Source organism: Meles meles, chromosome 4 (genome assembly GCF_922984935.1).
Source record: "Meles meles chromosome 4, mMelMel3.1 paternal haplotype, whole genome shotgun sequence".
Lineage (NCBI taxonomy): Eukaryota > Metazoa > Chordata > Mammalia > Carnivora > Mustelidae > Meles > Meles meles.
In genome coordinates, this window is record NC_060069.1 from 115,120,730 (window position 1) to 115,409,087 (window position 288,358).

Sequence of the window (288,358 nt, forward strand, 5' to 3'; positions counted from 1 at the left end):
AAGTAGAGAAGGGGCAGTTAAATGGCAGTCCCCACAGAGGTCTGCAGAGCTTGCCTGGCCGAGGCTGGGACTTGCAGCTTCTGGACCACCATGCTTAGACTCCTTACCCACTTGGTGAACATTGTGGGGAAACTTGGAGGTAAGGGAGGCAGCTGGAGGTCATTTCCAGTTCTCTTCTATCCTATTAATAGGCGGTTTTCCTCCTACTTTTTTTTTTTAACTACTTTTAAAATTTGTGGTAAAGTGAACATAACATCATGTTTACCATCTTAGCCATTTTTTTAATGTGACAGTTTTTAACATTGACAATTTTATGCAACTGTCCCCACCATTGATGACCAGAACTCTTTTTTTCTTGCAGAATTGAATCTCTGGAGATGCCTGGGGGGCTCAGTTGTTGGGCATCTGCCTTTAGCTGGGGTCATGATCCCAGCGTCCTGGGGTTGAGCCCCAAATCTGGCCCCTTGCTCAGCCCTGCTTCTCCCTCTCCAGCTCCCCCTGCTTGTGTTCCCTCTCTTGCTATCTCTCTCTGTCATAAATAAATAAAATCTTAAAAAAAAAAATTGAATCTCTGTATCCATTAAGCAATAATTTGATATTACCACCTTCTTCAGCTCAGGACAGCCATCCTTCTGTATTCTGTCTATGAATATGACTAGATACCTTATATAAGTGAAATCATACAACATTTGTCCTTCTGTGCTTGGCTTATTTCTCTTAATATAATGCCCTCTGGGTTAATCCATGTTGTGGCATGTGTCACAATTTTGGGTTTGTTTTGTTTTGTTTGTTTGTTTGTTTTTTAAAGACTAAACAATAGTCAGTTGTATATGTATACCACATTTTATTTATCCATTCATCCAGCAGTGGACATTTGGGTTGTTTCCATCTTTTAGGTATTGTGAATAAAGTTGCTGTGAACATGGATGGACAAATATCTGTGTGAATCCTTGCTTCCAATTCTTTTGGGCATATACCCAGAAGTGGAAATGCTGGATCATATGGTGATTTTACTCTTTATTTTTTGAGGAACCACCACACTGTTTTTCACAGTGATTGCCCTATTTTACATTCTCATCAACAGTGCACAGGGGCTCCAATTTTTCTCACATCCTCGCTGACGCATATTGCCTGCTTCCCCCCCCCCCCCACACACACACTGGTTGCCACCCTAATGGGTGTGAGGTGGTCCTTTTAGTTTTTAAAGCCACATATATCTGCCCTCTTATCTCCTAAGAGATAGATTTGCTAGAACCTGTCAATATAGTCCTCTGTAGCCAGCTGTTTCTATTGCCTTTGGTAGTGACAGTACCCAAAAAATAACTGAGAACTTGGTTATCTCTCTCTCTTTTTTGAGGCAAGCTAGTATCCTGAGCCCTCAGTGGTAGTTGCTTGGATAGGGGAGAACAAGATAAAATCTTCTGCCTTGAGGCAATAAGGTGTAATATCTCAGAATGTGGACTATGAAGCCAGAAGCTTGAGTTAAAATCCTGGCATTGCCATTTATTAGATCTTAGACAAGTTACTATGGCACATTTTATTTACCTATAAAATGAAGCTAATGATAGATTACTATAAGGAGTAACTAGGTTAATACATAAAAACACTTCAGACAGTTTCTGGTACATGGTTGGCACTCAGTCAATAGTAACAATTGTTACCCCTCTCTAGCACACCCTACTGCTTCATCCACTCTCCCAACTGTTGTAGAATATAGTTACTATTATTACTTACTATTTTATAGTATTTTATAGGCACAAAAGCTAAAATTAAAGAGGTTAAATACTTGACTCAAGGTGACCAGCTGGTAAATAGAAGAGTTGAGATTTTTTTCCTTTGAGTCTGACTTCAGAGCCCTTTCCTAACAAGTTCTGTATTGATGGCTCCAGTTTGGTAGAGCAAATGATGAGGACAGCTTCATTTTGATGGGGAAAGGCGACTATTATTAATAGTAGACCATTGGAGACTGGTAAATGTTCCATCAGCTTTCCCCCATTGTGTCTCTCATCTCATGAGTAAAGAGCAAATGTGAACACTGCTGCCAGCCAGTCACTTGTTAGATGAAAAGTGACTTGGCCATGCTCGTTACAAAATTAACTTTTAGGTCTTAGTTTTAACAAGGCATGTGAAATGTGAGTTTCCACAGGATTCATAAACTTTAATTTAGAAGAGCTTTTGATTTTAATAAAAATCTATTTTTACTTGCAGTAAGATAGTAAAGAAAAAAAAAATCTCTGGAATGGTTCTGGATGCGTTAAAGGAAAATTTGATTAGATAGTCCCGTGTTTCAGTAACACAGATGAGAAACTTCTGAATACCTTATTAAAATGGAATGATGTGCCCCACTTTTGATTTAAATTCCATTACACTTATCTCCAGGAATTGGCAAAAAAATATTTTTCTGTTAATAAAAATCAATAAGAGCTTTTTTTTTTTTTTAAGGATTTTATTTATTTATTTGACAGAGAGATCACAAGTAGTCAGGCAGGCAGAGAGAGAGAGGAGGAAGTAGGCTGTCCACGGAGCAGAGAGCCCGATGTGGGACTCCATCCCAGGACTCTGAGATCATGACCTGAGTCAAAGGCAGAGACTTAACCCACTGAGCCACCCAGGTGCCCAAAAAGAGCTTTTTGATATCATAAAAAAATAACTTGTTTGAAGATAAAATTTATCCTGACCTAAATATTGGTTTTGAAAATGAAAGAAAGCATCAGAAATTCTGTGTAACTGTTTGCTAAAAGAAAAATAACCTCAAGTCTTACTCCATAGATATTTTTCTTCTTCATGATAGAGAAAGACATGAACATTTGTGTTTTTAGAATCACAAAGACCATTAAGGAGAAAGCTTTTCTGAAATGTAGTGAATCATGATTGATTTGGATTCTTTGTTGGCCCTGTATACTTAGAATTCATTGTAATTCCATATGGATTGGGATGATATCTATATTTGCTGTTATCTATTATGAAGGATTTGTTAAATAAATTCTTGCAGTAAGAAAAGGAGGAAGCAATTTGATGATTTTTGTATGCAAATGTTGCTACTAATTTCAAGCTGGTCTTTTTCTCCCTTATTGTGGTAGGCCACCATGTCTCTTCCTAAGCTCGTGGATCCACCTTTCATCTCCCTGCCACAATGCACTTGTGGAACACAGGCATCTTACTCCCACTAACCGGGAAGTCCTATAAGTCTATAAATAAGCTGAGCATCTTCTCATTTCCCTGCTTGGAGCAGGCGGTGCTGGTGGATCACCAATTTTTGTCCAGGGTAGCATCCCAGTCTTCCAGGTGTATCAGTCAGAAGAAATCACCTTTTGGGCCAAGCTTTCTTCTCCCTCCTAAGGCCATCCTGGGATTGATCCCAAGGTCAGCTCAGTCTTTGAACTGTCTCTTTAGTTTTCCATTCTTCTTTATTCCATTTCCTTCCCCTTGAAATAACTCCATTGTTTTATAGTCCTTAAACCCTGACACCTGACCTGATACGTGAGCTTTACTCATGAGACTTATTTAGGACTTTTTGCTGTCAAGCCATTATCGCATTTCTGAATTGAAGCTGATCTGATCTCCTCATTGGTTTTACCACTTGTAATTCACCTTCTTCATAGAATCATCAAAGTAGCTTTTCTAAAATACTTACTTTCATACCATTTTCCCATTTAAGGGATGTCTTCTTAGGGCATATTAGGTAAAATATAAATGCCTCTTCCCTATATGTAAAGCCCTGTATCATTTGACCTTTCTTTGCTTATTCACTTCATTTCCTCTACTAGTCCTTGAATAGATTCTCTGATCTACTCAGGCCATATCCATTATCCCAGCTGGTCTTGTCCCCCACCTATCCCAGAAAATACACACATACATACATGCTCACAAAATACCAGTTTCCTCTCTACATCTGAAACTGATGATGTACTGTATGTTGGCTAATTGAATTTAAATTAAAACAAACAAACAAACAAACAAACAACCAGTTTCCTCCTCTCTATTAGAGGAGGAGAGCCTATTCCTCTTGTGATGCTCTTTGCTGTTCGAATTCCATCAAATTAAAAATGATTTCTTTAAAAATCATTTCCAAAAGCCTATCTGTTATTAGGTTTCACTCCAGTTGAATTTCTAAATAACTTGGAATATATAATCTGTATAATCTTAGAATCCCAGAACTGGGTTCAGTTGCAACTCATATCAACTTTAGCACTGCCTCCCACACACAGCAGCCTTGAGAGATTCTTTTTTTTTTTAAAGATTTTATTTATCCAAAAAAAAAATAAATAAAAATAAAAAAAAAAAACCCAGAGTCAAAAAAAAAAAAAAAGATTTTATTTATCCATTTGACAGATAGAGATCACAAGTAGGCAGAGAGGCAGGCAGAGAGAGAGGAGGAAGCAGGCTCCCTGCTGAGCAGAGATCCCTATGTGGGGCTCAATCCCAGGTTCTGGGATCATGACCTGAGCCGAAGGCAGAGGCTTTAACCCACTGAGCCACCCAGGTGCCCGAGAGATTCGTTTTTCATTCTTCCTTCCCACTTGGTACTGGACGAGCACTCTGTATGGGCCATGAATGAATGATGAAAGAAGGTCCCTGCTCTCAAGGACAATATGCTCTGTCAAATATGGGCAAAAGAAATAGGTCAGTTACAAGGCAGGAAGAGTGAAGGGACAGAAGACTGTACAGGGCAGCATGGTCACAGGGGAGAAGACGACTAACACTGAGCAGGAGGGAAGAGGAAGTGATGCTTGAGCTGTGTTATGAGGGATGAGGAGGATTTATGGAGGAGACATGTCAGCATGAAATGGTCTTTCACTTTCAACATCAGCCTGCATCCAGTCTAGAGTGCATCCAATCAGCACCACACCACCTTACAGTCACCTGGAAGTTAATTTCTTATTTAACAAAAATCTCAATTTCCTCCAAACAGAAGACAGTTTTTTTTTTTTTTTTAAGATTTTATTTATTTATTTGACAGAGAGAGAGATCACAAGTAGGCAGAGAGGCAGGCAGAGAGAGAGAGGAGGAAACAGGCTCCCTGCAGAGCAGAGAGCCCGATGCGGGGCTCGATCCCAGAACCCTGAGATCATGACCTGAGCCGAAGGCAGCGGCTTAATCCACTGAGCCACCCAGGCGCCCCCAGAAGACAGTTTTTTGTTTGTTTGTTTTAAGGATGGTTTTTTGTTTGTTTGTTTTGTTTGTTTGTTTTCTGTTGCTTTTGTATCCTTCACATTGCCTAGTGGTAGAGTGCAAAGTAGGATGTACTTTGCATTTTCTTTTAACATAAAAGAATGCCTCAGTGCCATTGTGATGATGGATTTGCTCTGCTCGTCTAGCACTCTGAATTCCAACTGTTTATTCTTCCCTGCCTGTGTCTCCTGTATCAATCCTTCTGTTTACTTTTGTGACAACACTATGCGCATACAAGATGATTGATCCGTGTTATGAAAGAGTCTTTAGCTGTGGAATGAAAGAGAACTAACTGGGCCAAATGGGAATGGAAGCTGTGATCTTAAGCTTCCACATTGATGGTTTAAGCAAGTGAGTTAATCAGCCACAGACGTGATAATTGCTTATGGAATGGTTTGAATAATCCTTTTATAATATTCTAGACATTGTTACAATCATCTTGAGCTTGATGAGTCATCACAGCAGAATTCTTTCCTTATCAGTGATGTTTTTTAAGACTCTTAGGTTCTTGAAGCAGGTCTGCCCGCTCTCTCCCCTCAGAATAGTTGGCTCTACTGCGGCCAACTAAAATAGAATAGAGTATTTGAAGATTGGTTTCTTCTGGAGGAAGAGAGGTTTGTGGCACTTCTTTTACTATTCTCCCATCTTCCATGTTAAGGGAACCCTGAATTTCAGCTGGGCATGTTGTTACCCTGAATAATTATTCAAATTCCCTCACTTTTTTCAGTTTCTTGGCAGCTTTGGGCAGTGTGACTAAATTCAGTGCAATAGAATGTGGGAGGGAGTACTGTAAGCAGCTACTGACTTGAGTTCTTTAATTAGGGAGCATGCCCTCCCCTTCCTGATTTTTTCACTTTCCCAATGGCTGGAATGTGGCTGTGATGGTTAGCTGTCCTGGACTTTGGGGATGAGGGCAACACCTTTGGGGCAGAAAAGCAGCAAGGTACTACTGCATGAGCCCTGGACTGCTGATGCTCGGAGCTATTATGTCAAAGAGGAATAACTGTCCTGTTTAAGCTGTGATTGTTTTTGGTCTCTGTTTCAGCAGCTCTTTAGTACACCAGGGGATTAAAAAAAAGTACGAGGTTCAGTGTCCGCTTAGTGATATGAACAAGATGAGAAACATACTTTTAAAGATATTTAATAAGTCTTTTTTTCAAATCAGTACAAAAATTTAAATACAAAAATGATTTGCTATTGACAAGTCTCAAATCTAATCATGGAAACTCAAAAAAGTCACCAGTCTGTCACCTTTCATGGTGTTCTGTAAAATATTTGAGAACAGTCACCCACTACAGACATTCTTTTCCTCTGTGGGATGTCATACTGCATTAAAACTCTGTGTTTAAATAACATAATGCCAGTTTGGTCCATTTCACATGGAAAAGTTCTAGTTGGTTTTGAATTAAATAGGGATTATAGCACTGTCCCTGGACTTTTGAACATGTGGTTTCATCTACTTTTACACTAACGTGTTAGCATAATGTGCAACACTTAAAAGGGAAACACAGACACATAGATAATTATTTAAAACTCTTTTTTTTAATTAAATGGAGTAATTCATTTAGCTCTGAGATTAGCACCATTATAGAATACACAGTATCTGGCATAGATTTTGCTCCTCCCCTATCTAAAAGTTAGAAGCATATGCCTGATAATTAACACACTCACGCACAGTTTATATATATATATATATATATATATATATATGCAATCGAGTAACAACCAATAAATAAGTTGGAAGGTATTCTAAAAAGAAATTTGATCTTAACTAAAGAGGTACTGTATCTCTTACTTGGTGGAAATAAAAAGCCCGTACATGTACAGATAAATACAGATTTACGGATCAGCTGATCAGACTTGTTTCCAAGCCGTTTCAATGCAGCTATACAGCAGAAGGAGCCCAATGGATCCCTGTTGCCCCCCATAGTCATCAGTCCAAAACCAGCATCCTCAAGACCAACTTGAAGGATATTTGACCACATAGACGCTGTCTGTTTTGAAAATGAAGGTTGGATCAGATATCTTTTGATGAAAAAAGTTTGTCATATAATTAGCAGTGAATAAGAAACCCTCTGGTAATGAACTCATTTCTCTTCTTAAGAATTTGAGAAGAAATGGTGCTCGTATACCATATAAGGGAAAGACACTTATTAGGTTAACAAGAATTTTCTTGATGGTTAAAGTTATTCAGATTTGACAGAGACACATTTCCATGTGTGTTTATACCGTATTTATTTGTGTATTTTTCCATCGTATCTTTCCCCTCAACTTCTCACTCTTAATTTTGAGAAACAGATACAAGATTCTACCACCACAGCCCCATATCATTTCCCCCTGTTGCTTATAGTATCAGCAGCAGACTCATAGCTGACTGAAATAGTTTGCCTATGTTTTGAAACCAGATTTGAATGCCTGCTATGGTTAGTATGTACTTAAGTGAAAACCTAGAAAGAAATATACTCATTTTTCTCTTTAAACTTGTATTGACTCTTGACTTGTGCTGAGTATGAGGTGATCGAAGAAGCACAGGCTCTTATTGCCCTTTGACATTTCACATAGCTCTTCTACAGTTTGCTTGTAAAGAAGCAATTCTTTTCCTACAATTTTAGTACCTACACTCGGAAGTAGTAGATCCATTTTTAAATTTAAAACTTAAGAAATTATTTTTTCAAAAAGTTATTTTCCTATGTAATTCTGAATTTTTTTTTTCCCCAAATAAAGAATGGCTTGGACTTTGGAAATTGAGTTTGGAACCTGAGACAACATTCCAATTTGCATACATATTACACCAGGAAATTTCTTCAAAATTCAACCGCTACTGAAAAATAGCAATAGCCCCTTCACGGGTGAAACCTCATTGTAGTCATTTGAATGGTAGGGAAAGGAAGGGGATTTTTATACCTATGTAAACACAATTAAAAACTGATGTTGATAATGAACATTCCACAAAACTGGAAAGTTATTATTTTTTTCTTATGACTTCCACAAGTTTATATTAGTTGAGTCATCATGGGAATTACATGAAAGGAAGGAAAAAAATTATAGAAAATAAAACAAAAAAGACCCTTGAGAAATAAGTGAGTTAATTATGGCTCCTGTCTCCCAAGTGTTTTGTTTTTTTTTGTTTTTTTTTTTTTTTAGCTCCTTTTGGGGCACTGTCTTATGTCCTTCACATGTCTCATCCAGTGAGATGCACACAGAATTTACTGAGTAAATTACACCGGAGGCGACTGGCTCACTTGTTCTTTTAGAGACATGAGATACACAATTCTGAGGAGGACTTGTGTCCATAAAAGACACCGCTTCTGACAGGAGGGAAATAGCCCTTGGACTAAAAACCTTCTGTTCCCCTGACTCCCTCCCAATGAGGCTATCACACAACAGGAATCCTCCCCCACCTTCCTGGCAAAACATCTGCCCAAAGACAGAGGAAATTATGCAAATAAATACGGTAATTGTTATCATGGACATTTCCTTAAGCCATATTTAGAAATCTTTAAACAATATGAGCAAGTGACTTTCATTAGCTATGATCTTCCATACTGAAATATATTGACTGATCTGAATAAGCAGGTTATCATGGAAGCATATAACAATACAACAGCTAATATGATTCCAGTGGGTACAACACAAGTGTCAGTACTTGATACATAAATCTATCCCATCATTTTTAATTACAGGCTGCTATGCAGAGCATTCAACATGCATCTTAGTTTTTATTTGTACATGATGGTTTAGATTTTCACTTAAATATAACTTTCCAACTATATAAATGTTTTGAAGCAATTATGTTTTTCATTTGGATTTTTTTGGTGTGCCATCTTCTTCTTTAAATCTTTCTTTTCTTTCTTTCTTTTTTTTTTTTTTTTTTTTACATGGGATACAATAAATATCCTGAAAAGGAGGAATGGACATACTGCCCAGCATACAGTCCTGCAGCCTGTTCTGAGGGCATTTGGAGGAACACTCGGTCTCCCGGCCTGAGCAGCAGCACCGCACTCCCAGACGCCTGGTCCAGAAAGCCCTTTTTGTACTCATCATATGTGTACATCATGGGCTCGTTGTTCTTGAACAGAGCAACCCACACGTTGCCCCCCTTGCAGTGAATGTGGTAGGCGAAGTAGTAGACCCCAGGAACCTCGCAGGTAAAGATGCCCGTCTGGGGGTTGTAGTTCTGTCTGCCATTATAGAGCAGTTTGTCAAACTTCACGGGGGCCCCCACAGGTGGGAAAGGCGCAGTCAGCTCAGCTGTAAAGGCAGGCATCTCGTAGGCAGGCCCTCCATTCTTGCCTTTCTTAGCCCCATAGGCATGGGGGGGTTTCACTCCATCAATTCCCAGCCCCATATCGGGCAGATACTCTCCATGGGGTGGTGGTGTAGGGGGTATCACAGCTGGTGGCCCTGGGGGCCCTGGAGGGCCTGGGGGCCCTGGAAGTCCCGGCTGGCCTTGAGGACCAAGGGCACCAGGCTTCCCCGGGGGCCCATGAAGTCCTGCTACTCCAGGCTTCCCTACTCCAGGGAACCCAGGGGGCCCTGGGATGCCGGGTTCTCCTTTGGGGCCTGGCATTCCAGGTGGTCCAATGGGCCCACTTGGGCCTGCGATCCCTGGGATACCTGGAGGGCCCTGCAAACCCTGGTCTCCTGGGATTCCTGGTTCTCCCTTTGGTCCCAGCAGCCCTGGAGCACCAGGGAGCCCTGGTAAACCTTTATGACCAGCTTCCCCCTTGGGCCCTATGGGACCTGGCAAACCCCTCATGCCAGGGGGCCCTACTTCACCAAGGAAACCTGGCTTTCCTGGGAAGCCCTGAAGCCCTGGCTCACCCTTGGGACCTGGTGGCCCCTGTGGCCCTACAATGCCACCTTCTCCTTTGGGTCCGGGAAAACCAATAGCACCTGGAGGACCCATAGGACCTGGGATTCCAGGCAGGCCTGGCTCTCCTGGGGGACCCCCCATTCCAGGGGCGCCTACTGGTCCTTTCTCCCCTCTTGGTCCTAGAGCCCCAGGAAGACCCCCTATGCCCTTGTCTCCTTTGGGTCCTGGGAAGCCTGGTTTCCCAATTCCTGGAAGGCCTGGGGGTCCTGGCAGCCCTGGCAGTCCTTGCTCCCCTTTGCCACCTGGAAATCCTGGCTGGCCAGGGATCCCATCCTGGCCTGGTTTCCCAACTCCAGGCATCCCAGGAGGTCCTTGAACTCCTGGGACCCCAACAGGGCCTTGGGGCCCAGGTTCCCCCGGAGGACCTGGCTTTCCCAGGGGGCCTTGGGGCCCAGGGAAGCCTGTCACTCCGGGTTTGCCCACTCCTGGAAGTCCAACAGGGCCAGGAGGGCCATGCATCCCTGGAGGACCCTTTAAGCCTGGCAAACCTGGCATCCCGTAGCCCTTCTCCCCTTTAGGACCCTGAAGGCCTGGAGGTCCTGGTGGTCCTTTTGGTCCTCGCTCTCCCTTTGCACCTGGTTGCCCTGGTAACCCTGGACCACCTGGTTTTCCAATGCCAGGAAGTCCATGAGGCCCTGGAGGTCCTTGAGGCCCTGGGATCCCCATAGGCCCGATCTCCCCTTTGGGTCCAATTTCACCTTTTGCTCCAGGCATTCCCATGGCTCCTGGCTTTCCTGGCATTCCAGGCATACCTGGTTTTCCAATTCCTGGATATCCCTGTGGCCCTGGTTTTCCTTTGATTCCAGGTATCCCATGACCTGGTAAGCCGGGGGGCCCAGGTGGTCCTCTTGGGCCAGGTTCTCCACGGGGACCTTGCTCCCCTCGTAAACTGGCTAATGGTATTTCTACTGGGAGAGAGAGTGGGAGAGGGAGGAGGGAGAAGGGGGAAAAAGAGAGAAAAATTAATAGTTATTTTTCTTCAAGGAAGTCATGACGATCATTATTTAGTTCTGACACCTTAGTCTATTACTTATCGAGAGGAAACACTAGGAATAATGCGTTCGTCTTCCAGGACTATCAGTACTTAAAGTAACAATCAAGCTAATAATTGCTTTGTTATGCTTGAAATAGTGTTTGAGAACTGATATCTGTAGCTGCTTTTATCAACATTGGTTAAGGAGAAAAGCTAAAAAATAATGAAGAAACATTTTTCCAAGTACAAAACTCCAAGTTTTGTTATGGTGTGTTCAGTATGGGGATTTTGGAAAATCGAAAAAGGAATTAAAAAAAATCAAATTTGCCTATAATCACTTGATATTTATATGTATTTCCATATCATGTGTTCTAGGTGTGGGTGTGTATGTGCGTGTGTGTCTGTGTGTGTGTATTTTAAACAATGGAGTCATTCTCCATTTTTACTTTTTTATTTATCTACATAACGCTATACTTTTTCATGTCCTTGATTTTTTTTATATAATAGTTTGTGGCTAAATAATATTTCCCTTTGTGTTGAAATACAGTATGATGCTTTAGAGAAAGTAATTATCATGTGAATTCAGGGAAGAATAGACGTATTTTATCTTGTGTATTGTTTAATAACATCTTCCACGTGAGGTGCTTGGGTGGCTCAGTAGGTCGAGTGGCTGCTTCTTGATTTCAGCTCAGGTCATAATCTCAGGGTTGAGGGATCGAGCCCCATGTAGGGCTCCACACATGGCAGGGAGTCTGCTCGAGATTCTCTCTCCCTCTCCTCTGCTCCTCCCCACATGCAATACAGTGCCACTACGAGATTAGATAATAGATGTGAAAGACGTTATGCTTTCACAAATTGTTTTCAATCTCTGTTACGATGATTATACTGTGCCTTTCAGAGCAACACAACTCCAGATGTTCTACGCTACTGAAATGAAACATAAATGAAATTTACGGTCTCAAAGTTTTATGTTAACCTGTGGTCACTTCTTAATCCTGACCATTCCATTTCTCACTGAGCTACTGTTAGGGACCAAAATAGACTGTAGAACTCATATTCTTAGCAAATTCTCCGGATGCAGTCTGGTACAGGATCAGAATAAGTACAGAAGTGCCAAAAGTCAGGCAGGCCCCCCAAAAAAGGAAGGGAAGCAAATGGCTGAGATAATCCCCTAAGTGGAATATCAGCTCCTGAAGAGAAGCAAATTGGGGATACTTCATTTATGCTAAGTAGATAGTCTAGTACAATAAAGGCATGTTATTTCTAAGCAGTGTGGGGGACATAATACGATATCAAGAGCATCTAGAGCAGAGTCATGTCTTCTTCATCAGGAATCCTGGGTGTCCAGCACAGTGCCTGGCATGTACTCTGTTCTTAGCTAGGGTTTCCTGAATGACCAGCTGTAGCAACTCAAAAGTTTTTATGATGCTTTAATATTTACTTAGCATTTTTGCTTACCTATGCCATTGATTTTCTCAGCAAATCTTACTTTACTGACGCAGACAAGTAGTTTCAGAGAGGTATTTTTTGTTTTAAATTGAAATATGGTTTACATACAGTATTATGTTATTTCCAGGTCTTTTATTTCTGGCCTCTAAGCCTCTTAACACCAAATCCACTAGTACCCCAGAACTAGAGTTTCTGCCTTTTTAGGGAACAGTAGGAATGGCCTCTACTTCCTCAAAGGGAATTGCTATGCTGATGCAATTCCTTTCCTACAAATGGTAAGTTTCTTAGGAATCCAGATGAACCTCATGAAGTTTTAAGAAGGTGTCTCTCACAGTGATAAGCATTTTGTAGGTGTTGAATAACTAGTGAATATGGCTAGAAGACAGTGGGAAAAATTTTCATCTCTACATTCAGTCCTTACTCTTCATAGTCTCCTCTCAGTTTATTGATTAATAGGTGTAGTAGCTTAATGAAAGCACTCCTAAAAACACTGGCATTTATCCAGCACCTGGTTCACAAAGTGCTTTCATTCATATATACATATTTATATTTATATATTCCTAACACAGTAGGTCCTTAACAACATTGCTCTCCCATTAAAGAAGACTGACTAGTCACTTTTTTTAATTTTGAGTTTTAATTGAAGCAGAAACAAGTCAGCCAGGTACTTGTTGGGGAAAAAGCAGTTTTAATGGTATTCAAAGATACTTTTTAAAAGGTATTCTAGCACAAGTTTTTCTTTGTACACTAGATGATGCTGTAAACTTTCCTAGAAATCTTTTAAGGCTATTGGTTCTTAAGAACTAGAAGTTATTCCTATTTCAAATCTTGTGCTCTTTAAAAACCACAGAAAAGCATTTGAAAGCTGTTTCTTTAAGATAATGGATTTCTTTTTTCTTTTTTTATAATTTTTTTAAACATATAATGTATTATTAGCCCCAGGGGTACAGTCTGTGAATCGCCAGATTGAAACACTTCACAGCACCCACCATAGCACATACCCTACCCAATGTCCATCTTTTTTTTTTTTTTTTTTAATTCTTGCTGATAATATTTTGCTGCACTGAGTCATGTGCGATTTTCACTCAAGGGCATCATGCGTGATGCTGAGAAAATTTCATTGATAACCTGTCCATCTCTAGTTTCAACCGTCTTCTTCTTTTTTTTTTTTTTTAGTATTTTATTTACTTATTTGACAGAGAGATCACAAGTAGGCAGAGAGGTAAACAGAGAGAGGGGGGAAGCAGGCTCCCTGCTGAGCAGAGATCGATGCAGGGCTCGATGCAGGGCTCGATGCAGGGCTCGATGCAGGGCTCGATGCAGGGCTCGATGCAGGGCTCGATGCAGGGCTCGATGCAGGGCTCGATCCCAGGACCCTGAGATCATGACCTGAGCCAAAGGCAGAGGCTTTAACCCACTGAGCCACCCAGGCGCTCCTCTAGTTTCAACCGTCTTAAGCAGAGGTGTCCTCTTTGGGTGAGTGTCAGTGAGAGGGAGTGAATCCAGATTGGTTTCCCTCAGGGTCAGGGAGAAAAGTTTGGAAGAGGCCAGAGCATTCCTGCTCTCTGTACCTTCCAGCAGCTTCCTGTAGGCTTGTCACTGCCCCCACCCCTGCCTGCTTTAATTCCCCAGCATCTGGAGCAGCTTCTGACACAAAAATAGATGCTCATTAAATAGTTGCCAAATGTTGGAATAGATAATGAATAAGGGAGTAAAAATATGTTTTGTGTCATTTAATGCTGTTAAAATACTAAACCACAACATAAAACAGTAATTTTGTTTGTATTTTTCAGTCTTGAATTTTTCAAGGATAGAGTTTTGGGCACCATAAACAATGAATGTCAGTAACACTTTCCAAAATAAAAATTTCTAAAATTTAGCTTCTCCCCCGATCTTATAGTTTCGGATTTTGGAAAACTGGTGTTTCCTAACAGGATAGGGATATGATGTTACCTTTGCCTTTCTTAGGTGCTGCTTCCTTGCCCATTCTTGGCACTGGCTGAATTTCCTTCATATATTGGGGTAGATGTGGATACTCTTTGCCATACTGCATGTGGGGCAGCTCCTTGCCCATGTTAAGGCCATCTTTGCCCAAAGGCATGTGAGGTACTTGCTGGCCCAGAGGCTGGTATTGTGGAATTTGTGGTGGGATCTGAGGAGGAATTTGTGGTGGCAGTGGCTTGATCCCATAGTAAGCGCCAGCCTGAATGAGCCTGATGGAGCCCAGGGAAATGGTAAGCAGCACTCCCAGCAGCTGCAGAGGGCCAGATGGTACAGCCATCACCTGTGGAAGGAATGAATGCACCAACATGGTGAAAACTGGCAGGCCAAGTGACAAGTTTACTTAGAGAAAGAAGAGGGAGAAAAAGGAAACAATCTTTATCATCAGAACGTCCCCTGTGGAAGACAAACGAAAAGGACAACGGTGTTACCCCTCTTTAGAAAACATGCAAAAAACAGATTCATTGTCAAATGAAGGCAATCAGTGGGATTACAAACTATGGAAAATACTGCTGTGTGTCCCCAGATATCAGTTCTGCTTTCTTCCATAGTGTTGGAACTCTTGATTTTTAGCTGGAACAGTGCAGCCCAGAATAAAGACATTTTAGCCGGGTGTGGTGATGTGACAAAATTCTGTCCAATTGGATGTAGTTGTAATGGGTACAACCTCCAAGAAGAATCCTAAGGAAGAGTGGCCCTGTCTTTCCTCTTCCTTGCTGCTGGCTGATATATGGATATGTTACCTGGAAACAGATCAGAAACCATGGACCAGGAAGTGAAATTCATGTACCGAGCATGGTTTAGTAACAAGCTAGAATAAACCTCAGCCTTTGCTGAACATGAAGGCCCCTATTAATTCTTATGTTTGAAATTTGTTTACACAATAAAGAGCTAAAGGTTTATCATCTTCTTTAAATCACTGTTATTTTGAGTGTCACACATTTACACTAAATTTATTCCTAATGGTTAGGTTGCATTGGCCAAAAGAAAGCAAACTTGGTGGTAAGTTGGGCTTTGTTAGAACATGCGGAAATTCTATTCTAAGTGGAAACAGTAATTGATAAGCTGAGATTTTTCATCTGCCCTTTGCTTTGGCGTGATCACAAATTAATGTAAGTGTTAAATGGTGAGCAAACAATAATGAAAACTGCACAAGTCTTCTGAATTGGAAGGAAGGTACTTATGTGACAGTCCCAAAATATTTAAAAAATCACAATCATAATTATGCACATAATGGAATGCCATTTTGTTCTACTTAAATACTATAAAGTCGTTAATTTGGAATTTGCCTAATTGGACCTGGAGTGCACTGCAGTTTTTCTTTTACGAAAGAAACTTTTATGAAAGGAGTTTACAAGGCAAACTAGTTGTGTAAATAAAACAATGATGTTTAGCCACTCATGAGAATAAGCTGGAAAATCCCTTTAACAGCATCCTTTGCAATTTAACAGTTAATGGAATAAATATTATTGGGGCTTATGTTTATTAAAAAAACACCTCAAAAGACCTCTGGCTGAAAACCCCAAAGCCCAGGGAACTGCAATGCCCACAAAGGCCCACTAGAGGGCAAGTGTGGTACATATTGAAGTCTGTTCTCCCGGGTACTGCGCATTGTAAGGTGCCCCCCACACCTTTTGAAAGGTCTTGATGAAAATCTGAATCCTCAGTGGAGTGTCATTATTATGCTGGAGAAAGAAATGGCAAGGTTTTCACAATTTTTAATGTAAGAACTTTGAATAAACTCCTATCTCTAAATAACTTTAATTTCCATTCTGTGAGTTTGTTTTCTTTGCTTCTGTCTTACTTAATTCTGGATCATAGTTTTCCACTCCTTAGAAAATATGTGTTGACTTTGCAACATCCTATTCAAGAGTAATGCCAGGAGTGTGAACAGGCTACAGAAGAATTGGTTAATAAAAAGCACCTAAGAAAATATTTAATGGAATCTCTACCACAAAATTCACTGCTTTAAAATTTTTCCTCCGTATACTAACTAGTCATTTTCCCCCAAAACATCTGTCAGCAAAATGATTTATAAAATGTTCTCCATTTCATAAATCAGAATAGTGTCAAGAACTGTTTGATTCAAATGTGCTCAAAATAATACATGTGTTGGTAAATGGGAGGAGATAGAAAGCAGTTATTTTCTGTCTAAGAATGATTAATTATTGTAAACCATTTGGAAAGAGCTACAAAATTAGTATTGATTTATAGTTGGTAGTAGTCAGCTTTACTTTAGATGGGAAAAGAAGAACATCTGTAAGTACTCAATGATAAATTTATTAACTACTTACTAAACACAATGCTAGACCCATCCAGGGACTACAAAGATGAATATAATATGGTCAATGGGCCCTGCCCCCACAGAGATTATACTTTTTTAGTAGGCATGACAGATGTATAAACTATTAATGAGTAGCAAGGGATATCCACAACAAAAGTAAATTTCCCACTCCCTTCCCTCTAGTGGCTTAAATCCCTTCCCTTGGAAGCAACAGCTTTTCCCATTTTCTTCATGTTTCTGGAGATGTTCTAAGAATATGCATATATACTACACACACCTTTAGGACACAAATTACAGTATACTATACATGCCACTGTTCCTTTCTTTGTCCACTCAGAAGACTGGAGCTTCAGACCTTATTTCTCAGTTTTATGTATCTGAACAGATCCCTAACTTCCTTATTTGTTAAAAATAAGATTCAGTTGTTCTCTAACATCCTTAAAATTCAATGGCTAAGGCAGTCACTAGAGAGCTGAACATGCTAATCCATACCAGAAATATATGGTAATACTTGGTGATGTATAAGCTGGGACTTAATTCTATCTTTGGGGATGATGGAATTTAATTACTGAACCCTGAACTTGTGGAGATGTCTTTAAGAATAAACTAGCATGTTTGGCTCTTCACCCTTCCATCAGTTCCGTGAATGTGTTGGATTATACTTAATAATTTTTAAACCAGGACAATCTAATGAAACATTGGAAAACTGGAAGGAAGTGAAATGCCTGGGAAGAAGACCAGTTAAATACCAATGGCCCAGTGGGATCCTACTTTACTACAATTATTTCCTCTTGCAGGCTTGGCCTTTCTCTCCTGAAACCACCTCCTTTGGTCTGCCATCTGCCATTTCTCTGGCTCTTCATTTAAATAAACTTTGTTCAATTTTAACTTGAGTATTTATATAGGGGCCCTGGTTAGAATTTACCACTTGATTTATCCTTACTAATTTGCCTCTTGTCCCTGAGGATATTTTTGCTGGTCAAAGTGGTGTGGTGGTTCTCCCCAAATCACTCAAAAGAACATCAGATTTGTTTAATGCTATACAAACACCTGGCAGGGGGGAAGGAGCCTTGGAATTTCTGCTGGGAGAAATGGTGGTAATGGATTTTCTTGCCTCTTTTTCCTTTTTCTGGCGATGCACGACACAATAATGCTGTTTTCTTAGATTTGTTTTCTAGTCGCTGTTCTAGTTAGTCACTGTTTTCTTAAATTTCTATAACACGCATGTGTGTGTGTGCGTGTGCGCACTTGACTACACATGAACATAAACATACAAAATGTGTGTGGACAGTGGATCTTTGCCAGTCAGCCCAACCAGTGATGGGTTTCATGTCATTATGTAGAAGAAGCCAAAGACCTGGAGCTGAGTTGTAGCGCTGCCATTCACTGTATCTATGACTTTGGGCAAGTCCCTTATCTTTACTAAGCCTCAGTTTCCTTCCCTATAGAAGAGCAACTGTAAAAAAAGAAATGATAATCTCGGCCTCTCCCACAGAGCTGTTCAAGGGCACGAATGATAATATGAATTTTTTTGTAAGCTGAAAAGCACCATTCAAATTTAAGTTATTATTAATGGATTGTGACCAAAAAGACAAATCAAAACCAACTGAAATGTCAAAGACTTTCAAAGAAGGGTACTAGCCAAAACAAATGTGAGGTTAACTGCAGTAATGATAAACCTAACATGAATAAAACAGTAATGGCCATTAAAATGTACTGTTAAAAATGGCAAAAAAGAACAGCTGAACCAAGGCAGTTATTCATTCTGGTGTCAGTGTCGCCAATCCTAATAATTTCGAAGAGCCCTAAATGGTTCCCTATATTTGGAAAGGGCTGCAGAGAGTTTCAGTTTCCTCATGTGACCTGTAATGTATATAACAGAATAATGTGATATACATTATTTTAGATGCTCCTCAGCATTTTATTTGTACATTTATCCCCTTGAGATTTTGGCTTGCTGTGCAAAAGAATGTTTAAGTATTTAAGCCTTCAGTTCTTGTCCTAAGTCCAACTTTCCCTTTCACATGGTGCTAACACTGTGTGCATATCCGCACATGTGCGTGTGTGCGTGCGTGTGTGTGTGTGTGTGTGTTGTGGACAAGCTTCTCTCATCTGTTGCTGGGCGGCCCTTCACACAGGATTTATAGTTTCTCACGTCCTCAGATTTATCGCTCCTGAAGCAAGGGGCAGTCAGACAGAATCCTACTCCTGCAATATTCACCAGAATTGTCTTCTTGGCTTTCCCATGCCTCTTAAAGAAAGTTCTGTCCTGTTTGCATTTCTCAGAGCAATTCATTCATTAGGCGTAGGTATGTAAGGAGTGCCTATCAATTGTTACTGTTAGGGGTACTAGAGAAAGGAGTGAATTAGGTGAGGTCCTTGATCTTATTGAACTCACATTCCAGTGTGGGGAGACAGGCAATAATAAACAAGTTAAAGATAAATTTTTCAATTTTAGACTTGAGTGCTGTGAAGAAGACAAAGCAGGGGGAAGGGTTCAAAAATGACTCTAGATAGAAGACGCTGTTTTGGAAAGGGTGGCGGAAGACATCTCTGAGAAAGCAAATTTTGGTTAGAGATGTAAAAATTGGGAGGCTTATTTGTCTTTCAAGACACAATACTAAAAACCCCCAGGAAGTCCTATTTATCAAAATGGTAGTTATAGGTGACTTTCACTAATGTAAACCATTGTTTCCAAACTTAATTCTTCATCTACATCTATCCTCATTTTGACCTCTCTATTGTATTCTTTTTTCCCCGAGATTTCTCTTTTTTTCTTTTTAATCTTTCTCCAGATTTCAACCCTATTGTATAAGTTTGCTAGAGCTGTCATAACCAAGTATCTTAGACTGGGTGGTTTAAACAGCAAAAATTTGTTTTCCCCCAGTTGTGGAGACTAAAAGAGAACAAGATGCTGGCATGGTGGGTTTCTTCTGAGATCTCTCTCCTTGGCTTGTAGATGGGCATCTTCTCTTTATGTCTTCACATGATCTTCACATGATCTTTCCTTTATAAGGACACCAGTCATGTTCGGTCAGGGCCTCTCCTACTGACCTCATTTTAACTTAATTTCCTCTTTTAAAAAACCTCTCTTCAAATACATGGGGCGCCTGGGTGGCTCAGTGGGTTAAAGCCTCTGCCTTCAGCTCAGGTCAGGGGCCTGGGATCGAGCCCCGCATCGGGCTCTCTGCTTGGCCAGGAGCTTGCTTCCCTTCCTCTCTCTCTGCCTGTCTCTCTGCCTCTCTGTCTGTCAAATAAATAAATAAAATCTTAAAAAAAAAACAAAAACCCAAATACAGTCACATTTGGAGGTACTAGGGGTTAGGACTACAATATACAAATTTGAGGGGGACAAAACTCAGCCCATATCACCAACCATTCCTCTAGACCAACTCAATTTCTACCTCTTCCGTGAGGGAAGCCCACACTAGTGTGGGGAAGCCCACACTAACCATCATTATCTTCCTTGTCCTACTGAAAATTTAACATAAGTTAAATGCAGCTCATCAACAGTGTGTTTTTTCCCTATTGCTTTTTGTCCACTAGACCTCGACATGATTGCAAACTTCCTGAGGACAAGGAAAATATGTGATATTCTTTGGATTTTCTCAATATTTATTGAAAGAGCTTGACAGTCAAAACTCTTAGTGTTGATAAGTGCGTTAGAAAACATCTTCAGCCTCACTCTGCATTTAGAATCCCGTCTACAACAGTTGCTGACAGAAAGCCCTCATATTTCCTACTTGAATATTAATAATGGTAGAAACATTCATAGCAACCTATTATCATGTGCAACTTTTTTTTTTTTTAAGATTTGTTTATTTTGGAGAGAGAAAGAGCACACATAGGGAGGGGGCATAAGGGAAGAAAAGGGGAGAATCTCAAGCAGACTCCCTGCTGAGCATGGAAACCAAAGTGGAGCTCTATCTCATGACTTTCAGGTCATGACCTGAGCCAAAACGAAGAGTCAGTCACTAAACTGACTGAGCCACACAGGCGCCCCATGTCATAAAATTTCTGTTGTTATTTTTATTACCTGAGCAGCTGATTCATAATGGCAGTACACATGTAGCTTACTTTTAGTGGGAGCTGGGAAAGGAACATTAAAAATATATCACCAAATTGGCTAAGGCAAAAAAGGAATGATTACATGACCTTTTAATATCATGCCAATAAGCCCACCTTAGGATCATCTAGGGATATGGAACTTTATTGCATAATTGATTAGCATTACAGATATTAACAACTCTAAACTATGTAGACCAGGATTTGGTTCTATTGCCCTTTACTATGTTAACAAAATTTTTTTTTTTATCTAACTTAGTATTATCTCAGCATTCTTTCTCACAAGCTCATTACAATAAAAAAAACCCAGGTTTATAATATTTTATTTCAAACCCACTTTGTCATCATGTTAAATAAAACTTTGACATGTTCATTTGTGAATGAGAATTGTGTTTTTAACATTTTGAGAATTATGCTTTGATTGGGACACAAAAAATAATAAAAAACATAAATATAGGCAGCGTTGGATAGTATGGAGAAAAACAAAGCAGGAGAGGTTAGGTAAGGAGATAGATGGTTATTATTTGTTGAAGTGATGTTCTTTTGAAACCCATTTTACTATAGAAACTGAGTCTTCTGTGCTTGAGTGGGCTGGCCCCTGGGTTTTAAAGGAAGCAACTCTAAAAGAAGATGGAGAAATTCTGGGGGATTCTGGAGGAGATTAAATGTGAGCAGAGTTGATTGCAACATGGAGGAAAGGGCCAGAAAATGAGATCGCCAGTAGAGGAGCAGTCAAGAAAAGAAAAACTCATTTCAGACAAGCTTTTTATGTTTATTATAGGATATGGATTGTAAATCCCCTCCTTCATATCCTCAGAGATGAAGAAACCCTAATTGTTTTGAAGAAAACCTAATTCTTTTGTGGGGATGGATTTTGGGGGGTTAGGTGGAAGAATGAATGGTTCAGTGCCGCTCCAGGGTGACAAGGGTAAAATTGGTGACTGAATATCAGGAAACCCGAACCAGAGGATGGCTGGGCGAGTCAGGCCAATGAACATAAAAGTTGTAATAATATTAGCTATGTTTTTGAGCACTTACTTTATGCCAGCACCATGAACATACTTCAAATACATTTTATTATGTTTTTACTTATGCTTTTATGTTATTGTTATTATGTACACTTACTAAGATTTTTTAATGTTAAACTCAAATGATATCTTCCCATCCTATATTTATAAAATTGACTATTTTACTGAAATTGAAGACTATTAGAATCCAAGTTAAAAATTTTAAATTCTTATTTGATTATTTTAAGGAGCTGTCACCCAATACATTTAGCTAACAATTTTTTTTTACTTTGTTTTACAAGGTACAGATCTAACTATACTGTCACTTTTCTCCATCTTGTCCTCCAAATACCAAGGCTGCCTTTTTAGCTGAAAGAAAGAATTTCTCTGTAATATAGGATGTGATTCTGGACTGGATCCCTTCCTTTTTTCTTTTTGGACTAAGGACACAAGCTTGGAAGGTATTCATGAAGTTAGAAAGCCACTAGCAAGGTGAATATGCTAGGATAGATCCTAAAGAAATAAACCTATCAGTGAAGGCCATGGGTAAGATCATCCCATAAGCACTCATTAGTTTTAATTAATCTGCCCATTTACATCTATCAGAACTGATATAAATATAAAACAGCTTGAATTACATGCTTCACTGATGAATCTGCTATAATCAAAAGCAGCAAACAACCTCACCTACTCGCTATTGGCAGACCATATGTCATGGGACCTACAGAACTTGAGATGTCCATTAGGTTGTGTCCTCACCTCTAGAAATGAGCCACCCACATAACCCCTCTGAAACAAATGACCAACCCCCACATTCACAAGTTCTCCAGAAGAGGAAATTTCACCACATTCCCTAGTAACCAACTGCAGGATTTCATAGACCTACCTTTCTTAATATCAAATCGGGATCTTTCTTGCTGAACTTTAAACTCATTTCCTCTTTTCCATTCTCAAGGGAGGTGGGAAACATCAGGAGAATATTTTTCTTAAAATAATAGTTCACATACTTAAAGTCTGCAATTAACTCCTTTTGTCTCTAAATGGAATCATGTCATCTGCCAAATAGTTTATAAAATTCTTGAGAGGATTCTTAAAAATTAAAGTTCTGAAGTGGATTCCTTTTTTAGCTTTGTTTTGCTTTTCTCCCCATAACATGACCAATCATTGTTCTCAGAGCAGAGAGCACCTAAATTCTAGTTCTGATGTAGGCACCAATTCTGCTGAGGCATGAATTTCCTCATTTGCAGAATGGGAGCACTGGCTAGATGACTTCAAGATCTCCTCTAGTTCTAAAATTCTATGGTAGCTGGGAACATGAAATACATACCCATACTTTCTAGATAAATGATTTCATGAATGTACATGCTCAAGCTTTTTGGATGTCATAAAGCTAATTAATCTCACACTTCTGTTACCTTTCACCATTTCTCTCTCCCTTCTTACAGGTGGAGATGGAACAGGAAGAGTTTGAGGTATGCCCCCTCCCTGTAAGTATTCCTCTGATGAAATGAGCTGCACCTGACTAGAAACAAAAAGAAGGACCTCAATAAGAAATGAAGTTTAGGGATAAAAATCTGATTTATCTATATATTTTTAAAGATTTTATTTATTTATTTGTCAGAGAGCGATCACAAGCAGAGAGGCAGGCAGAGAGAGAGGGAGAAGCAGGCTCCCTGCTGAGCAGAGAGCCCGATGCGGGGCTCAATCCCAGAACCCTGAGATCATGACCTGAGCCGAAGGCAGAGGCTTTAACCCACTGAGCCACCCAGGCGCCCCTGACTTAAATTTTTTTTTATATATTTAAAGGTTGAATAAAAATTGAAGCTTACTTAAATCTTTTAAAAGTGGTTACAAATGATTAAAAAAAACCCAACTTCTTACAATGTGTGAGCTCAAAAATTCCCTTGGAGTCATTTAGCAAATATTGATGTATGCCTCTTGTCAGAGAAATGACAAATGAATACAGAATATGCATCTTGGGAAGAAGAAATGGGCAGTGAATAGTGTGACATAGTCTTATGTTTAGGAGGAATAATGCTCATTTTGTAAGAAAAACTAAAGATCTAAAACTTAAAGGCAGTTCTGTAGTAAAGTAGGCTGTGATGAGAGCATCCTAAGAATAAGGTCCTCCCCATCCTATGGGTCTGGTGATATGCAGCAAAGTCAGTTCTTTTCTGGCAGAGTCCTGAAGAGGCCTGGTGAGCACTCTGGAGAGCATCTTTCTGTCTTCTCTGTACTACTACAGTTTATGTCAATCATACAATATGAACTAAAGCTGTTTTTAGGCTGTTGCAAGGGACAATGTGTGGGAAAGGTTCATCTAATGTAATCCACCAAACTGGACATTGTAAAATTACTATTTAGAGCAAATGGTTATGATCTATTATACAAAATAAAAATTCCATGGAACATTTGTGCACTGCAAACACTTTTTTCTCTTTTCTCTTCCCTTTCTTTCTTTCTTTCTTTCTTTCTATGTCTCTCTTTTTCTTTCTTTCTCTGCCCCCCCTCCTTACCTTCCTTCCTTCCTTCCTTCTTCTTGCTTTCTTGCTTCCTTTCACTGCGAACATTTTGATCTCACCCTGAAACCCTTGTTCAGATCAATGGGATTATGAGTGAATTTTGACCAAACAGAATTCAGCAATATCCTTGTCACAGGGACAGTTAAAACTTAGTAGTTGTGTTTGAAGAAGGTTTTTGTAAGTAAGTAACAAATGAATTGAATAAAATAAAGTGACAAAATTATGCCCATTCCTAAAATATCTAAGGTTGTAGAGAATAGAAAGTTTAAACCAAGCTGGGCAAAAAGACAAGAGTACATAGTTGAATGGCCGTCTAGGTGCTGAAGTGTAAGAGGTTGGGGTCCTAGGGTCCCTCTAGATGTGGGAGGGAGGAGAGGAGTAGATGGCTTGCTTATGGACTCCAGCTTTCTGAGAAAGATTGTCATATTAGAAGCTCTTGCCTTTTCTACTCTTCTATAATTCTGTATGCCTTCTAGATGCTTCACTATTCTTCAGCATCTTCTTTTTTTTAAAGACTTTATTTATTTGCCAGAGAGAGAGAGCGCAAGCAGGCAGAGTGGTTTGCAGAGGCAGAGGGAGAAGCAGGCTCCTCTCTGAACAAGGAGCCTGATGCGGGACTAGATTCCAGGACCCTGGGATCATGACCTGAGCTGAAGGCAGCCACTTAACTGACTAAGCCACCCCGGCATTCTTATTCTTAAGAAAGGTTGAGAAGTTATGTGAAACTCAAATGAGTTTCAGTGTTCAGTGTTCTACAATGAAAAGTTCTGGTGAAAGTTTTGAAAATTGAGAAAGTTGAAATATAAAGAACGTTGTGCTCAGTTCCTAGTCAACAGGTGTGCTTCCTGGAAGCAGGAGAGAGAGCCCTTTACCACCATAGATGTTTTTGCCAGTACTTCCCTAGAATGGTTACAAGGAAGGACTGAAAAGTATGGAAATATCTTTGTTTTTCCTGTCCCACTCTGATTGGCACTTAGTACTTCTCTATCAGTATATCCAGAAGATTAAGTGAGCAAGCCAACATCCTGTGTTAGCATTTTCTTTTTATTAGCAGGCTTTTATGGCAGTAGATAGTTCATTTTGGTATTTTTATAGGAAACTGTGAAACAAACAAAATTCCTTGAACCAAGAAACAAATCCTAGCCTTTCCCATCTTCCATAATACTGAAATATTTATTAATTAAATTACTATGTGGTGCATATGTGTCTTTGTGGGTTTAAAGTCAAGAGGTACAGGGCATGAGGCAGCCAATTATTGGCTTTTATTTTTCATTTTTGAGCTAGTTATTTTTGGGGTTCAAGTGTGGAAGTTTTATTTAGCTAAAATTGCCCTGAGCCACATAACCTTGAATGACTTAATATTAAAAGTCAAGCCCTAGAATTTCTATCCCACATGGGCAAAATATTAAATCAACAGCACTTGGAAATAAAAATAATTAATCAACGTCTTCCAAAATTGCCCCCCAACACCCACCCTGAACTAATTTCTAGTCAAAACAGTCACCCTACTGGAGTTGAGATCTTTAGCCCTGGAAATTTCCAAACTATAAAAGAACTAAAAAAAATCTCGACAATTTCTTGGTCAGTAAAAATGTGAATTTGTTCTTTCTCTGTTACACAGTTCAAGAGTAGCAGAGATCATTCCATAAGACTGTTCCCAAAAGTGAATTTAAATTAAAAAAAATTTTAGTTCTCAAGCTGGGGCTAAGCCTAAAACACCAAATTGTGATAAATTGTCAGCCACGGAGAGGACCGCCTCTGAAATCCACTACTTTTCTACCACAGCTCCATCTAAGTAATTAGCCCATGTGGTCACATCCAGCCCTTTGAACACAGGCAGAACACTGGAAGCAACCAAACCACAGCTATCTTGGTATTGAAAGTTCCATTTTTCTAAGGGTGGAATTTATTTTGAAGGAGAGAGAGATGGATGTGCTGTCTGGGAGGAAAAATCATAAGGTTTTCACAGTTAATTCACTAAACATTTTTCAGAACAAATGGCAGTGGAGAGAGGGAAGGACAAAGAATTATGTAATCCATGCCAGTTCTTGGGGATACATCTGGGAAGGAGGCTGGGAGCGGGTAAGAAACTTCTTTTTATGACTGAAATTTGCTATGAGGCCCAAGAATTCACAGAAACATGGAACTTCATTGATAAACATGCTTCACAAGTGTCATTTCTTAGGGCCTACAGCATGAGTAGAAAACTGAATCAGAGATGAGAGACTTGAGGTGTAGTCACTCCTCTGACATGACACCCTTGTGAGACTTTCAGGGCCTCCTTTTCCTAACCTATGAAATGAGGAAAACGAATTAAAGGGAAGAGGGGACTCAAGTACCTGGAGAAGCAAGGAGAGAGGGGAGTGAGGGAGTTGACTGGCCAGAGTTTGTGATGAATGAGGGAGCTCTGCCCCATCCAGCTTTGAACCAAGGCTGGTACTTTTATACCAGATGGACTTGAACATCTCTCCTGTTCTAAAAAACTGTATGGGGGTCTCCCATGCTTTAATTTGCTTAAATTTCTAAGTACTGGCATGGTTTCTCTACTCAACATTGGTTGCTTAGTTTAATTACTAAGTTCAACAATGTTATATTGAAATTTTAAGCACTACCCCATTAGTGGCCGGAAATATATAAAAATAAGTGCAGGTAAAACAAGGACCTACTCTCAGGAAGTTTCCAGTCAACTGTTGAAAGTCAGATCTTGATCTAGTATGAGTGTCTCACTCAAGTAGAATAGACCTTAACCTGGATATGGTGGGTGGGTGGGTAGCATTGGTCAGACACAGGGTCCTTGAGGGACACTGTTTAGAACTAAAGGCTGATGAATAAATAAGAATTGTCCAGCAGCAGAAGGAGGAGAGTGAATGAAGGACATTTCATGCCCTTCCTCAAAATTTTCTAAAAGCAGGCATTGACAATTAAAACTGGTAAAGAACAGCTGTGGGGGTGGGAGAGGGAGGGTAATGCTTAAAGAGTAGCAACCCTGAGCTAACCTTCCTGAATTAAATCCTAATTCTATCACTTACCAGCTCTGTGATCTTAGGCAAGTTAGTTGACCTCTCTGTGCCTCCATTGCCTACCTGGATGTTGATAACATTACCTGTCTCATGAGATTGTGGAGGAGATAAAAGGAATTGGTACACATAAAATGCTTAAAACAGTGCCTAGACATAGAAGCACTTCATAGGTGTTAGCTGTTACTTCAAGGAGGAGGACGAGAAGCAGTCATAGCAGAGGGGATCATGAGCACACACTCAATGACACTTTCTTTGCTTTACTGCTGTTCTCTTTTTTTTCCCCCCCTTTTATTTATTTTTTTCAGCATAACAGTATTCATTGTTTTTGCACAACACCCAGTGCTCCATGCAAAACGTGTCCTCCCTATTACCCACCACCTGTTCCCCCAACCTCCCACCCCTCACCCTTCAAAACCCTCAGGTTGTTTTTCAGAGTCCATAGTCTCTTATGGTTCGCCTCCCCTCCCCAATGTCCATAGCCCCCTCCCCCTCTCCCAATCCCACCTCCCCCCAGCAACCCCCAGTTTGTTTTGTGAGATGGGATTGGGAGGGAGACAAACCATAAATGACTCTGCTGTTCTCTTTTTGAAGAATTTGAAAGATGATGACTTATGTCCTCACCCTGCTTCAGACCTGTTAGGAAGATTAGTTGAGAGTCTGAGGACATTTAGGTAAAAACAGCTCCTCATAAGTGGATAGCAAGTATTGTGTCTGAGTTCCTGCTTCTCAGTGTGATCTGTGCCCCATCCTCTTGTCTCACTAGATCTCCAGTTCCAATGTTGGATGTCTTTCCACTTCCCTCAGTGACCTGACTCCTGAGCAGCTGGTTTCTGTACTGACTGCAAAGGGCTTGGCTTTGAAATTCAGAAAGCCCAAGACACTTCTTGCAGGTGATAGCAGCAGGTTGACCTTGGGGGAGCCACTGCAGGGTTAAGCTAATTTTATTGCTGAAGGGAAGTAAAATTTACAAGTGTAATAATAGTAATAGACTTTTAAGTCAGAGAAATAATCAGCTCATGGTTACTTTTTAAAGAAGCTTTTCCATGCTCTTTTTGGAGATTGGAATAATAACAATATTGCTATAATTAACACTTATTTAGTGTTTACCATATTCTAGGACTTGTGTCTGAAAGATTCTTGTACCCCACCCCTCATCATAGACCCAGTAAGCCAAGACCCTGACTTAATTCTAAACTATACTGAGTTTTGTATCCAAAAAAATACAGATTCAGTTTAACACACACTTCACTTGTAGTTAGTGCAAAGGTAACCTCAAACCAAATTACCCGATAAATCCCAAACTGTGTTTAGCCTCAAGCACTTATTTAAATAGAGAACATCAATTTCCCAAATAATGGAGCAAATCCATACTTTATTTTATTTTGAAAAAGGAATTTTGGTCATAAATTCTGGGAGCTGGTTATGAGGAGGAAATCTCCATGTAAGAGCTCTCTCAAGGGTCTGGAGGACTCCAATCAGACTTTTATCTCTGAGAATTCTCTCCGTACCAAGTTCATAACTGTATGCTAAGTAGGCTTTATAAATTATTGTTGAATGAATATATGAATGGTGCCATATTTCCATCCTTGTCTCCTCCCCTCTTTTCTTTTTTTAAGGTTTATTTGAGAAAGAGAGAGAGAGAGAAAGTGTGTGTACATATATGTGGGGAGGGGCAAGGGCGACAGAGAGAGAATCTCAAACATACCCTTGGGCTGAGCGTGGAGCCCGAGGCAGGGACTTCACAACTTCACAACCCTGAGATCATGACCTGAACCAAAACCAAGAGTCAGATGCTCTACTGACTGAATCACCCAGCCATCCCCGCCCTCCCCTCTTTTCTAATAAAATAAGATCTTGAGCAGTGGGAAGACTGAGTGAAGGACCTCACAGTTTCCCAACACTGAATCAATGTTACTCTCCTCTCTGCCTACTATTATCATCCTTATCCTCCTGATTTTGTGTCCGGGTGTCTGCTGCCAGCTCACAAGAATGGAAAATCCTACATAATAGCCATTCTTCCTTAGAAGTTAATGAGGAATGCCCTTTTTGATTGAACAAAAAATCTTTTAAAGAAAAGGGTTAGTTGAAGGTAAAATAACCTTGTGATTGGTGATCATTTTCACTCATTGTAGTCTTTCTGTGGCTACTCTGAAGGTCTTTGATTTGGCTTGAGCTGAATGACTGTATGATGGAAGTATTTTTCTGAATCCCCAGTCTTCACAACCTGTTTAGGACTTTGGACCTCAGGGGAAAATCTCTGAAGTTCTTTCCCTCCATGAAAGCATCTCTGAGAACCCATTTCCTTGTCTGTAAAACTTGAGTGTTGGACTAAATGATCATTGTTATTACTCTTAAGTCCAAAGACTCATTCTCCTGGGCCCTATCCAACCTAGTCCTTTCTCGATCTGTCCTAATCATATCAGAGACCAGCAAGAGGCAGACAACAGGTTGTGAAGTCAAGTATAACATGAAACTGGGTGGGTGGTGAGAAGAGGAGGAGAGATGGGGCATTTTACCATTTTCATGTTCATGGAAACCCTTCAAGAGTACTTTTCGAAGTTCAATGGTTCTTTCTCCTGTGACTGCCTATTTTGTAGGCCACATCTTTGCCATGAATTTCTGTCTCCTTGGTGTGGAAGCCAGCCAAGGACACATTATTGACCACCTGCTCACTTTCTTACACAAGACGACTCCCCAGACTTATTTTCTTTGCTTTCTCCTCCTGCTGGTTTATGGCTTTCCCTTATGTAGCAATAAAACTCTTGGAGAGTCCTCTTAGGGATGAATTAATGCCACTTAAGTATATTTCCGTTAGCTGCCCTTTGATGGTTCTGTTTAAAAATAAAGGGGGAGTTGGGGCAGTTTGGTTCTTATTGAAATTTTCCTTCCCTTTGCTTTAAAGTTACTATTCCTCAGAAGCTCTTAGTTACACTCCAAGAGAGCTTTGCTAATAATAAAAAAAATGTCTGGGAAATATTATCAGAAGACAAACTTACCATCTTTCAGTACTTTTTCCCCCACTGGAAAGGTATTTACATTACAAAGAGGCCCAGCCCATGTGAGCTTTCCTCATATTCCTTTAAATCTTTAAATTTATAAATAATAAATAGAAAATGTGTCTGAATTCCAGAAGAGCAGAACATGATCTTGTTCTCCACCCTAATAGCAAACAGATTACGGATCGGGTGACATGATCCCATTTCAACTTTGTGTAGTCTGCAATTTATTTTTAATTTCCCCACATTTTATATTTTATTAATTCATCTGAATCTTATATTTAATCTCCGTCTGCTCTGAGCAGAACACCCTATGAGATTCAGTTTCCTCTTCTTACAGTCCTAGCCCTGAGAGTTGGAAAAGATGAGTATTTGTCCTGAGCCTGACACTTGCCTTTGTGTGGCCTTGGGTAAGCCATTCAGTTTTTCTGGGTTTCAGACTTCTCTGCTCTAAGAGTAATAGAATCTGGATATGAGGGGGAAAGAAATCCCCAGAGACAGGGGTTTCAGCTACTGTCATGGAAATTATCACTAGGATAAGCTATTTTCATTAATTCTCTCTTTTGCTTGCTTAAAAAGTGAAGCTAACATGCCGTGAGGATTGGGGTGTGTCACCATGACCTAAGCTCATCCCCACATTCCACTTCAGTTTTCTTGTTCATCCCATTCATAAACATATTTTGAACCCCCAGGCTAGAAACTATAGAGGATTCAAGTCCGACTAAGATGTCATTTCTGCCTCAATGGAAATGCAAGGCAAAGACAAATGTATTTTAAAAAGACAAACTGGTCCTTCTTCCTTTCTTTCTTCCTGGCATTGTTTCCTCCTTTTCTCTCATATCTGTTCCCTTTTCCTTGTCCTTTCCCAACTCTATCCATAATTCCTTTGCTCTTTTCCAGGTTTTGAGTCTCACCTGGAGTTTATAACCTCTTTAGCCATTCTGAACCTGAGCCCAAATAAAAACTAGTGTCTTCAAGAGCCACAGTGGGCACATGGATCAAATCACTTTCCTTTCTCTCTGGATTCAAGGGCATACTTCTTATAAGCAAAGAATAAATATCACTATGTTATCACTACGGTGGCATTAAAAAGCACCCATCCTTATCTATAACCAAAATACTTCTGCCATAGTCTGCTGGGGCTCTCTGTGGGTTGACCTGGCTGGGAATGGGTAGAGAGTAACGTGGAGGAGCAAAGTAACAGGTATCTTAGGGAAGTCAGAAGCATGAAATGGAGCAGGACTCCTAGCCTTGTCATAAGTTCAGCAGCTCCTGAAGAGAATGGTTGGTCATGATGGCATGATTAATTTGTGTCTACCACATTATCACTGGGAGGCAAGAATTTATACATTCAAGAGGGATCCCCTTTAGGTTGGACTCTCAGGAAGGGAACTGACCTTCAGAAAAGCTCTGTGGAAACTTGTTAGAACCCAGCTCTAAATTTGTGCTTAAGACAATAATCCTAATTATTTATAAGGCCAAAACCCCATCTTCCAATTAGGAGACGGGCTGGCACTCTCTTCAACCATGACTGATGAGAATCCTGGAGAGATCTGGTGCCAAAGTTTTGCCATATGATAGTGATATTTCATCTTGGGCTCTGATCACACCAGGGGAAGGGCTGGTGCTTCCCTTGTCATACAGTTTAAATGCCTGAAGTCCAAAGGGCAAGCTTCTTCTCCTGGAGTCTGACTTCCAGACCTGCCAGATATCTGTGCATGATGCTAGCCTGGAATGTGCTAAGGTCAGCACAGCACCCTCATACATGCTACTGCTTCTCTCTCTGTAAACTTTCCCTGATAAATCCTGCTTGGCCCTTTGTCTTTGCACAACTGCCTCCAGGTCCTACCTCAGTGCTCTCCTTGGTGATTAGAGCTCCAAGATATTAAGACTCTAGAGAAATGCTCTCACCCATTAATTGATTAATTCATTGATCCATTCATTCAACACTGTTCAGTCGTTAGCAAGTGCCAGGTACTGTAGACACAACAGTGAGTGGAGAATAAGGTCCCTATCCTAGAATGACTCACAGGCTAGAGGGGTTGGCTAGCTGAGGAACTGACTGCTCAGACTCCTTTCCTACATCAGTTTCCATCTCTATGAAATTAGTCACGGGGAAACATTCAACTCCTGTGCATGTGTCTTGGGCTGACCGACTTACTTGCGTGATAATTGCCAGCATTTTTACAATCTCACACTGGCTTGCCTCCATCTTCCAGCATGTGATTAGGCCTTTTCTGCACTCTAGTCCTTGATGTGTATCCACAAAAAACAAACTTATTTTAATATCCGTCTCAACAAGACTTGCAAAGAATGCAAATAGAAGACATTGGCTAATAAGCATAGATAATTTTTGAATTATCTGTATGAGCATCTGGTCTTATACAGAAGAACATTAACAAAGCGAATTATCCATAAGAAGTTTGAGGCAGGCAAAGAAGAGCTAAACCTATGGGTTATTTAGTGTATAATGATATTCTGGATTTTTTTTTTTAGAGGAATCTTACTAGATTCATACTGCTGAACGCTTACTTGTTTTAGCTTCTACCCCAATCAAATGATAACATAACTGGTGAAGAAAATTCTTCTTTAGATATGTCTATCATCTTCCCACTACCTATTTATTTTCCAGTCTATCATTTTTTCCCCATCTACCTGTAGTTATCAATGTGGTCATTGGAATACAGAGACACACAAGTTGGCTATTTGTTTAGTTCTGAGCTCTGGTTGCATATGGAAATGGGTATTTGCAGCATCTGTTAAAGGATCCTTTGGAATAAACACAGAAAATACAGTTATGTCTTACAGTTTATGTGAGGCTTTTCCTTCAAAGAGCTCAAGTTTCTATAAAGTTATTTTTAAAGTAAAGATCCTCAAGGAAAGCTCTTTTGCGAATAGTAATTATAATAGCCTGGATTTTCACTTATTTCATGTCCTGTTGGATTCATGCGACATGTAGGTGTAGAGAACAATGAGAGCAGAAGCACCATGTAAAGTGCAGCAGAATCTTGTTAAAGGAGAGCTTGACTCATTCTTGGCTACCACTGCCCTCAACATCTGGAATAATTTGCTCACTGGGACATGGAAACCAGGTATTATCCTATGCCCCGACCCTGGCACTATCAGGGGCTAACTGAATTCTTGTTATTATTAATTCATTGAGCACATATTCCTTGAGGGCTTTTAAACATGGTTTGACTCTATTAATATCAACAATATCAAGAGTAACAAACTTTGAGTAAGTGTATACAAGTACCAGACACTGTATTAAGTGCTTTACACAATGATGTCATTTAATACAACCCAGACAACTCTGGGAGGCAGATGCTATTATATTCATTTTATAGACAAGAAAATGAGGACCCTAAGAGTTTAAATAACTTGCTTGAGACTGTCACACAGCTAGTAGGTAGCATAGCAGGATTCAAATCTGATGGCCTAACTCCAGTGGCTTCACTCTTTAGGACTACTCAGGATTAAAGCTACTAGAAGAATCAGAGCCATCAATGCTTAAGGAAGACAGTCCAACTAAGTTAAAATATATCCTAGGATCACTGTTATGTTTGGGTTGTTTGTTTCCATCACTACAAATACTGTCAGGAAGGCTGGAAACACTGCTCTCCACACAGAGCAAATGACGAAAAGAGATTTATTCATTGTCTGTCTCCCTTGCCATGACTGTAAACTCTGTCTGAGAAGGGACCTGGCCTATCTTGTTCACTGTGGTATCCCCACAGGTTCTGACCCATGCTGCATACTCAGTAAGTTTGGAGAATGAATAATTGAATGGGTGACACCATGGATGGCAATCCATGTTCTCCGGGTATGACTCTGTCTTGTGAGTGTGTGTGCCTGCATGTGCTCACCCCCAAAAGAAGCCCTTCTTTTCCATTCTCTTTTTTGTTGTCACCTCTGCTATCAGATAGCACATGGCAGTTCATTGACCACATTTATCCACCTTTATTTCTGTATTCCTGGGGGTTTAGCACAGCATTTGGCACACAGTCATTGGTGAATACATGTTGTTGAGTGAATGGCTGAGTTTGTGGGCAATGCTAATGAATCTCTTTAAAAAACAGGTTATGCCCTGTTGGTGTATATCCAACACAATGCCAACATCATGAACACTGATCTCTAGCAAAGCCGTAATTTCACCAGTCTTTCAAAGTCCCTGCTGACTCATTTTCCTTTTTCAATAAGTGCATGAATGGAGGGCAGGCTGCCAACAAGGCAGATAGCAGAATGTCTGCCCATACCAACAACAAGAAGCCTTTTCAGTCTGGTTTCCCCTGTAAAATTATGATGGTCTATGGCAAGGGTTAGCTTCATAGTTCTAGTGTTCTGGAAAGTGCTAGCAGAAGAGCACAAGGACTGATATTGATTAAATGCCTACCATGTACAAGATAGTATGTTAGGTGCTAGACATACAGCATCTTCTTTAATTGTTAAAGGTTATTGCCCCCTTTATTTTTTTAGAGTGGATAAAAAACCAAAGACTCAGAAGACTGACTTGCTTGCCTAACTTTACAGAGGTGATATTGGCAGAACTAGGATTTCGACTTCTTTCTGACTCCAAATGCTGTGCTCTTCATGACATAGACACCATAAAACCACCAAGTAACAGAATTCCGCCCCCCACCAGGGATTCATTTGGGTTAATAAAACCCTTTTCTGAAATGCTAATACTCTGTGATAGAGTTACCCTCCTAAGTCACCCACACCTTAGTGTTAACAATTTTGGTAAGATTGACTTTTACTTATCTCAAATGGAAGTCATTATCCCATGAGAACTTATGGGTAGGAATGTAGAGCTGGGCAGATGGAACATTTCTGAAGGTGAGGCCCTTCAGGGGGAACACCTGGTGGAGTAAGAGGCTTGGGGCCATGAGAAAGGTAAGGGCAATGGTCTGGGGACTTAACCGAACCGGGTCTACACTGACATTTTTGTATCGGGTATTCAGAAGGCAATTTACTGGGAAGTCTGAATGGTAGGCTGACTGGAAGGGCAGTGTGAGGCACAGCACAGCAGGGTAATTACCTGTATGGAATTTAATACAGCCTGTGATGCTCACAGTCTGTGTGACCTTGTGCAATTTATTTATCTCTCTGCATATGACACTTGGGTGTTGTGAGGAGTACATGAGATTTTTCTATATATAGTGCTCTGTACAGTACCTTGTAGCTGGTAATCCATAAATGTCAGCCCTTGGTGAGCAGCTGCCCATAACCACCTGAAGGTCCCCCTCTGCCATCAGCAGATTACAAGCAGTGCATCTTATGTGGTCATTTAGGAATAGGTAGAATCACACCAGGTGTTTTGGTGCTTGATTGTGGGGACAATTACACAGAAAAATGGAGAAAAGGAGAGTAGAATCTTTTGGAGGTTAGCTTTTCTAGAGTTTGGGTTTGTGGAGACCCCAGATCTAGGACTGTAAGTTCTTTTTTTCTCAAAGGAACTTCAATTGTACTCTTACAACTCAATTAATTTACCTTAATGTTACCAATCAATTTTTTAGTTTGAAAAAAATAAAAATTTTCAACTATTTGTAATAGCTCATCTCATTTGAAATGAGATTAATTATGCATCAATCTTAACCAAATTTTAGTTATGTGCTGATGAGTTTCACTGCATTTTATAGTTTGTGACAATCTCCTTACCTCACATTCAAAAGGAGAATGTGGCAATATTCTTTTCACAGGTCCTAGAATTTAAATCATGCTTGTAGTATTGGTTTCTCATCCCCATTAATTCTAAGAAATACATCTCATGATTATCATTACTACTGTCTTTACTTTTCACTCCTTTATTTTGGGACATCTTCTTTAGTTTTCGAAAGATCATATACTTCCATACTTTGCACATCATGATTTAGAGGCCCAGTGGCAGAAGGCATTATGTGTCAATCTGCTTTTGGATAATCAATTAAAATAACAATGATGATCTGCAATGCAGCTGGGTTGAGCAGAACATTCATCCTATTGAAATATGACTTTATGGGGTGCCTGGGTGGCTCAGTGGGTTAAAGCCTCTGCCTTTAGCTCAGGTCATGATCTCAGGGTCCTGGGATTAAGTCCTGCATCTGGGCTGAGGCTCAGCAGGGAGTCTGCTTCCTCCCCCGCCTCCCCGCCCCCGCCCCGCCCCCGCATGCCTTTCTACCTACTTGTGATCCCTGTCTGTCAAATAAATAAATAAAATCTTAAAAAAAAAAAAAAGAAAGATGACCTTATGAAATAAATGCTCCTTGTCCTCTACAGGATTGAGCCAGCTCATCATGGGTAAATAGGAGGTATTTGAGGTTACTCTCTTCCTTCTTTGTTTCTTTCCTTCCTTCCTTTCATCCTCCCTCCCTCCCACCTTTCCTTTTTCTTCCTTTTTTCCTTCCTTCCTTTTCAAAAAAACATGTTGGGTCTGCCAGCTGTTACCAAGAGGATTATTAAAAATCTTGTCATCTAAGAGTTATTGCTATTCCTGAAGAAAAGATAAATGTATGTATTTTTAAATCTGGACATATGAAGTTTTAAAAAATATTGTTGTAGAGTTCTCCTGGCTACTTTTCCTCAGCTCTTTTCCAAGTTTTGGGCTGGAGAAACTTGACTATGTCTCTGTGCCAAAGTTAAATATTAAATGAAAACCTTGTGTCTGAGAAACTCCAGGATTAATAAACTGTAGCAAAATAGGTAAGATCCCAAATCATCAGAGAAAAACATCTCTAAGAGAAATGGGGTTGTATTGGACATAGTGTCACATTCTCAGCTGTGGGATAAAACACACAGGAAAAAGATTGATCATAGATTGTTTTAGGCTTGGAGGACACAACATCTCTTTAAGGGCTTCATGGTACTACACGTACTGTTAAACTAGTGCACACACAGAAAAACATTTGAAAGAACCAAAGCTGTTAATGCTTTGCACAAATGTGCAATGCAATGCTGTAAGAGGGTTTCTTCCCTTAGAGGACATCATCTTTAACCATCAGTAGCACTGGTTTCCAAAAGTCTAATCCAATTATTATGGTAAGTATTAATTTTGATAGCACCATATTTTCCATTGAGATTTATTATCTTTCTCAAGAAAAACACTAGAGGAAAATAAAATATTGTTGAAGGATTATACAATGAATCAGGAATATAAAAAGTTAAGTCTTTATTTCTATGTTAATTCTAGTGATCCTTTGCTTCCTAGCTTTAAATGCACAGATGGGCTGAGTTCTTTGGGTTTTCAGTTCTTCCTTTCCAAGTGTGTTGCATTGATAGGGGAAGTGCTGACAAGCAGCCTGCAAAATAGCGACAGTCTGTAGGCTGAGGGGTCCGGACCACCCAGATTTGGATCCTGGCTCTGTCATTTACAAGGTGTGTAACTTTTGCAACCTCCATTTCCTAGCCTAGAAAATGAGAATGATCATTTTTATTGGGATATTATTTGATAACAAATGTCTGACAGTTACCTGACAACTAGTGGAATTTCAACAAAGGGTAGTTACTATAATAAACTTTATGTAGCTCTACATTCTTGCTATGACTGTAGTTCCAGGAACCAATAGGATATTAATGGATCTTTTAACAACAAATTCTGGTATCTTAGGCTAAATCATAAACAAAACCATCTTTAAAAAGAAATAATCTGATCTGGGTTTGCTGAACTAGCATCTGATATATAAATGCTTGCAATGAGGGATGTTTGGGATGATCTCCTGAGAGAAAAATTTAACCTTCATGCTTTTGAGAGGCATCAGAAGAGAAATTTGTTGTGTTGGAGAAGAGAAAGGTATTGAGGATACCTCATAGAAATAAAATGAAATGTTAATAATTTAGGAAAACCAGTAATAGGCCAATGAGACTAAATGGAGAAATATAGGAAAGAAATAGGAGGAAGCTAAGAAACGTTAACATTCTTAGACTGGAATCCAAGAACATGGATGTGACCAAAAGGATTTAAAGGACCAACAAAACATTACTCTGGTTACCTTGTCAGCAAGAACCCCCTGATTTATGCTAATGATATTATAATGAGAAAAACCACGTGCCAATGAAATAAACAATAAGTAGGTATAGTACAATAAATGCTCCAAGCTTCACCTTAAAGAATGGCCTCTGAAGGAATTTGGGAAGAATTTGTACAGCAATGGTCAAGATCATGAGGGAAGGAATTTGGGCTCAAAAAAGGATTTAAACTGGTGTGTATGTTTTAGACCATCTTGAATATTGCTGTCCTGCTGTAATGCCATCTGGCTTCGTTGTGGAAAATGTCAACAAAAAAAGTACATGCTTGTGGATTCCCATTGCATTACCTGTCTCACAAGATACCCTTGCTGAATGGATGGGATGTTGGTCTGGTAATATTTATCACCCTGGTGTTTATTGATGTGAGCTGGAACAATTGTAGCTGACTACAGTTGAGATTGATGTCATTTCTCCTCCTCCTCCTCCTCCTCCTCCTCCACCTTCTTCTTCTTCTTCTTCTTCTTCTCCTCCTCCTCCTTCTTCTTTTTCTTTAAATATTTTTTTATTTTAGAGAGAGCAAGAGAGCACAGGCATGCATGTAGGGGGGGGCAGAGGGAGAGGGAGAAGCAGGCTCCCTGCTGAGCAAGTATCTAAATGCAGGACTCTATCCCAGGACTTTGAGATCATGGTCTGAGCCTAAGGCAAATGCTTAACTGACTGAGCCACCCAGGTGCCCTCATCCTTGTTTCTTATAATCTCAGGAAGGTGAAGCCCGATCAGAGGAGAGAGGTTAGGGAATCAGCTGATTCTCTGATAGCCAAGACCATGCCTCTGTAAACTATTTTCATAGTTTCATATTTTCATAACATAACTTATTTCAATGCCTACACTTGGAGGCCAGTGCAGCAGGGATTATATTCTGTTATTCCTGGTTGTATCCTGTTAATTATTGTTAATAATAACTATTCTCTGATAACCATAAAGAGAATATATGGTTAACTACTTTATTAATCCCTTAAAAATACAACTATTTTATGTGTTAAAAGTTACCATTTTTGTGTTCAAATTATGGGATGGCTTGGTATGACAGCCAGCATTCATGGAGGACTTCCTATTTGACAAGTAGTACTGAAACCACATTATACTGATTAATTAATTTAATCACCTTGTGTTTATTAACTTATTTAATCTTCAGAAAAATACCCCTGAAATGGAGAGTGTTGCCATAATCATTCCTATTAACCTATGAAGAAACTGACACTCAGTGGGGTTAAACAACATATCCCCAGTCCCATAGCTAGTAAGGAGCAAGATTGGAATTTTAACTCAGGGAAGTTGCCTCCAGGGTCTAGGAACCTAACTACTAGGCCATATCACCTCTTTGAATAGGAATTTCAAGTATAGAATAGGCTCTGGGATATATATATATATATATAAAATTTCCGTATTCAAGCTCACCTGTAATGATTGAATTTGGACTTTTTTTTTCTTTTTTTTGGGGGGGGGGTGAGAGGAGAAGGGGAGAGGGAGATGATGGAGAGAGAGAATCTTAAACAAGCTCCATGCCTAGCATTAGAGCCTGACATCGGGCTTCATCCCACAACCCTGAGATCATGACCTGAGCTAAAATCAAGAATTGGATTCTTAACCGACTGAGCCATGCAGGCACCCTGAATTTGAAATTTTTCTGCTCTTTATATTCATTGAGTTGCCAGATTAAAATGAAGGGTTATTGAAGAATACAGTAAACCTCATTTATGTAAATACTTCTGAACACCTCTTACATATAAAGAACTCTAATAAGAACAGGAAATAAGGAAAAATAAGACATAACCCCTAATCTTTTGGGAACCTTAAAGACAAATAAGTAAATTCTCATATACAAAATTCCTCTTAGAAAAGCCCAGTTAGGGGGCGCCTGGGTGGCTCAGTGGGTTAAAGCCTCTGCCTTCAGTTCAGGTCATGATCCCAGGGTCCTGAAATCGAGCCCCGCATCGGGCTCTCTGTTCCGCAGGGAGCCTGCTTCCTCCTCTCTCTCTGCCTGCCTCTCTGCCTAGTTGTGATTTCTCTCTGTCAAATAAATAAAATATTAAAAAAAGAAAAGAAAAGCCCAGTTAGGAGGTGCATGGGTGCAGCCGGTTAAGCATCTGACTCTCGGTTTCTGCTCAAGTCATGATCTGAGGGTTGTGAGATCGAACCCTCTGTTCAGCTCTGTACTCAGCGTGGAGTTTGCTTGGGTTTCTCTTTCCCTCTCACTCTCTCTCTCTGTCTCTCTCCCTCCCCATCACTGTACCCCTAAAAAAATAAAATCTTAAAAAAAAAAAGTCTAGTTAGATGTTGAGAAAATTGGAAGTTGTTATGGTTTCTATGGCCCCTGGTGGGTGATGGCCATTGGGCCTTAGAAGAGGGAAGCTGTCCTTATCCCACAGGAATGGAAAGTTCCAGGTTAGCCAAAGAGATAACTGATCTTCCAAGTCAAACCTGAAGCTACTGAGGGCAAATGCACATTTACCGGGAGAAGCAGGGTGAGTGGAGAGTGACTAATAGCTGAGCTGCCAGTCCCTGTGTGGTTGACCATCTCAAGAAGCAGCAGGACATGTGGCTGAGTGCACAGACTCTAAGGGTCCTCTTGTGTTCAAACCTCAGCTCTAGACCTCCTATAGGACCTTAGGCAAGGTTTTTTAAATTCTTAAAAAGATTTTATTTATTGATTTGACAGAGAGAGAGAGAGAGAGAGACACCGAGAGACACCCAGAGAGCGAACACAAGCAAGGAGAGTGGGAGAGGGAGAAGCAGGCTTCCCCCTGAGCAAGGAGCCCGATGCAGGGCTCTATCCCAGGATCTTGGGATCATGACTTGGGCGGAAGGCAGACACTTAATGACTGAGCCACCCAGGTGCCCCAGGCAAGGTTTGTTGTTTTAAAAAATCTTCTTATGCCTCAATTCCCTCTTCTAAAAGTGAAAATATTAATACAAATACCTATCTCATAGGGCTTTTGTACAAATTAAATAAGTAAAATAGGTAAGGCACCTTGAATGATGTCCTGCACAGAGTAAGTGGTATGTAAGTATTAGCTAAGTATTGTTGCTATCACCACTGATAGAGGTAGGAGTGGGTCCAGGGGATTAGATGGACAGGGAGAAAATAGCCTACCTCACATGGAAGAAATATAAACCCAAGGAACCAAGCCTCCCTCCCTCTCATCTCCCAGAGTACATTTCTCTGATTCCTGCTTGTTTCATCTTCTAAAGATATGCACAACAATGAAATATGTGTGTGTACTCCCTCCTCTTAATTAAAGTTACTTCCATGTTAGATAATAATTCATTGTTAATGATGTCACCTCTCAAATATTTAACAGATTCTGTTTCTTCTTTGGCCTTGGACCTTGGAAACTGGAGCAGGAAATCAGATGACTGTACTTGCAATTCAAAGAGCAAATTGCATAATCCTCAGTGATACTGAGGTTCAGATGCCTTGCTTTATGTGAAAGTATGAATCTTGGGCCTCTGGTTCTAAATCTTCTTCTCAGAGGCCTTTCACTCTTACTTGGAAGCTATGGATGAAAAGTGTCCAGTCAATAAGGTTAATTCTCACTTAGCCATTACAACAGGGGGATGTTAACTCTGAGGACCACTCAAGGCCAACAGGAGCCTCTGCCCTGACCTTCCTGAAACTGTGCCTCCTCCAACTGCCATGGGGTGAGGAGCCAAGGAATTGTGCTGTCCGGAACCCATACTCTTCTAGACCCTGCCCTGGATATGCAAGACCTTAGAATTCTTTACCCAAAGGATCCTGAGCTCATTCCAGGGACTACAGAGGCTTTTTCTCAGGGTTCAGCCTCCAGAGATGAACTGTCCTCCTGGGCTGTGCAACCTCTGGGTCCGACACAAGGCTGGGGAGTAGCAGTTTGTTAGGGATCGTGGATGGAGTTGGCTATACAGATAGGGCGTTCACATGCATGGTTGTGAAACCTGCATGGTCTATGTTTCGTAGTCAAGGACTAAGCTGGAGTTGGAAAAACTGAACCCAGAGTAGGCTGATCTCTCTGAGCCTCTGCATTCTGCTATAGCAATTCAAGGAGTCAGAGAATTCTAAATTTGAACATGGCCTTTTGTGTTGTTACGAATGTGGATTGGCCAAGATGAAGGGATAGAACACAAGCTATTTAACAGTTGGCTTGATTCATAACTTTTAAAGATTTAAATGTATAGTATGTGGGCCTCCATTTTTACTTTTGCTTAAAGCATCACAAGTATTAGGGGTGGACCCGATTAATGCAGGTACACATTAAAAAAAAAGTCGCATGGCATGATTTTCTTTACTGACACAGAAGTGGCCAAGAAACAGCAGACAGTTCAAAAGCAAGAGTTGAGAAGAACTAACAAAATACCGTGGATGACTATCCATTACTATTTTTATTCTTTCTTTGTCTTGCAAAAAAGAGCTCTGGAAAGGAAGGTATGATCACAGTGAATAAATCAAAGCCAATAATGGGACAGTTTCATTGGAAGAGAAAGTAGAAGAAAGCGGAGGGAAAATCCCCAGACATTGGTTGTATCTGTTCTCTGTCAGCCAAAGCTTGGTGTCTGAAAATTATTGCTGAAATAGCTGGAATTCTTAACGAAAGTTCCAGGAAAGCTGGGGGCTTCTGGACAGCATATGTGAAGTTAAGAGGAAAGAACTATCCTGTCTTCTGTGAAAGTCACAAGTACCAAGAACAAGGTGTTAACAAGGTAGCAGCTAGGCGTAGCAGGGTGAGCCTTTTTCTTCTTTTCAGGTTTCTTATATTTCCTGTAAGTGTCTGAAGCCAAAGCTTACTGGAGAGATGAGAGTAGCCCTTCCTTCTCCCAGTAGAGCTCCTGGGAGAGAGTTACATGTGCCTACTTGGCATGGTGGTGTTCCTGGCATGTACATAACTACCAACTACTCCTAACCTGGTGATTCCAGCTTCAACACCAGTGGCTAGTTGATTCCTGTACCATGCACTAGGAGGGGGAAACCAGCAATAGCTAGAGTAGAAGAAACCTAGTCTCAAAAACCAGATTCTTTCCATGTAGATTTCAGTCCTGAGGCTCAGCTGGAGACTCCTTTGATAAGTCCATCTCAGCCTCTCTGTTTATAATCATTGTGGCCTCTGGCAAATCACCAGAATCTCCGTTAGCCTGTCTCTTTGTGTGCGCCATGACGCTAACAGGCTCCCTCAGGGGGTTATTGTGAAAGTTGCCAGCACAGTGCCTGCTTCACCAACAGATGCTTCCTAAAATGTTTCAGATCCTCTTCCAGATAGCATAATGTTTTAAAATTGGTATACATTTATATCAAACACGTACTCTTCCTTTCTTAATTTAATAAAATGAACGTGAGAATTAATTTAAAATTCTTATTTAAATATATTTAAATGATCTAGAAAGTAAATGTCTACTCATACCCCTCCCCAAGCTTAGTCATTCATTGTCTCTACATCATGTAGGATGTATAGCGTGGAGAGGAAGTCTTAGGAGGAGGGCCGAAATGAAACGAGAGGATGTTGTTTGATTATTTTCTGCCTGTCTTCCAAGGATCTCCTGAGTTAAAAATGCATCTGGCTTCCATTTCCTGCAGAATTTTGCTTATTTGAAATGTTCAAGAAATCAATTGATCCGACTTCAAGCAGACTAGGTTTTGCTGGCCGTGTAAAAACCCAAACCCCCATTTCTGTCACTCCCACGTCTGGACTTCACAAGCAGTCAGTTCCTTTCGTACCTTAGCAAAGGACTTCTTTTTGGCTGCTTACCCTGTCCTGAGCCAAGTGTCAGGCTGGGAATTGAGGCAATAAATCTCTGTGATTCCTCATATTTGGAGTTTCTCCTGTTGCTTTTGATAAGGAAATGACAGCATCTCTCAGCTATATGCATGACCTCTGAGAAATTTGTAATCCAAATCATGTTTTTCTCACAAAATGGAAAGCAAAATGTGCTAACTCTGGCTTTGAGTTAACCCAGATGGTTTTGAGGGTTTGGGTAGTGAACACAGAAATCATCTTTGCTTTTGATTGGATTGTACTTGTACATATTTAGGATGAAAATACATTCTCCTCTATCTTTTAAAATATTCTGATTAAATCTTTTTCGATTATGGGTGAGGGGGTAGCAGCAGCAAAATTTGTCCTAGGTGAGGTCTTTGTAAAGGAGCTTCACCTTCCTGTAGTAAGAATAGACCTCAGTGTTGGTCCCATTGCTTCCTCTATCCCGTTCCCACATCTACTTTGGTACTTCCAAATTTCATACTAAGCCCCAGTGACTGACCTAAATGAATAGGATCAGCAATTCCTCAAAAATCAAAAGATTTTCCCAAGACCTAGCCACATTATCTGAGGTGACTAATGAAGCTAACCCAGGTCTGACTAACTTCCTGCGTGATCACAGCAAAAAGATATTCCCCAAACAAAAACAAAACAACAAAAAAAACAAAACAAAGGAGGAAAACTTCTTTTTTTTTTTTAAGTTTCTAGTTGCTTTTAAGCGTGCTTTATCCAACAACATCACCGACAGCATTCACTCTCTTGCATTTTAGTAGAAGTGGTAAAAATTACTTGGAACAAAAGTTTCATTCAGCAGCAATCCCTCAGTCCTAGCTCTCATTTGCCTGAGACCCACACCATACATGAAGAGGAGATCATTTTGAATATCCACGGTCAGAAACCTCCACAGGCTTGGCTAGCTTTAATATGAGGTCAACTAGCAAGTGACTCTCTTCAAAGGAACTATGGTTTTGAGACATACTGTATGAGAAACCCATTTAAAATGAGTTTCTTCCTTTCTCCTTAGTCTACAGTCAGTTCCTGATTTTGATTTTGTTGGCACAGGATAAAATCAATGATTCTGACACATTTGCCATGTGGAGTGAGTTGGTATATCCATTCTTTTTACTATTAAGGTAATTGGTTTGTGTTTCACTGATATAACTAGCTCTTTTAGTGTCCATGCGGATAGAGCCTTCTGAACTAGGAAAGCCGAGTCATTGTGTAGCTAATAAAAACAGGTTAATCTAAATTGATCTTGGAATGTATTTTCTACTTATGTTTGACCATGGGAGTGTCTGATGTCCTAAGAGTTCATTTCAAACAAAATATTGAAATCAGAGAGTGAGAAATCTATCCAAACCTTCCACTTTCACTTACTTAGTTTTTACTTTCCCTCATGTCCATGCTATGACTTGGGACAAGGGAGATTAATTAGGGAGTTATTTTGAGGACACTGGAAGGTTAGAAAGTCTTTCTTTTGATTTTTACACTTATCGTCATAAAATCTGGAAGCTCTGAGAGAACTAAGGAATTACATGACAAACACAATTCCCTTGTTTTGCATTTATCGTATTATTTCTTTGGTGTCTACCGTGAATTAAGCATTAGAGATATAGTGAGAGATAAGACGTGCAAGCTTCTTGTTTTCATGGTGCTTGTATTCAAACAATAAGCTTCTTATTCAAACAATAAGCCAAACCAGATAATTTTACATAGAGGCCAGGGCTATAGAGGAAAGGAACAGGATCTTGTGATTGTATGGGAGTGGGATTGATGCAACTTTAGACAGACAGTGGGAGTCTTTTGAGGAGGGGGCAGCTGAATGTAACAAAGGAACCAGCCATGTGACACTGCAGAGTGAGCAGGCAGTGTGCCTAACAAGTGTCGAGGCTAATAACAGTCCCTTATTGTGAGGATTAAATGAGTTAATATGTGTAGAATGCTTGGAACAGTGCCTGGCATCCATAAATGCTAACTGCTTTTCATTCATTAAACATTCATTAAATATCTTCCAGGTGCCAGTGTCAGGGCTAGGTGCAAGGAATTAAGGGTTGCGTGGAGACCATCCCCACTTCAGGGTGTTCACTTCAGACTCTGGTGCAGTGATTCTCAATCAATTCTGGTTTACAGATCATCCGCCCCTTACTCACTGGCTTTCCTTTTTTCCAGTCCTCTCCCTAACAGAATCTACCTAGATAGGTGTGGAGACTGGACTAGAAATGCACATTTTCTATAAGCTTGCTCCTGTTCCTTCTTGGGCCCATGAAAAGTAGAGAACCACATCCATGCACAGATTGTGACCAACTCATGGTTTTCTGTAATATAGCACGTGTTACAGCATAAAATATGAGTAGTTGTCCCACTGCAAGGAATACTTCTTAGTACTCAAGAGTAGCTTTGTCCAGTTTATGGAACCTAAATACCGTGGAATTTTGTTTCACAATTAACATTCTGTAATGGTTAGGCTTAACTTTTTTGTTGATGTTGAGCTGGCTGAGGATGTTGTGTGTTTTGGATAAATCTGCTTTTTGGCTATGGTTTGGAAGGTTTGCCTGACACCCTTAAGTGTCATTTAAAACCTGCCAGAAAAAAAAAAAAAGGCTTTTACCTTTTAGGAAGAATGTGCCAACCAATGTTTGCCAAGGCTCTTGTATCCTGGAAGAAATTCTACTTGTAAGTAAATTTGCCTAACTGAAATTCCTCCTGCGGGCTCCTCCCTGTACCTATTTTTAAAGTGTAATGTCATCAAAAAGGGAGATGGGAAAGATTTATTTTATTATCTCTCCTCGGCTTTCTAGACTAGACTGTATCCTATTTGTTTCCTCACTTTAGAATGACTTACATCCATTTCTAAAAGGTCTTGGATGCAAAGATCTCAAAGAATATTTGATATAAGGACAGATTCCTGCTCAAGGCTGAGTGCTAACAGCCTCTTACACCCAGACTGGATTCCAGGCCAGCTTAGCTGTAAGAGAGGCTGCCAGTATTTTCCTGAAGAGGTCTTGGTCTGGGAACGGATGTAACCCATTTAGTTCCCTTTTAAGATCTTATTTTTCTGCCTTTACTCGTTTCCATCTTTAGCCACTCAACAGCATGGCCAGATAGAATGATGACAATGCAAAGAAGGCTGCCCCTGAGGACGAGGTCAGAAGTGGTCAGGGTGAATAAACTGGTGTAATCTTAAGGCAAATTTGAGTCTTAGACACAGATCTGAGACTCTCAGAGTTGAGACGATGGTAGGAAAAAAAACAACAACAACAACCAAAAAAAACCCCAAGGTCGGGGGCTACAGCCTGTCAATTGTGCAGTTTTCTTGTTTAACTCTGCAGGTTGGTAATCCCCGTCACCGAAGAGTATGGAGAAGGGATGGGAAATGTGAACCACATAAAAACCTGTGAAAGATAAAGACCCACTAAGGCTTGGTCAACGTCAGTGTATGATGTAAATATATAGGACAATGAGAACTCCGTCGTGACACCAGAGGGAAAGAGCATATTAGGCCAGTCTTGCTCCCGCAGACACTTTTCTTTTTCTCTTGTCATTTTAATTAGGCTTCACCCGACAAACGATGTTTTTCCTTCCTTAGATTTAACCATTCATTCCAACTTTTAGGTTTTAATTCATTCAGTGAAGGCTTGCTCAGTGCTCAGTGTGTACCAAGGACAGTTCTAACTGCTGGGGACACAACACTAAAGACGAAAACCTCTGTCTTTATACAATTTATATAACATTAAATTCCATTTCTTTTTCTTCTACAAAAATGATCATAGCTAGTTAGTATCCACCAGGCAAGCAAAAATGTTGAAAGGAGCCCTTCTCTGTATAAGTGGGGACCTGACAAAGGAACCATAGTCCCAATTTCCTTGGAATTCAGTGTCCCTTTGGTTTTCTCTACATATGAATCCAGTAATTTCTTTGTCCATTTTAACAACTGTTGTTCACTCAGTTTTGACTCTATCCTAGATTTATTGGTGATTTTGGTTAAGTCCTTGCACTCCAAAAGTTTTTTCTTGCTCTTATCAATCAGGCTTGGGTGATATGGCTTCACTGTCCCCAAACCTTTGAGGCCAATCTCAGTACCACATAGCTGCCTGACCCAGATGAAGAAAGAGCTGTTGGCTCACAAACCCAGCACATTTCTTCCTTGATTCCACTGTAGCATTTCTTTCTCAAGAGTATAAATCTCAGGCCGATATTTAACATTCCTTTGCACTGAACCGTGGATTTGTACCTTGTGCTTCTTGAGAGCCTGGAGAGCTCTGCTTCCATTCTTCATATTTCTAAACATGTCGTAAACAGAAGACACAGTTTTATAATTCTCTAGTCATGGGTCTTTGAAACTATTTTACAAAAGAACATTTAGAAACGTTACAGCAGCTCCGGCTGATTGTCTGGTTCAGAATTCTCTCAGAGTGCAATTCCATGTGGTAGCCTGGTATCACTGGTGCTGTACATGGCTCATTCTTTAAAAAGTGGTAATGTAGTTTAAAGATTCTTGAATTTAAAATTCTGAAGTCAGATTAACTAATACAATTAGAGGGTTAAAGGGCTACAAGTTTTGGAAAACTAATTGTACCTCAGGCTTCCCTACTTTGGAAAATGATGTTACTACTTCTCTAGTTCAGGCTCCAAGTTTAGGAGACATTCTTTTTTTTTTTTTTTTTTTCATCAAAGATTCTGAAAGTTTATATAGCCCTTTTTCAAATTTGTATTTATTTTGATAAATGCATAATAACATTACAAATTTAAGTTTTGAGGTAAGCTATGATTAAATGACATTGCATGACTCACAAAAGAAAATGTTGAAAAACTACTTTCACTTCCCTAAAAAAATAATTTCTCAGAGTTACTGCAGTTTTTAAGTCTGGTGTTATTTGGAGAACAACACTTTTTTTTTCTTCTCCCCTTCCTCCCTTTCTTTCTTTCCCTCCTCCTCCTCCTCCTTCTCCCCCTCTTCCTCCTCCTTCTTCTTCATTGTGGTAAGAACAAGTAACATGGGATTTACCTTCTTAATAATTTTTAATTTTTAAATTATTAATTATATCCTATCAATTTATTAATTCATAAATAAAATAAATTTATTAATTATATTTATTAGTACTTTCTTAATAAAATTTTAAGAAATTTTTTTTAATTTTAAGAAATTTTAAGAACGTAAGACAATATGGTTAACAATAAGCACAACATGATATCACAGATCTCTAGAACTTACTCATCTTGAACAGCTGACTCTTTATACATAATTAATGACAACTTTCCATTTCCTCTTCCCCCCAGTGCCTAGCAACCACCATTCTGTTTCTGCTTCTATGAATGGACTATTTTAGATACATAGGAATTGTGCTTGAGATGTCTTTCTTTCACACAGCCAGTGCATCAGCTGGTTTTAGGACCTCTTCATAAAAATGCAACCTGAGCAACTATTACTAAGGCACCATCATGTTTTGCCTGGATCATTGTTATAATCCCTTCACTGAAGCCTCTGCTTCCACTCTTGCCCTGGTCTAATCTGCCCAGAGAAATGAGAATGATGATTTAATGGTATAGACCAGGCCCTGTCAAAACCATCCCATGCCTCCCTATTCAATTTCTGTGAATTCCGAGTTGCCTCCACAGCCCACAAGGCATGCATCCTATGACCCTGCCCTCTTCCCGGACACCATCTTGTTAGTCATTGTGCTCTGGCCCGTGGTCTCCTTGCTATTCTGGAGCAAGCCCAGCTGGCTCCCAACCCTGGGACTTTCCACTTGCTTCTCTCTCTGTCTGAATTCCCTTCCAGATCTCTGCACAAGATAGCCTCCTTCAGACCCCTGATCAAATGTCATCGCAGAAAGGTCTACCTGGATCATTCGATTTAAAGCGATGCTCTCCATGCCCCGGTAATGTTTTTTCTTCATTACCAGACACAGTATTACATATTTATTTGTTTTCCTATTTATTGTTTTCTCTTCAACTAGATAGAATGTAAGCTCGAAGCTGGAATGTCATTTCTGACTTCATTCACTGCTAAATCCCCTAAACTTAAAACAGTGCCAGGCACATAGTAGATTCTCAACACATGTTTGTTGAGTGAATTAATACTTTTTACTATGCCTAAGGTCTAATTAATCTTTTACTTCTACCATATTTGTACAAGGAACTTCTTTCTCATTCAAAGTGTCAGAGGGTAGTCATCTTGTGTCAAGATTTTATTGTTGAAAGAAACCATAATTTGGGGGCAAGCAGAGACCTAAAAATTGGGATATATGGACCTTATTTTTCTGAAGCTATTTACAATTTGTGTGCTTCGGGGCACCTGGGTGGCTCAGTCGTTAAGTGTCTCCCTTCCGCTCAGGCCATGATCCCAGGGTTCTGGGATCAAGTTCTGAGTCGGGCTCCCTGCTCAGCAGGAAGCCTGCTTCTCTCCCTTTCCCACTCTTCTTGCTTGTGTTGCCTCTCTCACTGTGTGTCTCTCTGTCAGATAAATAAATCAATAATCTAAAATTTCTGTGCTTCAATTTCCTTCATTTCTCAAATAAAGTTCTCAAATAAACTTTTTCTAGCTTAATTCTGAGTTTGCTGTGTTGATTTAAATATATGCATATACTTGGAATTACATAAAAATCTATTAAAGTGAGATAGTGATATTTTACTCTATTTAAATTATTACCCTTTGTTTCTATAGCTCTGTCTACATGTTTATTTTCCTTCATTATCAAGTATCTTAACATCAGCAGATCTTAGCATATTATAAACACACAATACAAAGAAACCACTAGGACTTTGTTTTGGTAACTGTTCTGAAGTGTTTGGTTTATTGAGGTAAGAAATAGTTTAGTATCAGAAGTCTTAGATAAGAAGGTCAAAGAATTAGCAAGAGCCAGGTTTTTAAATCCAAGCAAATCTCTGACAAAAGAGTCTGAAGTGAGGGGGTTTGAATTTCAATCCATCAGCAAAGACATGAGTTTTCTACAAGAGCCTTTTGGTGAGGACTCTTGGGAGGCTGAAACAGGCAGGAGCACAGAGTTCAGGTGCACAGGACAAGGGCAGCATCCGGGAAGACAAGCAAAACTTAAATCTCCCTGGGTGAGCTCTTCACTTCACTGCAAATGCCATGAGTGTTGCTATTTACTGCACTTCTGGGCAATAGACCCAAAGATCAAATCTTCCATCCTGGCTCTTTTCCCACATGTAGGACCATTTAAGAAAAAACCCATACAGTTACTGCCCATCCTCTCAGTATTTGCTCTTGTGATCACATACCCTGGATAACTCTAACTCTAAAATTCAGTCTGGGGGCGCCTGGGTGGCTCAGTGGTTTAGGCCGCTGCCTTCCGCTCAGGTCATGATCTCAGGGTCCTGGGATCGAGTCCCGTGTCGGGCTCTCTGCTCGGAGGGGAGCCTGCTTCCCTCTCACTCTCTCTGCCTGCCTCTCTGCCTACTTGTGATCTCTGTCTGTCAAAAAAAAAAAAAAAAAAAAATCTTTAAAAAAAAATGCAGTCTGGTTTTAAAGAACTCCCCAAAAATGTAAATTACATTTTAATTTCCCCTCTACTTTATAGATGAAGAAAGTGGAGCCCAGAGAGGTTAAGTGAGTTGTCTAAGGATGCATAACAAGTTGGAAATTGATTCCAAGTTGGTGCTCTTTTTGTGTGGGTAGAAGCACGTCTTTATCTACATGAATTAATTTCATTTGGAAGAATCAGAAAAAACTCTTGTGTCAGTATGTATTTTATGAGTTTTTTCAGACGTTGACCTGGGACCTCAAAACTATTTACAGGTAAGGATTGTTTTGGTAACTGTTTTAAATTGCCAATATAAGACAGGTTAACTAGAGCAATCTCTCTCTGGAAGTGGTCTGGGTTCAATTCCAGCTGTACTGCTTTACTGGTTGGGCAGCCTCAGGCAAGGTTCTTAAATTTTTAAAAATTTTAAAAAATCTTGTTATATTTCCTTTCTGGGAAAACAGGAATAATAATTGTATCGAACTCATTGGGCTGCTATGTATAACTGAACATATATTAAGTATTAGAGCAGCGCCTGGTACCTAGGAAGTGCTAGATAAATATTTACTTTTATACCTAGATACAAACGTAGACAATACTGAAGTGCATTAGAGCCTGTTCTTAGGGGTTCTCATCTTGAACACAGTTTTGGGGAAAAAAAAAAAAAAGCATTGTTCCAAAGAAAACTCTTCATTGTCATCTCTAGATGCAGTAATTGAAAACCATCGCTAGATGGCAACTGTAATCCACTGTGACTTCAGCAGCCATCGGTTTTAGCAGATGGGTCAGACCTTGGAGTCTATTTTCAGTGCCTCACAGCATTGGGAACTCAGGCTGCCTCTTCCCCACAAGGTGGGTCTTTAACAGAACAGTTTCGATCAGCAAAATTTGCCTTCTCTGGCCGCTTTTGGGACCTACCCACAGGCTTCCAGTCCTCCTTATGGTGTGTCACAGAAGCCTGCATTTCCCTGCCTCCATCCTATCGTGAATTTGCATATCAGGAATACCCTTGGCCAGGTGACTGCAGGACAGTGTCCCAGTCCTGTGTTAATAAGATTCATCAGTGATTCTCCAAATGGGTCTCTCAGCATCACCTGGGAACTTGTTAACATGTAAATACTTGGTCCCCATCTCAGACCTGCTGACCAGGAATCTGTTTTAACAAGCCCTCCTGATGATTCTGACATCTGCTTAAGTTAGGGAATCACTGAGATGAATCACTGTTCAGCATCAAATACATGTTGGTACTGGGCGGTTCCTCAGAGGATATTTTGCACAACCCGCTCATTTTGCTGAGAAGGAAACTGAGTCCAGAGAAGTTAAATGACTCACTGAAGACCACAGGGTTAACTTTTGGCAGAGCCAGGTCCCAGGGCTGCCAAGTTGCATCCCCCGGTTTTTCCAACCCTCACTCAATTTCCCCCTCACAACTAAGGCTACCAAGTACACATTCTAGCCTGATTCCTACTCACAAAGGGGGAAAAAAAAGTATCTTCTTATACAGGAGTTGGTCCATTCGTTACAACTGACATTTCTATAGGGATAAAAAATGGAGTGTGATGCATTTTCAATCCTATGTGTGTGTATGTGTTTAAGTTTGTGTTTGTGTGTTTGTGTGTGCGTGTGTGTGTTGGAAGTGAGGAGGATCAAGTAAAAAACAGCCACATTCTCAATTGCTAGGAGAGGCTTATATGCAGGGTACCTTGGAAAATGGATGAGAGCAAATAAGACAGGCAAAGGCAATGTCTTACCTATCTTAGGGAAGATATGTAAGAGGAGGAAGCTTCAAAGCTGAACTTCGGGGTGATGGATAGGAGTTCACCAGGAGAAGCAGGGAAAGGATATTAAAAAAAGGAGAACCACATATGCAAGGGCGTAGGGCCATCAAACAGTGTGTCGAATCACAAGAGTTTGGGTTGATAGAGGGGTAGGGTGTATGTATGTGGAGGAATTACCATGTTATAAATAATAATGACATTACTACTACTACTAATAGCTGACACTTACTGAATATTAACTATGCAGCAAGTATTGCACTAAACATATTACATGTACTATTTAATTCTTTTTTCTTTTTAAAGATTTTATTTCTTTATTTGACAGAGATCACAAGTAGGCAGAGAGGCAGGCAGAGAGAGAGAGAGAGAGAGAGGAGGAAGCAGGCTCCCTGCCTAGCAGAGAACCCAATGCAGGACTCAATCCCAGGACCCTGAGATCATGACCTGAGCTGAAGGCAGAGGCTTAACCCACTGAGCCACCCAGGTGCCCCTATTAGTTTAATTCTTAAACAACTTTGTGATCCTCTACTCTTATTCCTATTTTATAGATGATAATAGAAACGCATGTACTGTTCTATTTTCTTTTTTTTTTTTTTTTAGATTTTATTTATTTTTTGACAGAGAGAAATCACAACAAGGCAGAGAGGCAGGCAGAGAGAGAGAGAGAGGGAAGCAGGCTCCCCGCTGAGCAGAGAGCCCGATGCGGGACTCGATCCCAGGACCCTGAGATCATGACCTGAGCGGAAGGCAGCGGTTTAACCCACTGAGCCACCCAGGCGCCCCCTGTTCTATTTTCTTTAAAATCTGGTGTTACTACTATTTTCTATTTCTTAGACAGGTATTGAACTTGGAAAAAGAGCCTTGATATTTACTTGTTCACAACAATCTCCATAATGCATAGTAAGTATATAGTTTTGAGGTGAGAGGAATGTTTTTAATACATATAATTTTATTATAAGCATATTTTTCATACATGCATAAACTCAGGAGGATTTTGATAGCCTTTCTTTTTTAACTCAAGGAATTTCCTGAGAAATTAATTTTTCTGCTCCTTAGTTTTCTCATCTGCAAAATATTGGTATTGGATGAGATAATCTAGAAGGCTCCTTTCTGTGGATTTATGATTTAATGATTAAATGGCCCAAAGAACTCATTTCTGAGGTTTTTTTTTTTGGTAGTAAAATTTTAGTTTTGTTTCCGTAAAAGAAGTTATCAAACCAAATATTTCTCCAGGAATTTTTTTTTTAAATTTATTTATTTGACAGACAGAGATCAAGATAGGCAGAGAGGCAGCCAGAGAGAGGGGAAGGGAAGCAGGCTCCCTGCCGAGCAGAGAGCCTGATGCGGGGCTCGATCCCAGGACCTTGGGATCATGACCTGAGCCGAAGGCAGAGGATTTAACCCACTGAGCCACCCAGGCGCCCCTCTCCAGGAATTTTTAAATGGGATGCTTAAAATACTTCACATTTCACCTTTGAGGATCTCTAAGAATCTATCCAGCTCAAAGATGTGACTATATGATATATTCTCACATGACATTTCACACATCTCCGGGGCTAAGAACCAAGGCCAGCTTTAGGCAGACTCCCCCGGCAATGATGAATGGTCAATTTGTTTCAAGGTGGACAAGTTGCATTTTACATGGTGCTGTCCTTTTTTGATTGCTGTGATAACAGTTCAGAGCTTCAGAGTTCATATTATAACCTTGATCTTAACACTTGTATTCACAGCTGAGGGCAAACCACTTTCTTAAGAAAGTCTAGAAAACCTAACCCAATGTTCACCTTTCTTGTCTAGAGAATTTGAATAGTCCACAGGGTGATTTATCTTCAATAAAGGAAGGGTAATAATGCCTGAAAGAAGAACCTATAAAATGTATTATTATTTTTAAATTTTGTGATTAAGAACAAAATTTGCATTTTACTCCTCTCAATTTTTGCCTTTCTCATTTGTAGGGACTTTTGGAGTTGATTACAGAAGTTTTTCTATTTACTTATTATAAAAGCAATGCATATTTATTCTGAAACTATTACAGAAAAGTGTAATTAAGGACATTGAGATGTCTACAATTCTGCCACCCACAGTTGGTTATTTTATTTTTGTTTTATTCTAGGTAAGCAAGAACACTAGAGAATTGGCAACAAGTTCTACATTTTGACAAATTCTTTTAAAATTAATATATAATTAGCTACTTTACACAACTTTTAATCCCTACCTTCAAAGGTAACATATTATTATCATCATATAAAAAGTTATAAAACTCTTTAGTTTTCACTGTTTTGTGATTTTCAGTGCCATTTTGATTTAAGTCCCTTTCTGTTTGTTCATTTTAATTCTCCTTTTTCCAGAAAATATTTAAGATCATTTCAGCCCACTTTCCTCCAGGTGGATATAAAATATGGAGGGAATCGCACCTCTGAAATTCATACCACACTGTTTTGGGGTTTTGTGGGTTTTTGTTTTTTAACCTGAGACCTTTGCTTTATAAACAACAGGCAAGTTTCAACACACTGGGAGCAGTGTTAAAAAGATTTCTGTCATAACGTAACATCGAGAAAATAACAAAGACTCTTATTGCAACCTTTAAAAAGTAAAAAGTAACTCCACCTTCATATAATCTTGTTTGGTGGTATGTATTTTTCAAAAACGTGTTCTCAAGCCTACCAACTCTCTACTCTTCGAGGGCAGGGCTCTGGTCTTATGACTCAATATTCCTTCAATGTCTAGAGCTATTCCTGATCCCTGTATTTGCTGGATAAACACTTGTGGATTTGAAATGGATAAAAGAGAATAAATTCCAAATACTTGAATATTTTTGATAGGTTTCTCTGTGATTCCTAATAACATTGCAGTAATAGACAGCAATGGTTAAGAGCTTAGCTTCTGCCCCCCCACTGTGGATTTTCAAATCCCCAAATGAGATAATCTTGGTCTAACTCTCAGCAGAGTGCTGAGGCCACATAATAAATGCCAAGTAGATGTTAGCTTTCAGTGATTTGGGCTATTTTTTACTCCATATATATTTTTTTCTCCTGAATAGAAATCCATTTTTTTCCTGAGGACTTTCAGTTAGATTTTTCAAAACAGGAATAAGTTCCTGTTTCAGGGGTTATATATAAAATGTCTTAAAGAGTTGGTAGGGAGAATAAAATATGCCATATTTTATAATAAATTTATATATAATTGCTATTTTACATTGCCTGTATCACCTAATACTCCAATGTCTCATTCACTCATAATGTTTAATGGGAACATATTTTAAAATAGTGTGCTGCAGAGTCATAAATATAATTTATAGTTCTTTCCATGGTTCTTGTACTTTAAGCTTTTCAAGCATTCAGCAAGTATAATATGACCCCTTTAAATGAATGAGTAATTTGAAGCATCAGTTAATGACGTTTGACATTTCCCCTACATATGGAAGATATATGAGAATGACCAAAATTGATGACGAAATTACAACTGTGAATCTGCTTTGCTCTATGTGTGACAGAATCTTTGGAAATTTGTCTCAGCCATATCAAGACAGATGCATAAATAAGCCCAGTACTGTGAAAAGTCTGAACATTGGAATCTTCTAGTCCAGCTCTATCCCGTAGAAACGATGAGAGCCTTTCAGACAATAGAAACAAAGAGAAACATATACGACTTCACATCTTCTAGGAGCCACATTAGAAAAGTTAAAATAAACAGGTGAGATAAATTTAAATATATTTATTTAACTCAAGATATCCAAAATATGGTCATCTTAATGTACAATTGATAGAAGAGGTTTTGAGATATTTTACATTCTTTGTGTTTTCATTCAAAGTCTTAGAAATCCCACGTGTGTCTTACACTCACAATACATCTCAACTGGGACTAGCCACATTTCAAGTGCTCAAGCCATGTGGCTCGTGGCTACCATATTGGGCAGTGCTGCTCTAATCATTTCAGCTTTGGAGGCACCAGAGGCTGGCAGCATGGCTTAGAGGTGAGAAGAGAGAGACCAGCTTGGAATCTTGTGTGCCTGTTCTTGGCTCTGACATTTGATATCAAAGTTGCTGTGAACAGTGACTTAGTGTCTCTGGGCCTCAAATTTCTGCTCTCTGTAATGGAGGTTGTTAGTAACTGCCATACTCCTCTTAGGAGGCTGGGTGTAAGATTAAATAAGATATTGTATGTGTAAGTGCTCTGTTAGATCAGAAAGCACCATACATATGTAAGACATTATTAGCCCTGTTATTGTAGATGTACTCTCATGACTTGCCGAAGGCCACATTCCCCGCTGGTAGGAGAATCAAGGATAGAATCTGGGGATTCTGACTTCCAGCCATCTGCTTCAACTAAAGCCGTTCGTACCAAGCTAGCTTTAAAAAAACAAAACAAAACAAAAAACCTCCAAACTTTTCTACTTCAAAAAAGAAATAAGGAAGAGAGTGTCAGTAAGAAGTAAATTCCATCTTAAATGGTTAGGGTCTTCTTGACAATTGTCATAATGTTCTGAAGTTAAAATTATACATATAAGATATTTACATACTTATATATCAGAATTACAACCATCAAGGATTAGACTTTATTGCTGTCATATAATCTAAAACCCTACGTTCTTCAATGTTTCAGACAACTTCTAAATTGAACTGCGGTATCCCTACTCTATTTACCTCCAAAATGTAGTAGAACCACAAGAAAGCCCTTCTGCAGTGGGCTTGATTAATAAAACAGATATGGATCAATTCAGCAGGTTTTCCACGGATATTTTTGGTTACAGATGTAGCTCATTAATTCTCACGTGTGAGATACCTCTCTAGTGTCAATGCAAGAGATACATTTATCTCTGAACAGAAAGTGGGAATAATTCCATTCAATCCATACTATTTAAGTGTTAAGTTTACTGTGTGTAAGGCCCATTAGGTACTTTAATGAGTGAAAGGGATTTATTTCCATGATAATTGTCACTTAGAGATATATGTTATTTAACTTGAAGAAAATATGGAAATTTCTACCAAAATATCTATGACATATGATTCCATAATCTATATTTTCAGAAAGTAAAAAGATAATCAGAAGGGTAACTCCAGATTATTCAAAAGTAATTTTAAAATTAGCATTCTTTACTTTTGGAGAGCACACAGAGGATTAGCTATCATGAGTTATTTCCATTTTTCTAACTGTAAGTCTATCATGGTTTTCATATTTACATTTCTTTTTGTTTTTTTCTAAATTCATTTCAAATGAATTTCTTCATGGAACTTTAAAAACCACACAAAATATCTAGAGCTATATACTATGTGAAATTAGGTACAAACCAAGTTTGTTTTCACCGGAAAAGAAACCCATTCAAAAAGTTCTTTATTCTTTTCTCTGTCAAAATTCTTTCTTTAAAATGACTTTCAGCTGGTTATTTTTATTAGAAAGTTATCATATATAAGCTTTGGCCTGCCTGAGTTGATGACTATGTTGAATAAATGTAACTTTTATTTTCATTTGCTGAATTATTGCTGTTGACTATTGAATGAAATCGTTTTTTTTTTTTAAAGATTTTATTTATTTATTTGACAGAGAGAGAGATCACAAGTAGGCAGAGAGGCAGGCAGAGAGAGAGGAGGAAGCAGTCTCCCTGCAGAGCAGAGAGCCCGATGCGGGGCTCGATCCCAGGACCCTGAGATCAGGACCTGAGCCGAAGGCAGCGGCTTAATCCACTGAGCCACCCAGGCGCCCCTGAAATCATTTTTTGAGTAACCTTTACATTTTATTGTTTTTGCACCCTAGTGTAAAAACAAAGCTTAATTTTTTAAAAGTCCAATAAAATGTATTTTTGATATTTCCACCATAACTTTGCAAGCAATTTCTCTCCTCTACCCTATAATAACCACTTCCTGTATTTTTATGATTTAGTTCAACATTATTATTATAATTTTTTACTGGGTGAGCCCATCAATGTCCTTGGCAGCAAGATTTTGTTAGCAGAAATCCAGAAGCCGAGCCTGTAGTTGATTGCAACAATTATAAAATTTCTTTGGATTGAGTTCAGAGCCTTACCCTGACATTATGAATGTAACAGAGTCATACCTCCTTCATCAGCTTTTCCAAAATACACGATTGGTTTGAGTCCTCTAAGCTGTTGCTTAAACGGACATCTATTTTTTACTCAATGGTTTTGCATTATAAATATTTCATTTGATTAACATCTGGCTTTGATGGAATCCAGCCAAAACAATTAGAGGTACCTGTAGTAAAAATGTGATACCTTAGGAAAATCATTAAAGTATTTGCATTTCTTCAAAAATTCTGAACGGATTCGTTTTAGACAGGATGTGGTCCTGTGGCATTAGCTGCAGGGCCCAATGTTATGCATTTCTTTTTGTTCAAGTGCACCTTGAGCAAGAATGTAAAAATCTGAGGAATCTTAACTCTTTAGTCTTCAAATAACCAAATAAAATGAAATAGACTATGAAAAGCCATTGTGCTATTGAATATCAGGAAATATTGAGTTGGGTGTCCAAAAGTCACACTTAAGACCAGGCAATGGTAAGAACCATGGGATGGCTGTGGATACTATGAGATAATGTCTACTCGTTAGAAATGAATGGTGTTTTTCCTTTTTCCAGTCAAAGTTCAAAAGTTAATGGTGTACTTTATGTTTCAACTAAGAGATCAATCATAGAATAAGAAATATTGGCATGCCGTTGGTTTTTAATTGTGGATATATTCAATATTATACATGAATAAAGCTGCATTTGTTATATCTCACTCTGTTTCATACATCCTAGATTACAGAAATTTAATACATGTCACTTCAGTCATCTGAAAGGCATCATTTCTTCATTTCAGCTCATAACTCAAAACTATAAAGTATCAGCCAGACCAAAAAAAAAAAAAAAAAAGCCAACAGAACCTTGGCCTGATTAAGAGAAATTTGATAATAGTAGAAAAGCACATACAGACATGACTGGGAGATGATAAGATTACTTTAATTTTCCCATTTGCACTGGAATTATTTATTTTACAAATCTCCAGATCTTTTATTACTTAAAACTCTCTGCTGAATCATGAGAAGAAGCTTAAGTTAGCAATTTTCCTCGGCAAAATCTAGCTGCTAGCATCTGCTGAACACTTGGATACCTAGTCAGGTCCTATGGAAATAATTATTTTAAGACTCTATTCAACATGCTTGGGCTTAAAAATCAGCTAGAATCACACTCTGCACATGTATTTTACCCTGGGGGATTTAAAAACCTGGCATTAGTGATGGTCTCCAGGCTTTTTGCAGCAATGAAGATGCGGATGGGACATAGGAACTGCAAGCAGGCCGGATACCCCAGTGTCTGCCAATGGCCCCTGTGCTCAGGGACAGTGACTTCAGTCTGCAGTTGGCCTGTGGACCACCCAGGGCCAGGCCGCTGCACCACCCACCGTTGCTGCTCACACTTACATTTAGACTTGGCCAGCCTGTGCAATCAGGAACCGGTGTCCTTGCTTGTGCTTTCTTGTGGCACGCCTACCGCAGGTTTCTTTCTCTTCTCCAGATGCTGCTTCACTTTCCAGAATAGCTTCTGAGGTAGGAAAAAAGAGGATAATTCTACTCAATTGGAAGACAACAAGAAGCTGAGTAATTATCAAAGTATATTGTTTTGGGGTCAAAGGAGAAATTATATAATAAGATTGTATAAGTACATGCTTCAGTAAAAAAATATTATTTAACAAAATGTAAGTGTACATTTAGAAGATAGAGATTCTTGTATAGTGATTAGGAGAGAATAATTCTTTGTGTTTGTACATATGCAAATACAGATTTATTTATTTTAATACATATACTCTATAGAGGTTTTTGTCCAGATGAACAATCTATTGTATACCTTTATTGCTTTTCATGGTTATACTATGTGTTAAGTTCTCATTCATTTAATTCCCATTAATACAGATTTAAGATAATTTAGAAAGGATTTGGCATTTGCTACAGAGGAAGCAAATTTATGAGGAAGAAAGTAATGCTTAAGGGAGAAAAGTTAAACTTATTTAAGAAAAGTAAATTTTTCCAGCAACAGGTTTCCATCTAATTTGCATACAACAGCATTTGAGTTAGAAATTGTTCTTTGTTATTTATCAAGTCGGATCTGATAGAATTTTAATTTGGCAACACTTTCAGGTTTTCATTTGAGCTTTTGCTGTAATTTAATTAATTAAATGTGCTTTATAAGTCATCTGTAATTTAGACTTTTTACAAATCATATGGACTCAATTTTCAGAAATTTAACTGTGTTTTAGATAACAGATACTCTCTAACTTATTGTGATATATTTCATAGAGACTTGTTTCAGAAATATTCTCTGCATTTGTTTCTCAAAAAAGATTTAAACAGGAACAACGTCAGACATTTAGATAATTAAAATGGCTTGAAAGTCATGATTGGTTGCTTACGAAGTAAGTGGAGAATTTAAATTGGGTATCCAATTTAGATTTCTGCAGTGTGATATATGTGATATATTGTAGAGTAGTAATAGTCAGTAAAACTTTCTGTGATAAGGGAAATGTTAATTATCTCACTATTCTCTGTGTTAGCCACTCGTTGTATATGACTACTGAGTTCTTAAAAGGTAGCTAGTATGAGTGAGGAATTGAGTTTTTTGTTTTATTTCATTTTAATAAACTTAAATGGAAAGATCTACTTGTGGCTAATGGAGACTATAGATCTCGAGTTTTTTTTTTGTATTCTGTATTTAACATGAAATGAAGAAGTACTTGAATGTCTTCTAGCTGTTGAATGTCAATAAAACCCAAGTGTTCCCAAAACACAAGGCCCGGGCTCTGACGCATGTACATAGGCCTGATGGCTGGATGCACCAACACTCTGAACTTGGCTCAGCTTGTGGATACTCAGATACAAGTTTGGGTTCACCACAGGTGACTTGAGAACACGGACTCTAGAAAGCTGCGGGATCTCAAATGATCTCTAGCAATAAAGGTCAATGATGGTAAGTGGACTCCAGGATTGACTTCCAGTTCATTGCTGTTTAGTGTGACTGGCAGTTAACAAGGACAGGTGTGAAGGAGATACTAGCCCAACAGCTGCCTCCATGAAAAAGAAACTCTTCAGATTCACACTGGACAGGAGGAACAGACTGATAATACTTCTGTGCCTTTGCCCAAATTATTCCTCAATAAATATTCACAGAGCACTGCTATGTGCAAGGCGCAGTGCATAAATGTTGGGAAAAAAACAGAGGCCTCTGCCCTCATGGTGGTTAACTGTTAGACAACAGGATTTTTTCCAGTATCTTCTTCCAAAATTCACTTTTTCCTAGATACGGTGAAAATAAAATAGGAGAAAGATACAGAGGATGGACAGAAATGCTGAGGATCACTACCAGGTGTGTGTCATACATCTTATTCCTTTTACATCTCTCTGCAGTTTTCACGGTTCCACACCCAGATAGATGACAAAACCAGTTTTTGAAATGCAACTCTGGAAGCAGAGAAAATAAAAGACAAGACCCCAATGGCATTTTTAGAACATGAGATGAGTATCATCACTTAGCATTTATTGAGTGTTTACAACACGTTTAAAGTGAGTTCTTTCCTCTCTAGTAGCCAGAAGAATGTCCTTTAAAATAATTACTGCTTTTTTGTTGTTGTTATGGGATAACACTTTTTTTCTTTGCCAATTAAAACACTGTAAGAGAGTATGCTACCATCACCACTTAAAAAATAAATCAAATTATTCAATTTTCAAACATGGATTGTAAGACCTGAAAAGAACTACGAGCTACATGGGCCATAAGTAGCTCATTGTATTTTAGTTCATTTCGGAAGAGTGAGCCAGAAATGTGGCCACGTACTAAGCATGAACTATTTAGCTAGACTTCTTCTTCTTTTTTTTTTTTTTACTTTGCCTCCACACAGCAACCGCATAATTAGACGTATGGTTCAACCTGCATATTTAATTGAATTTTCATATGTGTCAATGATGGCAATTTAAGGACGAAAAGGATTAAAAATTAAATTAAGTGAATCCAGCTATAATACATAATAAAGCATCTAAAGACCTTAAAGTCATTTCTCCAAATATATCATTTGATAATGTCCTTGATTTTGTAGACAGACACTTTGAAAACAATTTAAAGAAATGAATTAAAAAGCAATGGAAAATATCACTAAGAAAAAAAGAGATGAGTGATATAAATTATTAAAAACCAGTTGCATATAAAAACATTATGGAGGGGGAGATGAACCATGAGAGACTCTGGACTCTAAAAAACAATCTGAGGGTTTTGAGGGGGCGGGGATTGGGAAGTTGGGTGAGCCTGGTGGTGGGTATTATGGAGGGCATGTATTGCATGGAGCACTGGGTGTGGTGCATAAACAATGAATTCTGGTACACTGAAAAGAAATTTAAAAAATTTTTAAAAATTATGAACAAAATTAAAAGGTAAAGGGGAGTTTGCTTAATTCTTTAAGCAATTTGATACCCTATCGAGGGTTTGAAAACATCGCCACAAATTCTTTGGTCCTCCTCTGTGTTCCCTCCCATCGAATCTGGGAGAACTGGTGACTGCTGAGACCAAGAGGGTGCAGTGGAGATGTTACTATATGACCTGTGAGCTTGGCTCATACAAGACTCATACAAGCCCAGCAACAAAGATGTTGCCTAGTTTCTAAGATGCTGTCTTTTGGAGTCCTGGGCCTCTAAGGAATATGTGTCATTCCCCCTGAGACCATGTGGATTGGCAGCCATGCACTGGTGCTGCAGGTGGCCAGGCCGGCGGAACTCGGTCTTCCTTCTACCCTCACCAGATCACTAAACATGTGAGTCAAGCCATTTGGGGCTCTTTAGAACAGCCTATCTGCCAGGTGAGTAAGCCATAAGAGCAGAAGAAGCAACCAGCCAAGACCCATAAAATAATGAGATAAAAATAAAATGTTTGTTTGAAGCCACCGCATGTTGATATGACTTGTAATACAGCAGTAGGTAACTGGAGCATAGCCTCTTGTATGTATGATATTTTTACAATGAAAATTTAAAAACTAAAGTGAAATATTCTCTGGGATGTTATTTGCAAAAGTTGATTAGTTAAAGGCAGTCTTAGTATTCTTTTTATCTATCTATCTATCTATCTATCTATATCTCTTTATATATAAAGAGCTCTTACAAATCACCAAGAAAGAAATAGCAACACCATGTAGGAAAATGGTCAATTAAGTGAACATAAAATTCACAAAAGAAAAATGAAAAGGCTAAGAAACATGTAAAAAATGTTCAATCTCATTAGAAAATAAAGCTAGTATGAATTAAATAATAGAGTTAAAAGTTTGGTTATCAAACTGGCAAAGATAAAAATTGTATTTAATGTTGATTAATGGCAGTTTAAATGGTACAAGTTTTCTGGAAAATAAATTGATATTACATGAGTAGAGTTTTAAGAATATCCTATTCTTTGATATCACTAGAATCTAGGAATCTGGATGAGAAAGTAATCAGAAATGAAGTAAAATAACATATAAAATGTTTTTCACAGTTTATAGGAACAAAAATATAGAAACAAGCTAAATGTCAATCAGTACCATTAAATAAACCATGTATTTTATTATACAAAATATTATTTTATTATTTAGAAAGAAATTTCAAAGATATTTTGTTGATTCTGACCTACGGACACCATACTACAGTAGAAAAATACCAGGACTTTAAGTCACATAGACCAAGCTTTGAATCATGGATTTGCCATTTACTTTGGCTGGATATTTGGAAATTTGATTTATCTCTCCCCAAGTTTCAGTTTTCAGATAAGAAAAATGGAGCTAAGTAACTATACCACTGGCGGTAGTGATAATTAAGAGATTACTTTTATAAAAATAAGCATAATAGTTTCTTAATACGTGTTGTTTCTTTTCTTACAATCTGAGGACACCATCTGAGCTCCATATCCCAATTCACATTACTTCCCAGTTTACTAAAATTTCTTCCACTCTGGTTCCCTCTGTATATCGCTTTCCACCATTGTCTAGTCCTTACACGTTAGAGAAATCTCAAAAACAAAAGCAAACGCAGCCCCATCAATTTTCTTGCTTACCATCCTTCAGTGATTCTAGTTGCATTTAAAATGTATCTAATCTCCACACAGCAGATGGGGTAAAGGTTGGAAAAGTAAATCAGATCATGCTATTCTTCTGCTTAACCACCCCACCCCCTTACACCCAATAGCTCCTCATGGCACTTAGAACAGACCTAAACTTTTTTTCTGGCTTCCGTGCCCAATATGATTCCTACTTTGCCCACCTCCTGATTTTACCCCTTCTGCCCCTTGTCCCTTATTCTCCAGCCACACTGGTCTTCTCCTTGTAGAAAACATTTTTGCTGGGCTCCACCTTCAGGCCTTTGCTCTTCCTTGTCTGAAATGCTCTTTCCCAAAACCATGCATAGCTGGGCCTTTCGCCACTTAAATCTCACTGTGAATATTGTTTCCTTAGAGTGGTTTCTCTTCACCATTTAACCTGAAGTCAACCACTCATCTTCATGTATCTCTAATCTAATCTTCTTTGGTTGCAGAGTAGCAGTTTTATCTTCCTTGCTTAATTATACATTTTTACTCATTTATAATCTGCCTCAACACCAATGCTTCCTCTCTCTCCACCCCACCTTGAGAGCAGGGAACGTGTGTGTTTTGTTTACTGTAACATCCCTTGCAACGAGAAGTAGGCCTGGCACATGGTAGGTGTTCCACAAATATTTGCTGGATGCATTGGAAATACTTCTTGTAGTTTTGAAACATAGCTTAGCAGTGCAAAAGAAACAGCATTTGACATCATTAAAAAAAAAAGCCCAGAAATTTTAAGTTATATGGGCATTTTTTAAAGCTTTGATGGTTCTGATTAAAGTTAAGTACATTGCTTCAATTTTGAAAAAAGAAAAAACCGCAAACAAAATCATAACAGTGCAAAATTATTTCAGGAGTATGATGAGAGCTCTCCTGTCAAATCAGATACTTTTAAAACCCTACCACCACTCAACAGGCTTCTTGCTTTGAAATGAAGGATATGCACCTCCTACCAATATTTTTACTGCTACAAGGCATGTGATTTATTTACTGGATAGGGAACAAGTCTTTGTAAAATATCCCCTTTCAGCACTGAAAGTGTTGAAAACAGGGTTTCTGTTTTGAGACTGGTTAAATACAAGCCTCTAAAACGCAGAGATGTCATAAGTACCCCATTGGGTGGACGGGAGTTAAAAGTGCTCGTCTTGTCACTCACTCTGGGAATGGCAAGCCCTCAGTAGTTGAGCCTCAGTATTAGGGACGATCACAAGATTCTACTCAGTAATGAGATCCATTTCTATAAAATCCACGAGAAAAATCTGAATTGCTATTTATAGATATGCCATACCATTTCAGAAATTATATAACATTCAGACACTCAGGCGCAAGTTTGGATAAGTGTTTCAACATAGTCTGTCCTCACTAGTTTTGAATTTCCTCCACAAAGCAGGCTGGCCACATTCTTATGATTCTTGAAGAGAAAGGAAATACGTGTTTAATAAACATGTCTTTTGGGCCAGTCGTGCTAATTGTGTTATCTGTATGGTTTCATTTAATCCTTATAACTGTGCAAAAAATGAGTAAAGGCAATGAGAAGACAGATCCTATTCTTTCACACAATGTGGAAGAAGGTCAGTGAATCAGGAATCGGCAAATGAAGAACGGCCTGTTCTTATCCCACTGACATTATCCCAGGGTTTAGTTCCAAATTTTTCAACACTGTGTTTTACTTTACTAATGCAGGCAGCTGTCTGGAGCAAGGTAAATGTTCATTGATTAATAATGTTATTAAATTGGGCATCCGAGTTTCTTAAAACTGTGCATCTGAATTATTTAAAAATGCCAACATTTAGAAAAAGACAATTGGGTGAGGCAATTTGGGGTTTCTGGAAGCTATTTTTTTTCTCTTTCTTTTTTTATTAATTTAAAATCAATTTAATTAACACATAGTGTATTATTAGTTGCAGAGGTAGAAGTTAGTGATTCATCTGTTACGTACAAAACCCATTGCTCATTCCATCAGTGCCCTCCTTAATGCCTATCACCCAGTTATCACCTTCCTCCCCTCCAGCAACCCTCTGTTTGTTTCCCATAGTTAAGAGTTCTTATGGTTTGCCTCCTTCTCTGATTTCATCTGGAAGCTATTTTTGTCTTCTCATAGAGTAGTGTGTTTGATTTGGTTTCATTAATAATATTTGGAGAACTGGAGGGTATAAGGGCTCATTTCCCTTTCTTCCTCAAGTCTTCCTTCTTTGAAGGAAGGACTTCGTCCTTCAGCTGATTTTTACAAAAACTTAAGGTTGTATTGCCTAAGACAAAAACTAGAATTGTGAATTCCATTTCTACTTAAAATAGGATCAACTATGATTACCAACAGGGTCCTGATAAATTGGAAGAGAAAAAAACAATCTCCTGAGGTTGTACTAAGCCACTACTATTTTGCTGGATCACTGGTCTTCTTTTAAGTATATTATGATTGGAGAGACATTAATTTTCCTTTGTTTATAAGATCCACGTTATGATCACACAGTTCAAAGAAGCCAAATCTAAATGATCTGATAGATGAAAGGACAGAGAAGATCTAAATAGCTAAATATATCTGAAATCTTTGGGTTCTATTAGTTTGGAATCAGGAAAGTAGAAGTGAGAAATTAATTAACACTTCAATAGGTGAATAAATTTGAGAAATAGTGACTTTAGTTCAGAAAACTGGAGAGCTGCAGCTTCACAGGTTGAAATTGAAAATTAGGCTCTCATACATCTTAAGAGGTGATATTTGACAGAAAATGGTCTGATATTTTCATTCAAAGTCATCTTTCTAATACTTTTGCAATAGATAGAAATACATGAAATATTTCCTAGAAATTCCTCGTCCTTGCCAAGAAATTATAGCACTTTTCATATGAAGCCATTGGATGAAACTTCAGATAGGATAAAATATTGGTACTATCATGGTGACTCAAGATGTGGTCATGTATGAAGTACCTGTATGAGCTCTCCTAGCTTGAAGTATCTTTTTGGTTATCCAGATATTTGGAACTATAGGGCACTGCTGAAATTGAACCAAAAAATACAAAGTTAGTGGATTCCTTTGTTTGGGCTAACTCTGTTATGACATCCTTGGATTCAATCATCTTGCCATTTGCATTATGGTCCATTCATATGTTTATCTATGCAATTGAGTAATTGGTAAGTTAAACACTATACCTCATCAAGTTGACCCGTGAAGAAATTTGTTTTGGGCAAGTTTAAAAAAAAAAAAATTTGACTTTGTTTTATTTCCAGTTAAAAGTTGATTTATTCTTTTAAAAAAGAAGATTTTATTCATTTATTTGAGAGAGAGAGAGAGAATATGAGCAGGGTGGGAGGGAAGCAGACTTCCTGCCAAGCAGGGAGCCTGACATGGGATTGGATCCCAGGACTCTTAGATCACGACCTGAGCCAAAGGCAGACATTTCACCAACTGAGCTACCCAGGTGCCCCAAAAGTTGATTTATTCTTTTTTTTTTTTTAAGATTTTATTTATTTATTTAAGAGAGAGAGAGAGTAAGAGAGAGAGAGAGCACAAGTGGGAGAAGGGGCCGAGGGAGAGGAAGAAGCAGACTCCCCACTGAGCAAGGAGTGCGAGGTAGGGCTCAGTTCCAGGTCCCTGGAATCATGACCTAAGCTGAAGGTAGACGCTTAGCCAACTGAGCCACCCAGGTGCCCCAAAAGTTGACTTATTCTTATCTAACTCTAATTGATGATACTGGTTGAGTATTAGCCAACTAATTAAAATCATGCCCTAAAAATGTACCTTTGAAGTAAGTGTGTCTTTCTAGTCACTTGTCTTATGGAATAACGATGCTCCAAAGCATGTAGGAGGAAGCAGGAAGGAAAAATATGTGTGTTTTTGGGATATGACTGAGATTCTGAAACACTTCAGAAGCTTCATGGGAAAAACAGGATGAGAACCAGACTGTCTCCGGACATCAAGACATGGCTGAGCTCCAATTTTGGTGGATAGATATTTACTTCCATGTTCTAGATGATAGGTTATTTTTGCACTTGAATGTGATGGCTCCCCTAACCTTAAAACCTTCAAGTTATATTGCTCATATTCTAAAGTCAAGTTTGGTTTCCAAGGGAGACCTCTAAAAGAAATGACTCTAAAAGAAACCATAACTCAGTGATAATAGTAATAGCTATTACTTATTGAGAATGACTTATGTGATGGGCTCTGTGCTAAATATATCTTACATATATACTGCATAATGTTCACCATGATTCTACAATAAAGCAATCTTATGTTGAAACCTTAAATTAACTCACACACACACACACACATTTTGAAGACTGAGTATGTTTTGCGCTCTTCTCCCTCCCTAGCCCACAACAAGTGTGCCTAAAAATAATTGGTGCCTAGAAAATATTTGTTGAATTAAATGAAATGTTATTTCCTGTGCGTCCCCTGAGGGAAGGGTTTTCATCAATCATTTTGCTATTTGATGTAACTTTCGGACTCTTAGGAATGAATAGGCACAGGAAATTTTTAACCCAACTAAGAATCGTGGATCAACTTGTCTCTCTCCTTGTGGGTCAGTGAGGAAGACTGGTGTTAAGTTAGGTTGGAGGGGGCTTGTGCACGGATTAGTAGGAAGGAAGAATTATTAATTATGGTGAAAATGACTTTTGTTCTTTCTGAGGTCTAAGCAAAGAAGTCAGAAGGCCAAGATGCTATATGACCTTGGTAGTCTTCCATGGAGTGTCAAATATGGCAGTGGGCACTGACAGATGAAGCTCTGAGCTGTGAACCCCAGCAAGACTGCGCTTATATACCAAGGGAAAGGATGGCCATGATGGAAGGCAAGCTTCCAAATAAACTCAATCTTGTTTTCTGTGTGTTTCAGACCCTGACTTAATAGACTGTCCAGTTGTTGATTGGACCTTTGTCCACACTGCTTAATGTGGTCCCTGACACCCATTATGTCATTAGTGTACTGCATGTAGGAGGACCATGGGATGACACAGACTCTTTGAATTGAGTCCTCTATCTCCAATTTTGATTATCCCATGACGTTTTAAATCTTATCATTATTTTTGGAGCATCTAGTCATGCCAGGAACGATCGCTGTCAAGCACAGTCACACAGGGTCCACCTGTGTCCACGCAGCATTGTGCAAACCAAATTAAACAGACTTCATTCCTCGCCTCCAGGAGCTCACAATAAAAACCAGACAATAGAGGGGGTTAACACAATGGGGCAAATAGACGCACAGCTGTATAAACAGACAAGTACAACAGATGAGAGAATTTTGGTATGAATTGTGAGTGCAAGTGCTGTTCATAGGCTGGAAATAAGGGGAAATTCTGCAAGTTGCAGAGAAGTTGCTGGAGCCTGCGTGAGGGTAAGGAAGGAGAGCTGATAGTAGTAGTGGAATCAGCTGCTCGTTTCTTTCAATTAGAAGGGAAAGAAGTTTTCTTTTGGAGTGTGGGGAGAGGTTATTTCCTCTGAAATTGTTTACTCTGGGGGCACATATATCGCTACCTAGGCTAGTTTCTTCTAAGAGATTGGGTTGTAATCAGCCTAAAGAAGAAAAATAAAAATGCATTAAGCAGGGCATAGACTGCCAGAGAGATTTCATAAGGCTTCTTTCCATTGGAAACCAGATTAAAAAGAAAATAAAAGCCAGAATGTATTATAATTGTACATTCCACTTATAACCAACTAGCACACGCCAGTTGATTTTCCAAGGAAATGATTACTTTGGGTGAGTTTTTTGTTTTTTTTAAGGGACAACGTTTCTTGCCATTGCCTAGCATTTACCGTCTCTGACATCGTCAACATCGTTAGGAGTTAATCTGGATTTACAGAATTCAGCTGAAAGCGAATTCCAGGCAGGTTTCTACCTCAACCACCCTGGGCTGATAGATATCTCTCTTAAATATATCCAGATAGGGAATCTGAAAACCCCCCCAGGAATCTTTTCCAGGGTTCATAAAACCTTCACTGCCAATAAGATCTTTCCATCTAACTTAAATTCCTTTGGTTGTAATTTAAATTCATTTCCTCTTCTTTCCTCATTAGGGAGGAGAGTACTACCCCCAGTAGTCATTCCTCTAAATACAGCTGTTGAATACCCACTTCAGGCTTCCTTCCTGGACCTAAAGGAGTTCTGTTTCAGATGTCATCTATTTATAATGTCTTTTTTTTTTTACATTGACTTCTGTTTTCTCAAGGTAAGATCCCTTAACATTATGTATTTCCATAAAGATTCTGTGAGGTTCATTCTACAAACATTGACATGTTAAGGTGTCCCATTTCTGTAGTTTCAATCAGATCTTATGTATTAGGTCATGAAAATCTAGAAGAACATTGGAATTTATATTGTATGCTTTCTTGGAAAGGGCGAGATGATAGTCTCAATCTATTAATGGCCACTTCCTAGCCCTTAGCACCTCAGGCAAGCAATTTACCTCTAGATATCCCAACACGGGGAATGCCTTGTTTTTTTTCACAACTATAAAATGAGATGAACAAAATAATTTTAAAGTCTTTATCACCTTTAATGTTCCAAAAGGCTAAGATTATGTTCTAAGCAGTTCTTTGGCCAAAAAAAAGAGAGAGCTATTCTCCCTTAACTACCATGATTCTTATTCACAATGGACAATGTGCATCACCCTATTACCAATTTCTCAAGCAAGAACCTCCAGTTTCTATTCAAAAAATTTTTATTAAGGTATTACTTACACATGTTAATACAAGTCCTCTTGGGTACATACTCTTGCTTATATTATGCACTAATGTCAAGGGATACAAGTTTTTCCCTGTGATAAATCATTTTTCAGTTTATTACCTAAATGTTTTTGCAAGGCCACAGATATTATATATGGGTATTTTGATTAAATAGCTTCCAGTCTACTGGAAAGGAGTCTGTAATTCTCCATCTTTATCCCCATGGATATATTCCCCATCTTTTATGCCCTGTAATCTTTTAAAGCACATACAAACAAAATGAGCATTTTGAGGATACAATGACACAGCGAGTTCCCTTTAAAAGAGAATTCCTTTATTTCAGACACTTTAGTATGGAATTAAAAAAAAATTCTATTATTGAAAGAATTCTCAAAAGTAGGACATTGAAAAAATTCCATGGCAGAAATATTTTTGGGGCAGATCTCTTTCTCCAGTGATTATATACCAAGTGATCAATTTTCACTTCATTTCCTTTTAAACTTTTGCTGAACTTTGAATTAAGCATCCGAAGGCACATCAGGATTAGCCGTATCACCTCCTTCAGTTAAAAAACCCAGTGTCTGCAGAAACGTTCTCAGGGATTTTAGAGTAAAGGTGGCTATTTTCTTCTGTTGTTTTGCCTTTTCAGCTTGGCTTTCCCTTGCCCCTTCTCTGGCAGACACACCTTACTTTTCCATCATTTTCTGTGTAACCTGAAAAATGTTCTTAATCAAGCCTAATGGCTAATTAAACAAGGGAAGTCTGAATTTTATCATATTCCAGATATCAAAATGGGATGAATGAAATTGTACACATTTGAGCCATTCTTTCTATTATGAGAGTGCTAGCAACTTATTGCCTGCTTCAAGCAACGCATCTATCTGGGTTATAAGGCACTGCCTCCCCCACACTCTGGGTCTCATCATGCTCCTCTGCTCAGGCCTCTCTCAGGTCTGTCCACCCAAGCTGTGGTGGTGGCTTTTGTAGCAACGGAACACAAAGCAAGTGCTCTGGACTCACTGGCTGGCTGACGGGTCTGCTTAGCCGTCAGCTGACATTTCTAATGGTTCTTCTCATGTTTTGTCCCGTCTCGCAACACATAGCTGACTCTACTTGTCCCTGAGTGACATTTGTACTTTCAACCAATAGGCGTGCCTCCTGGCTTGGTGTTGGTGTTGGTGGTGAGCAATGGGAATGGCACGCTTGCGCTCCCCTATCTTCAGTTCTACTCCCTAAATTCTGAATGGTTTAGAGAATGCTCTCCACCACTCCTTTCATCTTGTCATTCCTTTCTTTACCTCTGGTTCCCCACCCTTGCTCCCTCCTATGTCTCCCAGCCCTTATTCCTCTCATCACTCTGGAATCAAAACAGAATAGTGAGGGGGAAGTGGGGCTCAGAGAATCATCAAAAGGATCTTCCCCCTTATTTGTTTAGGTTCTCTGAAGCTCCTTACCATCCTTTTTTTTTTTTTTTAAGATCTTATTTATTTATCTTAGATACTCTTAGAAAGAGTACACCCATGTGAGAGCACAAGAGGGAGAGGGAGAAGCAGGATCCCAGGCTGAGCAAGGAGCCAAGGTGGTGCTTGAGGTGGGGCTCAATCCCAGCACCCCAGGATCATGACCTGAGCCGAAGGCAGATGCTTGACTGACCACATGCTCCTCCTCCTCCTCCTTCTAAGGTCACGACTTAAATGATATTTACCCCCAGTTTTTAATTCTAGAAATAAAGCTTGCCTTTTCTTAGCTCATAGTCCGGGACTAGATTCCTGTTTTGAACACATGCCCTGTTCTTTAATTTTCCTGAGACACTAACCAGTAACCAGCTCATTCTTCAATGATACACCAGTTCACGTATGGCTCAGGGTGATGGAAAAGATTGTTTTAATTTAGGTTCTGTCAGATATTTATGCCAATTTATATGATCCATTTACATGAAAGTCTGCTTTTGGTGAATATAATTCCCTCGAAATCCCCTGCTGAAGATCGGTCTGTCATTATTCTCCTTACGTAACACTGTCACCTTGAATTCTGATAAAGAGAAATTCAGGCTGGCTGGAGGACAACTTAGAAAGTCATCCAGAGTAATACAGTGTTCATGCACATTAAAGCTTAGTATCAAGAACATGTTAAATGAAAGGTATACAGGATTCTGGAACTTTTTTGTTCCACATTTTGTCACTCACTTTCTTCCCTGAAAATTCTCTACTGTCATTTAATACTACAAAATAATATGAAACATACTCATTCTGAGACTGGATCAACCACGAACAGTAAGTTAACTTGCCACCCTTGCCATAGACTTAGCCCAGAGAGATCAACTGACTGAATCATAATATGGTATTAGTGAGGTAGCCAAGTGAGAAGTTCTGTGACACAAGTAACAGATCCGATTGGATCTACTCTTGATAAGTACGGCCAACATCTGTAAAACTCAAGATAGCTTTGGTCTTAGAGATCTCTAACACAAAGATGGTAAAAAATAGGCCAGGGTCTGAAAACCATAAACTATTATAATTCTAGCATATTTGTGGACTCACAAATATGCAAATGAATACCAAAGTTAATCTAGCTCAGGGTCGCTGTTAGAACTCTGAGAACCCAGTGAAAGGGAGGAAGCCATCAGTGACAATTCTAAAGCCCACTGAAGCAGTCCCGTGGCCATCAGAATCAAGTCCACATCCCTGGCACTATGCTCAGCACCCTGCTGACCTCTGCAGTGTCCTTTCTCCTCTCTCCCCTCTCACTGCATCTATACTGAGCTCCATACAGTTAAAGAGAGTGACCCACTCTCTCACCTTCTGGATTGACTGTATGCTGTTGCAGTAGCTTCCTCCTCATCTGGAGTCTGGCTTTCCTGGATTTCAGTTACCCAAGGTCAACTGCAGTGCAGAAGCTGATGATCCTCCTATGTGTGTGGTCAGAAGGTCAACAGTAACCTAACGCTTTGTCACAACAACTGTGTCATTCACCTTGTGTCATCTCATCACGCAGTCATTTGGTCATCTCCATCATCACAAGAAGAAGGGTGAGTATAGTATGATAAGACATTTTGAGAGAGACCACATTTTTGTAACTCATATTATGTGTATTGTTATAATTAATCTATTTTATTATTAGTTATTATCGCTAATCTCTTGCTGTGTCCAATTTATAAATTAACTTTTATTATAGGTATGTATGGGTGGGAAAAAACATAATAAGGACTCGATACTATCCACCACTTCAGGCATCTACTGAGGGTCTAGGAATGTAACCCACTTGTATAAGGGGGGACTGCTGTAATTCTGATTTCCCAGACAAACTCTTACTTACTTTTTACATGTCAGTATGGCTGAAATTTCCTTCAGAAAGCCTTGTTTGTTCTTGAGTTTAAATTAGGTATTCCTTATACCTCTACCCAAATGTGCTATATTACCTTATCAGAGCAGTTACCCTGTGTACGAGTCAGTCGTCTGTTGACTTCTCTGCCTTCCTCGAATGTCCTCCTCTTGCTCTGCACTAGACCTGAAGGTTAGGCCTCTGTCTTGCTCAGTGTTGTATTCTGAGAGACTACCATGTTGTAAGGCCCTTGTGTGGAGCAAATGAAACCAGTCATCCATTTAACAATTATTCATTCAGTGCCTCAGGTGGGCTAGGATCTCCTCTTAGTGTTGGAATATATCAATGAGTACACTCATAAACTCTTACAAATTTTATATCTAATAAATATATATAAATTGCTCAGCAAGTGTATGACATTGTATTTAATACTAATAATGATAAAAAAATTTACTGAATGCTTAGTAAGTGCTATATACTTAGTTCTGTGTTTTTTCATGTGTTACCTCATTTTAATCTTTAAAACAAACCTTTAAATTAGTATTATTATTATTCCTACTTATAGGTGAGGAAAGTAAAGTACAGACATGTTAAGTAACTTGCCCATACAGTTACCAAGTTATAGGCCCAGAATACAAGACTGTTAGACTCTTGCACTGGGGCTCTTAACTTAACTCTTATAGTATTATATTTATTTAATACTTAATATTCCATTATTATTATCATGAGGCACTCAGTAAATACATAATAAATAAAAAGAAGCTGGAATAAGAACTCTTTTCCTAAGATGTGCCTGATGCTACTTCATGCTTATATAATGAAGGTGTGGTATTCTGATATGAATGAGTATGCTTTGTTTGTTTGCTTTTACTGATTGTGGCTCATAGAGCTCCATATTATTCATCTTTCATCACATGGATTCAATAAGGTTTTTCTTACCCCAGAAAATAAGTTATACTTCCAAGGGTAAGACTTATCACCAGAAACTGATGATGCAGAAGTGGACACCTCCTTTAGAAACAACTATCAGTCTCTTGGGCAGTCTCAACTGAATATTTTCAACATTTCAAAGAAAAGATTGTAGGATAGGATTACAAGTAGCCTAAGTGCTGTTCTTACTTACTCTTCCTTATTGGTTGTAATTACTTCAAAACCTCAATCAAACTTAGCCGTTTTAAGTTTATCAAGAATGGTTAGAGAAACAAGAAAATGTTTATTCTCCTCTCTGCCCCCTTGCCCAATTAACTGAATATTAATTGAGTACCTACTATGAGCATTCATCTCAGTGTTCTGCTCCACTGTAATCAGATAAGCCTTATCTGTGGTACTTGTCTTCATGGGGCAGCCAGTCTATTTGGGAAGATAAGATGTACACAAGAAACAATGCGGGAGGATGCCGTACACAGTAGATAATTGTGTTCTCAGTTGTATAGACACATCTTGGAGACTATAAGAGTTCAGAAGAGAGGAAGATTCATGAAAGCCAGAGAAATGAAAGATACTGGGGAGGAGGTGGGAAACTGGGTTTTGCAGAATGAACAGGAGTTGTGTAAACAAAGAAGAAAGTGGAGGTCATTATGCATATAGGGAAAGATTTGGCAATGGAATAAATATTTGTGGGATCATAAAGACAATGTCTGGCTAGAAGAGCAGAATATTTTGGAGGTTGATGAACAACACATGTCCATGTTGTGAAGGGTATCCTCGAATAACAAACAGATGAATAATAAAATATTTAGAACTAGATGAGCCCTTGGAGAGTACCTGAATTGGGCAATTCCCGCTGATAACAAATGATCTAGCCCCAAATTTATCACTGATTTGTAATACCAGGCAAGTCAAGCTCTCTGAAGGATTATCATTAGGTTAAAAGAGTAGGAGATGTTTCTAGTTATAAACCTAATTGGGGCTTAGTCTTCTGATATTATCTCACCACTAAGTCATATGGTCTTGTGAAAGTTGCTTATCTTTATGCACCTCAGTTTCTATATCTGTAGGTAATAGGCTTTGAACCATTTGATTTCTAATGATACTCTGAACTCTAAGACTCATAACTTCATGATTCTTTTTGCATTTTTGCACTTGTATGATATTTTATGGATGCACTGGGATAGACTTTCAGACTAAACTTATTTAATAGTTAGAGTTTCTCTTAAACAGATTGTTCTAAATAGCATATTGAATGTGTTATGACTTTGTGTGGCCATGAAAAGTAAAGTCATAATATAAGAGATTTTAAGGCTAAAACAAGCCTTACCAGACAGAGGCTAAAATGGAAAATCATGTTTAGTCAGCTCCTACCTTTACATAAATGAAACGATGTAGTGATAATCACTAATATATGCTATTTACTGAATGCTTATTTTTTTGTGCCAGGAATTTTACATGTAATATATATCATTTATATAATAACCCTTCATGTACATATTATCTTCTATTTATTATGTGAAACAGAGGTTTCATGACTTTCCTCAAGTAACTTAACTCATTGGTAGCAATGCTGAGATTCCTTTCCAAGGATGTCCTTACACAAACCTCTGCATTTTTTTTCTCTGCTCAGTGAAGGATTAAGGGGCATACATTGCTAAAAACTATGTTCCTAGTTCCATAGGGAGCTGGGAAAATTTGGAGTATATAGGAAAGATGAAAAAAATTAGCCCCTTAGAAATAATTAGGAGTTTGAGTTCCCTTTATATTTAGGCCAGAGAGTCAAATACCATGGCTGGAATTTAAAAGTGACTGAACAATCTTATGACTAATAATAGCATTTGCAGTCACGAGGATTGAGACAAAAAAGGAGCAACAGTAAGCCTTAAGGTCAAACATTCAGCACCAAGGGGTTAGCAAAATACTCTTTCCTAAGTTCAAATGTCATGCAAAGCAGTGCTGAGGACTGGCTATAATTGTGGCTTATGCCTTTAAGAGATCTTCTGAGGAGGGGGGTGGGCATGAGTTATCTGCTATATCAGAAAGGCTACCTATTACATTTTCTACCTGGGTTTCTCTTTTTCCCAACATTGTCGACAAGGCATGCAGATTGAAATTCTATTTAAAAAGCCTTTTTTTTTTTTTTGTGGCACATTTTAGAGCATGCATATAAAAATTCCACTGTCAGGATTATTAAATGGCTCTAGGTATTATCTTCATGGAGTCAATGATTTTGCATTTTGGTTCTAATCATTCTGATGGAATGTTTGTCTTAGAAGTAATTTTTTCCAGTGCAACTCCCTGGGTGCTTATTCAAGATGCTGGTCTGATGGATGAACTTTTGTTGGCTGAAGGAATTCAGATAAACAGGGTGCTCCCAACCAACATGAGAATTTAGAATGCTCTCAGAGAAGTCTTTTGCCTATGTCATGCACCAATTGGTTGCAGTTCATAAGTCTACTAGAGAACTATTACCATTCCAGGTTACTTCTGGTCTACGGTTACCAACCTCTATATGTGCCAGAGTATGGTAAAGTGGGATTAATTTAGATTCAAATGGGTATCACATAGTAAGGAGTTTGCAGACTACAAAATTTTCCACCTTTAGAAGAAAAGGGTTATACCAGTATGAAGAGTAATTATTTTAATAAAGGCAATCTGAGAAGTGCCCCCAGAGTGAATGCACAAGACCTTTTATATTCTCTCTTAAACTACATGAAATATGGAAATATAATACTTTGTTCAGAGAAGCAGTCTCTGGGAGTCTCTTAGGCTTTGGAGATTGGTCTGAAAAAGAAAAAAAACATTTCAGGTTGTCACCCAATGCCACTTTCAGCATTCCCACTTACTAATGACTCAATCAAATTACTTCTTTCAAGGAGCAAAGGAGGACTACAGAATCAGAATGCCACCCTTTGTTTATTCTCTTATTTTCTCAGATCCCAGGAAAAAAGTATTTTCTTTCTGCTCACAGTTTATGTAGCTCTGACCCCAACAAGTTTTTGCTTGTTGTGAGATATGTGTAGAAAAGGGTTGCATTGGAAGGCTTTCACTATAGATATTAACCACAGGAAGCATAAATAGCCTCTTGCATCCCAAAACAGCATGGAATAAAGGGGAGAAAAATTAGCAGGACTCATTCTACCTACCGCTTAGGATTTTTGATGGCGAGCAATGAAATGGCAATACCACCTACCCAACAGCATAAACCCACTACTTCAGAGTAATCCTTGATTCTCCTCTTCCCTCATCTCCCATATCTAGATCATGGTAAACCTGTCAGGTTTATCCTCAAATCTATTACTAACATATTCACCTCTTATTGTCTCTACTACAAGTCCAAGTCACTGTCATTTCTCTAATAGTGTCTTAGATGTTCTTCCTACAACCATTCTTGTACCCCTATCCTACTTGACCTCTCATTCTCCACCTAGCAGCTGTATAGCGTCATTAAAATTGTAAGTTAGATCATATCATTCTTCTACCCCCCCCAAACCTTTCAATGACTTTTTGATGCACTTAGAATAAAATGCAAACTCCTCTTAGCCTAAAAAGCCCTATATGAACCTCCAGCTCCATCTTATACTTGACTCAACTATGCTCATTTTCCTATAACCATGATGACCTTCTTGCTGTTCCAGTAACTCACCAAACTTACTGCTGTCCCCAAGAACTTTGCATTTATAATTCCTTTGGCCTGTGATTTCCATCTTTCAAAATTTTAATTGATTCCAGTCTGAACCCAAATGTCATTTCCTTTAAAGGGCATTCCCTGTGTAAAGAGGCTCCTTCTCCCCCACATCATTCTCTATAGCATTCCTTTATTTATTCTTTATGGCACTTGTTTACTTAATTGAAAACATTTTATTTAATTGTTTTCTTGTTTAATGTCTCTCTAGTAGACTATGAGCTACTTTAGAGAATAAACCTTATCTGTCTTATTCTTTGTTGTACTCTCAGCACCTATAATCATGCCCGAAATGTTTGTTAAATGAATGAATGGGTGGGTGAAGGGAGAGATGAATGATGGACAGATGGATGGAAATAGATCCCTGGGACTGTGGCCAAAAAACATAAAGGGAGCTGCTCACAGGTGGCCAGTAAGATGCAGAAGTGTATTTAAGTTGTAATAGCCCCAGAACAAAGGTCAGTTCCTCAGATAGATTCCATTTCATCATTATGTCTGTGGAAATTTTGGGAAGCACTAGATGCCTACACCAAGAGCTCCATGAGTCATTTGTTTCCTTGAGAATCTGGAAACTTTACGAGACTGGCTTTAGAAAGTGCTTCCTTCTAGCCAGCTGGTCCTAATGCTTCTGCTTTACTTTCATAGTGGAGGGTGCCCTTGGGGGAAATAGAATGTCATGACCTCGAGGTGGGTCAAGTTTTCGGAAGTCAAATAGAGCACTAAGTCAAAACAGATGGTCTGGATACAAAAAAGAATAGAGCCACTTGCATTACACCACAATTGTGTGGTGGTGGTCTCTGGCCCACGAGTCATCAATACATGTGTTTTTAGACACGTAGAGAGAGAGAGAGAGAGAGAGTCAGTCAAGGGCTCTCATTTAATATGTGAAAGTCTGAATTTGTCATTCAAACATATCTATGGTTAGACTCCCAGTTGGATGTGTTTTCCATTTGCCCAATTTTAAGTGTTAACCTGGAGAAACATCCAGAATGCCTTTTCTCCTTCCCTCCCATTGGAGCCACAAACTCCTGGCATTCTGTTTGTATGTAGGAAACCAGATTAAGTAAAACAGCTTCTCTTCCTAAGTAAATCCTCTGGTGGCCAGTCTGGGGCAAGCTGTCTCCTCCTGTGCAATTACACATTCTGTATTCGAATAGAACACTGTTAACATTTCTTTTAATTGTATTTTCTCCACAAATCTATTCCAAGAGCCCGTAATACTCTTAAACGGTAAGCCAAGGGGATTATGGTGGCAACTTTACTCAAACAACACCACTGCTCCTTGAGAGAGGGATTACACAGGGTTCTGAGGCAGCCGTCTGACAGGGTACTTAGCTCTCAAGAGGTTGCCCAGTGCCCAGGATCAACAACGAAAGAATGTTTCAGAGACTAGGTACTGAAGGTCTTAACTGATGCAGAACTCAAGTAAACTTGCTAAGAGTTTAGAGCTTTCTTCCATAGAAACTTGTGGATTCTGTCCTTTAGGGAGCATCTGGCATTTAGCAAGTTCCTAGGATAGCCAAAAAAGAAGAAATATGTCTGTTCCATTTCCATCTTAAAGCTTAAACAGGCTGCACATGGGGCGTGAGGAGACTTTGAATTTGGGTGGGAGGGATCACTCTTGGTCAAGTTCAGGGTACTTCATGTTACTCATTCTGGCCCACTCCTTACTGGTTGTGTGAACTTGGGCAAGTTAATTGAATTTTTCTGTTCCTCACTTTCCTTATCTGCAACATGGGGACAATAATAAATGACTCTCAATGATGTAAGCAGAACCAACTGAAATAATGTTTACAAAGCACCCAGCAGAGTCCTGACACAAAACAAGGACTCTATGAATGTGAACTGCTATTCTCAAAGTTTTTATTTCTATTTTCTCCCTTGTTCAGGTTAGACAAGTTGTTCTGAGCACTGCTAAGACTTTCCTTTCTCAACGTCTGAGACACAAAGAAATCCAGAGGCTCCTACTGGGGTGACTGACTGTCCCAGTTTGTCTGGGACTGCGAAGTTCCCAGGGACACCAGACCTTCAGTGCCAAAACCAGGAGAGACCAGGGCAGACTGCGCTGGGCAGTCACTGCCTTTGGAAAGTCTCACACCAGATTCCCACTTCTGTGAGGTCTTCCTTAGGCTAGGCAATCCTTCAAAAACCAGTCACTTCTGGGGCACCTGGGTGGCTCAGTGGGGTAAAGCCTCTGCCTTCGGCTCAGGTCATGATCCCAGGGTCCTGGGATCGAGCCCCGCATTGGGCTCTCTGCTCAGCGGGGAGCCTGCTTCCCCCTCTCTCTTTCTGCCTGCTCTCTGCCTACTTGTGATCTCTGTCTGTCAAATAAATAAATAAAATCTTAAAAAAAAAACAGTCACTTCTGATGCTCTTTGAAAATTCACCTTGTTTCTGGAAAATCTTTAGATCTTTTCCCTTACATCATCTGCAGACATGGGGCAAAAACACAACACAGGCCAAGGGAAAGAAGGGTTCTCTAGGCATCTTCAGCGGCTTGTTTTTCAATTTAGTGCTTGTAAATCAAGGGCCCGGATGTCCGGCAGGCTGGGAGGTGGACCATGGAAAGGAATCAGGATAAACCGAAATGACTTTTGCCAATGGCTTGGCCAGTACACCTTGCCAAGAGGTTTTTCCCTCAATTTTAAACAGATCAGTGTTATAAGGGGAAATGTACTCCATATGTTGCTCATGCCTTTTCCCTCAATTCATAAAAATGCCGTCTTCTTAGAGAGGTAGAGTTTCCAAGAATTGTTTGCAATCTTTTTCCTCAAAGAGAGTACCACTCTGATAGTCACAAATAGCTCAGTTTTCTTCATTGGTGAGGAGAATAAACCTGATTTTGGTTTCTGCCCCAATGGCCCTAAGAGCATTCTCTCCTTTAAAAATCTCTTATTCCAAAGTATAATTTTGTCCCTTTCCAAAGAGTACAGATTTTCAATTTTGTTCACTTCCAAGGTTACCTGAATTTAATAGAGGTCAACAAAAACTTGACAGACTCAAATATTTTTATTAGTGGAAAGAGAAGTCACAAACCAAGAACATTACTTCTATTTATTGATAGTATCAATTTTTTTTTTAAATCAGCCTTAGTTTGGAGGCATAAATCATCATTAGGGAGATATTGTACACCTAAAACTAACAATACACTGTATGTTAACTAACGAATTTAAATAAAGACTTGAAGAAAAAAAACCAGAACTATTCTCCTAGCTTATTCTTAGAATTTTTCTCTAGCCATATTCTCTCCCTCTGCTTTGAAAGTAAAATTCACCTGTTTTTCCACGACCGCATCAATGGCCTCTGAGCTCTGATGTGGTTCAGTTTGTCCGTGGTCTGAGGACCAGACGGGCCTGAAATCCTTTGCAGTTTATCAGTAAGAGGCTCCACCTCCCACTTCCCCCAGGTATTAGGTCACCTCCATTTGCTTGTCTGGCCAGAACTGGCTTCTTTTCTGAGACTGGAAGCCAGATTGGTTCATCACCAGAATAGGAACCTGGAACTAACATTGGTTTTGCAGATGTGCAAAAAAATCCCAGGAGTTTTGAAAAAAAGAAAGAAAGAGGAAAGGGTTTTGAGAAGACAAGACAAAGGGTTTTAGAGGGTTGAAAACAAAACAATTAATCATATAGTGACTACACTTGTTTCTATTAAGGTGGCTCACTTTCTCTGCATTTTTAGGCTAGAATTTAATTCCATTTTTCTGTAACTACTGAATGGCTATCACAAGTCATTTTCTCTTTTCCTCTCACTTTTGTTATTGTTATTTCTCCAAGTCAAAAAAGATTTTAAAATTGCTTTCTTAATCCTGAACCAGAAAAGGAAGTGATTTCATATGTGAGATAAAGAAGTGAAATGGCAGTGCTTAGTCAGCGCCCCATCAACTGCAAAGATTTGCCATTGGGGGAAAAAAAAGTCTGGAAAAGACTCTTAGAATTGTCATAATAAATTTCCTGGGCAACCAAAGTTCCTTAGGACCCTTCACCATTTCTGACTTGAGGACAGGTTTGGTTTTTAGTACCCAGAAAGAATTCCAAAATGGTGAATGTCATCTCCCATAGGTGAGACCCCACAGGGACCAGAAATCATATAAGAAAATATTGTATTTTTTTTTTCTACCACATTTCCCCAGTTCATCAAGAAATTATGACTTAACAACAGAAGTTTCCCAAGCCCTTCACAGTGCAGACAGCACCCTCGTCTCATAGAGCCAGCTTTACCCCTTTCCATTTGTGTGACTGTGGGCCAGATACTTAGAGTCTCTAACTCTACTGTCTCACCTAAAAAATAAGAATAATTACAAGAGTAGTAGTAATAATGATAATAATAATTCTGGTGCCTGGCCCAAACATTATTATTAACATTATTATTATTAATATTAATATTATTAACATTATTATTAAAAGTCAGCGGACTGATCATTCCTCCTGACAATAGCTACAAAGTAGGTTTAACTCTTGGAAGGTCAGTGAAAACCTCTCCCTCTATGTTTGTGTTTCTTTAACTTTGGTTCATTCTGTGTTTTTGGGATTTTATTTATGGGGTACTGGAAACAGTGTCTAGTAACAATGTCCTTTTAATTAGGACATAATTGGCATTTTATTTTATTTTACTTTATTTTTAAAAATTTTACTTAAAATAGAAATAGAAAAGAGTGAAATTAAATTTTACTTAGTTAACATATAGTGCAATATTGGTTTTTTTCTTTTTTTAAAATTTAAATTCAATTAGCCAACATATAGCACATTATTAGTTTCAGATGTATTAGTTTCAGATGTAACATTCAGTAATTCATCAGTTGCATATAACACCCAGTGCTCAGGGTGCTTGGGTGACTCGATCAGTTAAATGTCTGCCTTCGGCTCAGATCATGATTCCAGAGTCCCAGGATTGAGTCCCATGTTGTGCCCCCTGCTCAGTGGGAAGTCTGCTTCTCCCTCTTTCCCCACTAGTGTTTACTTGCTCTCTCTTGCTTGCTCACTCTCTGTCTTAAATAAATAAAAAATTCTTTTTGTTTTAAAAGATTTTATTTATTTATTTGACAGAGATCACAAGTAGGCAGAGAGGCAGAGGCAGAGAGAGGGGGAAGTAGGCTCCCCACTGAGAAGAGAGCCCGATGCGGGGCTCGATCCCAGGACCCCAGGATCATGATCTGAGCCGAAGGCAGAGGCTTAACCCCTGAGCCACCCAGGCATCCCAAATAAATAAATTCTTTTTTTTTTTTAAATTTTTAAAAAAGATTTTATTTATTTATTTGACAGAGAGAGAGAGATCACAAATAGGTAGAGAGGCAGGCAGAGAGAGAGGGGGAAGCAGGCTCCCTGCCAAGCAGAGGGCCTGATATGGGGCTCGATCTCAGGACCCTGAGACCGTGACCTGAGCCGAAGGCAGAAGCTTAACCCACTGAGCCACCCAGGTGCCCCCCAAATAAATAAATTCTTAAAAAAAAAAAAAACACCCAGTGCTCATCACATCATGTGCTCTCTTTAATGTCCATCACCCAATCACCCCACCCCCCACCGATCTCCCCTCTAGAAACCCTCAGTTTTTTTCCTATAATATTTACCCCAAAGATACAAACATAGTGATCTGAAGGGCACATGCATCCCAATGTTTATAGCACCAATGTCCACAATAGCCAAACTGTGGAAAGAGCTGAGATGTCCATTGACAGGTGAATGGATAAAGAAGATGTGGTATATAATACCACAGATGTGGTATATAATACCATGTGGTATATAATACCACATCTTCTTTATATATGTGTGTGTGTATATATATATATATCTACCATAGAATATTACTCAGCCACCAGAAAGGGTGAATACTTACCATTTACATCTATGTGGATACTAGCATTAAAAAAAATTGTTATAATTTTGTTATTTTTCTCTACTAAATCCTGTTATTGGTACTTAGAGAATACATGGATACAACAGAGCTGGTTTATTTTGTATGTACTGTGGTTTTCCTTCTGTCACCACCTTCTCCTCCCCCATGGATGCTACTTTCCTTTTGAGTTGGTATATGGAGAGAGAATATTTGGGGAGTCCCCGTCAAGGTCTGGGAATTATCCCAGATTCATAGATGACAGTGCTTTGCTTCAGAATTCCTTGGTCATCTTTAATATATAACTCAGTTTATATATATAAATAATATATATATATATATATATATATATATATATATATAAAACTCAGAATTCTGTTTCTATGACATTTTTCTTTGATTTTTTTTTTAATTAACATATACTGTAGGGGCACCTGGGTGGCTCAGTGGGTTAAAGCCTCTGCCTTCAGCTCAGGTCATGATTTCAGGGTCCTGGGATTGAGCCCCACATTGGGCTCTCTGCTCAGCAGGGAGCCTGCTTCCTCCCTCTCTGTCTGCCTGCTTGTGATCTCTCCCTGTAAAATAAATAAATAAAATCTTTTTAAAAATATACTGTATTGGGGCACCTGGGTGGCTCAGTAGGTTAAAGCCTCTGCTTTTGGCTTAGGTCATGATCCCAGGGTTCTGGGATGGAGCCCCACATCGGGGTCTCCGCTCAGCGGGGAGCCTGCTTCCTCCTCTCTCTCTCTGCCTGCCTCTCTGCCTACTTGTGATCTCTATCTGTCAAATAAATAAATAAAATCTTTAAAAAAATATACTGTATTATTTGTTTCATGGGTACAGGTCTGTAATTCATCGGTCTTACAGAATTCATAGCATTCACCATAGTGCATACCCTCCCCAATGTCCATCATCCAGTCACCCCATCCCTTCCACTTCCCTCCCCTCTAGCAACCCTCAAATTGTTTCCTGAGACTAAGAGTCTCTTATGGTTTGTCTCCTTCTCTGGTTTCATCTTGTTTCATTTTTTCCTCCCTTCCCCTATGATCCTCTGTCTTGTTTCTCAAATTCCTCATATCAGCGAGATCATATATAATTATCTTTCCCTAATTGACTTATTTCACTTAGCATAATACCCTCTAGTTCCATCTACGTTGTTGCAAATGGCAAGATTCCTTTTTTGGTGGCTGCATAGTATTCCTGTGTGTGTGTGTGTGTGTGTGTGTGTGTGTGTATGACATCTTCTTTATCCATTCATCCATTGATGGACATCTAGTCTCTTTCCATAGTTTGGCTATTGTGGACATTGCTGCTATAAATATTGGGGTGCATGTGCCCCTTTGGATCACTATATTTGTATCTTTAGGGTAAATACCCAGTAGTGCAATTGCTGGGTCATAGGATAGTACTATTTCAACTTCTTGAGGAACCTCCATACTCTTTTCTAGAGTGGCTGCACCAGCTTGCATTCCTACCAATAGTATAGGAGGGTTCCCCTTTTCTCTTCATCCTTGCCAACACCTCTTGTTTCCTGACTGGTTAATTTTTGAGCTATGACATTTCAGTGAGTTAAATAGCCAATCTCTCTTCACATAAGAGAAGGGATTTGGATGTGTGATTAAAAGGAATTTCCTTATGCATCGTTGTCGTTCTTTAACTATATTTTCATTAAAAAAATGCTTTGTTTTAAGCTTTGTTCTTGAAAATCTTTCAAAATACATTATGACAAAAGTTCATCTTCTGGGTAAAAATTACTTTTTAATTACCAGATATTGCCTTTGCTGCCATTCAGAACATTTGTGGTGATCACATAGACCAAACAGAATGGATAGGAAATCAAATTCAACATAGAAAGACACATGATCACCCTGCTGGTTCTGGTATCTGACTAGATTGTTCATATCAAGTTATTTTATTTGCTTTATCACTTTTTGTTAAAAATAGAAGTAGAGGGGTGCCTGGGTGGCTCAGTGGGTTAAAGCCTCTGCCTTCAGCTCAGGCCATGGTCCTGGGGTCCTGGGATCGAGCCCCACATCGGGCTCTTTGCTTAGCAGGAAGCCTGCTTCCTATCTGCCTGCCTCTCTGCCTACTTCTGATCTCTCTCTGTCAAATAAATAAATAAAATATTGAAAAAAGGAAGTAGATTAATTCTTCAAATTGAAGATTACTTAAAAGAACAGTTCTAAGAAATTGATTTGCTTCAGTTCAACTCAACAAATATTTATTGAACATCTACTATAAACTAGAAAGTGCCAAAGTCTTAAAATTCAGTAATGTCCCTTGTCCTGATGGAGCTTATGGTCTGATATAGAATGAGGATGTTGAACGAGTCAATTACCAGTATGAGAAAGGAGTAGACAGGGACTAGGGGAGAGTGGAGCATGGGAATTAATTCAGTATAAAGCAGAGATTCTTAAACTTTCCTGTGCATATGAATCGCCTAGGAATTTGTTATAATTTGGTTTTCTGGTCCCTGGTCATTCTTATGTAGTGGTCCATGGGCCACACTTTGGAAATACTGCTGGAGTGGCTCAGGAAAGGCTGCCTTGAGTATTGAAGCTCAACCAAGGTCTAAAGGATGAGAAGGAGTTGCCTTTCTAACTGGTGGTTGGAGAAAAGTTGTCCAGTCAGACAAGAACAGGAATAAATATGTTACATAGGGGCAAAAGGGACACAGAATGATGGACTTCCTTCCTGGGGCCTTGAACACACTATGTCCAGAGAAAGACTCCTAGTTCTATTGCTTCCAGATGTTTGAGGAAAAGAACATTTTGTAGGGTTGCCTTCTCAGGTGAGCTCTTGGAAAGCAAGGCCTAGCTTTTCAGGCAAAACTTCCTGACACCAAAATGGAAACACACATACACACACACACGCACACACACACACACACCAAAAAATGACAGGGAGAAAGGAAAGTATGCACCCCGGGTCTAATTTCACCCTCAGACATTCCCATCACTGGAAATGAAGTGGTTAGAAAATGCCTTCATAAGCAGGATTTGTGGTATAATTAGAAAATTATCTCTTCCTAGAACATTTTGTGAAACTCTGCCGTGAGGTGTCAACAGGGCTCTGGGGGCTCTCTCCAGCAGAGCTCTACTGACACATGTAAAATTCAGTGCGGTTCCAAAACAAATGCAGTAGAATCTCAAGTATGTGGAAGGAGTTTGCTGTGTTTGCCAGTATGGTTTTTCCAAAAAAGAAAAATTCTGCCGAGATCAAAGATGGGTGGAGGAAGTGGGCTCTACCTCAGGAGGAAGGTTTTGCCATCAGAAGAATTCAAGCTGGTGAGTTTCTGGCAAGGCAGGTCATTGGGCCAAGATAGAGAAGTGAATCTCTGAGTTATATGATGTGAGGCAAAGAGGAATGGAGACCCAGCAGTGAAGGAGTAATGAAGATTTAGGGATAGCCACTCTCATCTGAGTTACATCCCTGACCACAGACTGTCTTGAGGTCTCTGGCATTCTTTTCCACTTCTAGAATTCTTCCGGTTCTAGAACAGAACTTGCTCAGTTCTTCCTCAGTTGCCTGCTCATTACATATCACCAGCAGCCATGTCTTTGAGAAGAATGTTGGGGATGATGTATGGGCAGCACAAATAACACTCCGAGGTTTTCTCTTAACATTTCTTCCTCTTTTTAATATTTTTTTTTAGACAGAGAGCACACCCTTATGTGTGTGTGTGTGTGTGTGTGTGTGTGTGCGCGCGCGCGCGCGCGCATGTGGCTGGGAGGGAGGGCAGAGGAGAGACTTTTAAGCAGACTCCTCACTGAGTGCCGAGCCCGATGAGGGGCTCCATCTTTTAACTCTGAGATGATGTCCTGAGCTGAAATTCAGAGTAGGAGGCTTAGCCACCTGAGCCACCAGGCACCCCTCCTTTCTTTCTTTCTTTCTTTTTTTTTTTTTCCAATGTTGGTGAAATCAGGCTAACCCAAGAAGAAATGAGGTCTGAAGTGATAGCCTCAGGAATGTGTGTCAGAGGCTGAAGGATGAGGAGAAGTGGATGCTGGAGTTCACAGAAGGGAGAACTCTGCTCTGGTGTGAGACCCTTAGGGTTCTAAACCTGACTGCATTTCTTACTAACAGTGTGAGCTGTGAAGAAAGCCTAACTCCTTTGTGCCTCAGCTACAGATCTGCAAAACATGTAATAGTATCCACCTCACAGGGCTGTTGGGAGGATTAAATGAATGAATATAAAGTTCTTAGAGCAGTATGTGCACAAAGAAGTGCTTAATAGGTGCCTACTATAATTTTGTTAAACATATGTACATTGATATAGACTAGCAGTCATTTAATTTATTTATTTGTTTTTCTTTATTTTATATTTTCCTTATTTGTTGGCACTTTCTCCAAATTTCTTTCTTGGAATAATGCCCCATGTTAAGCAGGACTTGGGCCCCATCATGTGGATCAGAGTGACTTTCCCACACCCCTGTCTAATGCATCAGGACCAAAATAAAATGAAAGCAAGAGACAGTGCTGTGACCTCTTCCTGAACCTGCCCACAAGGCTTCTCTGGGAGGGAGCTATGCACCTGCTCTTTCTAAGAAATGATGGGTTGCTACGGGATGAAGAAGGAGGATAATGCTCAGCTCGCTGAGGTTTTGAGGAGTTTGGGTTTCACCAGAAATACGAAGAAGAAGGTGTTCTTCCATAGGATGTGAAATTGAACTGGCACCTGATGTCATCTCAGGGCTTGAGGGTCTGGTTATTTGGCCCAGACTGGTGTGCTGTAATCCTCTCCTCACACCAGCCCAGCTCTATCTCTTGGTATCAGCAATGGTATGAGCAGAGGGTTAATTGTGTGTGTGTGTGTGTGTGTGTGTGTGTGTGTGTGAATTTTTATAACTGATCGTGTTCCCTTTGCACATGGTCTGCTGGGAAGATCCAGGCCTGATGCATGACCTGCCCCTCACAGCTATACAGCCTGTCATGATGTGCATTTGGTGTACGTCTTTCTCCACACTCCCTTTTACTCTTCTACCCTTAGTTCCTCTTTGGCTCCTCTTCTTCCCTTCTCTTTAACCTATTTGATCTTACTACATTGTCTGCTTCATTAAAAGCTTCCCCAAGGAACAGGGAAGGTGTTTAAAAAACACATATTATGTAAATCAATCCAAGGTGTTCGTCATTCAGTGAGATGGGTGAGGATCCTGGCAACTCCCTTACATAAATTTAGCTCTCTTTCTTGGTACTTTATATGAGAGTGTCCCCTTTGCTGTGATACCAAGTAAACCCAGTTATTACTAGTGAATAGCCACATTTATATACCTTTCTTAAGTAGTTATTGAGTCTACCAGTGCAGAGGTATAAATGTCCAAGGTCTGAGTTAATTATTTAAATATGACATGAAAATATGCACATTTAGGTGACCAAATTGATGTAACTTGTGTTCTATGGATATGGCAGCTAGCTGATTCCAAACTTAACTGTCCTAACCAAGTCAAGGAGTCAGAACTGCTCATCATGATCAAACAGAAGGGTCATCTTGTAAAAACACAAGGCCATCAGTCTGAAAATGTGTTTAGAGTTTTGGAATCCTCACTCTGGAATTCTGTCCGGAGTTCAGGAATTTTTCTCCAGTTTTCCTTGGGAGAATGACCGTATCAAGTATGGTTGAGTACACTGTGTTTTAGGAAAAGGCTCTGAACTTTCCACTCTGCTTAGCTGGGTTCTAACTAAGGAGGAAAAAAAGAAGACAACCACTCTGGAAACAAAGCAGGTTTTCATTGAGAAAAATTTCCTTGTTCTTTCAAATAAGATTATGTTAGGAAAATAGAAGACCTGAACTTGGAGATTAACATCTTTTCTGATGTTTCTGTCAAGAGTTCACACTGTTACTGTTTTTCCAGTACTAATGAGGGCAACTGCAAACACAAATGTGTGTGGTTTTTGGTGGGGGGTTGTAGAGAGGACAAGACTAGGTTGCCGTCTGCTCTGCTGAAATATGTATACGGCCTATATTTTTTCCTGTTAGTAATTTACTTACCTGTCACCCAGTTCACTGTAGTTATGATTAAGAACCACACAATTTGGACTTTTTCCTCAAATGCCTAACATGTTTATAGAAAGAGATAAAAAATATTGTATGCTATGAAAAAATATACTGACATTTAAAAATAGGTATTATTATTTATCATAATGTTTGCTCTATGCTGGAAAGATGTTAAAATTGGGTGAATTGAATAAATAAAAAATTATTCATCTTTTACTTTGTTTATTATACCCCCCAAAAGATTATACCTGGGGGAGGGGTTTATTCACCTGCAAATCAGAATGAAGTCCTGCTTTTTAAAGAAAAGTGAACTTATAACTTCTTCCCATTTTTAAAACATAAACCATATTCTTTATGGGAAGACTACTATGGAAATCAAATGATCTGCCTTGTATTGCAGTTTTCTCAATCCCTACTGTGATAGATCTCTGTCTTGGGATCTTTAAAAAATGATGTCACATGAGCTTTTCCCAGCATTCAAAGAATTCAAATACAAAGGGAGAGAAATAAAATCAAGTGGTGTGTACACTTCTTCTGGACTTTCATGATGTCCTTAAATTAAGGAGAAGGCAGCATGCAAATGCTAAAAGAGAAAGAATATAAGAAACCCTCTATTTACTTCTGAGAAGCCTTCCCAATGGTTGTCAGGAAATCAGTGGTCGGGAACTCAGAACATTGATTGCCTATAGAAATGATGGAGGTTGGGCGCCAATCTGGTTTGCAGAGGCATACTTAATTCATAATAGAGATCCATACATTTGTTAAATGAATAAATAAACTCTCACAGTGAGTCAGTACATTAGAACTACCTGAGGATTATAATGGGAAACCAGGTTTAGGAATCAAATAACTCTACCATTAGCTTGTTTTGTGGGGACCAGGAGCAGAATAACATATAAAGTTGTTATCTGTTTCCTAGGTAGATGGTCCTGCCTGTCAAATCTAAAAGAACACCCACCTACATGCCTTGCTGGGTAACTCTTTTACCCTTTAATACCTTCTTTCCCAAACTCCCAACAACTAGCACCTACCTTCTTGCTGTCTTAAGCTGCTTCCACCGTACCTGGCCTCAGACTGTGATGGGTACCTGTTCTTGGTATCCATGTTCAAAAGTACTGGTGCCTCTTTCTTCTCTCAAATCTATCAAAACTCCTACTCTATCAGTGGAGGGGTGCTCTGATGGTGAGAGAAGGAAAGTCTTTTTACATTCCTAGGGTGCAGAAATATAATAATATAACATGAAACAGATTGTTCATAGTCTGAGGGCTCAGAGAGAGAATGGAAGTATCTGACTGGCGGGAGGGAGTGAATGTGGAGGCAACACTGAGCTGCCTGGAAGCTGAGTCCTGGACTGCTCTGAGGAACAGGGTCAGCTGAACTGCATATTCAAGACTGTTATTAACTACATTTTTTTTTCTTTCTTTTTTTTTTTTTTTTGTTAGAGCATGAGTGCTTGTGCAATTTGGGGGGAGGAGGAGCAGGAGAGAGAGAATCTTAAGCAGACATCTCACTGAGCATGGTGCCCTATGTGGGACTCTATCTTACAAACCTTTGATCACAACCTGAGCTGAAACCAAGAGTCAGATGCTTAACCAATGGAGTTACCCAGGTGCCCCTCTTCATTTTTGATATAAGATATATACACTTGCTCTGTGATCAGGTTTTAAATTCCTTGAGTTTAGGAAAACCCTCCATGTAGTACTTCTTTGGTGTCTCCTTCAAAGTGTTAAGGCACTCAGCAGATTCTCATTGAGCTGAACTGGGTTTTGGTTGTGTGGTGGGATTTACTTAACTGACTTGGCAATATTTAAAAAATGAATGAGAAGAAAACACCATGCTTGAAGTATAACCTTTATTACACAATTATTTATGTATAAGTAACCACATTTTAACCTAATGATTTAGATAAACATTTTACATAATTATTTATGTAAAAAAGATGTTTTTTTAATAATATTATGAATTCTAATTTTGAGAGATCTAAAACTCTGGGATATCACAGAAGGAGTTAATTTAATTATGCTTCCTTGTGTGCAAGGGTGGTGGTGAAAAGATTTAATGATGATAACTTTCTCTTCAAAATTTTGACAGGTGTCTAAACTTTAAAAGAATTATAGAGGAGATTTGACAGGATTATAATACAAATTTTGTGAAGAATTTCTTTATAAATTTTAAATAACTGGAGAAATCTGAGTTATCTGGGAATGAAGGTTGAGAATCCCATATGAGTAATATTGACAGAGTGATCATTGAAAAGGAATCTTTGTCCTTTCCATGTTTCACTTAACTTTGGACAGGTGCAGGCAAGGAAATGGACAAGGTCCCCTTCCACTCTTGTAATTGACAGGTTAGATACCTGCTACAAAGTTATTACTAGGTTCTGTCAATAACTCCTATATTCCTGACTTGTAATAGACTTAAAAAAAAAAAAAAACCAATTTGACCCAGGCATGTCTTTCTGACTCACTGTCTACAAAGTGCAATACAGTCCATGAGATAATGGGAGTGGAATGAAGCAAAACGTCTCAATTAGGACTACCCCTAGTGGTCTCCTTCCAATGACATTTGCATAAATTTTCCTCGCCTCAGCCTTTGATGTCTATCTTGAGAAATGGTAGAGTGGAGAAATTAAACACATGAACTTTGGAGCCAGGTTGCCTGGGCTATTATCCTGGTTTTGCCATTTACAATCTGTCTTTTCTCAGTTTTGTCATGCACAAAATGGAAAATAGCACAAATCTCATAACTCTTGATACTTCATGAATTAATACAAGCATCTGTCTTTAGATCTTGAAAGTCTAATCTAAACAGAGCAGCCAGAGTGATTTTTTTAAAGCATGAGTCAGATCCAATCACTCTTCTACTCAGCACTTCCACAGAATCCCCATGTCTGTTAGGGTGAAAGCCAAAGTCCTGGTGATGGTTTATAAGGATCTGCTTGAACCTCTCTGGCTTCAGCTTCTACCATTCTTCCCCTTGCTTATGAAACTCTACTTTCTCTGGCTTTTTTGCTATTCTTCAAACACACCAAGCATACACCCCTGTTCAGGGCATTTGTCCTTCCTATTCCCTCTTCTTGAAACACTCTTCCCTGGAAATATTCAGAGCTCCCTCCTTTGTTTCCTTTAGATCCTTGCTTAAATGTGACCTTTATACTGAGGCCTTCCTTGACTATATCTATAAAAAAACAATTTCTGGTTCTGGTTTCTGAACTCATGTCCTCCAGACACATTGAATCTAAAGCTACATATGGAACAATTTTCTCTTAAAAAATCTAAAGCAGACTGAGTTATAACTATGCCTTGAACAAATGAGAAGAAAACTACATCAAAGACGGTTGAAGAGGTTGAGACACGATCTTGTCATAAACCCCACCTCTACCACACTCATCCACAACTGGAGGGAACTCAAAACCTGGAGCTTCTCCCTGAGGAGTAAAGTATTTAAACCTCACATTGGGCACCTCAACTTTTAAGACAAGCATTTGAGAGATGAATCCTCAAAGTATCAATTTTATTTATTTTATTTTATTTTTATTTTAATTCCAGTATAATTAACGTATAGTGTTGTATTAGTTTCAGGTGTACAATATAGCAATTCAGCCATTCTATATATTACTTAGTCTCATCACAATAAGTGTGTACTTTTTGTTTTTTAATATTTTATTTATTTGTCAGAAAGAGAGAGCATGCACAAGTAAGGGGATCAGCAGGCAGAGAGAGAAGCAGGCTCGCTGTTGAGCAAGGAGCCAGACGTGGGACTTGATCCTAGCACTCTGAGATCATGACCTGAGCTGAAGGCAGACACAACCTACTGAGCCACCCAGGTGTCCCAGTAAGTGTACTCTAAATCCCCTTCATCTATTTTACCCTAAAACATCTAATTTTGAATATCAATGGGGCAGATGTGCCAAGATCCACAAAATGGCTGTCTGGAACACAGATTTTAAAGGACCCCTTTTGCTCAGATTCACCCCACCGAGATAACAAATCCCACCTAGAGCTAAAGTAGATGAGGCTCACCTGTTTATATTAAAACCTTGGCCTGATAGGCAACCCTCTGATTTAACACACACATCTGGGTGTCTGCTGGAGTATTCTCCAGAGATAGAGACTGGTTGGTGGGTACCATTTTTTAATTGCTCTTTTGCCACACTCTAAAACACCAGTATCCTCTGGAAGAGAGCCTTATAAGAGAGCTTGTGCTGTCCAGGGGATGCCCCTGGTTGCCTGACTCTGGAGGTCAGGGGAGTTTGTGTTCTTGGTCACATGGGACTGTAATAATTGGTGTTATCCAGAAAGGAGCTCATACCCCTGTCTGGTATGTTGAGTTTTTTGACTGTTTCCTCTATATCAGTTGGCTCTGGTGTCCAGTGGGGCTTATGCTCATGGGTCCTATAGGACCATAAGCAATTCAGAGAGAGTTCTTAAACAGCTAGCACCCTTCCAGGATACAGCAAGAAGCAACAGACCTGGGAGATGACTCTTTCTGTGAGGGAGGCATATTAGGTAATCATCATGACTATGACCTGAAGGACAGATTTCTAATTAAACACACACACAAGGACTGACTGCAGTTCTTTCCAGAGACCTCAGAGGGTGAGTGATATCTTCATTCTCACTCTCTGCCATGTTCCAGAGTGCCAGTGTCTCCTTGGGAGAGCTTTACATACATCTGGTGTTTGCTTCTTGCTGTTGAAACCTAAAGAATGCTTCTTGACCACCTGGCTCTGATTGCCAGAAAGGCTTGTGTTCCTGGGCCCCAAAAGACATGGCAAGACAGTTCTTGGCCAAGAAACAAACAATCTGATTAAAAAATGGGCAGAAGATCAGAATCGGCATTTTTCCAAGAAGACATACAATGGCCAATAGATACATGAAAAGATGCTCAATATCATTAATCATCAGAGAAAAGCAAGTAGAACCCACAGTGAGATGTCACCTCATACTTGTTCGAATGGTGATAATTAGAAAGACAAGAAATAACAAGTGTTGGTGATGATGTGGACAAAAGGGAATTGTTGCACTGTTGGTGGGAATATAAATCTGTGTAACCACTGTGGAAAATGATATGGAGTTTCTCCAAAAAGTTAAAAATGAACTACCATGTGATTTAGCAATTCCACTTTTGGGTATTTATTTGAAGAAAGTGAAAATACTAATTCAAAAACATATATGCACTCCTATGTTCATTGCAGCATTATTTACAATAGCCAAGATATGGAACCAGTGTATATGTTCATCAATGAATGAGTGGAAAAAGAATTTATGATGTGTGTGTATGTATATATATTAATCATATGTATTTATATATACATACATACCTTTATGTATGTATGCATATACATGTGTATGAATGTGTATATATATGTATATGTATATATATGTATATATGTAAAATATACATATATATTTCAGTCATAAAAAAGAATGTAATCTTGCCATTTGAACAACACAGTTGGACATTGAGGGCATTATACTAAGTGAAATAAATCAGAGAAAGACAAATACCATATGTTCTCTCTTACCTGTAAAATCCAAAAACTACACAAAAACCAAGCTCGTAGATACAGAGAGCAGATTGTGGTTTGTAAGAGATGGAAGTGTGAGAAGTGGGTGATTTTTTTTTTTTTTAGTTTAAATAAAATGAATAAATTAAAAAAAATAATTTTAAAAAGGCCAAAAAAAGCACCTAACCAAATTTAGGAATCTTGGGATGTTTGCCTATTGTTTGTTCCTTTCCCATCATTATCTAACAAATCAATTAATTAAAAAAAAGATAAAGCAATTCCACCTGACAACACTTGTTTCCTTTCCATAGCACTTTAAACCATCTGACATGTAATGCATCTAATTGTTTGCTTACTATCTGCCTCCCATTAGAATGCAAACTTCATCAAGGTAAGAGCTTTCTTTTTCTTTTGCCACTAAATCCCCAGGATCCATAACAATGCCTTACACACAGAAAGTAGTACTGAATGAGCATTTAATGAATGAATGAATGAATGAATGAATACACTCAGGATAGTACCTGCCATACCTGATGGTACCTGTTGTCATCATTGTCATCACCATCTTTATTAATTATCTCACATGAATTGCAATCTCCCCTGGATTTTCTCTGGAATGTTAGTTGCCAAAAAAATTCTCGATTCAATTGCAGATGACTACTGATCTTTACATTCTCTTTGGGCACTAGTCAGTCTTTAGTTATAGTACTAGAGGCAACTAGAATCTATGTGGATTTTGTGCCATATATGACATGTCAGCAGCGTTTTAATATGGTCGAGTCCTGGCTTATGCAAGAGTGAAGCAGTGAAGTTCAGCATACGTCATCTCTCCTTTCTGAACTTTTCTCTCTCTCTCTTTTTCTTTTGTAAGATTTTATTTATTTATTTGACTGAGAGAGAGATCACAAGTAGGCAGAGAGGAAGGCAGAGAGAGAGAGGGCAAAGCAGGGTCCCCGATGAACAGAGAGCCTGATGCAGGGCTCAATCTCAAGACCCTGAGATCATGACCTGAGCCAAAGGCAGAGGCTTAACCCACTGAGCCACTCAGGTGCCCCTGAAGTTTTCTCTCTTTACAGAGCATTCTGTCATTTAAACCAAGGCTTACTTCTCCCATCCTGGAGAGAAGTTGCCCTGTAAACAAATTCAAAGTTAGCTGCTGGTGATTTAAAGTATCATCTCTCTCAGAATGTTTGAATTTGAAGATAGGACAGTAGGGACAGAGTAATACTTATCCTGATGCTCAGGATCCCTAAAGGTAGAAGCTGTTGGAATGTGGTAGAACTGGGGAGGCAGAGAGGCAAATCTTCCCATTACACTTTAAGTGACATTATTGGGGAGAATTCCTGGCCCTTGATCACCTCATTCTTAACTTATAAGCTTACTTGTTCTGAATAACAGGTATGGAAATGCAGAGGTTAATAATAGACTTCAATAACACCAAAGTGCTCTCTAGTTAAAACTTTCATTCTTTCTTGTAAAACTGATACAGTGAAAACAGCATAGGATTGTGAGTTAGAAGTTCTGACCCTGCCTCTAATTAAGAAAAATTACTATTTCACTGCTAAAGGCCTCAGTCCCTCATGCATGTGATATGATGTCTAATGATCTTCCAGAACTAAAATTAATGATCTTTAGAGTTCCATAATTAAGTGCAAGTTGATAGCTGATTTTTTTTTTTTTTTTTTTTTTTTTTTTTAGATATTTACTTATTTGAGAGAGAGAAAGCAAATGATTGGGGGTTAGGGGCAGAAGGAGAGGGAGAGAGAAACCCAACCAGACTCTAGACTGAGCACGGCCAAAGCAGGGTTCCAGCTCACTACACTGAGATCAGACCTGAGCTGAAACCAAGAGTTGGAAGCTTTATGGACTGTACTCCCCAGGCGCCCCCTACTTTTTATATAAGGAGGGGGAAAGAAAGTGGCCCTAAGTTTTCATAAATGCCTTAGGTTACAGTGTCATGGGATTCAGAAGCAGTCTGAGAAGGAATCTGGCAATTCAAAAAGTCTTATTTTTCTCTCACGGTTTTGATAAAAATAGAGAAAAAGCAGCTCAGCTGATTTGGCAGAATTAAGAATATTCCTTCTGATTCTGCCTTTGGTGGGTTGGAGGTTAATGCTAGTAAGTGAAGAAGATGAGAGTTGAGGACTTATCTCCTCTCACCGTTGAAGGTGGTAAGAAACATGCTCTCCTGCAAGAGTGTAACCTCTCACACCACATGGGTCAGATGTGAGAGCAGTGCATGGTGGCACTCTGCACTGGCAGCATGGAGGCATGGCCCCAGTGGGAAGTCTGTGTGTCTGTGCATCTGTGCTTGGCTCCCTTTTGCTGTAGGTACTGGGGCACACTCTTTCACCAATCTAGGCCTCAACTTTCCTGTGGAAATGAGGAAATTTAGTATGATGATCTCTAACGGTCCCGTGTTCTCACACCTTGTTGCTAGCACCTTGGTTCTTGGAGCAGCAGCGTCGATATCACTTGGGAGCTCATCAGAAATGCCATCTGAGGCCTCAGCCCAGACCAAGTGCATCAGTATCTGTCTTTTAATGACACCCAGAGATGGTTCATGTGCACATTAATGTTTAAAAGGCATTGCTCTGATGTTCTTTTTTATTCATCTAATTGCTTAATCAAAAATCATTAACTTTAACACATTATAAGCATGACTCTATATTGATCATGACTAGATTATAATCTACACTTAAAAGGAGTAAGAACATGTGTGTGTGTGTGTGTAACAGAGAATGTGGAAGAAATTTTTATGTAAAATGGAGAAATAACCAGGTTTTTAAAAATTAGGCTTTTAAACTTTTTTACTTGACTTTTTAAATTTAGAATGAAAAATTAACTGTTTTTCTTAGAATAGAGATAGCCCTGTGCTTAGAGTAAAAATATATTTGAGGAAGTAAAATAAAGCCTAGGAAAGTAATGTTTAAAGGTCTTTGATTTGAAATTCTAAAATAATTTTTCAATGGTATCTGAAAAATCACATGCAATTTAATTAATTAATTAATTATTAAATAAGCTTTGTGCATTCCTTCTGTCCAAAGCACAGTGCTGGGTTTACAGAGGACAGATATCCAAGGAGTCTAAAATTCTAAGGTGTGAGAATAAGAAGGGACCATGGAGATGGTCTAGTCCATCCCAGGTCCTCTCTGTGCAGATGAAAAGACTAAGTCTTAGATAGATTGGTGATCTCCATCCTGTGTCACACAGGCAGAGACAGAGCTGGGACAATCAGGTCTTAGAAAGTAAGATTTGGGGTTTTGAAGACCGGGTCAAATAAATGCTAACGAGGGCTTGATCAAGATGTTGGCAGTGTGAGTAGAGGAGAGGGTAGAGATGAATGAGAGAGAGCAAGAGTAGTCTCTTTAGAACTTGGGGACTGCTTGCCTATAGGGCAGTAACGAAGGGTGGACAGGAGTCTTAGGTGGCCACAGAGTTGTGAGCATATGTGATGTAAGCAATGGCATTTTTAAAGAGCAGAGGTCCGCAGCAATGTTTTACACTGAACAGTTATCACATGGAGAAATTTGGGAGCTTACTTACAGCAATCCTGCCAGTAGTACTTGTTTCTCTCTTTAACTTCCTACCTCACTTTGGCAATGGTCCTCCTTCTCCACTTCTTTAAATCGGATTCATCTTCAAAGGCTTTTCCCTCTTCTATGGAGCCTTCCTCAGCAATAAAATCTCATTCTATTCTTAAGCCAAATGCTTGGAGCTCTTATTGTCCTTATCACTCATCAAGTACTTAATGATATACAGCTGCAGGTGGTCTGTTTCATTCATTATGGATACACTCATCCAACTACTGTTCTGTTTCTAGGCCCTGGGAACACAGACTGTGTCCCTCTCCACATGAAGCTTACATTCTGATGGGAGAGATACATCATAAACAACAAATAAAGATACAATAAATAATATATAAAGCAGCTTCACATAGTGACAATAAAACAAAGTGATGTAATAGAAACTGAGGTTTTTTTTTTTAATGAAGTGCTTTAGCTTGTAGCTGTTTTCTCTCTCCCAACTGGACTATAAGTTCCTAAGGGTAGGTCAGTTTTGGTTTTTTTTTTAAAGATTCATTTATTTATTTGAGACAGAGAGAGAGAGACAGAAAGAGAGAGAGAGAGAAAGAGCAGTGGGGAGGGGCAGAGGAAGAGGGAGAGAGAATTTTAAGCAGACTCTTCACTGAGTGTGCAGTCTGAAGGGGCTCGATCCCACAACCCTGAGATCATGACCCTGAGATCATGACCGGAGCAGAAACCAAGAGCTGGATGCTCAAGCGTCTGAGCCATTTAGTCACTGCCAGGGGTAGGCCAGTTCTATGTTATTTTGGCATCTTTCATAACAGTATAGCCTACTGATGACAGAGTCTGATCTTATCAGACTTCTTTTTTGAATAAATGACTGTTGAATGCTTTGCTCTAGATCCTTTTCTATGACCAACTCTAGTATTTCCTGTATACTAATATTTGTATTTTTTGCTGTCCAGATAGCCGTAGTGGTATCACTATGGAGGAAAATATAGTTTGGTATGAAGAGGATTGTATGTTAGGAAGTGAAGAAATGCACAGATGTGCATTCACAAATCTTCCCAAAGAAATTGGCCTTCTAGATGTAAGCAGTATATGACTCCTGAGTATCTCCAGGCTCCTTTGTCTGTTGTCAGTGAGAATTTATAACCCTCATTGTTAGAATTGTGTATTTTTCAAGCTAGAGTCACTCCCAGGTGCTGAAAGATTCTCAAACCACCTCTCTTGTGCCAAAGTATTTCCAGTAAACTCCCTAAAACATGCTTTTATCTCAGCTTCCCTGATCTTTTTAGGTAATGCCAGCATTTTAACCAATTTGGTTATTTTCCTTTTAACTTTCTAATCTGATTAATTTAATTCTGAGACATAAACCTATAAAGTTTATTAACAGATGTAATCATCCTTTAATTTCTCATGGAGTTGACAGGAAATATTTCAAACTTCAAATAGGCCTGCAGATTTTTATACGTGACTTCACATCTTTGTATATTTCAGGTGAATGACAAACTGACTAAATTATTATATAGGAAATTTCTTAAATGAAAAAAACTCAAGAAAAAAGTGGGTCAGAGAGGAAGATGATGAAAATATGACAGAACAGCTCTGAATCAGTTATGCCAAAATCTGTCACATGAATTCCAAAGTAAATACTCCTGTTTTTAGCTTGGTTACCACCTTAAGGTCTGGTAGTCATAATCTGGTGTGAGCATGGCTGGTGTTTCTTTCTGGTATGATGGTGCAGTAACCCTGTCACCCCAGGGCCCGAGGAGAGACTTCTGGGTGTCTGTGCAGAGGGATCTGGCAGTTCTAGTCTCTGGTGAGACAGTGGCTACATGCAAACAGGCTCCCAACCCTTCCAGACATTGTGCTCTCTGTCTTCTCAGACAGATATTCAGATGTTCACTCAGACCTGTTTTGGTTCCGCCTTTGACCTTGTCTCAGGGTTTCTCCCTGATTGAGCTGCCCTTGGCTGCTCTGGGTGGAAGTATCCCAACTCTCGGAACTTGACTCCTTGGTCCAGGCTTCTCATGTAGTTGTTCTTAGCAGATCCTTCCTAACCCTGGGGGGGTGGGACCCAGAGAAGCTTTAAATCTTATTAATCTTGACATTTGGAGGAAGAAGTTATTTAAAAATATCCAGTTGAAGTTGAAAGTTATGATACATTGACTCGCTCTGCTTTTTTTCTCCCCCAATTCAGAAATTAGGATAAGTAATATTTAGAATTCTAGGTGTTTGTTAATGAAAAAAAATCTTTGCCTATAATTTGTATTGATCTAGCTGATGCTCCTTAATTTGTTTTTTAAATTCTTTTAACAAATATTGAGTGATTCTTATGTGTCAGGCAGGAAGGCAAGCTTAAAAATCCTACATTTTTTTTCCCTAAATTATAACCATTTTCTCCCTCTAATCTTGTAAGATTAGCATGCTATGTCAAGGCTATCATGACTAATGTGAAACACCTCATTAGTAATTTTTAATTCTGATTACGTGTTAAACTGATATCTTAGACATATTGAGTTAAATAAAATATATTACTAAAACTAATTTTACCTGTTTCATTTTACTTTTTAAATGTGGTTGTAAGAAAAATTTTAATTACATATATGACTCTCACATTTCTATTTGAGTTGACTTCTATAGAATCTTGGAAATGAAAATTTGTTTATTTTTGGATTCTAGTTTAAGACGTACACCCTAATAATTACCACAAAAAAGAGACAAATATATAATTTGGTTAGAGAGGATGTTAATTATATCCCCTAACATCTTTTATAAAAATCCACTGCAGTTTTTACTTCTGCCAGTAGATAAAAATTTCTTGAAAAGAGGGACTATGCATTTTGATCTATTCCTTGCTTCCTGTCCATATGCTAGATATTTGTATTATTTGGTTATACTTTGTTAGTGACCTAATCTTGTCACACTCATTGCTGAGAGTCTATCAAAAACCTCACAATTTTGCATAAGAAAAAGAGATTAAGAACAAGAATCCCCCACTTTTTTTTAAAAGATTTTATTTATTTATTTGACAGAGATCAGAGGCAGGCAGAGAGAGAGAGAGAGAGAGAGAGAGGAGGAAGCAGGCTCCCTGCCAATCAGGGAGCCCGGGGCTCGATTCCAGGACTTGAGCCGAAGGCAGAGGCTTTAACCCACTGAGCCACCCAGGCACCCCAAGAATCCCCCATGTTTACAAAGATTTACAGAGACAGTAAAGAATTGAAGAGTGAGAAGGATATTTATGATTTATCAAACATGAAAGAAATACTGAAATCGAGTTTTGGTTTGATACATTTGGTTCGACATTTCTCAGATGATATAATGGTATGAAGGAGAAGGAAATGAAAAAACCATTTTCAAAGAGTAAACATGGCACCATGTAATTATTTTTCCCATTTTTTAAAAAAGATTTTTATTTATTTATTCGAGAGAGAGATCGAGAGAGAGAAAGGGAGGAGAGGGAAAGAGAACATGAGCAGGGGGGAAACAGACTCACTGCTGAGCAGGGAGCCCAACATGAGGCTCAATCCCAGGATCCTGGAATCATGACCTGAGCAGAAGGCAGGTGCTTAACTGACTGAGCCATCCAGGTGCCCCTCCGCTTTGTTTTAAATATAGTTCCTGGGACTTTAATTCCAGGCAAAACCCAGAATAATCTGGAGGCAAATTAAAGAAAGTATCTGACAGTATTACTAAGGCCAAATACAGTATGCTCAGTTGTTCATTCAAATGGTTTTATTATTCTTCCTGGCTTTGGCTGTCTAAGATCCTCTGTTTCCAGGCCACCACTCAGTGAGAATAGTGAAGAGAGGAGTGGGAACAAAACAGAAGAGAAAAGAGCGCCCCAAGGTGAAAAGAAACATTTGTCTTTTGGGCACATACAAATGCCCAATAGAGTAGTCTGCCCTTCTCCACAGTTTCTCTTCCCATGCTCATAGTTATCCACCATCGAGAAGCAGATGATCCTCCTCTGACATATTGTGAGAAGTCAGCAATAACCTAACACTGCGTCACCATGCCTATGTCATTCACCTCTCTTGGTCTCATCAGGTAGGCATTTTATCATCTCATGTCCTCCCAAGAAGGGTGAGTACAGTATGATAAGATCTTTTGAGAGAGAGAGACCACATTCACATAACTTCTATTATAGAATATTATTAAAATTGTTCTATTTTATTATTGGTTATTCTTATTAATCTTTTACTGTACCTAATTTATAAATTAAATTTTATCATATGTGTGTCTGTATAGGAAGAAACATGGTATATACATATAAGAGATTTGGTCCTGTTTGGTTTCGGGCATCCTCTGGGGGTCTTAGGTAAGGGGGAGGACTACTGTATAACTCAGTGTTCAATTAGTGAAATTTGCTTAAACGTAACCATAATATTCTCATCCATTTCTCGTGATTATTTGAGATCCATTTGGTTTTCAAGCCACAGAGGTTTCAGTTGTTTCAGGCAAGGCTGCTGGTTTCTAAGAGGTTATTCACTAAAACTGGACTTGTGAGCATCCTGGATCAGGGCTCATGTGGTTTCTGTAGTTATTCATAATTGAATTATACGTCATCATTGTGGGGTATTTGTGTGTGTGTGTGTGTGTGTGTGTGCACGTGTGGGTGCGTGGGAGGGTTGAGTGGGTGTTGAGAGAGGGAGGAAAGGGCGAGTAAGTGTCTGGCTTGAGTATAGAGGCCTTTCTACTGCCTGGAAGAGAAATGAGACACCCTGTAACTTGATTCTTCTCTAAGTACCTCCAGGAATAACGTAATTTCATTAAAAAGCAGTCATTTTTAAACTTGAAAAAAGAAGTTTTTTTTTCCACGAGAAGAAAAGCATTCCTGTTCCTTTGTTGAAACATTAACACTTGGCAATTTAATCCCACCATTTTAGTAACCTTTTTATGAAGCAATACAATTAACTACACTGGAAAAGCTAATAATAAAATCTGCATTCTGTTACTAATTGGCTGTGTGGTTTCAGGAAATCTGCTGTACTTCTCTGGGCCTCAGTTTCTTTATCTGTCTAAAGAGAGGGTTTTACCAGAGCTTTTTTAAAAAAATTAATCCCTTCTGCTGATTCTGTCCATGAGGTCGAGAGGTTTTGTAGAGAGGGGTGGTTTGAGGTGCTAGGAACAGTGTTAGAAAACCAGTGTTATTAGTTCATTATTAGTTGATGTTAAAATGCAGATTCTGACTCAGTAGATCTGGGGTGAGGGCTGAGTTTCTTGTTTCTGACAAGATCCCAGGTGATGCTGATGCCACTGGACCAGGTGCCACACTTTGAGGAGCAAGGTGCTAGATGACCTTTCCCCCCAGCCTTCTCATTCAACAGGTAAAAGCGGGTCCTACACAGGCAAAGTGACTTTCCCAAACTCACACAATAACAGAGTGGTGCACCCTGTACAAGAATTCCTGATATTAGCACTAGCAATTTGATGATAATGTCTCTGCCTACCTCTCTCAGATCCTTCCCCATGCTAACACTTTAGGTGACAATATTTGGTGGCTTCAGATTCCTTAGGAGCCACTCTGGGCTTAGTGTTTTGGCCACATTATCTCATTCCCTTTCAGTATCATGTCAAACCCTGTGTAGTAGTGGCTAGAAATATTAAATTTGACAAATTAACTAATTTTCAATTTACAGACTTAATCTCCATTTATAATGACAATAGCATGTTTATACACTGTGCATGGAGAGAAAGTAAGAATCTGCTAAGGAAAATTCCTATTTGCTGATTCCATGAATTTGTTTTTTTTTTTTTTTTTGGATTCCACGAATTTTAACAGCTGTCCATTAATGCTATTCAGGTGATATCAGCTTCAGCAAAGTTTTTTTTTTTTTTTTTTTGAAGACTTTATTTATTTATTTGACACAGAGAGACACAGTAAGAGAGAGAGAACGCAAGCAGGGGGAGTGGGAGAGGGAGAAGCAGGCTTCCCACCAAGAAGGAAGCCCGATGCCCGATGCCGGCTTGACCCCAGGACCCTGGGATCACGACCTGAGGCTCAGGTCAAAGGCAGAGGCCTAAAGACTGAGCCAACCAGGCACCCCAAGTTTTTTTTTTATTTTTTAATTAATTTGTTTATTTGAGAGAGAGAAGGAGAAACTATGCACACGTGTGAGCCCCACAAGCAGGAGGAGCACTGGCAGGAGAGAGAACCCCGAGCAGACGCCACCCTGAGCAGGGAGCCCAGTTCAGGGCTTTATCCCAGCACGCTGAGATATGATCAGAGCCAAAACCAAGAGCTGGATGCTCAACCAACTGTGCCACTCAAGACCAGCAAGGGTTTTTAGATGGTCAGGGCCCATATTTTGTGGAGTTTTATGTGTTAAGATAAAAAGAAGTTAACTACTTCTCAAAGCAAAGAAGTAGCCAATATAAACCATGCTATAGCCAGTAAGAGAATTTCCATGTTGCCTTTTATGTTCATTTATCATTAATATCCAGTAATGGTCTTCTGAGTCTTTGGGGGTGCAAGGTAGTGATTAACAAAACTAATCCAGGAAAGATAGTCTGCACTTCTATGTACTTTAGAAAAATAAGATAGCATGCATTTTTAAATATCCATTACCTTAAAGTTTGTTCTTCTTCATCTCAGGAAAATAAAATTTTCTCTTATCTAGATAGATCAGCATTTCCCAAAATATATTCCTTAGAACACTAGCCCCAAGAAATAAAAAAGAATTTTGTCATTAAGTAAATTTAGGACTGTCTGTTTAATACACACTTCTCTTAAGTTTCACAAAGCACATTAGGATATGAAAATCTCTGAGAAGTCTTGCAATAAAAAAGTTCTTTTCATTTTGTTTAAAAGAATTTCCCAAAATTATATGACTGTAGATCTCCCCCAAACTTCCCCCTTATCTTTTTTTTTTTTTTCATGTAATGTCTATTAAGATTTTGTAGAACTACTCTTTTATGAGGTGCACATTGGGAAACACTGGTCTGGATTACTTTTCCCAATTTTTTTTAGTTTACTTTTTCTGTGGTTATCTGGCTAATATCTTACATTAAATATATCAGGACAAACTACTTGGTAATACTGTTTTTTAAGGGCATATATTTTAACTATTACATATTTTAAAGAAAAATGAGACGGAAAATTTTTAAGAAACAGTGTAAATAGTAGACTGAACTTTTCCCTCCATTGTGAGAACTTGCACCATCTCTCTGTGAGCAGTACGGTTTGTTGTACTTTGATGTTTCCTCACTTGTGAGGAAATTGAACAGATGGGAAAACATCTTTAGAATTAGAAATAAATGTCTGCTTTTGCTGAAGTTAGTTATCTCCAGGACAATGTATTTTTTTATTGAATAATAACTGACATACGATATTATATTAGTTTTAGGTGTACAGCAGAGTGATTTGATATTTATAAGTACACATTATGAAATGATCATTATAATAAGCCTAGTTACCATCCATCACCACACAAAAAGTTATAATATTATTGACTATATTCTCTATGCTGTACAATATATCCCCATGTCTTATTTTATTACTGCAAGATTATACCTCTTAATCCCCTTCACCTACCTGATTGTCCATTACTGCAATATGTCTTGAAGTATCATACATGTATCTAACAGTGAGCTTCTTTTAAATGGCACACAGACAAACAAGAAATATTTTATAGTTATGTATTTAGTTTAATTTAATGCATTTTAGAAAAATTATAATAGCATTCTGAAACATGATTTAATATATACAATCGCTAAAGTAGAATTTATGTTTGAAAAACATACGTAGATTTGAAGACAAATGCCAAGTAAAAAAATGGCAAAAAGAAATTGTGAAGGGGGAGTAAAAATGGTTAAAGCTTGGGGACCAATGCCTAGGGGATTAGCCAAGATGCAAATTCTAGGGCCTGGCCTGTATCCTTCTAGAAAACCCAACATCCCTGTGTTTGAGGAGCACCCTAGTATAATGAAAAGGTTTCTGGATGTAAGTTGAGGAGATTATGGTCCAAGGAAAGAAGCATAATAAGACATGGTTTCTACCACTGAAGGGCTCACAGCTTTTGGAAGACAGAGCATAGTGAGATGCCACTCTCAGTCTGATTGCCAAAGAATTGAAAGCTTCATACACAACCCACACTGGACACAATACATAGATGGGTTAGGGCCAATGAAAAAGACTTAACTCTGAGTTTTTTATCTTTGGGACAAATAAAATAAGTGGTAAATTTAGCTTACAGTGCTGAGATAAATAACTCACATTTGGCCCCTTAAGACTGGCCATCAGTTAATACCCCCACCTGATCTTTTGGGGCACCTGGGTGCCTCAGTCAGTTAAGTGTAGGACTCTTGGTTTTGGCTCAGGTCATGATCTCCTGAGATCAAATCTGTGTTGGGCTCTGTGCTCAGTGGGAAGTCTGCTTCTTTCCCTCTCCCTCTGCTCCCCAAACCCCTGCTCATGCTTTCCAGAATGAATAAATAAATCTAAAAAAATGCCACCAGATCTTTTGCCTTCTGTGAGTTCCGTGAGTCAAAGAGACCATTTACAATAACTTGGCTGCTTTCTGTTAGATGAATACTTCTCTACTGAGAATACTTTTCCACCCAGGCTACACTGAGTGATATAGGAACACATTTTTGGTTGTCACAACTGTGGGGGCAGAGCTCCTGGCATCTAGTGGGTAAACACCACGGGTGTTTCTAGAACTCCCAGAATGAATAGGACAGCCGCCCATGACAAAGAACTATCTAGCCCTAAATGTCAATAGTGTTAAGGGTGAGAGAACTTAGGCTAGACTGACAGGGCAGGGACAACTCATAATGACTGCAGAGCTCAATCACAGGCTCACTGGACATATTTGACCAAATTTTTAATGCTTCCAAAGCACTCCTTTCCTTCAGTTAAAAAGTAATGATAACACAATAAGCTATCTGTGGTATGCTGGATATTGGACCCTCAAAATGTCCATGACTTAATCCCTGGGGCCTGGGAATGTATTATTTCACATAGCAAAAAGGATTCTGCAGATGTGATTAAGTTAAGGATCTTGAGATGGGAAGATTATCTTGAATTGTCTGGATGGGCCCAAGCTAACCACAGGGTCCTGAGAAAAGGGAAGCAGGAAGGTCAGATTTCAGATTTTTAGTGTATTAGAACACAAAATGCAGTTAAACCGATAGTTATTTGGGACATTTTTTTCTCTAAGTGTATGGGAGGCACTTTGGGGTTTTGCATCAACATCGATGGTCATACAGATGAAGATATGCTGGTGGGTGTAACAGCTGGTTGATAGACTCAAGCTAACTCAAGCTTTCCTTGATAGGCATTTGGACATGCAGAAAGGGACAGGGCTAGAGCTCAGCCAAGGTCATTGTGGTGGTCACACTGAGCATTCAGGACAGGAGAGCCCCACTATGTGGCCCAGACAGCTGGCCTCTAATGTTCTCCTGCTTTTAAGACACTATTTCTCTGCCTCTGGACCTTCGGAGATCTCCTCTTGAAACTTCACTGTTCTTAGGCAAGGGGAAGAAAATATTTCTCTGGCTTCTGGCTTTAGTACAATCCTTTCCCCAGGCTCCTCTGGTTCTTATTTTATGAACCATTTTATAGACTTACATCTCTGAAACCTATTAAATAAACCAACATGAAAGTGAAATAAGTGATCAGCTCCTTAATTGTTCCCTTTCTTCATTTTCATATGCTTTAAAATGTCTTATACCAAATACCAAAGGTTTATCAATAATATTATATGGTATTGTGGTAATTCTATTAAAAGATCAGTGCAGGTCTTTGGTGAAATGTGTAACCCTTCATTTTACTATTGCTTTAAAGATGCAACATGTTCTTTAAATGTTTTTTCCCTTTTCTGGGAAATTGTAGGATCAATTTAGGGCTACAAGATTAGTTCTAATGAAGCGAGGTTGTGAAATTTTTAAAAGTAGCAGCCTTTGGGGGATTTCTGCCCCAACATTTGATGAAGAAGAAGGATATTAAGATGTTTATTAGAGGTAAAACTCTTTTATGTAATACTGAAAACAAAAAAGACAAAACCAAAAACACTTCTATGATTGAGACTGTTTTCAATTCCCCAGCTAAGTACCTCACATGGGTAAGGTAGCCTGACCTTTACAGCCACATTTTTTTAGTCACAGAAAACTGCTCTGGTGGATGAATTAGCACTCTTACTAAGAACCTATTTAATTTGTGACAATATTACAGACTTAAATAAGCAAAATCAACATGACTTGGCCATAGGCATTTAGTAATCAGGGCAAAATCTTTTATTCTTGGTGGAAAGCCATCAAAAGAATTATAAATAGAAAACCAATACAGGAAAATTTTAAAGAAAACTCTAAAATTCTGCAACATAGAGAAAAGGGGAGAAAAATGCATGATGGGCATAAGGTATGTTATAGATTGTACAGGGAAGGGTTTTGTCTCATTTCTTCACATTGACACATTTTTATTTGGCAAATTTTTAAGTTCATTAGAAAACTGAGAAAGAGAGATTAGTGAGGATGGAAATAATAACATACTAATTTTATTATCCAGTAGAATATGATTAACAATATTATTTCATTGTTATGTATATAAAATAAAATCCAAACTAAAAGGCTGAAATGTGTGGCATTTGGAGGATATTCATGTTTTGGGCACATCAAGGGTATGCAAATTCTGATTCTTTCCTCTCAGTAATTTTGATGATAGCAAGACTGTGAACAGTATCTCTGTCCATCAGCTTTTGATGCCATACTTTGCATTACTCACATTTGTCTTCTTATTCCCTGAGTTTTCACTTTAGTTGGTTGGCATTTTTTCCCTCAGAATCTTTATTACATTAAGAATAAATTTATTTTTTCCTCAGAGTGAGGCATTAAACGAGTACATTAACATTTTTCTTAGAAGATGGTAAAATTTGCAAATTACCCGGAAATATTCTCTTTATGAATAGCATAATTCAGCCAGAGGTGTCAATGGAGAAAGTGGGGAGAAAAATACTGCCTTTTCTTCTCCCTTTCCAGCTGTAGTTATACCAACAAATTGGATGAAGATCCAGTCCAAAAATATTTCCATTTCTTTTAAGAGGGAGACCTTGGGTCACTTGAATTCTTGTATTGCCTCCCCTTCCCAGAGCCTTTTAAAATTTTGGCAACTTTTTGCAATTAGGTAATGGAAGCACAATTCCCGTTCAGAAAATTATTCTATAAGGTGCCAAATTCAGACATTATAAAGCAAACACACAACTCTATGTTAAGAAATGATTCTATCGTAAAACAATACTGACAATTTGCAAATAGCAGCAGGAAATGGGTTATTGAGGCTCGACAACTCTCCATTTCAGTAGGAAAACGATGTACAACTGGTTTGAACCAAATGACAAACTCTTACTAAAGAATAGCAATGACTCATAAAATAAGGCTTTGGGTTTACTGGTCTATCTTTTCACAGCATTTAGGCTCAAATGCTTGTAAATAATCCAACAATCTGCCAACTAATTTGGAAGGGAAGCAGAGAGATTCACTGGATTTAAATCCTGACTCTAACTTGGTAGCTGGGGAGCACTGGGCAGTTTGTATAACCTTTCTGAAGTCTCATTTCTCCAGCTAGAATGGGAATAATGAGCCTTACCTTCTAAGATTGTTTTTAGGGTTCTAGACAATATATGTAAAATGTCTAGTACAGCCCCAGGCACCCAGGAAGCACTCGGTACCCAGTGATTAAACTTGAGAAGAGAGTCCTTCTTCTAAATTCATATTCTAAGTGTGGTCCCTGTAGGTATGGCTGGCTTGCATCGTCTGCCGCTGAATGGCCTGTGTGAATGCAGGAAGACTGGAGGATTTCAGATCTGATGTCACTGACGTGAGGTCCCAGGACTCCAACCTGTTTGACTGTTCTGAAGAGTTTACTTCATGAATTCACTTAAAAAGAAAAAACTAGCTCATTTCAGATCTTGACATCCAAACCTTGTTTCATGAAATGTTCGATTTTTCAGCCTGTTTTGATCTCCTAGAGACAAAGTCACAGCATCTCCTTGCCCACATTCACAGCACTTTCTCTCGGCTGAGGGAATTCACTGATGTAAAAACAATTTTTGCAACATGACAATATTGGGTTAAATGTTTGGGTTCTTTCAAGGTGAGCTTGTTTAAGGCCCAGTCTGAGTAACTGGAAAGAATCATTTGATTGGAAGGATTCCTGAGGGTTCATTTGGAATTACTGAGTCACTGATGCTCTCAGGCTGGATGAAATCATGTAGTCCCATCCACCTGCTTCCCAGTAGGACCACCCACTCCTTTCACAAATTAGAATTTATTTTGTCTCCCCAAACACTGCTAAGAAGGGAGTTCTGGAAGTTTCAAACACTCATGAAAGACACTATGCATTTTACTTAGGTACAGCTCTTCATACATCGAAATAAAGCAAAAACTATAAATGGCCTACTAGTCTTAGCATGTGAAGCAAGTTTCAGTTCTTATTGTCTCTCCTGTGATTTTATTCTTATTTTTCTAATCGGGAACCTCTCTCTATCATCTATCTATCCATCCATCCATATACCCACCCATCCACCTACTTATCTATTCATTCATTCAACAAATATTTTATGTGTGCATGATGTGCCAGACCCAGGGCTTGGTATGATCTTGGTAAATACAGAAAGGAGCAAAGGATAGACTTTGTCTTTTAGAATTTAGAGTCTCATGAAGGAGGAAGACATGAAAAAGAATAATTTAAATATGACAAACACTATAATAGATGTATGAAAACATTCTCTGAGAGTACAGAGGAGAAAGGAAGTAAACTCTTGCTGGTGTTTTTTCTCTCTGGACTTTTTCTGGAAAAAGCACCTTTCATTCAGAAGGTAACAATTCTCCCTTTCTATATTTAGAAGCATACTTCACAATACTTAATGTCAGGAAGTTCTTCCTTCTATGACATAAGTCCCTCATGCAGGAGGGATAGTGGGAAGGGAAGGCACACTGACCAAATGGGAAACACAGCAATGTAGTGGGGGTACTTCTTATTTTTTTCATTTTCCATATTTTATTCACCATTGAATTTCTGATGTAAGTAGGTACTCAGTAAATAGTGTTGAATAGGTGAAAGAAAAAGCTGGGGACCCTCGAGTGGCTCAGTCGGTTAAGCATCTGTTTTTGGTCCAAGTCATGATCCAAGTCTTGGGATCGAGTCCTGAAGTAGGTTCCTTGCTCGGTGGGGAGCCTGTTTCTCCCTCTGCCCGCCACTCCCCCTGCTTGTGTACTCTATCTGACAAATACATGCATTTTTAAAAATCTTAAAAAAAAAGAAAGAGGAAACAACATTAGAGAGGTTAAGTGACATGCCTGAGGTCACAAAACTAGTAAATTATCATGTTCTGTGGTCTTTATACAACTCCAAGCCACTAAATTTGCAGTGATTTTGGAATTGGTAGACATGAAGAACATCGAGTTCTATTTCTTTGTATAAAAGGTGTTCCTACATTTGGTCAAATCCAGTAGCTTCGTTTTGTTATTCCCAATAAAACTGCAACTAAGTAGATGAGAGTTAATCCACTACAGAGAGACATTAGAACCTAATGGTGAACAGAGCTGGCTCTGGGTTCAAAATCTCATCACCTCTGCTTGCTAGCTACCAAAAAACAAAAAACAACCCCCCACCCCCAAAACCCTGTAGTTTTCTCATCAATAAAGTGAGAATAACAGTAACATTTCTCTCCTAGGCTGTCGTGCTGATAAAAGTAGATAGCAAATATGTTAAGACTGATGAATCACAGACCTGTACCTCTGTAACCCATAATACATTATGTTAATTAATTGGATTTAAATTTAAAAATAAATAATAGGAAAAAAAGTAGATAGCAAAAACAATGTGCTTGGTATAGAGGCTGAATATAGGAGCCCTGAACACCATGGACTAACATTTGGTGATAGCTGCCCCAAGTCTCAAGATATCCTTGAGGGTGATGAAAATCTCCCTTAATGACTTATTTCAGAGACCTAACCAGGGAATTCTTTGGGTCCAACTCAAAGCACAGCCTTCTGCTGTAATTGAAAGCAGTTTCCTCAGGTTCTAGTCTCTGAGGAAATATAGAGCAGCTGGTCCTTCATATTCTTGATGACTTTTACCAAGCCAGCCACACTTCAGAGTTTTTGTTTCTGGACTAAATACACTCCCAAGTGAGAAACTCTTTCTACATAAACCTTGTTTTTTTCTCTCCCTCAAATCTTTCAGTCTCCATTGGACCCTTAAGGAACAAGACCATTGGTGTGGAAATTTTGCAGATGGAAAATACAGATTTTTCATAGAAAATAGAGTCTACAATTGCTGACCTGGTGTTACTGGAAAATCTCAGCCAGGGATAGGTGAAGTAACAGTTGCTAATGAAGTAATTCAGAGATGGAAATTTCTCTGGATATTAAAAATAGATTCAATCCATATTTATGTATCTTTTGGCCACAGTAATTCATCTTGTAAATGTGTCGGACTATTTTTCTCACTATCCCAAATAGAGATTCTAACTTGGTCATTGCTGTGCCAGAAACAGATTGAACCCTTTCTACAAACAGAAACTGATTTGTGAATAGAATAGAACAATTCTGGAAAGACGAGGGGAGATAATTTTTTTCATCTTTCTCATTTGACAGACAGTCAAGCAAAGTTTAGAGATGTTAAGTGACTTTCTCAAGGTCATACACCAAGTTAGTGAAAGTGAACTATTCTGACTTCCCCCGAAGGCTCTTTATTTGATACCAAGATGTCCTTCTCATGTTGTTGACGTGAATAAGCTAATAGGCTACTATTGATATGTACTAACAATAAAATAAAACTATGCCATAAAAAGAGGGAGAATTTCCATAACCTATCAAACAGATAAAATAGTCCCATTTTCTGGGCATTAGAAAGAGCAGATAGTAATAAATCCCTACAAAGAGAGCATAGATAGGAAGTTTGCTCCTTCTCTTTTTCTTTGCTGTTCTACAAATGTCACTTCCCACATGCCCAGCTTCCATCTGGATTGAACATAGAAAAGAGCAGTCAGTAGTAATATTATTTCATATTCTTAAACTGATTTCCCTTGGCTTTTACAATTACCTAATTACTGTTTTCAAGCACGTCTTGGACTTAGAAGATTGCAACCTTGGCTCAGAAAGGAGCAGTCTTATTCCTCAGGCTATTTTCTTAAGCTTTGAAAGCTTTAGTGAAATAATGCATTATTATGTTACATATGGTGCTCATCTCAGAATACTGCTCTATGCTGCTGAGTTCTGTATCTGTAAGACATAGCCATATGTTGGTACAGTGAGTATGTGTGTCAACATTTATATGGAAAATGATCTTTCGTACTTTTCATTCCTCAATATTTGGGACATTTTTATTTGTAGTGGGAAAAGCAGAATCCAAACATATTTTTAAGTAAAAGAGATCAAACACGAATCCTAAAGAGTTGGTTTTTGAATAAATTAACTTGTATTTCCCAATGTGAAAAATACTATCCAATATATATATATTTTTTGGTATGCTCTTCTCTTTTTCAATGACCTTTTCTCAAAATTACAATGACTAGTAAAGGTTTTGATGGAGAATTTTAATAATTCTGCCACAGATTTTTTTTTAAAATCACGCATAAGGAGAATGAGGTTTTGAATGGTGATAGAGTTACAGAAAGAAAACCCAACAACAGAAAAAGGGAGACCAAGTCTACCATTTGGGAGAACTTCTGGATGCCCAATATATTTACTTTCTTGTTTTAAATCTCATCATCTAGATGAGCATAGGGCTATCAATATATCCTCTTGGGCAAAGGTGTAAAGTGTCCCACCTTCCAAATTCACTGTTGTCTTCCCTTTCACTGGAATGAATAAGTCAGGGAAATAAAAGGTACAGCACAGGGAATCTATTCAATGATATTGTAATAGTGTTGCCTGGTGACAGATGGTAGCTACACTTGTGGTGAGCATAGCATAACATAGAGAGATGTTGAATCACTCTTTTGTATACCTGAAACTAATATAACATTGTGTGTCAGCTATATTCAAACAACAACAACAACAACAAAACATTACGGAGCTACTTTTCAGAAAAAAAAAAATAAAACAAAACAAAAAACCCAAAATCCTCTGCTAGGTCAATGAGGAAAATTTCATCTCAGCCACTTACATTACATGGTGTATTGAATCCAAGTCAGCAAGGCCAAACGATTGAGAAACAAACCAGCAGTTGTTTGAGAATTATCACTGGCCAGTGACTCAGCCCCCAACCTTTCAGACAAGTTGTTTTGGGAATTATAGGGCCTCAAGCAATGAAAGGCAAACTTGTTCACCCACATGTTGAGGGGCCCAAAAACAAGGAAGATGGTAATTTGTTCCTCTGTATAAATGTGTTCCACCCACTCCTAGCCACATGTGGGAGTGAAGGATGGGGCTTTTAGCCTAAAGGGTGGAGTCACACTTGTCCCCCTCATTTCCTTGTAGGGATGTTGGGGAGACCAGTGAGATCATGTCTATGAAGTGGTTGACTGGAATGTGCTCATGTGGTCCAATGTAAATTAGGCCAGCAAGATTTTTTTTTAAATTTTCTCTTTTTTTTTCTCACAACTCACAACCATTGGCAACATGTGCAGATTGTCCCATGTCCTTAAGTTCAAATCTCTCTGCCAACACACTCTGGGTAATTCATTTATGCTCTATGTGTAAACAGCAAAATCCTAGTTCTTTGTCTTTCAGAGGCTTCCCATAGACAGCTGGAGCTGTTCTGAGTGCAGAGTTGTATGGAAGAGTACAGAAGGCCTCAGTGTCCAGCAACTTCATCAGAAAGTCACAAAATATTTGAGTAGAGTTTGCCCAAGGTGGTATTCAAAAGTTATCTATTAATTCAAATTTGCTTGTTTAGACATCTTGTATACTTTCAAGAGATATACTATAAGATGTTCTGTATGAAGAAGATAACTGATTAAGTGGAGGATTATACTTCTAAGAGAGCCTGAGTGACCTGTGACTGTCATGGATTAATTCAGTCTTTTTTTGTAGTCTCCTTGTAAAACAGGAAGTCAATTTAAAAACAGTCATTTCTTTGAAAAGTTTCCTGAATTCCATTTCAATTTTCTGCTGTCATTAGGGAATCACTGGTGAATTTTCAAATAACTGTCATATCTTGCTTTTAAGAAATGTAGCAGATAACAAAAGAGAGGAGGAGGAAAGATTTGGGTATTGGTTTTAGAAAATAATTATTAAAAATTGGTTATGTTTACAGAAATTTTGTTTTATTTAAGTTTAAATTCAATTAGCCAACATATAATACATCATTAGTTTTCGAAGTAGTGTTTAATGATTCATTAGGTGCATATATCACCCAGTGCTCATCACAACACTCCATCTCCCCACCCCCCATTCTGCAACCCTCAGTTTGGTGCCCAGAGTCAAGAGTCTGTCAAGATTTTTCTCCCTCTCTGATTTCACTTAGCATAATGCCCTCCAATTCCGTCCATGTTGATGTAAATGGAGGTATTCATCCTTTCTGATGGCTGAGTAATACTCCATTGTATGTATAAACCATATCATCTTTACCCAAACATCTGTTGAAGGCCATCTCAGCTCCTTCCATTGTTTGTCTATTGTGGACATTGCTGCTATGAACATTGGGGTGCAGGTGCCCCTTCTTTTCACAACATCTGTATCTTTGGAGTAAATACCCAGTAGTACAATTGCTGGGTCATATGGTAGCTCTATTTTTAACTTCTTGAGGAACCTCCATACTGTTTCCCAGAATATGGATTTATTTTGAAGCACTGGTCTCACCAGAGTATTATTACTCTTATAATAGTAATTTCTTGATCCTTATTCTTTAAATTCCTTTGCACATACATGCTAAATGGATGTTTTCAATGCTATTGTGAATGGCATCTTTTAAAAAATTTCATTTTCTATTTGTCTAATGTTTGTATATAGAAGCTAATCACTTTTTGAACATTGGCCCTTGTACCCAATAAACTTGATAAATGCACTTCTCCCTTGCAATAATGATTAATGGAAGTAGTAAATATATATTTTTTACTCTTCAATTATTATATCTTTTATTCCTGTTTCTTTCCTTATTATACTGACTAGGACCTCCAGTATAATTTAAACAAAAATTGGTGATAGTGGGCATTCTTGTTTTGTCCCCAAAGTTACAAGCATGGACAATGTCTGCTGAAGAAATTTTGCTAAGTATGTTATCATATTAAAAAAGTCCCTTTAGTTTGCTAGGCACTTTTATCATCAATGAGTGTTGAATTTTATCAAGTGCTTTTTCTGAATTTGAGTTTGTTATGTAATTTTCTGCTTTTTAATGTTAATGTGGTAAATTACATTGGTTTTTGAATCATAAACCACCTTGCATTCCTGGAATAAAGCCCACTAGGTCAGGCTAATATTGTTTATGATTTTTGCATCTATGTGTCTGCTATTTTTCTTTCTTGCAACATCCTTGTCAGGTTTTGGCATCAAGATTATGCTGGGCTCATACATAATAAAGAAGTGTTTCTTACCTTTTTTTTTCTATCCCTGGAAGTTTTTGTGTTACATTGGAGTTATTTATTCTTCAAATTCTGTGATAATTTACAGGTGAACTATCTTGATGTAGAGTTTTCTTTGTGGAAAAGTTTATAAAAATAAGTTCAATTTTTTAATGATATTGAACCATTCAGATTTCCTATTTTGTCAGTTTGATAATACCTTCATATAAGTTGTCATATTTACTGGCATAAAGTGTTTTCTAATATCTTTGAATAGTCTTTTTAATGTCAGCCTATAGTTTACAATGGTATTATTCATACAACCACTAATAATGCCAAAAATGATTCTTCATTCTTTGAAGCCTGCCAAGCCATTTCATATTGATTATCACATTTATTTATGTCATTAGATGAGATGAAATAATACTTATGTGAATCACACATTCTTTTTATCTCTGCGATTTCAAATGTTTCCACTAATGGAAGTGTTTCTTTAGCCAGAGGGGAGTTAAAATACTAGTTATGTTTGTGTTTGGAGGCTTGTGGCTTGGGTGAACTGAGGTTCACCGATATCTCATTAATGCTTAAAATATTACCTTTTCAGCTGCCTTTTGCTTTTGAGATTATTCCAGTGGTGAGTGGGTGAATTTATGAACTCCCTGCATGAAGAGTGTGATGTTCAGTGGGGGTGACGCGGGAAGTTATTAACTAAAATTCTTCTGGTGTCAGACATTTCAACATCAAGCAGCATAGTTTAGTAATTCTGTCACAAAATTCAGCATCTTTAGCCTTTGGGGCAAGTAACCTAATTACCTCATGGTACTTTTTTCCAGTATCTGAAGGGGAGTTAATACAGTTTTCCTTTTGGACATCACTGATGCTCATGGTAAATGATGAAATATTGTATGTAGTATCTTATGCTTCTGGAATCATCCAGAAAGAAGGTCCTAACCTATGAAATTGTTAAAGGCACTCCTGACCTTTTATGATTTATTCTTCGGGCCAAAAATGGAAAGATAATCATGGAAAGAGATTTCTGAGGGAGCCTCAGAATGTCAGTTTACCATGGTTCTTGTTCTTGTCCTCAAGGCATTCAGGGCAGTCCCATCCTGAAGTATCAGATGGAGCTGTCTGAGAAACTGCTAGTGGAAAGTTCACACTCCCCAGACTACAGAGAGAATGATAAATCAGAAAGAATAAGCAAACAAAAGGACATTCCTCTAATTATTCCTAGACTGCCTTAGGAAGACAGTGCATTTTGAGCTTGAAGGCACTTACAGAGGCCATTGAATCTTGTGCCCTAATATTCCCCTAAAGAAAACTGCGAACCCAAAGATTACGTGACACCTACAGCGGAGAAACTAGAATTATTGGTACATCATGCTTTAAGGAAAATAAGATTTACAAAAAAGGTCACTATTACTTTACAAAGGAATTTTATTATTCAGTAAATAGTCCTCCACAGTATTCATTAAGCAGAAAATCCTTCATGCATTTAAGAAGTGACTTAGCTTGCAAACATTTTATTTTCATATAGTTTTAGCAACACGTTTTTTTTAAGAAAAGCAAGGTATACTGATATTCTTTCTGTGATGGCTATTGAGGGCTCAGTGAAATACCTGGGTGTTTGCCAGGGCACACATGACTGGGACAATTTATGGCATTTTCCCAGGTGGTGAAGTATGTGCATGTTGTTGCTTTTATTGAACAAAATGTGGAGTCTGAACTGTACAGCCAAGTAGAGAGGGTGGGCCATGAGCTAGGGCTGCAGTGCCTTTCATGTCTGAGGCAGTGGCAGGATATTGCTTTTCTTCTTGTCAGCCACACCTTCAAGACATTTTTTTAAATGGGTACAATACATTTTATCACAAAGGTATATTAAAAATGGAACAGAAGTTGGGTGGAGTAGCAATACCACAGTCCAAAACCTTCACCTCCAAGTTGACAGGGTGGAGTGAGCAAGGCATTCCTTGCCAAGCATGTTTATCTTGGCCCACAGGACCAGTAGGGCTGGGGTGAGGGCCCTCTCTGGCCACAAACCTGAAGGACTCTTCTGTTGCCTCAACTCCCTTCATTCCCAAGAGAGCTCCTGTGAATAGTCTCAACAAAGGGTTTTGATTGAAAAAAAAAAAAAAAATGAGGGTTATTTGGATTCATTACCTTTAAGGCATCCATTCATGAAAAAAACAAGAGATCATGAAAAGTGATAACATAAGATTGGTTCTATATGCCTCAAGATATTGTGCCTTGAGATTTTCCCATAAAACCACAAAATCATTAGGCTAGGTTTTGGCTAGGAACACTTTCTAGAGATGCCTGTCCAAAAAGCCTCACAGAAATTTGAAATATAATAATAATAATTAACATAAACTGAGGGCTGTTCTAAGTGCTTTATGTGTATTAATTCATTTAGTCCTTGTAACAGCCCTATGTGGTAGGCTCTATCATCACCAGCATCATCATTCCTATTTTCTTGATGCAGAATATGAGAATACAAAGACTAAAAAGTTTGCTATGGGGGCGCCTGGTTGCTCAGTGCGTTAAAGCCTCTGCCTTCAGCTCAGGTCATGATCTCAGGGTCCTGGAATAGAGCCCTGCATCGGGCTCTCTGCTTGGCAGGGAGCCTGCTTTCCCCTCTTTTTCTCTGCCTGCCTCTCTGCCTACTTGTGATCTCTCTCTGTCAAATAAATAAATAAAATCTTTAAAAAAAAAAATAAAAAGCTTGCTATGGTAACTCAATTCATAATAAGTGGTGGAGGCTGATTCAAAACATAGGCAGTCTGAGCCCAGAACTGGGAATCTTAACACATATGCTTGCTACTTCTTTAAAAAATGGCACGTAAAATGAAATTTTTAGGAGAAATACCCCCAAATCAGTAATTGCCCCCAAATCAGAGTGAGGTGAAGGCAGGAAAACAAAATAATAATAAAAAACAAGAAGAAAATATTTTCTCTCAAAATAGTGTTTTTCAAAATCTACTTTCACGTATTTATGTTAAGGACTTATAATAGGGAAATGATTAATAGGGTGAATATTGGACATGTTAGTCACACCAAAGGCAAAAACTGTTTCGATATATAAAGATATATAAAATTATTTAGACAAATTCATAGGTGGTAGTTTCATATGGCTTTTGAAAGCAGGAAGGATGTCTCTAATATCTGAGTCCAAAAATTCACTCAGATCTCTTTTTAGTAGAAGACTTAAAGATTTGAACTATTAATGAAGAAGGGCAAGCAAGCCCTTCTCCCTCATATTTTGTCTGCCAAAGTAAGTGATATTCAACTATGTGTCGGCCATTTACTAATCATATGTAGTAATTTAAACAGACTTATGATCTTGTATCATTTTTCACACCAAAGTGTTTCTTTCTTTCTTTCTTTTTTTATTTGTCAGAGAGAGAGAGAGAGAGAGAGCACGCGAGTGAGCACAAGCAGGCAGAGGCAGAGAGAGAAGCAGTTTTCCCCGAGAGCAAGGAGCCTGATGCAGGACTCAATCCCAGGAGCCTGGGATCATGACTTAAGCCAAAGGCAACTGCTTAACTGACTGAGCCACTCAGGAGTCCCAACAAAGTGTTTCTTAATGTTAAAAAAGAAGTTCACAAAAAACAGAAGGTTCAACAGAAACGAAAGTTTGATAATTCAGATAAATGAGTCTATTTCTTACAAAGCAGTACTTCAATAAGGTATTAAGCAAAATCCTATAAAGATCCCCAAATTTACTTTTTTAGCTACAGTATTGATTTCTGGAAAGGTTGGTTGACTAAAGAATGTATCTTCTAACTTGAAATATAAAAGAAGTTATAAAAGCTACAAAAGAAGTTATAAAATATTAGCTATAAAGCTGAGTTCAAATGTCAGAACAGAGTATCTCTAAGTAGCAGGAAAGGGAGAGAACTTAATTCATTATAATGAATGATGACTGGTGCCAGGCAGGTTAAAGTTAGTTGCATGGATATATAAAGCTAATGTCTAAAGCTCTTTGTACAATGGGAAATAGATCTGGAAATAGTTTTTTCAGTTCAGGAAGGGAGCTAGGAAACTCTGGTCCAGAGACAGGCCTGGTATATCATGTCGTGATGCGGTTTGGAAACAGATTGTCTGCTCTGAGCCATGGGTGGAAGGACCCACAGAAACTGAAAGTCCAGTCTAGGCTGCCTGTGGGAACTGAACTGGAAAAATCCAAGTGGTACAGTTTAAGATAAAGCTGGGGTGAACTGGAGAAACTTGTAGAGCTCCAGAAGAAGAAATGCAAAGCTAGTCTCCAAAAGCAATCTCTATACCTCAGGGTGTAATCAGTATGGAGGTGAGAGGCAGCTTTCTCTGAGGTCCAGCTCACAGATGGAAATTACAAGGCACAAGCAGGAGCTCACTGCTTAAGAGAGTGAGTTGATGCAACCCATGGAAGGATTCTATTAGATAAATTAAACTGTTGATAGTATAATTATCTAAAAGATGCTTGAAATACATGTAAAAATAAGTGTGTTAGGAATGATAAAATCATAAAGAAAAATAAGGAACTGTTAAGCATAAAATTCAGGATCATGGTTACCTTGGGAAGAAGAGAGAGGGAAGGGACTGGACAGGCCCACACAATGAATTTGGCTGAAAATCTTTGTACTGATTAACAGTCATTTTAAAACTAGATATTGAATATATGAATGTTCACGGTATTGTTATTCTTAAACGTTACACATAAGTCACACTTATTTTTATATATTTAGTATCCAATAAAAACAATAAAAATTAAAGCCTTAAAAAACACATGTAATATTGTGAGGAATAAATGATAGCAGAAATATTTAAAGTAACATTTCAAAACAGAAAAAAGCACATAAACAATGAAAAAAATTATTAGTGATAAAAGAATGAAGAAAATCATGAAAGAAAAGAAGGACATATTGTACGAAAGGGCATATTAAAAAAAATCAAATACCAATTACAGAAATGCCATGTGTTTGTTAAAAATGAAAATAGGTTATTAGAACAAGACCTCAAGAGATGGGCTTAACCAAGTACTAGATAAACTGAAGGCATGAGGAAAGCACTCAAAATGTAATTTGAAGACATAAAGAGATGGAAAATAGGAGTTAAGAAAGCATGGAAGTCAGGGATGAGCAGCTTCAACACACTATAACAAAGGGAACAAAATCTTACTTATAAATCAAAGCAATAGTTATTTTTTCCATAAAACAAGTGATGTCATCTAGGAAATTTAGACTCTGAAATAGTGAATACGTTTTCAATAACTTTTTTCAAAATGCAGGAGTTATTAAATAAATTTTCCTACCCTGAGCTGGGGAGACTCCCTATGGATTAGTTTGTTTTGTGTATGCCTCACCAGAGCCTTCTAGGTTTTACCATTTCTAGATTACTTGTGTCTTTTCCCTGTTAAAAGCTCTTAGGCTCTAAAATGGATTAATTCCATATAATTCAATTAGTGTGTTCTATAGATTAATAAACTGGCTAAAGTTCCCAAAGTCCTGCTTTTTTCCTTTAGAGCAGATTTAATAGAGATAGTCTACATAATTGAATACATAGTTCTTTCAAAATTTGGTGTACATAATCAAGAGCTGTAAGTTTTCTACCTTAGAACATCCTCACATCAAAGAAATTAAAAAATATTTCTGAACCTTAAATCATCTGAAGATTTTGTCTTTTCTATAATACTCTCAAAGAATGTTTTGATATCACATATGTCTTAAATATTACCTTTATTTTTTATATTTTAAAAATAATGAAATTATCTTCCTTCCCACTGGTCCATGCTCCATATTCTTTAAAAAAATTTTTACTTCAAGGATTTTGGTTCTGTTGCAGATTTGTGGAGAATTGGCAGAAAGGAACTGTACTTTTAAAATTTCTCTCTATGCCCACTTACACAGTATTTCTCTCTCTCTCTCTCTCTCTCTCTCACACACACACACACACACACACACACACACCCCAGAAGAGATTGCGTGTGCCACAACTGGTGAAGAAAAGAAGGCAAAGAATCCAGCATCCCAAGAGGCAGTAAAAAGAGGTTATCTTCACTAATGGACTCTAAGAGCCCGCTGCTTTCTTTCTGAAAACTGGTGCCACATGTGATTATCCATCACCATTGGACAATGGTATGACTAACTTTGACTAATATTTTAAGTCTGACTTTATATGAATGGAAGAACCATAATGTGTAGTCCTATTCAATATATTTCATATAATCATACTTGACGTGCAAAAAGAGATACGATTATCACTCACCTTTTCAATCACAACATTTCTATAATGGTTATAACTTAAAGATATTAGCCTTTTAGGTAATTACTGCTAATGTAAGTGATAATACTTTTTTTTAACCTTATTTGAAAAATGTGCTCTTCAGCTAAAGTAGAAATATATATATTGCATATCAAGGCAAAATGCTAAATCTGACATAAACATGTGAACTATACAGCATCTCTTGTCTTGAGTCCTAGAGGTGATGTATTACATATGTGTTTGAGTCAGAAATTGTACAGAATTTTGGTGCGCTTGAAAAGGCTCTAGAAAACATATTTCCTCCTGGAATGGAGTGACAATTATTTGTAAAGATTTCATTATTACCTTATGTTCTTGTAAAGCATTCCACGCCTCCCCTCCCCCCAAAGAGCTGGTATGACACCACAGCAATTCCCTCATTTATTTTTATTTAAGGAGATATTAGAATCGAAATCTAAACTTCGTTCCTTTTTCATTTGTTTCTGGCTTTCTCGAGAATTCTCCTTACTATAAAACATATCTTCCTTCTATCTCCTAACACTTGTCATTTTCTCTCTTCTATCTTTCTTAAAGATATGGAGATTGACTTATATGGTTATTATGTGGCATATTAGAGAGGAATCTCATTTCTAGTGCTACAAAAGCATTTTGTTCATTCATTAGATGTTTATTAAATATTTACCATGTGCTAGCCTTAATGTCTCTGAAACTTTTTTCTCCATCTAGAGTCTATACTATGCATTTACAGACCTTGCTCCTGTCCAGAGTCACTTTCGTTCCCTCTTCATTGATCTGATAAATACTCATCCTTTAAATTCAACTCAAATGACAGCCCAGCCTCCTTAGTCTGGTTCAAAGTCTAACCCCTGTACTCCCACTGCCCCCATGCCTTTCTCAGGTTTTTACTATAAAATTCTGTGGCAGATAAACTCTAAAATGGCCCCAATTATCCCTGAATCCATTTAGTTAGTAGACTTTCTCTGTTGCCCTTTTGACTTGCATTCTTTGATAAAAGAAGCAGCCATGTTGGGGAGATCCATGTTGTAAGGTTTTTGAGATAGCCTTTGGATAATAGCCAGCAAGAAAGTGAGGAACTCAGTCTAAAAGGCTGCAGGAACTGAGTCCTGCCAACAACCACATGACTTTGAAAGCGAACCCTTCTCCAGCTGAGTTTTTAGATGAGCCCTCAGCTCTGGCTGATACCTTGATTACGGCCATGTGAGAGATGCTGAAGCAGAGAATCAGCTAAATCATGCCCAATCCCTGACCCACTGAATCTGTGAAATAACAAAACTATATTGTAGATTGTTTTAAGCTGTTAAGGTTTTAAGTAGATTCTTAAATAAAAACTTACTTATTATCTATTTATTTATTTACTCTCCCATTGGATTATAAGTGTCTTCAGACTGAATGCCCTGTGTTGTTTACTTTGTTTGTTTGTTTACTTTTGTATCATGAGAACCTAACACAGTAGTAGTACTACTATGCTGGCACATAGTAGAAGCTTAATAAAGTTTTTTGAAGACTGTAGTCACGAAGCAAGTCCATGACTTGCAGAAAGGAACTCAGCTTTCTGCCACCAATTTTGTAACTTTATTTCATTCAAATTCTGAACCTCAAATTTTTTTTAATGTGAAAAATTAGAAGGTTAGACTTAATGTAGCTCAACTCAGGTCAAGCAGTTTCTGTATCTTTTTTTATCTTTAAAAGTAAGTAGTAATACTATGTGTGACGCTATATCATATTTTAGTAGATGACTTGGTCTTCCGTGTATTTCTATATTAGGGTATCTTTTTAACTCTGATATGCAAAAAGTAATTATGGCAAGACTAGTGTATCTTTGACTTTTAAAAATGATTACTTTACTTAAAAAAAAAACCCTAAAGGATTAAGTAGTGAAAACACAAAACTGGAATGAACTCATGAAAAATTGAAATCAGTTTTAAAAAGGGCATTTGATGACATGTAGCATGACATTTAACAGCTTTCTTAATTAAGTGGACTAAAAGCCAGATAACACGATAACATAATTTTAGACAGGAATTTCTTTTTCCATACTGACAGGAAACATTTGTTTTGCTTTAGCCAGACAGTTCTTAAAAATGCTATTTATAATAGCTTTGCCAAAGTTAAAAAAGAGGTCTACAAATTCTCATTCATTTCTAATTTTTTAAAAAATGCTGTATTATCTTTACAAATATTTCTTCCCTTTCACTGAGTGTTTAGCTGATACGAAAATCATGATGGACAAGATGTGTTTCATTTTCTGAGCCAGCACATATGGAGAAGATAATTCTTACTAAGCACATTAGATAATTTGTGATTAAATCAGTTAATTATCAGTTGGAGCTACCTTTCCTTCCTCTCCACCCTCTTCCTTAACTGTTATTTCTTAAGGGCAAAAAAAGCAGGCACAGGTGATATTGAATTTTTGCTATTTAGAAGAGGAGAAGAAGGCATAGCTACAGAGAACAGATTGGTGGCTGCCAGAGTTGGGGAGTAGAGGATGGAAGGTGGGCTAAATGAGTCAAAGGGAACAAACTTCAAGTTATAAAATAAATAAGTCATGGGATGTAATGTACAGAAAAGCGACTATAGTTACTAATACGATGCTGCATATTTCAAAGTTGTTAAAAGAGATCTTGCAAGTTCTCATCACAAGAAAAAAAAATTTGAAAAAAGCAAGAAGAGTAGATGATGAAGAACCCTTTTACATAAGCCTTGGGCTCCTCATGTGTCCATCTATGGACATTTCATTCCTTCTATTTTTAATCTGTACAGACAGCTCCTGAAACGGTGACTGAAAGAAGGAATTAACATTCTTGTGGTGTCTCAATACAATATTTTTGTATCTCCCCCTAAGCGCATCCTGTTCTACTATTTCCCATCATAAGAGAGGGATAGGAAACAATGATCAAATTCACTCTAAAGTACAGAAAATAAATTGGAATTATAAGGGAGCCACAGATGGAGAAAAACATCTTCCCAACAGTAAAGATGGTCTTCTGAAGGAGGCTGTATATTTCTTTTTTCTCCACTATTCACGGCATGACAGTTGTTACAAAATATTAAGGTGTACTATTTTTATTAGAAATAAAACGAACAATAATAATTTACCAATGATGCCTCTTGCAATGAGTTCATGGCTCAGAACTAGAACCTAAAGGAATAGTTTAGGGAGTACAGAGCTCAATTAGGTGATAGCACATTATAGCACATAGAACCAGGGCTTTAGAATTAAATGAATGAGGGTTTGAAATCAGATTTTGCAATTAACCACATGCTGTGCAAGCTACTTAACCTTCTTGCACCTATTTCTTCATCTATAAAATACAGATTAGGATTCCTTTCATATAGCATTATTATGAATACAAAATAAAATGGTAACATATGATAAGTGCTCTCCATGGAAACTGTTATAGAATAAGCAATCAATGGATAATAAATTAGCCTGGCTTTACACTGATAGATGAAGAAAATGAAGACTGGAGGTGAAGACATTCCAGGGGCACATGGTTAATTGCAAAATTTTTGGTGGAACAAAGAGGATTTCTTCCATAACCTCAGTTTTGTTTTAAAACTCTTTTTTTCTCCTTAAAAAAAAAGATTTATTTATTCATTTATTTGCGAGAAAGTGAGAGCGAGAAAGTGAGAGCAATAGAGAGCACAGAGGGATAGAGAGAAACAAGCTCCCGTTGAGCAGAGAGCCTGACTCCGGGCTCCCAGGACCCTGAGATCAGGACCTGAGCTGAAGACAGGTGCTTAAGCAACGGAGCCCTCCAGGTGTCCCCAAACTACTCTTCTCTTAAATTGCTGTGGCACTTGTTTGATAAAAGTAGACGTGTATTACTGGGAGAGTGGGGGAAGTACAGAGAGGAAAATTGGTTTATATAAGGATGTGAAACAAGTTTCGATAGGAAGCTGAAACCAACAAAATTAGATAAATCCACCCCATTCCCCAAAACTTCCACACTAGTTTGTCTTTGTTCTCTGAATGCATACATTACAGAGGGATGTATCTAATGTTTTCAGTGATGACCCAAAAATGTTCACTGAAGCTGTGAATATGAAAATAAAACCACATGGACAGCCACACTTTATTTATCTGAGTTGTGAAAGGGAGAAAACCCAGTGAGGAGGCCCACAATATGAATCAAATCTTAAGGAGGAGAATTCTTACTTATGAAATGTGAGTTGTGGCAAAATGTTTCCCATTTGGGACTCTGGTGACATTAGATTCCAGGAGCTAAGGAAACGTTCCGAAGCTCAAGGAGCTTGCTCAAAAAGAGATAAAAGATGGTCTCATCAAGTTTCTGTTTTTCATTTCTCAGTAAGCATGCATTTCATTTTTAAAACATGGCCCCTATTCTTTCTCCATATGGGAGATTTTCTGTTGATTGAGACAGCCCTGTGAAGGTTCAGAGTGGGGTTTAGGAATTCCCTCCTGGGTGGGATGTATCTGTGACTTCATCAGGATTCATGACATGATATCTACAATATAACTTCAGCAGGTTTTTCAGGTTGAGATCTAGAGTTTCTGGTCACTGTCTCAAGTACCTAATTCCATAATAAGAATTAAGAAGTATTGTTGAGTGTTTCCATCACTGCTCACAGAACAAGGCACTGTGCTAGGCTCTGAGTGATGGGAATAAAAGAGAGACCATTTTTTTGGTACCACAAATAACAAGATGTTGATGGGACTTTTCCTGTTGCACTGAAATTGATGTGTAGGGTCCCAGCAGAAAACAGAGAAGTGGTAATAAAATAATTCACCAATTGCTTCTCACAGCCCAATGTGTCCAGACTAGGGTGACCCCAGAAGTACCATTCATGGGGTAATCAAGCTTAACATTTCTTCTTCTCCCTATCAGCCCTCACCCCAGTCCCACTCTATCTGAGAAAATGTAGGAAATGAGATAGGGAGGTAGGAACTGAGAACATCAGCTCATGGGGGAGTCAGTGCTCATGGTAAGAAGCTTTTCCTGTGTGAAGGAGGGAGATGGTGGATGCTTTCCACTCCCCAAAGGTCAGTGAGCAGAGGCCAGAGAGCTAGGAGCTCCAAGAATCTCATGTGAAAGTTGAGAATGCCTGCAGGAAGGGGCACCCAGAATCTCCAAATCAATGAATCTGATGCAATTTCTGCTGTATAAAAAAACCACAAAAAACAAACAAAACAAAACAAAACAAAACAAAACAATGACAGATGAATTTACAGAATGGGAACAGGATTAGAAAAAAACTTAAACTGATTATTTTAAAAAAATGTGTGTTAGGAAAACATTTTTTAAATATTCTAAATTTTTAGAAGTTTCAGAGAAACCTGCCTTCTGTAAGGAACCCAGATATATCTCTTTCTGTGGGAGAAAAAAAAAAATCTTAACCACCTTCATCCCCTTCTCTTCAAGCTTGTTTCCTCTAGTGTAAGTTTTTCATGACTTTAGAAATCAATTATAGGAAAAAATGACAATGGTTATTGCTGGAAAATAAGAGTTAAAGGTCAAAGACTTAAGACATCAGCTTAATTAGGATTTGGTAAATTTACCAAGCATATTGCAGTGGAAAGACAAAACAAAACACTGCCTCCACCTCTTTAATCATGACTCCTTTAAAAATCAACAACAGAGCACCTGCATGGCTCAGCTGATTGGGCAGCCAACTCTGGATTTCAGCTCATGTCATGATTCCAGGGTCCTAGGATCGAGCCCCGCACATTGGGCTCTCCACTGAGTTGGGAGTCTGTTTGAAGATTCTTTCTTTCCCTTTCTCTCTGCCTCTCTCCCTGATCTAGCACTTTCTCTCTCTAAAAATAATCTAACAATAACAACAAAAAATCAACAACTGTGTATTTACTTGAGTTTTGTAACCCAATGTTAAAGAAAACATTATAAGGACAGGAAACAAGAATTCTGAAGGGACTTGGAGAAAAACAGAGAAGGGATGTGAGCCCTATCACCTTGGTATGTGCTATGACTGGAGAAATGGATAAACATGTACTCTGAGGACTTCCAAACGGATGCTTTGTGTTTAATGGAATGTTTAGTAAAAGTGAGGCATAGTCTATGGTAGATACTGACTTTGACAAGGAAAGAATCAGTATTCCTCATTATCCTCTTGTCTTATGGTCAAATACCTGAAACCCTTTATACCTGGACTTGGCAGAATGGATTCTCCTACCTGAACAGCTAATACATTTTTGTCAGAGATGCCACTCTCTTTCTTTGAGCAGCTGAACCACAATGGCTTGGTTACTCCCAGCTTGAGCCATGCCCTTCTCCAGGAGCCATAGAGACAACTGGAAAACAGACTTCTTGGAAAGCCAGTGGGGAGTAGGCTAAGTTACCTCATGATTTCAAAGCTTGAGTTGATGCCATTCTGGGAAGAGAAGCCTTTGGAAAACCTTTCAAGTCTTAAGTCTGCATTAGGAGCCTCTAATGCAGACAGCAGGCCGTTCCCCCCATCCCACCCAGGACGCTGTGTAATTCCTTTACCAAAATGCATTTCACATTGTTTTCTTGACCTTAGTGGAACTGAGTAAGGACCTAGTTTATTTTTTCTGATCATCAAATCCCCAGGGCCTAGTATAGTCCTGGCTTATTATAGTGGGTACTTAATAATGATTTCCCAATTGAATGGAGGAATAAAGAGAAGCTCTGGAGGAGTGACACAAGTTTAAAGAATTCAGCTCTGTTTGTCATATGGGTCTGTGGTGGAACCTGCCCTTCCCTTAGCAATAGTGGAAGTGGCATAGACTCTTTGCAGAGGCAGAACAGAAGAACTGGACTGTCTGATCACATAACATCGAAATGCTGTCCTTCAAGCACATAGGTCAGATCAATGGCCTCCTATGTTCATTCAGATCACTGTATAGAGGTGATGATTGGATATTTTTAGGCTCAGTGAGATTTTGTGCTGATGCACAACATACATGTATCAGCCAGATATGAATAAACATAGGACAAGGTACTGCATATCTGAACTTTATATAAATACTTAAAGACAGAAATGCAAATGCCAGTGTGGTTAAGAACCTAAAGTCACATGGCCAGCTAATGCCAGAAATGGAACTCCATCTAGCTCTCTGGACCTCTAGTGCAGTGCTATTTCTACTCTGTCACTGATTCACAGGCTTTCTTTCTTTCTTCTTTCATTTTTTTTTTTTTTTGGTGAACATATAAAAACTACTGCTTTGCACATTGATATCTGAAAAGTATTCCAACAGTTTTGGATCATTTAATTGTTGCTCTTCCCACTTATCTCCAAGGCAGCCTAATATCTACCCTGATGGACATCTACAAGCTTAAAAGCTTTTAAGTTGCTTGCTTATATTTGCAATAGTTATACATGCTTGTTGAACACTTTTCAATCCATTCAAAAGTGTGGAGATTAAAGTGTAAGGACTGCGCACGCACTCTCCTCACTCCGCATTTCCCAGGGGGTAACTCAAGTTAGTGGTTTGATAGGTACCATTCAGGCCTTCATATATTCATATAGGACATCATTGTTATGAGATGACTTGTGTCTTCTCAAAATTCATGTGTTGAACTTCTAACTCCCAATACCTTAGAATGTGACCTTATTGGGAATAAGTTTGGTGCAGATATAATTAGTTAAAATGAGCTCATATTGGAGTAGGGTGGGCCCCTAATCCAATACAACTGGTGTCCTTATTTATACAAAGGGGAAATTTGGACACAAAGCTAAACATGCACACAAGAACACCACATGAAGATAAAGGGAGAGGGTGATGCATCATCTACAAGCAAAGGAATGCTGAAAATTGCCAGAAGACCATTAGAAGCTAACACAGAGGCATGGAACATGTTCTCACTAACAACCTTCCAAAAGAACTAACTTTTTAGACATCTTGATCTTGGCCTTCTGGCCTCTAGAAGTGTGAGACAATATAATTCTATTGTTCTGAGTCACCTAGTTTGTGGTACTTTGTTATGGCAGCCCCAGCAAACTAATACAGTCATTATAATCATGTCCTAAAAATTGATTTTTGATTCAAAACATAGATCTGTACATTCTTCTAAGTTAATACATGTATATATGCAACATCTTTTCAATGGGCGCTATTACTATAATCGACACCATTTTTCTTTCTTTCTTTTTTTTTTAAATTGTGGTAAAATACAACCTAAAATTCACCATCTTAACCATTTTTAAGTGTATAGTTCAGGAGTGCTGTTAAGTACATTCATATTGTTGTACAATCAATCCCCAAACTCTTTCATCTTACAAAACTATCATTCTATACCCATTAAACCATAACTCTCCATTCCCCATCTCTTGCGGTTCCTGGCAACAAGCATTCTTCCCTATGAATTTGACTATTCAAGGTACCTCATGTAAGTAGAATCATACAATATTTGTTTTTTGTGGCTGGCTTGTTTCACTTAGTGTAGTGTCTTCAAGTTTCATCCAAGTTATAGCATGTGTGAGAATTTTTTTCTTTTTTAAGGCTGAATAATATTTCATTGTATATGTATACCATCTTTTATTTATCCTTTCATCCCTCCATCAGTGGATACTTTGGTTACTTCAATTTTTTGTCTATTGTGAATAAATAGTGCTGCTATGTAGCAAACATGAGTGTAAAATATATCTTCAGGATCATGATTTTAATTATTTTTGGTATATACTCAGAGGTGGAATGTATACTGGGTCATATGATAATTCTATTTTTAATTTTTTGAGGAATTGCCATACTGTTTTCCACAGGGGCTATGCATTTTATATTCCCACCAACAGTGTGTGAGGTTCTGATTTCTCCACATCCTCACCAACATTTGTTATTTTCGGTTTCATTTTTTTAAAATACTAGATATGCTAATGGGTGTGAGGGGTGTCTTATTGTGGTTTTAATTTGCATTTTCTTAATGATTAGTGATGTTGAGCATCTTATTATGCATGTACTTGTTGGCTATTCATTTATCTTCTTTAGAGAACTGTCTATTCAAGCCTTTTCCCATTAAAAATGTTGTTGTTTTTGTTGGTTGTTCATTTGTAGCAGTTCTCTAATAACCCCTTATCAAATATATGATTTACCAATGTTTCCTATCATTCTATAGGCTTCCTTTTCACTCTGGACTTTATCTTTTGATGAACATCATTATTCTTATGTCCTAAGGCAAACAGGTGAGTATTTCTGTAGGATAGATTCTTGGAATTACTATTTTAACTTCTGAAAGTTGTACCAAGTTAGAATCTTACCAATAAATGTATGACCATTCCCCCATCTCCATTCCCTTATCAGCACTGCATAAGAGACAGATTTTAAAAATTGATATAGACATTGAAAGGGATATTTTTATACATAGATACTCTGTTTTTCAAACAGTAAGAGCCTGTTACATCATGGTTAGCAATTCAACAAATTTGGGTCAAATCATGTCCCTTGGAACTTTAATACATACAGTAAAAACCTATAACTCAGACATTGAGCCCCCAGGCCTAGAGGTAAAAGCTTTTACTTTACTTTGACTAAAAGCTCTATAATTAGTTCTTTTACCTCAAGTGATTTACTTTAATGAATGGTGCCATTTTATAAACTGAGTAAATAAATCCACTCCAATTCATAGCGAGAGAAATTATAGAAGAGACCAGTATGCCAGATGAGTCAGTGTATGCCAAGGATTCAGTCTCTTAGCCCAGAATCCTTTCCCATTGCCAGCGCCACCGCAGCACCAGAGACTTCTAGTTTCAGGGACTGGAAAGGCCAAGCTCGCTGAAATATCTGGCATTGGGATGAAGGGCAACAGTGGCCCACGCTTTTGGTAGGAGTCATGTCATAGCAATTGAGAAAAGGACCAGGTCCAGAGGATATTTCCTTTGTAGTTATATTTTTAAAAGTACTAATTATAGGAAGATAATCAGGGTTTTATATCTGGGGACCAGAGGCGGACAAAGGCAGGGAAGTTCTCCCCTTCAATCATACTAAGGCCCTATGAGATCCCCACACTGACATTAGGAAGGTTATAAAATGTCATGGTGACCTTCATGTTTCTTCTTCTTTCCCTGCTAAAGTTTCTGCACAGAGCACTTAACAGATGAACCATGCTGGTGGAGGACCACTTGTCCTTCTGTGTGATTCCATGCTGGCACATGAATGTCTCACTCTTCCTAAGGACCTCTGCTGCAGTTGATTAAAAACCAGAGAAGTGGGGCCTGGTGTTTCCATATGGCTTTTCTAGTTTATTGGCTCTATTTGCTTGTAAAAATATGTTTTCAATTATACTTAAAACATTTGATTCAAACTACTTTGGGAAAGTCAAGATGTAGTTTTTTTCCTGCCCACATCACATACATTGGGGTTTATGGAGGACTTAAGGTACAGTGTACTGACGTCAAATGGCCAGTGATAGAACAGAGTCTTGGGGGAAAGGTGAAGAATAATCTTAAGCTATAAATGATAGAATAGCAACAAAAGTCATTGTGAGCATGACAGATTATAGGCATGCCCATAAATGAGAAAACTATATGTAAAACCCAAAGGAAAAAATGAGACTGCCTGGAACATATGATCATAACAGGAAATGTTGGTTTGAAGTGAGCCTCTTTTCCTCAGATAGAGCTTTCTAGATTTTTTTTTAATCAGGCATATCTAATTATTTTTCTTTGACAATAATGCAAAATTGGAAAGGCTTTTAAAACCACAGCCTCATTGGGGATAAAGGGGGCATTTTTGTTTTTCTCAGAGGAGTAATAGCTTACAATGAATTTTTCATAGTTATTTATTATTAGCCCTTTGTCCAGGTCATGGACAAGGAAATATTGTTTCATTGAATGTTGGTTAAGTACTCATTAGTCCAGATGGAATGCATAGATGGATTAGACTAGGCTATGCTTCAAACAGGAGAAGGGAGGTCACAGTGAGAAGTTAAGTGGGAATTATGACTAAAATGCCATGAAAGCAGCCCTTCCCCGATACATATGACTCTTGCTGGAACTTCTAAGGGCCAACCATGAGACAGCTATGCATTTACTCCCCGTCAATGAACCAAGTGAAAGATGTCCTTCTACAGGAGTCACATACTACATGTAGAGCAGCTGGAGGTTCACAATACTCAGCCACCACTGGGAAGGGTATTTGCTTCCTATTCTTGTTCTCCCTTCTTGATCAGTTGTTGTAATTGTCCTCACTTCAAGCTTAGAACCTTAGGTGCATTAGTATCCCCAGGGATATTGATTAAAATGTACATTTATGGCCCACCCTATGAAATACTGAGTCAGTAGGACTAGTTGAGGGGTGTGGACTCATGACGTAGTACTCCTTGGACCATACCATGACGCACTCTAGGAAACTTTGCCCAAGGTGCGGATAAGAGAGTCAGGCTGGGGATTGTGATTATCAGTTTTTGCTTACAATACATTATTGCTAAGGGCCTGTCTTCGACATTTTATTCCAACCTTGCACTGTTGGTTGCAAGACTTCTTGATTTCTGACTTCTTGGCCAGAACTTTGACCACTCTCCTTTTCTAGAACTCTGATTAATCCTCAGATCTGCTGCTTTGTCTCTCAACTGTGTTCCTCTGATGATCATTTATATATCTTTCATTTGTTTTGTCATTCAACAAATACTGAAAATCTGTACTCAGACTCCTGTGCTGGGGACACACTGCTTAGGAGACAGATTCAGTTCAGGTAATAACAGCCTTTATAGACTAGCCAAAGAGACAGTCAGTTAAGGAAACGTTCACAGTGAAAGTGTTTGATGCCATAGAGAGGTGATGGGACAATGTGAGAGCCTACAACGGAGACAACTAATCCAGTCCTGGAGTTAAGGAAGACTTCTGGAATGATCAGGTGGTTGGGAGGTGATGAGAAGGCAGAGGGTTCTAGGCAGAATGACAGACCAGTGTGGAAGAAAACCCTAAAATAGAAAAGCTATGGCACTTGAAAAGAAATGTGACTGTAGAGTGGGGTTGGGGACAATGGGAGGCATGACAAGGAAAGGATCTGGAAAGATGGGCAGGCCCAGACCATAAGAGGTCTTGTAAATCCATGCAAGAGTTCAGACTCTGAATTTGAGAGCCATGAAATCTCTCTTAAAGATTTCAAGCAGAGGTGAGTCACAATCTGGGTTGTGCTAAAAAAGAGCGCTACAGCTACCATAGACAGGTGATGCAAATGATTCAGTGAAGCCCCCAAAGGCAGGCGGGGTGGCTAAGGAACATCCAGGGAATATGGGAGCAATATCTCTTCCACTGTAACAGAAGGGAAGGAGCAAAGGGCAGGATGGTCTGCAGGTAAGATATGTGGTGGGGAACAGTATGTTGAGAGTGTTTTTATGGAAATTTCCTCCCAGGGAGAAAAGAGTGAAGACACCCGAGATGTCCTTCAAGTACTTTGGGTGATAAGATTTTAGTACTGAGATAAATTCTTCAATTGGGTGATATGTAGGAGGAGCCAGCTGCTCAACCTTAGTAGCCAAAGAACTTCACCAGCCACTTAGAAATGTACCAAGACTTATATACACATATATTTCCAATTGTGAATGTACTTTCATAATGTTATAGGACTACAAACTTATATGACTATATTAGATTGTAAGAGACTTTAAGAGAACAACATCTAAGAAAACAAAAAGCATGACATCTGATCAATGACGGAATGTAATAACCACCCGCTGTATTCGAAATCTGTGTGAAGACTCTTAGTACACCTTCAGCTTTCTGAACCATGTAGAACTTTTCCTCCCAAAGAAGGATGGAGCCAACTTTTCCAGGCATAAAGTCACTCCATTTTCCCATCTTTCGTAAAAGCAAGTTCAAACTGAGAAACCATCTTAAGGCTTGAATGAGTAAGGTCTGACATGACAAAAAAACACCCGATTCAACATTTCATCAAAAGGCAAAATTCAGCCCCTTCTTCTGTCAGAAAGTTCTGATAACACAAAAGGCTTTGATGGGAACTGCGCACTCAATCAGAATTTTCTAACACTGGACAGATTTGGAATATGTCGTTCTTGCTGCTAAAGACATTTTTCCACTCTTGGCCTTCCAAAACCCAGAGTTCAAAGCTGCACTACTACTTTTTTATGCGGGAGCAAATTGACCACAACACTATTAGAAAAATACATGAGTCAGTGTGTTTGGCTCTTTGTTTCTTTGTGGTGATCTTTGGAAAGGAAAGATTGTAAGGAAAGAAAAGCAGGGAAGGACTAGTTTGCATCTTTTCCTTGAGGGGTGTTTGCTTAAAAAATAATAACCCTAAACCAGGCTGTTATTGGGATTTATATTAAGCCTTTCCAAGCTTTGAAACAGGAACAAAGACCACCAGACCCTTGTGAGGTAAGCTTTTGTTTTTCTCATTATACAAATAGATAAATTGAGTCACTGAGCAGTGAGGTAATTTCCCTGGTCTCGGCTGCAGTAGATGAAAAGAAAGCATGAACTCAAAGTTTTGATTCCAGGTAACCACTTTGATCATGCTTTTATTGGAAGCTGACAACCAAAAAGTTAATAATCCGTTATACTGCATGTTAAGGACATGAAATTTTCTAGCTTGCCATGAATTCTACTTCATATAATTCGTATGCATAATTGTGTATGTATGTGCTTACTCAGCTGCCCCAAATCTTTAGAGAATGAGATATTTTGGATAATTAAACATTTCCCGAAGCTGATATTTTTACATCTGTGAGCACCAAGATGTTTCTTTTGATAGGATCTATTTAAAAACATGACATTTTCTTAATTCCTATAGACACCACTAAGTATGTCAATAATTATATTCAGCTGTGATTTAGTGATTCCCTCAGAAACTTCCTAAGTCAGGGTGCCTGGGTCGCTCAGATGGTTAAGCATCTGACTCAGGTCATGATCTCAGGGTCATGAGATAGAGTCCCATGTCAAACTCTCTGGCTCAGCGGGGAGTCTGCTTGAAATTTTCTCTCTTCCTCTCCCTCTGCCCCTCTTATGTGTGTGCGTGCACACACTTTCTCTCTCTTAAATAAATAAATAAATAAAATACTCAAAAAAAAAGAAGGAAGGAAAGATAGAAAGAAAGAAACTTCCTAAGGCTATATAGCTACTTGTCTCCTCAATGAATGCCATTATGCTTCAAAAACACTTATCTTTTTATAGTTTCCTTTTCTCTTCCCTTATTGTTAGGCTTCCAAACTTCCATGGAAGTGCATTTATTTATTGTAGCCCTTTTCCCTATTCTAATGAGGTACCTCAAGACAGTTCTGATGTGAGGACTCAGAGAACCAAATTCATTATGATGACTTGCAAAGTGGAAGCAAATAATTTTGAAGTGAGAAGTTCATGTGATGGCTTATGAGTATAAACCTTAATGACCACTCTGTTTCAACCACTGAGCAACTGAGCATGTTTGACTTCTTTTTTGTCTTCAGTTGTATTCTGTAGGGCTGAAGTTTTCAGAAATTAAAATTCTAGGTTATGAAAATGTACGTAACATACATTTTAATTTACGATTTGGCTCGGGAAAAGTTGTTTTTTCGCAGAGATTCAGATAGTTTTCATCCAACAAGGGTTTATTGGAAATAAAGTACCTGACCCTATTCCAGGACCTCGGGATCTCTCAGTGTCCTTTCTAGGACCATTAGTATCAATTGCATCTCTCTGGCAAAATTAAAAATTCATGATAATTTTACTTGAAAGAATATTAGTTAAAATTAGTAAAATTAGTAAATATTAGTTTACTCTGGGGTGCCTGGGTGGCTCAGTGGGTTAAAGCCTCTGCCTTCAGTTCAGGTCATGATCTCAGGATCCTGGGATTGAGCCCCGCATCAGGCTCTCTGCTCAGCAGGGAGCTTGCCTCCTCCTCTCTCTCTGTCTATCTCTCTGCCTACTTGTGATCTCTGTCTGTCAAATAAATAAATAAAATCTTAAAAAAAAAAAGTCAGTTTACTCTTTTGTACATTAATATGTATATGTGTTGAATGTCTGAGATACGTCTATTAAAGTGCTGACTTACCACTTTTTTGGCACCTAATGAGCAGGATGGTGTTCAAATTTATTACCCTTGACATTGAGTCAGAATCTTCACTGAGTGGGGATGTAAGAGGCAATGGCTTCAGAGAATACTCAGAGCACTTTGACTAGTGTAGAAAATACACAAAAAGTGGCCTTCCCTTTGAAGATAAAGAAGGGGGTTCTTAGATTCTCTGTGCATTTATACTCCAAGTGGCTTTCTGTTGGTTTCTATGCCTTTTAGCTGCAGATCTTGAGTGGAGATATGTCTAGCACAGGGCTTGGCACATGGTAGGTCCCCAGTATCTATGTGTTGAAGGAATGAACAAGTGAGGTTGAGATTGGAGTCCTAAAGAAACAAAACTAGGGAAACTGAATTTGACAGACAAAGTCTTTTAAAACTCTTGTGGTCCGTCTTCTTTTGTCTTTATGAACTAAAATGCATTCCACTATAGCTTACAATTTTCCTTATTGTAACTTTGGGTTTCTTAGAACCATTTTTGGAAGGAGCCTGGATTGAAAGATTTCTTGATGATTGAGGCATAGGGATTAAAAAAAAATTAGAACTTTTTTTTTTTTTAAAGATTTTTTATTTATTTATTTGACAGAGATCACAAGTAGACAGAGAGGCAGGCAGAGAGAGTGAGAGGGAAGCAGGCTCCCCGCCGAGCAGAGAGCCCGATGTGGGACTTGATCCCAGGACCCTGAGATCATGACCTGAGCCGAAGGCAGCGGCTTAAACCACTGAGCCACCCAGGCGCCCCCCAAATTAGGACATTTTTATCAGGAAAATGAAATGCATGTAAGGAAGGATTTTTGATGTGTAAGGGAGGATTTGATGTTCAATGCCAACTGAATGTTATAGGAAGCATGTATTTGGCTTAACAAGGCATATTACAGCATCAAAATGCAGGGGCCAGGATGCATTTGGAACCCTGGCAGCCTCGGTGGGAGTACTGAAGGATACAGCAGCACAAAACTCCAGAAGCCTGTAGGATGAGCTAAGACCTTAGATGAGATACCCAGGACAGCCATCTTTTTCCTGGTGATGCCACAGCTGTCTGCACATGACGGGTTTTGCCATGAGAAGGAGGAGGCCTTGAACTGGGAAGGGGCTGTGCAATCATGGACTTTCCTCCCTTGGGGGAAGAGGGATGCAGTGCCATTTAATGCAAGCAAGCAAGCAAACCACAACAAAAACAAAACAAAAAACAACCCTTCTTCCCTCCCCCAACCCCAAACCCCAAAGACCAGAGATACTGATCAGCCCATAAAGAGCCCACACTGCCACCATGACATGTTTACAGCCTCATTCTGGAGGGGGGGTCCAGAGTTCATCAAACGAACTACAAGGCGTAAAGATCCTTAGTGCCCTTATCTACAATATGTAGAAAGAAATGCTCCAAGCTTCTACTCAGGAAAGGGGCCATCATGCTGACATTTAAGTAAGCATTCTGTAATTGGTAGTGATTACTATCAAATGACCTTTCCTGAGCACCTTATGAGCATCAGACATTTTTTTTTTTACATACTATCTCATTTAACATTCATTACAGTCAGGAGACGTAGACTTATTTTGGAGCAGAGGAAAGAAAGACTCAGTGAGACTCACTGTCTTGGCCAGGGTGGCTGCATTTGTTTGGTGGCAAAAGTGGGACTTGATCCCATGACTTTTCATGTCCAGCTCAGCATTTTTATTTGTGACACTAGAACAGTTTTTCATAGATGATTTAAGATCTTTTCTTTTCTTCCCCCATAAAGGACATATATTTTGGCATTAATGAAAAGGGGGCTTCAAAAATTATAGGCAGGTTTAAAATGGATTGTGTGGCTCAGTTGGTTGATTGCAGTTCAGGTCATGACCTCAGCGTCCTGGGATTGAGCCCTGAGCTGGAGAATATGCACTCAGCGGGGAGTCTGTTTGAGGATTCAATGATTCAGCTTCATATTCTAGCTCAAAACATTCACTATCTAAATGATGTGAAATTTACTTAATCTTTCTAAGCCTCCACTGTCTCAAGTGTAAAACGTAGATAAAATCTTCCTCTGTCTAATTCAAATGAAAGAATGTATATAAAATACGTCATAAATAGTAAATTTCTCTACAGAGTTTATTATTGTCAGTATCACTCTCTTCATTTTTTAAAGTTTCCAAATTAAGATACTTACTAACACTTTTGCTGATGTGGTGATAATGAATTCTATTTTATAAAAACCAGGTACTAAGCCTCTCCAGTGTTCTTGCCGTGTTGAAAAGGAGTCATGGATTCTTCCTGTAGCCACTGGCTCACGTCTGCAGATGAGAATTTTATTTATATGTATTCAAATGTGATTTAAACATGGTGATTCTTTTATGGCTAAATATAAAAAATTTACAAGTTAAATGTTATTGCTATCTTTACCATTTACTTTAGAGCTTGTTCATGCTATAATTTGTAAATACTTTACAAGGCAGGGGAAAATACACACTCATAATTATTTCTTGATGTTGTCTGGCTCATCATAGCTGGGTAAATTCTTTTATTTTATTATTTTAAAAAAGTTTTCATTGAAAATTTTTCCAGTCACTCTAAATAGACTTAGCTGTAAATGGAAAAGATACAGCTGATGGCTCTGGCTTCTTGAGCGTGTCTTCTGCCCCTGTCCTGCTCTTCCCTGAGTCAGAAGGAAGGCATGCAGTGTGGCAGACCTCCGAAATCATTAAACATCTCCTGTAAACTGTTGCTGTTAAAGACTCACTCTGGTTTATTTTCTGAAGGCTTATTAATAAGTTAGAATCTAATCTGCAGCCAGACTGTTTGATCACTTTGCTCTTGGCTTTGCCAGGCACAGGATTTTATTGCGTGGTTGGCCTGTTGGCATGATGACTCCTGAAGGGCTGTTGGTAAGCCAAGCAAGTGCCAGGGGCACATCATTGTTAAATTCCAAAGATATGTGACCTCCCTCAACCTTCTGGTAGAGGGTTTAGCCTTCTTCCAAGAGCCTCGGCTTGATCACTAGAAATAGGGACAAAAATGCTCTGGGAAAATCTATGATAAAGAACTACCTTCCGGGGTGCCTGGGTGGCTCAGTGGGTTAAGCCTCTACCTTCAGCTCAGGTCATGATCTCAGGGTCCTGGGATCCAGCCCCTGCCTCTGCTCAGCAGGGAGCCTGCTTCCTCCTCTCTCTCTGCCTGCCTCTCTGCCTACTTGTGATCGCTCTGTCAAATAAATAAATAAAATCTTAAAAAAAAAAAAAGAAAAAAGAACTACCTTCCTTCAAAGAGTCATGGGATTTCAGGGGGAGTTAAAGGCAAAAATCTCTTACTGAACTTGTTTTGGACACCCGGAGACAGTTTTTTTATGTAGAAATAGTTGTATTGAAAATTGAAGCAAATCTATGAACAGGTATTTAAAATGTGTTTTTCCCCATAAAAGGGAAAAGAGAAGAGATGGCAATGTATAATAGAACTTTCTTTTCGAAAGACTCCCTTCAAATCATTCTTTATCTCATTTTGTTTGTATGGTGATAAAGGATCTAGATAACACTACAGTGCCATTCTCTGTGAGTTAAAGTCACTAAAAAAAAAAAAAAAAGGAAATACCATCTGTAGTGTTTTATTAAAATTATACATGTAGGGAAGGGGACTTCTTTAAGATAATATAATGATTAGAGGCAGGAATGCTAGGCATGGTAGGAAAGCCATGCACTGAACACAATATTTAAAGAACACTACTGTGGTCATGACATTCACTCAGGATACAGAAAAGCATCTTATTCAATTTTTTCAGTAGTTTATGTGGTCATCAAGGGATATAAGACATGGCACATGAAAATGTAAATATTTTTGTTGTCCAATGTTGTCCAATACAGTAGGCACTATCCACCGTGGTTATTTGATTTTAAATTTAAGGAGACTATAATAAAATATAATTTAAAAATTTAGGACCTCACTTGCATTAGCCACATTTCAAGTGCTCAGTTTCCAGTATGTGGTTGGTGGCTATCATTTGTGCAGCTCAGATAGGGCACATTTCTTCACTACAGAATATTCTAGCAGACAGTTCTGATTTGCGTACAGGCAACATGTAAGTGACATTTGTAGCAACTGCTTGTCAGTTGAATATAAACCAGAATCAGTGCAGGCTGCAATATTTGGGAAGACTTTAACGAGACCTTGAATTTATGGTTATTTTGTCAAGTGTTAAGAACAATGGGAGACATTCAGTAGAGAAAAGGAAAGAGGATGTTTGGGGGAATAATAGCATTTGTGGTTTAGGTCTGATTCCTGCTGTAGACTGAAGAGGGATGAAGACGGAAAGGTGGTTTGAGTTGAGAGAGGTTAAGGTACCTGACTGGCAAGTTAAGGTGTTTGTTCCATGTTTCATAATGCCACTAATATTTCTGAGCAGAGTACTAACAGTCCTGGGAGTGTGGCATCACCCAACAAATTTTTCTTTATGTAATTTCGTAGATAGAAGGCTAATATTTAATATTAGCTTGCCAATGGAAGTTCATCCCATGCGCCATGGTTAGCTCCAGAGGCGTAACACAACAAAAAGTGTCACACTAGTAACCTAATTGTGTGTGCCCGGGTGTGAATGGACTTAGGTAAAATTGCGTCTTCTTGGAACAATCTATGGAGATAGAGAAAAGTGCATTTAAAGGCTTCTCATTCACCGTCACTGTATTCTATTGCCTGGTCCCTTTTTTCCTTTCCTCCTTTTCACATTTATTAGGTTTCTATTATGTGCTAAGTATTGAGGATGCAGAGATAAGGAAGACCTGAAGCCTTTGGCAAAGAGCTCCCAGTCTTGCACATAGAAGAGGCCGATGCTATCACAGTGTGGACATGGCCATGACAGGGCCATGCACAGAGGGCTAGGGAGCATGGCTGAGCTGTACAGTGTAGCCTGGGGCAGGCGGGGTGTAGGCATGTCTTCTCAAAGCAGAAGATACTCGATTCAGATCTTGGAGGATCTGAATCTTGGAGGAGGAATCTTAATTTAGTAGATTAACTAAGGAATACCACATGCAGAAAGGGAAGGTCAAGGACAAAGGCAAAAAAAAATAAGTATACAGAATGTGACCATAGGGAAAGAACCAGCCCTTGTTTCTTCTTTAGTCTTTGGCACGGCACAGAGGAAGGGTTCGAGGTATACTTACTTCCGTATATACCCATATATATCAGTTAAACAGCAGGTGTAGACAATATAGACATTTTTCTAGGTGACTCTCATGGCTTGAGGGAATCATTTAAGTTGTCTTGACTCTCATCATCTGGCTATGGATGATACTAAAAGTAACGCCAAAGAGAATGATCTGACGAGCCAGATTCAAGTTCGTTTAACGTGTTGTAATGCTTTTGTTCTGTCTGTTCCTCATATAATCATGGGAATTTCTACCGCCTTAGGAATGACATGCTAGGTTGTCACTCTCTCTCCCAGACTGATGCCAAGCAACTTGGGATCACTTGGGGAGAATTTATGGAGAAACCTTAGCCCTTACAAATACTCTAGGGAGAAATGATAGCTTTTTTTTGGTTTTTCTAGTTACACAGCCCTTATTTTTCTGGCTCCAAAATGACAGCATGCTTTTAGGAAAAAAATACAGAAAAGAGAAAGAAATTAAAATCACAGTACTAAACAAGAAACAGAGCCAGTCGGCAGTGTCTAGGAACAGAGCCACTGGAATTCTCTCACTTTCTTTATGAGTCAGAGACATTGTTACAGGGAATTGATGTTTTTTCTCCCTTTTATGACACTAGAAGACACTATGAAAGACAGTGTGGAGGAGTGGTGTGGAGTGTGACCGTGATGGGAATACGGGCTCTGCCACCTGCTAGCTGTGTGACCCTGGACAAGCCTCTTGGCCAAGTAGAGGCTCCATTTCTCTCATCTCTAAACTGAGAATGATGGCGAGACTGGGTGGCTCAGTTGGTTAAGCACCTGCTTTCGGCTTAGGTCATGATCTCAGGTCCTAGGATCGAGCCCACACTGGCTCCCTGCTCAGTGGGGCATCTGCTTCTCCCTCTCCCTCTGCTCTACCCCACTTGGGCTCGCTCACTCTCTCCCTCTAATAAATAAATAACTAAAAATTAAGAAAATTGAGAATGATAATACTGCTGTCATAGGGTTGATATAAGGAACAGAGATAATGATACAATGTCGGATCCTGTTAGACAATCAATAGTATCTATTTTTATAACTACGAATGATGAGTTTGAGCTGCTTGTTTGGATGACTGTGAAATACTTATTTTCTTAAAGGAGAGGATGCTCCAGTCTCACATTTTTAGGATACTGACCTCTGGGCATTATCTTTGTGGAGGGGAAAAAGAATTCCCAGAGTATGGCCCTAAAAGGAACAGGGAATTTAATAGGAGTTGGAGGTCTGAGTGTCATCAATAAGCCAAATAATCCCTGATATAGCAAGATATACTAGGATACCAGTAAGTGTGATCCTGTTATGAGAATTAGATTCCTATTTATGGTGAGAAAGTAAATGCTCAAGGAATAAGTTTGGCTAGTGATCCTAGTTATTATCAGTGGTTAAGGTGACACAGAATTACCAGATCAGAGATTGCTGAGCTAATTTGTGAAATTACATAGGCTCTTCATTTATCGAATTTATTGCTTATTGATGGTCATTTCTCTACACACAATCTCTAGACAATGGGAAAGAAGGAAGGAAGGAACAGATCATTTAAACCTGTCCAATGTCCTTTCTCTCCTCCTTCCTTCCTTCCTCTCTTCCTCCCTTCCATCATCTATCTTTCTATCTAGATTTTTAAAACACTTAAATTATTCTGGCATTTCTGCCATTATTTTTATTATGAAGAACTGAGCCATTGAACCAAGACACATTCATCTTCTTTTGTTTCATTTTCAACTGGTTATGGAAATTACATTGGGATTGTACCTTACTTTATGATTTGGCATAGCACATAATCTATACTAACGCTCAATGTATATTACATAATAACTAGCAACACTGAAATTACCATGTCCCAGCAGATCTTGAAATAATGAAGAGGACAGTGATTTCTAAACTGTTCCCAATTTGTTCCACAGAATACCAGTCCCAAGAGATGCTCTCAGGTTGAGAAGATTTGTCAGCGAATAAGTTTAGGGCACACGATTTACTGTCACATTTTTGAAAAATGAAAATATAATTAGCATATTAAGGTCTTTGTGAAACTTGCAGTGAATTGAACTGATCATATTGTTTCATTGAGTATTTCTAAAATTATTTGACCATAGAAGCTTTTTCTGTATAAACACATGTTAATATCTCAAGTACTGCTGTTTTTGAAACACACTTTGGAAAATGTTGAAGACTCAGCATTCAGATTTTACATAATATAATATCATTATTAAAAATATCATCTTTCTTTAGTTAAAACAGAATTTTAAAACAAAAAACTTTTTTGTGTGGGGGGAATTAGCTTTTAATTAATGTCAAACTATGGACAAGTGAACACAGAGGCCTTTTGAGATTCTTAAGCCATAATTTAATTCTTTCTTTTCCCTTTTCTACTTACACTTGACCTTGTCTGGCTCTTTGAAACACAAGGAATTGTCCTTTGTATTTTAAGAAACAAAAATGCTCGTGCTATGTCTTGAAAGGTTAAGTGATTTTTTGGAATTTTATTCCGTTTTGACTTGATTTTGTTTACAACACTATGAGCCATTACCAGGTGTTATGAGTATAATCCATTCACTACACAAATAACAGAAACAATGTATGCTTAAGTAGCATCATTCTGTAAAAAAAATTGGCAAGATCTCAAGTGTCTCTAAATGATAAAGAGAGTGGTTATTTGAAAACTGCTCTCTTATTTAAGATAAATACATTAAGGCACAGAGATGAAATGACTTTCCTAAGACCCCAGAAAAAGTCACGGTGTTTTTGAGATTAAAACACATGATTTTCTCAAATGGGGACTTCGTAGGCCTCTGCATACCAACTTCATAGGTTCATCTCTACTGACATCAGACATAGACTTAGAAGGAGGATTGTTCTGTATTCCTGTGAATGTCCTAGTGAATGTTGTACAAAGCAAGCAGCCCTTCTCTGGTGTGCCAGGGATTTTTCTTTTATGGTCCTAATTGATCTCTATCCCCCAAAGGGTTCTGAATTATGCAAGTGTCTCAAGTCTTAACAAGCCATCCCCAACACAGCTGTGCAATGGAAACGTTCAATGGAAAGGTATTCACTTCACTCTCGGCAAGGCTCTGGCCTTTCCTTGGAGAGACCCGGATCCCACAGTGCAGGTTTGGGGCCATCTCAGAGAACCTTGTTTGGCCCATTTCTGCCTCCTTCTTCTTCCCAGCTCCCTTCCCACTCCTGTCATCAGGAAGGACTAGGCATGGCAGGGCACCAGGCCTCCCCTTGTAAGCTCATGAACTTTCAGCGCCTGAGCTTCCCTGCCCTCCTCTCACCGACCCCCAGCTGCCAGGGTTTGTTTTTTACTGAGTTGAGCATTTAGTCTTGGGCATTTACTCTTGGCTGGTGGTGGCCTTGGAAAGAACATTTTCTAAGATTGCTTTGGTTTTCTTTCAAACAAACCTCTACAAGCCTGGACATTTCTGGCATTGCTGAAATGCAGGTGATTTATTCCTAGAGGCTTATATTGGTTATTATTATTATTATTATTATTATTTTTTTTTAAAGAAAACCACCAATGTGATACACTCCTTTAGTATATTTTAGCCACTGGCTACAAAGGACACCTGGCACTGCCTTTTATCAGGAAAAATTCAACTCTAAAGGCCCCCTCCTGTACAAGTCAAGTTTTTTGTTTGTTTTTTGTTTTGTTTTGTTTTTGAGACACTCAGCCCCGTGGCTCCCTCTACTGGTCATTGACTTTCCTCCCCACTCATTTGAACATTGGATTAAAATAAACTGGGAGCTAGGAAGGGAACTCCGGTTAAATCAGGAGTTATATAACCAATAGCATACTTTCTCTGTACCTCTTTTTTTATCTGCTATTTTTTCCAACCTCGATTTTGGCCACCTAAGCCACAAATTTTTAGCTCAACCTAGTGTCTCGCTTCACGTCAGTCTTGGGCTTACTTTGCATCTGCCTTTTAATAGGAGGTCACTTCTTTGGATTTATAGCATGGATGAACACCATGACCGCTGGATTTTAAGACTAGATTATCAGTAAGTAAAGATCTTTAAAGAGATAGAATAATGTACAGTCATCACTTTGAATTTATGAACCAAGTTTAGATTATCTTTTGAGTGCACATGGCAGGATCCTTGGAGGAACATACCAAACTGGATAATAGTTGCCAAAATGTCTCCCAGCTGCCCCAGGACAATGCTCTTGAACCAGTTCTTAGGATTCACTGTCTTCCTGTTGAACTGAAAGCAGTTGTGACTTACCCACTCTGCTGCTGGGTCGCATAAAATTTCTGCATAAACCAGCCATAGTTGCCCTGGTACTACGAAGCCTGAATTATGGAAGTCACTGGCCCAGATTTTCCGAAAAACAGCTGTTTTATCTAGTTCACAGAGAGGGCTGGGGAAGCGCCTTAACAGGCTGGACACATTTTATTTCCTGGAGAAGCCAACAGCTGACATCCACACCCAAGCCTTTTCAGTTAGATTTGGAAAAGTAGCACATGAAGTGATTGTCTTTAATCTCAGCACATCAAATGATGCCAATGCCTAAATATCCTGTGATGTAAACACATCAATAGAGAGCTTAAGAGAGGCAGTCTTCAAGAGACTTACTTAAAAGAATGTTTTCACGATGATGCTTAGTCATAGACTATGTAAATTTTAACATACAATAAATCAATTTCAGAAACACAAGTACTATTTCAAAGATATGCAAACAATTGTCAGGCTTTAGAGAAAAGTGAAGAAGCATCTGGGGTAACATCTGTCCACTTATTCAGGGTAAATTATTTCCAGAAATGATACAAGAATATTCTTTTCTACCTTCATCATTTTCTATATTGGAACAACTTTATGTATCACCCAAAATTATATTGTTATCTTAATAGAAAAACATTTTGATGCCTTGACGTCTATAGAGTTAGTATGCTAGGTCAGTTGAGTTAGAGGTCAAATGAGGCCCTTTTCCCAGTCAAGGGTTAAGAAGAATTTTAATAAGATGTAATACTTGTAAAGCTTTTACCCCTGTGAGTCAGTCCTCAAATGGCATTGTACCGAAAGGAGCCTGACCCAAATAGGATTTTATCTCCCAAACATTTGAGAGACTCTTGGATCAGGCATATTAAAAATCTCTTCTCTAGTACCTCAAAATTCTACGGAGTTTCTTCCTCTTCTGTCTCAGATGGAATGAGCCCTTTTTGCTGCACTATCTTGTCTCTATATTCTTGGGCCCTTGACCCCTCTCCTCTGACACAACATATTTCATGCTTACACTCCTCAATCCGTCTGTTTTTCAAAGTTTCCTCTGGTTGTGATTTATGCATATTTTGCCTTTTTTTTGCATTAAAGACCTGGGAAGGAGTAAGGTGGTTATATTGTCAACACATTGTCTATTGGGTGGGAGAAGAAGAACGTTATGCTCTTAAACCATCACAAAATAATACATTTGTTCTGTCACATAAATATTTAAACGAGACTTTAAGACATCTTTGGCACATACTGTATTGGGGAAACACACTCTGGTTAGCCGAGACAGAGCACTGCTCAAAGAGTTTGGCTACCTAAACTGGAGCCCTAGTTCTGCTACACATGTCTGGGTGAACTTCGGCATGACATCAACCTCTCTGACCTTTTCTCACCTGTTAAATTAACTTTAGTTAATATTAGCTCCAAAGATCCTTCCAGTGTTTATACTCTGTTATTCTCTAAGTATAATACCCAAGAAATTAGAAAAGGGACTAGAGTATGAAACGTCATTCAGAAGGGCCTGTTGGAGGCAACAGCAATTTTAAATTACCTTTCTTCTAGATAGATGAATTAAGGTTTACAAAAATGTAAAGCCCTCTTATTAGCTGGAGTGAAAATTTACATCCTGTTTAAGAGAAGTATGAGACTTTTGGTAATGAGAAAATCCACAAGTATGAGTGGTACTCCAGGAACTTAATCTGTAGTAATTGAAAAGAGATCTTATGCTGAAGGAGAGAATGGAAGTTTTCATTTTCTAGGAAGAACGATGGCAATGAACCCAAAATTAACAGAGGAGACTGAAGGTGAGCCCTCAGGTGTATTTTAGTCTTGTATATAATCCGCTAGAGGTGCTGTGAGTTGCTTTTGCTGTTATGCCACATTAAACAGTTAGAATTCAGTATTATTTTAGCTAATTACTCTCTGTAATCAGTTTTCAGGAACATTTTTGTTTCAGTCACTTCAGTTGGTGTCACGCAATTTCAGTGGCTTTGTGGATTTGTGTCCACAGGGCCCCCAGATTATAGACATTCTGACCCTGTGTGACTCCGTCTAACCCCCTTCCTGCAAAACTATTTGCTTGAGAATAGACTATAAAGAACCTCCTTCCTCAAACAGCAAACACAGTTACCAAAGCGATAATGGAATGTTTGATTAGTGGCTTCTCTGTTGGTGCTGAAATGTGGTTAATTTTCTTTCCCACTCTTCACTCTGGAAAAGGCAAGTTTAGCAGAGCTTTCATTCAGTACTGGGGGTGTAAACTGCTGTTAATGACTGCCAGGTCATTGAAGATCTTTTTAATTATAACCTTAGCCTTTTGTAACAACTAGTGAGTTGATCTTTTTAAAAATTTATTTATTTTTTTAAATTCTAGATGCTTTGGGTACTAAGAGGTCCATTTCACAAAATGCTAAAGTAAAACATTCTCTAAGTTCCAAAGAACATCCATTCTTCCCCTTCATCTCCTCCTCTCCTCTCCTTTTGTTTTCCTTTTCACTCAATAAATGAGAACAGTGCACTCTCAGAAGACTGAGTTCTAGTCTCAAGATCTGTACTTTCTTTAAATTATGTGTGTGTATGTTTATGAAGCCTCGGTGGAAGAGAAAGAAACCAACGCATGAAGAAAGGATTACTGGGAGGACCAGAGGTTGGGAAATAGGTCCACATCTCCATCACTCTGCAAGTTGCCATACCAAAAGTGGGTGACCATAGATAAGAAGGAGTAAACAGTTACTTCTAACTTCTCACTTGCAAATAATTACCCACCATTGGGCCCTTTGAGAAAGTGGGTTTGTTGATGTGAACAACCCATTAATGTTCTGAGGATTTTTGTGCTCATTGTATAGTTTTAAAAATTGTGACTGTTAAGGTCCTATGGGTTTTAATGGGGGCAGACCTGAAATCGTTTTTGTCTTTAGAACTGGGCTATTCTCTGCTCCAGAAGGACACAGCAGAGATAGATTTTAACGTATTAGTAGAAATACTTTTATTGATTTAAGACAGAAGCCAAGATCACATATGAATATTTGCCCCTCTGCATCTCTTCACGTCCCACATCAGTAAAGGCAAAAAGAAGTTGCACTGGGAAGAGATTCTGCTCTTTCTCTTCTTCTAGAGCACTTTCTATGAGAGATTCTTCCTGGCTTCACTCTCATCCCCATCCCCATTCTCTTCTCTTTGACTTTTGTAGCATAAATGGAAGAAAGTGGGAGATACTTGCTGGTCATGGAAAGAGTATCACTTTAGAATTGTGAGTAGTAGAAAATCTCAAATGTGTGTTTCCCTAGGTATAGCAGGCCCTTGAAATTGGTGGTACACCTTCCCTGTGTCTCTAGTGAAACATGCAGCTGCTCCTTTTTACTTTTTTGAGAACCATTAAAGGAGTCGAGCAAGCCTGCCGAAACGGTGTCGCTTAGGTTATGGCCATGAACCCAATCCAGGAGCAGCTATATAATGGCACAAAGAGAAGACTCACGTGAGCTCTCCATACCGGGTGCAAAGGGGAGATGTTGGGGTAACTAAATGAAACCCCAGCACTGCTTTTTCTAAAAACTTAAGAGAAGAGTCATCATGCCTGATGTGTATGCTATATGGAAAGAATCACTTTAAGAGTCCAGTAAAGGGCCCTGGGAAAGTTAGGTCATGAGAGATCTCCATGATCTCACCCAGTTATTTAGGGTGCTGAACTTGATGGCACAAGGGGGAGGCCGTTATTCTTAAGTGGTTCATAGCTGGTAGAGTGGATCAGCTGCCAGGAAAAGCAGAAGCAAACTCTGGGAGAACACTTTTCATCCCAAATTTAGGAATAATAGGAGCTCTTTTACGTTGGGAGCACGTTCTCTCTCTCTCTCTCTCTCTCTGTCTCTTTTTTTCTCTCAGGAAAGATAACTTCCCTCAAGGGAAATCTGGTGAATGAAGTAGTGTCTTTTCACCCTTGTGATGGTGGCATGAGTTCGGTAATACCATAAAAGAAGAATTAACTTGGACCCGCCACACATTTGGTTTGGCCTTGTCCCATACCTGTGCTCTTGTCGTGGTTGATTACCCAATTACATCAGATACGAAGCAAGCAGTCTGCGTTGTGGCTCCAGATGAAAGGTATTTTAATATGCTCAGGTCATATACTATTGGCCAATAGTAATTTTATATCATTTTCTTTAAGGAAACCACACTCCTTGCAATAACTTTTTCCAATGAAGCAAAATTTTGCATGACACAAAGCTTTCCGGGTAAGTCTTTCATTTGAATAATAGCCCTGAATTCCCTCCATGTCAACGGAATTTTAGTATATCTTCATTATTTCTTTTGCTATGCAAATGATATGGAGAATAGCTTTAAAAGAACCTCAGTTAAACTTCTGATGATTCTACTTTCTTTAATGGTGAAGGATTATTTACAGCTTTGGTGAGTTTCCCCTTTTTAAGTGAAACGATATAAACAAACCAAAAAAGAAAAAAAAAAGTGAAACTTTTCCTCTTTTACTTTAAGAACCTTAAGGGCTGAAATAGTGGTTTGGTTTCCTGACTGCCAGCTTTGGTTTGTCGTCTCTCTGTGGTCTTGTGCAATTAATTCCCCAGAGGAAATATTTGAAGAGGGTTTTTCTCCCACATGAGAGAGTTTCATCCCACACAGCCCACAGATTTTGACGGCAAACTTCATGGACCAAGTGTCTGGTTTTTACAGAAGTAGCTGTGGAGTATGTTTTTCCTGTTACAGGTGCATGGGACTCTTTCTTTGACCTCAGAAATGGGAAGATACAGCAGTCTTCACCTGGGATGGGAACTTAAACACTGGGTAACTCTGAGAACCGGGTGCTAGTCAGGTCGATTTTAATTTACTAGATGAGGGAAAAGAAGGTGGCAAGTCGGGTTCAAACTTCCAAAGCCTTTGAGCTGATCTTTCTTTACAACCGTCTGGTGTACACAGAAGAATTGTATAATCTGGCCTGTATTTTTCTCTTGCTGTGAAACATATTGAAACGCTTTATGTTTAGGTGTATGTATAGAAATTCATGAAGTTCTTTTATACACTTTCTTGGTTCCAACACCATTCTTATTTTAGAAAAGTCTTGAAAAGATAGCTTTGTGAGAGCACATTTTGCCCCAGCTTGTAAATTTGGATTTGTTCTTTCCTATCTACCAGCCACCTGATTACCGTCTCTGTGCAAAGGGCACCCGTTCACATCATTTTTTCCAAGCACTTAAACCTGGAAAGATACTTTTTAAAGGACTCACAGAAGCTATCTTTGGGGGTTCGGAAAACATAGCAAGATTGTTAGCAGACCTTTTGACTGTGCTATTTTTAGGAAACTAATTGTGTTCTTTTAAAGTACATTTTTGACAATGGGACAAAATTTTCCTTGCCCCCACTGATATAGGAAATATCTACAATGAAAAACGTCAGTAAAACACCCCACACAGATACATTTTAACTTCAGCAACAGTCGGCAAAGGGGGAAAAGTGATTTAAAAAGAGGTTTTTGCAGTACTTGTGCTGCTGTTTCTGCCCAAAATGAACTTTTATTTTACCGTTCAAACAGAAGTTTGTTTTTAAACCAGTTGCTAGTTAAAGGAGCAGCTGATCTGGCATCCGTAGGAGTCAGCTCGAACCAAACAGTAAGCGTGTTGACCAGAGGAGACTTACTCCCCACCCCCGCAGCAACCCCTAGTAGGTCAGATGCCTGCAGAAGTGTTGTCTTACCTTGAGCACGTTAAGATCCAGGAGAAAGGCTCAGGGGGCTCCCGCAGGAGAGGACCGGGAAAGTGCTCTGATCCGCGGCTGGTAACATGCACTTGGCTTTTATGGGCAGGTGGGAGGAGCTGCTCCTCATAGTAGGTGGGCAGGAAAGGAGCGGCAGGCGGGTAGCCCCGGGAGGAGCTGGACACTCTTCTCTGGGGAGGGGCGGAGGGGGCAGAGCAGGAGCCCGAAAGAGGAGGAGAGACGCGACGGGAGGGGGCTGTAGAAGCGGTGGAAGGAATGGAAACGGGAGAGGGAGGGAGAAAGAGAAAGAAAAAAGAGGGAACGAAGAGCAACAGAGAAAGGGATGTAGACCACAGACGGAAAATGGGTTGGGGAGAAAATGAATAGGGGACAGAGAGAGACAAACACGCAAGGTCTGGAAGGAAAGGAGAATTGGATTATTTTTTGCTTTTGTGTGGCTTTTGTTTAAAAATTATTTTTTGAAGAGGGGAGTTGTGGGTGACTGTTAGCACTAAAGGTGTTTTCCGTGAATTTGAAAAACTAAATAACGGTTCAGGAAAACGGAAGGGTTCCTAAGCGAGGCCAAGGAGGGGCCGCTGGGCGTCCGAGGAGCACAGCCCAAGTGCTGGCGGACGCCCGCCCGGCAGCGGCGCGGAGCCCAGGGCGCGGAGCCGAGCGCGCGGCGCGGAGCGGGTGCAGCTTGCGCCCGCAGCCCCGGTCCGTCCGTGGGTAAAACCCGCCTCCACTCCTCACTCCCGGCAGAGCTTATTTGTCAAGAAAGGTCTCCCGGTGCTGCGGGTAGCGTGCAGCATCCAGAGGCCCCTGTTGAGACTTCTGCAGCATTAAGGTAAATCCAGCAAAGGTTGGGGAGGATCAGCTGAGATTGGCTTGTGGAGAAAGAAACCTCAAAACCAACCTCGGTCCTCCAACGTCTGCTTATGTAACAGGATTTCAGGACTCTGCCCTCTGGTTATTTTCGGTATTTAAAAAACTTTCATTCCTAACAATTGGAAAACGTCTTAGTGCCATAGCTCACTCTCTGTGTGTCTTGAACTTTAAGAGAGGATTCGACCAGCAAACGGCTGAAGGATCAGGCTGAAATTCTTAAGAAATACATTCAGAGAAAGAAAAACAAGCTCCTTTAGCTGCTGAGCGGTGACTCACTTCCCAGCCCAAACTTGATTTCGGCCACCAAAGGAATTAAAACATTTTAAAGGGCAGAACCTGAGCCTTGAGGATGGGGGATATTGAGAGGGGGAAAAAAGGAGTGGGGGTGGGGCGAGTGGGCCAGGAAGAATGAGAGGGCTCTTACTGATTAGGTCTTTACATAAATATATCTACCTATAGATAGAAAACTTGATTCAGTGTTCACCACGACCTTATGAGGTATTATGTAGTAGTTTTTTTGTTTGTTTGCTTTGCTTTGTTTTTTGATTTTAAAGAACGGAATCTTAAAGGGATTAAGCCACTAGCTCAAACTTACAAGATGTCACAGCTACTGAGCTTTCAAAGCTTGTGAACTCGGCACCAGACTGTCATAAAAAAACACCTAGCCCGGTCTCAGGTTAGATCCTGATGTCTTTGAGGATTACCAGGCTCCAAGAGAAGGAAAAATGATGGTCAAGAAGAGCAGGGTTTCTTCAACTGGGTCCTATGACATCTTGGGCTGGATAATTTTATGTTGTGGGGATTTCCCCCTTGCACTGCATAGTGTTGGGCAGCCTCTCTGGTTTCTACAGACCTGATGCCAGCATCTGCCTCCTTCCTAAGTGGTGAAATCGAAAATGTCCCTACACTTAGCCAAATGTCTTTGGAGTACGGAGGCAAAATTCTCTCCTCCCTATAAGGATCATGGGTCTAAAGAAGGTCACAACTATAAAAAAGGATTTAAAGAATTCCATTAAGGGGTGCCTTGGTGGCTCAGGTCATGATTCCAGGACTCTGGGATCAGCCCAGCATTGCTCATTGCTCAGCAGGGAGCCTGCTTCTCCCTCTCTCTGCCTGCCTCTCTACCTACTTGTGATCTCTCTCTCTCTCTCAAATAAATAAATAAAATATTTATATATATAAAAAAGAATTCCATTAAGAAAATGCCCAACAGTGGCATTTGGGTAAAAATAATACTAGCTGCTACATGTGCGAAGTTTACACTGGATTTAGTTTTTTACATAGCCATATTCCCATCTGTCTGCCTCTGGAGCCCAAAGCTTCCATTGCTTCTTTTGTAACGAAGCTTATTCTCAATTGGATACACGTGGAAATCAACAAAGTAGAACCCCATGTGTTGGGGGGTATGAAGGAAGATTAGTGATATACCGGATGAAAAATGTAAAATTTAAAATTTATCATAGACAAATTTGACTTTGGAACAATTATTCCAGATGGTATGATTTTTTTGGAAATTGTTTCTTTGTTTTAATGTTTATAATTTTTCATATCTATCCCCCAATTTGCATTATTTTCAGTAACTTTTAGGCTGCAAAGAAATTATATCTAGTGGTTAACTAGCTGAAAACAAGTACTCAATGGCTATATATAATATAATTGAATAAATGACACTATTGAGCATGGACACATAGAAAATGACCACTATTTATTAGCTTCATAAATGAAAAAAAAAAAAAAAAGAATTAATGAATGCTTAGGAAGCTAGAATATTCACATTAACTTTTTTGCCTATTTGCTCTTTGATTTTACTCTTTTCTCATCCTCCATAGCTCAGTTTTCTTCTTTCCAAATAGTATGTTTGTCTTTTAAGGATGTGGCCAAACCCATGAAATTAAGTTTATGAAATAAATAACCCTTGTTACTAGACCTACAAGTAGGACTGCATTGACTATTCTGGCACAAGTCCTGAAATCAAATGTCATTTTATAGGCAGGGTACCACTTTAGGCACTTTTTAATTTAGCAAAGAAATGTATTCTGGACAAACTGAACAAGATCCAGTTAGAGGAGCATCTGGGTGGTAAACATGTTAGGAATTATCCTCATTAGATTACAGCAAATCACCTTTTCAATCCTAATTTTATGCTTTTCAAATATTCCAGTTCTATCTCATAATTGTAAAAAAAAAAAAAAAAAGAAAGAAACAGAAAAGGCAAGAAAGGTACATTCAAAGGGAAGGCAATTGATGGCTGTTATTTTTCTTCTCCTTTTTCTTCCTTCACTCCCTCCTTTCAAACCTGAATATCCAGCCAACATAACAAAAGAGCTCCTTTCATTTTGTTTGGATGGTGCTAATGATTAGTTCATTTCTCCAGTTCACACTTGCCTGAATCTGATTCAGTAGCAGATCTGGACAACAAGTAAGGAATCCAGGAATGCGATTTCTTTGCTGGTTCTTAGCGTGCCCTCCTAGAATCTCTCTGAAGGTGACTGAGGTTTGAAATGACCTAGTTTGGTCTTCTGTGGAAAGAAAGGAATCCAATGACAACATACAAGATGTTCTAAAGTTTCCATTGTGTGGATAATATAATAACAGCTCCAGATTATTACCATATTTTAAAGAGCCTTAAATATAACCCCCCCCCTTTTTTTTTGCTATTTGGAATTAATCAATTAACACATGTTTATTAAAAATGGATACCAGGCAGTGTGGAATATTCAAAGCAGAAGAAAACAAGAATGTAGATCTGTTCTCATGGAGGAAAAGAAGCATGACATTTTGTTAGTTGGGTAGCAAAGAGGAGAGGTTAGCAGTGAGCTGATCCATGGAAAGTCGCATTTGGATACATGGGTGATGAACAGTAGGGCAAGGAAGAGGATGTGTTCAGCTGAGGAAGGCACAGAAATATTTGGGGGGATTGTGAATTGACCATCATGATTAACAAGAAAGGGTCTATGTAGCAGAATAATGAGGCTAAGAAACAGGAAAGGAGAGGTGGGATCAGCCTGCTGGAGGCCTTATGTGTCACTGTGGTAATCTGAACTGTGTACTGTAGGCAATGAGAAGTCATTGAACACTTTTGAACAGTAGAATGGCATACCGTTAAATTTCGCTTTTCTTTGAATATTGTCTTTATAGTAGCTTTGCAGATACATGCGAGGGATATGGTTAGGGCCACTAGCATACTTAGAAATAGAGAAATCGGAGTGTCTTATGTCCTGTGGATTTGGAGGCCTGTGAGATATGGCAGAAAGAGTGGTGATTCTGTTGCTCTCAGTGCCCTGTGTGGTTGTAAGGAGAGAGAAAGGCAGGGCTCTTCCAGAATACAGCCAGGATGATGGATGTGATTAATGTGAAGGGTGGTGTCCACTCTGTGTGTCATTTACCTGTGGCAGTTTTAACGCTCTCAGAAAGTACCCACTCTCAGATAGTCGGTCTGATAAATGAGATCATGAGTTTTCAAGGCGTCCTGGATTAAAGAATAGTGGAACCTGACATTAAAAGCTGTATCTTCACATGTACGCTTCTAAACAGCTAACTTGCAATGATTTTACATGTGTTACCCTTGGCAAATTTCAGCCTCTCATTCCTTGTGCCACTCCTAAGTGCTTCAAAATGCATGAACATGGCTGTTAGTCTAAGCAAAAATCATTGACAATTTGAAGTTTGATGTACAGACATTTGCTGTCCATCTATCAAATGATCCATCAATCAGTCAGCCTAAGCTTGTTCTAAGTACCACCAAATATGATCTTGACCTGTGGGGAACTCACGATTGCCAACTCTCCCAGGGCATTTAAAATGGGGTTTTATTTACAGAAATTAAAACGGCTCAGAACATAGAAGAAAGGCACACCTCTTTTGTATTCCAAAGGAATGCTGGATTCTGTGAGTCACTGTTTTCCTGTTGGCCCAGATGGTAGAGAGCTGACTCGGGTGATCCTACAGAAGACTGCCTCACAACTCCTGCTGGCTTTGTAAAGAGCACTGGACAGAGAGTCAGGAAATCTGGAGTTTAGTCCCAACTCAACCACTAACTACCCGTGAAAACTTGGGACCCTGTTTTATCCTTTTTTGGATTTAGTGTCTGTATGCAAAATAAGAAGGCTTAACCAGGCATTCTCCAAACGTCTTGCCAGACCTTCAGAGGTCTGCTCTGTGCCAGTTGGGTAGATGATCCTCTTACTCTTCCTTGTGAAGTCAACCCAACATTCAATGATGCACATGCTTAGCTTTATACCTGGGAGAAAGAGTTCATAATGCATGAATCCAGTGTTTGCTATAAGGGGATTACACCCCAATATCAAACCTTGTCTGATTTTCAGGTACGGAATCCCGAAGAGGGGTGTACCATCGCCACTTAGCTAGCCCTTAACTGTAAGCACTGCTGCTCTCAGTGGTAGGGACTGGTGGAAGTCTCCCACGTTAGCTGTCAGCCTCTAAACTTGGAAGCATTTTAACTCTCTTTCTCTGAATCAAGGAGTCATTCTCATTTTGCCTGTTGGAAATGGGACCACACCACACCTATCCCTGGTTTCTGGAAATTCTGTCCATTGTGCCAGATATACTTGATATCCAAATTAATTGATTTAATTTCCCAAGAATCTCTCTATGGGTCTCTCACTAGATATTCCTCTCTCTTCCCAGTGCCTTACCTCTTTATTTCTTTAATGGGGAAAATCTTGGTTGCCCTTTTCAATATAGTCTAAATTGTTATAGCTCTTTTAGTTTCCCAAATGATTAGATTTTTACTAGGGTCTGTGAGCCTTTTTCTGGCTCTCACCTTCGCCATAACCAGTGACAACTAGAGTCACTGTTCTTTTTTTATACCTTAAAAAAATTTCATTGTAGGAATCTTTCATGGGGCCAGTGCAGCGAAGAGAGGGTGATATAATCCAGGGATTATTTCTTATTCAGGAGTGGAAAAGTAAAGGTCTTCCAGGGTGCTAGTAAAATATATTTCACCCTCACTTTATGGCACCCTAGACCCTATCTACTGTCTGGGAATTGTCTTGATTCTAGAATTCCCTTGATAAATAACTCTTAACTTTTCTTTAACTTCTATTCTCCATTCTTTCTGATTGTGGTTTACTATCTTAGGTACTTGTTAATATTTATCTCATGTTCAGTTATAATAAATCCCCTATTTCCTGATCAGAGTTAGTTACATCTTAATACAAGATTTCCATGAAGAACTCCAGTCTGACAGGCAAAAATGCTTATCTGCGGGGCACCTGGGTGGCTCAGTGGGTTAAGCCTCTGCCTTCGGCTCAGGTCATGATCTCAGGGTCCTGGGATTGAGCCCCACATCAGGCTCTCTGCTCGGAGGGGAGCCTGCTTCCCCTTCTGTCTCTGCCTGCCTCTCTGACTACTTGTGATCTCTTTCTCTCTGTCAAATAAATAAATAAAATATTTAAAAAAAATCTGCGACGAGAGATCTAAGAAGTACCCTCGCCGTGTCAGGACTGCCATGTCTTGTCCCTAAGTCACCTTGAATGGTGCCTTGAGAGCAATCACCTTAAATCCAGCAAGGATTATGTCATATCTGCATTCAGACACCTTTAATGGCAGAGCATTATTTGATTTTTAAAAAATCTGAATTTGTATTCTGGCTTTCAAGGTCCGCCCCCCCCACCCCCCAAGCTCAGTCTTCATTTCCAGCCCCCTCACATACCTTATGCTTCTGTTAGGGGAGACAGTTAGCTTTTCATAATGTCTGTGCACTTGACTCTTCATCTTCCATGTGGTAGTGCTTGGAGCTCCTGTTGCTAGAACCGTGTATGGACCCATGCTCACATCCTTCATTACTTTAATACCACCTTTTTCAGGAAATGTTTTCTGATCCGTTTTCTGAAGCTCCCAGGAAAGTCAGCACATCTCTTATGACATTTTTTGCTATCTAAAGTTTTATACATATGCTCAGCTCTTTTCTCCTTAACTTTACTGCCTTCTCCTTGAAGGTTTAACCCCTTTTCCTGACACAAGGCCTAGCATAGAATGGGTGGTCAATATAAGTTTGTGGATTGTGGAACTTAAAAAAAAATTAATTATTAACTTCTCTCTTACCATTCTATATTCTTAGGCCCTTACACCCTATTTAGCTCAACAAAGCAAAACAACACAAAAAACCTGAACAAAACAACAACAACAACACATTTAGAGCTGTTGGTATATTTCTGGCAGCATTGTAGAAGCTGAAGTCCCAAAGACCAGTTTGCTTGGTTCCCACTTTTGTGGAATTTAAAATCTTGTCAGGGAGGCAGAGGCAAATGGATCCTTATTCAACATGGAAAATTCTATGGGCAAGATAAATACTGGGCTCTATGACAAGAGCTCAGAGGAGGTCTTTGCTCATTACGAGGAGCTTTGAGATGATAACTCAAAATGCAAAGTGTAAGTCAGAAGTTGGAATCAAGAAACACACAGAAAAGAAAAGCTTGGTTCTTACTTGTTAGGGTGAAAATAGAAGATATGCTTTATGTTTTTTGGTTAGAAATAAGGAGGGTCAGTCTGCATGTTGGTCTGAAAACTGAGTCTTCCTGACTGGTAAGTCAGTAGAAGTACAAGGGTTATTTGAGCAGATGTGTTTCAATATTTCTTTGGGGCCAAATGTACTCTTCTGGCATACACCATCACATTATAATGCTTTTGATTGACTGAATGAATGGACAATAGGCTGCAGCTAATGCTGAATGCATTTAAGAACTGTGGCCACTTATTTTTGGACCCCCATGATGGCTGAATACCATCTCATGGTTTCTTGTTCTCATCTATTTCCTTGTAAGGGAAACATCTTATAAGATGTCCTTATAGAGCCTCCATGACAACAAGGGGGACAATTTAGAGTCCTACATATCTTGACTACTATGTTATTCATAATTTATGTCTTAAATGTGAACACATAATGGTTATCCCTTGTCACCTCTGCTTAAGACCATCATATGGCTTTGTGAGTACACTCAGTATGCCCATACCAGATCTCTTCATCTCTGGCAGCCTGTTTGTTCTCTTAGAAGGAAAGTCACAATCTTGGAGTTTCACTCAGTGCAAAAGGAAATAGTTAAGTCTGTGTGCAAGAAACCTTAAAAGCATCACAGCTATTGACACCTGGTTAAATGGGCTTTAGATTTCTATGAAACGGGTTTGGAAGAGAAATGACCTGTTAAGAAGTGAGACTTAAATTTCTGTGCAAAAAGTGGCTAGATCCCTTGAAACTCTTGTAAGTTGTTACTGACAGCTTTGTTTCCATTGGACGTTAGAGAAGGAGTGTGTCACTCTGTTTTGGTCTCATCTGATTTTTCCCACCCTCATTTCTTCCATGTTCTAATTCTTCATTCTCTTGGTTTTCAGTTTAGTTTATTTTGTTGTGTATATTTTGCATCCTTTCTGGAACCTTAATTTTTATTAGACTTCCGTGCTATACTTATTATCAGAGAGCTTCAGGTGGATACTGGGATCGCATCTGTCCGTGTGGCACAGGAAGACCATTGTTCAGGATCAGGTGGGCTTCCCCATTCCCCACTTTCACTGACTAGACTGAGAGGGTTTCTTACTGGACATTTATAAGGATAACACATATTTGTATGCCTTTAATTTCTTTTTGTTGTCTGATTGCTGAGGCTATGAATTCTAGTACTGTGTTGAATAGCAGTGGTGATAATGGACATCCCTGCATTGTTCCTGACCTTAGTGGAAAATCTCTTGGTTTTTCTCCATTGAGAATGGAGATGGCTTTGAGAATCCTAGATGGCTTTGAGAGTACTGAGGTATTTACCCTTTATACCTACACTTTGAAAAGTTTTGATCAAGAAAGGATGCTGTACTTTGTCAAATGCTTTTTCAGCATCTATTGAGAATATCATATGGTTCTTGTTCTTTCTTTTATTAATGTGTTGTATCACATTGATTGATTTGTGGATGTTGAACCAACCTTGTGGCCCTGGAATAAATCCCACTTGGTTGTGGTGAATAATCCTTTTAATGTACTGTTGGGTCCTATTAGCTAGTATTTTGGTGAGAATTTTTGCATCCATGTCCATCAAGGATATTGGTCTGTAATTCTCCTTTTTGATGGGATCTTTATCTGGTTTTGGGTTCAAGGTCATGCTGGCCTCATAAAATGAGTTTGGCAGTTTTCCTTCCATTTCTATTTTTTGGAATGGTTTAGGAGAATAGGTATTAATTCTTCTTTAAATGTTTGGTAGAATTCCCTGGGAAGGTGTCTGGCCTTGGGCTCTTGTTTTTTGGGAGATTTTTGATGACTGCTTCAATCTCCTTCCTGGTTATAGGTTTGTTCAGGTTTTCTATTTCTTCCTGGTTCCATTTTGGTAGTTTATATGTCTCTAGGAATACATCCATTTTTCCAGATTGTCAAACTTGCTGGTTTATAGTTGCTCATAATATGTTCTTATAATTGTTTGCATTTCTTTGGTGGTGTTGTGATCTCTCCTCTTTCATTCATGATTTTATTTATTTGGGTCCTTTCTCTTTTCTTTTTGATAGATCTGGCCAGGGATTTATCAATCTTATTGATTCTTTCGAATAACCAGCTCCTAGTTTGATTGATTTGTTCTAGTGTTCTTTTAGTTTTTATTGCATTGATTTTTGCTCTGATCTTTATGATATCTCTTCTCCTGCTGGGTTTAGGGTTTTCCATGGTGTTTTTTCTCCAGCTCCTTTAGGTGTAGGGTTAGGTTGTGTACTTGAGACCTTTCTTGTTTCTTGAAAAAGCCTTGTATCCCTATACACTTTATTCTCAGGACTGCCTTTGCTGTGTCCCAAAGATTTTGAACAGTTGTGTTTTCATTTGCATTTGTTTCCATGAATTTTTTCAATTCTTCTTAAGTTCCTGGTTGACTCATTCATTCTTTAGTAGGATGCTCTTTAGCCTCCATGTATTTGAGTTCTTTCCAACTCTCCTCTTGTGATTGAGTTCTAGCTTCAGGCATTGTGGTCTGAAAATATGCAGGGAATGATCCCAGTCTTTTCATACTGGTTGAGACCTGATTTGTGACCCGGGATGTTATCTACTCTAGAGAATATTCCATGTGCACTAGAGAAGAATGCGTATTCTGTTGTTTTGGAAGGGAATGTTCAGAATATATCTGTGATGTCCATCTGATCCAGTGTGTCATTTAAAGCCTTCATTTCCTTGTTAATCTTTTGCTTAGATGATCTGTCCATTTCAGTGTGTGTGTGTGAGGGGGTGTTAAAATCCCCTAGTATTACTGTATTATTGTTGATGTGTTTCTTTGATTTTGTTAAAAATCGGTTTGTATAATTGGCTACTCCCCTATTAGGGACATAGATATTTAAAATTGTTAGATCTTGTTGGACAGACCTTTTAAGTATGATATAGTGTCCTTCCTTATCTCTTATTATAGTCTTTGGCTTAAAATCTAATTGATCTGATATAAGGATTGCCACCCCAGCTTTCTTTTGATGTCCATTAGCATGGTAAATTGTTTTCCACCCCCTCACTTTAAATCTGGAGGTGTCTTTGGGTCTAAAATGAGTTTCTTGTAGACAACATTTTGAACATTTTTTTTTCCCCCTGATACCTGTGTCTTTTGACTGGAGCATTTAGCCCATTTTCATTCAGGGTAACTATTGAAAGGTAATAATTTATTGCTATTGTATTGCCTGTAAGGTGACTGTTACTGTATATTGTCTCTGTTCCTTTCTGGTCTGTTACTTTTAGGCTCTCTGTTTGATTAGAGGATCCCTTTCCATATTTCCTGTAGAGCTGGTTTGGTGTTTGCAAATTCTTTTAGTTTTTGTTTGTCCTAGAAACTTTTTATCTCTCCTTCTATTGTCCATGACAGCCTAACTGGATATAGTATTCTTGGCTGCAGATTTTTCTCATTTAGTGCTCTGAATATATCATGCCTATACTTTCTGGCCTGCCATGTCTCTGTGGATAAGTCTGCTGCCAATCTAATATATCTACCATTGTATGTTACAAACCTCTTGTCCCAAGTTGCTTTCAGGAGACTTGTAAGTTTTACTATTAGATGAGGGGGTGTGGACCTATTTTTATTGATTTTGAGGGGAGTTCTATGTGCCTCCTGGATTTTGATGCTTGTTCCCTTTGCCATATTAGGGAAATTCTCTAATATAATTTGCTCCAATATACCTTCTGCCCCTCTCTGTCTTTCTTCTTCTTCTGGGGTCCCAATTACTCTAATATTGTTTCATCTTATGGTATCACTTATATCTCAAATTCTCCCTTTGTGGGCCAGTAGTTGTTTGTCTCTCTTTTGCTCAGCTTCTTTATTCTCTGTCATTTGGTCTTCTGTATCACTAATTCTCTCTTCTGCCTCATTTATCCTAGGAGTAAGAGACTCCATTTTTGATTGCATCTCATTGATAGCTTTTAAAATTTCAACTTGGTTTTATTTTAGTTCTTTTATTTCTCCAGAAAGGGATTTTATTTACTCAGACAGGGATTCTCTAATATCTTCCATGCCTTCTTCAAGCCCAGCTAGCACCTTTGAGAATCATCATTCTGAACTCTAGTTCTGACATATTACCAATGTCCATGTTGACTAGGTCCCTAGCTGTCGGTATTGGCTCTTGTTCTTCTTTTTGTGGTGAGTTTTTCCACCTTGTCATTTTATCCAGATAAGAATATATGAATGAGGGGCACCTGGGTGGCTCAGTGGGTTAAGCCTCTGCCTTTGGTTCAGATCATGATCTCAGGGTCCTGGGATCAAGCCCCGAATTGGGCTCTCTGCTCAGTGGGGAGCCTGCATCCCCCTCTCTCTCTGCCTGCTTCTCTGCCTACTTGTGATCTCTCTGACAAATAAATAAATAAAATCTTAAAAAAAAAGAGAATATATGAATGAGAGAGTAAAATACTAAAAGGATGACAAAGACACCAGAAAAATATATGCTAATGAAATCAGAAGAGACCCAAAACCAGGGGGAGAAGAAAGGGGAGAAAAAAATAAAAATAAAAAGAATATGTATTAGACTGGTGAATAGAACAGAGCCACCCACTTGATTTTGGATGTATTCTGGTCTCTTAGAAGAAACTACCTCCCAAGATTTTAATGAAAGAAAAACTTATATATGTACACAAAAATAACAGTAAAGATGATGAAGAGATGGGATATGATTGTAAAGAAAAAAATTAAAGGAGACTGTAAAAAAAGGAATTGATAAGATAAGTTGCTTGGAAAAAAAAAGATGAGGGAATATGATCAGGCTGGAGCTAGATTTAAGGTATATTTTGATTTATTAGAAGAAATTGTATCCCAAAATTTTTAGGAAAAAAAAAACACCTATATGTATACAAAGAATAAGGTTAAATACAATGAATGGATAAAATATGACTATAACACTGAAAATTTAAAAGGATCTTTTTAAACAAGCTATTGATAAGATGAAATAGTTAAAAAATGTTAACAGAGGAGAGAAGAAAAGTTAAAAAAATAGAATAAGAAAAAAATAAAATTAAAAAAAATTTAACTTTCCAATACTAAAAGATCATGGGGAAAAACCCATGAATTCCATGTGTTGCTTTCCCCTAGCTTGGGAATTCCACAGTTCTCATTGATCGGTAAACTTGGTCTTGGCTGGATGTTCTTGCTGATCTTCTGAGGGAGGGGCCTGTTGCAGTGCTTCTCAAATGTCTTTGCTGGACGCGGAATTGCACCACCTTTGCCAGGGGCCAGGCTAAGTAATCTCAGGTTTGCTCTCAGTAGCTTTTATTCCCTGAACGCTTTCTGTAGCACTTTGGAGGATGGGAATGATATCGGTGGCCTCCGAATCTCTAGTCTGTAGGAGCGGAGAGGTCAGGGCTCCACTCTTCACTGTGCCGTCAGAGAAAAGCAGTCAATCCCTCCCATCTCCCTAGTCTCTGACAACACTCTGTGCTCACCCAACCTGTGACCCAGCATTTCTGTCTCTGGTGCATGGCCTTGTTTGGCATCTCTAAACCCAGCAGATTCCTGCCATGCTCCTATGCCAGTCTTCCCAGGGGAGGAAGGTGAGTTTCCCCTGATCTGCCACTTGTGGGGTCCCTGCATAAAGAGCAGTGGCCTGACTGTGCCTTGGATTACAGTTTAAGGTCATCCCTAGCTGAGAATGCACTGCTCTGCTCCGTCTCTGTAGCCCACTTCTCTGCTCCGATACCTGACAGCTCTGCCACACTCAGACACTTCCGGTCTTCCTGTGACCCAGCTGGTCCTGTGACCCACCTGGTCCTGAGACCACATTGTCCCTGCGAGGGCTCCACCCCCACTTAGCCTCTGGAGCCACGTCCTTCAGTGAGCAGCCTTATAAAAGTTCTGATTTTGTGCTCTGCTGCTCCACCACTTGCTGGGAGCCAGTTCCTCCCCCCATGGTCTATCTTCCTGGGGCTTCAGATTCACTTCTCTGCACGTCCTACCTTCCTGAAAGTGGTTGATTTTCTGTTTCTAGAATTGCTGCTCTTCTTCTCTTCTATGTCCTGTTGAGTTAGGAACCTGTAGGTATTCAGAATGGTTTGATAACTATCAACTGAACTCCTGGGACCTAATGCTAAATCAGTTTCCTACTCCTCTGCCATCTTGCTTCTATATAGTTTTAATTCTAGGATCATTTGGTTACTGAGGCAACCCCAAACTGAGCTGCCTTTCCAAGGGTCTTTTCACAAAACTAGTTCTCTGTATGCCCTAAATTGGGAAACACTGTCAAAGAAATTTGCCACATCCCTGCCTCTAGGAACATCACTATCTCCACTCCCTCTTAATTATAGGTAGCACTTAAGGCTTTTCAAAGCATTTCCACATGTATTATGTCATTTCATTTTCATTAGCTGTGATTGATGTAGGGCAACCCAATGGATGAGAGAAGAGATACATTATTCCAGTATTTTCTGCCTTAGTGTGTCAGAAAATCATTGATTTGGGTAGAGGTAAAGAGAACACAGGTGCATGGCTAGAGAATTCTTGAAATTGTAAAGGATAGGACTTTTTTTTCTGCTTTTATTTTTCCAACATTTTGTTCCCTTTAAACACTCTGCCCAGAGAAATGTTTTCTACTATGCAAGGTAATATTCACATAATTTCAGATACTGTTCCATGTGGAGGGAGATAGACTACAGGTAGTTTGACTCCATGTCAATATGACATTTGTCTGTGTAAAATAGACTGACTCAATATTAGACTGTAATATAATTGGGAGAAAATTGGAGACAAGGTTTGAAATTTAGTCAAAGCATTTTTATTATAGAAGAGAATTTTATGCAGATTTGTTAGAAATTCTTAACATAGACAACTCATTGAATGGTTTAGAAACTTCCCTTGGGGGGGGCCTGGGTGGCTCAGACGTTAGCTATCTGCATTCAGCTCAGGTCACGATCCCAGGCTCCTGGGATTGAGCCCTGCATGAGGATCCTTGTGAAGCAGGAAAGCCTGCTTCTCCCTCTCCCACTGCACCCTGCTCATGTTCCCTCTCTTGCTGTCTCTCTCTCTCTCTCTGTCAAATAAATAAATAAAATCTTAAAAAAAGAAAAGAAAAGAAAAGAAGGAAACTTCCCTCTGTTCCTAATTTATATTTGGAAATTCCTATATTTTGGATATGTGTAGTTTGCACTAAATTTTCATTATTGTGTATGATTTTTTTTCCATTTGATATTAACATGAGGTTACTTTCTCTAGATGGGTGTAAACATGTTGTGGGCAAGCAAAAGTTAAGCAGCAGTTAATTGAGTCTGTAGACTTGGTTTAGTAACCAGAGTTTTTTGTTTTTGTTTTTGTTTTTCCCTTGAAGGGACGTTTGGAGAGACAGAGTTTCTGTCTGTGTCTGTGAGTTTCTGGACATCTAAAAAGGCATTTTTTTCTATACATAATCCATTTCTTCCATGTACACACCCCTTCCCTTGAAGCAGAAGACACTGGTACTGGGTAAGGGGAGTAAGTAGTGCCCAAGAGAACCATCTCCTGATGCTCCAGAATGGCACCCATTTATATAAAACTATTAAGAGCACAAATTAAAAAGTAACCAATGTAAAAAAATATATAAGTAAGTGCAGTGGAGTTCTTCAACATAGTTTCAGCATTAACCTTTGAGAAATTGCAGGGTGAGTGGTTACAAATGCTTCATAGCATCTGCCTCAACACCAAAGAGACAGTGCAGTGTGGGATTCTGCAGTGCCAGTCTAGGGCAGAGGTCCTGTCATTGTACAAATGTCTTTTGTGTCCCCATTGGAGGGACAAGGGAAGCTTGGGTGGGATGCTTGCCCAATGATCAGTGCCAGGGTAGTGCGCCAGGGGGTCCTCTTGGGGCATTGAACTATTTGAGATGGGGAGGGGGCATAAGTGGAGGAATCAGGCTAAGATTGGAACTGCGAGGGAAAGTTGAGAGCCAAACACCTGTGTCTTATTCTCCAGTACATTTCCAGTGCCTGCCATGGTGCCTATACACACAGTCATTTTCAATAAATATTTATGGAAAAGTATGTATTGATAAATAAAATGACACAGGCACCAAGTAAGAAGCAAGATGGAAATCTGGGTGTTGTGCTACTAGTCTGAGAGGGCACCAGTGATGAAAAGATGAAACCTCATTGTACCAAGTTTTGTTTGGAGTATAAGCGACATAGTGTTGGAAACAGAACAGAAGAAGACCAAGGGTGTGTTTAGAGTATGACTCTAGCTACCTTTATTAAAGGCTTGATAGATTGGTGGTAAACTCCAGATAAGTACTCTCATGTTTGTATGTTATATGCATGTACCCTTGCATGTGCTTGTTAACTATTCCACAGTAGGGGGCCAGTTCTTCTCAATTAATCTTTATAACACCCCCAGTTAGGCAAATCCCATTAGACATTGATAAAGTCATAGAAAGACCCAACTGGAAATGTAAATTTTATTTTATCTCCTATGTAGGTAGTGCTCCTAGGTAAGTAGCACGGTCATACCCAGATGCCCAGTAAACAAGAAATGTATTGAGTGGTGGGGAAAACCACCGTAAGGTTAAAGTTCAACCAGAGACAATTTACATTAGTAGGAAAACGAATGTGGATGCCTGGAAAAACTCATAATTCAAGCGACAGGCCAAATTGATTCTTTCTGGTTCTTGTTTGATCAGTGTTTGTCAGTTCTCTAGACTGTTTCGAGAAACAAGAGGTTTAAGACTGTGTCATTCTCATCAACTATCATATTGCATTAGCAATGGTTGTAGCTCTGGTTTCTATTTATACCATGGGACTGCTTTTAGCAAATCTAACTTGTGGCAGTTTGCCCATTATTTACATGTTGCTTTACAGCACATTGGTAATGGAGAACGAATGGCTTGCTTTTCCTGAGATGAGAATAGAAATGTCTGGGTTATCATGGGACTGACCATGCACACACTTCACTTGTCACTGTCTTATTAAGTCAATTTCCCAAAAGGAATTGCCAAACTTCTTGGCGTGCACATTTATCATCCATACATGGGAATCATTAGACTACATAAATGCTGCCTTTTGGGAGTCATCTGTGCTTTATGTTCACTGGGTGGAGTTACTCAGTAATATAAATAAACCACAGACAAAGTCTTAGACAAAAAGTTCTTTGGACTGGGGAATAATATAATTAAAAAAAATGTGTTTGTTGCTTCCATGTGAGTTTTTGTTTATGTTTTGGGTTACAGCCATTGCCACCATTGTGCAAAGGCCAGAAAGAAATCTAATCGGGTGTTGCCCACAGGGGTTGTGATTTATTATAGTTTTCAGTTTTCACTACATGTTACTGAGTCAATAGACCCAGATGCAGAATACCTCCACTGGAAAGATCTAAGGCACACGCATTCAGAAACATTGTTTCATAATTAAAACATGGTCCTATCTCTTTAGATCTCTTTAAAGATAAAATCTCCTGTAAAAATGATCCCATTCTTCTAATTAGGAGTTTCCCCAATTCTTTCTCACAAATATTATGTCTAGTTTTGGTTTCCTGGAAAATATGTGCCCAATAATCTTTTTCTAAACATATAGTTAATATGATTTCTTACAGTTCTCTACCATACATCTATTTGCCAGCATATCTGCTCCTTCAGCTATGTAGAAGAAATTAAATTCTGCAAAACAATAAAATTTTCAGAGCACAGCTGGGAAGAAATTCCATGTACTTCTGTGTTTTCTTTAAAGTCTAGCCTTGTACCTCTCCTAGCTGCTTCACTGACTGTCAAATATTTTTATTCTTCTCTTTCTGGTGCCTTCTGTATCCAGACTACTGCTGAGTCCTGTTTATTTAGTCAACATTTCATTCATATATCCATTCACCCAGCCTGTATTTATGGAACCTATGTGTTGTGCATGCCAAGGGTTAATCTCAGGGCATCAGGGACACTGCTGTCTGTGCTACATATTCCCTTTCACTAACAAAGTACAAGCCTAATCCCTTCACATTCCAACCATTGAACTTACTGTTTTGGGGCCTCCGAGTAAGAGCCACTGTGCACAGTGGGCTGGCCTGCTGTAGCTTGGAGTACATTAAAATAGAGCCATTCTCCTGTCCAGTACCTCAGTCTTGTTTCTTGGTTCTTTGACTCTTCTCACTCTTTATGATTGGTTACTGGGGTAGGCAGAATAATGGCTTCCCAAAGATGATCATCTTAATCCCCAAGTCCAGTGAATACATTGCCTTGTGTGGCTTGAGAGACTCTGCAGATGTCATTAAGCACCTTGAGATGGGGTTATCTTGGTTATCTGAGTGGGCCCAATTTGATTACATGAGCCTTGAAAAACAGAGAACTGAAGTAGAGGAAATCGGAGGGGGGAGATGAACCACGAGAGACTGTGGACTCTGACAAACAAACTGAGGGTTTTAGAGGGGAGAGGGTGGGGGATGGGTGATCCTGGTGGTGGGTAATAAGGAGGGCATGTATTGCATGGAGCACTGGGTATGGTGCATAAACAATGAATCTTGGAACACTGAAAAAATAAAATAAAATAAAATAAAATAAAAACAGAGAACCTTTCCTAGCTGTGTTAAGAGAAAAAGATGTAAACAAAAGAAGAAAGGTCAGAGAGATGCTACCTTGCTAACTTTGAAGACCATGCCAAGCAATGCAAGTGGTGGCTAGAAGCTAAGAAATGAAAGGAAACGGATTATCCCCTAGAGCCTTTAGAAAGGGATGAAGACATGCTGATACCTTGATTTTAGACAGTGAAGTCCAAGTCAGACTTCTAATTTACAGATCTGTAAAGTAAAACATTTGTGTGTTTATAAGGCACTAATTTGTGGTAACTTGACACAGTAGCAATAGGCAATTAATGCAGCTCTGTTCCCAGCCATGGGCTTTTGTACTTTTCCGATTCATTCTTTGCATTTTCTGCCTAATGCCTGCTTTCTCTCCTTAGATGTCTACCTTCAACCCTTCTTGGCTTTCAAAGCGAAGGCATCTCCCATGTCTTGATGTCTGCTACTGATTGTGCATTCCTCTGCTTTTAGGTTTGTTCATTTATTTGTTTTCTGCCAATAGTTTCTCTGACGTTAATGTAATTATTCTTCCTTTTTGTAGTACTTTCCTCCTTCAAAACACTTTCTAAATTAGTCTGAGTTTCAGGACTTTGCATTTTCTGACTCCAGGCTATCTTCCTGACCCTGCCTTCTCCAGTTCTTCATAGTCAAGCATGTTCCAGTTAAATTGTACTGCTCACTCTTCTCACACATAATCTTGACTTCAGAGTCTTGAATTAGGGTTATAATTACATGCCTCACTGAATGTTCCCCAAGTTTATTCAGCTCAGTATTTTTGTTTTAAAAATATTTAATTACCATGGTCATACATCTTGGCTTACAATAAGTGTGTGTGTGTGTGTGTGTGCGCGCGCGTGCGCACGTGCGTGCACATACCATTTATGTATATGTGATGTACATCACAGTGACTTGATGATGATTAGACTAAGACCTATTTGGAGTTCTTGGAGAATGTTGTATCAGTTATTTGTGGGTTAGTCTCTACTGCACTGTGTATATCTATTTGTATATGTCTTATTTGCATACAGAGTTGAAGGCAAGAGCTAGGTCTTATTTATCCTTCTGTTCCTATGGAGTCTGGTATATGTTGATATTCAATTGGATATTGCTTTGAAACAAAATAAAACAAAACAGAAAAACCTAGCAGATGTCTCTGAGAAATTTCCTAATTACCAATGACTTGCCAGTTAGTTGTGATATCTCTCAGTCTCTCATCTTCTGCAGGTAAATAGTTTCTCTTGTCTCTCCTAACACTTTCTCATTCTAAATAAAATTGGATACAAGACTGTGGCACAGTTGGTTTGAGTGCAAGGCACCAGAGCACAGCTCAAGTGAAGTCATTCTTGGTGCAGCTGGCTGGTTCATAGTCATTCAGTTTCACTTCACAGAGGCACAGTATTTATGTCCTTCCTTCCACATCTGCAGAACTCCTTTCAGAGTCAATGAGAATTACAGGCTTTTAACACATGGAGACATCGTATGAAACTTCACTTTACGCTTATTTAAATTTTTTGGGGGGGGCACCTGGGTGGCTCAGTGGGTTAAGCCTCTACCTTAGGCTTGGGTCATGATATCAGGGGCCTGGGATCAAGCCCTGCATCGGGCTCTATGCTCAGCGGGGAGCCTGCTTCCCTCCCTCTCTCTGCCTGCCTCTCTGCCTACTTGTGATCTCTCTCTCTGTGTCAAATAAATAAATAAAATCTTAAATTTTTTTTTTAATTTTTTCCAAAGGACAGGATTAATATTTGGGTGATAAACAAATAATGTTATAAAATATACATAATCAAATAACTTCACAATTGGAAGGACTTTAAATTTCATTCACTTGAAACACCTCCCTATTTTACACATGAGAGAATTGAAGCTTAAAGACTTTAAATTATTTGATAAAATATATTACTGGTAGATGCAGGATTAGTAATGTTATCTCAACACAGGCATATTTTAGGGAACTGACACTCAGTTTTCAGATACCCAAGTATTTAACACAGCAGATTATAATAGATTTCCATTGTATTCAGTATTAAAAAATCTCAGCTGGAATGTTAGAAGTTAATATTGTCTATTTAATTTTTTTCTGAAAAATTAAGGGATCAAACTTTTGGTATTGAAAATTATTTCAACATACATCAATTTCTGCTACCATTTTATGTCTATATGAGGCCATAGGGCCATTTTAATCCTAAATCAATGAAGAAATAACTGTCATTGCTCCAGGATCTTTGGTGTGAGATTCCGGAACTGACTAGATGAATGCAAGAGATCATTCTGAATACATACTGACCCCAGGACGTATATCTAGGAGAAAATTTTTAGACCAAATTCCTTATGTAAGTTTGTTTTAATGCCTTTTAATATTTCTGAAAAAATCTTGAAAATACTACACAAATTTTTGGATTGTTTGAAAGTCAGAGTTATGTAGGTCTGCTAATTTATGAGCAGTTCCAAATGTTAATGAATGACTTTTGATCATGCTTGTACCCCAGAGGGTTTTCTTCTACACCTTGATTTTTTTTTTTTAAAGATCTGATGCACCTTGATATTTTTTAAGACCTCACTCATTATGTCTTGTTTGTCAAGATTAATTTCTTTCTAAAATATCAGGAATAGAAGATACTGGAAGGTCTGAAAGATCTAGCAATGATAGTATCAAGGGCACTATTGGTGAAGACTACAGATAGCAAATAGATATCTTGAGTTAAAGTCAGTAAGAAATGGGGGCTGCAGAGACAGTGAACCCAGGTCAGGAAATAGAGAGACTCTAAGGACTCAGGGTCCAGATAGTATCAGAAAATACAGCATTAGTAATATTGGCCAAGAGTCTGTACAAGAAGTTGAGAATTTGACTCAAAAGATATGAAAAAGTAGGACCACACACACCAGAAGCGAGAATTGACTTCTGCATAGACTAGGTATTGGGAGGAAAAACTTGAAGTAAGGACTGTTATTTATATGTTTTCTTCCCAACACCTGGGGTGTATGTAGTCCCAGTCAAAAGATGAGACACTTGGATGAAGGCAGGTACATTGAGGGCTGAGCAACATGGCTTCTAAAACAGAGACTGTGCTTTCTTGTTTCTTCTCCAAGTCCCTCTATTCTACATGTTGTAGTTGTTCCACAAAGTCTCACTAAGTGAAAGTTTTATGCATGCACGTGCATGCATACACACATGCTTCCTTCAAAGGAACTCTGGACAGACTTGAGACACATGTGTTTAGTAGTAAATGGATTATTTGGATTAAAAATTTGGAAGCAATGTTTGGATTAAGTGGATAGAGAAGATGTGGTATACACACACACACATACATATATATATGTACACACACACACACACACACACACACACAAAATGGAATGTTACTCAGCCATCAAAATAAATGAAATCTTACCATTTGCAACAATGTGGATGGAACTAAAGGGTATTATGCCAAGCAAAATAAGTGAATCAGAGAAAGACAACTATCATATGATCTCACTGATACGTGGAATTTACGAAACAAAATAAAGGATCATAGGGGAAGAGTGGAAAAAATAAAAGAAGGTGAAACCAGGGAGGGAGACAAATCATAAGAGACCCTTAATCATAGGAAATAACCTGACAGTTGCTGGAGGGGAGGGAGGTGGAGGAATGCAGTAACTGGGTGGGGGACATTAAGAAGGGCATGTGATGTAATGAGCATTATGTATTATATAAGACTGATGAATCACTGACCTCTATCTGTGAAACCAACAAATATATTATATGTTAATTAATTGAATTTAAATTAAAAAAAAACCTGGAAAACTTGTTAAAAAATTTAAAAAAATGTGGACACCACTGAATGCTTTACTAAGCCTAATTTACCATAATTTTTACTGATCAGAATAAGAGTTACCATCTTTCAATTATTACATGTAGTTCTGAGGTTTTCCACTCAGACTTCCTGTCATATGAAGTTTTGTATTCACTGAGGTCACTGCTGACTTGTATGTTCTTTTTTTTTTTTTTTTGTATGTTCTTTTATGACTCTTTCAGGACTGTTGATAGAAAGGATTTCCTGGGACCTATGAGGTCTGTGAGAATTTGAATATTGGAAAGAATAGAATAATGCTCAGCTCTTTAGAGTCTGCTTTTATAGAGAACATCAGGAAGATGAGCCATCAATAAACATTTTCTTTTTTTTTTTTAAAGATTTTATTTATTTATTTGACAGACAGAGATCAAAAGTAGACAGAGAGGCAGGCAGAGAGAGAGGGGGAAGCAGGCTCCCTGTTGAGCAGAGAGCCCGATGTGGGGCTCGATCCCAGGACCCTGGGATCATGACCTGAGCCGAAGGCAGAGGCTTTAACCCACTGAGCCACCCAGGTGCCCCTCAATAAACATTTTCAAACAGCATAGATTTTTTTTTTTAAACTAGAGAAACCATGTGAGTTTATATGGAAATAGGCTATAATGTTACATAATTTAAGAATGTTACAGAATTTAAGTTGTCATTGCAACTGAAAGCCCCATGAGCATGTGAGAGACCAGCAACTGTGATAAGAATGGTTTTTTTATTTAGTTCTACCACAGTATTGTAAGATGATTTGAAAAAATTATTTTCTGGATCCCAATTTCTTTTTTGAGACATAATACTTTTAGACTGAAGCTGTAGGGTCCTTTTCAGCTCTGTGAATGAGGTATATTTTGTTTTTCTCACAAAGTTTGGCAAATAATGGATGCTTTTTCAATTAATACGGTCTTACTGATGTTGGCCTTCACAAAGCCATGTGCTTCTTAGAGAGAAAAATTGTCCTACGGGCCGGGCAAACAAGAGGAAGAGGAAATGGGTGAATAAATCTACAAATTGAGCTTCTCACTGAAGTTTATCCTTAGGAAGATCCTCTGGACATCCGATAGCACGCACAACTGCTCTTGACAAGTAAAATCGCTGGTGACAAAAGTTATGTTAACATCTGAGTGAGGTGTAGATTAGCAGTACCTGACTTTTTGGGGAGGGCTGATAAGGGAGACACAAGGAAAATAAGGTCAACAGGAAGGGCATCCAAGTAAATTGGAATGAAGTCCAACCTACAGAATGTTCCCAACAGAGGTGTGAGACATTCAATTGTAATTGGCAGGGAAAGTATTTGCTCTCTACTTGAGAAGAGCCAGCAAGAACAATGGAAGGTACCTGACAAAAGAAGGGAGACATTCCAAAAAGATGGAAAGACTGATACTCCGATACTCTCATGCAGCACAAAGAGACCCCGTCCTTTCATACTTTATAGCATCTCACTTCTTTTCTCAAAACCAGTTCCATTTTTTCCCCACTTTCTTTTGTCTTCCTGTTACTTCTTACAAGACTTGAAATTTAGATTATAGCTTTTCTATACCAATGAAAATTTGTACTTGAACCATTAAGTTGAAAGATGCTTACTCAGAGGCCCCTGAGAGATTCTGACAACAGAACTGCTTCTGGGGACTTGGGAAATGACCAGTCTCTTTGATTTCCTGGGGAAAGCCACCACAACAAAGTCCTCAAGGTCAAAGCTCAGCTTTACACTGAACAAGAAATTGCAAATTTTGACTTTTTGGTGAGTTCACAGAGAGGTCACCAGGACTAGTTCCTACACACATTGCCAGTAACAACAGACAACAGACTAGTCCACAATGCAAAAAAAAAAAAAAAAAAAAAAATCTCCAGGATATTGTTGCAAAATCTCTGTGGATGAATTTAAAAACTTGATGAAATGATTGATCAAGTGGCTGTAAAATTTGATTAAATGGCTTGGAATATAACAGCAAACATAAACTTAGGAGCACTAAGGTAAGATTTCTCTTTTCTATGACTTCTGCAATATTAAATTCATAGCCTTGTTGTTTTCCAAGGAGAGACAAGTGATCTCAGGCCACTCCCTGTATCTTCTTTGCCCTCAAATGTAATTTGATGTCCTTCTACTTTCTTGAATCTCTTTTCATTCTTCCTTGCTATTTCAAGGAGTAGACTCAACGAACCTTGGAAACCAGGTCTAAGCTTGCATAGACAGACTGTCTGCAAAGCTCATAACTTTGCTTCAAGTCCAGGTCATCTCTGTGAAACTCAGGGCTCTCTCTTGGTCTGGCAAAGCATCACAGCTATCTCTATGTTTGGAAAAGGCAGGTTGTCTGAAAGGAAGCATTGTTCATTGACAGCACTCTGTTCAAAGCATCCTACTTGGAAAGGATGGACCAAGGGTCACTAGACCCTTTCCAACTCAACTCTTGGGCAGGAGGGTAGAAATTTCATAGGTTAAGAAAGTTTACGTTTCACCCAAGGAGAAATTCTTTATCTTCCAAAAATAAAGGGGGCACATCTGAAACAAAAAAGACTTAATTCAAATGTAGCTGGCAAATCCAGTTTTATAGCAGTGAGGAGAACTTACCAACAGAACACCCAAGCCCTCCTGGGTTGGAATACAAACTACTTATGGAAAAGAGCTTGTGCCCTTTAAAGGGCCTGATCCGCATTGAATATAAAGTCCTTCCTACCTGCCCCCCTGCCTCAGTCACTTTAATGTAAGTTATGAGGAGAAAAAGTCTTTTGATCTTAGTTTTCAGGCTTGGTGTTTTAATACATCACTGTTTTTAATGCAAACATTGTTCTAAAAAAGTTTAATCCTTGTCTGAGTTTAATCCCTGGAGCTGTAAACTCATTTTGTATTGATTAGGGGCTGAAGTCTGAGTCCTTGGTTGTGTTTTTCCTTTTGGTGGAGTTGTCGTAAACTGTTCTCCACAGTTTGGACTTTGGTAGTTGGCGCACTGAGATCAGTGGCTTTGAGCCCCTTGCTTTCCCTGGAAGCATGCAGATAGCAGGGCTGTGGAATGCACAGGACTGCTGAGAGCTCCAGGGAGGCCTGCTGAGAAAGCCCTTCTAAGGGTCAGTTTGGAAGGGGCCACAAGAAGAAAAGGTGAGGGTTAATGACTCCCTTTGTGAGGTTTCCTGGCAGTGGTACTTCACCTCAAATGGAAATTTCAGAAGTTTCTGTACTGTTCAGAAGAGCATTCCTGGAGTTGAGTAGCAGAATGTTAGGCCAAGCATAATGTAGTGACTCTGCCGAACATAGCTCTGTCTCCAGGAACTCATCATCATCATCAAATAGCATTTATTAAAAGCCCACACGCATATGGTGCAGGACAAACCACATTAAACAAGAACAGTTGGGTTCCTGGTCCTCTAGAGGGCCACAATTTAAAATACTAAAAAACCAACTGTTGCTGGTGGTAGGCTGTGTTTTGACAAACCGAGAACACAGGGAAAGGAGACTGCTTACACAGTGGCTAATAGTAGTACCAATAATAATAAATTAGCATAGGTATCATTAAAGAGTTAAGTGCTATGTCCGGTGCTACTTGCATATGCTTTTGCAAAATTATCCTTATTGCACTCAGTGAAGTTGGTGTCATTAATGTATCTATTTTATGGATGAGGCAACAGCAGCTTAGTCCAGTTAAATAATTTGCCCATAAAAACAAAGCTACAGGGAAGCAGAGCCAGGACTTGAATTTAGGTTTATTTAAATCTGAAGATCACTGCTGGTCCATATTGCCAGTTCTGAGTTTAAAGTTGGCCTTGAGTGGGTTAGTAGAATATTTATATTTACAGTATAATAATTTCTATACTTTTTGTAGCATGATAATTTATCTATGCCTTTAATAAAGTTCAGAAACCACCTCATTCAGCTCTGTTTATTTAAAACTGTACTTTTCCTACCATTGACAGGGCTAAGAAGTTTCTTTGGCAAGGCCAACAGGATAAGTGGGGTTGGTGGATCTCAGGAGTCTCTGATTAGAGTAACTGACACACCAAATGGAATGAAGAAGACTTATCTAGATAATGGTCAGAATTTTGAAATGCATGCTTTCTATAATCTATGCTGATTAATAACCTTCAGATTGGACAGAGGGAATGGATGGACTCAAGTAATTTCAGTCTCTTGGGTATTTATCTTGTTTGGTATTCTCTGAGCTTGCTGGATTTGGTGGTTTCGTATCTGACATGAACTCAGAGACATTGCCAGTCTTTTTTCCCAGCATTTCTTCTGTTCCTTTCTTTTCATTCTGGTATTCGCATTACACAAGAGATACACCTTTCGTAATTGTCATGCAGTCCTTGGATATTGTTTTTTTAAGGCTTCTCTTTGTTTTTCAGTTTTGAAGGTTTCTATTGAGATATCCTCCAGCGCAGAGATTTTTTCTCAGCTGTGTCTAGTCTACTAATAAACCGATCAAAGGCATTCTCTTTTTTTTAAATCATGACCTGAGCTGAAACCAAGAGATGCTTAATTGACCGAGACACCCAGGTGCCCCAAAGGCCTGCTTTATTTCTCTTATAGTGTTTTTGCTCTAGTACTTTTTTTCCTTTGGTTCTTATGATTTCCATCTCTCTGTTTATATTGCCTTGTATGTATGTTGTCTACTTTATCCATCAGAACTCTTAGCATGTTAATAATAGTTTTCAATTCCTGGGCTGATAATTTAATACCCCTGCCATGTCTGGTTCTGATTTAGCTCTGCTTCTTCGAATTGTGTTTTTTGCTCTTTGGTATGCTTTATAATTTTTTCTCTGTAGCTGGACATGATGTACTAGACAAAAGGAACTGTAAAATGAATCTTTAGTAAGGTGATGGTTGGGCGTGGGGGACGGGAAGCATTCCACAGTCCTATGATTAGGTTTCAGTCTTTTAGTGAGCCTCTGCCTCTGGACCGGGAATTTCACAAGAGTTTTGCAGGTCTTTTTCTACCCCTTAGTTGGTACAGGATGGCTAGTGTGGGCTGAAATTGGGTATTTCCCTTCCATGTCAGAGAAGAACAGAGAGTATGCTGGGATATTTCAAAATGGTTCCCTTCTTCCTCTCTTTGCTGGAAGCAGAAGAGGATTTTTCTCCTGATATTTTCTGAGGGAATCTGGTTGGTGCTCCTGGTTGCTCTCACAATATTGTGGTGTCCCCTTATGACTGGATCCCTGTGGAGTTTTTAGCTCTCAGACTTGTGCGGAGCCTCTGACAATTCATCAATTACGGTTCCTTGTTTCCTGTGCCGCACTTGGTTTCCAAGGTAGGTCTCTGTTCCAGGAAGCCGTGACTCCCACTATTTGCCTATTACTAATCTTGGAGGCAGCGGTTTGCCCTGTGTCCTCTCTTCTATTACAGATACAAGATGTGATGTTGATTTTTAAGTCTGTTCAGCTTTTTGCTTGCTGTTGGGACAGAGTGGCGGCTTCTAAGCTACTTGCATGAGGAACCAGCAAGTAGATGCCCCTCCCCCATCTCTTCTCAGCTAGTTTTTCCCAGTTAGAGAGCTGATTGAATAGTATTAGTTGATGTAATTGTACAGAACAATATCCGTTTTGGAATCAGACCTCCCACCATTACTGCCCTGCCCTTGAGGGAGAACACAGGCAGTGGTAGCAGGGAAGATAGGCAGGGTTTATTTGTTTAGACCCAGTGTACCAGCTGAAAGGTGGAGATGGCTTCAGAGTTGGCGGAGGCTGTGTGACTAACACCGCCGTCCTGTGCCATGAGAGCTCATCTCTCAGCATGAGTTTGTTTGGTCCCTTCCTATTTTTATTTACTAGTGACTATATGATATTAATTTTTCCACTTATAACAGTTATTCTCATATCTGTTCATTTTGTGGACTTCTATGAATGGTTATTCCTGTTAATTGTAATATTTAGACCCCGCTTTTGCTTGGGCGTGTGAAATTCCCCATTTAGAACATTATTTGTTCTCCTACCTGATCATTAAACTGATTTTGTTTTTAAAGATTTATTTATTTATAAATTTATATATTTTCCAATTACAATTTTGTTGCTGTTGTGGAAGTGTGTAATGAGTACTTTAATGTATCATGTAAGTTCATCCTGTAAGGTCTATGGCACCCATTCCCACACCTGTGGGGAGTAATGGCTGTGGACACCTTACACCTCAGTATCTCTGGAAAGTGCTCTAGAACGAAGGGAGCTGCCTTGTTTAAGGGTACCTTTGTCTCTAGAGACAGGTCACATTGATCTATGTGGAGGTACAAGGACTCTGCTTCCTTGGTTCAATTCTAGAAAGCTCTGAATAGCTATTTTAGCTCTAGGACTTCTTGTAGGATTGGCTAAGGCCCCTATTACAACTGTACTACAGTTCAACTTACTCATATGTGAGTGTTGTTCAGCCTGTGCATCTGTTTTCTGGGGAACCCAGATTAAATACTAGTTGGTCAGTAGTGGTCTGAGACTCTACAGTGGAATTTTGGAGCTGGATCACTTTTGGCAGGAGGACAATGACAACCCCATCTCTGATGGTGTGTTAGACACTGAGCCTCTGGCATGCTGTAGCAATGCAGTTAGAACATTCTCAAGTGGTGAATTGATATGGGATACAAGGAAAGGGAATATTCTGTTAGGTTCAGTATCTCAGGCATTTGAGAAGTTACAGTAAATTAGCGATTATTAGGCCAATGAAATCAGCTGGTTTTTGCTATGTGCAAGTGATGCATTGGAAAAAAACAAAAGCTAAGGATGGCTAATCACAAATTTAAGGTACAGTGTGAAAGCCAGAGGGCTGCCTTGTCAACAGAGAATTTTTATCTCTTACAACCAGAGGGAGAATTTGAGGATCAAGTCCAGGGTTTGATTATGAGCATAGTGGAACTTCAGAGAAGGTTAATTTTCAACCCCAACAAGTCTCCTTTAACAAGATTAGGGCCCTGGTTAGAAAGCAGTAGGACCTGAGACTAGAAATGGGGACATCTGTGTTTATGTCTTTAGAAACCTTGAATCTATGCTGAGTGAAATAAGTCAAGCAGAGAGAGTCAAGTATCATATGGTTTCACTTATTTGTGGAGCATAACAAATAACATGGAGGACATGGGGAGATGGAGAGGAGAAGGGAGTTGAGGGAAATTGGAAGGGGAGATGAACCAGAGAGACTATGGACTCTGAAAAACAACCAGAGGGTTTTGAAGGGGCGGGGGGGGTGGGAGTTTGGAGGAACCAGGTGGTGGGTAATAGGGAGGGCACGTATTGCATGGAGCACTGGGTGTGGTACAAAAACAATGAATACTGTTATGCTGAAAAGAAATAAAAAAAAAAAAAGAAACCTTGAATCTTCAGATCTTCTTAAGCTCTGGAACCATGCAAGTGGCCCATTCCACACTGTTAAATGCTAGTGCTCCTTTCTTCTTGAAGAAGACACACAGGATTTCAAAGACAACACATACTCCCTTCAGGAACTACCCTTACCTACATTCCTGGATCAAGAACTAGGGTTAGGGGTGCCTGGGTGGCTCAGTGGTTTAGGCCACTGCCTTCGGCTCGGGTCATGATCTCAGGGTCCTGGGATCGAGTCTCTGCTCGGCAGGGAGCCTGCTTTTCTCTCACTCTCTCTGCTTGCCTCTCTGCCTACTTGTGATCTCTCTCTGTCAAATAAATAAATAAAATCTTTAAAAAAAAAAAAAAAGAACTAGGGTTAATTTACAACTTAACCCAACTAGGGAGTGCTGGGTCTGCTAAAGGAGCAAAGACAATATATACCCAAGGAACTGTAGGTCCAGACTAATATGTACTGGTGGGAGCCAGGAGGGTGTGTATAATATATTTATATCCTGAGGATGTTGGATCAAGGGGTGGAGGTAGATCAGCCTGCTGGGTAAGGGAGGATTTATCTACATGAGAACACTCCTCCAGGTTATAAGATTTAACACATTTCAGGAACTCAGAAGATGAAGCAAATGTGCTGCTCAGATGGCTCTTGGAATCTTGAGAGTAATGAGAACCATGTTAAATGAAGTAGAAATATCTGGACTCGTATGGCAGACAGCAGAGGCAGGGAATCAAAAGTCTGGGAGATCAGGGCTTACTCGAGTAGATATCTAAATTAAGTTTGGAACACCCACCAGCTGACTATACTCCATAGGAAGACCTGATGGACATGTTATTCACTAAAGTGGTGAGGAATTTGAAAGACATTCACCTGCATGGCTGAGAAGCTGATTGATCACTGTCCTGTTTAAGTACAGGCTGGTAAAAAGACCAGTTGGGAGCACTGAACTCTAAACAAGGTACATGTAGTTATGTTAATGAATAGCATGGTCAGCTTGGCAGCCAGGGGACCTGACCTGCACAGAGTTCTGGTGCAAGATAGAGCTCAGGGGCAAATAGATGGGCAGAATATTTCTTATAAGAATATTAATTTATACTAACAAAAAGAAATCAAGAATGGATGATCAAGATGCCAAAGCAGACATCCAAAGGGAAGTTGTACTTTTAAGACCCAATGACACAGGTAGAAGCCTGAGCCCCATGAGGAAGGAGTCCCCAACACCATGGCAAGTATATACAGTAATAGTTCCCTCAATCTTTTCCCAAAGGGACTTGGACTATTTACACAGGTAACTGTACACTGAGAAATGGGTAGTAACTAGACACTTTGAGAACTGGTGGACAGTGTCCAGTTGACATTGATACCTAGGTACCCGAAACATCATTATGTACCCTTGTCAGAGTGGGGATATTTGGGGGCCAGGTAAGAGATGGAGTCCTGGCCGAAGACTAGATCACATGGATTCACTGAAACCATAGAGTCACCTTGTTATTTCCCTAGTCGCTGAATGCATAGTTGCAATAGATATACTTGATAGCTGGCAGCCTGTGGGGTGATTGTTATTATAATTATAATTTCCGCTGGGAAGATTTAGTGGGGGCATCTGAAACTGGCCTCCACTCCACTGTCAAAATAGTGAATTAAAAACATATATCTCGAGGGGTGCCTGGGTGGCTCCGTGGGTTAAAGTCTCTGCCTTCGGCCCAGGTCATGATCCCAGGGTCCTGGGATCGAGCCCTGCATCAGGCTCTCTGCTCCCCCGACTCTCTTTGCCTGCCTCTCTGCCTACTTGTGATCTCTCTCTGTCAAATAAATAAATAAAATCTTTAAAAAATATATATATATCTCGAATAGAGGGGTGGTGACAGATATTAATGTCACCTTGGAGAGTTAAAGGATGCGAGGAGGAGTTCCTTATCACATCTTCATTTAATTTACCTCTCTGGCCCCTACAAAAATCAGATTGGATCTTAGAGGATAGTAAATTCAACCAAAGGGTAGTTCCAATTATAGCTTCCATATCTTTGCTAGAGCAGAAACTTAGGTTCAAGGCTGATCTGAAAAATGCACTATTTTCCATACCTAGTAGGAAGATAGAAGAAGGTCTCATTCCCATGAGGGAAACAACAGTATACATCTGTTGGTCTTACCCCAGGGTTCTGTTAACTTTACCACCTTCTGTCATAATGTGGTCCAATAGGACCTGGACCACCCAGAGATCTCATAAAATATCACATCGATTTATTGATAATACCATGTTACTTGGACCAAACAAGTATGTTCGAGGCCTTGCTAACATATATGGTAGGAAACAAACTCTGCAGATTCATTCATTTTTCCAGTGCATTAGTGAGGTGACCAGGATATCCCTCCAATGTGAAAGAAACTCCTACCATTAAGAATGAAGCAAAGTGCCTTGATGGCCTCTCTGGTTCAAAGGCAGTATATTTTACACTTAGCATATTTCACACATACTACTCTTATAACACTTCCCAGCTGACACAGAAGACTGCTGGCTTTGAGTGAGGCCCAGAGGAGAAAAGGCTTTGGTGGCAGCTCAGGCTATTTTATAAGCCCTGCCACCTGGGCCTGCAGTTCAGCAGAACTTTTGGTCATAAAGTATCTGTGGTGGGAGAAGATATCCCATGGAGATTATGGAAAGCTCCATGGGGAATCACAATGTAGACCTCTATGGTTTTGAAATAGTGACATGCCATCTAAAATTATTATAATGCAGTAGATATTCTAATGAATTTGTGGTGGAGAACTGTAAGCCATTTGAAAGTAGCTCTTGGTTTGCTGCTGGGTATGAGTGGAAGTGGATTGTCTTACCTTGAGACATAGGGTGATCTTGTCACTAGGGCTGCTCATCTTTAGCAGAATATTATCAGACTCATAAAGCTATCAGGCCAGCCAGAAAACAGTAAAGCATTTTAAGAAGGGAGTGGCATATCTAGGGTCAGGCGTGAGCTGGTTGTCCATAGACACATGCCATCTAAAACTTGTTTCAGAGCCTCTCATTCATTTTACAATCATGAGGTATTCCTTAAGATCAGCCAAAGGAGGGAGAATGAAAGCAGAGCTTGTTTCACATATATGTAGGCTTGATATGTTAAGGCGGGCTCTAAAAGGATTCCTCCTATCCCACTTGGGATAACTCTGAAAGAGAGTAGTGAGGGAAAATTCTCCTAATAAGCAGAACTTCCATAATTCACTTTGCGTAGAAAGAAAAGCAGCCAGAGATAAGAAAATGCATGGACTTCTGAGTTGTAGCTAATGGTTTGGTGGTTGGAGCAGGGTGGCAGTGGATATGGTGAAAGGAGAAATATTGGAATATCAGAGAAAAGGATGTCTGGGAAAGAGGCACATGGGCAGAACTAGCAGGTTGGAAAATAGTATGAAAGTCTTTTTATGAAATGTTAACTCTTACCAGAGGGCATCACCCAAGGAATAAGTACTAAGCACAATGGACACAATGTCTTGGCCAATTGTCAGCTAGCCTTTGTCATTGGTCTCCCAGTACTGGCACAATGAGCTATGGTGCCAGGGTTGGAGGTTATGTCTAAGTCCAACAGTATGGGATCTTACTCACCAAGACTGAGAGAGCTACTGTCATTGCAGAATGACCAAAACCTCACCAGGACACTTCTTTCCTACATCCTCTATAAAGCAAAAGCCTTAATCTATGTGTGGGGAAGGGCAACGGTAAAAAGCTTTTGCATCTGGCAGAAGTGAATAGAAAAAATCCTCTGTCTCTGAAGGAAGCACATGTATATATTTGTCCCAGGTCTAGAACTATGGCTGGAGAAGGGATAGGAGCACTGAAAGTAACACAGATTCCAGACCCAGTGACACAGGGCATGTCTAACACTGAGTGTTCATTAGAACAGAAGCTTCCATACCACCCCTCCTGCAGGGCAGTTAAGTGTCAAGTTACAAACACCTGGTTGAAAACTCCTGGGTGAGGTGGGGTCGGTTGCAAAAATATGGAGCCATCCCTTCTCTGAGGTAAATGCAAAGGGTAGTCTAAGACTGAGGGATGATGAGATACTGACAAAAATCCCTCTAGTAAATGTGTCTGTACCCTAAACACAAGGCATTGTTAAAGTATTCAAAGAATGAGGTGTGTTGAGGGTAACCACAGCAACAACAAACCTCTGAACACACCCTTCTCCAAAGATACACAGTGGTAAATAAGCATAAGAAAATATGCCCAACTTCATTAGTCATTAGGGGGATGCAAATTAAAACCACAATTAGATGTCACTTTATATATATTGGAAGGGCTAAAAGAAGTAACTGATAATACCAGGTACTGACCATGATTAGAGCAACTGGAACTGCCCGACGCTGCTCATAGATATGCAGAAACCCGCAGTCACTTGGAAAAGAGTTTTGCAGTTTCTTATGAAGTTGAACACGAACTTACCTTATGATCTAGAAATCCTTCTAGGTATTTATCTGAGAGCAATGGAAACTTGCATTCACACAAAATCTGTGTGGGAATGTATAGTACCTTCATTCATATTTGCCTCAAACTGGAAACAACTAAGATGTCCTCATGTAGTAAACGGATGAACAAATTGTGGTACATTTGTACCAGGAACTAGTACTGGGCAACAGAAAGAATGAATTATGACTAACACAGCAAAGATGAATCTCAAATTTGCCTTTCTAACTGAAGGCAGCCAGACCCCAAAGGTTACATGTTGTGATTCCATCATATTACATCTTAGGAATTCTGCATGGATGGAAAACAGATCAGTGATTGCCAGGAATTAGGGCTCAGGGTTGGAGGGGGCGCGTGAGGGAATTTTTGCTGTGATGAAATGGTTTTCTGTCTCAACTGTGGTGGTATTAAAGGGCTCCGTTTATTTTTTGATAGAACTCTACATCGCCAAGGGTGAATTTTATAGACTGTAACTGGAAAAAAAAAAAACACCTCAAATTGCAAAGAAGTTGAGATGACCAAAGGGAAACTTTGGTAAGTTTAATGAGATAAAAATTTAAAACTTTAGTAAAACATCAGTAATATAACAAACTTCAAAATATAAAAAGATAAATCGTTAAAATATTTGCAGTAAATATAATAGACAAAGGACTAGTATAATATGTCAAGATTAAGTATGTCTCAAATTAAAAGGCACAAGATAGAACCCGAAAATTTTCAGAAAAAGAAAGACAGTGACTATTAGAAATAAAAAAAAAAATATATTCTTGTAAGTAATAGAAATGCAAATTAAATGAAATGTAGTATTTCAAGTTAGGATAGGCTCACAAAAAATATTAAAATCTAATAAGGCTGGATTTGTAGAATTATAAATGGTGTACCTTTTTGGAAAAGGAATTTTGCAAAGATTGTCAGTAGCCTTAAACATATTTTTATGTTACTCCAGGAATTCTCCTTGTAAAGTATTCTAAAGAAATAGTTACATGTATATAATATATGTAGGCAGCATGTATATATATATATATTATACATATATATAAATAACTATGCACACAAAAATGCCAGTGGAAGAGATATTTATAGTAGAATACACTTGAAAAAAATCTCATTTTTAATGGTAGAAAAATGTCTAAATTTAAGATGTATTATAAAATGGGGTATTATGCAAATATACAGTGCTAATTATAAAACACCTTAATGATAATTGTGACATGAAAATAGTAAAGGTAGAATTAAATATCATATGTCAACAGATGAGAGATTTCACCAATATATTAAAATTAGCTATCTCCACCTGGTGGAGTCATAAGTAAATATTATTTTCCCTTTCTTTTTAAAATATGTTTCAGCACTACCCCAAAGAGAATCTTTAAATTTTTATAACCTGAAAAACATTATTTTAAAAAAAGTACCTTGGGGTCTGAAGTATCTTCTAAGAATCTTCTTTCCGTCCTGAGTTACACAGATGGAGGTAAATGGCAGATGAGTAGGAGTAGCTCTTTTCCCTAGCTGTCCTAGGAAAAGCTTGGTTCTTTAAGTTAACCATTTGGCTGCTTTGGTTAGTACAAAGCAGGATCCAGGATCCTTTCTTGGAAATCTCACTCAGTCACACAGTTGTTATCTCAAACTGGGAAGAACATAGGATATACGGTATGGGGTTGAATTGTTTTCTCTAAGGTTGCGAAAATAGAAAATATCTTGTTAAAACTGTTTGGGGTGCAATCTGGCAATATTTAACAAAACAAAACAAAACAAAATAAACACAGACACAAATCCATCAACCCATCAATCTTTTTCCTGGAAATCTAATCCATAGGAATGAAAGCACTGGCATCTAAAGATACATAAGCAGTCACTTCTGTTATAACGCTTTACTTTAAAAATGTGAATTTGTTCCAATGCAATTGATATATTAGGGAACACTTTGAGCATAACATGAATTTTGCTTTGGCTTATGCACAATTTCCTCTGCAAGAAATACTAAGGGATGGCAGGAAACTGCACCCAGCTGAACCAAGCTGCTTGGGAAAACACAAAACACAGACACCTCATACATCTCCAGCTACCTCAGTTCTCTGTGTGTGTTAGGAGCCACACCTGTCTACATCTGGTGTTAAACTTTCCATCTGATTCCAGATAAACCTCCTTCTACCACTTTATAATAACTCACAAGTGACAGTGCTTCTGATGCTCACTTCCTCAAGCAAATTTCAGGTCTTTTTTTTTTTTTTTTGCCATATCTATTGTATTTATGTATTTCTTAACCACTTATGTATAAAATTGTGCTACCATTGTTTTTATTGTTTCCTATCTCTTTTTTAATATTGGCCTTTTTTTTTTTTTGAAGTTGTGCCCCTAACCCATACCACGTGAAGCCTCGTAGTTTTTATTGTATGATTTTGTATAGACGGGTGATTTTTAGTGTAAAAGGCCATAAAGATTAATTAATTAATTAATTAATTAATTAAGTGTAATGAGAGCTTTTAAAAACAAACATAATCCCAGACAATGAGGGCTTCTTAATTTATTGCAGGATCCAGATTCATAAATAATTCACTGTAGTACACATCAGTCACTGTGATCTCACAGGGGCTGATAGGCTTCCCCAAAAGATAAATGGTGTGCTTTAAGAGTGTAACTGAAGGAGGAATACTGTCCTGGCTTAACTTTAAAGTGTTTTAGACATGGTGGGGCAGATGAAGTGCACATAGAAAGCATCACTACAAAGAAGCATGTGACAAATGCTAAAGAAGAGGTGCGAGTGGAGTGGGATATCCTAGGGCTTAGAAGTTTCCTTTTTTGGCTAACGCCTGTAGGAAATCATCATGGAGGAGATGGATATAGGATATCTTTAAATTACAGATGAGACTTTCACGTGAAAGTTTTAAGAGCAAGGTTTCAGAGTTTGAGGAAACAAAATGTGTGTTTTAAGTAGTAATAGTCTAGAGGAGTTGAATTTAGGTTTATTTTATAAACATGTGAATATCAACTCAATGGGATAGTTGAGTACCAGCCAGAAATCACAGATGAAAAGAGGTGAGTATACATGGAGGTCACATTCTGATTTGAGGAAGAAGCCCCCTAGCCACTTCTCTTATGTTGTCTCATTGCACTATCATTCAGAAGAACCACTCAGGAACACTGGCCTTTGGAGTTCTAGTTATGAACCATATTTTATTGTCTGGGACATTCAGCAAGTCTCTTCGCCTCTCTCAATGGAGGTTTCTCATCTTGGGAACGAGGATATTGAACAAGATGGTCTCAAGTTTAGGATTCGGCAGTTCCTTAACAGATACGTTTTGAAGGATTGGCAGGAATCAGGCTGTTTTGTATCTGCCCTTTAACTACTGAAATAAGGATTCTTAATATCTGGATTTATTTGGCATAAAAGACTAATTATCAATTAGAGTGAAAGGAGATCCAGGAAATGGCACATTCTGATACGCTGGCTGTCACCCGCCAATTTAGTTCATTCTCTTTGCAGGAAGAAAGTATAAACAATTGCTGTAATATCATAAATTATACATTCATTATAGCTATTCAGAAATTGTGGAACTTTTTCCCCTTGAAATGTCACAATGATTTTGACAGTGAAAATTCATTACATGCAACCATGTATATTAATTCTTGCTCTCTGCAGAGGCTACAGAGAGGCACCTTCTCAAGTTTCTTCTGTGCACACGATATTTCTTAAAGACAAACACATATTTCCTACTCACAATTTTGAAAATGCTATCATCAGGAATAAGAAAATACAAATAATATATGAAAATCAGAATTAAAAAAGGCTTGCTGTGTGTACATATGGCTTCTTATATTTAGGAAGTAAATTATAAAATATCAAATCTGACTTCTCTTTTGGAGTTAGTGAGAAAGGATTGGAAAAAGACCTTAATGTAATAGCCTGCAATATGATTTACAAAGTAATTGGCAATGTCTTAATAGATTTATTTTCTATTTGAAACTATCATGTTGAAGGTTAGGGTTTGGCCTATTAACCCCATCTTCTTTTCTGTTGAGTACACTGTAGTAGGTGGTCTCCAAAGCCTTTTAGCTCACAAGCTTATGATTCTATGCCCATTATAAACAGTTTCCTTTCAAAAAGTCATGAATTTGTAACAGATGGAATATACATGAACACTTAATTTCTTTGAATGGCTCTCAGTTTAGAAGTAGGTCTAGAAGATGTATGAAATTTAGTTTTGCATACTTTAATTTGCTATGAATTCCTGAATGATTCAAAACACACTTCGCCATTCAAAACATTTCCAAAATGACTCCTAAACTGAGGAAGAGCTTGTCATGAAGCAATTGCAACATAAACATAAAATTATACCTATGCTATAACAAACATTGTTGAAGGGAGGGAGTGGTATCTCTCAGCTAGCAAGTGAGGATTTTTGTTTCCTTTGTTACTATTTTTGCTGACTTATAACTGATTGCTGTGACACTGTTGTTTGTCTTTTACTAATTCTCACTTTATGTTTCTGAGACAGAAATAGTCTATCAATTTTGGATTTTAAAAGGAAGGCCAAATTCCTAAGTGCACATTGCTACTAGTGTTGCTGTGAGAATTAATAAATAGCTTTTTGAATCAAAATATAAAGGTACTTAGCAGTAGCCACAAACCAGAGTATCCTCCGAATTCAATCTTTCCCTGTCATTGTTCCAAGTTCTCGTTCTAGAGTTAGGAGAATGCTGGTTTAGCCTGCTTTCTGCCTATGATTTCTGTGTTCCTTTTTGATTTTCTTTTGTTTTCCCTCAATGCAAAAAATATGTGATCAAATATTTTGTTGGCCCCTATTCTAATTTAAATGCAGGGTGGGGGTTGGATTCCACTTCCGCTTGGAGTGGGTACACCCCCAGTTCACACTGATTAGGTGACTGTATTGGTGGGAAAAGTAGAAGAGGAAGGGATATTTTACCCTGGGTTTGCTGCTTGATTCAGAGAAGAGAGATTGTCCACAATTATTTTACATTGGAGCTTAGTGATTTGCTTTGTCCAGGCTGGTTTGGAAGCCTCTCATGACCCTTATTGTTTGTTTTGATTTATGTTGGATTGAGAGAAATGTCGAAGCTCTTATTTTATTTTTTTCTGAACGGTTGCATGTTTGCATTTCAGAGTTTTACTGTTGGAATTGTCATGCAGCCTGAGCCAAGGTTATTTGGTCCTATTGGCTTTTGATTTCACATATGCCAGTTTGAAGGCATTCCAGCAGACAATTTGTTGTTTTTCAAAGTAGTTAGTTGTTTGTCAGAGTTCTGATCATGCCTGGAGGAAGATCTTCTAAGGCAACTTAAGAAAACTATTATGATAAAAGGAATTTGAAAACATGAGTTCTTTTGCTGGACTCAATCCCTGAATATTTTGGATCAGAGTCTCCCCTTTCTGCCTCAGTTTCTCCATCTGGACTATAGGAATGTGATACAATACAGGAATGGTGTGATAGGCCAGAAGTTTGAAATAGAAGGTGTTGGCAAATCTTTCAAGGTCCCTTTTAAGAGATGCATATTTGAAGCTACACTTATGTAAGAAAAATTATTTAAGATGTACATCCTGAAAAAACACGAGAAGAATATATAAACCAATAATCATACCTGAAACATTATTCTAGAAAGTCAGCTGCAGACTGTATAGAAAACATAGTCAAGTGTGAAGCACATGGAGAATTCTTATCAGACAACTGAATTAAATGGCAGATGGACGTGTAAAATCTTGGTATGTGGGGAGATTTAAAATGTAGGTGTTCACATTTATTCTAAGGAAAAGGTATTTTGTGGCTATATTTTCCATTGATTTAGATTAGCGCAAAACATGATAGCTACGTTTCTCTGCTTTTCCAATGTTTCTTATAAAAGGCATTTTGTCTCTGATATGAACAGAAGTAAATTAAGTTTGGTACTAGAAATATGGACCTCATGTTATATGGAATTCTTTATGGGAGTCATGATACTCGTTTCGTTATTTCTTTTGCATGTGCTTCGGTTTCATGAGCCTTCCTGCTTCTTGATCTGACCTTTTCAGTACCACATTAAACTGTCAGTTTCTAGGGCTTATTTGGAACATTTTCAGAGTGAGCATATGGATTTTATAGTAAGTCTTTATAACACCATTTTGACTCCTTGGTAACTTTTTCTCATCATAATATTATTTGCATTATATTGAATCATGTATATTTTGCTGGGCCAGCATGAGATTAGGACGTAATATAGAGAACGTGTTTTAAAGCCATTTATGTAAAAATGAGAATCTGGATGAGTGCCCTTGCAGTCTAGCTATTGACTGGCAGGATATATAATGCACAGTGTGGGCACGGAACATAATTTGAAATGATTTAGTAGGAAGGCTAAAACATCTTTACTGAGATCCAAGGAGCAAAGGAAAACTTTTCACTACAGTTTTTTAGAACTTGAGCAAAGACCATGAATATTTATGTAGATTCTTAAGGCATACATAAACTGATATCATTTAATTTGGACGGTCCAAAATAACAATACACGGAACAGACAATTCCCTATAGTTTAGGGACCTAAAACCATGCGATTTTTATTTCTCTTGCAATTCTCATCTTTGAAAACAATTCTGGAATGCTAATTACCAGGAGGTCTGTCAGGAACAAGCGGAACGCAGATTTGATTTTATTTCAATTCATTCATGCTCCACCCAGTACTGGATTCAGACAATGAAAGGTTTGCCTGAGGACTGCATAGTGGTCAGGTCAGGACCACCCAAATGTTAGATGGTTAACGGAACTCAAGCAAAGATCAGCCACGGACCCCCACTATTAGCTAATTCCTTTAACACCATCTCTTGTATCGTGATTTAGAATTTGTAAAATGCTTTCAAATCTATGACCTCTTTTGAGCCTAAGGCAGATGAAAATATTTTGTATATTTACAAAGATACAAATATTGCTTTGTTTTGTAGGTGGGAAAAATCAGGCTTGAAGAGACTAAGTAATTTGCCCACATTGCAAAATAGTAAGTGGTACCAAGGCTCATTTGCAGTTCTTGGGACTCTGAGTCCAGTGCTCAGCCTGCAGAATACTCAAGTAAGATAAGGCAGGGGATATATCTGTGAACTGTGGAAGCTACTTCGTTTTTTGGTCTGCACTTAATAATAGACTGAAGTATTCTGGCCATCTTAATTACTTAAATATCCAGATGCTCAAAATTCTCTTTAGTGCTGCCTAACTGATGTGGCCACTTCTGTTTTTGTCTGAGGGATTGGAAAAAAATCTTTCAGTATTCCAGGTCATTAGTAATACCAAATGTGCTAGCAAAAGTGTATGATAGCTTCCAGTTACAGAATGCAATTCTTGTCAGGTGAAAATGGCCCCTGTTGTTTTTGTGCTTAATAAGGACTATGGTTTGTTGCCGAGTTAAGGAGCATTAAAAAAAGGAAGAGAAAAGCCACTGGCATGGCAAGCACTTTCTCTCTTCCTGCACGGCTTCTCCTCTTATCAACTCGGCTCCAAAAATTCTGGGCATGAAACAAAAGGGGTAGACTGGCCACTGCTGCTTGTGGAGTCAAAATTGCTTCCCAGATGGCCCCTTAAATTCTGATCAGTGCTGCCTCAGCTCTTAAGTGCTTTAACCTTCCTGCTAGAATCTTGATTCCTTCCAACTGCTACAATTCTGACTTAACTACCTCAAAATGTCATGCCATATAACCCTGGGAAATGCCTCTTGAAGCTCAACTATTCTTCAGGGGAAACTTATCTCTGCCCATCCTGGTCAGTTAGTGTTTTTCTCCACTGGGCTGTCTCACAGAAAGTAGAAAATCCACAGCCTTTTGACCTAATCTCAAAGGGAAATTTCCCAGAAAGACTGAAGGAAAGAAGGTGAGCCAGGAAAGAGAAAGAGATAAAAAAAAAATGACCTACATGACAAAAACAACCAGTTAACAATTCTGTGGTCACATAGGTAGTTTGGTCATAGAAATTTAAAGAGAAATATTGTTCAGTTTACAAATGTGTGTGTGTGTGTGTGTGTGTGTATGTATATATATATATATATATATATAATAGAAAAGAACTTTGTGAATTTTTGAAATATTTCTCTTTTACTAATTTGATCATCTGTAGTCCAGAAAGTTAAAATATATGTGAAAGCAAAAATAATTGATTTACTTTTCCTAGGCCATCCAATTTTCATTTCCTATTTATTGATTTATGTGCAAATCACTCCATATTTTCCTGAGTGGGATGGATCATGGGGACAGAGGATACATGCTGATTCCTAAGCTCAAGGTGCTACATTAAAGGAAGATAAGAATAGCTCACTTAAAACAGATTGGGACTAAATTAGAGTAGTTTCCTGCTGTGCCCCCCTCCTCACCCCCCCCCCCATATCAGTTACCTGCAGTCAGCTTCTGTCTGGAAGAAGGTGATCCTTCTGACTTCATTTCATGAGGTCCTTAGTAGCAGAATGCTACATCACAGTGTCTACATCTTTTACCTCACTTCATCTCATCATGTGGGCATTTTCTCATCTCACATCATCACTGGATGTGTGAATACAATACAGTATTTTGAGAAAAGGAGACATGTTCATGCAACTTTTTTTTCAAGCTGTATCCATCTTTATGAAAGATATTATTTATAAACAATCATGGTATTTCAGTCAGGACATGGACAGTCAATTGTTAAGAGTATATAACAAATTTCCCTCATATGTGGGAATTAAGAAACAAAGCAGATGAACATAGGGGAAGGGAAGGAAAAATAAAATAAGATGAAAACTGAGAGGGAGGCAAACCATAAGAGATGCTGAACTCTATGAAACAAACAATGTTGCTGGAGGGGAGGAGGAAGGGATAATTGGGGGATGGGCACTAAGGAAGGCATGTGATGTGATGAGCACTGGGTATTGTACACAACTGATTAATCACTAAATTCTACCTCTAAAACTAATTAAAAAAGAGTATACAACAACTTTCAAACACCCTTCTTCAGTGGACTACCAAAATCAGAAAGCCACCATAAAACCCCATGAAGTCTTCATGTGATGCTCTGAGCAGCGAAAGTTTAGAGTGAGGGCGGACAGTTCACATTTAGCATGTTGTTCAACACATTTCATGAGCCAGCCCTGACTTTCAGGAAATGACATGAAAATGGCAGATTTATCAATCTGAAGATCCACAAGCTAAGAAAAGAAGTCTTTTGAGAGGTGACCTCTCCTGGTTGACACTGTAAATTCCAGATTACCTGACATACTGGGAACCTTACTTGGCATCAGGTTCCAACAGGTCTCTGGGTTTAAGAGAATCAAATCTATGCTGAAGGCAGAGAGCAAAGAGGACACAAGAATGAATTTAGTTTTTCCACACCACAAGGCATTTGTGCCAAGGTGGCTAATGTGAACCAACACCAAGGAATCCCTCCTCATGGGAGCCAAGAGGAAGTTTCTCAAAACCAGAAAGGAAAGGTGTTTCCCTCCTGTATCAATCTGGCTTTGGAGCTATTCCATTAGTGACATATGTCCTCTCCCCAAGATAGCAATGAAATGTTCTGGGGCTAACAACATAGCTTAAAAAAAAAAAAAGAAAAAAAATATTCTGCATTTTTATAAAACTTGATGTAAAAAATAGTATTTCAAACTGTAGAGACATCAGAAGTACACAGTTATCAAAACTGCACACGCTTCACTTAGCATCTCCAGTACCATCAGCCTTCTGTGTCTGGTCTGTTTTGGCATCTCTGTTTGGTGGGGTTATTCCCAGCCTTGCTAGCATCAGCTTTCCCTCTTTTCCCTTTGGATACCTTCCCTCTCTTCTTTGAAGGGGCCTTTTTAGGTTTGGGCTCTGACTTTGGAGGAGCAGGCTTAGGAGATAACTTTCCAGATCTTCTCTGTGGCTCATCTTTCCCCTTGGCTCTATCTCCTTTAGCATCCTCCTTCAGCCTTTCTCTTGGGCATGGCGGTGACAGCAGTGGACATAAGTACTGGATACAGGCATGCAGCAGCTTGTGGGCTTTATCAGTCAGTCCATGGGTCATTCTTACCTCTGCTTATTCATACTACTCCACATGCATTTTATTATATTATACTATAGTTATTCTTTTATCATTAGTTATTGTTATTAATCTCTTACTCCTAATTTATAAATTAAACTTTACTGTAAGTATGTATATATAGGAAAACTCATAATATATATGGGATTTGTATCTATTTGAGGTTTCAGGCATCCACTAGGGGTCTTGGAAGTTACCCCCACAGATATGGGGGAACTACTTTATGTGCTAGGACCGTGAAAGTTTACAGACCACAGAAAAGGGAGACAAGGTTCTGTAAAAGATATAGGCTTTTCTTGAGACTTAATAAAGTTCATGAAATTTTACTCATTTCATTGTTTTCAACACTCTCTTATTTTTCTTCTACTTCTGTCAAGAATTATTTTCAAATAAGGGTGATTATTTGGAGTGAAACCTAAGAGCAGATTCTGTTCCTTCAGCTGAATAGGTGTCCTGCTTGCCAGGCAACTCACAGAGACCTCTGATTGGTCAGGCTGGTGAGATATCACTTGAGATCCCAGTTGAAGGGATAACAACTTGGGACTCATGTTTCTTTGAGTACTTGTCAGAACTCATGCTGGGATTCTCAGAATCAGCTAGATGCCACAAATATAATAACTAAAGATCTGTGGCCAGATCATTTAAAGAGCCCTAGAAAACAGAGACTTTCTCCATTAACCTCTTATATTTGGTAGGCTGTTTTCGGTATAAACAGAGGTACCTTAGCCCTTGGGAAGCCATCTTAAAGTTTTGGAGGCTTTCTTTCCCTTCAGTAGTTTGACTAAATTTTTATGTGTTTGTTTTTTCAATAACATATCAAAGGTGAGAAATCAGTTGAATCACTAAACTAATTTAGCATAACTAGAGGTTACTAAAGGGAGCAATATCACCCTTCATCCTGCCTCTGGAATGATTCATTGGTTGTTGCAGACTCCATGCTTGTTAAAAAGGTGCTTGCTAATTTTTAGGACTTCATGGCTATTTTTTGAAAATAAAATCCCATGATTTCCCTCAGGCAAGAAAATTATAGAAAATTGGAATTGTCTTTCATTTTTTAATTCTCAGACTCAAAAAGAGAGGCAACTGAAATTATCTTTCTCTTTGTGCGTTTCTGGTGTGTGTGTGTGTGTGTGTGTGTGTGTGTGTTACATACATCTGTACATCCCAAAACTTTTTATGAGGAAAGAAAAGAATACTGGTTAACTATCTACATAAGAAAATCTCAGGGCAAGATTTTTTTTTTTTTTTTTTTTTTTTTTGGTGGAGATGCACATAGATAGTAGACTGTTCTATAAATAAAAAGAATGCTTTAGGTCAGTGACTTTGTTTCTGCCTTCATTTACCTCAGAGGAATGGAGGACTTCCTGAGTGTAAACATATTTTGTGGGGTCTTTGTTGGGGGAAAAAAAACAGTGGAAAGAATGGATACTTGGAAAATACATATTTCAAACAGTTGGACAAGGACAGCTGGTTCATTTTTTTCTTCCTGCCAAGCCATTTCCACTTACAATTCAAAAAGCCACAGTTTGATATTGGATTTAGAACCAAGTTTTCAAAGAAACACATTGCCAGGGAACATGCATGGAATTCCCACTGATAATAGCATAAAACACAAAGGATGGAATCTGACCGCCCACCATGGTCTCTCCTTCTGGCATATCAGGTAACCAGCTAACAGCATATCTTTGGACATACCAAACGCATTGCTAGACTGTAAGCTACTTGTAGATATGTGCTGAATTAAGTTACCTTTTACACAACTCTGTAAACAACAGATACTCAATAATTGTCTATAAAACACTATATTTGAGACTATAATTTCAGTGAGACTACTGTGTTAGCAAGGTCTGCTAAGAAATAGATCTGCCAAAAAAAAAAAAAAAATAGATACCAAGGCAGAATTAAACGTATAAGAAAATTTTAGGGGAAAATGCCTGTGAACAAAAAAAGGGAAGAAGCTGGGAAAGCCTGGGAGAAACTTCAGACTATAATGCATGTCTGACCTGTAATAAGGGAAGGTAGGAAGGAAGTTTGGCTGAAACATCTTAGACCAAACTGCAAGTCTAAGAAGAGTTTGGTGAGGCCACTGAGAAGTCCTCAAGCCAAAGTTATTTATCAGAGGAATCTGACATCTCCCAGAAGAGGGCCTGATTTTAGTGTCCCTGTTGCACTCAGTCATTGATTGGGAGTAGCTGGTGGAAATTGTGACCTCAGAGCACAGACAGTAGCAAGATTTCAGAATGCAGCCCTGGGACTCTTAGTCAATTATGCACCTGAAGAAGGAGATCTGAGAAGCATATTTTAAAGACCAACACAGCCCATGGTTAAAAATTCGTGCATCTCTCCAGTGATAAGTGAAATTTTTCTTCTTGGACAAAATCTATTAGTGGTTATAAAGATTAACTGAGATAATATATATAAAGGGTTTAGCACAGCACATAGCACATAGTGATTGTATGATGAGAGGCAGCTCTTTTGTTATCATTAATGGTATTATCTGCCAAGCTATCATTTACTGAAACTTGTTATGTACTAAACACAATGATGGGTACTTAACATGCTATGGGACATACCAGAGAGAACAGTTCTTTTGGTGGTAGACAGAATGAAGTTCAAAACCAGAAGGGCACTTACCAGTTGTGTGACAACACTGGGCAAGTTATTGAAAGTCTCTGAGCCTCACTTTCCGTATCTCTAAGTCTGATATAAAATGCCTGTAATAGAGGATGGTGGAGGGGTTAGAAGAAATAAAGTAGGGGTACCTGGTACATATCAGGAATGCTATACACAGTTTTGTTATTATCATTTGCAAGCATCACAGAACCTAGCAAATTTGTCAGCCATGAGAGGCTGAGCTGTATGAACTATGTCATCAGGGCTCTCCAAGACTGCAGACTTTCTTTCAGGTTTGGCCAAAGGGAAGCCCTTGAGGAAGCTGTGTGAGGGTGATGATACCTCAGGGATATACTTCCTTGTCCTCTTCCCTGTGAGACCTGGCTCTGTCCCTCTTCCAAAACATCACAATTATTCACAAGATAGTGGGCTTCTCAGAATTCTCTTGCTGCATTCTGGTAACTGCTTCCTTTCCTTTCTCTTCTGGTCCACTGGTGGTGAAACCTCAGCTGTCACTGTCCCCAGGTTATTGCACTCACCTTTGTAACTCTCCTAAATCCATGCATTAGTGAATCATCTTGCTGAAATACCTCCCTCTGACTTATTCTACTTTGAGTAGGTCTTCACTTTCTTCTGGGACCACCAATGGATTTTAGTTCCCCTTTCCTCAACCCTACATCCTCTCTCCATGAAATAACAGCATTAGATGTTCTTATTGTTAAAAGTAGTGATTTCTTAAATAGACAAGATGAAAGACAAAAAAAGTGGTGAAGTAGCCCTATATTTGGAATCTGGCACTAAGAATCTGACTTGAAAATAGTCTTTGTAAACAACCATGCTAAGACTTAGGAAGGGTAGTGTGGACAGGAAACTCTACCCTTGACTGCTGAACCCCTGGATGATTTAGGGTACATCCCTTAACTTCTTTGACCCTTAAATCAGAATGTAGGCAAATGTGTGACTGACACCATTTTGGCTGGAAGAATACTGGCCAATAAAATGCGATCTTAGGAGGGAGATTTCATTTTTGGGTTCTTGGAAAGGTGCTTTAAAATTCTAGGTCAAAGACAAATATATCAAGGCGGATGATTTTTGTCTTCTGTGTATGCTTGGAATCTACTTGGTAGGATCTTCTGGCTGACATTGAGGACATTGCCAGGCAAGAACAGAGTGACTGCTGGTGTCTTTAGGTGGATGGTGGGCTAGCAGGGCAAATGTACCGAGGGAAGGTTTGCCTAGTTTTTTTCAGCTGGAATGAAGCCTAACAGCCCTAGAATCAACTAGCTTGAAATCAGTGGCCCTAGGTAGAAAAATATTAAAAACAAGGATGGAAAATCAGACACCATCTGTGTGAATGTGAAAGCTCCAGCAAGCAGATAGTTTCAAGCAGATTTGCAGAGAATTTTCCAAAAAGTACTCAGATAAATTCTGTGTTTTTTCAGACCCCAAGGACCAGACAAGGGGCCCATATGATACCTATAGACTCGAGACAGATGACCTGTTCTCACTCTCTGCTTTTTGACATTGAGAACAAGGAGAGCTCTCTCCCTGGGTGAGAGATGTTTTCCTAATGGTTAAAGGAAAAGTTTTGGCTCCTGGTCTGGAAGTGGCCACACATTAACTATGTTTTAAAGGATGTGAGTGAAACTTTATAATTGAAGAGAAATTGGATTGGCTTTGCTTTTTTCTGCAGGGGGAGAAACTCAGAGTGTTCAGCAGCTGAAACAATAGATGCCAGGAATGAGAGGAGAGCAATAATAAAATCTGACTGAAAGCTGTGAATGGGGCAAAGTTTTCCTGCTTTTTCATACACCCCTGATTGCTTCATCCCTTGCTGTCTTCCACACATAATTTAGGCATCCTTTATGGCTTGACTTTATGCTGCTATTAATCTCCTTTTTGAAAAAAGTGACAGACTGCAGAGCACCACATACTTGGTCATCACTTCAGTCTAGTCACTCTCTTTCATCTCAGGTATCAAGAACACCAAGGACTAGGTCCTTTCTGGAAAAATACAAGACCATGTAGGTGTGTGTGGGTGACCTGCTTTGCCAGGGAGGTCATGCTCAGAAGAAGAAATATAGGATTTGGAGCAGATGTTCTTGTTAAATGTTTATGAAATATGCTGTTTTGGCAAGTCTACTTCCTTGAAGGTCATCTGTAAAGTGGGGCTATTATTAAAACTCAAACTTGCATGATTGTTGAAGTGGGTAAATGAAATATATATTCAGATGAACTTTGTGAACTGTAATTTACTAGGTGAATATTAATTGTAATTAATACAACCCATATAAGAAAAACACTTTCATTCCTTTCCAATAGACCTGTTTCCACATTATCTTTTGATACCATAATCACTTTAGAGAATTTACCTTTGTGAAATTGATCCACTCATATTTATTAAACATCTGTTTTGTTCAAGGCCTTGTGCTACATGCTCTGAAAGATAAAAAAGGTGATTAGCACATGGTTCTTGCTCTCTTGAATCATACAAACTAGTCAGGGATTTAAGACACTCAAAAATAACTAACTTTCTCACCACAACCTGTTTTTTCACTTTATGTGGCCCTGGTGGTGGTGTGATCATGAAGCACTCTCTCTTCTCCTCCCTTTCCCTATTCTTAGAGTATTAGTTGGAATTCTTCGATTTTAGGCAATAGAAAGGAACTCTGGGTGAGGTGAGCAAAAATGAGAATTTGGGTGGGATATTAAGGCAGTTAAAGTCAGGAAGTATTTTGGTAGGTTCCCTAAAAGTTCCCTAAAAGCAGAACCTGACATGGGGATTGAAGTTCTTATGGTTTATTGAGGGATTGCTCTTCCGGAAAACTTGTAAGAAACTGAAAAGTAGTATAGGTAAGAACAAAGAGCTACACAAGGATGTGGTGGTCTTAGGTAAAGTCTATGTTTAGTTAGGAAGTGTGTATTTTATTTTTTAATTTTTTAAAAAATATTTCATTTGTTTATTTGACAGAGATCATAAGTAAGCAGAGAGGCAGGCAGAGAGAGAGGGGGAAACAGGCTCCCCGATGAGCAGAGAGCCCGATGTGGGGCTCGATCCCAGGACCCTGAGATCATGACCTGAGCTGAAGGCAGAGGCTTTAACCCACTGAGCCACCCAGGAGCCCCAGAAGTGTGTATTTTAGACTGGACTTCAGTCAATCATTGGTTGCCTTGGAGTGGGGGATACTGAACCCTCCCAGGAATTTCTGAATGAGATATCCCAGTCAGTCAAGGGCAATATTCTGGAGAAAGTTGCAGGTATAAAGCTGTTAGAGTCTGTGTAGTAGATACACTGGCTGGTAAAAGAGATATAGATGGGGTACCTCACCATCTACTATAGGAGGGCAAGAAGGTAAGAGTCAGGAAAGGTCATGACCCAGAGCGCTCTGAGAGATATAGTGGGTCTCAGTACAAAAATGAGTTTTTATGGTATTAGAATAAATGAGCACCAACCACTTTCCCATTACTGGAATACTCTGCTTAAATTCAAAGTCCAGAAAATGGGGCTCTGATTGGACATTAGAATAGAAAATTTCCCTTTTTCTGTGGGTCACTAATCTGGGAACATACAAAATAGGAATTGAAGCAAATCCATCTACAGTAGGAGAAAATGAAGCCATTCCCCAATACGCACCAGGGGCCAAAGCTGAGAGATAGATTCTGAGATCTAAATCTTCAGGCATGGTTTTGACTCGGATGAAGGCAGCATCATTTCCTAACTTCCCAGGTAGCCAATAAGCTCTCTTTTGGCTTAAACTACAATTTATATCACTTGGAACCAAATGATTTGTGGTAGGCAGAACATTTTGGTCTCTGATGTTACTCCTATGAATATTCTGTTGCATAGCGAAAGGGACTTTACAAATATAATTAAAGTCATTGATCAGCTAGACTTAAAATAAGGAGATTATCCTGAATTATTTGGGGCAGGACTAATATAATCACATAAACCCAAAAAGCAGACATTTTTCTCTGCCTCCTAGCAGAGGAGTAAGTCAGAGATTTCAGGTGCTATTGTTGGATTGAAGACGAAAGGGCCACATGTAAGGAAATGAGAATCTTAGCCCTACATCAGCAGGGAAATTACCTCAAAGTGGAATCTCCCCTAGAACTTCTAGATTAAATCCCAGCCCAGCTAACTCCTTGATTTCTGCCTCATGATCTCTTAGTAGTGATACCTTGGGAGATACTATGCTGAACTTCTGACCCACAGAATTGTGAGATAGTGACTATTGTTTTAAGTTGCTGAATTTGTGGTTATTTGTTACAGCGGCTATAGAAAACTAATACATGGGCCAAATAAGTGGTACTTTTTCATTTGATAACATTTATGGTGCCTCTGCCTTGTGCCTACATGTCTTAGAGTCACATGGATACAAACACTAAATACTAAAAGTAAGAAATTGTACAAGGCTCCTTTTAAGAGGCTTTATGGCCTCTTGATAAAGAATGTTTTCTCCAGTGGTAAGGATCATGTCTTATTTGTCTATTTTGTGAAGACTTCGTGGCACACTTTAGATATCAGCTCCTATTTGTTCCTCTAAACTGAATGGTTTTACAATACTGTTGGTTCAACAGCACGCAGTGTTAGGCAGTGAAAAGCTAAGGACTTTATTGTACATTGGAAATCATTCTTTAAAGAATGTTTTCTGGTTCCTTGTTTGGCTTTCAATTTATATTATAGGTAAAGATGAGTTGTCTCCCCCCCCCACTTAAAATACAGAATTCCTACTTTAGTTCTGGAACTAGGATAAACTATGAGTCCTTATGGCTCATGATTCAAATGCCCCAACCATCAGCTTATGATTCAGGTTTAGGAGTAGGAGCAGGTTTAGAAATCAGCAAACTCTGCAATTATATCTGCTTCTCAAAAATTTAATATAATTATGCATAACTAGTGCTTTTCCCTTAGTGTGACTCATACTGGTGTTCAATCTAGTTACCAATATTTGTCCTCCTATAACTGTTGCAGATTATACACGGTGTCCTGGTCCTGCCTTTGCATTTTGATACTCTAGAATAAAGTTCACACATATGCCAGGCAGGTGTCTGAAGTCTGCCTCCTCACTCTTTTGATCTTCTCTAGTTCCAGTTATCAGTTCCTCTCCTGGGGCTGTTTTTGGGAACTTGCAAACAAGTGGTTCTGTACACTTCACACTAACTCCAAACTGTCTCCTGACTGGCTTACTTCCCCTCCTTTTACTGGCCATTTCTCTGTTGAGAATGGGGACGCACCTTATGTGACCCCAAGCTTCTCTTTCCTTATGGTTCCTGTACTTGTAGGGAAATATCCAAGTGTTCATAACTTTTCATATCCTTCCATAGGATAACTAATGACTGTTTCATAATTCAGAGCTGTGAGAGTTTAGGGTTTCAATAACATTTTGATCCATATAACAAATATGGTAAAACCAAACAAACAAATAAAAGAACTATTCTATCATGATTGATTCTGTTTTTACAGATGTGCCACTCTTGAAGTACTGCTCTCCTTGGAATTATAGCTTCGCATCTGAAAAGGGGCAACAGTATTAAGTAACAGTTTGGGTCTCTGACATATTCCCTTGAGAAGTGTTAAATGTTACCATTACCCTGACAGTTCAAAAGCTAGTCATATGGTTGATATTTTACCAATGAGATAAATGTGGGAAAATGTCACTTTTCCTTTAATTAGTTCTGTCAGCAGAAACTTGGCAAGAGATAATAGTAAGGAGATATTGGCATTTAGGCATGTTCATATTTACTTTTGTGATTTAAGATTATGATGACTTTCATGTATCCTTACAGTGACCCTGTTTGGTTTAGAAGTTCTGAAATTATAGCATTAAACCTCTTACCTATTCCTCCAGACAGAGACAGCAACATTCACCAAATACTGGAGTTTTGATCAGATACAGCCACACAGCCATAAAATACATTTTATTTTATATTAACCAACTAATATTTATGACTTGAAAAATAGGTTTCTTTTTTTCTTTTTTTGAAAAAGTTTGCTGTATAATTTGGTCTGTATTTCGTATTTTGTTTTGTTTTTTCAGCTCTTCACTGTGTTTTCATGATCAAAGGTATTGTTTTCAAACCTAAAATAAAGGAGCTGGGTTTTTTTTCCTGTCTTATTAGAGCGCCTTGGGACACATGTATGACTATGTTTTTTTACTTTTCTGGTTCAAATTACTAGAATTCAGAACTTAGCCTTGGCATTCTATTAATAGAAAAACCAATGAAGAATTAGTTCCTTACTGATTTAAAAACATCTATTTTTTTTTTTAATGCATGATGCTTCCATGAAGGAAAGAAAGTAACAGACATGCTAGTTAGAATCAAGTTTAACAATAATAACAGGTAATTTTTTTGAACTCCTTGTCTGTACCTGAAAATTTACAGAAATAATTTTGCCTTTTGTTTCTGTTAATATGGTGGGCCAGGTACTCAGGCAAACCCTCCTACTGAAAACTACTAAAAATGCTATATAATGGCGTTTAAAAGCATCAATGAGCAGGTGATAAAGTTAAGAATCGTCAGGCTAAAATCAAGGCAGGTGAATAAAGAAATCCAGAGAGTTAGCTATCTCTAAATTTTAGTTTTGTCTTGAGGATATTTATTGAACCTAGTAAACTTCAGCTTCAGCTTCCTCACAGAGTTATGAGACAGAAAACAAAATGCAGACCTGAAGTCTATTAGAGGACTAGGACTTTCTTTCTGAAAGCTGGGACAGGAGCACTTTGCCTTCCATGTAAAGGGAACTGGAAAATGCTAGCCCCCACTTAGAAACAAATGCACAGAGCATATGAAAAAGATTAAGAGACACAAAGGAGAGAGTGAGATATCTGCCACAAGATTAATTTGAGTTTCATAATGAGACAATAAAAAGAATGGGAGAATTTTTCAGGATTATTGAAAGACATAAGTCCTTAGATACATAAAGTCAATGAATCCAAAGCAGGTATTAAAGAAGAAGCATTCACCAAAACACATTAGCTTGAAACCAGAGAACATAAAAGAGAAAATATCTGTAAGGCAGTCAGGAGGAACAAATGGGTCACTAACAAGGGATGGTTGACAACTTATTTCTTACAGCAGTAATGGAAGCCAGAAGTCAGTGAAATGGTATCTTCAGTTTGCCAAGAAGAAAGAATTGCCAATGAGGAGTTATTTTTTAGTACACACATATTTAACTTTCTATAAGTGGTAGTATACATCATGCATTTTAAAGTCATTTTTTATTTATTTATTTATTTATTTATTTATTTATTTTTAATTTTATTTATTTGACAGAGAGAAATCACAACTAGGCAGAGAGGCAGGCAGAGCGAGAGGAGGAAGCAGGCTCCCGGCTGAGCAGAGAGCCCGATGTGGGGCTCAATCCCAAGACACTGGGATCATGACCTGAGCTGAAGGCAGAGGCTTTAACCCACTGAGCCACCCAGGCGCTCCTAAAGTCATTTTTTAAATTAAACATTAATTTTCATGTGGTTGTAGTTTCCCAATCTCACAATAGTTATGAAAAATACTACAGAGAGATCCTTTATGTTTTACTTTGTTTATCTCAGTGGTAACATATTAAAATCTGTACAACCATATACAGTAGCAACGACCATGATGTTGACATTGAAGTCAAGGTAAAGAACATTTCCATCTCTGCAAATATACCTCCTATTGCCCTTTTATAGTTACACCTACTTCCTCCCACATTCCAGTCCCTACTTAACCCCTAGCAACCAATAATATGTTTTCCATTTCTATAATTTGTCATTTTAAGAATACCATATAAATGGAATAACACAGTATTTAAGCTTTTGAGGTTGGACTTTTCACTCAAAATAATTCTCTAGAGATTTACTCAGGTTCTCAGTAGTATTTCAGCAAATGAGTATAACAACAATCATAATAATAATAAAAATAAATTATTTTAAAAACTATTATTTTAAAGATTTTATTTATTTATTTGATAGAAAGAGAGCACAAGCAGTGGGAATGGCAGGCAGAGGAAGAGGGAGAAGCAGGCTCCCTGTTTGAGCAGAGATCCTGCCATGGGGATCAATCCCAGGACCCTGAGATCTTGACCTGAGCTGAAGACAGAATCTTAACCGACAGAGCCACCCGTGTACCCCAAGAATATGCATTTTAATAGTTCCCAGAATGATCTTAATATACAGAAATTACCCCGAGAAACTGGCCATATCTGTGTGGCTCTCCTGAAGCCTGAAGTTCCCTTTGACCATATCTGACTAAGCTACCCAGGCACCCCTAGAAATTCTTAACTAACATTTGCAGGCAAACCTGTATCAAGATTACTTCCAAAAGATTATCTAAGTAATTTCTAAAGGATATATTTCAGGAATGATGAAAATGATTCTAGATGGAAAATCAGATTCAGTAAGAGAAAAGTGAACAAAGATAATGGTAAACTTAAAGATGAGGATGAGAAGTAGGTTAAAACTAAAATACTGAAATAGAAAAAGTAATATATTGGAAAACGATAGAACTTGAGTTGGAAGGGAAGTGACTGAAGTTAAAATTGTGTCGTACGAGGAGTAAAGACATTGATTTTGATGGCATATATGCCGTAATTTCTAGGAAGACCACTAAAAGAATAGAAACACTACACAAGCTACTAAAGGAAAATAAAAGTGAGAAAAAAATAATCAATTTTTTAAAAGGTAATAAATGAGAGGGAAAGGAATAGGGGAAAAACAGAATATATAGAGAATACCTATTAAAATAGTAGGTATAGGTAAAAATGTCAATTTATATGAAATAAATTATTTAGCTAAAATATGAAGATGGTTAGACTGGTTGATAAAAGGAAGATGGAAAAATGTATCAGGCAAAGTCCAGCCAAAAGAAAGATGCTGTAGCTATTTTTATATCACAAAAAATATGTTTTAAAGCATAAAACATAATTAATCTCTTCCCCTAGTAATAGAACATTTAATTCACTGGGAAAATATAATAATTTAAAATTTGTATGTACCTGATGGTGTATCTCAAAATGAATAAAACAAAAATTGACAGAACTAATAAATAAATAAGTTCACAATTGTAGAAGGTTTTAATATACCTGTCTGAAACTGATGGTACAGATAGGAAATCAGTAAGCAAAGTAAAGAATATGATTAAAAATCATGTCCTGATGGCCATGTACAAAAACATGCCCATGTAATGCATAATATACATTCAGTACAAAACACAAAAGACATTTGTAAAAATTGACCATATAGCAAGTCTCAATAATTTTCAAAGTTCTGTATTGTTCTTTGAACACACTATAGTTAAGCTGGAAATCAGTAACCAAAAGATAACCAGTGAGACTCCATATGGAGAGAAATTAAGAAATACATTTAAGTGGGCACCTTGGTGGCTCAGTCAGTTAAGCATCTGATTCTTGATTTTGGCTCAGGTTGTGATCTCAGGGTTGTGGGATCAAGCTCTGCATGGGGCTCAGCGCTGCGTGTGGAACCTGCTTAAAATTCTCTTCCTCTCCCTCTGTCTCTCCTCCCAACCCTCTCATACTCTTTAAAAAAAAAAAAAGGAAACTTCTGTTGCAGAGTGACTCCCTCTTGTTAAAAAAAAAATGCATTTAAGTAAATCAAGCACAAGTAAAAGAAAATATCATAATGAGGTTAGAAAACATTTAGGATGGAGTGATAGTAAAAGTACTGCTCTCAAAACTTATGAGATGCCTATAAAGCAGCAGTTAGAAATTTTAGCTCTTGATGATTATATCAAAACAAAAACACAGATTAAAACCCAGTGAGTGGTTTATTAAGAGGCTAGGAAAAGAAGAACAGAATATATGCAAATAATTTGGAAGAAAGGAAATAATGAAGATCTGGGCCAAAATTAATGTAATGGAAAAGAAGTATTTAATAAAAAGGATGAACAAAAAACTTGGTTGTTTGGAAAGTCTAATAAAATTGACAAATTTTTATCAAGATTGATCAGGAAAAAAGAACTGTTACAACTAAACACTGCAAAGAACGTAATTGTAACTGCCAGCATTAAGGAGATAATAAAAGGATAGTATGAACAACTTTATGCCAGTTAATTTGAAAATTTGTATGAAATGGATAAATTCCTAGGAAAATGTAACTTAATGAAACTGAGTCAAGAAGAAATAGAACACATGAAAAGTCATCTAACCACTAATGAAACTGACAGGTAGTTGAGGATCTTCCCATAGAGAGAACTCCAGGCCTTAGGTGGTCTTACCATGGAGCCCAACCAAACATTCAGAGAAAACATATTTTCAATTTTACAGGAACTGTTCCAAAATAGGGTAAAGAGGGAACATTTCCCAACTCATTTTATAGTGCTCATGTAACCTTGACCCCCAAAACCTGATAGGGGCAATGGAAGAAGGAAAAATTGCTGGTGAATGTCATTCAGGAATATAGATGCAGTAATTAGGAAAGCTGATTCAATTATGTCTAAAAAAAAAGTATAGATATTTAGTTGTGTTCACCCTAGAAATGCAAGTTTTTTTAAAAAAGAGAAAAATCAGTGGGGCGCCTGGGTGGCTCCATGGGTTAAAGCCTCTGCCTTCGGCTCAGGTCATGGTCCCAGGGCCCTTGGATCGAGCCCCACATTGGGCTCTCTGCTCAGCAGGGAGCCTGTTTCCTCCTCTCTCTGCCTTCCTCTCTGCCTACTTGTGATCTCTGTCAAATAAATAAATAAAATCTTAAAAAAAAAGAAAAATCAGTGTTATTCTCCACATTAACAGATAAAAAATAAATCATGTATCAATGCATACTGAAAAATAATTGCATAGAACTCAAAAACCATTCACACACACAAAAAAAACCCCACAAAAACCTCTTAGCACGGAATTGTAATGCCACCAACTTTGGCTTTGTTCTTCAATATTCCTTTGGCTATTCGAGGTCTTTTCTGGTTCCATATAAATTTTAGGATTATTTGTTCCATTTCTTTGAAAAAAATGGATGGTATTTTGATAGGGATTGCATTAAATGTGTAGATTGCTTTAGGTAGCATAGACATTTTCACAATATTTATTCTTCCAATCCAGGAGCATGGAACATTTTTCCATTTTTTTGTGTCTTCCTCAATTTCTTTCATGAGTACTTTATAATTTTCTGTGTATAGATTCTTAGTCTCTTTGGTTAGGTTTATTCCTAGGTATCTTATAGTTTTGGGTACAATTGTAAATGGGATTGACTCCTTAATTTCTCTTTCTTCAGTCTTGTTGTTGGTGTACAGAAATGCAACTGATTTCTGTGCATTGATTTTATATCCTGACACTTTACTGAATTCCTGAACAAGTTCTAGCAGTTTTGGAGTGGAGTCTTTTGGGTTTTCCACATATAGTATCATATCATCTGCGAAGAGTGATAGTTTGACTTCTTCTTTACCAATTTGGATGCCTTTAATTTCTTTTTGTTGTCTGATTGCTGAGGCTAGGACTTCTAGTACTATGTTGAATAGCAGGCTCTATTACAAAGCTGTCATCATCAAGACAGCATGGTACTGGCACAAAAACAGACACATAGATCAGTGGAACAGAATAGAGAGCCCAGAAATCGACCCTCAACTCTATGGTCAACTAATCTTCGACAAAGCAGGAAAGAATGTCCAATGGAAAAAAGACAGCCTCTTCAATAAATGGTGCTGGGAAAATTGGACAGCCACATGCAGAAAAATGAAATTGGACCACTTCCTTACACCACACACAAAAATAGACTCCAAATGGTTGAAGGACCTCAATGTGAGAAAGGAATCCATCAAAATCCTTGAGGAGAATGCAGGCAGCAACCTCTTCGACCTCAGCCGTAGCAACATCTTCCTAGGAACAACGGCAAAGGCAAGGGAAGCAAGGGCAAAAATGAACTGTTGGGATTTCATCAAGATCAAAAGCTTTTGCACAGCAAAGGAAACAGTTAACAAAACCAAAAGACAACTGACAGAATGGGAGAAGATATTTGCAAACGACATATCAGATAAAGGGCTAGTATCCAAAATCTATAAGGAACTTAGCAAACTCAACACCCAAAGAACAAACAATCCAATCAAGAAATGGGCAGAGGACATGAACAGACATTTCTGCAAAGAAGACATCCAGATGGCCAACAGACACATGAAAAAGTGCTCCACGTCACTCGGCATCAGGGAAATACAAATCAAAACCACAATGAGATATCACCTCACACCAGTCAGAATGGCTAAAATGAACAAGTCAGGAAATGACAGATGCTGGAGAGGATGTGGAGAAAGGGGAACCCTCCTCCACTGTTGGTGGGAATGCAAGCTGGTGCAACCACTCTGGAAAACAGCATGGAGGTTCCTCAAAATGTTGAAAATAGAACTACCCTATGACCCAGCAATTGCACTACTGGGTATTTACCCTAAAGATACAAACATAGTGATCCGAAGGGGCACGTGTACCCGAATGTTTATAGCAGCAATGTCTACAATAGCCAGACTATGGAAAGAACCTAGATGTCCATCAACAGATGAATGGATAAAGAAGATGTGGTATATATACACAATGGAATACTATGCAGCCATCAAAAGAAATGAAATCTTGCCATTTGCGATGACGTGGATGGAACTAGAGCGTATCATGCTTAGTGAAATAAGTCAATCGGAGAAAGACAACTATCATATGATCTCCCTGATATGAGGACATGGAGAAGCAACATGGGGGGGTAGGAGATAGGAGAAGAATAAATGAAACAAGATGGGATTGGGAGGGAGACAAACCATAAATGACTCTTAATCTCACAAAACAAACTGGGGGTTGCTGCGGGGAGGTGGGATTGGGGGAGGGGGAGCGGGCTATGGACATTGGGGAGGGGAAGCAAACCATAAGAGACTATGGGCTCTGAAAAACAACCTGAGGGTTTGAAGGGTCAGGGGTGGGAGGTTGGGGCAACCTGAGGGTTTTGAAGGGTCAGGGGTGGGAGGTTGGGGGAATAGGTGGTGGGTAATGGAGAGGGCACGTTTTGCATGGAGCACTGGGTGTTGTGCAAAAAGAATGAATACTGTTACGCTGAAAAAATAAATAAAATGAGAAAAAAAAAAAAAACCTCTTAGCACATTAGAAATGAAAAGGGGTTTTTCATCCTTGGATTAAATTGAGTTTTTGAAAAACGTGCGGCACATAACAAACTTAATGAAACACTGAGGGCTTCTGGGTGGCTCAGTTGGTTAAGCGACTGCCTTTGGCTCAGGTCATGATCCTGGAGTCCGGGGACTGAGTCCCACATCAGACTCCCAGCTCCATGGGGAGTCTGCTTCTCCCTCTGACCTTCTCCCCTCTCACACTTTCTCTCTCTCAAATAAATAAAATTTAAAAATGAAACACTGGAAGTTTTCCCTTCAATATTAGGAACAAGACAAGTGTGCCTATTTTTATGTCTATTCAATGTTGTACTGAAGGCTCTAGCTAGCACAGAAAGTAGAACTGAGGAGAAGTGAGTTGGAGGAAATCAGAGGGGAAGACAAAACATGAGAAACTGTGGATTTTGAGAAACAAACTGAGGGTTTTGGAGGTGAGCGTTGGTGGGGATTGCGTGAGCATGGTGGTGGGTATTAAGGAGGGCATGTATTGCATGGAGCACTGGGTGTGATGCATTAACAATGAATTTTGGAAGACTGAAAAAAATTAAATTTAAAAAAGGAAGTAAAACTGAAAAAAAGACATTAATATTATGAAGTACTAAGCAAAAGTGTCATTAACAGATACTGATTCTTTGTATAGAGAATAAAAAACTACAGATAAAAATTAAAATGAATAATTCTTAGCAAGTTTGCTCTATATAAATTTAATTGCATTAATGAAAAGAAAAAGATTCCATTTATAGTAGCATAAAAATATAACCTATTTAGGACTAAGTCTAATAAAAGATATAAAAGTTCTTTTTGGAGTGAATTATACATTATCTCTAGTTTTTATAGCAGCTCTGCAAGGGTACTAATATCCATCAAAGAGGTAAAGCAACTTACACAGATATCACATACATGGGAAGTGGAGGTAGAGCGATATGAACTTAGGTTTTCCACCTCGAAGATCTGTGCTTTTCCACATACTGTGGCTCTGATTTTGGTGTGGTGAACCCTACATGACTCCTGGACCTTGGCTACCCATCCCACTTCCTGGCTAGAGAACAATGACAACTTGAGTCATCTCTAGGTTCTTAAAATACCAGCTGCCATATTCATCCCTTCATCTCAGGCTCCCTTGGGGGCAAGATCTGGATGTCAGCATCTCTTCCACGAGCAGTGCCCCAGCAGTCTTAGCTTGGGGTCTGACCTTACTGGAAGAGAGTCTGCCCTGGAAGAACCAGGTTACATAATCCAGAAATGTGGGGGGAGTTGAAATGGGGCAAATTTTGACCAACTGGAGAATGGAAGGGAGCTAGCCGTCAATAGCTTGCCTTCCTCCTTCATCCTCCACATATCGTTCCATGCAGACTTGGTGGAGATGTCTGTCCTCTGTGACAAGACAACCAGCTGTGCTTCCTATGAAGCTGCAGCCAGTTCAGTAATGCACCATTTTATATGTGTTCTTCCGTTTCCCCTCACTTGCTTCCTTTTCCCCTCTCTCTTGCCTTCCTGAGATAAAACTTCCAAAGCACTAAAGCTTTGCCTTGGGGTCGGATTTCCAGGAAACCTGGGCTTTGACATCCATGAAAGCACAACTTCTCCAAAACTCAAAAAAGTGTCCCAATCTATTAGGGGACTATGAAATCATTTTCAGTGCATTGCTACCAGCATTTGAAAACATAATGAAATAGAGAAGCAAAATTATGAGTGTGCAGTTTCAGTACCATTTCCTAAAACCATTATTTCAGTTATGTGTGTGTGAGGATGTGAGTACATATGGATTGAGTTGTGATGTTAAATGTGTGTTTACAGTGTGTCATAGTCAAAGAGTGGAAGCCATTGGTCTAGGCCAGTGGATGCATAGACTGATGAGTTCATGTTACCACTGTGACTTCTGCTTGCACTGTCACAAATGCCCTAAGGAATTTTTTGGTGGCCTAACTCCTTAGTTTAACAGATATTTAAATGTCAAAATAACCTTCATATAATTTAGCTATATAGGGTCAGCTTATATTTGGTAGCTTCCATGACAGAGAAAATATTTTTAAATATTTATTTAAGGCTAGGTGGCATGCTGTGTTTAGAAAAATAAAGGGGATTATCTAAAGAATGAAATTTAATGATCTCTAGATATATTTATGACTTCACAGGCAGATCTGTTTTTTCTAGTAACAATCATTGATAATCTGGGCAACCAACACAATGTGCATCATGTTTTTGCTTAATGATGATTATGTCTTTTTTTTTTTTAAAGATTTTATTTATTTATTTGACAGACAGAAGTCACAAGTAGACAGAGAGGCAGACAGAGAGAGAGGAGGAATCAGGCTTCCTGCCGAGCAGAAAGCCTGATGCGGGGCTCGATCCCAGGACCCTGAGATCATGACCCGAGCTGAAGGCAGAGGCTTTAACCCACTGAGCCACCCAGGCACCCCTGATGATTATGTCTTTGAAATATATGCCCACTCTTCTAGGTGCTATGACCTATCCGATCTCTTTGGAACATTCTGATTTGGAGAATGCTGAGAGGGAAATACAAGTCTCAAAGCTGTGCGTGCACTTGCTGACTTTAAAAACAAACACCCCAAGCAGGTTTAGTTTGCAGTGTGTGTACTGATTTAACCTGAAGATATTAACTGAGAACAGCTGCAGAGTTGCACTTGGTTAAATATTCTGAGATAAAATATTCTGGCAAGACACATAAAAGAGAAAAGTACGAAAGTTTGTGAAGACACAGAACAATCTTTAAGGTATGGTCCAAAAATCAAAGTAATGGCAAGTGTTGTCTTAATTCCTCTATGATTCTACAAAATCATACTAGAGAAGGCCAATTTGCATGGATTCACACACTGTTCAGAATTCAAGGACATGATATTAGGTTTCCAAAGCCTTATTGAATTGCTTTTAATTTTATAATAATTTCATTGTATCCAAATGATAGACCTAGATTTCTTACTTGGTAGTCATAACACAGTAATTTCTACAATTACTGCCAAGTCTACTGAGAATTTAATGCATTTGGAAGTCCCTGAAGATTAATTTCAAAGTTCATTCTATCCACACCCAGATGGTCAGATTGTTAAAGTCTGGCAAAGACATAGAGGTTGTTTATTTTCCATGTAATTATTGTACAATAACTAATGTGTACCACTCTGAGTCCAGATAATAAAGGATTTGTAAGGCATTTGGAATATTTTTACTTATTCAATATATTAGTTGTATGCTAAGTGAATTTAAAGAATAATGTTTAAGGGGAAGGACAAACACCATTTCATTCTTGAAGAGCTGTTTTGGAAGGTATGCCTTGACCAGAGGAAATTTAATTCCATATTCATTCTTCTTATTCTGGAGTCAGTAGTAACAAAGGCCAGGTATCACATGAAGGGAATTCATTTCACAGGGGCAACTCTGATCTGGGGCAGCAGGTCTGCTGGTAATCTTTTCATCTATGCAGTAGTCCCATTATGGTCCCTTGTCTTTTAGTATGCTTGTTGATCACCTTTGTGGCAGATCACCTTCCCTGTATTCATCTTCTTTGGTATGTTCAGTTTCTCCCATTAAAGGTCTACAGTTTTCCTCCCTGTCCCCTGACTTTGGGATTGGTCATAAGCCTTGTTTTGGGCAATAGCATTGGGTGCTAAGTCCAGTGTGCCAGTTGCTTTGTTGTGCTTCTGCTATATTTATGAGAACATTCCCAGACTAATGCTAGTCCCAAGAGAATGTTGAGAGACATGTGGAACAGAACTATCCAGCCAAGTTCAATCTGAATTAGCTAACTTCCAGTCATCTTGCATTGCATGAGCTAAGTAAGTGCTTATTGTTGTATGTCAGTGGTGTTTTGTGGGTTTGTTATGCAGAATTATTGCAGTATTAGCTGACTGACAGGCTCTCCAAATCCACTTATGCTTTTCAAGACATTTCCTGGCCCTGTCAGATTTTGGAAACTTACCTTGTTTTGTCAATGAAATGAAAGATAAAAATTGGAGCTCAGGTTTTAGTCTTGAGCTCTAAATCCATGCGTCTCCTCTTTCTGGGTTTCACAGGACTTCAAACAGAGGTCAAGTCTGGCAGAGTATCTATACACTTATAATTCTAAAATGAATGTGTTCAGCTTGTCTGGCCAAGACTTCGTCTATAGTCAAGTCAGTTTCCATGGATGTACCTTCATAGTTCCGGCCCACCCTTACCATGTCTGAGATTACAGAAGATTTCATGTTAGAATCAGCTGAGTTGTAAGAACATTCAAAGACATTACCTCAAGTAATTTTGACATATGCAGAAATTATCATTGTGTATATGGAAAATATTGACACAATTAGTATAATTCCTGTAGGAGAAACTTTTTCCCCCAGCTGGTATTTCTGGAATTATCTGGGAGTAGGTCCTAAAAGTCTAGGATCATAATCACCATGCTGTACAGTACCTACTTTGTAATTAGTTCATGATATCTCACAGAAGAAACTCACTTGTGAGTGTGCCACATCTTGGCCAAATACGGATATGTTGCTTCAGTGAAAGTACATGGTAAGGGAGGCCCTTCTCCATCTGTTGAGATCTCTGGAGCATACAGTAACTTATAGTTGGACATGTACTGTCCCTGAAAAATGCCTTGATCCAACAGCAGCAGTACATACTTCTAAATCCAGATTTACCTTGGCCAGGAGAATCTAGATCTAGAGGTTCCTTGGAATTCCTGAGATTGATAAAATGTGTCTCCCTCCTCAACCTATATATGGCCAAACAAGGCCCATTGTTTTTTCTTTTTTTTCTTTTCTTTTAAGTAGGCTCCATGCCAGTGTGGACATCTGGGCAGGGCTGGAACTCAAAACCCTGAGATCAAGACTAAGCTGGATCAAGAGTTGAATACTTAACCGATGGCATCATCTAGGTGCCCCTAAACAGGGCTTATTCTTATAGCTAGACTCATACTACTGAGTCCTTGATCCATGACTATAAAGTCAGTGTCCTTTAGCTGATGAATCTAGCTTCTTCTCATTTTCTGAATTCCTTCAAACATGTTCCTGTAACCGAATCCTGTCTTATTTGAGAGCGGATGTCAGTTTGCCCACTTGGCGCTGTCTGCCATGGTCTCAGCTGAACACATTGAATCTGGGAAAACCATTTGGTGTAGAAACTCTTTTTAGCCAATGAAGTCCATACTGGGTGTGCTCCTGCTTACTTTCATTTATAGATGATATGTATTATATATATATAATATCACATAACCTATATATACATATCATATGTATATGTATATAGCTCTATATTAGACCTAAGCATGAGATCCTAAAAAGAATCTTCAAGTGCTTTATTATTCTGAAAGAAAAAGATAAATACTTGGAATCCCATTAAAACAGGACACAAAGTTATCCATGAGCTAGGGCAGGTAGGTTGAAGAATCTAGTGATTACTCAGCAACAACTCAGTATTCTTTGTTATACTTGGAGAAACTAATGTTCCCAAACGAGAGTATCTTCTAGTACCAAAGAAGTCTTAAGTGGCTCCCTAAGCTTCCCCAGGGAACACTGACTCTCCAAGATGTAACATCCCTTGCATCTGAACCACATTCCAACTCAGTCACCTGTAGTTGCCCACAGAGGGCATATAAGTCTGAGATGATGGGAATGCCAGAGACTATCTAAAATATCCCCCCAAACATGGGATATGTCCTGATGCATGCTCAGATAACTCTAGAATTGCCAGTTTAAGCTTTTAAGGTATCCAGACAGTACTGGAACTGTATCTCCTGTCCTCTTAAAAGTTCATACAAGCATCAGAAGAACTTGTGGAGACCCTAGAAGCAGTGAGGTAGGTATTCCAGGAGCTCAGCCTAGCAAATTCAACTCATACCAGGATAGACTCTGAAACACTGACAAAACCACCCTTCCATAATTGTGAGTGTACCCAAGCAACCATCTGAGATTTATTAGATTAACAAATAGCAGGAGAGAAGCTTTGATTTGTAAATGCTAACTTAAGACTGGATCAAACATTTCCTGTAACTGTCTGCTGACTCTACTGATCTATCTCTAGACTTTGAGAGCTCTGAAAATATTATAGCAGATAAACTTAACAGTTCAGACAGACTCTAATATTAAAAGCCACAGTGAGGGTGGGAGATTGGAGAACCTCCTAGCTACCAACTAAAGCCCTGCAGTAAAACCACAACTGGGAAACCAGGCTGGGAAGCCCCAGGGAAAGGAGCTGTCCCCTGGTTTTGGTGCTGATTGCCCACAGCTTGTTTGCCCTTCAGGGAACAGAAAAGAAGTGTGTGTTAATCAGCTGGTAGTCTTGGTGAATCCTATCTAGAGATATCTGAGGAGAGAAGAGGAGAGAAGGGGAGAAGAAAGGAATGGAGAGGAATAACATAGGTGTAAATATGAACTGGGTAAAGATGTCCAGTTTGGCAGCTGTTTTTTCTAGTCCCTTTGCAGCTAATCAAGAGAGAATTCCAGTGTCAGCTTGACTATGCGAGGAAAACCAGGGACAACCTGATCCTGGAATTGTTTTACCATGTACCTAACAACCACTGAAGGAAACAACTTTTTGAGAGGTCAGATCCATAATCAAAGGAAGTTAATTACAACTTTACAGTTACAAGCTACTATCCAATTTAAGAAGAGAGGGTGGAGATTCTACAAAAGGATATAGGCATTCAGCAGTTTACAAAAAAGGTCAAGCCAGCATAATCATTTGTGTCTCATCTGGAACTACTAGTCATGTTGCTGTTAATCAAACTCAGCCAAGCATATCCAGACTAATATTCTACATCTGTAACCATAAAGTGCTAAACAGAGGAAAGAAAGTATAAAATCTGCTGCTGGTGGGAAATGTCTCAATAAATCTTGCCATTTTATGGATGGTGCCCTGGAATATATGGTTCCAGTCCTTGCTTTGATTCTCTTTCTTTGAGGTCTGTAGCTATCTGATGTGTACCAAGTCATTTCCTCCACCAATCAGACTTAAGGGTCAGGGCAATAAAGAGATCTCTTCTCTCACATCCTACAGTTGAAACATTGCCTGCATGTGTATTCACAGCTTTGAAGTTTTATTCTATGAGAGCTGGACACTGGATAGTATTTGATCCCCCCTCCCCCAAAGATTCTGCCAGTCTCTCCTGGACTTTGACCTATTGTCTGATGTCCATTTTTGTATGGACATATCACCCATAACAGCACATAATGCCTATTTGGGTGCTAAAGTTGACTTCTGCATGTTATACTGTTGCTTTGTCCTCCTCTTTTCTACCAACTGACTGACTCTAATCACAGTTTTAACTCCTATTTCAACAGGTCTTTCAGAAAAAAGAGCTATGAGGAACAGTTTAGTATAGTGGTTAAGACAAACTCCAGAACCATTCTGTGTCTGGGTTTAGATTTTGTCTCTAACTCTGACTAGCTCTGTGTCCTTCAGTAATTTACTCATAGTCTCTGTACTTCCACTTATTTGTCTATAAAATAGAGATGGTAATAATAAAGCCTACCTTGTAGGACTGTTTTGAGTATCCTGAGATCCATTCTCTACAAACTGAGCCCCCCCCAAAAAATCATAACATATGCCTTTTATGCTAATTCCTTACATGAAACAACTTTTTTTTTTTTAATTCTCACAAATCTCAGAGGTAAGGCCATTATCCTCACTTGACAGTTAGTGTCAGAAAAAATTAATAACATTTTAAAGGTTAAACACCCACCAAACTATATGGCTAGGACTTGAATATAGGCCTGATGCCAAACACTAAGCTTTTAACATTATGTGACTTTGGATTATTAGCTAATTAATCCAATCCAGGCCTCTTTCTGCAACTCTGTTGGACTTGGAAGCCTTTATCTCACCCCCCCCCCCCACACCCCATCCTCTCAGAATCCTGGTTAGCCCTGAGATTGTGCAATTTACTTGATTACAGCAGCATAGAGAGAGGACATTGATCACAGCAGAAGTGAACACCATAGAACAATAATCCTTTTGTCTTTTTTGTCCTGTTGAGATCAGCTCATTCAAAAAAGTAGTCACCTAGCCATGGTCTTGATTGTGTGGGACAAGTAGGCTTCTACTTCACCCAAGAAAATCCGATGGCTATACGAAGGTGATAGTGATGTTCTTCCAGAAACTCAATGTGATAGTGGATCAGTAGAAAAAGAAAGAAATTTAATAGTGGAAATGAAGAACAGGTTTTCTTTTGAAAGAAAACAATTTCAACTTAGTAGAATATCCTGAACCATTTTGAAAATATTCTATTAAGACCTGGGTTAGCACAATACAAGATGTTTCAAATAGAAAGTTCATTTTTAAATTCAGAATAAAAAGAAAAGTAAATTATGAGGGCACCTTCTTGCAATGAAATCTAAAGAATAGGTAGTTACTTGCCCTAAATACATTTGAGTTTGGAAAAAAGCTGTAAGGGGTGTGTGTGTGTGTGTGTGTGTGTGTGTGTGTGTGTGTGTGTGTTTTGGACTGAATGTTTGTGTCTCCCCAAATTCATATGTTGAAATCCTACCCTCTAATGTGATGATATTAGCAGATGTGAATTTTGGCAGGTAATCAGGATTAGTGATTATGTCATGAAGATGGAGCTTTCATGACTTGAACCTTTACAAAAGAGAGCCCCAGAGAACTCCCTCACCTCTTTTACCATGTGCAACGACCATATGAGGACCCAGCAAGAAGTCAACAGTCTGAACCAGACACCCAACCATGCTGGCACCCGGCCCTGATACTTCCCAGCCTCCAGAACTGTAAGAAATAAATGTTAAGTATTTGTTGTTTAAGCTACCCAGTGTATGATATTTTTGTTATAACAGCCTGATAGAACTAAGACTCTGTGTGTGTGTGTGTGTGTTCATGTGTGTGTGTGTGTTTGTGTGTGGTTTGTTTCTTAATCCCCTCCCTCACAAAGTAGGGTGAGAAACCAATTTGAAAAAAGACAGTGTTATGGTTCCTTTAACCCAAAGAAGGTCCAGAATTGCTAAGCTATTTATATTGCTTTTTTTGGATCTCTCACAGTGGAACTTACGTGTTTTAAAAGTGTTGAAGGAAAAAGGAAACCTTCAAACTACTCAAAGATTTGAATTGCAGTGTTATCTAAAACTGTACTTAAGAGAGAGATTTTTAAAACAGTAAAAGGGATTAATTAAAACCCATGAAAAAGCAGGCAGCTAAAAATAAAAACTACCATAGAGAATAAACAATAGAACTCTTCAGATTAAATGAGTGTTTCCAGTCCCTACACTCTCAAGCACTCTGAACATATAATTCTGTCACTGTTGCTATTATTATTGCTGGATAATTGCTTCAACTTAACAAGTTATTAATCTTCTGTGCTGTACAGGATGTATTATTATATAATTAAATGTCCTAATACGTATACAGGGTTGCTGGTTCAAAGTGTGGCTCTGTCTTATTTCATTGCAAGTTAATAAATGAAAGAACTAATGCTTTTAGGTAGCAAATGTTTTCCTCCTGAATTTGGAAAAAATGATTTATTACTCTTTAATATTTGCATCTCCATGAAAAGCAACATTGATCTATTCCATCTTAATGTTCTCTTTGAAATTTATAAGGCTGCTACAGTATTGTTTACAACACCTCCTGCTGCCCCTTTCTACATGTCTTTTTTGCTTGGAGCCATTTCTTTCCCCTAACTGCCCACACCTGGTTTTGCCAGTGGTACTTTTTTTTTTTGGAAACTGGATGACTGTTAATATTCTCTAATGGTATTCCATTCTGTGCCGGTACTGCACAGAGTATCTTGCTGGGAATCAGTCTCCTACAGCTGCCACCTCATCTCCTCCTCTTTAAATTTCAGATGTCCCTTCCTTCCCCACGTTCTCAGTAGATGACCTTGTTATTTCACTGGGGAAAAAAAAAAAAAGCAATCAAAAAGGGACTTGCTGTCTTTGGTGCCACCAAATCCTACCTTCCCCAATTCTCTGCCTTTCTTCCCTTCCAGATGAACTAAACCTGCTCTTGTTCTAAAGGTAAGGTCTCTACGTGTGTAGTGGATCTCATTTTCTTCTGTCTAACCTGGACTTTTCTCTTGTAGGTATCTTGTTTGTGTCCATGAACTCCTCCCTTTCTAATGGCTCTTCCTATCAGCATACAAGCTTGTTATAATGACTGTCACCTAAAAAAAACCCCAACCTTCCTTTGATTTCCTCATCTTCTCCAAATCATTCCTCATGTCTTTATACATTTTATAGCAAATTACTGAGGAAGATGATCTATTCTTGTACCATCCCCTTCCTTTTCCTCCTTTCCCTTTGAACTCATTCCAGTGAGGGTTTTGTCTCTATCATGCCAGTGAAACTACAGTTGTTAGGGTCACCAATGACCTGTGTTGACAATACCATGATTGATTATCAGACCTCACCCTGACCTTTCAGGAATAACTGAAACAGCTTATCACTCCTTACTTTTGAAACACAAAAGTCTTTCCTTGCTTGGCTTCTAGGATACCTCAATTTCTGGTTTTCCTATTGTCAGGCTTTTTTGCCTGTACTACTTCATCTTACACCAAAAGCTTTTGCTGGTTCTTTTTCCACTACCCACCCACTACCAAAAACATTGGAATGTTCTGGGCTCCTTGGATGCTATCAGTTCCTCATCAATACTTATTTTTTTGGTGACATTGTTGTGTTCAGTGGTTTTAAGTAGTATCCACTTATATCTCTAACATTAATATCTTCCATGAGTTCCAGACACTTCAGCTGCTTACCCAACGCAGTATTTCCATTTGAAAGAGCAATATGCAGGTCAAATGTAACATGATCAAGACAGAATTCTCAGTTTTCCCCAAGGAATCTGTGTCTCTCTGAGAACTTACCTCTATTCACCTGGAGGGCTTAAGTCAAAAAACCTAGGAGCAACTTTTCAGTTCTTTCTTACTAAGTATACATATCCAACATTGAAGCTTTTCGTTACTTCTATTTTCAAAATATCGCCAAATCTACCCATTTCTCACTGTCTCTACTGCTGTTATCTTAATCCAAGCCACTGTCAATTTTCCCTCTATCTCACGGCTCAGGCATCCATCCATTTAGCAAACATCTCCAACACCTCAGAATGTGCCAGGCACTATTCTTGGTGCTGATTTTGCAGCAGTGAACAAGCTACATAAAAATCCCTGCTCTCAAAGAACTTAAATTCTGCCTTACAGGAGCGCCTCCTTATTGGACTCCCTGGTCCCTTTTCTCTCTCTCCTTTTTTCAGGTTGTTCACATAACAATCAAACCTGTTTAAAAAAAAATCAAAGATCAAGTTGTTCCCCTGCTGAAAGCCCTCTAGTGGCCTCTCTGACTTCACTCCCACTGTTCCCTTTCATTTAATCCAGGCAAAAACCCCTTCCCACCCTACCAGCCAAGCACACTAAGCTCATTCCAGCTTTCTGAACTTTGTAGACACTGTTCTCTCTGCCTGGAAAGTTCTTCCCTCAGCTATTTGTGTGGCATATACCATAACTCCACTCAGACTCTGCTCAAATATCACTGCTGAGAGTTTCCCCAAACACCGTCTTTTAAATAGCTGCCCCTCTACCCCTTGACCTTTCTTTATTTTCTCTGAAGCATTTGCCACTACCTGACATAACATTATATATTTATTTTTTTATCTGAATCTTGTTATTCTCTCCTGCTAATGTAAGCTGATTGAGGTAAAAGATTTTCTCTCTCTTGCTCCTTGTTCTTATTCTAGCACTAAGAACATTGATTGTCATATGGTGGGCACTGAATAAATATTTTGAAGTATAAATGAATTAATGAATGAAAAAATTTCTATGTCACAATGGAGGAAAAGCCCACTAAATTTAGAATCAAAGGAACTGGGTTGTAATCCTGGTTCTGTCATTGAATAGTTAGGAGACATTTGGCAAGTCATTTTGATCTCCTTGGATCTCAGTCACCATACAATGAGAAGTTTGGACTGTAAGCCTTAAGATCCCAATTCTAACATTCTCAAATTCAGTGTGCATAGTATCTTTGCACTAGAGACCAACTCCTGTATTCCATTTGGCCCAAACAGGACTGATGACATTTTTTTCCAGAGCTGCTGGGAGGTAGATACTGGGATTCTTCTTTTCTCAGTATCCTCTTGGGGTTGAAATTCCTGCCAAGAGGGAAGTCACAGCATTTGCATCTGCATAAACATTTCAGTCAAGAACCTCCCCAAGTTGCCTACTGAAGGGAAGGAGCCAGAGTAGGGAATATCACAAGGAAAGAGATTCAATGGTGCTTTGATCAGAAAGTTCATTACATTTGCTTTCGATCACAATACATACTAACTCAGGTCTGCAATCACTTACTCTGTTAGGCAAAAATCCTAGCAGGAAAAAAAGAGCATGTGTGCACAACTCCATCTGTGTGAGACCCTGCCAGAAACATTTATGAATCACTCGTCTCCTGATAGACAACTTGCTTTCCTAGTTTGCAATCATATTTCCCACAGATGTTGCCTTTGAATTAGCCATTGTCTCATTTAGTTTTGAATGCTTTCTCCTGTTTGAGACTGTATTATGGGCAAATCCCACCTACTATCAAAGTTGGCAGTCCTTGCTCAACATTAAAGGAAGGAGACATTTGGGGCAAGCCAGGGAGCTGGAATCCTGGATCATGGATAGACACTTCTCCACAAGTTTGGAGTTTGGTATTTCTCAAGTCCTGGCATGAGGGATGTTTACTCTCAGGTTATGCAAAGTCCCAGCTTCGGTTCTGGAAAAAATGAGCAGAAAATGTTGTCTGAAAGGAGTTTCTTGTTAATTCCTGGAGACATCTTGCTTTTATTAGGCCATAGCTATTGTCATGCTGTCTATCCTGAGTAATGAGGATGTCATGTCACTCAGTGTATAGAACTTATACCTATTGTGGCCTTTATTGTCTGGCAAAATTACATTCTGTTATATATCAAACCTGCTTTTGGTTATGTTGTCTGGATCTCAGATGTTACTGAGAAATTTTGGAAGGTAAATAGATTTTCTTTGAGGTGTATTTAGAAGTTAGCATGTTATATTTACAGAAATACATTATCTTCACTTCTGAGTCACCCTCTCATTCTACCTCTGTTGACTCTTCATTAATTTCAGTGAGATTTTCCTTCTCTTTTCCTTGTGAGATAAAATATTAATCAAAACCATATAAACCAATGATTATTTCTTTATAAATGCCCTGTCTAAATGTGCTAATGGTGTGTCCAATTTCAGACACAGGAGCTTGAAGTTAAATGCAAATTTTAATTTCCTTTATAAAGGAGTTGATGAAAATCCATTGTGAAAAGTTATGAGAACAAGCTTATCTTATAATTGCAGCCAAGATTAAAGCCATTATTTAAGACGTGAAGCATTTGGCAACAAAAAGATTGTTGTCATTAAAAAGGAAGCCCAACACATTACTCTTGGGCTGAGAAAAAATAATTTAGCTGTCATTGTTACTTAAGGAACGGCACAGGAAGATGGCAGAAATTAAAATGAGCAGCTTTACCTTGAATAGTGTAATATGTGTTTTTTCATCTAAGAAGCAGAGATAGTTAACAAATATTTGGTGATTGGCTCAAGCCCATTAGAGGGGAATTTACTGATTGGCTAGTACTTGACATTTAGTGAAATTTGTATTCCTTAATGCATGTAATTGAGAGGAAGCCAGTAGAACTTTACCATAGTTGTTGTAATAAAGAGATAAGAATTTCTTCTTTTCTCACAATACTATTAACAGCCTGATATCTATAACTTAACAAAATCATTGCTGAATTGGTAAGTATTCTTATAAAATCTTCATTTTTGGAAAGAAGGGTTAGAGTGAGGCCACTGAGGTTGTCTTAGAGAGGGTTACCTTAGCCCAAGAGGGAAATGAGCCCTGGAAATGTGCAGAGGTGAATACTTAGAAGGTTTTATTATTTTGGGGGGCTTCAGGAAAGTCCCGTGTCCTTATCAATTCCTCCCAAATATTTCCTCTGGGTGTCCTATCCCTTGGTGGTTATCCTGAATCATTGTCTAAAATTGTTCTGGCTGTATCTTTTCTCATCTCCTCCCAATGCACTGTTATTTCTCTCGCCTTGCTACGGAGGAGGAATTCAATGGATATGCTCCAAAGACATTTTCAAATGGGTTTCTTGCTCTAACATTACTATTCTCATAAATATACCTTTTTCTTGCCAATCATGCTTTCCCCGAGCTTGCATTGTACTTCTGTGTGACTAAAGTGTCTTTTTCCATTTTGAGGGGTGGGGTTGGGGAGAGAGGTGGCAGACGCAATTTAAGCCAGTAAGGAGGGATGAATGAAGGGGCTATTTCAAGGTGTGAGCAAGGTTAATGGAAACCAATGAGGGATGGCAAAGCACCTCAAACTCACGGGTCCCTCTTCTCTGATCTCCTACCAGTGCCTCCCATTGACCACAGCTGACTGAAACCTCACGGGAACTCCCTGAGGCAGGTCAACCTCTGAAACACAGAACAGGGTGGAAAAGATTGATCTGTGTATCCAGAGGGAGAGATAGAGAATATTTAGCCCATGAATTACTTCTTTCCTAGTGCTCTTCGGGCTGTTTTCTTATCTTGTCATTTGGTGTCCTTAACAATTCATATTAAAAAACAAAGCAAAACAAGCCACTAATTCGTGTGTGAGTGTTAAAATGAATTAAGGAACTGATGTACCAAGTAAAGGAATGAAACAAAGGCTTCTAGTGTGTTGCTTCTCTTCAACAGGCTTAACAAACCTAAGCAGAAAGTAGGAAAGTAAATCTGCTACACTGTATTGTCTTCTCTGGTAGTCCCAAGTACAGTATAAATGAATCTGGGATAATGTGTTATAAATTCTTTAAGCCAGAGGTAGGAAACTGAGAGCTCATTTTATTAAATTCTTAAACTTTGCGTTACTGTGGTCTATTTCTTTTAGGGTATGCCTTCCTTTTTTTACATCCCTACACCAATTATTTTTCTTTCTCTGTCTCTCATGTTTTGTTTTGTTTTTTTTTTTTCCTTCTCTTTCTTTCTTAGAGAGAGAGAGAGAAGGAGAGAATCTTAAGCAAGCTCCATGCCCAGTGTGGAGTCTGACACTGGCCTTGATCTCAAAACCCTGAGATTATGACCTCAGCTGAAATGAGGAGTCAGTCACTTAACTGACTGAGCTGCACAGGCACTGTCCTCTCATGTCCTGTTAAATGACTATCTCACCTCCTCCCTTTTTTTCTGACATTCATGAAACCACTGCTGTAATGAGCTGAGAAACTATTCGTGTGTTTCCTTTACAGTCCTTCCAGAGGTAGGGAGGTACAAGCTAGTTCCTTAAGAGTACGGGAATTCTTGGATGAGTAAGAGAAATGTTTTAAAGATGGACTCTCTACATAACCTGCTCTCTTCTGAACTTCCATTCTGGTGTAGATTATGGAAATATCCTCCTCATGGAGGATATAGATTATCTTTCAGTTTTGTGAGGGATACCTTGCTCCTCAGTTTCCCTCTCCCCTGAGTCCCCATGCTACCTCTCCATCAGATTAACTTCTGGTGTTCCTTCAGGTTTCATCTAAATGCCACTTTTTTTCAGGGAAGCTTCCTCTAATTCCCAGTACTGGGATAAATCCCTTATTCTGGAACTTACTACACTGTAATTAATCTCCTATCTGACTTTGTCTTTATTTCATAATAAGCTCCAAAAAGTCAGGAACAATAAGTGTTTTATTCATCTCTATATCCCACAACACCACACATGCAATAGGTACTTGTTAAATACTTCTGAGTAGAAATTGAATCTGGTAGAGTCAAAGACCAACCAGGCTGCAACCGGGGTGGTTTGAAAACCCAAGAGTTTTATCAGTCATGGTAGGCTACCCCATATGGTCAGGCTTCTTAACAAAGTTCTCTTTATTTTCTATTCTAATAGCTTTCTTGTTTGTTTGTTTTGTATTTTGATCAGGAAGAGAATTAAAAGTAGAATTTTGCATTTAGGTGCTAGTATAGTGGAATTGCAACATTACTGCAATTTATAAAAAGCTCCAGAAGATTTGGCAAATACTTTTGCCTGCTGCATTTTTGTAAGTATTTATTTTGGGAAGAGGCTGCAAATTTAACTTTCTTTTCATGGTCCCTTTCTTGCTTTATTTCTGTCTGAAGGGAACTGATATGAAATGAACTGGAAACTTGAGCATTCTCTTTGTTCTTTTTAACTCTATTATTAAAACAATGTGAAAAGAACACTGGACTTGGACTCCTAAGCCCCAGATTCCAGGCCCCAATCAACCATGTTTTTTCATCTTTAAAATACAGATAATAGTTGCAGTTGCTTAGGGTCATTGTGAGGATTAAATGAGATGATCCACATAAAACATTGAGTATACAACTTGGGATGTAGTTAGTGCTCACTAGTTGCCAGTGGTGGTGGAATGGTGACAGATGCTAAATTACTAGAGATAGGTAAGTATTTTATCTACATCACAGGATTGGGAGACTCATGCACAAATGGGGAAAATATATGAAAGCACTTGGTAAACTATTTAATGTACAATGTTAATAATAGTAACAATGGTAATAGGAAGTAATGATAAAAATAAATGTATATGTATTTAATCCCTATTCCAAGTAGCACTCCGTTCTGAACACAGTACACTTTCTTTCTGTTTCTTTGCTTGGGGAGTCAACAGTTATGACTGGGAGTGGAATGTAAATGAGCCGGCAAAACACTCATCAAATGGTTTATTTTTCTAAAATTGATGAATCCCTTTCAGAACCTGAAAAGTTAATTCCACATTTCACAGGTTCTTTTACCTACTGGTGTCATGAATGCCAAGAAAGTTGTTGATTTAACTTCGCATTTGTAACAAGTAACACTTAGTTGGCAGACAAATAGTCCTGAACTGAAGGAGATAAGCTTGCTATAAACTTGCAAGTCATTGCTTCAGGGTTTGTTTTGCTTTTTAGAGGAAAGACTATTGGTTGCTTTCATTCTTATCACGAACAGCATGGATTTCCCGGTTGCCAGCTGTGGTGGGGTCTCTCTCGGAAGTAGATTGTATTCCCTCCTAGATTTTTCCTTCAGAAGTACTTTGTGACAAATCTCTAGGCGTTTGTAGAGTCCTAACCCCAGCTAATTCTTTCTGCTGGATGTCACAGAAGAAAAAGGTCTTTCAGAGGACTTAAGTATGTAGAGAACTCTGTGGTAACCTCAGAACTTCAGCTTTATATTCCATTCGGTTTGACTTACCAGAACTCTTTCTTTCCTCTTTAATTAGCAGTATCAAGGAGAAATGAGTACATGGGAAAAGGCAGGCGGGGGAAAAAAAAAAGAATATGGGGTACTAAGAATTGATAATCAGCCTTTGAATGATTTTGAACTTCCTATTACTCAGTAGGAGATGCCTTCTGAAAGTTTGGCTGTTAATCAGAGCCATAAACTGTTAGCTCTAGAATGTGCCTCAAAGTCTGTGAGTTAACCTCCTTCCTTTGCCAAAGAGGAGTCAGCTCTGTTCCTGATGGCTACTCCTTACATATGAGTATTGTGCTCACTGTCCTTTTCTGCATCTCTCGTGCTAGGTCTTGGTTATCACATAAACACTTGCTAGCAATCAGTGCAGTCAGTGCTGGCAAAATATAAATGTTAAGCCTTCTAATCAGCAAAGCTTTTTGAAAAGTCGGGCTGAAAGCCTGGAATAATCCTACTTAGCTCTAGAGATGAATGGCGCAGCAAGTTTTAAGAACTTTTATTCTAATTAATGATGGTGATAGAAATGGCATTCGTGTTCACAGTGATAGAGGAAAGTGCAAAGTCATGTGTTATGTGGGCATGTGGGAGTGTGTGTCCTGACCTCACCACATGTTTCACATTCTCAACTTTCTTGGTGCATTTCCTTCTAGCTTCTGTATTATTTAGCAATAAGCCTGGGTGGAAGGCAGTGCCTCTTCCACCAAATGTTACTGGAGCAAATAAGCCATAACCACTGTAAAAACTGCTATCTCCTTGCTATACAAGGAAGTGGGGGGCATCTATGCAATCTGTCCTTTCTGGATGCCCTTGTGTGCACTGAAATTGACCAATTCTCTCATAACTAAAACTCCTTTTTGGCTCTGGGCGTAGCCCCATTCCTTCTCTTCCCTTTCACAGATTTCTGATAAAAAGTCAGGGATTTGGTTCCCTGAGGCCTGAGAGGGTTAGGATATTTCTACTGCTGGCAATCTAAGTAAAGCAGTTGGAACCTAGGCTTCTAGGAAAGAAAAAAAAGCCATTTTGCCATTTAGCCTTTGACTTTAGAAAAATATGTGATAAGTTACCAGGGTGACTATTAAAATGGATTTTATTAAATGTAAAAGAACTGCATTTCAAGAACTGTGTTTACCTGAAAAGAAAATGTCCATAGTAAGTACATTTTGGACTTTAGAGTCTCACAATGGTCATGTATCAATGATTGCCCTAAAAACTTTTGCATGGACAGGTTCATGTCCATGACAAGAATGAGCACTGCAAGGGCGCCACTGTCTAGTTTCAGCCATGTACTTCTGCTGGGACTTTTCCTCCATACCTCTGCAGCCTTTTTGCAGGACAAGAACTGTACAAGAGTCTCTTCAAGGGGAGCTTAAAGTATCCAGGCTGTAAAACACAAAGAGTCTGTGAGCTACCTTTGAATTGGGGAAGGCAGCAAAACTCTGGGCATGAGTGAGCTTCTTTTTTCTAGACATTTTCCAGTGTGGCCTGCAGGCAGCTGATGATGGACAGATGGAGTTTTCTGAGAGAGAAGAGCAGCTAGTGTGACTCCTTAGCTTAGCACCGGGAACTCACTGATATGACCTTGAGCTGTGAGGGGAGGTGTTGCATTCCCCATGGCTTCCATCTGGGTTCCAAGAGGGTCCCCTATGCTAGACAAATAGGCTGGGCTATTTTTCAGTAAGCCAGATTCTTCTTGTGTATCCCTTCGCCACCTCAGGTGTTTCCCCAAGGTCACCTAATTGTTGTAATTAAGACAGATTTTTATTTTACTGAGATTACAAACTTTTTCCATTTTAGTATGCCTTTCTTCCATAAAATGATGGTGATAATAGTTGGTATTACTTGTTTTGATTGCACACCTGGCCAAGTTGGTACTTTGGCTGCCTTCTGCCAATTCTCTACTTTATTTTTGTGTTTAATTTACAGATTCTTGAAGTCCCAAAGACTGGAATACCCAGGATGGGCAGGCCCTCAGGGGCAGCGGTGGCCAGGAGAATTTGTGTGAGAAGGAGGGTCTTGCAGGCACTGTAGGTAAGATAGATAGCAGTATAGAGTGCCAAAGGAAGGAAGGAATAAGCAGATACTTGACAGGAAGGAATAGACCATCTAAAACCTGGAACTTGGCAGGTAGAAAAGAAGTAACCTTAGAGGCAGAGTCACAGCATATAAGTGTTTGCTGATCAGGGTGTAGGGCTCTCTCCTGGGAGCATGTTGGTCATCCTGAGCCTTGAACAGATACCATGTCACTACAAAGCCTAAAACCCCACCCTGTCTTACAACAATGGCAGAGGAGTGGGTATTTCTAGAGGCTCCTGTTTATGTCTATTTCAGTAGAAAATCAACTCAGGATCAATTTCAGTATCTTCTTTCCATTTAGGACGGGTAGAGGGGCTAGCCATGGGTGTCTTTGTGTTAGCAGACTAAGGGAACCCTGATACTAGCACTTCTTCTGATTGGCAGGAAAAGGGGAAGCTGGCATCTCCCCCAGATATCTCAGGAATAACAGGAAATGGCAATTAAATAATATGGTAAATGAAAAGTAGATACAATTTAGCTGATGGAACCCTCATGATCTACTCTTTAGTCTCAATGTCTTAAATTACATAAGGATAATATGACTATATTCTTCCTGTAAAAGATTAAGATAACCAGAAATACGGAGAATAAAAATTGTAAAAAGAGCATGCAGGGAAAATAGGTAAACATTGAAAAATATTATCCTTCATCACCATTTCATTTTTTTCTTTCCATCCAAAATGTTAAGTGTCTTTCTAAAGACATTTGTTGAATTTCCTTTTAAAAAACTATCTTACTTAGTATTAGTCACAATTAATAGTACAGGGAAAAAAAGCCCATTTGCCAGCATCTTCACCTAAAAGAGATATTGTTAACATTTTTAACTCTTACATCCAAAAGTAATGGATGAAAAAACAGATAACACATTGCTGTTTCAGTTTACATTGTCCTAATTAGTAGAGACTCAACATCTTTTCTCACGTTCAGGGTCATTGCACCACCTTTTGAACTTACCTATTTGAAACTGACCATTTAAGTTTTCAACATCTTTTTGTTTTGCCTTTTTTTTTTTGAAGATTTTGTTTATTTATTTGACAATAAGAGACACAGCAAGAGAGGGAGCCCAAGCAGGGGGTGTGGGAGAGGGAGAAGCAGGCCTCCCACTGAGCAGGGAGGCTGATGTGGGGCTTGATCCCAGAACCCTGGGATCACGACTCAAGAGCCAAAGGCAGACGCCTAATGCCCGAGCCACCCAGGCGCCCCAGATTTCAACATCTTATGTAGCAGTCAGTTCCTGGTAATTAAGTTTTATCGAAGGATAGAGTGGGCTTTTTTTTTTTTTTTTTTTTACTTGACTTACCTACTCTGAGAAGGTGAGATCTTGATCTTAGATTCAGAGAGCTTGGGTTCAATTCTTTACTTTGTTGCTTAGTGGGCGATTTACCTCTTAGATCTTTAAGCACACCATTAGTAAAATGGGAACCTATTCCATAGAGTTTATTGTGAAGATTGAATAATGAAATTCCATGTGAAGGACTTGATACAGAATTTGGCACATAATATAAATGATAGCGATAGTAAGTAATGAGAGGAATTCCTGATAGTTATAAAGACCAACCACACTCCTCCACCCCAATCAGTATGATTCTTTCTTTTCAACCTCAAATCCGCATCAGGTTTAGATACCTTGGAGATTCATTTTGAGTTGGCTGAGTTAGCTGCTATCCCTTTTGAGATATTTCTGCATATTAAGGTAAGTGATCCTTTTGTACCTGTGAATTACCTCTTGTAAACAGTTTAAAAATTTGAAAATTATTAACAAGTTAAAAGGGTTGGGGAACAGTGAAAAAAAATAAAATAAAATTACCAAAAAAAAAAAAAAAACAACACGTTTGGGGAATGCTTCTGTGTGGACCTGATTGAAGTAAGCACAAAATTAAATGTATCACAATAACTATTCTGGGTTGTAAATTGTAAGAACAAAACTAAAGTGAATGAAGAGCTAAATATGTGAAAAAGAGAATTGAGTTCCACAGTTTTCTGCTAGAATATTCTGGAGAATTATTTGTCATTATTGTCAATAATTACAGTAATCTGGAAATGATTTTTAATTAAATACTACCTTTATAAAATGGGTTGTGGCTAAGGTTCTTTCATAAAAGTAGAAATTGGTAATTTCTTTTTTTTTTTTTTTTTTTAAGATTTTATTTATTTATTTGACAGATAGAGATCACAAGCAGGCAGAGAGAGAGAGAGAGGAGGAAACAGGCTTCCCGCCGAGCAGAGAGCCCGATGTGGGGCTTGATCCCAGGACCCTGGGATCATGACCTGAGCCGAAGGCAGCGGCTTAACCCACTGAGCCACCCAGGTGCCCCAGAAATTGGTAATTTCTCATAAGAATTTTGAGATTCTGAATAGTTATGAGAGAAAATATGCAGTGTTTTCTTTTTTCCTTATTACTGAATTATAATGTGCAAAATCATAAAGTGTTATGGAAAGAACTTGTAAATGTCACTCTAGTCTCCCTTACCAATAACTTTTATTTTATGAAGCTGGAATTTCTATTAAAATCCAATAGGTAGAACTGAGGATTTGCAATAATAATCCTGGTATCTCCATGCTTCAGAGACATTTTTCCCACTGATCTTCAAAATTTACATGGATTTTTGAGAGAAAGCGGGTGTTATATTCTGTTGGTGGATATCAAAACCATGTGACCAGGGACGCCTGGGTGGCTCAGTTGGTTGAGCGGCTGCCTTCGGCTCGGGTCATGATCCCAGTATCCTAGGATCGAGTCCCGCATCAGGCTCCTTGCTCATCGGGGAGCCTGCTTCTCCCTCTGCCTCTGCCCGCCACTCTGTCTGCCTGTGCTCACTCTCTCTGACAAATGAATAAATAAAATCTTAAAAAAAACCCCAAAAAACCATGTGATCATGAAGGGGCTTGTTGTGGGCAGGCACACGAGAAACCAGGCTGGTATCATAATCTAAGTCCCTTGGTTCTCAGAATTGAAGCCTTGGAGCTCAAACAAAACCAAGGGTTGGGGCAGTTGCTGATGGTTACGTCAGCTGCCAACTTCTTGCATCTCTAAATGGTACCTATATCTGTTCTAGGAAATTGAACTACTATAAAACAGTGTTGGGATTCACTTTAAGCTCTAGGGGGCCTTTCCTCATTATAATCACATATGTTGTACCTTGTTCCTTTCTATTAATCTCCAGTTATTGTAGAATAAAGGAGTTCCAGTTAATTCTTTATTCTACAAGGAATTTATTTTCTAGATGGGAGTGTCAATAGTTTGATACACATGGACATGAGCATGCCTACTACCCAGCCGTCACTGCACTGCAGAACACTGGGCATCTGTAGGCTAGAGTGCCAGGAACATCAGTGGGGACAAAGCTGATCTTAGTGGCCTGATGCCATGAGGATCAACCCGCCTGACTTGGGGATTGTGGTTCAGTTTAGATTATATGATGAAGAGCACCATGGAAATCAACTCAAGCCTTTACAGCTTCTATGTTACACTAGAGTTTTGTCTTCCTGACTCTGATATGTGCTGCTCTATCATAGATTTGATTTCCAGGAAAAGTCAATGAGATATTAAGAAAGAAAAAAAGATATGAAAGAACTACCCAGAGGGGAGTTTGTTAAGAGGTTTCTTTTCAGACTGTAGGTAAATTTGGCTATTCAGGAAAACACACACACATGCACACACACACAAAGTTGAAATTGAAAGATTCCTTTTAGGTCATTTTCTTAAAGAACTCTTTCTATCATAAAATAGAACAAATTAAACATGGTCATGTTGTGGATCTGACCCAGGGTGTCACAAGGGAATGATAATTATAAGGCAACTGTAAGGAAATAAAACTTCTACATACTGGTCAATGTCCAGGTGATGGTGCTGGCAACAACTCTAAAGAGACCCCAGGATACGTGGTGCCGGATTTCCAGGGCACTGCCTTGTCTCTGGACGTGAGAAGCAGTCCCAAAACTCTCACTAGAGCCTGGGGATACCAAGCCACTTAGCAGTCTTGTGAGGGTGGGACAGAGAAGAACTGCAGGGAGAGAGCATATGGCAATAGAAAATGTCCGGACTATACATAGAAGGCCTGGATCTTGGTCTCAGCTTTGTCCAGTAGGTCTGAGATTATGGATCAATCATTGCACTTTTTAGTACTCCAGTTTCTTTGCTTACGAACTAGATTATTCCAAGAAGATGGGAGATGGGACTAGATTATTTCCAGGGTCCTCTGAGCTCTAAAAATATTAATAGTTTTATAGTTTTTTTTAAAAATATTTTATTTATTTATTTGACAGAGAGAGAGGTCACAACTAGGCAGAGAGGCAGGCAGAGAAAGAGGAGGAAGCAGGCTCCCCAAGGAGCAGAGAGCCCGATGCGGGGCTCGATCCCAGGACCCTGAGACCATGACCTGAGCTGAAGGCAGAGGCCTAAACCACTGAGCCACCCAGGCGCCCCAATAGTTTTACAGTTTTGACAGGCAATAATGGTCCTTTTTCTTTTTCTTTCAGGAAAAACTTCTGTGCTCATTTTTTTAAAGATTTGTATCTATTTGAGATAGAATGAGAGTGAGAGAGAGAAAACATAGGCAGGGGGAACAGCAGGCAGAAGGAGAAGCAGGCTTTCTATTGAGCAAGGAGCCCGATGTGGGGCTCGATCCCAGGACCCTGAGATCATGACTCGAGCCAAAAGCAGACGCTCAACCGACTGAGTAACCCAGTTGCCCCTTCTGTGTTCATTTTTAAAGTGAAACGGCTAAATGTATAATGTTTTCTGCTGGAGTATTCATATGTACTTTTATTTCACAAATGAAGAAATTGGCCTTCAAACATTACTGCAGATATGGTGTCCATCTTTCTTCAGGCTATAGTTCTGTAGGAATAAAGAATATTTGCTCTCTGGAATGTGACCAAAATTCCACAGAAATAGGACAAAACAGTGCTTTGGCCTAGTTGCCAGAAGATTGGCTTTCATTAAATGCATAATATTTCTTGAGTTTTTTATCTTAAACTCCACCCTGCTGCAAAAATGCAATTGGGGCCAAATACCACATCCAGGGATGAGGTAAATTTAATCTCTTTTTGTTCTGGATGACATACAACTGATATATTTTTACTATTTTGGTGCAGTCTTCAATAGGAATAATTATCCTCTTTAATCAACTATATTTTTCAAAACTGTGTTGGCAGTGAAGATGGTATCTACCAAGTTAAATCTTTCTAATAAACAGTTGGCAGGTACAAATTATAAGGAGAGACTCTTAATTTATTTTGGGTCCCTAATTTATTAAAAATGCTTTAATGAGGTAGCATCGATATTTTACCATTTCTTGTTGATCTACATCAGGCTCATTTCACTTAGATCTAAACAGATTTAAAAATATGTTCACAGTCTTGTGTGCTTCTATTTGGGCATTTCACCAAGTGTAATGTTCGTGCTTTCTGTGAACGCACAATGGTCTAAAACTCTCCATAATAAAATAAAGATACAGGTGCATGATACAGTCCCAGATCACCCTATGGGGCATCCATGTGCCACATATACACACATGATTGAATTCACTCACCTAACAAACAGTGACTGAATGGCTACTATATGTCAAGCACCGTATTGGACACTGGGGATACAGCAGTTGTGGTTAATTTTACGTGTCGCTTGTACTGTGCCACAGGGTGCATCGATTAAACATGATATCTGGTGTGTATGTGAGGATGTTTCTCAGAGAGCTTAGCATTTGTATTGGTGGATTCAGTAAACAGCTTGACCTCCCTAGTGGGGGTGGGTATCATCCAATCTGTTGAGGACCTGAATAGAACAAAAAACTGGAGGAAGGAGGAATTTAACCCTTTTGCTTCTTGCCTGTTTGCTTGGACTGGGATATCCGTCTTCCCCTGCCCTTGGACTGGGATTTTCACCACTGCTTCCCTGGTTCTTGGGTGTTTGGCCTTAGATTGGGATGATACTACTGATTTTCCTAGATCTCCAACATGAAGAAGGCGGACTGTGCTGAACAGCCGCAACAATTCCATGAGCCAATTCCTCATAATCTATGTATGCATATATTTACTAGGATCGATTTATCAATCTATCTATCATCTATGTAATCTGATTCTGTTTCTCTAAAGAACACTGACGTACAAAGAGTGAACCAAAGAGACACAGTTCCTAAGGGACATGGCTTATTATCAACAAGAGAATGATTGCTCCAGCTGCATATTAACCCTTCACTCTTGCTCTCACACAAGTCTGGGAAGCACAGTGAGAATTACCACTGCCTGCTATGGTCCAGCAATGCCCAGTCTGTGAAAGAGAAGGAAACTAAAGGTGCCTTCTGTACCTTTCAGTTGGCTTGTGTATCTATATATGGAGTCCTGAAAAGAAATTGGATATTCACAGATTCCTGTGGGAGTAATTACCAGTATGTAAAAATTAGGAGGTTTTTAAATGTCTGAACTTGATTTTTATTTCTTTGACTTTCTATGCTTTTGTAAGCAGGAAAGGCAATATGGTCAAATGGCTAGGAATCTGGGTACTGGAACCAGCCTACATGTGTTAAAGTCACAGCTCTGCTACTTCTATTTTTGGGACCTTCGACATGAGACATGTTTCAGTTCTCTCACCAGTAAAACAGAGATGATACTGATATCCACCCAGCTAATTTATTGTGGCTTATTGTGGGAATTACATAGTTTGTACCCATAAAATACTTATAGTAGTGCTTGGCTATAGCAGGCACTAACAATAAATGTTAGATGCTATACATAATGAAATCCAACCCCCTCCTTCAGAAATATATACATTTGGGAATTGCTTTTATTTATATTTCTGTTTTGGTAAATTATTTTGGAGTTTTTTTTTCATTTTGGTGGTTTTTTTCCCCCCAGATTTTTATTTACTTATTTGAGAGAGAGAGAGAGAGAGCAAGAGAGAATACAAGTTGGGGAGAGGGGCAGAGTGAGAGGGAGAAATAGGTTTCTGGCTGATCAGGGAGCCCGATGCAGGGCTCAGTCCCAGGGCTCATAACCAGAGCCACAGATGTTTAACTGACAGCCACCTAGGCACCCCTGTTTCCTTTTGGTATTTAGAAGAACTTCAGTCAAGTATGAAAACTGTGACTTAATTTTGGTAAGTAGTAATATGGAAGCTATATTTTGGGTGCTTCTCTCCTTGAAGAATCTCCATGGACTAAGTTCCTGGCTTGTCACTTTCATTTTGAAGTCTTCAGGTTCCCTTTGCAACAAAAACACAGAACAGATGTTAGGAGGGTGAGCTAATGGTGGCCCATAATACCAAGTTGGGTTCAAAAGCTTTCTTCTAGCAATTCGAGAGTGCCAAGAATGAGTGAGCCAAAAAGGAGAGTTATGGCTCTTTGCAAACCCATAAGGAGTAGTTCTCAGTCTGCACTTGACAAGTCTGAGGGTTTAGAGACCGTTTTGTGGTACAGCTGAATCCCCAATGTGCTGTGTTCCCAGGGAAGAAAACCAATAACAACAGATCCCACAACTCATACCATTTGCTAAATGGGCTTCCTCGCAAGTGGGGCTCTGGGAGGAATCTCACAATTTCCTGCTGCTTTGTCTCTGAAGGGTAAGCAAGGAGAATTGTTCTCATTTCAGCTGCTTTCATTTCTTGAGTCTGTGGAGAGTGTGGAAATGACTCTGTTTTTCATTTTTGCTTCTATTCCAACACATGCTTTTGTCAACTTTACCTTTGCGTTGCCCAACAACACTCAAACTTGATAAAAAATTCAAGTTAAACCTCCATAGTTCCCTGGTTTGGGGTTTTCTCATGGAAAAATTCTCATAGTTACCTTTTTAGTCTCTAAGAAGACAGAAAAATGGAGGGGGCATGACGACATTGGCCAAAATGAGACAAGATGTCTCAACCAACTAATGTGTTGCAGAAATACTGCAGACTCATGTGATTCACACCAGAGTCTCTGAAGAACCATTTATTACCTGATTTTACTAATACTAATTTTCCCCCACTGGAATATGCTTTCATGTGACTCTAGAATAAAGAGAGTTTAATATTTCTCTAGAGACCAGATTCTGGTTTCTGGCAAGATTTTGTAACCAAGTCCTTAAAACAAATTTTGTCTGTCAAACACTACTGTTCTAAAAACCTAACTTCACCAGATTTTGAAATTCAAAATGACCCAGTTTCATCATCAAAATGCAGAAGTTCATACTCAATAAGCCGTTGACCCTAACCATCTGATCTTTGATGTCAGTCTTAATATTTTTGGGTCCCACTCGTCATTTGAATGAGTCCCTGTGGTTTGTCGACTTACCCAGCAGGGAAAATAGTTGGAGTCGGAAACACTGGAATGAATGATTATCTTGGCCTTGGAGTATAATATCATGATTAGAGTGCCCTCACCCTTTACATACCTAGTGTTCTCTTCCAGAATTCATTAAGAAGTGACTGAGTCATCATTTCTAAGAAATCAGGACCATAATGTATTGATTACACTGAACTTTAGGGGAACTCTGAATTTTTTAATTGAAGTATACTTGACAGGTAGCTTGCAAATTTGAGGTGTACGGCATGTTAATATGATATATTTATATATTTTAATATGTTTGTCATTGTAGTGATAATTAGTACCTCTATCCTATTACATAATTAACCTTTCTTTTTAGTGTTTGGAATGACTAGGTCTAGTCTCGTAGCAAGTTGGATGATTATAACATAATATCGTTGTCTATATTCACCACACTGTGCATTAGATCTCCAGGGCTTATGTACTAAACATTGGAAGTTTGTACTCTTAAACATCTTTGCTATCTACTGCAACCCTATCTCTTGGTAACCACCAGTTTATGCTTTTACAAGTTTTTTTTTTTTTAGATTCCACATATAAGTGATAACATACAGTATTTGTGTTCCTCCATGTGATATTTCATTAAGTGTAATGTGCTCCAGATCTATTCATATTGTCACAAATGGCAGAGTGTCTTCCTTTCTCATGGCTGAGTAATATTGAATTGTATAGATATATACAGAATCTTCTTTTTCTATTCATCCATTGGTGAACCCTTAGATTATTTCTGTATCTTGGCTACTGTGAAAATTATAATAAACATAGGAGTGCATATATCTCTTCAGTATCCTGTCTAATTTCTTTTGAGTATATTCCCAGAAGTGGAATTGTTGGATTATATCATAGATCTATTTTTAATTTTTTGATGAACCTCCATGTCATAGTGTCTGAACCAATTTACCTTTTCACCAATAGTGCACAGGGGTTCCCTTTTCTCTCTAGCCTCACCAGCACTTGTTATCTATTGCTTTTTTGATGGTAGACATTCTAACAGATGTGAAGTGATGTCTTATTGTGGTTTTGATTTGCATTTTGCTCATGCTTAATGATATTGAGTATATTTTCATATACCTGTTGGCCATTTTATCTTCTTTGGAATAATGTCTAGTTCCTCTGCTTATTTTTTAATCAGACTTTTTTTTTTTTTTTTGGTTGTTACTGGGCTGAATGAATTTTTTTATATTTTGGATGTTAACTCCTTATTTGGTCTATGGTTTGTAAAATTTTTCTCCCATTTTGTAGGTTGCTTTTCATTTTATTGTTTCTTTTACTGTGCAGAAGCTTTAAAGTTTGATGTAGTTCCATTTGCTGATTTTTGCTTTTGTTCTTTGTGTTTTTGATGTCATATCCAATTGCAAAGGCCAACATTGAAGAGTTTCTTCCCTGCATTCTCTTCTAAGAGTAGTACAGTATCAGGTTTTATGTTTAAGCCTTTAAACCATTTCAAGTTAATTTTTGTGAGTAGTGTGAGATAGATATCCAGTTTTATTGCTTTATATGTCTTTCTCCAGTTCTGTAGCACCATTTTTTGATGAGACTATCCTTCCCCTTTGGATATTCTTGGCTCTTTTGTCTGATAATAGTTGATCATATTTTCTAGGATTTAATTCTGAGCTTTCTATACTGTTCCATTGGTCCCTGTCTATTTTCATGCCAATACCATACTGTTTTTATTTCTATAGCTTTGTAGCATAGTTTGAAATCAGGAAGTGTAATACCTCTAACTTTGTTCTTTATCCTCAGGATTGCATTGACTATTTGGGTTTTGTGTTTCCATACAAATTTTAGGATAGTTTTTTTCTATTTCTGTGAAGAATTCCATTAGTATTTTGATGGAATTATATTGAACCTATAGATAGCTTTGTGTAGTTTGGACATTTTAACCATGTTAATTCTGATTCATGAATATGAGATGTCTTTCCATTTGTTTGTACCTTTGATTTCTTTCAGCAAAATCTTATGGCTTTCATTGTACAGATTTTTCACTTGGTTACATTCCTGAGTCTTTTGGGTTTTTTTTGATGCTATTGCAAACGGGCTAGTTTTCTTTATTTCTTTTTTAGAAGTTTCATTGTTAGTATATAGATATGCAGCTGACTACATATGTTGATTTTGCATCCTACAAATTTACTGAAATTGTTGATAAGTTCCAGCTGTTCTTGGTTACATCTTTGGGATTTTCTATACACAAAATCATATAATCTGCAAATAGCGATAACTTTATTCCTTTCTGTTTTGGACACCTTTTATTTCTTTGTCTTGCCAAAAATTCTTATTTACTACCAAATAGCCAAGAAAGTCTAGTGAAATGATCCTGAAAATCTCTTTTGTTAGGTGACAGAAATGAATCATAGGAACCTTTTATAATGGTAGCAATAATGCTTTTTCAAAAAAAAATCCTAAATTTTAGATATATATTTTTAGGGCTTTGAGGTCACCATGGAAAAGTTTGTGTTCACTAAGGGATAAGGAGTGTTTGAAGAAAAAATTGCTATCAAGGAAGTAGGGAAACATAAGAATATTAATAAATCTAGTGAAAGCATCATAGAAGGGATATGAGGAAGAGGATAGAGTTGCATAAGACTAAAACAGTGAAGGGGAAATTGGCAGGCATTTGGCTCTAGACTCCAGAGCACTGATAGTTCTTAGCACAGGATTACATAAAATTAATGATCTGAAATTCTTTCCAGTGATTGGTGTGTTCTAGGCATTCAGTATATATTTGTTCCATTCCTCTTTTTTTTACCATCACCGCATGCCATCAAACACTTTTCTTGCTTCCTATATATGCTCAGTAATGTTCAAGCTAAGGGGAGAGGAATCAGTAGAATTTGAGCAGATAGGTTAGGTAAAGAGGATCTTGAGAATGGTATGAACGCAGAATTTGGCAAAACCCAGGTTATGTATGGGTAAGAATAAATATACCAATAGGCTAAGGAAAGGGGGAATATAGCTGGAGAAAACACACAGAGTCTTAAAAAAAGTTAAAGGTACTTTTTGGTTTCAGAAGCTCAAAAGTCCTGAGACCATGAGAGTTTTGGGATTTTTTTTACTACTGTGTTATCTACATACCTCATGGATGCCGTTCCATTAGCCATTGTAAAGATGTGGAAATCTACAATCTAACTTTTGTTAGAATAGCTGGGCTTTTGCCTATTTTAATATGATGTAACGAAAGTATACTCCCAGAAGATATTTGCAAATGACATATCTGAGAGAGGGCTTGTATCCAAAATGTATAAAGAGCTTATCAAACTCATCACCCCAAAACCAAATAATCCAGTTAAGAAATGGGCAGATGACATGAGTAGGCATTTTTCCAAAGAAGGCATAGAGATGGCTAACAGACACATGAAAAGATTCTCAACATCACTCATTATCAGGACAATACAAATCAAAACCACAGTGAGATATTACCTCACACCTGTCAGAATGGCTAAAATTAACAACACAAGAAACAACAGGTGTTGGCGAGGATGGGGAGAAAGGGAACCCTTTTTCACTGTTGGTGGAAATGTAAATTGGGACAGCCACTCTGGAGAACAGTTTGGAGGTTTCTCAAAAAGTTAAAAATAGAACTACCTTACAATCCAGCAATTGCATTACTAGGTATTTACCCAAATGCTATAAAAATACAGATTTGAAGGGGGTACATGCACCCTGATGTTTATAGCAGCATTATCAATAATAGCCAAACTATGGAGAAAACCCAAGTATCCACTGACTTATGAATGGATAAAGAAGATGTGGGGTGTGTATGTGTGTGGTCATACACATACACACACAATGGAATATTACTCAACCATCAAAAAGAATGAAATCTTGTCATTTTCAATGACATGGTTGGAGCTAAAATGTATTATGCTAAGTGAAACAAGTCAATTGGAGAAAGATAAATAACCATACAATCTCACTCGTAAGTGGAATTTAAGTAAGAAAACAATGAACATATGGGAAGGGAGAAAGGTAAAAAGAGAGAGAGGGAAACAAGCCATAAGGGACTTTTAATGATAGAGAGCAAACTAAGGGTTGATGGAGAGAGGTGGATGGGAGATGGACCAGAGGGGTGGTGGGGATTAAGGAGGGTACTTGTTCTGATGAGCACTGGATGTTGTATGTAAGTGATGAACCACTGAATTCTACTCCAAAAACCAATATTGCACTGTATGTTAACTAACTAAATTCAAATTAAAAAGAAAAGAGAGACAGAGAAAGAGAGAGAGAGAGAGAAAGAGAGAATATACTCCCAAATGTCATCTTGCATGCTGATGCTCTGAAGACTGAAATAGAGAATGTTTGAGTCATTGCCATAGCCAATGGTTATTTTTCAGTTTCCTTTTTAACATGTGGTCATTAATATGCTATGATAAAACACATGGGTCTATAGTTTAGCATGGTTAATTGTTATTAAAAATGCCAGGGTGTCTGAGCATGGGTCAAACTCCACCATACATTTTGGTCCTACCATATATTCTTGCCTTGTCTTTTCCTGCTATACACATATACTATGTACTAGAAATTATACTAAATTTTTCCCTTTTTTTTCCAAACAGTTCTCAGTGCATTTGTACCTTCCATTTTCTTTTCCTGAAATGTCCTTCCCCTCTTCTATGACTGGGAATCTATGTATCATCCTTCAAAATGTATCTAAAATTTGGCATATTATATTGAAACTTTTTTGACTCTCTGAGCTGAATTAATGAATCACTCCTTTGAGATTGCCAACTCTATGTCCTTACTGTATTTCTTTAGATTTTCTACCTCAGTAATATGCCACTGGAACATATCTCAGCCAACTGTCATTTCTTCTCAACATAAATGTATATTTAATATAATCTTTCTAGGGAAAACACTATAGTTAATGCACACACAATTTTTAAATTAAGAATATTTAACTGTTGGGGCGCCTGGGTGGCTCAGTGGGCTAAAGCCTCTGCCTTCGGCTCAGGTCATGATCTCAGGGTCCTGGGATCGAGCCCCACATCGGGCTCTCTGCTCCGCGGGGAGCCTGCTTCCTCCTCTCTCTCTCTGCCTGCCTCTCTGCCTAGTTGTGATTTCTCTCTGTCAAATAAATAAAATATTAAAAAAAAAAAGATTTAAAAAAAAAAAGAATATTTAACTGTTAAAGGAAAACCTACATACCACTTTTCTTTAACACTTTAAAATTCATTCTATGCTTTTTTTCATATTCCTAAAGATTCTATAGGATTATCTTTGGTAGTGGTGCTTGCAGTCATGATATGGTTTTTCATAATCCATACTGGTAATTTAGGCAGTTATACCTTTAGGATTGATTGGGTGATTTTGAAATGTGTTGAAGGCTACCAGAATTGTGTTTTAATTTCCTATTTGGTTAAACTCAAATTATTGTTTTTTTCTTAATTGAGTTACAAGTCACTGGAAATTAAATAGCTTCCTAAGAGCTTTAAATGACCAGTTGCTTAGAATTTGCCTGATAATATGTTGAGATCTATATATTCCCTTAAACTCTTAACTTTGAATCTTCTATGATATTTTCTGAAATTTGGCAATTTCTTCTGCCTTAATTCAGCATGACCTGTCATGTGACTGCTGTTGACTGCATATAGAGCTTTTATTTAAGGCTGCATTATAATTTTTGAAGACTGTAAAGCAACAGCAATAAAAAATTGTGGTAATTTTCAAGTTTCACCATCATGGTCTCTCTCTCCAACATTTTATTCTTTTAATTTCCTTCCTGAGAGGAGATTTAAAGAACCTCTAATGCTTCACAAGGATCAGGGGGAGAATACAGGGATTACAGTTAGAGGCCAGTGTAAAAATCCTAAAATATTAGGGAATCAGTTCCCAAGATTTCTTCTCCTTAACTTTAAAACTTAATTCTCAAAAAAAAAAAAAAAAAAAAAAAAAAAGTGGGGGAAAGAAAGAAGAGGGCATTTCATTTCTTCTTTACTCTTAAAAATGTTAACAGTGAGAGCCGAGAAAAGCAGAATTGTTGAAATTTTAGGAGTTGGATAGACACCCTTGTTTTAATCATGAGGAATCAGGACCACAGAAATTAAAGCCTTGTCCATGGTCATCCAGCCAAGCGATCTCAAAAACCTGAAAATTTTCAGAGGCAAGCACATTGATGTGGCCAATACAGAGGGGATCAGGTTTTATTTAGATTCCGAGGCATAAGAGCATTGGTATGTGTAATTGCCTTGGGGGTAAAGATGCACATATTGGTTACATCTGCAAGTCCTTCTAAATACTCTCTTACATATGGGTATGACTCATAAGTAACACTGATTGTGTGATATATATGAAATGAGCTCCATGCTGCAATGACTTAATTTTAAATCCCATATTCCACTTGTGTTCTACTTTTAGTTGTATTGCCTTTGGCCCAACACGTGCTCACTGAATCAGTTCAGGGACCTGACATGTAAAGTCAAAAGCTGAGCAGTTTTATCAGCATTCCTTCACCCTTATGATATATTGTTCACAGCAACAAAAACCTAGAAACAGCCTATTTATTCATCAAATGGAGACTTTGAAAAATGAATTATGACAAGGTTTCCAATGTAAACTGTTAAGTGAAAAAGAAACCTGAGGAAAAATAATATGTATATTGTGCTTGAGGACATTTAAAAATATTCATGTATATATATAGAAATTTTCCACAAGTATGCACAGTGGCCACCTCTGTGGATAGATACTGAAGTTATGGGGTGACAGAGAAACTCACTTCTTATATATATCATTTTTATACAATGTGCTTTTTTCATATTTAAAAATAACTAAATAAACATGTGCAGTGTCTATCACATATATCCTATTGAGGGCCTTTAAGTGAAGTATGGGAAATAGAGCTAATTTCCACTTTCCTAATTTTCTTTTTCTTTCTTTTTTTTTTTTTTTTTGGTTGCTGTGCTTAGTTTTTTATCCATTGCTTTCAAATTCATTTCTCTCCTTTCTACTGAATTTGCATTTATGGAGTAGGTCACCATGTAAACTACATTTCTATGTTCCCTTGACAGTTGTCTTCCATTTCAGTTTGACTAGTGGAAGGGATAGGAAAGACAATGGAAAGAAGAAGCAGGAAAGAGGCTAGGGTAGCTCTCCCCAACCATATACTCCTGATGATTTCTCTGGATGAATCTCCTCTGTGACTCCAGCTCCTTCCATAGACACAACTTCCAACAGGCAGTCCTGTCAAAGTTCAGTTTCCTTGGCACAGGTCCTAGACTCCAGGAATATCATCCCCTCCCCTTGGCCTTCCAGACTAGGGACATTAGCAGCTTTGTGCTATTACTGATGTTTTGGCAACACTTTTCCATGTTGCTCTTTAAGCAATTCTAATACCTTCACAATTAGTTCTTTTATTCTCTGTATTTAATTATGTCAGGACTCTATTTTGCTATGTAGGCCCTGACAAAATTGCTATTGAAAATGAAATTTTCTTATATTTTAAAGTTTGTTGTTATTATGGGACAGCAATTAATTTTATGTACGAACATTATTATTTCTAATCTCATTTATTTCCTTATTTTCTTTTTGAAACTATTTCCAGGCTTTTACCTGGTGGCCTTTCCTGGGAAATAGAGCCAAGGATCCTTGAGGTCTCAGTCTCCTTATCTGGCTTTTTCAGTTTAATTTCCTGTTTGATTCGAGAGTTGTTGGAGAATGTTTCATTTATGGATGCAGTAGCCTTAATTTTATTATTATTATATTGAGATAGAATTTACATATATCATTGTGTAAGGTGTAGGTATACAATATATTTATTAATTTTTATTATACATTTCTAATGTCAAGACATTTTGGTTAGAAAATATTGCCTAAGTATTTCACTTTGGAGAACCTGAGATTTTATTTAGGACTTGTTAAATTGTCAACTTAATTTTCCATGAATCCTTAAATATTGCTTTATAAATTTTATTTAGGGGTGTGTATGTGTGTATGACACATTCACATTATTATGGCTTTTAGTTTTTCTGTGTTGGTACTAATTTTTAATGTATACCATCTGTCAGAAACTATATGCATTTTCTATTACTATTCATTTATGTATATTCCTTGAATTTTTAGAAGTTTTTTCTTTATGTATTTTTTAAAAAGATTTTATTTATTTATTTGACAGAGAGATAGAGAGCACAAGTAGGCAGAGTGCGGGCAGAGGGTGAGGGAGAAGCAGGCTCTCCATTGAGTAGGGAGCCTGAAGCAGGGCTCAATCCCAGGACTTCAGGAGCATGACACCCGGGGGGGGGTGGGGGGGGAGCTGCTTAACCGACTGAGCCAGCGAGGCACCCCTCTATGTTTTTTCAAATAAATTCAGGAGAGTTAGATCTTCATTATAGACTGTATATTTCTTCATTATGAAGTCCTTTTCTTAGACTAATTTCATGCTTTTTGCCCTGAATTCAAACTTTATTCTTTAGTAATATGAGCTTGAGATGTTTTGCTCTAATATAACTTTAATTTTTTTGTTATTTGTTTTCTTTTTTTCATGGAGAATATAATTTATGTACATGTGGGAACTTCTTTGTCTTCCATACCCTTTTAAATGGCTCTTCAATTATTTTCTCTAGTACTTTATAAATCTTTATTCTTGTACTGTTCATTTTACTTCATTTTCTCAAGTCTGATCAGTCTGTATTTTTAGTGGTATCCATTTTAAGAATTACTCTTCTAAAATGGATTTTATGACTAAAAGTCATATTTATTTCTTCTATTTCCTTGTTGAATTATGCCAGGTCACTTTTAATATCCTTCTATTGGCTTATATTTTCTTTTTGGAGCCATTCTTTCTTGTTCTAAGTATTTTTTTTTCCTCAAAAAGACTGTTTTCTTTTATTTTTAAAAAGTCACTGAGAAGTATTTGGGGGGAATCATCTCTTTTTCAATAATTGCTATGTGTGATTTTTGTGTATCTTTTGTATCTTTCATTTTTTCTTCATATATCCATATATGTGGGCTTTATAATAGTCTCTGCTATTTTTCTCATCTTTAAATGGGGTCACTCCTTCAGGGCTAGCCATTTGCTGAACAGCAGTTTGAGAAAGGACTGGAGAGTAAGCTGGGCAGAAGATAGTTTCATTATACTTAAGCTATCTCGGTTCTCTTTCTAAAATTTCTGCTAGAGGACAGAATTTTGTGCACTTCTGTCAGGATGTGTGCATTGAGTTTGTTTATCTTGCAATGAAGCAATGTGTTGGGATATTGTGTAAATTTTAAGTTGAATTTATGTAATATTTATTAATTTTACTTTTCCAGCTTTGAATAGCAACTATAAAATAGCATCTGATTGTCAATCCCCATCTCTTTGCTGTATTGCCAGCCTACTAGTTGCAAAGATGATAGGTCTACCTCATTCTTCATTTGGTTCCACATTGCCTGTCACTTTCTACCTCTTGCTGTTTCAAACAAGAAATCACTGGTCAGGTGCCTCAGGGCTTTGTCTCCTTCCTTTGTAGAATTCCATGCCCTGCCTGAGGTCTGTTAAGGTATGCATCTATTATGCTCAATTGAATTCAAATCTTACTGTATTCCTCATAGTTTTTGGTTTGTTATTATAGTAGCTATTATCATTTAAGATGGAATTTCCTTCTTTTTGTTCCTTATTGTTCTTTTCAGCTAGTTTCAGAGAAGAGAATAGAGGTAGAAGTACACTTACTTTGCAATCTTAACTGTCTGCAAACCACTGGTTGTTAAACTGCTTTAAAAAAAAAGATTTTATTTATTTATTTGACAGAGAGATCACAAACAGGCAGAGAGGCAGGCAGAGAGCGAGAAGCAGGCAGAGAGCGAAAAGCAGGCAGAGAGAGAAGCAGGCTTCCCCCTGAGCAGAGAGCCCAATGTGGGGCTCGATCCCAGGACCCTGAGATCATGACCCAGGCTAAAGACAGAGGTTTAACCCACTGAGGCTCCCAGGCACCCCTGTTAAGCTGCTTCTAACACAGTATGTTAAGCCCACCCCCAGAGCTTCTGATTTAATGGGTCCAATGTGGGGCCCTAGAGTTTGCATTTCTAACTAGCTCCCAGGTGATGCTGATGCTGCAAGACCATGGATCAAACTTCCAGAACTGCAGGTGTAAGCTACTTATTTAATAGTAGAGTCACCTCTGGGCTTACCTTAATAGGAGACAGATTTGAGTCCCAGGTCATGAATGTCATGTTAGGTGAACTTTTCTAAATTCTTTATGTAAAAATGGAAATAGATATATGTTTGGTGGCTGCGTAAAGACTTCTGAATATTCAGTAAAAATGTTTACAGCTAGTGATTCAGTGGGGACAGTTTTGTTCATTTTTTTCCCCTAAAATATCCATTCAATTTTACTCAAAATTAGGCTAGCTCATTTTCCAGTTGGCCTTAAGTTTTCTAAGTGTAATTAAGGTATGACCTTAAGTGTCACATTATACATAAACAGACATTTCTTGGCCCTGAATTTCTATCCGTAGTTTTTAGCTCTGAACTACTCAGTAGATATCTGAAATATTGAACTGATCTTTACCATGTAGGTAAAAATATTCTACCTGAATGCTTTTTACTCTGGCCATTATAATTTCAGTTTGGCATTTTGGTGGCTTTTTCATCTCTATTTCAACCTCCCTCCCTTCCCTGGTATAGGACAGAGATTGATTGGCCCAGTAAATGCCAAGTTCAAGTGGCAAAATGCCCAAACACATTGGAAACTTGATGATTCAGGATCATCTGGAGGATACTATAGGTTTGATAGAGATAATAATTTTTTTGATTATATATTAAAAACGAAACCTTTGTAGTTTTAATAAACCTTACAGCCTTGGACGAATGACTCATTTAAAACTTGAAAACTCAGAAGGAACATCTGGGGTAATAATTTAGTGTTTTATTTGTGGTCTACGCTTATCTTTCTCAATGGTGTCATTTTGCTGCCTACAAATTATAAGCTGTTATATGTACAGTGTTCAAACGTGAAACTACACTGGGAGCTGAAGGATGATTCTAGCATTTGTTAGTCTATACCTGTCTGGTCTGTAATAATGGGAAGATTAGATGACTGGAAAGTAATATAATTTCCAAAACAACTGTAATGTTGTCAGTTAGAAAAGGGCAGAGTGTGTCCTTAATTTCAGCAGAGGTTCCAGAATATTTTATTGAGTTTAAACTGAGTTCAGAGCCATGTGCCTGGGAAAGCTATTTGAAGATAAGCATAGTTGTCAGAAGAGCCAAAAGAGCAAGGATGTCGTAGCACTTACACATGTGTTTCCCTTACTTATAATCCTTATCTAATAGACACATCCATGACTATGCATATAATTGTTAAGTTGTTTATAGGAATACTCATTAAGATCAATAAGAAAAAAAAATTATGAGTAAAGTTAGGAAGGTTGCTTTAAAAATCAGCCAAATCAAATAAAAACAAAATATTGTTTAAATAACAAGATGACAACTGTTCTTCCAAAATGTTATTCTTGTGAAACCCGACTCATGGATTTTGAGGTAGTCTGGATTGTGAATGCTGCTGTGTTTCCTGCCATGGACTTTTTCCAACCCTAGCCAGCCATCACACTGTCCATCACTAAAATAGAAAAGACTCTTTTCTCTCTTATTCAGTGAAAAGCTGCTATTGCACTCAATCAGATTGGAGGCTGAAAGTGTACAGTTGTATGATATTCATACCACCTTCACTGCGGATCATTCTTGGTGTATCATTCCAACAGTGTCTTCTTTGCATTTTCAGGGAAGGCTATATAGACTTTCCAGAACATGGGCACAGAATTTCTGCTGGTACCTAGGTGAAGCCTGGGCCTAGAGATCTGTCTGCTTTATGTTCCCACCTGCATATTTTATCAGTTGTGCTATTATTTAATAGAAATCTATTTATTTTTTTCCATTCAAAATGTAATTACTGCTACTACTAACAATAGCAACTGTCTGTCTTAGTTTTTAAAATCTTTAACTTTCATAACGATTTTTACAGTACAGGTCCTAATATGAAAAAATGGACTTACTCAGAGTTCCAGAGAAGGCCCTCGTATGATTTTTCAAATACCCCAATCCAAGTTTATATGCTAGAGATTGAGCCCACATAAACCCACCAGACAGAAAGCTGTCCATGGTCTAAGTGGCCAATTTTGTCCTAGTAAACTGACTGAGAGCTTAGGATAAGAACATCTGACTCCATAAAGGGACTGACCAGTTGAAAAAGTCTACTGTCCTTACAAATCTCAGAGATTTGACCAGGGAAGTAGAAAGCGGATTTAGCTTGGCATGTGAAGCTGCCGATTGAAAACATTTCAAGTATGCAACCTAGACTTGTTTTTTTCCCCCCCAAAAAGGACTAATATGGAAATCTAGGCTCATAGAGACCCCTCCGGAAGTTCCTCACATTACTATGAGTATCGTTCTTTTTCATAAGCTAAATGTTCATGCAGCTAAGGAATAAAGCATTCTAACTATGTGTTTGTTAAAGATTATGCCTTCATTGGAATTTTACAGCATCAGTGGGAACAATAATAACAAGAAAGAATTCATTGGATGAGAACAGGTAGGAGTTTGTGAGTGCTAAATCTAATAATCAACTGATTAGTCAAAAACTGGGACCAACTGGATATTCAAGACCTGAATGTCCATGCTATTGTATTTAATTAACACAGCCATGAATAAGTTATAAATATTGACACCTTTATTATTAAAAATAGAGGAAAACCCACCAGAAGAAAGGAAATCAGAGAATTTCATTAAAGCCTTTCAAAATATAAATATATAATCAGGTCCATGAACCCAGAATTAGTTTGTCTTTTACCAGATTCTTCTACTTTGTAGTATTTCTCACAACAAGAAATTTTGGCAGTAAGAACATCTGTGTGCAGTAAATATACTTAGAATTTTTTCCATAGAACTTAAGTTTTATGAAAAATAAACAAAAATAATGACAGTAAAAACCCAAAGGGAACTGAGAAACATAAAAGAGTAATTGAATTCTTTTAATCCCTATGGCTAAAGTAAATGAGATTTTAAAAAAATATTTTATATATTTATTTGAGAGAGAGAGAGATTGAGAGAATAAGTGGGAGGAGGGGCTGAGGGAGAAGCAGACTCCCTACAGAGCAGGGAGCTTGATGCAGGACTCAATTCCAGGCCTCTGGGATCATGACTGGAGCCAAAGGCAGATGCTTAACTAACTGAGCCACCCAGGTGCCCAGTAAATGAGATTTTTAAATAAATGTCAGATATGCTTTTTTTTTAATAGCTAAAATAATTTTTTATTGAATTATAATTGGAATACAATATTATGTTGGTTTCAGGTACAGAAGATATTGATTTGATATTTTGATACATTATGAAATGATTACTTCCAGAGGTCTAGTTACCATTTGTCACCATAGAAATTTATTACAATATTATTATCTATGTTCCCTGTGCTGTACAGTATATCCCCATGACTTATTTATCTCCTAACTGGAAGTTTATACCTTTTATTCCCCTTTACCTATTTTGCCCATTTCCCCTTCTCCTCTTTGTTAATCACTAGTTTGTTCTGAGTATGTTTTTGATTTTTAGATTCCAGATACAAGTAAAAGAATAAAGTTTATGTGTTTCTTTGTTTGGCTTATTTCACTTAGCGTAATATACTGTGTGTTTGTCCATGATGTCACAAATGGCAAGATTTTATCTTTTCTATGGCTGAGTAATATTCGTGTGTGTGTGTGTGTGTGTGTGTGTGTGCATGTGCACACATGTGTCTGTGTGTGTGTGTGTATTCATCTTTCAGTAGACACTGAGAACGTTTATATCTTGGCTATTGTAAATAATGCTATAGTGAACCCAGGGGTACATACAGCTTTTTGAATTAGTGTCTTTATTTTCTTCAGACAAATACGCAGAAGTAAAATTGCTGGATTGTATGGTAGTTTTCTCTTAACTTTTTGGGGAACCTCCATATTGTTTTCCATGATGGCTACATCAATACATTGCCACCATCAGTGTATGAGAGTTCCCTTTTCTCCATATCCTTGCTCACACTTGTTATTTCTTGCCCTCTTGATAATAACCATTCTGATAAGTGTGAAGTGATATCTCACTGTGACTTTGATTTGCATATCTCTGATGTTGTTGAACATCTTTTCACATGCCTGTTGGCCATCTGTATGTCATCTTTGGAATAGTGTCTGTTCAGGTCCTCCACATACATTTTATTGAGTTGTTTTTTTCTGTTGTTGTCATTGAGTTGTATGAGTTCTTAATATTTTTTGGATGTTAACCCCTTATAAAACATATCGTTGGCAAGGGTCTTCTATTTAGTAAGTTGCCTTTCATTTTGTTGATGGTTTCCTTTGTTGTGCAAATGCTTTTAAGTTTGATGTGATCTCATTTGTTTAGTTTCGCTTTTGTTGCTCTTCTGTGGGAGATAGACCCAAAAATATATTGATAAGACCAATGTCAAAGAGCATACTATGGGGCACCTGGGTGGCTCAGTGGATTAAGCCGCTGCCTTCGGCTCAGGTCATGATCTCAGGGTCCTAGGATTGAGCCCCGCATCGGGCTCTCTGCTCCGCAGGGAGCCTGCTTCCTCCTCTCTCTCTGCCTACCTCTCTGCCTACTTGTGATCTCTCTCTCTGTCAAATAAATAAAATCTTAAAAAATAATAAATTAAAAAAAAAAGAGCATACTATGTTTTCTTCTAACAGTTTAATGGCAGGTCTTACATTTAAGTCTTTAATCTATTTAGACTTTAAAATTTTTGTATATAGAGTAAGAAAGGGTCCATTTTCATTCTTTTGGACATACCCAAGTTTCCCAGCACCCTTTATTGAAGAGATTGTCTTTCCCCATTGAATATTCTTGCCTCCTTTGTCATAGATTAATTGACCTTATAAACATGAATATATTTCTGGGTCTTCTATTCTTTTCCATTGATCTACATATCTCTTTTTGTGCTTGTGCTATACTGTTTGATTACTATAGCTTTGTAATACATCTTTAATTCTAGGATTGTGATACCTCCAACTTCATTCTTTTTCAAGATTGCTTTGGCTCTTCAGGGTCTTGTGTGGTTCCATGCAAATTTTAGGATTCTTGTTCTAGTTCCATGAAAAATGCCATTAGTATTTGGGTAGGGATTGCATTGACTCTGTACACTGCTTTGGGTAGTATGGACATATATATAACATATACATATATTATATATAAAATATATATTAATTCTTCCAGTTTATGAGTACAGTATGTCTTTCATTTATTTTTGTCATCTTCAATTTCTGTCATTAACGTCTTACAGTTTTCAATGTATAGGTCTTTCACCTCTGTGGTTAGATTTATTCCTCAGTATTTTATTCTTTTTGATGTAATTGTAAATAGCATCAATTTCTTAATTGCTCTTTCTGGTAGTTTGTTATTAGTGTATAGAAATGCAACTGATGTGTATATTAAATTCGTATCCTGTAAATTTACTGAATTCATGTATTAGTCCTAACAGGTTTTGGTGGGAATCTTTAGGATTTTCTCCACATACTATCATATCATCTGCAAATCATGGCAGTTGTATCTTTCCAACTGGACAGTTTTCCTTTCCAATTTGGATACCTTTTGTTTCTTTTTCTTGCCTAATTGCTCTGGTTAGAATTTTCAATATCATTTTGAATAACAAAGGTTAAAGTGGACATCTTGGTCTTGTTCCTGATCTTAGAAGAAAAGCTTTAATTTTCTCACCAATGAATATGCTGTTAAGTACTGACTTTTCATGTATAGCCTTCATTATGTTTAGGTAACTTTCATCTATACCAGCTTTGTTGAGTTTTTCTTACATAAATGAATGTTGAATTTTGTCAAATGCTTGTTCTTCATCTGTTGAGATGACTGTATGATTTTTGTCCTTCATTTTGTTAATGTGATCTATCTTGTTGATGGATTTACAAATATTAAACTGTCCTTGCATTCCTGAAATGAATACCACTTGGTCAAGTTGTATGATGCTCTTCATGTGATCTTGGATTTGGCTTGCTAATCTTCTGTTGAGGATTTTTGCATTATTTCATCAAGGATATTGACTTTTTTTTTTTAAGATTTTATTTATTTACTTGACAGAAAGAGATCACAAGTAGGCAGAGAGGCAGGCAGAGAGAGAGAGGGAAGCAGGCCCCCTGCTGAGCAGAGAGCCCGATGCAGGACTCGATCCCAGGACCCTGAGATCATGACTGAGCCGAAGGCAGCGGCTTAACCCACTGAGCCACCCAGGCGCCCCAAGGATATTGAACTTTAACTCCCCCCCCTCCCTTGTAGTGTTTTTGTCTGATTTTGGTATCAGCATAATGCTGGGCTCAGTAAATGAGTTTGAAAGTGTTCCTTACTCTAGAATTTTGGGTAATAATTTGAAGAGAATAGTTATTAACTCTTCTTTAAATGCTTGCTGAATTCACCTGTGAAGTCATCTGGACTTAGACTTTTGTTTGTTGGCAATTTGTTGTTTATTTTTTAAAGATTATTTATTTGGAATAAAGAGAGAGAGAGAAAGAAAGAGAGAGAGAGAGAGAGAATGAGTAAGAAGGAGGGAGAGGGAAGAGAATGCTAAGCAGACTCCATGGTGAGCAAGGAGTCAGACATTGAGGTCAGTTCCACATCCTGAGATCACTGACCAGAGCCAAACCACGAGTTGGATGCTTAACTAACTATGCCACTCAGGCATCCCTTGTTGGCAGTTTTTTGATTACTGATTCTTTCATGAGTAGTAATTGGCCTATTCAGTTTTCTATTTCTTCATGATTCAGTCTTAGAAAACTGTGTTTTTGGAATTTATTCATTTCTTCTAGGTCATCTAATTTGTTGGCATATAATTATTTATAGTATTCTCTTATGATTTTTTTCTTGTGATACCAATAGTAATTTTCCTCTATCTGATTTTATTTACTTGGGCTCCTTTTTTCTTGATGAGTCTGGATAAAGCTTTGTCAAGTCGTTTATTTTTCAAAGAATCAGCTCATAGTTTCAATGATCTTTTCCACTGTCTTTTTAGATTCCATTTCATTTATTTCTGCTTTGGTCTTTATTATTTCCTTCCTTTTACAAATGTAAGACTTTGTTTTTCTCTAGATCCTTTAAACATAAAGTTAAATCGCTTATTTGAGATTTTTATTTCTTGAGATTTACCTGTGTTGCTGTGAATTTTCCTCTTAGAACTGCTTTTACTGCATCCCAAAGATTTTTGAAACTTTGTGTTTCCATTTTCATTTTTCTCAAGGTATTTTTTAAAAAAATTTCTCTTTAATTTCCTTATTGATTCATTGGTTTATTAATAGCATGTTAGTTAGGTTCTTTGTGTTTGTTTTTTCTATTTCTCTTCTTCTAATTGATTTCTGTGTCACGCTTGTGGTCAAAAGATTTTTGTGAATTTATTGAGACTTGTTTTGTGGCATAACATGTGATCTATGCTGGAGAATCTTTCATGTGCACTGGAAAAGAATGTCTATTCTGCTGTTTTTGGATGGAATGTTCTTCTACCATTTTAATTATAATGCATCTCAGTGCGTTTGTCTTTGGGTTCGTCTTATTTAGAATTCTCTGGGCTTCCTGGTCTTGGATGTCTATTTCCTTTCCAGATTAGGAAAGTTTTTGGCTATTATTACTTCAAATAATTTTTCTTATCCTTTATCTCTCTTTTCTCTTTCTGGGACCCCTATAATGCAAATGTTATTCTGCTTAATGTTGTCTCAGGGGTCCCTTAAGATAGTCTTACCTCTTTTAATTCCTTTTTTTTTTTTTTTTTTTTAATTTTGTTGCACTGTCTGGATATTTTCTGTTGCCTTGTCTCCTAGCTTGCTGATTCTATTTAATACATTCTGACATTGAAACCCTTTTAGCTTATTTTTCAGTTTTGTTATAACTTCTATTTGGTTCTTTCTTGTAATTTCTGTCTTTGGGAAAGTTCACCCATTCTTCTCCCAAAACTGGTGGGCTTTTTTATGACCATTATTTTGAAGCCTTTATCTGGTAGTTTGCTTATATTCCTCTGTCTCCTCATTTTGCTTCTCTTTCTGTGTTTGTCTATATGTGTTAGATTAAATAGCCACCTTCCTTTCTTGAAGGAGTGGTCTTGTATAGCAGTTGTAGCCTGTGACAGCAGTACAATCTCTCTTGGCCACCACTTTATGTTCACCCCTTATGTGGCTGCATATACTTGCCAGTTATGAAAGGGCCATGTCTGCTATATGTGGAGTTTTGGGCAAAACAATTCTCAGGCCTAGTTATGGTTTGTCATTGTGGGTAGAACTGGGTTCAAGCTACTTGCCCATCTGGGTTGCAGCTCACTGTCTGTGCAGGTTGGATGGGGCTCATTTTCTGTATAGGTTAGGTGGTGCTCAGTTTGTAGTCTAGTTTTGAGATGACTGCTGTGTGGGGATGGCAGGGCTTGGGGTGTTCACCTGTCCTGGTTGTGGGCTATTCACTCATTTTTGTCTTTCCATTGCCTGGAATGAATGGTGCTCAGGAAGCTTGCTTGTCCCAGTTGCAGTTCAGTCTCTGGGTGGGCTGGGTGGGACTTTGATCTTACCTGACCCTATTGTGGGATAGGTGGGTTTCATAAGCCTTGGGACAGTTGCCATCCTGGCTATGTTGTGGGGTAGGGAGATCATGCCCTCTGGTACTAGCAGGCTAGAAAGAGGGCACCAAACATGGTGCTCATGGGCTTGATCACCAGCAATTTAGGATGAGAATGTAAAAATGGACTCCAATAGTGCTTTTTCACTGGATAAATTCCCTATAAGTCCCTACCTCTCTAGCAGTTGGTATAAAAATAGTAAGTGGGTCTTCCTTGCTTATGGTCTAGATGGTTTTCAATCTTGCATTTTACCTTGATCTCAGAGTGAGTGGGTTTTCTCTCAAGCCCTTTAAGAGTGGGACGTCTATTCCCTGAAGTCCTAGGATTCTCCTGGTCTTAATCCCTATTGATTTGCAAAAATAAACATTTCGGGGGGGGGGGGGGGCGGGATTCTCTTTCCAATGCTGGCTCCCAGGATCAGAGTGTCTGATATGTGGCACAATCCCTTCACTTTTCAAGGAAGAGTTCCATATTTGGGGATTATTTCTGATTATGAGATCACCACCTCTGGGGTGGGAGGCCGGCGAGACTGTGTCTCTGCAGCTGTTCTGTTGTGGGAATGCTGTTTATCTAGTTCTCAGATCCTTTTCAGAAAAAAAAATTATTCTATATGTAGCTATAAGTTTCTCCTATCTTTCTACCCTTCCATCTTGAACTCGCTGCCTCCAGATATTCTAATATTCTCTGAATCCCCAGTGTTTACTGAAAGTCAGCTGGCAAAAGGGTAAGAACAGAGGCCCACTCTGCCCCCACAGCTGACCTGGCTTCTTCCATGTTGGCCCAAGGCATTCTGTACATAGAGCTCTGTTGGTATTTACCACTCATATTTATAGGGTCATCTCTCTCAGTATGCATGCATATGTGGAGGGCAGAGACTGGATCTTAAATAAACTCATGGTGTCCTCCTTCTCAATTACTTATTGCTACTAAGGAACTTTTACATTTCTTGATATTTCCTGTCATTTTCATTTTGGGGGAACATGTGGGGAGCAAGAGTTGTTAGGGCTAAGCAAGTAAAGTAGGAGAACAGAGGGGATGATCGTCTGCTTCTATTTGGTTCAGGGACTACTTGCAATTCTTATTACAGGATACCAAAGAACTGGCTATTTAAGAGAGTTTTGAAGATTCTGGCTGGCAGAAATTTCTTAGAACCCAGGTAGAAAGTGAGATGCAGAATTAGGGAGAAATGGTCTTATACCTGCAGGCAGAAAGGAGGGGGCAGCTCTCTTGGCAGGCATATTGGAGTTCTTAGAGTTAGCAGTGCCAAAAGTGGAGCTTCTCAGGCCTGGGGGTATACTTCCCAGGATATCATGCTATAGCTTCATGCAGTTGAACTTTCCCTTGAAATTCATGGAAGATTCTTGCTACATGGCTTCTAACAGAAAACCTCAGATGGACCAGCCAGCCATGTCCCTTTCTTTGCTGTGAGAAGTGAAATTTTGTGGGGATTGTGTTGAGGCTGGACTTTTCTGATTATAGGAAGAAAAAAGAAAATATACAGTGGTGGTAGGGGATGTTAGGACCAGTATTAACCAGACTTGTTTCCATTTTGGGATAAGTGATGAAGAAACAAAAAGAGCCAGATAGTAATCTCTCCAGAGAACAACACTGAACTCTGTGGAGGCACATGAGAAGAGAGTTAACTCCTTTCATCCCCTTCTCTCCTCTCTTTTCTCCTCTTCAGTTTTCCCTTCCCTTCTCCTCTCTTCCCTTTTTCTCTTCTTTCCTTTCCTGTCCTGTCCAGCCCTGTTCTCTCCTCTGTTCTTCCTCACAGGGTTTTGGTTTCTATGAAGCCTATGTGAGGGATAATAGAAAACAGTGGGTTATAACCCCTATAAACTTTAATTTAAACTGTTCCCATCAGTCAATGTTCAATCAGGAAAATACAAACCACTAGAAGTATTTAAAATAGTAGGAATTTAATATGACAAATTGGTTGAAGATAAGATCTTGAAGATCTGAGAAGCTAAATAGGAGATAGAGTGCAAACCAGAGATTAGCAGCAAAAAAGAAAGCAACAACAAGAGAGAAAAAGGGAGAGGATTTTTTTTTTTAAATGAGGTATAACTGACATATAACATTGTATAAGTGTAAGGTATACAGGGGTTGATTTGATACATTTATGTATTACAATATGATTTTTGCTGAATCCTGAGGGTTGCGGTCATGAAGTGGAATTTAGAACTGCAACTGACTTTTCTTGCCATGAAGCCATGTGGGAGAAGCAGCCTGAGGCAGAAAAAGAGGTAGAAATGAGCAGGCTTTTCCTTTTCTTCTGCTTTCCAATGTTTCCACAAGTTGCCTCTCCTTAGCTGAAGCCAGAGGGAGCTGAAAACTCAGGGAATGTAACCTGCAGGGGGCAGCACTTCCTTGTTACAGAAAGGTGCAGAGGAAAGGAGAGGAATGGATTTGAGACCAACAGACCAAGGCTCAGCAGACTCCCTGTAGTAGTAGCCTTCTGGGTAATATGATGGAGGAAAGGTGTGTGTGTGTGTACACGCGTGTGTGCGTGTGTGTGTGTGGGGGGGTGTGGGTGTGTGTTGTAGTAGGGATGGGGGGGGTGGCGGATAGTCTGAAGTTGAGAGAAATTCTTAACTTTCTTGCCAGAAGAGTCGAAGTTTATGCTGGCTTGATTCTCAGTTTTCAGACCAAAGGATCATATTCAACATGAATTCATTTCACAGACTTTAATAAAACATTAGATTTTGCCACCAGTTCAAATGAGCTAATCTAAGACTGTATTCCAAATGAGTAGTAACAGATAGAATTTTGTTCTAATTATGTACAAATAACCAAATAATTGAATCAAGTGGTGCTCAGTCTTCACACTGAAATAGTAATATTCATGTCTTACTATAGTTACCATGGAAGAATTAGACTTCGAGGAGGCATATATTTATTTTCATTTATTCATGATGTTGTCACCACAGATAGGCAAGCTCGTTTGGATAAAATACAAATTGGCCTAAAGGTTTAAGATAAAAATCAGCTATTTAAGGACTGAAATTTTTTAATTAACCTTTTTTCCCTTTTTCATTTTTATGTGTCTCTTGCTTTTTCTGTTTTCAGCCAAGAGAGACAGTACTGAAATGTCATTAAAAAATGTCGATTTTGCAATATTTCTCTGCCCTTGGGAACAGGAAATACCTAGAATTCTGCTAGTAAGATGGTTCTTATGAAATTTCTCTTGTAATTTTTATAATGAAGGGGATTAAATATGTCTGGATGAGTATCCAACATTGGGAACTCTGTCACTCTGATGCTCCAGACTCATTGACATTTTCCCAAAATATTCCTTCTTCCATATGTTAGGGAATTACATTTAAGATCAAGTAATGAGTATAATTGAGTCTGTGCTGGTTTTGGATTACATACTTCTTATGAATGTGAAATAGATTAAAGAGGGGACACTTGAGAAGTGATGAATTCCAACAATAATATCAACTGGTGTAAGGAAGAAGCTGAGCAAGTGACTTTTGTCAGCATTAAATTGGTGTTTTCTTCTCTTCAGAGGAGAGAAGTTGGGGTTAGCTAGTAAGTGACAGTTAGCTTTCTGAAGGCCTCCCAGGCTACCTAGACAGCTTTTGGGTTGCATGATGAACTCCTAGTCACCTGAGTCATGGAACTGATTTAGCAATAAGTTAATAAAATAATGTCACTTAAGGCAAAAAATGGAAAAAAAAATTATTCTGTTCTCTTATCCTCCTTGAATCAGGAGAATTACCTCTCTTTTTAGTTGCTCTCAAGATCCAAGTCTTATGCTTACATTACCATAGCTGTAGATAATTTGATTGGCTTAGTCTACTTTTGAGAGAGAAGAAAGCAGACTGTTTGTCATTGAGTGCCCACTATGTTCTAGTGGTTGTGTGAGTTGCTTGGCAGTGCTTAACATGAGAAACGGGCATTAATGGATGATTGTCACAGCTGCAGGCTGTACTCCCTTACCAGTATTAGATGCAAATGATAGAGGGCCCCAGTTGTGTCTTAGTGAAGTTAATATGGACTTTGGAATCAGTTGCCTATTGATCCTCAAATCCATTTCCTGTCCTTCCCCTGCTTCCCCCTCTGTATTGCAGAAAGCTGTCCTTGTTATTTCCCAAACTTTGCCATTCAGCTCCTCCCTAGGGGTGGCACGGGTAGGCACTGGCAAGAAATAGGAGGGATAGAGCAAGGGATAATCCAGGATACTTGTCTTCACCTCTCTCTGCTTCAGGGATATTTTTAATAGGGACTCTTTCTTCTGAAGCTTCAGCTCCTTCCAGACAGCTTGTTCTTCCATGGCCCCAACTCCCATTGTCTGAGCCTGCTAGATTCCAGCTTCTGCATGTCTTCAGCCCCCGAGTTTTGGTGACATCACCACGTCCCTTTACCCATCCAACTCTGGAGATAATTGCAGCCTCTTGTAGTTAGAAATTCCGGGTTGCCTCCCCTCCAGCATTTTCTGTTTGGGCTCTTCTGATTACTCTGTAACAAATATCCCTTAGAAAACTCCCTCTATTAAATTACCAGGAACAGGAATTGGTCCCCTGGCTTCACCGTGAATGATGCTGGATCTGAGAAATGTAAGGTAAAGTCTACTTTTGACCCATCATGAGCAATCTGCTTGGGCAAGTCATTTAAGTCTCTGAGGATGTTTTCTCATTCATATTGTGGCATTAATACAGACCTCCAAAATTGTAATAGAACTTAAATGAGATTTCTATCATGGCACCTAGCACAACGCAAGCATCCAATAAATCTTAGCCCTTAAGCCTATGATTTAAAAACCAGGACACTGCTCTCTAAACTATCTAATATAGAAAATCCTAGGGAAACAAAAGCATCATGATTATATGAGTAAAACATTCATTTAAGAGGGTGTGTGGGTTGTTGGAAAGGTCATGGAATACAAATTGGAGTTGTTTGGACATACTGTCTATGGAGAAGAGCAGATTATCTGGGAGCAAAAGATGAGACTAGGGTGTATTCCCGGGAAGGGGTCAACTGGGAGACAAAAATTGGCTAAAAGGCCTGAAGGCGTGACTGTGGAACAAGAACAGTGGGCAGCAAGTAGTTACAAAAACTGAGGGCACGTAAGGATAACTTCCGGCCGGGAGAACCATCCAGAGATTTATGCAAACCCAAAGTATCAGAGGAAAACACTCCCTTGTGTAAAAGAAAACAATGTTGCTTTTGCCTTATTGCTATGCAGTTTTTGGTAATCTACATTGAACACGACATCAGAGCTCTTCTATGATGTATTTGGTGATTGGAAATGAGTAGCTGCTTCAAGCGGAAAAAGTGTATAAACTTACCCCAGTTTATAGAACCATATTAAAAAAAACCCAAGTCATCTAAAGCTTAATTGATCTTGATATATTCTTAACCTCCTTTCTCTGACTGGAAAGTTATATACGGAAGCATAGTTTATTAATGAGGTAGACATGAGATTTATGATATAATGGATCCACATATCTAAGGTTGTAATGGAAAAATAGTTTGGTTAACTTTAGTAAATGTGTTTAGAGTATGACATAGGCTTGGAAGATAGTAGGTGCTCAATTAGTGCTTGTTGAATTAAATGTATATTAAATAAAAATATTGGCAACATGAAATGACACATTTCCCAAAAGTTTAACTAGGCAATCACAAAGGAAAAACATACTGCATTTTGAAATAATGAATGTGAAACTATAAAATGTGATACAAATGTAAGATGTTATTCTAAAAGAATCCTGTGTAACATAGCAAGAGTTGTTGGTATTAAATCATGAATCATAATTTTAGTCTTGTGAAGTAGGGAGTGTCAGGTATTTGTATCTCTGATTTATATCTCAGTAAATCATGGTAGAATGTAGTGGGCCTGGAAAACAAATCTAGAGCAGAATTGAGTCTGCTTTTGATACTATACTGGAATGGAATGCAAGCAACCTAATTTAAAGGTATTGTGACAGACTTTGTTATCTACACAGCAAGATGCAGAGTTTGAGTCTTGCTCTTTAGAGGGCTTGCACATTTCCTGGTCACTGAGAGCTAGAGGATCTCCCTGGCTCTGCCCCAAGTTGGCTTATAATATCTTCTGGCTAAATTTATCCTCAGGCTAAATCTGGTACAAAGGAGACTGCACAAGCAGTTGCTTTCAGTCCAGTGCTTCACAAGAGAAACTGTTCTTTGTATAGAGAGACAGATAGTACTTAATTCTTCCAGCTATCATGGGAGAGAGATGTTATTGGGGGTTATGGGAGGAAACTTCTTTCCCTATAGGAATCACCATGAGGGTACACTCTCACACTCTTCAAGAACATTGAAAATACTTAGAAATAAAATGTGGGGATAAAGACTTGGAAACTTGAAGTTAGAAAAAAATTGCAAAGGTTCAGTCTTATTTACACTGTGGTTGAAGTTCACAGCATTTTGTTAACAATCACTTCAAAGTCTTCCTTTAATTGAACTTACTCTTTCTCATGGGAACCTTCTGCTAGTTCTCCTTACCAATATTCTCCTTTTCAATATTTCATATAAACTTTCCTTCATAATAGGGGTTATTTAGGATGCTGCCTAGATACAGCTGTTATTTTATGTCAGGGAAAACAACACAGAGTCCTAAGTGAAAACAGAATGGCATTCCTTTCAAATATACCAATATGCTGGGAATTTTACTTTCAATAAGACTGCCCTGAAAAATAAATACAGTTTCAAATAACCACTCTGAATATCCTAAAATGCTCTGAGACATTTTGGCACCATTGATAGAAAATTAATTTGTGGTTTATTCACATTACTCGGCATGAAGAGAAAATAGCTCTGTAAATGAATTGAAACCATTTCTTAATGTTTCTCATTCGCCTAATTGTTTTCCCAAGGAATAAATAATAAACAATCAAATAAAAAGTTCATGAAAAGTACAAGACATGGTCATGGCCACAGGGTTTCCTTCCATGCTTTCATAGTTTTTACAGGTTCTTTTGTGAACCAATCACCTCCATTATTATCAACATTAACAAAACAAAGAGTCACCCATTTCCAATTGTTTTTGTTTCTCCTCTTTATTATTATGTCCTTCTACTCCCCCTTCTACGTTTCTTCTTCCTTCCTCAGCTCTCCTCTGCCTTCTTTTTTTCAACAAGAGTCTTTATTAAGCATTTCTAGGCATAAGATAACTGTGGGTTCAAAGGCTATACACAGTGCATTGAAAGAATAAGGTGAGTTTTAGAAATTAGAGTTCTTTGAAGAGCCTTTGGGGAGGAGGGATAGTGGAAGAATGTTCAAGAAACAGTGAGTCCATCAGTATGGCTGGAATGAAAAGAAATAGTGAAAATAATGTGGGGAAGGTAAGTGGGGGCCAAATTGTAAAAGCCCTTGAATGCCAGGTTCAGATTTCATTCTGTAAGAAATAGAGAACTGTTAATGGTTAAATATGAACATATACTAAAGAGTGATTTTGGAAAACAAGCATATTAGTGAAAGTACAGATTTAGCTGGTGGAAGAGAACCAACAATTACAATGGCTTAAAGAAGATTAAATTTTATTTCTTAGTCTATTGACAGGCTAGGCTTAAAACAATCTTTACTAGTAGGTTGATTTCACAGAGTGAGAGCTCCATGACCCTTCTATCCTGCTGCTTCACCATCCCTAAAACTTGTCCTAGGTACAGTCCACATGGTCCATGACAGCTTTCCTCCACTTCCCTAAGTCTGCCGCAGAAAGGGGGAGTGGAGAGGGCAGGCATCCAGCTAAAATTCAGAGGTTCTATTAGTGTGAAAAAGAATACTAGGGAAGAAGTGTCCAACTTGGCAGGCCGCAGTATGCAGAATATACTAGAAGAGGGTATCTAGCTTTATCTTTTTAAATTCCCAACTATCGTAGCACCAGCTTAGTTATCTGGAATTCTGAACTGCATGTTTCCTGATCCCTTAGGGGAAAAGTAGACCTTTCTTTGGAGAGATTCTCCTGCTAAGGAGATGTGCAATGGTGCATGGGAGAAATAGCAAACTAAGTATGAGGAGAGATACTTAATAATAAGTCTCAACTTATTATTCATAAGCTGGGTGACTTTAGGCAGATTGCCTAAACTTATTGGATCTCAATTTTATTGTCTATATATGAGGTTATACATGCTACCTCTTCTCTTCACAGTGTTTGTCATAAGAATTAAAAAACAGGATATTATTGTTTTGCAGTTATTATCAGATATAGATATCAGTGTGTGTGAATGAGATAATTAGATGGATAGTTGAAATGTGATAAATAATATCAGAGAACAAACATGAACATGGTTATGATTTATGACTATGATCTTTATTCATTTCTTTATTTCCAGTGCCTTATGGCAGACCCTACACATGTTAGTTGGGTTTGTTCCTTAAATTGTAGGTTTTACTTTAGAACATCACATCTAAATGCTTTTAGGGAAATTATTTATATTTATCAACTCTTCTAGAGCAGACCACATTGTAGAGAATGAAGGTATGGTTTAATACAAAACTTTGGTGGTTTCTTATTTTATCAGGAAGACATCTAAAAGTGTGTCAATATTTTGAAAATATGTAACAGTGGTATTTTATCACTCTTTCTCTTTTTATTTTTTTCATCATGACAAGTGTGCTATTAATCCCCAACCCCTATTTCCCTCACTCCCCCCACTTCTTCCCCTCTAGTAATCATCAGTTTGTTCTCTATAATTAAGAGTGTGTTTCTTGGTTTGTCTCTTTTTTTCCTTTTGCTTATTTGCTTTATTTCTTAAATTTCACATGTGAGTGAGATCATATGGTGCTTATCTTTCTCTGACTTTTTTCACTTAACATTGTACTCTTTAGCTCAACCATGTTGTTGCAAATGGCAAGATTTCATTCTTTTTAATGTCTGAATGATATTCCGTGTGTGTGTGTGTGTGTGTGTGTGTGTGTGTGTGTGTGTACCATGTCTTCTTTATCCATTCATCTGTTAATGGACACTTGGGCTGTTTCCACAGTTTGGGTAACCCAAATAATACTGCGGTGAACATAGGGGTACATGTATCACTTTGAATTAGTGTTTTTGGGCTTTGGGGTAAATACCCAGTAGTGCAATTACTGGGCCATAAGGTGGTTCAATTTTTAGGTTTTTGTTTTTTTTTTAAGATTTTATTTATTTATTTGACAGACAGATCACAAGTAGTCAGAGAGGCAGGCAAAGAGAGAGGAGGAAGCAGGCTCCTCACTGAGCAGAGGGCTGGAAGCAGGGCTCGATCCCAGGACCCTGAGATCATGACCTGAGCCAAAGGCAGAGGCTTAACCCACTGAGCCACCCAGGTGCCCCCAATTTTTAGTTTTTTGAGGAACTTTCATACTCTTCCACAGTGGCTATCCCAATAAGCATTCCCAATAGCAGGGCAAGAGGATTCCTTTTTTATCCACATTCTCATCAACACTTGTTTCTTAGTTCTTTTTTTTTTTCTTTTTAATTTTAACTATTCTGACAAGTGTGAGGTGATATCTCATTGTTGTTTTGATTTCTATTTCCGTGATGATGAGCGATGTTGAACATCTTTATGTCTTCTTTGGAGAAATGTCTATTCATATCTTCTGCCCATTTTAAACTGGATTATTTGTTTTTTGGGTATTGAGTTGTATCAGTTCTTTATATATTTTAGAATACTAACCCCTTATTAGATATGTCATTACAAATGTCTTCTCCCATTCAGTAGGCTGGTTGCCTTTTAATATTGTTGATTATTTCCTATGCTGTGGAGAAACCTTTTTTTTGATGCAGTCCCAATACTTTATTTTTGATTTTGTTTCCGTTGTCTCAGAAGACATATTAGAAAAATGTTGCTACAGCCAGTGTCAGAAAGATTACTACCTGTTCTTTCTTCAAGGGTTTTTGTGGTTTCAGGTCTCACATTTAGGTGTTTAATCCATTTTGAGCTTATTTTTTGTATTCTTTTTAGACCATCTTTTCCTGAAACCCTCCTGTAAGATTAAACCATAATTTCCGCCCCCCCCCCCACCCCCGGAATGAGTCTCTAAAATGACTTTTTAAGTCCATAGTAATAGATTGGCTTTGAAATCTATTTTTTTTTAAAGAAAAGAATTTTTTAAATTTACAGTTCTCCCTCACTATAAATATAAAAAAACAAGCTTGGCACACTTGTTGCTGTTGTTGTTGTTTTACAAAGAGACCATGCATGTGCAATAGTGGGGTAGTGGGGAGGTGGTGATGGTGGGAGGGGCAGAGGGTTAGGGAGAGATAGAATCTTAAGCCGGCTCCTCTCAGCATGGAGCCTAAAGCAGGGCTCAATCTCACAACCCTAAGATCATGACCTTTGGTGAGAGCAAAAGTTGGACACTTAACCAAATGAGCCACCCAGGTGCTCCCATAGAGTTTTATTATAAATCATTATATAGAAATGCAGGAGTCGGGCGCCTGGGTGGCTCAGTGGTTTAAGCCGCTGCCTTCGGCTCAGGTCATGATCTCAGGGTCCTGGGATCGAGTCCCACGTCGGGCTCTGCACTGAAGGGAGCCTGCTTCCCTCTCACTCTCTCTGCCTGCCTCTCTGCCTACTTGTGATCTCTCTCTGTCAAAATTAATAAATAAAAATCTTTAAAAAAAAAAAAAAAAAAAAAAAGAAATGCAGGAGTCTATTGTAAGGAAAGTCCACATTAGGGTACTTAGGTTTTGTTTTTGGTTTTGTTTTATTTTCCCATGGTGACTGGGAAGCAGGAGGAAGACAAACAAAAAAAGTCAGGTGTTATTGTCCTAGTTTAATTCTTTTGGAGAAAAATCCCAAGAACTAGAAGAGAGAAGCAGAAATTCATAGATAATTTTGGGAAACTCCCTGTGCAGGGTCCTTACTCCTTACTTCTAGACAATATTGAAGCCAGTCCCTTAGAGAATTTATTTCTTTCTACAAATGCTGAAACATTATGGTTCCATCCAGGAAGCATTTTAAAATAGTTCTATGTCAAGGCAGATAGGCTAGACCTGATGTGCTGGTAATCTGTAGGTTTGGTATGGTCTTTAGGGGATCTAGGTACTTCTGTACACTTTGGGTAGGAGACACCTAAGCATTGAATCAGGACAAGAAATAAGCCAAAGTTGCTAAACTGATGCCACGCCAGGGATCAATTTAATCTCAACAGATATCAAGGAAGCATTCCTAGGGGCAAAACTATGTACTAAAGAGGGAAGAAAACAGCAAGAAGGAAATGGAAGCCTCTCCTGTACCCAGATGCCATCTTCGGAAGGTAGAGGTAGGTTGATGGAACCCCTAAAGAAGTAAGAAACTTAGAGTTTACTGAACTAACCCAAGGAAATCATTTTAATTTTGTAGAGTAGGGGTTTTTCTCCTTGCCTTAATAAGGGTTCTATAGAAAGATAAGTTACAGCTAATAACAAAAGGTGTAGGATATATCTGAGTTGTTGCAAACACATTTCAGCCCTACCACAAGGACTTAAAATATCCAGTACTATCCCAAAGTAAACATTGACATTCACTGGTGCTTAAAGTATATGCTATTTTGGTCAGTGGTTGCATGGTAAGATATTCTCTTTTATAAAAAAGAAGCCATTGATTCCAGAACTTTCAAAACTTCTGAATTTCTTCATGACTACGTGGTAGGGTGGGGAAATTTAAACCCTTCTAGAGAAATCCATCTGGCCCCCATGAGCACTTGTCAAAGAACTTGGAACTTCCAGGGGTGATCATTGAGCATCCTGTGAAAGGCATAGGAAGGAGGGAGAAAACGCCTATTGCCAATCAAAGGTAGGAGGCCAAGCCAGGGAACCCGCTCCATTTGCTTTTGTGCCTGCTGTTTGGCTTGGCAAAGGTAGGCTCCTTTGCAGGAGGAAAATGGTTTCTATGTTGGTCTGCAGACTAAGAGGATGTGGAGTCAGTTGTTCTGATTTAAAAAGTTTGATTCATTTCCCTGGGACCTCCCCAAACACACTGACATTTTTACAAGAATGAAACGAAGGCAGTGATGACAAAGAAGACATTATAACTGCCTTCTAAATTGCCAGTTAGTATAATATTTATTTGTTAATGCTTCTGAAATGGTTTGTGAAGAAGAAAAACTCTAAATAAGTTATCTAATCTATCTTCCTGGTGGTGCGGGACTACCACATATTATTTGTTAAGGGTTAGTTAACAGATTTTAAAATTTCTAATTTATGAGGGAAAATAATTCCATAGATTCCAAGGGAGATACTTTGAAGAAAATGTCACTGCTGGGCAGTCTTATCCTAAAATTAAATGTATTTGCCAACGAGCTTTCTTGGTCTAAGGAGAAAGTCAAGGAACAGGTACTTATAATGTAATAAGTTTTTTGGTATTTGGTCATTCATGTATCAGAGTGTTATCAAATGTCATCATTGTGCCAAGTGTTGGGCTAGAAGTTTGCTATCTAATTGGGGTAATGAATCTAAATGATTCATTAGAATTAAGGAAGTGCTAAGAGAGGGGCTTATAGAGCAATAAAGGAACATGAACAGTGATGACTGGGTAGCAGATTTGGGGAATCAGAGAAGGCTTCATGGAGGAGGTGTTATTTGTGAGAATCTTTTATACAAAGCCACACAAAATCACTTATATAATATAGCAGGTACTTTGATGAATAGGCAATTTTGGCAGTTTTCTTAAAAACAAAAGTATTAACCAACAGGAGGGAATTTCTTTAGTATGTGCCTTAAGACCACCTGAAGTGAGGAGCTCAAACTATTGTTTAATGGCTTTTTAAAATTATTTTGATTTTTTTTTTTTTAAAGTAAGATCACCTCTACCATGTTGCATTGTGCTAGATGACTTGGGAATGATCATTATGAAAACCAGGATCTGTTGAAGCAAAAGTGGCAAGAAAAGTAGAGTTTGTCAAAGGTGTTTTCTAACAACTTCACCTTGTGCCCTTCCTTTCTTGCCCCCCTTCTCTTCTTCCCTTTGACCATTGTGATGGATACCTAGGGGTCTCCCATTCTTCCTTCTCCCCTTGCTGGGTAGGAAACCATTGATGTTGTAGCCTGTATGACTACAAAATCCTAGTCATGACATTATTTAAACTCTAAAAACTGATAAATGGACTGTATTACTTGAAATGTTCATGTATATGAGCAAGTTCCCCATTTTTTCCCATATTTTATTCAAGTGTAGACTTGAGTGATGAGTGGAAAGGAAAAGGGAATGACAGAAAAAACTATCTGTATCTGTATCTGTATATGTATATGTATATGTATAATACATGTTTATAATATAGACATATGTATATGTATGTATATGTCTGTTATATCACACAACATGCTATTGTATTAAATGATATTGATTATGTTGCCAAGAATCATAGATAAAGTCTGGAAAATTTTAATTCAACTTTTTAATTATCTTCTCTTTGTATCTGGCACTGTCATTTCCATCCCCAGAAGATGCAAACTTCTCAGCTTCTGAACTGATTGTTTTTAGCCATTTAATTGATTGCACTCTATGAAACGAGAGTAAACTGATTCTGGGTTGATTTCCTGACAGTACTTAGTGCTTGCCTCTTTTAGAGAAGGCAAGTGATTGTTATGGTTGAGATTTTGGTGGTTTTTAATTTCCTTACCAGGCAGTTCTATGCGTTTCTGTTGCTCAGTTATATCCCCATAAATTTTCCTTTGCTATTTAAGTTTATTATCTTAATTGTATGCAGCCTATTATATAGTTAAAGACAATTATTATTCATCTTAATTCCCCACTGATTATCCTGAGAATTATTACTATGTTTGTCAATACTGAGCCCACCATACAGTATACTCTTTTTATTACCTTTCCAAATATTCATTTTTCTCTTTAATTTCACTGAAACTCTAAAAGGTTTCCACTATATCAAAAAAAAATCTTGCCTTACTTAACATTATATTTGTTTATTACTTTCATTTCAGTTGCCTATGCTTTCTTATAAATGTCAAGTGTAAGAAACAATGTAAAAAATTTAATATGTCTGCAACTCATAAAATCTTAAAATCTAATTTTCAGTTTGACACAAAATTCAAAAACAACCCAAACTGTTCAAATACAACTTCTTGGAAACATTACCAAATTGATTCCAAATATTCTTTTGTAGTTACTGGTCCTATTTACTTCTGCATATTTGTTAATCCCTCCCTTTTTTTTCCAGAGTTTCAGAAAAATGAAAGTTCAAACAAGTACCACATGATTACTGAAAAATATACTCATTAGATTGGATAAGCCTTCAGTTATTTTATACCTATACTCATTGCATTTTATAATCTCCTTTATATACATTCTTTATAAGAGATAATCTGGCTTATTCTTGAATGCTTTCTTTTAAAGAAAGGAAATTACTAACTTTAAAAAAAAAATTTGTTCCATATTTGAGCAGGTGTGTCAGAAATTTTTTCCTACCAGTACTTGTCCTGTTGGTCTTAGTTCTGTAGTTTTCTTGAAGTTATAATCCCTTTGGAGTTATCTTGAGTAAGTCTGGTTCTTCAATCACTGTAACATAATATACATAATATATATAATATTATACATATATATATGTATATGTATATGTATATATATGTATATAATATACATAATATATATATTATATATAATATAATATAATATATATATATATATATATATATATATATATATATAGTGGCTTAATTACCTATAGGGCTAGTATGAAGGTTAAAAGACAAAAGCCATAAAAATAACTGACTACAATAATTAGTTAAAAGATAAACACAAAAAGACAAGTGCCTGGCTGTTTCAGTAGGGAGAGCAGGCAACCCTTGATCTTGGGGCTGTAAGTCTGAGCCCCACGTTAGGTGTAAAGATTACTTAAAAATAAAATCTTGTAAAAAAAGATAAAAAGAAATAAAATATGACATCAAAAACATTAACATAGGGGGAATTAAAGTATAGATCTTTAGAATATATTTGAATTTAAGTTATCAACTTAAAATATAATGCTATAGATATACGTTGTTATTTGTAACCCTCATGGAACCAATAAGCAACAATCTGTAGTAAATATATGAAAGATAATGAGGAAGCATACCACTAAAGGGAGTCAGTCATCAGACCACAAAGAAAGGGGGCAAGAGATGAAGAAAGGAACAAAGGAGCTACAAAATAGTGAGAAAACCATTAACAATATGTCAATAAATACATACCTATTGATAATTAATTTAAATGTTAAAATATTCCATAATCAAAAGACATAGAGTGCCTGAATGGATAAAAATCAAAACAAAACAAAACCCAAATAGGAGCTGTCCATAGGCTGCCTACAAGAGACTTCAGATTTAAGGACATACATTGACTGAAAGTGAAGAGATGTAAAAATATATACCATGCAAATGGAAACAAAAAGAAAGCCAAGATAATTATTATATCAGACAAATAGCATCAAACCAGACTATAATATGAAACAGAGAAGAACATTACAGATTTAAGATAGAACATTTGTATATATTTATGCACCCAATATAGGAGCACCTAAAAATATAGTGCAAATAAAGATAGACCTAAAGGGAGAAATTGACAGTAACAAAATAATTAGGGATTATAACACCTAATTTACATCAATGGGTAGATCATCCAGACAGACATATAGAAGGAAACATCAGCTTTAAATGACATGTTAGATCTGAGAGACAAAACAGATATATCCAGAACATTCTATCCAAAAGCAAGAGAATACACATCCTTCTCAAGTGTACATGGAACATTCTCCAGGATAGATTACACATTAGGCCACAGAACAGTTCTTAACCAATTTAAGAAGATCCAATTCATATCAAGCATGTTTTCTAACTAAAATGCTATGAAATTAGAAATCAATTTTAAAAAGAGAACTAAAAATTCACAAGTATGTGTAGACCAACATGCTATTGAACAACTAATGGATCAATGAAAAATCAAAAATGAAATAAAGAAAAATCTCTTGAGACAAAAGTGGAAAAATAACATACCAAAAAAAGTGGGATGCAGCAAAAGCAGTTCTTAAGAGGGAAGTTTAGAGGAAAAATGACTTCCTCAAGAAACAAGAAGAGTCTCAAATAAGCAACTAAACTTATACGTCAAAGAACTGGAAAATATGAACAAACAAGGCCTGAAGTTAATAGAAAAAGTTAATTACAAAGAATAGAACAGAAAAAAAGAAAATAGAGAATAATAGAAAAGTTCCATGAAACTAAGGCCTGGTTCTTTGAAAAGGTAAATTTGATAAATATTTAGCTAGACTCATTAAGAAAAAAAAAGAGAGGCCTCAAATAAAATCAGAAATGAGGCAGTATGTATACTGATAATGCAGAAACACAAAAGTATTTTTTTGCATTTTATGAATACTATGAACAATTATATGACAACAAATTGGGCAACCTAGAAAAAAAATGGACAAATTCCAGGAACATACAACCTTCCAAAACTGAATCATAAAGAAACAGAATATCTGAATACATTGCTTACTAGTAAAGAAGATTGAATCAAATTTAATTAAAAAACATCCTACAAATGAAAGTCCAGAACCGATAGCTTCATTGGTGAATTCTACCAAACTTCCAAAGAGGAATTAATGCCAATCCTTCAATTCTTACAAAGAATAGAAGAAGAGGGGACACTTCCAAAGTCATTTCATGATACCAACAGTACCATGATACCAAAACCGTGCAAGGATACCACAAGAAAATAAAATTACAGGCCAATATCCTGAACATAGATATAAACATTCTCAACAAACAGTTACCAAATCAAATTCAATTTATTAAAAGTATCATGAGCCATGACCAAGTGGAATTTATTCTAGGGATGTAAGAATGGTTCAACATCTGCAAATCAGTCAACATGATATATCACATGAACAAAATGAAAGGTAAAAATCATATGATCACCTCAATAGATGTAGAAAAAGCATTTCACAAAATTCAACATTCACTTGTGATGAAAACTCTCAACAAAGTTGGTAGAGAGGGAATATACCTCAACATAATAAAGGCCACATACGACAGACCAACAGCTAACATATTCATTGGTGAGAAGATGAAAGCTTATTTGTATGGAACCACGAAGACTCTGAATAACCAAAGAAATCTTGACAAAGAAGAACAAAGCTGGAGGCATCATGCTCTCTAATTACAAACTCTGTTACAAAGCTATAGCAATCGAAACAGTCTGGTATTGCCATATAAACCGACATGTAAGTTAGTGAAACAGAATAGAAAGCCCAGAAATAAACCCATTCATATATGTCAATTACTTATAATAAAGTCAAGAATATGAAATGGGGGTGGGGAAGGGAAGGACAATATCTTCAGTAAATAGTGTGGGCAAAAGAGAACAGCCACATGCAAAAGAATGAAACTGGACCACTGTTTTAACTTCAGTGGATTAAAGACATGAATGTAAGACCTGGAAACATAAAACTTCTAGAAGAAAATATAAGCTATAAGCATTTTGACATTCATTTTGGTAATGATTTTTTTGGATTGACACCAAAAGCAAAGGTAACAAAACCAAAGATAAACAAGTGGGAGAACATTAAATTAAAAAGCCTCCTTACAGCAAAGGAACCATCAACAAAATGAGAAAGCAACCTACTGAATGGTGGAAAATATTTGCAAATTATATATCTGATAAGTGGTTAATATTCAAAATATATAGAGAACTCATACAACTTAATAGCAAAAAAATCTTATTAAAACAAATGGGCAAGGGGCACCTGGGTGGCTCAGTGGGTTGGGCCTCTGCCTTTGGCTCAGGTCGTGATCCCAGGGTCCTGGGATTGAGCCCCGCATTGGGCTCTCTGCTCAGCGGGAAGCCTGCTTCCTCCTCTCTCTGCCTACTTGTGATCTCTGACAAATAAATAAATAAAATCTTTAAAAAAAAAAACAACAAATGGGCAAAAGTTCTGAATAACATTTTTCTCAGAAAGATATGCCAGTAACCAGTAGGAATGAGAAAAGATGCTTAACATCAGTGATTATGGGGGAAATGCAAATCAAACTGAAATGAGATATTACCTCATTTCTGTCAGAAGGACTAAAATAAAAAAGACAAGAAATAAGGGTTCTGAAGATGTGAAGAAAAAACTCGTGCATTTGGTGGGATTGTGAATTGGTGCAGCCAGTATGGAATGCAGTATGGAAGTTCCTCAAAATTTGAAAATAGAACTACTAAATTTCCTAGACTTTTCAGTACTAGGTGTTTATCTGAAGAAAATGAAAACACAAACTTGAAAAGTTATAAAAACCCTTGTGTGTATTGCAGCATTATTTACAATAGCCAAGATACAGAAACGATTGCTACATGTCCAATAACGAATGGATAAAGAAGATATGGTATATATACAGAGTGAAATGTTAGTCAACCAGAAAAAATGAAATTTTTCCATTTGCAACAACATGTATTGGCCTTGAGGGAATTATGCTAAGTGAAATAAGTCAGAGAAAACAAATACCATATGATTACATTTTTATGTGGAATCTTAAAAAAAAAAAAAATCATAGATCCAGAGAACAGAATATTCATTATCAGAGGTGGAAATGAGTAGTGGGCAGAATAGGTGAAAGGAGTCAAAAGATACAAACTTCCAGTTATGCAATAAGTCATTGGGATGTAATGCACAGCATGGTAACTATAGTTAATAATGCTATATGCATATTTGAAAGTTGCTAAGAGACTAAATCTTAAAATTTCTTGTCTCCCCTCCCGCACCAAATTCTGTAACATATATGTGGCAATGGACTATGTAGGTTAACTAGACTTCCTGTGATCATTTCATAATAGTTACAAATAGCCATGACAAATAAGTCATCTTATTGTATTTATTCTGACTTGGAAAGATGTTTTTAGTTTTTATTAGGTCCTAGATCATTCATAATCATTTCTGAATTTATAATCCTTTCCAGCTTTATGCACATTTGGCACCCCCACTTCCTATATTTTATATAAGTCATAGATAAAATTATTTGGTATGAGAGAGCCAAGGCAACCTCTGTCTAGGTTGCCCACTGAGCCACTGGCAAATACTCATTGCATGTATTTCTTTTAAAAATTACAAATGCAATGACCTGATCATTTCACTCACATTTTTTCATATTATCAAGTCAGTTTTTTAGAGGCTCCCTGTAAAGTGTAGAAATTATATGTTCTGTATTTACTATATTTTCTTGGCCTGCCAGGGCAGAAAACGTAGGCTAATCTATTTTGACCTATTAATGAAGCCATGCTAACTCCCAAAAGAAATTATTAACTGTCCATGCCCTCACAATATTCCCTTTTCTAGAGTCTGCTAGCATTGATGTGCATTTCTCTCTCCTTTGTTGTGTGCTGTATCTATCTCCTCTGTTTTAAATCTAAGGCATTTGGTGGGTTTGCAGTTCTCGAGTTCCACTACTAGTCTTGTGATTTCCTCATTGGCTCACCTCACATTTGCATTTCTCTTAGCCACAGACAAGAGATTCCTTCTGATGGAATTATATGTTCTTGTTTAGGGAACAAGATATTCTGTTAAAATTTATTCAAATATGGGAGGTTTCAATCCCCTCCTGCTGGTGTTGATAGCACAGTTTCATTCTGGGGAACATTCACAACAGAAACGAGGGAGATCAAATGAAAAATGTGGGCTTTCTCCGTCTCTTTTTAACTCTAAAGCGTGGGCTTCCAAAGTAGGCCTGTAGCTCGTCAAAATTCACTATCAGGAAAATGAAAAGACAACCTGGGAGAATGTGTTTTCAAATCACACATCTGACAATGGGCTTTTATCCAGAATATGAAAGAACACTGAAAAAACAGTAATAAGAAAACAGCCTAGTAAAAAGTGAACAAAAGATCTGGAAAGACAGCTCACCAAAGAAATGCATGGATGGCAAATAAGCATATGAAATGATAATCAGCATTATTCATCATTAAGGAAAAACACATTAAAACCATGTGTGAGGGGCGCCTGGGTGGCTCAATGGATTAACGCCTATGCTTTCTGCTCAGGTCATGATCCCAGAGTCCTGGGATCAAGCCCTGCATTGGGCTCTCTGCTCAGCGAGGAGCCTGCCCCCCCTACCCCTGCCACCTGCCTCTCTGCCTACTTATGATCTCTGTCTGTCAAATAAATAAATAATATCTTTTAAAACAAAACAAAACAAGAAATCATGTGTGATATCACTGCACATTTATTAGAGATGCTTAAAGAAAATATGTGATACCATGTATGGGAAGGATGTAGAGAAAATTGAACTCTAGTACTGTGCTGGTAGGAATGCCGAGTGTTTCAGCTAGTTTGGAAAGCAGTGCGGTAGTTTCTGATAAAGTTAAACATACACTTCGGACACAAACCTGGCAACGTTACTCCCTAGGTACTTAATCAACAGAAACAAAAACTCACATCCATACAAAAATCTGTATGGGGACATTTACAGTGGCTTTATTTGTAATTGCTAACAACTAAGCAATGGCTCTCAACTGTGGTATAACAAATGCAATGGAATTCTACACAACAATAGGAAAGAATCAACTGCTTTACATGCAGCAGCATGAATCAATCTCAGATGTACCTGTGCTAGTGAAAGAAGCGAGGTTAGAAAGACAGATTACTTTCATTCTTTCAAAGGCAACTCTGTAAGGACAGAGAGCAGATAGTTGCCAGTGGTTGGTCAAGGAGGGAGGGATTGATTACAGAGGCATGGGAGAGGGCTTTTGGAAGACAGAACTGCTTTATAACTTGGTTGTCATCCTAGTTCCACATGACCATCTGTCTATCCACTCACAGTATACTAAAAAAAATGTATTTTACTAGATGTAAATGAAAGCCCAATTTTAAAAAAATGTGTATATAACTTATCATCCAAGTACATTTTATTTTTAATAAACAAAGCCATTTTATTTTTCCTACTATATGGTGAGTCTCAACCAAAAGTATCACTAATAATAGCTGGACAAAACTTTCAGACGGACTGACCATCTGAGCTCTCTTCCCAGCCTTTCTCCTCAAAAACTTTCCTCTTCTCAGAGTTTTCCATTAGCAAGCTCATTGTAACCCTTAGGATTATAGTCACCTGTTATAAGATGTCTCAGAAACTTCACTGTTTTTTTCCCCATAGGTTAATATAACACAAACCCAGTAGCCAGAACTTGCTGTGATTTTTTTTTTTTTCCCCAAAGGCCCTTAAACCCTAGCCCCAATTGTATGTTTGGGGAGGACTCAGCAATGATGAAATTCATACAAATTAAATATGTCTGTTATGACCACATTTTCTGGTGCTTCGTGGAATCGTGAGGTTTCAGAAACCACCAGTCCAGATCAGATTTTCCTTGTTTGTCGATGAATATGGAATGTGGGGTGGAATCATACAATCACAGAATGTTCGAGCTGGAAGGCTCTTAGAGTTCATCTAGTCCAATTCTTTATTTTACAGAATCAAAAGCTTCATTGCCTGTTGGCCATTCTCTGGTAACTCCAGACATTCTCTGATCTTACATTCCTTGGGTTCCATCCAGACCCAGGTCTGATACACTGTGCTCCCAGAGAAATGCATTCCACTTGGATAAAGCAAAACAAAAGCCCAGCCACCTATTCTACTAGCAGACAAGAATATAAATATGGAGTTCTGAGGGTGCATCAGTAATCAGCTGTGCTGTGGTTCATTAAAATGAGGTTTATTTAAGTAGCCTTGGGTTCTTCTCTAAGGTGATGCATTTGGGTTCCTTTAAGGTTTCTGTCAATCCAGTAGTAAAGACTCTTGATTTATTGCATGTATGTATGTATTGAACTTTAACTGAAGTTCAAGCTAAATATCCTGGATTTGGGAAGTCTGATTTTTTTTTCAAACACCTACTTTACCTTGTTTATCCTTGGAAAATTTCCATTAAGGGAAATTTCAAGGGTCTCTCAGAAGAAAAGAAAAAAAAGAAGGCAAACGTGTAGTTAGGTTTTCTGCTGCTCTTGGCTTCTCAAGAATAAAGTTTGTGGCAAAACTACAGAACTGTCAAGGTTTGGAGTTCTTGCCACTGAAGATGAGTGGGTGATATTTGAGAAGGTAGTTTCACTAGGAGGAAAACAAAGCCACTCATCTCATTTGTTTATTTCCCTTCCTCTCAACGAGTTTACTGGAAATTTCTGGGTCTTCAGTATATTTGCCCTTTTGATTAATTTCTTGCAAAGACATCTTCTAAACTTGAATTGTCACTTTTAATTTTCACCTCTCAGCCAAATGCAGTAGGGTAGGCCTTTTTATAATGCCCTTCTTTACTTTTTTAGGGCCCAACTAAGTCATTATACCTGCTGAATGAATTTCTCCTTGAATTAGACTGGCTGAAGCTCTGGTGTATTGGAGGTCTAGATCCTGAGAAACACACACACACACACACACACACACACACACACACCCCCCACATGTTTTTGTCTGTCTCTTTAAAAATCTCATTAAGTCTTGCTCCAAGCTAAATGGAAGTGCTAAACTGTTAAAGTGATTTAGGTTCATTCTTTTTGGTGTTTTCTTTGTTTTGTTTCTTATTTGAGAGTATAGATAACTTCTTGTTTGATTAGAAAAACTCAGTAGAACATGTTGGGGGCCTGGGCCAGGCTTGCTGGGAGAACATAGTGGGGTGCTCTTATTACTAGTTAGTAAAATTGGCTTGCCATATTTATCCTCTCATCTCCCTTTCGGAATTCTTCCCTGACATACTTCTCTAACTCCTCCCCTCTAGCTCTGGTTGGTCACGCCTCTTGGAATGTGAATGTCCTATGGGTAGTTCTTGGGTAGAGATTCTGCCATTCTGTCTCCTACATCCTGTCAAGATCCCATTGGGGGGCGCCTGGGTGGCTCAGTGGGTTAAGCCGCTGCCTTCGGCTTGGGTCATGATCTCGGGGTCCTGGGATCGAGTCCTGCATCGGGCTCTCTGCTCAGCAGGGAGCCTGCTTCCCTCTCTCTCTCTCTGCCTGCCTCTCTATCTACTTGTGATCTCTGTCAAATAAATAAATAAAATCTAAAAAAAAAAAAAAAATCCCATCGGACTCCCTGCGGTCCTGTTCCTTAGACATGGTCTCATTTTCTCAGTTCTTTCAAGGATTGTGGTCGCATCTGATAAGTAAACGTGTAGTAGGAAACACTGGTAGATTTTAACAGTAGTCATCTAGAGACAGTAGAGCTGTTATTCCTCTCTGACCTAAAGGACAAGTCACAGTGCAAAGTAGGGAAATCTGGGGAGGGCATCCCACATAGTGGGATGCTCCCTTGACCAGCTTAGACCTATGCCTGCTGGTAACTTTGTTCCAGAGTGGTAAAACTTAGACCGTGCTCTTGGGCTGCATGTGGTTTTGTGTGTTCATTCAGGCCTCTAATATCTGCATGGACATCCCATTATTCTGGAACCCACAAGGAAAAAGCATCTTTGAGACACTTCTTGTTAATGTTCCTTGTGAATAAACTTCTCAAATCACACAACAGGACAAACTCCCTTTCAGAGAACAAGCATTTGTAATACTTATTTAATTCCCAAAACCACTTGGACTATATGTAGACTTGGCCTCAAAAAATTAAAGTTGAACAAGAACTAGTTCATTAAACCTTATAATTAAGAAGTTAAAGTAGCAGTTTGTTAGTATGTTCATCTCCCTTTCCACCTTTCCACAAAGAAGGAAGCAACACTTACACTGCAGCAGCACTTGCTTGGATGCAAGGAACTTCATCTAATGGAAATCCCATGCTTTAAGTTGAGCTGGAGGGAGCATCTTGAGTGGCTCAGACCCAGGCTTTCAAGGCAAGGGATGGACACTGTGGTACTTGGGTACTTGGTACTTGGGTTGTAGTGGAGTATCTGGAAAAAGCATTGGTTACATATTTGTTACCCTTGGCTAATGAGTCCCAGTCGGCGGAGGCTAAGCTGAACACCACACAGGCAGCAGACCATCAGCTTGCTTCTCATGGATGCAAAAAGATGTTAGTGGAATCAGGTCTTGTCTTTTCATGTAATCTGGCAACTGATTTCCCCCTTAATTAGTCACACCACCATTAACACAAAACAAAGGATTTTGTTATTTTTTTAAACAAAATGGTGCCAGAGGTCTAGAACTTATTTTCTAAGTGTGTCATTACACACACACACACACACACACACACACACATATTTTTAAATAAGGTATAAGGTCAGAGCAGAGATTTTTATAGTGGAAATTGTTTGCTGCCCATGGTCTCACGATATCTTAAGAAAAAAAAATGCAATGAGAGAAGACTTTGTTCCATCTCCCCTAGGTCTTGCACTTGTATGTAGTAGCTAAAAATTAATTTGATATTTTGAAGTTTACAAAGGATTTAAATATGTAGAATCTTGAGTGGAGGTCCTCACTAGGACTAGAGGAGAGAAGAAGAGACTCATAGGGCAAAACTTCAGAATATTACTGCTCCAAGGGCTTTGGGAATCTTCTAGTGTAACAGTTCTTAAATTGTGTACAATAGAATACTAGTTCTGAGAAGTGATATTTGAGAGTAGGCTTTCTTTTTTTTTTTTTTTTTTTTTTAAATATTTTATTTATTTGACAGAGAGAAATCACAACTAGGCAGAGAGGCAGGCAGAGAGAGAGGAGGAAGCAGGCTCCCTGCGGAGCAGAGAGCCTGATGTGGGGCTCGATCCCAGGACCCTGGGATCATGACCCGAGCCGAAGGTAGAGGCTGAGAGTAGGCTTTCAAGGTTAAATGTTTGCAAATCATGGAACTCTTTTTTTCCTCCTGGAAATTCACAATGCACATTCACATATTATAGTCCCTGAGGAGTCCTAAAATGGAAGAAAACAATTATCTTTGCTTTAATGTAGAATTTCCCATTTTTATTTGATTATGTAATATCTCAAAGTCTCTTGCCTTTTTTTTTTTCTTAAAACACAGAAACTAAAGTTATACAGCTAATTGGTGGCAAACCTTGATCTCAAGATTCTCAGGCTCTAGATCATTACATATCTTGCTAAGATATGTGACTTTCTCCCTCCCTGACTCATAGCTGAGGTCTTGTGGAGTTGTGATTGGACCATACATCTGTGGGTTGTGCTAAGATTTTGCTTTGCCAAGTCCTTCTTAGGCTTTTGCCCTCAAGGAGCTTTATTTTCAAGGGTGATATTGATGTATTCATGTAAACAAATAATGATAACTTATCTATTTGACTGTTGATGAACGTCATATGTATCATATATATCATATATATATATATATATATATATATATATATATATATATATTCACATCTTCTTTATCCATTCATCTGTTGATGAACGTCTCAGCTCTTTCCATAGTTTGGCTATTATGGATATTGCTGCTATAAACACTGGGGTGTGAGTACCCTTCAAATCAATACATTTGTATCTTTGGGGTAAAAACCTAGTAGCATAATTGCTGGTTGGTAGGGTAGCTCTATTTTTAACTTTGTGACAGACTTCCATACTGTTTTCCAGAGTGGTTGGACAAGCTTGCATTCCCACCAACAATGTAGGAGGGTTCCCCTTTCTCCGCATCCTTGCCAACATTTGTTATTTCCTGACTTGCTAATTTTAGCCATTCTGCCTGGCGTGAGGTGGTATCTCATTGTGGTTCTGATTTCTGCTTCCCCAGTACCAAGTGATGTTGAGCATTTTTTCATGAGTCTGATGGCCATTTGTATGTCTTCTTTGTCATCTTTATAATGGAGATAAGTACCAGCCATAGAGGGAGTAGATATTCATGTAAAGCTGTTTGGAGCTCCTGTGATAAAGTAAATTCTATCTGATAAGAACTTCTATAGAACTCTAATTTTGTGCTATTCTTCAGGCCCTTAATCTAAGTCAAAGTCATAGTTGGTACTTAAAACATAGATGTGGTATATGAGGTGGAAAAGCACCTCTCCTGTATCATAAATGGCACAAAGTTTTAAGGTGATGTGTGTACTCAGGTTAGTCTTAAGTCTTTTGTTTTTGGACAAGTAAGGGGAACTATGGATTTAAAAGATACTAAGAGTTACTTAGCCAGCCAGCAACTTCTAAGTAACATGAAGTAGGAAAGAAAGGACTTCAAATTTTTAGTTTTACTTATTTATTTAGCAAAAGGATAGCTCTTACTATAATCATTAGGTCCTGACATCCCAGTTATCTTCTTTGAAACTAATCCCTGCAACTAAGGTACCAATAATAGTTAGAATTAAACATTAATCAATTATATCATGAAGAATTGACACAAGAGGATTCATCTTAATTTTTTTTCATCAGGGCTGTATGGAGTATATCAGTTATGCAAAATTCTGGATGAAGTATGCAGATGGTAACCTGTGCCCCCAGGAGTCATGAATTGTGAACTCATAGACCGTGAGATTAAATAGTTGAGTTCTAGAATTATAAATGGCATAAATTCCCTCTGAGAAGCAGTAATGGGACAGCTTTGAAGCAGAGATATTTGGTGTTGAACCATGGTTCAAACACTAACCATGTGATCTATGAAATGGGGAAAATACCACTCAACATACAGTGAGATCATGCAAGCGAATACCTTAGCACCTGGCACAATGTAAATGTACCAATAAATGTCAATTGTTATTGTAACCTAATCTATTATCCCTCAGTTAAAAAAAATAGTTTATGCTTCAGGAATGTGAAATGACTTGTCCAAAGTTACAGAGTCTCATGGCTAATCAGTATTAGAATTAATTTAGGGCTGACCTTTCTAGAGCCCTGGGATTTCAATATTCATTTTTCAAAGTCTATTGTCTATAGAGTTAAACCCACAGTTGATTGCACTGTGACTCAACCCAGATCCTCTGAAATCCCTTTTACTGTTTATGTCTATGAGCTTCCCTCTTCTGTGTGTTAGGTTTTCTTCTAACATTAATCACTTGAAACTCTCTTCTGGGGCCCCATATATGCAGACAGCCAACATCATCCCCTCCATTTCCCTGAACCCTTGGCCACCATGAATGAATTATAAGGCAACAACTTACTTCAGGATTTGCCTCTGGTTTAGAGTTGTTAAGGAGAGATTTGCAGACCATAACAAAGCCGGGGAACTCAAACAAGATGCCATTACCCCGTAGGTCCCAAGCCCAGCCCAAGGAGTTCCTGGCCACATGGACTTTGGCTTAGGGCCCTGGGACTACAAGTGACAGTTAGCACATAAAGTACTCCCAGCCCAGAGAAATAGGCTTTTCTTTGATTCTTTCCCAGTGTTTATCCAATTGTAAACTCTGTACTCTTATTTGAACAATTGTTATAGTTATTCTCAGCAACCTAAAATGAAAAGTTCCTGAGTAATCCATTTGGTACCAAAAGAAAAAAAAAATCACTGTTGAAATGGATAATTGTTATTTTGGTGAAAGTATGAAGAATAAAAAAATTCTATTTCTGACAGCCCTTGTTCATCTTTTCTCATTTTGAGCTTATAATTCTGGCTTTAAAACCCAGATCAGTGTTCCCTGCCAAAATGTACAGTCTCTGTGCCTGAATAGCTCAGAATAGTGTTTTCAGTATAAAGAGAATTCCCCTGTTCCATCCAAAGTATTATAAGACCTCTGTGTGTATCTTGCTGCTGAGCTTGAGATCCTTAAAAGCTAGTTTTGGTTTTCTGTGACTTATCTGAGGTTTTCCACTGCATCCAACTCCACCCTTATTTTGTACATATTCTCAGAAGTGAATGTTTCAGGAGAATGCACATGCCATGAACACTTTTTGGTAAAAGGCAAAAGATTTATATA

At 38.5% G+C, this 288,358-nt stretch overlaps 1 protein-coding gene and 1 pseudogene across 2 annotated transcripts; both read right to left on the reverse strand.

Annotated features, from left to right (window-relative positions):
- Nucleotides 1-7,908: 7,908 nt before the first annotated feature.
- On the reverse strand, nt 7,909-155,707 carry COL8A1 (collagen type VIII alpha 1 chain). Of its 2 annotated transcripts, none has more exons than XM_046003911.1 (4): nt 155,569-155,707; nt 60,769-60,889; nt 14,424-14,754; nt 7,909-10,953 (listed from the first exon to the last, which is right to left on the reverse strand). In XM_046003911.1, the coding sequence occupies exons 3-4, from the start codon at nt 14,749-14,751 to the stop codon at nt 9,047-9,049; spliced, it is 2,235 nt and encodes a 744-aa protein (XP_045859867.1). In that variant the 5' UTR covers nt 14,752-14,754; nt 60,769-60,889; nt 155,569-155,707; the 3' UTR covers nt 7,909-9,046. The 2 variants fall into 2 exon arrangements, with proteins under 2 accessions (XP_045859867.1, XP_045859866.1); XM_046003910.1 differs by having other exon boundaries at nt 7,909-10,956.
- Nucleotides 155,708-198,598: 42,891 nt separating this feature from the next.
- On the reverse strand, nt 198,599-198,870 carry LOC123940928 (annotated as a pseudogene).
- Nucleotides 198,871-288,358: the final 89,488 nt, after the last annotated feature.

Coding starts and splice junctions, on each gene's coding strand:
- COL8A1 (XM_046003910.1), bottom strand. CDS start 14,751: ATGGCTGTACCATCTGGCCCTCTGCAGCTGCTGGGAGTGCTGCTTACC. Junction 10,957..14,423: donor AGCACCTAAGAAAGGCAAAG/GTAACATCATAT, acceptor TCTCTCTCCCAG/TAGAAATACCATTAGCCAGT.